The sequence below is a fragment of the Aethalodelphis obliquidens genome, unplaced genomic scaffold (genome assembly GCF_003676395.1).
Source record: "Aethalodelphis obliquidens isolate GAN/ISIS:26980383/991018 unplaced genomic scaffold, ASM367639v1 scaffold61, whole genome shotgun sequence".
In the NCBI taxonomy this organism is placed as follows: Eukaryota; Metazoa; Chordata; class Mammalia; order Artiodactyla; family Delphinidae; genus Aethalodelphis; species Aethalodelphis obliquidens.
In genome coordinates this window covers 8027313-8315670 of record NW_020838005.1, presented here as the reverse complement: position 1 = coordinate 8315670, position 288358 = coordinate 8027313, and the positions used below count along the sequence as shown (strand labels likewise).

General features: G+C 38.5%; 3 protein-coding genes and 1 pseudogene across 21 annotated transcripts; 1 reads left to right on the top strand and 3 right to left on the bottom strand.

Annotated features, from left to right (window-relative positions):
• Positions 1–46080: 46080 nt before the first annotated feature.
• Positions 46081–85661, bottom strand: FBXO8 (F-box protein 8). Its single transcript, XM_027087991.1, has 6 exons — positions 84801–85661; positions 70062–70398; positions 67139–67265; positions 50264–50382; positions 48234–48430; positions 46081–46718 (listed from the first exon to the last, which is right to left on the bottom strand). Exons 2-6 carry the CDS (start codon positions 70388–70390, stop codon positions 46531–46533), a joined length of 960 nt encoding a protein of 319 aa, XP_026943792.1. The 5' UTR covers positions 70391–70398; positions 84801–85661; the 3' UTR covers positions 46081–46530.
• CEP44 (centrosomal protein 44) lies at positions 85316–257005 on the top strand. 17 transcript variants are annotated; one of them, XR_003428971.1, is made up of 15 exons: positions 85316–85543; positions 87001–87109; positions 88006–88053; positions 92418–92556; positions 95140–95287; positions 96485–96631; positions 97013–97135; positions 99119–99280; positions 100489–100695; positions 101176–101251; positions 103898–104022; positions 104277–104314; positions 159791–159859; positions 169237–169299; positions 227525–227543. XR_003428971.1 is itself a non-coding variant. In XM_027087982.1 (14 exons), the coding sequence occupies exons 4-14, from the start codon at positions 92468–92470 to the stop codon at positions 256908–256910; spliced, it is 1245 nt and encodes a 414-aa protein (XP_026943783.1). In that variant the 5' UTR covers positions 85316–85543; positions 87001–87109; positions 88006–88053; positions 92418–92467; the 3' UTR covers positions 256911–257005. The 17 variants fall into 17 exon arrangements, 13 of the variants coding, with proteins under 13 accessions (XP_026943783.1, XP_026943786.1, XP_026943785.1 ...); XR_003428972.1 differs by lacking the exon at positions 227525–227543 and adding an exon at positions 215034–215051; XM_027087982.1 differs by lacking the exons at positions 104277–104314; positions 159791–159859 and adding an exon at positions 256881–257005 and having other exon boundaries at positions 227525–227599.
• LOC113610077 (peptidyl-prolyl cis-trans isomerase FKBP4 pseudogene) lies at positions 165767–169227 on the bottom strand (annotated as a pseudogene).
• On the bottom strand, positions 221537–250846 carry HPGD (15-hydroxyprostaglandin dehydrogenase). Of its 3 annotated transcripts, XM_027087992.1 has the most exons (7): positions 250596–250818; positions 250177–250300; positions 246942–247048; positions 239027–239123; positions 227042–227118; positions 224259–224422; positions 221537–223264 (listed from the first exon to the last, which is right to left on the bottom strand). In XM_027087992.1, exons 1-7 carry the CDS (start codon positions 250686–250688, stop codon positions 223126–223128), a joined length of 801 nt encoding a protein of 266 aa, XP_026943793.1. In that variant the 5' UTR covers positions 250689–250818; the 3' UTR covers positions 221537–223125. The 3 variants fall into 3 exon arrangements, with proteins under 3 accessions (XP_026943793.1, XP_026943794.1, XP_026943795.1); XM_027087993.1 differs by lacking the exons at positions 221537–223264; positions 224259–224422; positions 227042–227118 and adding an exon at positions 227512–229074 and having other exon boundaries at positions 250596–250846; XM_027087994.1 differs by lacking the exons at positions 221537–223264; positions 224259–224422; positions 227042–227118 and adding an exon at positions 229453–229829 and having other exon boundaries at positions 250596–250837.
• Positions 257006–288358: the final 31353 nt, after the last annotated feature.

Sequence of the window (288358 nt, the reverse complement as noted above, 5' to 3'; positions counted from 1 at the left end):
AGGCAGCCCCAACACATGAAGGGTCGCAATTTTAGATAAAGTGACAGGGAAAGACTGAGAAGTTAGAATAAGGCCTGAACAATGTAAGACTGGAAGAAGCTTTTTGAATATCTGGAGTTGTATCATTCTCTTATTCATGCAGAAACAGAGTGAATAAAAGATTGCTAAAAAATACTTGACTGAAAACTAGGAAATGGGGTTAGAGAGCCAGCATTGCTCCTGACCATTTGTGTAAACTAGGATACAGTCAACTGGAATTTCCTGTTCTCAATGTGATCTACAGAATGAAGGGGATAGATGAGGTACATGTGAAGACCTTCCTGCCTCTGTGATTCCATGCTGCTGTACACCTGCAGAAGTCTGTGGCACATATGAGTAAATCTTCAGATCCTCAGCATCAATAATGTCTGTACCTGAGAATCTGGACCCTTCAAGATGACCCCCTTGGCTAAAATGGCTGGTTCCTATCACTATCACCTCATCAAAAGCTGTCAACCCCCACTGATTTATTATTTCTCATAGTAATCTTTGCAATCTGAAAGGACATTTTTTATTTCCCTCAGTAGAACGTAGGCTTCATGAGGGCAGGGATTTTGAGTCTTTTTCGCTTCCATATTCCTAGCAAATAAAATAGTGCCTAACAGATAGATATGTGCTGCATGTTATAGTTTAATTATGAAGATACTTGATATCTCAGATTTCCTACTGAGATGCACGCTTACCTACTTAGAATCCATTTTCAAGTCAAATGGATCCCAAGAGTATTCCCTACCTATAATTTAAATATCACCCATTTCCTGAATTAGAGACATTTTGCTAAAGATAATGTTATTTTTAATCATATTTCTAACTAAAAGAAAACACATAAAGTCATTTGACTGTATTGCTTTCATTGCTTCAAACAAATACACTAATTTTTAAATTTGCTAATACTTTAAAAAAATTACCTGTTTCAGTAAGGTGACTTGAGGAGGAAAACCAGGTTGGATCTCCTAGATAATCTAATGAAATAATATATTAGTTCTTGGGATGACTGAGCTATTGAACAAGGAATTTATTTTAACTATCTACTTGTATTCACATTTTCCCCCTCAGAAAAACATCAGCTTGTTGATTTTGAGAATTAACCCGAATTAACGAATTAACAGATGTCTTCTTTTTATATAAATTTATTTATTTATTTATATTTTATTTTTGGCTGTGTTGGGTCTTTGTTGCTGTGTGCGGACTTTCTCTAGTTGTGGCGAGCGGGGGCTACTCTTCGTTGCGGTGCGCGGGCTTCTCATTGCGGTGGCTTCTCTTCTTGCGGAGCACGGGCTCCAGGCGCACGGGCTTCAGTAGTTGTGGCTCGCGGGCTCAGTAGTTGTGGCACGTGGGCTCAGTAGTTGTGGCTCATGGGCTCAGGAGCACAGGCTCAGTAGTTGTGGCACATGGGCTTAGTTGCTCCGCAGCATGTGGGATCTTCCAGGACCAGGGCTCGAACCCGTGTCCCCTGCATTGGCAGGAGGATTCTTAACCACTGTACTATCAGGGAAGTCCCGAATTAACAGATGTCTTATTCGTTAATTGTGATAACAACATTTATCATTTTTTGATATCTCACAGCTGTTCAATATGTCAAATGGAATAGATTTTTTTCAACTTTCCATAACATGACCGACAAAACAAAATAGAAGTATACAAACAAAAATAAAACTTTGGACAGGCTGTATAATGTGTGGTCAAGAACATAAATTCTGGAATTGTATCATTTGGATTCAGTTCTGACACTAACTCATGATCTTAGAAAAGTTATTTAACCACTAGGAGCTTCACTTTCTCCATATGTAAAAACTGGGTAATAGTAGTATTAACCAGTTGGGAAAGCCAAAGGAGATAACATTTGCAAAGCATTTATCACAGTATCTGGCAAACAGTAAATTCTCACTAAACCTTTGCTATCATTACCATTTTAAACTTCAGTTGGCTAAACATCTTAATCAAAATCTCTTCTGGCCAGTGTAAGTCTTTAATAAATATTCCACACGTGTTTACCAAGAATCTACTAAGTTAGCGATATCACAGTCATAAATATTCATGATGTTGCTGATACACCCTGTTTTATCCCAGTTCCCCAGAAACAGAGCCCCAGGCCAAAGCAGATGTACTGATGTTTGTTGAGGACTGCAATCCAGAAAGGCAGGCGTGGAGGAGATCAAATACAAACAATGCTGGACACAGCTTCATCGTGAGCTAGTCACCCATTTTCACAAGGTATCTCCAGTGGGCATTTACAAAGCTACTGAGTCTCTACTCAGTCTTTCTTTTAAAATTTATTTTATTGAAGTATAATTGATTTACAGTGTTGTTTTAATTTCTGCTGTACAGCAAAGTAATTCATTTATACATATATATATAATTCTTTATATATATATATATATATATACATACACACATTCTTTTTCATATTCTTTTCCATTATGGTTTATCACAGGATGTTGAATATAATTCCCTGTGTTATACAGTAGGCCCTTGTTGTTTATCCATCCTGTATATACTAGTTTGCATCTGCTAATCCCAAACTCCCAATCCATCTCTTCCCCACTGCCCTCCCCCTTGGCCACCGCAAGTCTGTTCTCTCTGTCTGTGAGTCTGTTTCTGTTTCATAGATAAGTTCACTTGTCTACACAGTCTTTTTATGATGGAGGAAGAGAGTAGCATTTATCCACTAACCTTCCCATGGTTCAAAATTTGCCCAAGGTCATTGACACTTATGTGTAGCACATGCATGGGCTCCCAGTGATGCACTGGTGTCTTGCTTCTCAGTAACAGGGAAGCCACAGGGATAGAGCAAGAGGAACCGAGGAAGGAGGGCAAGCTGATGCTTTAGGGGCACATCCATGAACCACACGGGGAAGCAGGGAGCAGCTGCCACTGTAGGCCTATTTGCTTGAAAAGCAGGGACACCTCCTGTCAGAGTCGTGCACAAGCTGACTCTGATACACAAACTAGCTAAGGCAGCTCAGCGTTAAGGAGCTAGGGCTGAACATTCCTAAATGAATCAAATCATGTCTCTTTCCCTTCTAAATTGTCTGGGCCTGGGGTATATCAACTTTCTCTGAATATCTAAAGCACACACCCGTGGACTCTATATGAGCATCTCCATTAGGCTCCAAAAACATCTGCTACTGTAATTAAGCTTCAGTCTTTTCAAATGCCACTTCATTCTCTGGCATGTGAATGAGCAAAATAACAAAAAGTCAAACACAAACCAAAACCAAATTAGCTGAAACCGTCTATAGCCACGCAGCTAGAAAATATGTTATGTGTGAAGAACAAAAACCATGTCAATTATTGTTTTCAAGAGTGATGCTAAAAATTGTTCCTATTAAGTCAAGTGTAGAGAAAAGTATATTTAAGCCTTCCATACAAGTTAACATTTGACACATATTTTACTGAGATACTATGATCCCAAGATATAAACCAGAACTATTTGGGGGTGTATCATATCATTCTCTATCTATAAAGTAGAGAATATCTACTTTACCACAAAGAAAATGTAAAATGATGGGAAATTTTTGAGGTGTATTCTGGTTAAATTTGAATGGAAGGATGGGGGAAGGATGAAGTGGGAGTTTGGGGCTAGTAGATGCAAGTTACCATATATAGAATGGGCCAATAACAAGGTCCTACTGTGAAGCACAGGGAACTATATTCAATATCCTATGATACACCATAATGGAAAAGACTATAAAAAAAGAATGTACATATGTGTGTGTGTGTGTGTGTGTGTGTGTGTGTGTGTGTATATATATATAACTGAATCACTTTGCTGTACAGTAGAAATTAACACAACATTGTAAATCAACTATACTTCAATAAAAATAAATAAAAAATAAAAATTTAAAAAATGTGAATGGAAGTTGGAGGGTAAAAAGGGTGAAAGGGTGAAAAGGTGAAAATCAATAAAAAATAAAAATTTTTAAAATGTGAATGGAAGTTGGAGGGTGAAAGACATGAAGATTTTTAAAAGACAATGCTTAGGCCAGAGGGATTCTGCTTTACTCTGTTAGATCAGCTTCAACCAAAGGTAGATAAGTTGCCACTCTATCGAGGTAAGTTTGATCATAAAATGGACAAAAATAACATCAGTCTTAGGAATTATAAAGAATTAAAGGGAAAGTGGTAGACTAGATAATTTAGGGTAGTTCTCTGCTATGTATTAGGAAAGGTGGGCCAAACATATAAAACATCTGCTTTAAGGCATGGGAGAGCGAACATGTGAGGGAAAAGTTACTGCTTCAGGATCTTGAGGTATAAAAGGGAACCAGAAAAGTGAGCACAGCTCTGTGACCACTTTTCATCTTTTTTTTCTTAATTTGAAAGAGGAAGAATGAGAGAGTGAGAGGTGCTTTTGACAGAACAGAGACAGTCCAGAGCCTGCCAATGGGAGTTCCCAGTTGAACCCCGTCCCTTTTGGTTGGAAGGACCACACCTTCAGGTGATAAGGGTGAAGAATAAGATAAGAGTGAGGGGTGGGGTGTGGCCATTGCTGGATCTACAGCTCAGCTTAAAATCATCTCAATACATGAAATTGGATTAACATGATCCCCACCTCACAAGTGCTCCCGGATGCCTGTTGGAGGGAAAAGTAAATCCTCTCTGGCCATTACAACATTATCTTCTTTTCCAGAATTTTTTTTTTTTTTTTTTTTGGCTGCGCCTCAAGGCATGTGGAACTTCCCTAACCAGGGACCAAACCTGCTCCCCTGGAGTGGAAGTGCAGAATCTTAACCACTAGATCACCAGGGAAGTCCCATTTCCAGAATATTTTAAAAGCAATCTATAAACATTATGGGCAGGGGTTATGCAGGGAGCAGGCACAGAAAAGTGACACTACTAAGAAATAACAAAAATAAACAATAGAAACAGTCCCACAGGAGCTCCAAATTTGGAGTTAAGCTTATTCTGTTCAAGGACATAAAAGATTAAGACTTCGAATTTTAGCAGAAAACTAAAATCAATTTTTTAAGATAGAAGTTCCAAAATAGCAACAGCAAAACAATTACCAAAGTTAAAATTTCAGTGAGCAGGTTTTATAAACAGTAAACTAAAGATATTGAACAGAGAATTTGTGAACTGAGATGTAGGTCAGAAGAAAATTTTCAGAATGAAGCATGGAGAAACTAAAGAATGAAAAATAAGAAAATAAGAATTATAAAGGGATATAGTATAAAAGCCTAACATAAATGTAGTGGAAGTCCCCAAATAAGAACAGAACAAGAATGGAGAAAATAAGAACAGAACGAGAAGAGAAAATGACTGAGAATGTTTCCAAACTAATGGAATAAATCAAGCCCATATTCAAGAAGCCATCAAAGTTCAAGTAGAAAAAGCTGAAAAGAAATCAGTATCTGTTCACAGCCTGATAAAACTGATGTTGAGAACCAATCCTAAGAGAAATCTTAAAAGCAATTAAAAGAAAAAGGAAGCAACAATGAGACTGACATCTGACAACTGCCTTCTCAGCAGAAGCAATATAAGCAAAAACAAAAAAGCAAACAAAAATCCAGAAAGCTATAAAGTATTTAGATAAAATTAGTTCAAATTAAAATTATATGCATGGCAAAAATACCTTCCAAAACTAAAGATGAAATTAGGACATTTTTCAGAAAACAAAAACTGAGAAAATTTATCTTCTGCAGACTTACATTTAAAATCTTTTTCAGGCTGAATACAATTTACCTCTGAGGGAAACTCAGATATTCAAGAAGAAATAAAGACTACAACCCAATAAATATGAGGATAAATCTAAATGAATTTAGCACCTGAGACTCAGCCATAAGAAAGAACGAAATAATGCCACTTGCAGCAACATGGATGGACCTAGCAATTGTCATACTGAGTGAAATAAGTCAGACAGAGAAAGACAAATATCATATGATATCGTTTATATGTGGAATCTTAAAAAATGGTACAAATGAACTTATTTACAAAACAGAAATAGAGTCACAGATGTAGAAAACAAACTTATGGTTACTAAGGGGGAAAGCGGGGAGGGGGGAGAGACAAATTGGGAGACTGGGATTGATAAATACACACTACTATGTATAAAATAGATAACTAATAAGGACCTGCTGTATTGCACAGGGAACCCTTCTCAATACTCAATGACCTATATGGGAAAAGAATCTAAAAAAGAGTGGATATATGTATATGTATAACTGATACACTTTGCTGTACAGCAGAAACTAACACAACATTGTAAATCCACTAGACTCCAATAAAAATTATTAAAAAAAAGACAAGAGAAAAAACAAAGACTTCTGTGGTGAATGTCTTTATGCTTTTGCTCTCCAAGAACTAAAAGCTAGAAGCATACATCAGTTTCCATCGTGTGTCTAAGCTGGCACATGTGATCAAGAGTTCCGCTCTCTCACTTGAGTACACTGCTAATAGAGTGGCCACTAGCCACATGTGGCTAGTCTAAATTCAGATAGGTTGTAAATATCAAATGCACACTGGATTTAGAGAGCTTAATTTTTTCAAATATATATATTATTAATATTTGACATTGATTAAACGTTGGGATAATATTATGGATCTATTCGGTTAAATACAATGTTATTGAAATTAATTCCACTGTTTCTTTTTGCTTATTCTAATGTGACTACTAAACCACTACAAATTTCAAAATGATATATATGACTCTCATTCTGTTTTTGTTGGGCAATGCTGCCTGAGAGCATGAATTCCATTACTTCCAAATGGAAAGTTTCCTATCTGATATCTACTCTCTGAAGTCCCTGTATGGAGTTTATTCATAGCAGAGACATAGTAATTCATGAACACTATGACTTCTCCTCTCTAAGATAAAGTCGTTTCTTAAACTTATTTATCACTTTAAGAGCTACCTCCATCCTTCAAACAAGAGTCCTTCACAAACTAGACCTGCTTGCTTGTAAGGATATAGCTGTACACAAATATGCAGATTTGCAGGGGTAGGTGCATCCCCAGCACCACAGAATCTCTCCCTTGAATCGCTATGCCTGGTGGGAGTTAACCATATCCACACTGATGGAAGCTCCAGTCACCTTTGGAATTATAAAACATTCAACCACTAAAAAAGGAAAGCAGTTATGACTTAGGGATGGTTCATGTTTCTTATTTATTACAGTCTCTCAGTAAATACTTCAAGGTTTTGACATGTGAACAGCACATGGGAAATGAAATGAGAAATGAAGACCAGCCCATAAACTGTGACTGTGAGTGTGCCCTGCGCAGAGAAACCAGACACACAGCCCCAGGTGCGTACATACGTAAGGGTATGTATATTACGTATATGCACAAGTCTCCCGTCCTGAATTGGAAAGGACGTTGAATGTGCTCTTCCTCACAGAGTGCTCAGTGATCAGCTGTCTGAGAGGCAGCTTGGTGTCCCTGACATTATCTTTTTTATCTACATTCCAGACTCTGTTCCCTTGGAGGTCAGTGTGTGCCCGAGATAAAGCAGTGATGCTATAGAAATCTTACCAGCTCTTTGTGGGAACAGAGTGGTTCTGCGCTTCTTTCAATTCATACCAAACCTGAAGCCAGGGAGATGATGCAATGGGCACATCGTCATCTAAACCTGGTAGAGGAAGAAGTTGAAGGGAGAGAAGTGATTGAGAAAACACTTTCATGCGCCCATAAATTAACCCCTGGAAGTATTCCAATGTCATTTCTTCAGACTACGAGTCCTAATATCTGTGCTTCTACTTTGCATGTTAAGGTCCTTCACAACCTGACTCCTGCTGCGGTGACCTCACCACTTCCCCTGGTGGCTTACATCTATTTATTCCATATAAGGAAGCTCAAACCTCACAGCTCAGTAAACCTTCACCTCATAAAAAAATGATTTTTGAAATCCATTTTAAAACAGGGCAGTGGAAAACAGGGAGAAATAATGTCATTCGATCTAGAATAATTTTTTAATTTAATTTAATCCATTTTTAAAATTTTTATTGGGGTATAGTTGATTTACAATGTTGTGTTAGTTTCTGCTGTACAGCAAAGGGAATCAGTTATACATATGCAAAGAAAGCCAAAGCCAAAGGAGAATTATAGAATAAGTATAACATAGTATCATTATAATATTCTCGTTCTTTTTTTTTTTTTTTGGATTCTTTTCCCATATAGGTCATTACAGAGTATTGAATAGAGTTCCCTGTGCTACACAGCAGGTTCTTATTAGTTATCTATTTTATATATAGTAGTGTGTATATGTCAATGCCAATCTCCCAATTTATCCCACCCCCCAGAATAATATTAACAATTCCATTAACATTTATTCAAATGCAATGAGTTTATAAAACAACAAAACAAAACCCCTAGACTATGCATACACTTATCTATTAATATAGATATACTTTCATAATTTCTCTCTGAAGATGATATGAGGGATTCAGTGTACACACATGTATACAAATATAGGCACGTACAATATTAATGTTAACCAAAAGGAAAATTTTGCCACTGTATTTGTTAATGTTTTGGAAACAAAATCATATTTAATAGTCACTGGAGATATATTTGCTCTTCTTTTGTTGTTAGAAAATTTCCTCACTAAAATGACTAAAAATGTGAGCCTATGATGAAAAAATAAATGGCACAGTATGCAAAGGGACACCAAATTAAAATCTCAACTTCAGTCATGATGACAAAAACATGTTTCTCGGGCTTCCCTGGTGGCGCAGTTGTTGGGAGTCTGCCTGCCAATGCAGGGGACACGGGTTCGAGCCTTGGTCTGGGAGGGTCCCACATGCCGCGGGGCAACTGGGCCCGTGAGCCACAACTACTGAGCCTGCGCTTCTGGAGCCTGTGCTCCGCAACAAGAGAGGCCGCGACAGTGAGAGGCCCACGCACGGCGATGAGAGTGGCCCCCCACTCGCCACAACTAGAGAAAGCCCTCGCACAGAAAACGAAGACCCAGCACAGCCAAAAATAAATTAATTAATTAATTTTTTAAAAATTCCTCCATAAAAATACCACTAAACTTTTAAAAAAACAAAAACAAAACAAAACAAAACAAAACATGTTTCTCTTCAAATTTAATTTCCATGAGAAACTATTCTAAATTAAAACCTTCCAGTGCAGTGTCCTTCCATTTTTTGCATTTTTACTACCTAGAGATCAAACAGTTTGACACTGCAAAAATTCTGGTAAGTTAGGAAGAAATGCTGATTGGTTTGTTGGCTGGTGGCCGGGGGAATGTTATGACCGAGTAATTATGTGTTCTGGACAGATGCATTAACCAGGCTTGGGGCTGGAGCCACTGGATATTATTTTAGTCATAAGGGTAGAGGAACTGAATCATTTTCAAAGCATTGGCTGGCTGACATTGTCTCACTGATGCCTGTTCCAATGACTCTTTGGCAGTAACTTCCAATGCTGCACTTATGACATGGTAAACAAAAACTACATTAAAGGTTTGCTTTTTAATCATGAAGGAGTTCAGCATTTCCACTAAGCTCTCTTGCTATTCATCAAGTCACATTGAAGGCCAATGCAGATTTTCACAGCCCTGTCTTCCTACGGAAGAATCTTAACAGTGTAACAGGCAGAAAGGCTTAGATTTTTCATAGCAATCAAAAGGCCCATGATCAAACTTCAAAATTGTGATACATTTTTTACGATTGTTCTCAGCTATTACATAGACTGACAGTTGATGATAACTTTCACTTTTACCAATGACTTATTTCAATTCATAAAATGCCATTCCTTATAAAGCATCTATGTTTAATGATTAGAAAAATATACATAATAAGAAAATCATACAGTCAACATGGTAACTTTCTGCTTCTAGGAAAAGACAGTAAGTCCCATAATAATCAATTGGTTAGCTTTAGGCAACTTTTCTTTTTATGCCATCTAGACTTGAAATTTTACTTTGACATCTGGTACTAACTATACATTTAATAATAATTTAATTGGAATATTTTCATAATGATTATTTTAAAACAATCTTTTTAACATGATTTAAAATAGAAGAATTTTTACTTTTTTTAATGTGTTTGAATTATGAGCGCCTAGTGACATTTCTCTCCAATGTAGCACTACTGAAGTAAAATGCAAATAATAGTCAGGTTTCATAACATTTGAAAGACTTGAATTGTTTTTTCATATCAGCAAATGATTGATTTTGATAGATAGCAAGGCAGGTGATAGATGGATGAATGGATGAATTAGTAGACAGACATAAGTAGGTGAGAGCCATAGATAAAGGTGGGAGTGTTTCATTGGGTTTTGTTTTTTTTTGTTTGTTTGTTTGTTTTTTGTATTTTTGGAATATAATGACTACAAACTTTAAAACTATTAAACAAAAGAAGTATTGGAGGATATTCTCCAAAATCAGATGTGCTTAAAAACATTCTTTGGAGATTCATCATTTTGTTTCAGTTTCATAATATTATTGTGATTTTTAAAATTTTGATTACTCACAAATAATCCACCTGGGGAAAATGAAAAATCACTTGCTGATAGAATTTTTTTCTTTAATTACACATAAAACCTCAGCAAATTATAGTATTCGTGCATATGCTACAGCTAAGTTATATGTCTCAAGTAACTGCAATGGAAATTTCTCAGAAAAATACTTCATGCAATAATTATAAATTAGCAAGGAAATACATTACTGTGATCATTGCAATCATTGTAACCATCTTATTATTTTTATTAACAAATTTCACTATTTAAAATGTTGTTCGTTTGTTTTAAATGAGCTCATCCAGGAAATGCTATTCCCTTTTACTAAAGAGTTATCAAAAGTCTGGAGGCCTCAGTTAATTGGAAGGTACTTAATTAACTTGTTAGGAAAAATTTAGAAAAACTCCCTCCTAAACCATCAAGCAGCTCCAAGAATATGAACTGACTCTTCTTGTTATATCCAGGAAGAATTTACTGAAAGAAAACTTTAAAATATATCTGAAAAGCAAAAGACATAAATGAAACCATGATGATGAAAACTGTATTTCATAGAAAATGGAGAATGCAGAAATAAAAAGGAGACGACTAGGTTGGTGAAGAAAAGGCAGAGGAAAAATCACTAGTTGAAATGTCTTAAGTCAAAATTATACCATGTTCTAAGAAATGGTTGTTTATGATTCAAAAATACAGGATATATCAAAATACAATAAATCTAATTAGATTAAAATTTGAAATATATAACGAAATATTATAATGATACTATGTTATAATTATTCTATAATAAAACATTTTAGTCCATTAGAATTTAACACATAACCAATCTAACAGAAAAGCTTTTACAGGGAAAGAATATGTGCTATAGCCCAACATCAAGAACATACTGTAGAAACATCTCATTTAAAAATTTCTATTTCCTTCTTTGCACTAGGAATCAAACATTTGCATAAAATAAAGGGTTTTTTCTTACTATTTTAATCATTTTAATAAACTTATTTTGCTCTGAATTGTTACTAATTTTACTAATAGTGTTAATTGGTGGAATAAGTAATTGCCAATCATTGGATAAACAAGTAGAATATGAATTAGTGCTATTTTATCATATGTGGCATATTCAATTCCTTTCTGAAAAACAAAAAATCGAAATAGTTTGATAGTGTTGTTTAGGTTGTAAAATTAAAATACATAATGCAACATCTACCACATAACAACTATTTACAAAATATCACAAATAAATAAATCTGTTCTTAATAAATGGGTTTTTGTTTGTTTACAAAGTCTAGTATTCAGGACTTGTTGAACCACTTACTCTTCCCTCATGTATTGCTTTCATTCAGTATATATATTGGATATATGCATTAGTTATGGTAATTCCTGTTCAAAAGTTTTTATGTTTTTTGATTTTTAAAAAAGCTATACAATCAGATGTTCATCTAGTTGAAGTATCCCCACCTACCTCCCCAACAAAAAAGGAAAGAAACTTTGAAAAAAAAGTCTTTGAACAAGCAAAGTATAAAATATGGTGAAAATGTTGAAAGGTATTTTATTACCACAGAGTGTAGTAAATGTGAATTTAGCATAGAGTGACCTAAATTAAATACAGAAACTTATACAATATATTCTCTGATGGACCTAATGAAAATACAGTTTTTAAGTAAGATTTTAAAAAGAATATCAAAATTGCATGTTAATGTGAAATGATCCTTCACTAATGATTTCCTTTAAAAAAAAGAAAAGAAACTTTCTATAAAGCCTGAACAAGGCAGAAAAGACACACAGACACACATCTGTCATACGTTTGCTGCTTTATAGTTACTGCTTTAAGAAAGGATGTGAGTTATGAAGTGAGTCCTTTTGTAAACATTCTAATAAACTCTGGGTAAGATATACAAGGCATCAGAACCCTTCAAGCTGCTGTTCTTTAAATAATACTAAGAATTATATGAGAGTCTCCAAGTTCTTTGTATAAATTGCTACACCAACTCAAAACACTAGGCTGCTTTATCATTTTTTCAATCTTTTTAAGAAACCTGCATTATTCTTCCACTTTATAGAGAGGTGAGAACACAGCAGCGAAGAATCTACATTTTATAAGCTGCTTTTTGGAGAAAGGTGATCAGTACATTTAATTTCTGAGCCCTATTTCATTCTCTGTTTTTTCCTCCTAAAACCTCAAGTCTTAAGCTCTATTGAGGGAGATGGCATGGGCACAAGCACATTCTAGGCATTTATTCTTAAGAAAGAGGTTCCTAAGGGGACACAGAAAAGCCAGTTAACCTCTGATTACTTTATTAACCGTAGTCTTCCAAAACTAAAATGAAAAGACACTAGATTTTAAAAGCTCAGAGCGAACAGTAGACTATCTCCTCTTGTTCTCACCTGTCTTTTCTACTGAATACTTCTGAATCAATCACTTAAATCCTTTGGGATTAATTTCCACAAAGGCTGTTTGAAGAACTTATACCCCTTCCTGTCTTCAGACTGTAGTGATGCTAGTTCAGCCCTATTCCTAATGACTCTTTCACAGCTTATTCTTATCATTCACTTCCAAACTAAAACCAACTCCTAAAAAAGAAAACGTTAAAAATCTAGTCCACTAATTGAAGAAAAGAATTTTTTTCTTGGTTTCTAAAAGTACCTAGGGAAGGCAATGTGAATATTGTAAGAAAATCTGAAGCTAAAAAACTGGACCTAACTCCAGTGAACAAGTTATTATCAAAGTATTGATTGTTAACAAGCTTTCACTGTTTCATGACTAATTACAGTGTTACTAGTTGAAAGCAACAAAGAAATATAAGCATAATGGCGGGAAAAATAAATTTAAAAAACAACAACTAACAGAGTTGTTTATAGGCTCATGTAGAATGTGGAACTGTAATCAACTTCCTAAGACATTCTAATTAGTGTCTACTGTTATTTCGTAAGGATTTATGTTCCTTAAATTTACTGTTACATTGAGTCTGTGAATCTAACATCACGAATTTATTTCTCTTTTCTTCAATAGGAATTCCCTGTGGATAAGTGTGGCTACTGAAAAATTAGATGTTAAGAAAAATAGAGAGAGCAAAGAGTCTGAGATGATAGAAGTTAGAAGGATATTTTAATTCTTACTTTCCTTTCTGTTAACAACACCCAGAAACTCTGGGACTCACCTTCTTTAACTGATGCTATGGAATATTTATGCGTGCATGACAACAAAATATGTTTCAATAAAAATATATTTGAACGAGCAAAGCAAAATTGCTTTAAGCTTTTGATCTGTCTCATAGCTCACATGGCTGAAAGTCTTTTCCTTTCAACAGTTACATTCAAAAAGTCAAAGATATACAGCTGACGATTCAAGCTGAATGACAGCACGATAAACTATGGTTTCTCCTGAAGATAAAATACATCATAAATCCGTGCAACACTTACCTCATTTTAAATATTACTGTCTCCTTTTATCAGGTAACACTATATGACCTCCCCTTACCTCCTTTCTTCCCATATTTTACATGGGATTTTAATTCTAGGCAATGATCACAACCAGAATTTTTTTAATTAAAATAGGATATATGGCTTTAAAGGCTTAGGTTATCTGATAGACAGATTTAATTAAAAAAAAAAACAAGGGCAGTCTGACTTCTGATGCCGTATAAAATGTGGCAATAATGGAATTATATCTATTTTTAAATGGCAATAGCGCTTTAAACTTAGCTGCAATTTATCACATGATATAAAACGATAGGCAACACGTTTTAATAAAATAGAAACGCATTCACGACTAAATGGCAAAGAGATGTTTTTTGCAGGGAGTGTTATGACAACATAATGTGTAGTTTTTTCTCATTAATGTATCTACTCATGAACTATCGCGACCTTATCAACACCGTATTTCCAGTGAACTGCTTGATTTATACTGTCCGGTCTCCAGCCAGAAGTTATCCTTTCTCTGGATACTCAGGTCTGGATTACACTCCCCGAACTATTCAATGCATTCAGTTACTAGTATAAATGCTGATTATCAGCTGCACAGCTTCACGATCGTGTGCTGCATCCCCCCAGGCCTGTGGAGAGGTGGGCTGTCTTCTCTGGCTGCAGGGGAGAGGAAGGGGGGCTCCCCTGGTCAGGAAGGGGGCCCCCAACAGCAGACAGTGGGGTAACCGGGCTGCTTTCTGCCCTTTTCCTTCCACAGCTGCTCCAGAGCAGACGTGAGCACGGCCCTTCCAGTCACCTCCACCTTGTCCATCACTGGGAAACATCCGTCACAAAGACTTTTCCCATTTTCCAGTTGCTCTTATCTGAACCTGGGGTTGGGCATAGAGACCTGTGGACTCAGGCCCCCAAACTACTCCATCTTCTGTGTTCTTTTCCTTCCAGAACACCTCAGACAGAAGCCACGGAATGCACTCTTAACCATATCCTTTCATCAGGAGGGTCATGCCACCGGTAGCTGAGGATTACGTTAATATCACACGTGGAGGGAGATGCCCAAGCTAGATGAAAATCTCTTTATTGATTTCACCGATCCATTTTAAAATTATTACCTTTTTGTTCCTACGCAAGGACTGCTGACTACGTGAGACCTTTGCATACACCAGTAAGTAATGCATCCTATTTTCATACAATATGAAAAAGAAAGAAAATGCCTTTGATTCCATTCTATAGATTTTAACGGTTTCCATTGAGGGCATGCTCTGTGGGAGATTTGTGTTGATGGATGTCAGAGTGTTTCACACCCCAGGCTCTGTGAACCGTTCGCCTCCCCACTACCTCGAGCTGACATGGGCTTGACAGTGCAGCCTTTACCCTTGCCTCAGAATAAGGCCAGTTAGTGCCAGCATACTCCCCCAAGGGCTTCCCAAACCCATATTCTCGAAGCCGCAACTTTACCCCCAAGGGTGAGACACCCAGTCTTGAACCCTGCCAGCTCTGAACAGCATTATCTCTATGCTATAGTTTTCTTCCCCTTGCCTCAAAAAATCGACGTCCGTCTTCTCCACAAGTAAACATCTCCACCTGGGCTTAATTCCATCTTCTCTTTTCTCCCCGAGGACTTTGCACCATCAATTATCTGCCCTTGACCTCCCCACGGACCCCTCCCAACGTGTCTTCCAAGACACATGGATCCAACTGGAAAAACAAAATTATTTCGTGTGTTTCTACCACATTCCTCCAGTTATTTTTCCGTTTCTATCCTTTTCACTGCTATAAACTTCCCAAGCACTCATTCTTCTTCTATGGCACATAATCTATACATCATTAATGACTGGTTTCCTGTGTATCTTCACAAGAGATCTATAAACTCTGTACAGGCAGAGATTAAGTTGTCTTGTTCAAGGCTCTACCCTCGATGCCTAATACAGATTCTAGCACATGGTAAGCATTCAAAAACCATTGATTATTTTTTGGATTATTTAACTTTAATAAGTGCTTCTTTTTTCCTCTTACCAATTTCACCGTAAATCTTGAAAATCTGGTTTCCACCCCTCCACTCACATGAAAATGTACACTCATCAAAAATACATGGTTTATACTTTCTCAACAGTTACTTACGAATCAATAAAAACAAAAGCATTGTCTCAGCCCTCTCTCTTTATGACCCTCAAGAATCGGAGGTTGATGAGCACTGTCTTTGGGGACCCTCCAGTGCACTGGCTCTCCCTGCATTCCAATCGCTGGGGCTTCATCTCTGTCTCCTTCGTCAACTTGACAAACTCTGGGAATTCCCTGGCGGTCCAGTGATTAGGAATCCACACTTTCACTGCCGAGAGTCCAGGTTCGATCCCTGGTCGGGGACCTAAGATCCCATAAGCCGCATGACGCAGCCAAAAAAATTCAAAAAATGAACTTTACAAACTCACCCCACTGTTTCCACCACAACCTCCTTGCCTGGGATGTTGTCTTAGACCCCAATCTCCCTCGTGTCAATCCACACTGAACATTATTAGGAGACATTTCCCCTGTTCAAAATTTTCAAAGCTTCTCTCTGCTTGTATTATTAAGTCTAAATTCTTTATCCTGGCATTCAAGGCCCTTCACAATCTGTATCTTAATCTCTCCAACCCAAATTACTTATAGTCACCCGGGTCTACTTACTAAGACCACAAATATCTTATGTTTTCCTCTGTAGGACTTTCGCTTAATGTCAGTTGAATTCAGAATGCTTCCCCCTCCTTTCAGACCGTCCACATAGTATCCATCTTTTAATATTCGGTCCAGATTACTATTTCTTCATTAAGAAGAGTTCATAATTTAAAAATTTCAAGTATAATGGTGTCCATTTGCACCATTGTTTTGGAAACCAACCATGTACTTAAATATTGATTTTCTTTTATTTTTTTAGTTTTGGAATAATTCTGTAATACATGCTCGGTGTTCAAAAATCAAGAGGTGCAAAAGAATATACCAAAAAAAAAAAAAAAAATGCCTCTCTCTCTCATCCCCATCCTTCAACCAGCTAGGCTCCCTCCTGGAAGTAACCACTGTTGTCAGCTTCTTGTGTAGCCTTCTCGAGATATTTTATTAGAAGCAAATAAAATTCACTGCCCTTTAATATGTTTTACATTTTGTACCAAACAATATGTATCTACTTATCTCCTTTTATAGATATTTAACATCTTATTTACTAATGTATTATCTTCCCGCTTATGGAGACTGTGTGTCTTGGCGTCTTTATACAAAAAACTCTGTCACACAAATATTCCTTGATTGTGCAATTCTTTCTTTCAAGTTTGGGATAGAGTATTCAATGGTAAGACTGAATCTCCACCACCTCCTCCTCAATTAAGGATAAAAATGTAAGCAATAGGGTTTTTTTAAACACTTCCTCCCCATATGCCGCCATTAAAGGAAAATTAAAGCATGACTAATCACATATGCAGATGTGCATTGTTTTACTGCGATAGTTTAATGCATTCCAGATACAAGCACATATTATCATATTTCCTTTGGTTCTGATACATCTGCTGATACAAAGATTAACAAAATCACTGATTTGCAATGGGTGATTCTGTTTCATTTTAGAAATCTTTCATTCCTGCAGCATTCCGAGTTCACCAAAGGTATGTTTGCATTGAAATTTTTGTTTCAGAATTGCGTCCATCTCCATTTCACATTGCACATATGAGAAATGACATGAAAGCCCACCCACCTTGTTACTGCTTCCTAAGTGCCCTACAGTTTCCTATAATTATACTAAACATTTACACCAAACTGTGAAATGATAAAGCCCCCCAATTTTTTAAATACAGTTATAAAATAATACCTTAGGAGTCAAGCATTGGAATCAAAGAAAGTTTCACTCATAGCTAAACATTGTACCTAGCAGTACTAATTTACAACATTACCTAGTACAGAAGAAAGTACATGTTTGTAATCAAATAGTTTGTTTGGTCAATACGGAGACAAAGCAGATAAGCCAGAATCCCTCAGAATCCATTAGGTAAAGAGTCTTTAACTATGGAATTGGCTGTTTTTAATGGATCAAACTGAATAGATAGTTTCACTTTAGTTTCACTCACTTTAGTTTCACTCACTTTAGTTCACATCATACCAAACAGAAACTTAATGTATACCCCACACATGTCCCGTGAATTACGATATTTCTTTCTGATTAATCTTGTATTTAAATCAATATCCAAGGTTTAAGTATTAATTATAAAGCCCTAATTTTTCTTAGAAAAAAAGTGTCTTGAACCAATAAATAAAATTCTAGTTTTAAAAAATTAATCTAGATTATTTTTATCTACACTAGTACTGATGCTTTTTAAAATTTGAAATTGTTTTCCTCAGAGCTCTATGGAAAACACTAGCATCTCAGGCTTAAGAATTTTAGTGACTCATTAAATCACATTAAATCACCCTAATTGTAACAGTTCTGGTTCATGTTGTTTTTCTTAATGGCCTATGTCCTTCCCACCTAAATACATACAAATATTCATAAGTTTGCTTTTATTCCTATGGACCTTCTACCTAGGAGAGTCTCCTAAGTATGAAATTCATAGTAAGTGATGAAATACTCAGGTGTGAGTGAGATTAAGTGGGATTCAATAGTTCTGATCATCCTCAAAATGATTGAGTTTATTTTTTATCCTCAACTTGGATACATTTTCGGTTTTATTTTAGGACTTTTGCCAGCTAAGAAATGAAGTAACATTTAACAATTGAACATAATGCTCAAGTGAGATGTTAAGACACTCTGAAGGTAGGTTGGAACTACTTAGCTTTGATAGGCATGATATATAGCTAGGGAAGTGAGTGTCCCCAAATAATTACGCTGTCTTTGAAAGAGTGGCCTATTTATAAGTCAAACAGCCAATGAGACTGAGGTAGTAGTTGTCAACTTTACAGGAAGTAATTAAAGGAGCAGGATTCTCTTCTTTTACTGGCTGTTTCTGGATTACATAGAGCTTATGAAGACAGACAAGAAAAACGACAGAGGAGCCTAAACAGCCCATCAAACTTTCTACTAAGAAAATTGTTTTTCTCCCCAGATAAACTTTGTAATTAGCAAACACTTACAGTTTTTATTTGATACTCTATCATGATTTTTCTCACACAAAAAATTTGATTTCTACATTTAGCAGAAAACACAGGGATGTTTATTCCTCAAAGGACTCCTTCCCTGTTTCACCAGCATTTTGTAATCTTCTCCATCCTCCCTTCCTTTGGTGGCTTGCCATGGGCATTATGCCTTTGATTTTATGAATGAGGTCCCCAATTGTTTCTGCAGCTGCTATCTGGGCAGTCTGACCTGCTGTGAATGGGGATAACAGAGAAAAGCACCTCCATGACTTTCACAGTGTTTCATTCCCGTGGCTCTCTTCTCAGACTGCGCGTTGTGCTTTTCTCATGTTCATTCCTCACCACAGATGGTGACAATACTAGACCCTGGGTTCAAGGAAAATATAAAACTGAACTCTAAAATGGGCAGAAGACCTAAATAGACATTTCTCCAAGGAAGATATACAGATTGCCAACAAACACATGAAAGGATGCTCAACATCATTAATCATTAGAGAAATGCAAATCAAAACTACAATGAGATATCATCTCACACCGGCCAGAATGGCCATCATCAAAAAATCTACAAACAATAAATGCTGGAGAGGGTGTGGAGAAAAGGCAACCCTCTTGCTCTGTTTGTGGGAATGTAAATTGATACAGCCACTATGGAGAACAGCATGGAGGTTCCTTAAAAACCTAAAAATAGAGCTACCATAGGACCCAGCAGTCCCACTACTGGGCATATACCCTGAGAAAACCATAATTCAAAAAGAGTCGTGTACCAAAATGTTCATTGCAGCTCTATTTACAATAGCCAGGACATGGAAGCAACCTAAGTGTCCATCAACAGATGAATGGATAAAGAAGATGTGGCACAGATATACAATGGAATATTACTCAGCCATCAAAAGAAATGAAATTGAGTTATTTGTAGTGAGGTGGATAGACCTAGAGTCTGTCATACAGAATGAAGTAGGTCAGAAAGAGAAAAACAAATACCGTATGCTAACACATATATATGGAATCTAAGAAAAAAAAAGGTCATGAAGAACCTAGGGGCAAGACAGGAATAAAGACACAGACCTACTAGAGAATGGACTTGAGGATATGGGGAGGGGGAAGGGTAAGCTGTGACAAAGCGAGAGAGCGGCATGGACATATATACACTACCAAACGTAAGGTAGATAGCTAGTGGGAAGCAGCCGCATAGCACAGGGAGATCAGCTCGGTGCTTTGTGACCGCCTGGAGGGGTGGGATAGGGAGGGTGGGAGGGAGGGAGACGCAAGAGGGAAGAGATATGGGAACATATGTATATGTATAACTGATTCACTTTGTTATAAAGCAGAAACTAATACACCATTGTAAAGCAATTATACTCCAATAAAGATGTTAAAAAGAAAATTTAAAAAAAAGGGAACCCTTTCCAGTAGTCGTTGTTTATAAGTATATTTAGGAATCTATGACTATGGAACCTATTCATTCTATACATAGTACATACACATACGATTGTTCACATTCATGGTCGCTGATAATCCTTCTAACTATACAATTTCTCTCTCCTTCCAACCAGTTGTTTCTTATATCTATGGCTTCCATATCCAACTCAGGCAAAGTAATCATTTTCAAACCGTTCTCCCCAAGAGCCCAGGGAGAAGAAGTGGAAGAGTTGTGAGGGACGGGCTGCTACCAGTCTAGTCGTCAGATTATGGGTCCAGCACCACCCTGTCAACCAGGGCAGTTCTTTTTGAATGTATTTCATGTATTGAGCTTCCAAGTAAAATTCCATTTGGAGAAGGGGTTTCCCTACTAAATTAGAAGGTAACTGAATTTACTCACTACTACAGGTGTCCTCGGGCCAGTTCATCCCACAGATGGACAATATGTCATTGTCGTTGAAAGGGTCTTTATTAGCAACCTCCCCCAGGACATCTCCCCTTGTGACAAAACTGCCTAGAATCTCTACTTCTAGGCCCACCCTTTTTTTAAGGCATTGAAAACATCAGTTTTAGGGGAACTAGAATAGATTGGCCAGGAGAACACATTAAGTCATCCATTAGCACTTTCACATGTATAAGGTTGTTTATTAATTCATGGGACCTAATGGGGTCTGGAGAAAACCTGGTAAGTTTCAGGGGAGGGGAAAAGAAGGAAAGGATTGGAACCCTGAGCAATAGAGGGCTATGATAGGAAGCCTAGGCTGTGAAAGTTGACGTCTGTGAGCCAAGGAGAGAGGAAGGCTGATGGCTAGTCAGGGAAGGGGGTAGTCTTCACCTGCCCCTCCTTTCCCCACCTCCCCACTCCTGCCTTGGTCAACTGAGCTCCTGTCTCCAAATCAATAGAGTTTTTCTTCTTGTATAAAAGTACTTTATTCTTCTGATCGTGTCAACTATAAAAATGTTTGGTTTAATTGAATTTTATTCTAAAAGGCTTCTGTTGTCACCAATACCAATAATAATGCCTAACATATATTCATCTTGAATTCGGTTACTTTCATAAAGCCTGTCTATTCTTCTCCAAATTCAGGCAAGAAAAGTTCTCAGATCTATGCACAAGGTTTATTATACATATTGATGTTTAGTGCCCCTATTTTTGCACAGGGACTGATAAATACTCATCTAGGGTACAAAGGTGAGATGTAATGCCATAAATTCCCTAAATTACATTCTCCCTGTAGCAAGGTATGGGCAGAGTCTTTACTTGCACAATTTGTAAAATGAAGGAAGGAAAAGCCTACCGGGTCTAGTTTTTACATTACGTTAAAGTGATAAGTAAAATTGAGTTATAGCCGCGACTCACTCCCTGCAAATTGCTAGCCCACATCTCCAGGCCTGCACTGGAGGACGTTTCCCTGAAGCATACCCCTGTACACACAGTAACGCTTCTGAATTGAGGCTGAGCCGTGGTTAATTCTAATGCCAAGTTTGCAGGCAGCTTAACTGTACAATGGAAGAGGAAGGTAACAGGATTGTATTTTGCAAAGACTGTGTAAAGTTTCAGTAAAAGTCAACTTCAGATGAGAGTGGAAGTGAAGGAGAGGTGGCAAAGAACTTCAGTGAAATGGAACCAGAACTCTACCGAGAATTTTCTTACCAATTGTCCCCGTATTTGTACATGAAAGTTTCAGATACACCTAGTAATAGCATCATCTAATCCTTTACAGCTGAAGAAGTGCTTTCACGTGCATTTTCCCTTTTCTGCAGGCTGTAAGCCCTGGACATCAAAGAGTCATCCAGGATGCTACCTGAGGCTAAAGAAGAGCCCTCTGGACCTCAACTTTCTTCAGGCACCACCTGTGGGAAGGGACACCCACCCGGAGCACCCCAAGGTCCGCGGGGCCCAGGACTGCGCGTGTGTTGGCGTGCACACCATCTCTACGGCAGGTAGCATGATCAAAGTCCAAGGAACAGCTGTACCTTCCTGCAGGTAAGAGCCCTCTCTTCTGCAAAGTCTACTGTCCATCACATTCAGAAGCCACACCGGAGTCCAAACACCCCCTAAAGCTCTCAGCGCTACCTACGATGCAGACAGCGATGCCTTGCTGAGTTACCCAGTCCTCTGATGATCAGATAAAATCAGGTCCTGTTCCTCGACGCTGTTGGATGTGCGGCTACATCCAGGGAGCCCTGCCGGTCGTTCACGCCCAGCCTCCCAGTCCCCTGGCATCTGTGAAGGGACCGATGGTGGGATGCTCGCGGCAGGCTCTTCCTGAACGTTCTGGGTGTCTTTTTCTAAAGCTCTGTTTACATAAGTTACTTCTTCCTTTCATTAAGCAACCAGGATTTATTTTCTCTTCTCTCTGTATCAACCATGCACACACACATTCGGTGCTGGAGAACCAATCAACGTTTTGTGTTCTTATTTATCTTTATTTCTAATGAGGCGAGTTCGAGGAGGGTTTTTTGCCTTTGTTTTTAGTCTTCTCCTTTGTGGATCATTTTCAACTCTCTTCTTCATCAAGGGGCAATTAAATCAGCATCCCTGCCCCCAGAAGGGGGGCAGGCCATAGCCCCAGGCTCAGGCAAAATCGCTAAGGCCCTGAAGCCTGCCTTACCTTGGTAGTAAATGGGCAACTTCCCAGGGGAGACTTTCAGTGGAGAAAGAGAGAGGCATTCAAAGACTTTCCAGCAAAATCAGACACTGCCTGGAAACTTGGTCAGTTCTGGCTGCCCTTGGGGAGATGCTAAGTCTTCCCCAGGCAACACCTCTGTCCCCAGAGAGGAAGAGGCAATGAGATCCCAGGTAGGTAGAGGGAGAAAACCCCCTCTGTCACTGAGGGACATGACCTGCTTTTTGTCTTGGAGTTGGCCTGGTGTCACTGAAAGTCCATGGGGCCAAGATTCCATAGACGACACTAAAAATATTGAACTGTTGACTCCATGGCTCGAGTCAAGACCAACACTAGTTGAGAAGCAACACCCTTCTCCCACTGCCTCACAGATGGAAGTGGGCTTATCGAGGGGAAAAGCGTAGAGGGTGTTGCTATCTGCTCTGTAACACGGCAGGTACGCGTTGTGGAAAGGCTGGGGAAAGAAAGGCAGTGTGACTTGACTTATTATGTAATAGGACTGCACACAATAAAGAAACCTCTTAGGTGACAAGGAGATAGGTTCCAACCAGATGGCTAGGTCTGTGCCTTACGCTGCTATTCAAAACTACATCCTCTCAGTGTCCAACCCAAAGTGAGTCCTAATATAAACCTGATCCTCCCCCCTAGAGCGGACGCTCTAGAAAAGGGTTTTGTTGTTGCTGTGTTTTTTAATTGCTGCGTCCGGAACACCTGGACCAGTAGGCATCCAATACATATTTGTTCACTGAGTGGTAGAACAGCAGAAGTGCCCCTCCCTCCCCACCGCCGTGAAACAATGGGATTTACAAACCAAAACCAGTGAAAGAAGGAAGACTCTGGGACTGAAGTGCTCTCTACCCACAGTTTTGGGAAGCAGTGGCCACCCAGGAAGATAAGGTCCTGACTCAACAACACCTTCACCTACTCTTTACAATAAAGGGAAGCAAAATCACACGTGGGAAATGAACACTCGTAACGACCCTTCCTGGGATTCTTGGAGAAAAGCGATCCCGGGAACCGGGGGGCCCAGATGGAAGGCAGCATAAACATCAAATGTATAAACGCAAAACTGCAGACCTTTCAACTACGTAAAGGAAGTGTATTCATTCAAAATACAGCTAACTGGTAAACGCCTTTTGGAAACGGCTCTGGTAAGAGAATTGTTGATCTTGGACCTTCCGGTTTAGACTGTTTCTCGGCTTCCCTCCTGTGGGTCCTTACGGAAAGGGGATCCTCCGTGGCCAACACCAGTGTCCTCTCGGCCGCTCAGAGACCAAACTAGACAGTCTACTCCCTCGACGCAAGGCCAACGGAGATGCCAGATTCGGTTCCCGGCCCCCCGTCGCCATCGTCACAGCCCCTGGCCCCAGCTACTGACCGAGGCCGCGCGCAGCTGCCATGTGTATACAAGAATCTCACCCCAGAGATTGGTTTCCTCTGTTCTTGTGATGCTCTTGGCAGATCATCCACGGTTTCCGCGTCTCTTGGGAGTCTGAACAGACGAGATTGCAGAGTGTTAACTAGCTCGCGCCCTTCAGACGAGATTGCAGAGTGTTAACTAGCTCGCGCCCTTCCTACACCCTCCCTCTCCTCCTTCCAGCTGCGGTCGCGCGGGGGCGCGGGGGCGCGCGCCCTGGCCGACGCCAGCCTTTTGCATCTTCCACGGGCACAACCTCCTTCAGAACCAGGACGATTCAAACTGCCCGTGGGTTGTGCGCCGCCCGAAGACAGAGGGGCCGGTGCGGCCACATTAGAGCTGCTGCGGACCCAGAGCTACTGTCCCCGGAGTGCGTGCGCCCAGGCCCTGGATCTGCAGCCAGCTTTTCAGACGCCAAGAAAGCCTCCGTTCACTGGAATTCATCCCTTCCACCGGTGGGGAGAGGAACGGGTGGAGCAGAGCCCTCGTGGAGGTGGGCTGCGGGGCACGGGAACTGGGAAATGGGAACTACGCCTCTGCTGACCTTGGGGTACTCGGCTTTGATTTGGGGCGGCGGTGAAGTTGGGTAGTTTCGGTCCTGGAGCTAGTTACGGGCGATCAGCTGGTGCGCGGTTGGGGCAATTCATTAGGCAAGAAACGGATTCGTTGCTTATTATCTATAAACATTCTAACCACAGCAACCAATCATAAAACCGCGGAAGGGCCTGTAAAGTAAGGCAGCAGCAAGCCTCGGTGTGGGCAGTGCGGGCTCAGCCGTCGTTCCTGGAAACGAAGGGTCGATTAGAGAGAGAGAGAGAAAGAGAGACAGAGAGAGAGAGAAGGGGTGTGGGGGGCGTGGAGTCAACAACAAAGCCATTTGTCGGAAAATCACTTCCTAGATTGGGAATCACGATTTTTTCTTTGACTGAACGGGGTAGCAGAAAATTTAGGGTGAGTAGGAAAGGGATGATGAGAGTGAGGAAGAAATAAGGCGTGGAAGGCAGCATTGGGTCATAAGTGGGGTTGATGCCAGCAATAAAAGCTATTGATTAAGTGGGGAGAGCAATTTAGTCTTTGGTTCTTGGTGAAATAGTCACCCACCAGGAAAGCAGCCTAATAATATTTTATGGAGGGAAATTATGTTTCAAACTGGCCTCTTTCTAGTGACAGAAATTCATTTTTGAGTATAGCTGAGATGCTTCTTAAAATTCTCCTTTGGGATAAAGCATTTTCTAATAAGAGTTGGTCTCAAACAATTAAATACCGTTTTAAAGTATGAAGTCTGGTTGTTGTTTTTTTAACCAAATAGCTATTTTGTTTCTTTAGGAATTTTCTTAAGACAAGCTTTAAACTCTCATTGCTTATTTGATATTTTACTATATTAGAAAGTCACCCGATTTTTATGCTGGTTTTCTAATAACTAATTCAAGTACATTGTTCTCAATCTGATTTAGAACCTATTACTTAGAAATCAAGTCACTGGTAAGTTTCTTAATACAGTTTAACAAATATATTGGTTTGGAAATTTATTAGAAATAAGTTTTAGAAGGTCTAGTGACATACACATATGCCAGAGGTTTCCTACATCTTAGATGTTTAAAACTTAATGGAAGTATAACTATCCAAAAAGGGCCATGAATCATACACAAAAAGCTTGATAAAATTATTAAAAACAGTACATCTTATGTAACTACCTAGATCAAGAAAAGGATTACCGGAAACCCCAGAAGTCCCCCTCACTTAAAAGAAAAATATGTTAGCTTTTTGTTTGGAGATATGCTATTTTTAAATAGTTGCTCATCACATGCTCAAATTTCTTTTCAGGACCAGTATGGTGGATTCTTTTTTTCTAGGGGATTATCTTCTGGAAAATAAAAATAAAATGCTCTGCACTTTCCTGTGTTGAGAAGGGAACAAAAACAGGCTCCAAAACCATTTTCCCCCCTGGCAAGCCACAGCCCTTCCCCCAGCTTTCCTGAGTCCACACCGGGAGACATAACAAACAAACGATTACATGTTGAAAAACACATCTGAAAACAGAAAGGTCACGTTACCACTGAGTCCTGGGGAACATTAATCTCGTGTTTGGAAAACAGTTGACAGTTGAAGGTTGGGGGTTCTCTCTCTTCTGTTGGACTAAAACAGAGAGAGAGAGAGAGAGAGAGAGAGAGGGAGAGAGAGTCATTTGAATGAGAATAAAAGGGAAGAGATCATCACTGTGGCCTCTTCAGAAATAAATGCTTTGGGGGACTACCAACTTTTCAACACAGATTTAAATGAATGAATGAATGGATGGATGAATAAATACATAAATAAAGCCACTGGGACAAAGAATCTGAAATGGCTCGCCTTTCTCAAAGTGTGGAGGGGTGTGTGTGTACTTTGCTAAAACAATTAATGCGAATAGTGAGAAATAGTCACGAGAGCGTCAAGCCCAGAATGCCTAAGGGCAGAGTTTGCTGGACGAAAACCAGTCCCTTCCCTAATAGCTTGTGGGAAGGTGAAAGCTGACTGCCAGACCGCTCGCCTCGCTCGGTATTTCTCTGCGCCCGCGCCCACCCCTGGTCGCCCACCTCCCCAGTCCTCTGGCTCTGCTCGGAATTCCTCTTCGTGGCTTTGATGGGCGCCCGGAAACCACTGCCCGGGGGCCAAAGCGGTGGGGAGGTGAATTGTGTGTCTAGTACCCTGATATCTAAGATCGCCGGACATTCCTCGTATCTGAATTTGTGAAGTAGAATGAGGAAAGATCTGAAGTACATTCCTGGGACGATAACTGGAAATGTCACACTGAAAATTATACTGATCCATTGCAATGACTGCAAATAGTGATTCCCCTTTTACAAGCATCCTTACATCCTGCTATCTCTAAAACAATGAACTTGAGAGGCTGGACGGTGGAGGGACCAGGCAGTGATAGCGGGAATCAAGGGACTTAGGATCAAGCAGCAGTTTTCCTAGAGCTTTACGTGACCTTGGGAATGTCACTATAACCTTGATGGGCTCAGGCTTCCCCGTGCACAAAACGATATCTGATGATGCGCTCTCGCGCTCTCTGACTGCTGGACAGCAATCAGGCCCTGGCGTGCTGAGGCGGTCGGTTGCTAGAACCATCTCCCCGCGCCCTTTGCCTCTCTGATAAAGTGCAAGCGCGTATTTGGAGCCCAGGAGACGCGGATGGGAAGTCTGGGGGCAAATACCGCGGGTCGGGGCATTTCGCGCAGAGCCCGGGCAGTGAACCAGCCTAGAGCCGGCGTGGTCAGGACGAGTGAGATAGCTGTGCCCGCTCTGTCCGAGCTGACAGTGATATATGCGCCGGTGACACAAGCTGGCCGTGAACCTGGACGGGGGTTGCACGGAGTTAAGGCAGCACCGCGCAGCACAGGGCGGAGGGAGATCCTGCAACCCGCACGCCTCTCCCAGGCCTTCACGCCGGTGCTCACAGCTCCAGGGCGCGGAGATGGCAGCTCTTCCTGCTTCGTTCGATTCAGTTCAAAGCCCTCGGTTCACTGAAGGCATTTCCACTTCTGGACGTGTCGCCCGCGGGCCCCGTGGCTCTGGACCCAGCTCGGGACGCAGGTCCCGCGCCGATGGTCGGAACCAGTCGCCCTAGAGTTCAACGCCAATTGCCTTGATGATGGCGGGCGGGGAGGGTGAGTGGGGAGCGTTTGCCTAGGGGAAGAACTATCCCTGATCATCTATTTTAAGATGTGAACTCCTGCGGAACCCAACAGCGGCTGTGGCCTTAGCCCCAGCGCCAGGCAAGCGGCCAAACCTCGCTCTCTGTGAAGCAGCGAGACGATTCCATCCGGTTGCAAATATACTGTTTTTGTTTTTTGTTTTCTGTTTTTTTCTTTTTTTACAGCCACCGTCCACAGCAGCTGCAACACCGAGGCTGGCGGCGGCCTCCCTGGATCATGAAGCGAACGCCTCTGCCGGGCAGGCCTCCAGCGGGGCCGCGGGACACCTGATGAGTTCCTTGGATGCTGGCCTGACCCTTCCCGGTTCCTTTACCAATCCAGGGATTCGAAAATTCATTTTATAACCATCTCCGGACAAAAGCGCGCGACTAAGATTGCCAAGAGTTCAACTGAATTCAGGCACCCATGTTTCGGGAAGATTTTCCCTTGAGACCGGGGCAAGGGGCTGTCCCCCTTTACGAGTCGCCCTATTTCTTCCAACTCTGTGGTCCATTTGGTTCCAGAGAGAGACGTGGACACGGTCTGGAGCCAGACAGGGCGGAAAGTGCGGCTCCTGTCCCTCGCTCAGGTGTGGAATCTCGAACCCACCCCCATCCCCCCCACCCCGTCCCGGATGCAGGGATGCGGGAGAAGCGCGCATCTCCGGACACCGGTGGGAAGATGGAGAGACCAGGATGCGACGGTCAGGCCTTAATGCTCTTCGGGAGTGAGGTTTGGAATCTTGGAGGAGTTGCGCCCTGCTTCCCTGCTGTGCCTCTTGTTTATAGCGCGCGCGCGCGCGCGCACACACACACACACACACACACACACCACACACACACACGACGCACACACCTAGAAATGGATGGAGAGGGGGCTGGAGAGACACTCCCTCCCCCATCCCCACCCAAACCCCACCGCCGCCACCCCCAGGCGGTCAGACTCTCCTAAGGTCACGGGATTTGCCCAGTTCTGGTGGAGGTCACAGAAGATGTTAATGAGAAGATTCAGGAATGGTCCGACGCGGCAAAGCTCAGAAGGAGACAACCCTCCTTCATTCATAAATATTTTACTCTAATGTATTCAAGACCCTAAATGGCTTTTATTCTGTTTGGAGTCTTCGCTGAAAGGGACCTGGTACGGTTCATGCTCGTCAAGCGCCAGAACACAGTTAAAGTGAAAGGAAAAAGGCAACTAAAAGAGTGTTTAAAAAGATGCTCACATAATTCTTATGAGAACAGTTACAATGAAGAAAATCCATCTCTGATTTAGTAAAATGTAGTCCTTTTAGTCGTTTCCACAGTCATTCTAAGCTGATGCTGTTTGATTATACAACTTGACTTTGCAGAAAAAATAGTACCTTTGGCTTTTTAAACATACACAGTTATTTTGAAGCAAAATGTTTTTTAACTATCTGGCACGTACACGAAACGCTAAAAACACGGTCACTGTGTTTTAGAAATTGTCATTATAAGTTCTCCTCTATGAAATCAGAATTTGCCCCATTTAAAGCAAGAAATAACAACTAACTCTTTGGTTTCAACAGGTTTTTCTTCTTAATTCCTAGGTGTGGATTGAAAAGTAGTAAATGAATATTTGCAAGAAATCATTAGAAAGCAAGATTAAAATGGTGTATAATCTTCCTAGATTATAAAACATTAATATATTAAAACATAATTTACATACATTTCATCTCTGCCCATATGAAACTGTCATTTATAAATTTTACACTTTTATGAAACATAATTCACTTATGTTATATGTATTTTACAACAAAACAGAAGTCGTTTAGTTTAAACACATATTGTTTTAATTCTTTTCTTGATTTATTTTTGTCTTTAAAAAACCTCTCTCCCAAATGAGAGGACTTTTTGTTTAAACAGCAACTTATATCAAAATATAAAATCTGAAGGAATTGTCTATTTGAAAGACTTTCAACAACTTTAGAGATATTTGTTGGGTTTTTTTTCCCTCTTTCTTTCTAATTTCCATAACTTCTCTATGTGAATATGTGTTTGTGTGATCTTCACTATCTTTTCCCACATAAGTCATGCATATCAGGCAGGAAAAGTTAATTTTGAAACTCTTATTTGTTTTAAAAATGTTACACACTGTGTGTTTGAGGCGAATAAGCTACATTTAGAATGTTTCTAGTCACAATGATAGAGCAAATGCAAGGAATACTATATTATTGATGTTAAAAGACAAAACCTCTCAGGTAGAAAATCAGCTACTTATCTTCTTTTAATTAAAAAAAATATGTACATTGAATTCTTTGGTCAGGCTCTATAAATAATGTGTCCTCAATAGCTTTGATTGTCAGTAGTAATGTTGAGATTATGAGCTAGATTTAAACCAATTAAAGAGAACTTCTGAACAACACAAACATAAAAGGGAAAAGACATCTCCCCCCGCCATACCCACACCCCGAACTTCTATCCCCGATGCAGTAAGAATAATCTTTTTATTCCATTAAAATTGTCACTAACCTTATAATGATAAAAGAATGTTTCCATCTCTTACCTGAAGGAGACTTGTCAGTATAACAGGAACTGAAATTGGGACTGTTTTGTGTTGTCTATTACAGTACAGGGCTCTGTACTGCTTTGCCTCTTTGAAGGCTGAAGTAACAATATATGACTATTGCCTCCTGGGACCTTATGAAAATGAGAGAAATAGCTGGTTCCAATAAATGCTATAGACCTTGACCCTGGGACAGAGATGAGAAAAACAAATTATTTCACGTACACTAAAAAATAATTAAAATGTTATTCTAAACTTTGTTTTCCTTGCATGTGTTATTTTGTATGTACATCTGATGTTATACTCAGTCACCCAAATATGTAAGAAATGATTTTACTTATAAAAATACTGCTTAAACCTTTTCAAGAGGGGCAAAAATCACCTCAGAAAGCAGCTGCATTGCAACTTCCACTTTTAAAGTATGTAACATAAATGAGTTTTACATAATGAATATACGTGCTTTCAGCTAAAAAAGAAAACAAGCTTTGTATCTCAACAATATATTATGAAAACATGTTAAGATATTGTCAACCTAAGATCAGCCTGATTTGAAAACAAAAAGAATAAGTTCTTTTAATGAACTACTAGCATATGTTATATGTATACTTATTTTGCTGATTTCCGAATGGAAATTAATTCTCCTGAGAAAGAAACTTGAGGCGGATTACCTATGAATTTTTTTAGCCTAAATGTTAAGGTACTAAAACATAGTCATATGTTTTGCTTTTTAAAATATTTTCAAAAGACAGTCTGAAAAATCAAAAAGACATTAGAGGAATACTGAATTTAAAAGTTATGATCATTATTCTGCTTTTTTAAATTACCAATCTTTATGCCAGGAGAAATATGTTTAAGAATCATTAACACTTCAGTCTCATTGAAGTAGAAGCATGGAATGTTATTTTGAAAAAGAAAAACATATTTATACATATGCATATGTATTCTTTTTATAAAAAGAGGGCTAAATGGGTTTAATAATTTTTGGTAACAAAAAAGGGAATAAGAAGTATCACAGCCTAAAGCAAGAAGAAAGCCAGTCATGGTTTTTAGTCAAAGGAGAAAGGCCATTTTCCAGGGTAAATTTAGTTTTATTTGGAGCAGTTGGGGTGAAGGAGGGGTAGGTGTTTATATCAAGTTGAAACACCTGGATATCTGTCTACACAGAGCAATGACGTCCAGTGGTAACTGATCCTTTATTAAACAGCTGTCTACTGACGGCTTACTAAGTGCCAGGCACTGTTGCAGGAGCACCAATGCACAAAACAAACAAAATCCTTGCTCTAGGTTGACTCAGGGCAATTCTTCCTGGAGAGTATGGAAATTAATCATTGGATGGGGGGAGGGGAATCTTGTAGTTTTCAGGTTGTCCACTAGGTGGCAAAATGTGAAAAACCGACCGCAACGTGGAGCAAAACTTGGTGCAAAGAAGACAGTATTTTTCTGAAAATCTCATTCATATTTTGTTTAAAATGTCTCGTTTTGAGCACCACGGTTAACGGCGAATGGTCAGAATACATCTTGTGTTCAGTTTACAAAGCATTGCCAGCTGCTTTCCCCAGACTCCCGTCTGCAAGATCCCGAAGCTTATCTTAAGAAATTTTGCTCTTTTCCTTCCCATATTTCTCAGTGCCTTCAGGTGGGCGGTGTACAGAAATTTGCCTAAGGATATGAACATCTGGCTTTGCCTAGGGCCCCACGAAGGCTTGGATCAAGTTCATTCAAATTTACATAGATAAATTCAGGCATTAGACTTCAGTTTGCTAACTTGGGGAGTTACTGTCCAAAACACTAACATCTTAGCATAACATTCATGCTGACAAGTACCAAACACATTTGCTAATATATATACACGCATGCAATCATGCATAGATTTTGTATTCAGAGACCCCTTAAGTAAGACCTCACACTTACATTAAAGAAATACAATTACTTCATTTAATCAGATCTGTTCTTTGGCATAGAATGAAGATATTAGTTCCAAATAAAATCAGATCTGCATTCATTTTTAGATCTTCCAAAGACATGTTTAAAGAATCTTCCGTTCTTAGAAAAATGGTTTATACAGGATGTAGAAACACTTGTAGAGGGGCTTAAATGAAGAATTCGAGATTTTGCTCTGCTTTTGTACTTCTGTGAAGTCAGGATCTTTGTTTCCAGATGAGTGTTCTTTCGATCTAAAACTGAAATGTTAGAGATAAACATGTCTATGTGGAAAAATGCTCTCTCCAACAAGTCTGTGTGCTCTTTTCCTAAGGACAAAATTAGTAGAACATTCACATTTTAATAAGTGTTGTGGAAAATTTTCTCCTTGCATTTTCACTTTGGCCTTGGGAGTTCTTCATGCATTTGAAATGCATGGATCACAGCAGAATTTATCAGTTTGGTCATCGGGTTTGATAACAGCTGTGAATAAGAAGGAAAGCTTATTTTATACAGAAATTGGAAGTGTGGGTAAGTTTTCTGGCAGATGTGGCTGGTTTTGAGTTCGTGGAGTTCTAGGGTAACTGCTGTTTAAAGGGAAGTGAAAACATGCACGTGAAGCTCAGGGTTTTCAATACACACCAGGCACCGATTTATACCTGCTCTGCTTCCCTGGGGGTCCCACAGAAAGTTGAACTGTAACAACTTCATTATTGATCATGATAATTTCATGCAGAAACCATTTGTATAAAATCCATTTGTAGCTCTCAATATAGCCAAGCTAAGGATGTGCTGTGGTATTACTACTGAACCATCTCTTCTTAACGTGCCTTAGCATGGTAACAGGATTTACCTGTCTGAACAAAAGAAGGAATAATTAAAACGTGTTCAAATATATGAAGCGCTCCTCACTGAAGCTGACGGTGAGTTGTAATCCATTCCCACTGCCCGCAAAACAAGAAAAAGCCTCGAAGTGAAACATAGGGAGACTGGGGCCCTTATGTTAGAAAAAGGTGGGAAAATCCTAAAGAAATTAAGGTTATAATGTATATATATATATATGTGTATAACTGAATCACTTTACTGTACAGCAGAAATTAATGCAACATTGTAAATCAACTATACTTCAATAAAATAAATACTTTTAAATAAAGAAATTAAGGTTATAAGTCATGGAATGGATTATAATGGGAGCTCACGGAATCTCCTTCTCTTGAGGACTTTATCAGTAAAATTTTATGTCAATAATCTAGGTTTGACTTTTTTGTTTTGTTTTGTTTTTGTTTCTCAGTCTCCCCAACTGTCCACATTAATTCTGCTTTGGATCTCAAGACCTGGGAATACAGCTTTTAATGGTTTTATAATAATTCCATTACAACATTCTTTAATGAATTTAGTATAATGAAATTTTATTCTGCATTGCAATCATTTTAGACTTTTCTCATAGACTTAGAGCCTTTTACTAGAATTTTGCTTTTTATATTTCACAAACAATATTATAACAGGAAGAGTAAACCTTCAAATGAAAATGTTTAAAACACAAAATTCTCAACAAATCAACGTCTTTATGCAACCATATTTTAAACTTATCTTTTTCAATATACAAATATATCCTCTTCATAACTGTAATTATTGTATACATTCTGACTAGGTTTTTTTTTTTACTTAATATTTTATTATAAACAGTCCCCTCTATTCTTAACTAGTTTTTATATTTTTCTAGGTTAGTAGCTAAACACACTTGAATTTCTTTCCTAAACATATTCTTCATCATAGTAAGTGGCACCATCATCTATCCAGTTTTTAAAGCCAAATATCTCGGAGCATTCAGTTTTTTTGTATCTCTGCGACCACTGCCCTTTTCCAAGCCTCTGTGACTTTCCATCTGAACAACCTCAAAAATCTGAAAACTGGCCTCCTTACTTTTATTCTTCTTGCAGCCTATTGTCCATTCTTCACACAACAGTCAGAATGATTGTTTTAAAAACATAAATCACATCACATCACTCCTCTTTCTAAATCCTGCTGTAACACCCCGCTGCACTTGAACAGAACCCCATTGTGTTACTACTGCCTACCAAGATCCACAAGCTATGACCTCTGCCTTCAACCCTAAGACCATTTCCCTCTATGCGTTCTCCTATTCATTCATTCATTCATTCATACATTCCTTAAATATTTACCGACTTTTTCTTATGCTTCAGTGACTTTTTTAGGTGCTTGGAATAGAAAAGTGAATAAAACGTCATCTTCCTTCCTGAAGCTTCCATTCTACGGTACAGGGACCAAACTTGTTCTTGCCTCACAGCCTTTGCATTTGCTGCTCCCTCTGCTTTGGCATACCCTTTTCCAGACCTGCTCAGGGATGGATGGATATATTTGGATAGATACAGATGCGCAAATATGTCACTAAAGCCAGTATATCCAGAACTCACTAGCCTGTGACCTCTAAGTAAAGTCACGTTTATGTTCTCAGCCTGCACTTGTGAAGATTAAATGAGTCAGAGAAACATTATCTGTAATTTTGATTTTATTAAGATCATTGCCAAATAAATATCTCCATAATCTTTCCAGAGATTTCTGAGACACAGTTCCTTAGGGTTTTGACCAAACTACAAAATGCGCTCCTCTGTAGAGGGATTCTAAGTTACAAAATGCATTTCCAACAAGTTGAAAGATTATTTCCCTCCAGAGCCAGAGCTCTGCTGGGTAGCCTGGTGTAAATACCCCCAGCTGAACGGTATGGTTTTTATCATGGATGCTGACTGGAAAATAATTTAGAGATGTTTTCGATTGGAAACAAATTTGGACCCATTGGTGCATTGCATCTAAAATGTTTCCCCTGCAAAGTGTTTAAACTTTTATTTTTGCATTTATCACATTGTATTATAGTCACGGGTAGAGCGACCACAATTCTAGTTTACGCCTGTTGTCTTGAGTACCATCTGGTTTAGCATTTTAGCACTCTCAGAAGTGTCCTGGTGTAGACAATAAACTCTAGTCCCCCAGGTTATGAGGCAGGTGCCTGGCTGGAGAAGCTGAGGAGTGCTGGGTGGTCCTAAGCCGAGTGTGGGTCTGTTGGAGAAATTGGTGAGGCTGGTGACCCAGGGATGTCTGGCCGATGTGCATGCAGAGAAGGGCTTTGAGGGGAAACTGACACGCTGGAGGCTGAAGGCAGAACCAGTGGAGGAGAGTCAGGAGGGCCTCAGAGATTATGTCTAAGCCTGTGAGGAGAGAGTTTCTCTTCCCGTTTCTGCTAAGAACACATCATAATCTAAGACAAGGAAACTGCAGGGAAGAGTACCATTTTGTCTATTTATTTATTTATTTTTAAAGAGGACCATTTGTAAAGTCTTTATTGAATTTGTTACAATATTGCTTTTGTTTTATGTTTTGGTGTTTTGGCTGCGAGGCATGTGAGATCTTAGCTTCCCGACCGGGGATCAAACCTGCACCCCCTGCTTTGGAAGGTGAAGGCTTAACCACTGGACCTCCAGGGAAGTCCCCATTTTGGTTGTTTTAGAGCTTAGTTATGCTTGTATCAGGAACAGCATCCTGGCGGAGGAAATGAGGGCAATGAGATATAACCTGAAGGTACTTTGCAACCCTGAACCTCAGACAGCTGTGAAAGCAGCTCAACTTGGGCTTCTAAGGATTCTGAGAAATATTCAGGTTGGGGATGGAGTAATGGATTTGCGTGGGTCTTAATCATCAGTGCAGGATTTAACTTGGTTTAGTATCATTTTAGTTTTGAGTCCTCCAGTTATAGGGCTAATTGCAGTCTATCCATTTAAAAAAAAAAAGGCTATTTGATAAATAGAGCCCTTCTTATCCTGGCAGGGACGTGGATTGGCAAGAGGAAACTTTTCTGAATAGATAGGACCTTGGTGATTTAGTGAAAGGTTCTTTCCATTGCAACAGGGTGCTTTCTTTCTCTATCCAAGGCTTGTTATTAAAGTATTTCGAGATTTTTGGATATTTGAGAACACTTATCAATATCAACTTGCTCATTCAACAAATAGTTATTTAGACCGTACTATTTTCCGTGCCCTGTGTGAAGTGATCATGACAACCTCAGTATATGCATCTATTCCTGTGGTTTCTTCTGTCATGTGTATGCAGAGGACTCTCCCGAAATGTAATCTTAGCATCTATCTCCAATCTCTGCGCTAGATTACATTTCAAACTACCTGCTGAATTCCTTCACATAACTGTCCTGTCTGCACTTTAAATCTACTGACCTAAAGGGGATTCATCCTTTCCCTCTTGTCACCACCTTACCTCCAACCCAAGTCAATTGTCCTGCACTTGTGTTCTCTCTGTTTATAATAGCAACGCCTTCTTCAGACCATTTGGAGTCATTTTTTTAAATTTTATTTTATTTATTTTTTTATACAGCAGGTTCTTATTAGTTATCCATTTTATACATATTAGTGTATATATGTCAATCCCAATCTCCCAATTTATCACACTTAACTCCACCTTTATGGCCAACATTCAGTCTTTCCCCAAGAGGGTTTACTTCCAAAATGCCTCTCAAATCTTTCCTCTATCGTTTCCACTCCAACAGCAATCCTAAAATTCAGATTTCCACCTTATTTCACTTGCCTAATTCCAGTAGCCTCTTCACTGGTTTCCTTATCCTACAATCTGTTGCATTTCTGTTTGACATTTTAGATTGGCTTTAGAAAGTTCTTCCCAAATCACAGATCAGAAATTACATCTTTGTTCATGAACATTTCCAGTTGCCTACAAAAATAAAAAGTCCCAACTCTCCATTTTAGCATCTCCTTTGTGCAACCTATGTTTTCCAGCCCTTTCTTCCACTATGTCATTGCTCAGACCTTACCCTCCAATTCCAGCAGATTATTCACTTCCATGACCTCAGACACTTGTATGTTTCCAGGCTTTTGATTATGCTATTGCCCTACCCGGGAGGACACCTACTGAAATCACATTCCTCCCTTTATACTCTGCTGGTTAGTACTAATTGATCACTCTCCTCTTCCTAAAATACTAGGTTTTGTTTTGTTTTAAGCTCTTTGAACACACTTCTTCTGCTGTACATTACGGTTAGTAATATACCAAATGTACTTGGGGGTCTGCCTCCCCTGATCCCTATAAATGGTCATGTGAACCTCCAAAGCTCACATAGCATCTCCAGACCTCTGCAAAGTTGCAGTGGTAGATATAAAATATTATAGAACTGTATGTGATTACGGTTGCCTTCCTCTCACTGAAGTCTTGGATGACAGGGCAGTTTTTTTCATTTTTGTTCTCTTTCGCCACAGCTGGTTAACTCCTTCCTTGCACAAAGTGAGCCATCTTTGAAGACTTACTTAAATATTTATGTTAAAACTTCACTGTCGTGTAAAATGTAATGCCCTAAATTTATGTCATATTATAGGTACTTGGGGGCTATAGTAATCTTGAATATGTGAGAAATGAGATTTCTCTGAAATAGAAAAGCACAGAATGCATCAGAATAACTTTAGGAGAGCAGGCCATGCCCGAAATGTGGTTGACTATAGTAAGGTTTTAAATAAGTTGATATAATAATAACAAAAGTATTAGAGACATTCTGAGTCGATGACAAGGGAAATTGCTGAGGTCAAAACACTGTTCCACTTAACAGCATAAAATAAAGAGACACACAGCAGCAAATATTGACAATACCTGGTGGCCAGTGACTTCAGTTATCAAAATTTATTTATGCATTTATGTATTTATGTCTATTTATTTATTTATGGCAGTAATCCCATTCAGGAGGGCTCCACCCTAAGACCTAATCACCTGCCAAAGACCTTACCTCTGAATACCATCTCACTGGGGATTAGGTTTCAACATATGAATCTGGGGGGGGACACATTCAGTCTACAGCACTAGGAAGTTTGACTTGAACTAGTGTAGCTTGCTCTTTGCTGCCCTTCCTAAAACATCTGTGGCCCCCTCCATCCCATTCTTATCACAAAACCCACGGTAGTCAAAATGCAATTCTGATACGGGTTGGAGTCGTTCTTCAGTCTCAATGATACCCATCTCAGGTTGCCAGCTGCCTGAGAGGTACTTCTTTTGGGGGTATTATAATGCGTGAGTATTATTTTATTAGTGTATTTGTATAAAGCAGAGGAAACTGCTGCTGTTTACTTGGTCTGCCATCTCCATGACGTACGCATCCCAGTCTTTGAACAAATACAAGCATTTATACACATACACACATTGAAAAAGGCAGGGCCACTAGCTCCAAGCAGCTAATGATGGGGCCCTGGAAGTGGGAGGGGATGGGGGGCGGACAGGGTCCCCCCGTCATGTCCTTTATACTTTTCTTACAATTTTTTCAATTTTACATTTTTTTTAATTTAATTTTTTTTTCAACTTTCAACTGTGCAAAACTCATCTCTATTGAGAGAGAGATGCATTTGGTTATTTTGGTCTGATGCAAAACACAAAGCATTTGATTCTGGTAATTTTCCTTGCTCTGATTCCATGACCATCAATCAACTTTCTGTAGGCTGGTAAAGAGAATGTACTGATCACATTCAGTAAGTCATCACAGTAACATTCCCTTTAGTTCTGGATATAAAAATCAAAGCCACACATAACCAAATTGAAAAAAAAGAGAGAGAGAAAAAAAAATCACTCAAACAAAAAATCAATGCCATGAAAAATATATTTTTTTGAGGTGAGTTGATAAAACCAGATTTCTGAGGGGGTAACCAGACCAAGAACACATAGAAATTCAACCTGGTAATAAACACCACCTGCGAGAGCTGTTTGCATGGGCCTCACCTAACCCAACAGGAACTGGGCCCCATGCAAGAGTTTCTCATTTCTCTGGTTCCTTATTGACAATGGCCATAATCTTTTTTGGATGTATTATTTTCTTTGCTCCAGAAAAAAGGAAGGAGATTAATTGAGGGAGGGAGAGAAATATATATATTTTTAATTTATGAAGTCAGTAAGAACAAAAATCTCCAAAGTTAACTAAAATAAATCACTGTGAATTCCTTCATAAACGCAATTGTCTACATTAGAGGAAAAATATGCAATGCAGCACCCAAACTGCAATAACACAAAAATGCACACACCTTGAAAATAGTGTCTACAGTTTCTGAGAATTTTAGAAATGCGATAAACTATTCGATGGCCTCAAGATTGCAAATACTCTGGAAGAAACTCACTGCAGGGCAACGTGATAGGTGACAGTGGTGCTGGTATATACACACAGGGACTTATTTTGTTTCTTGTGTTGTCTTCTCGGTAAGAGCAGCAGCCTCGATCAACTGTTCTAGGCCTCTCCACTTTTCTGTGATTTTCTCAGATTTCCTAACACGGGAACGAAGCCAACAGTCAATGGAAAGCCCAGCTCTGGCTGAGGGTCTTTCTCTTCAGGTTGTGTACATGCACACAGCTCAGAAGAGACCACCATCCTGATACAGTTTAACAGGAAAGCACTCTTTGCTAATTTTTGGCTTTGATAAAAAAAAATTGGCAAATATACATTATGTTACATTTCTACAAAGATAGTCCTACATTAGTATGGTTTCCTTATGTGGTTAATTAAGCAACAAAGCAAAAATACATATTGTATTTACACCTGATAACTGGCCACATTCAGTAATTTTGTTTTAGCTAATCCTATCATTGAACATTTAAAATGTAAGTTCGTAAGTACGAAAGAGTGTATTATGTCAGATCACAAATTTATAGCTTATTTTAAAAACTTGATGACAAAATTAGGTCATGCTAATGGTTAAAAAAAGTATTTTCGAAAGTAAAAAATAATTTTACTTTTTAAAAAAGCTCCACCTTAATTCTTTAAGTAAAAAAAGAAAAAGAAAAACAGCAAGTGAGCGGAGATCTTGGAATTCCTTTCTTGTTTAATTTTTAAAATAATTTAGGGAGAAGGGACATACTGGTAAAGATTTTGTCTTTAAATAGTTTCTTTTGGAAAACATCAACAACTGAAATATTTAAAAAGTGATTAACCACTTGCAAGAGACTGAAAACATCCTAGGTATGTGCATTCCCAAAACATACATTTTCCAATTGAGACTTTTAAACTGTCGATACCCAAGAGACAATGCCATTGACGTGTACCTGGCACTAGTTCTGCCAGTTAATTTTTTCCCCAGAGAGTACTTTTGGGCGACAGAGTGGCGTCCTGGCTTCCCAGGTTGTTGCATTGACAAACTGCAGTGGAGTAAAGTCAAGGGGCCTGACAAAATCTCATTAATCATTTTAAATTAAATCCAACCCTCCTGTCCAACCAGGCTGAGAAGAAAGCCATTTTTTTTTTTTAAACAAATGAAAATTTCCTCTGTAAAGATTTGGTATCTTTCTCTTGTTGGTCTTTAATTTGATTAGACAAAAATAAAATAAAACAATCCACTTCTCTAAGCTTGAAAACAAAACATTTGTCCAGATATGATTTAACAGATCAGCCAAGTGTCTTTTAAAAATGAAACAAATTTTGAATAAAAATACCTGGAAACATTCTGAGGGGAAGCAATACTAGTTAAATTAGGAACACTATTTATCTTTATTTTCTGAATACGTCAATGAATTTATTTTGTTCTATCTAAAATACATCATCCTTAATAACATTTGAAAGAAGAAATAAGAGAAAAAATCCATTATCCATAATATCTTGGTATATTGTATCCCAGTCTGTTCTTTCCATTCATAGGTTTTTGCTTTGTTTTACATAGTAACCATAATGTGTGTATATAGGCAATTTAATCTTCTTTTTAATATTTATCATTATTTATAACTGTTAACTCACATTATTCATAAACATCATGGCATCATAATAACAGGTCATAAGGATGCGTTCTGGTCTACTTGACCAGTACTTAGCATGCTGTCTGGTACCCTGTGTGTACTCAAACATTGGTTATTTTTTAGAATAGCCCCAGGTTTGGGGCATTCCGGTGGTTTCTAACTTTTTCTTTTTTTGAAATTAAAAACAATGACGTGACTAAGAGTGTACGTACTGTCTTTCCTCTATTTGGGATTATTTCCTTAGGATGGCTTCCCAAAGTGGACATATTCACTTACAAATGCTTGTAAACAGCTGTAGGCAGTTGAGCTATTAATAGCGATATTAAAGAAAAAGTTCACTTTAAACACAGGAAAAGACTCCAATTAGAATAAATGGGTTATTATTTTAAATATATAGACTTCTGAACAAGCTAACTCTCATTGAGCACCATATTAATAATATTGCCAATCATGTAAGAGATCAGTTTAGAGAAGTAACAAGATCAATGGCTTAAACTCTCAAAATTAAAAAAAAGACAATCAAAGTAGCAGTAATTTATGCAAATATTTGAAATTAGAAGACCCAGAGAAATGAATTTACATCCAGAACAATACATAGGTTGAATCTGTATTCGTTTTTTTAAGAGTTTACTCTAAACTTTCTGATTTGTAAATTGTGTACACCAGAAAGGTCTGGTTATATTTTTTTGAAATGCAAATAGTAAAGTCATCTTTCTATATACTTATATATTAGAAACTAAACCAGGGCTAAAATAATTCAGTTAGGTTTACTGAGAAACTGCTTTGGGCCAAGGTCTGTGTTAGGTACTGAGGGAGACATAAGAAGAATAAAATTTCCACCTGCAAGATTTGAGAAAATTGCCCTGGAAGGGAAAGAGTCTGAGGGGACTTTGAAGGACAAATAACATTTCAACAGGCAAAGCGGCAGAGGGGTTACAAGCTTTCCAGAGAGAAAGCACCACAGATGAGATTCGAGAGTGTTAGTTTGAACAGAGTGCGCTTAGAAAAAATCCTGTTGATGATCAATCTGGAGGACTCGTAAAAGTTTTCGAGCATTTTCTCTTTTCCTTTTCTTAAAAAAATATAATCTGTACTGTATTTTAAAAACATAAGTAATGATGGTGTATAGAAAGGATGCACTAGCAGTATGCAGTTGGTATGGTGTGTTCTGGGCTTGAAACAACATGGCCCTTACCGGGAAGGAAGGTGTAGACAGGTCTGAGTTGCAGTGGACCATAAGTTCTCTTGTGGGTTTCTGCAGAGCTCAGATTACACACTGAATAAGGAGGTATTTGGGCAGAGACAATATAAAAGCCATTAGCGCTACTATGATTTTCTAGCCTCAAAGAACTCAGCCCCAAGTGGAAAAGGTAGACTCTCGAAAAGGCCTGAGTGTAGATGAGAAAGGAACAATCTACTTGGGCTGCAGCACATGCAAAGCTCAGCGTCCTTCTTGAAACTCCCCTTCCCTAGCTCTCGGGATGCCATTCTTCTCTGGTCCTTCTACAGTTTTTTTTGTTTATTTTTTGTTTTTTTTTGCGGTACGGGGGCCTCTCACTGTTGTGGCCTCTCCCGTTGCGGAGCACAGGCTCCGGACGCGCAGGCTCAGCGGCCATGGCTCACGGGCCCAGCCGCTCCGCGGCACGTGGTATCCTCCCGGACCGGGGCACGAACCCGCGTCCCCTGCATCGGCAGGCGGACTCTCAACCACTGTGCCACCAGGGAAGCCCCCTTCTACAGTTTTAAAGAGCACTCATTTTCTTTCTTCTTTTTCTCTACAAAACCTGAAATGCTGTGTTTCCCAAGTATTTCTTTTTACTCAACATATTCCCTAGAGGAGGTGTCTTTTCCCATGCTTTACCTCGTATAATGACCCCCAAACTTACATATCTAGTCTTATTCTGTACCTGCAATGTTCTATTGATTCTTTCAAATTCAAAACATCCAAAAATTGGAAACATCATCTTTTCTATTTCATCCCATTGGTTGCTTCCCCTAGTAGCTACCTTTGATGATAGGACAACCAGATCCTCATATTAGAAACCCTTCCCCCAAATCACTAAATCCTATCAATTTTCAGTTGTTTTTAAAAATTCATTCCTCCTCTGTAAATCCTCTGCCACTTGCCTAGTTCAGGCCTTACAATAGAATCTGACAGGCTGCAATCCTTGACCTTAAGAAGATCACATTTTGATAAAGAAGTTGGACATGTAGAAAATTAATTAACACCAGTAGTATGTGTGATAGAGACAGTCTTTGATAGCTTTGACCAAGAAATTAGATTTGAGGTGGATCTTAGGTGATAAGTTGGGGGACTTTAAATATTTACTTGGTTCCACCGGGTCTTAGCTGAGGCAGGTGGGCTCCTTGGTTGCAGTTCGCCGCCTCCTTAGTTGTGGCATGCAAACTCTTAGCTGTGGCATGCATTGTGGGATCTAGTTCCCTGGCCAGGGATCGAACCTGGGCCCCCTGCATTGGGAGCGCGAGTCTTAACCACTGTGCCACCAGGGGGACTTTAGATAGAGGAGGGAGAGGAGGATGCTACAGAAAGAACAGCTTGTAAAAGGCAAAGACAGACCAGACCACATTTGAGGAATGTTGCTGGAGATGAGGCTTTAAAGGTAAGCAGAGGCCATGGGCTTCCCTGGTGGCGCAGTGGTTGTGAGTCCGCCTGCTGATGCAGGGGACACGGGTTCGTGCCCCGGTCCGGGAAGATCCCCACATTTGAGGAATGTTGCTGGAGATGAGGCTTTAAAGGTAAGCAGAGGCCATGGGCTTCCCTGGTGGCGCAGTGGTTGAGAGTCCGCCTGCCGATGCAGGGGACGCAGGTTCGTGCCCCGGTCCGGGAAGATCCCACATGCCGCGGAGCGGCTGGGCCCGTGAGCCATGGCCGCTGAGCCTGCGCGTCCGGAGCCTGTACTCCGCAACGGGAGAGGCCGCAACAGTGAGAGGCCCGCGTACCGCAAAAAAAAAAAGAAAAAAAGGTAAGCAGAGGCCAGATCGTGAAGGGTCTTACATGCCACACTAGGGAGGCTACACTTAATTTTGTAGTGAGAAATGAGACATTGAAAGACTTTCTCTAAACCCTCCCTACTGATCCTCTAAGAGCCACCTCAAATATAATGATAATGTGGGTAAATGCAAAACAGCTCTTTTTCTTATTTAAAATATATATGACTGTCCACAGCAAATTATACCATTATATTGTGGAGTTTATAACATACGCTATATGTAAGACAGATGACAACTGTAAGATAACCGACAGGGTAAATACACCTCTATGGTTACAAAGTTTATATTTTATATTAAGGGATACAGTGTTAACTGCATATACATTGTGTAAGGTTGCATATCTTGATATGGGTTTGGTTTACACAGGTGTATGCATTTATGAACACTGATTAGTACACTTATTAGAATTATTTTGTCATAGAATTCAAAATTATGCACATGTGAAATATATTTAGATATCTGCTTCAGAATCTTAGAAATTGTTTACTACCAGTCTGAAATTCCCTTTGATTTTCAAAAGTTATTTTGGTTATCTTATGTTTTGTCTTTGAAAATTCTGTAGTACATCGTTCAGTTATAATATCAGGGCTAGATCTGGAAGTCAGGACTACTCACTGTTGTGGCCTCTCCCGTTGCGGAGCACAGGCTCCGGACGCGCAGGCTCAGCGGCCATGGCTCACGGGCCCAGCCGCTCCGCGGCAAGAGGGATCTTCCCGGACCGGGGCACGAACCCGTGTCCCCTGCATTGGCAGGCGGACTCTCAACCACTGCGCCACCAGGGAAGCCCTACATTGTTCTTTATCATTCCAATGTTAAGTGTTTTAATGATTAAATAGCTGTTAAGATATACATCACACGTTTGCTCTCCATTAAGTGCTAGTTTTCCTCTCATTATCCAATCATGTAACTGCTGTGAAGGCAGAGTCCATGTCCAGGTATCACTAGTACCTGGCACAATGCTTAGCACATGGAAGGCCCTTGATAAATATATACTGAATGAATGAATAAAGACTGTTTACCATCATTCACAATATTCCTTTCCCAACTAATTCTGAACAGAAATCATCAAGATTAGGAGAGGGCCTCCCTAGTGGTGCGGTGGTTAAGCATCCCCCTGCCAATACAGGGGATGCGGGTTCGAGCCTTGGTCCGGGAAGATCCCACGTGCCGCAGAGCAACTAAGCCCATGTGCCACAACTACTGAGCCTGTGCTCTAGAGCCCACGAGCCACAACTACTGAGACCGCATGCTGCAACTACTGAAGCCCGTGTGCCTAGAGCCCGTGCTCCGCAACGAGAGGCCACCACAATGAGAAGCCCGCGCACCACAAGGAAGAGTAGCCCCCGCTCACCTCAATTGGAGAAATCCTGTGCACAGCAACGAAGACCCAACACAGCCAAAAATAAATAAATAAAATAAATAAATTTATAAAAAAAAAATTAGGAGAATAGTAAGGTTTGACTACTTCAGATATAAGTTCTAATGACATTTTGTTCTTATGTGTGGAAACAGATTTTAACGTGTTTTGCTATGGTTTAAAGGACTTGAGACTTAACTAACGCAGAAATTTAAAAAATGAAGTGATTAATTTCTGTTATAAAAATAAGTGCCTGTTTTGCATAGTAACAAATCAATACTCTTTTCAAAGTTCAAAGGAAAGAGAAGCTGGTATTGCTTTCTACTGAAGTCAGATCCAACTTTTATGAAGACAGTAATAATTTCATATCAGAATCAAATAAATTTCAGAACTCAGTTTGAGAGAAAAAGGAAAGGCTTTAGTTAAAATCTTTACAATAAAATAATTATGATTATAAATCTTTTTAGTTAAATATGTACACATTACATGGTATTTTAAAAAAGAATGGAAATGAATAAAGTTTTTCAGGCAAATCTAATGCACAAATATACCATCTTTTTTAGAGTATAATGTCAGTTTAACATTCTTAAACAGCTGTGTCAGACAATGGCTCTGCTTTGTGCAAAACATGATAAGCAAAATTAAGAAAAATTCTGCAAAATTCTTTAGTTCCCCAAGGAAATTACTAAAAAAGAAAAGAGTAAAAGAAAAAAAGGTTGTACACTCAAGCTTGATTGTATACAGAGGCTAGAATGACCAGCACTAATGTAACCCCCATATCCTCTAAATAAGTCCTTGGGTAGTTTTAGTTTGAAGTTAAAGGTTAAAGTCCTAGCAATTGTGCTCTTATGCAGCCACATGGCCAATAAGGTAGATGTTGTCATAAAGGTGCCCCACAAAATCTTCACTAATGTTCTGAGCAGCACGGCGGGTATTTCGAATAAATTCTCTTTTTGACATTTTATTCTTCACATGAGGGCTAGTGAGGTCAATGGAAAGTAGAATCAAAGAGTAGCACAGTACATAGACAGCATCTGGAAGGAAAAAGAAACACCTTGAATTACTGGCTGGTTTTTAAACTGTGGTCTCAAAGGCAAAACTGTTCATAATTTCTAAAGCTCAAGATTAGATTATAATTAAACATAATCGCCTGGGCCTTCCCCAGTTTGGTGATGAAAGTCCTGTGTCCTAGGAAACTCCTCTCCTGGGCAAACAGGGATGTCGATCATCCTAACTGAACACCAATTCAGTGAGCATTTTCTTCAAATAGTTTAGGAGTTTATAGTAAAAAGTCATTCTAAATTTAAAAATTTCAGAATTGGCTTTATTTCTCTTGCTTTCAAATGTGATATTCCCATTCAACTACCCATTAAATACATTTGTACTGTCAGTATATCTTCCCATTAAAAAAAAAGTCGGGGGGCTTCCCTGGTGGCACAGTGGTTGAGAGTCCGCCTGCCGATGCAGGGGACGCGGGTTCGTGTCCCAGTCCGGGAAGATCCCACATGCTGCGGAGCGGCTGGGCCCGTGAGCCATGGCCACTGAGCCTGCACGTCCGGAGCCTGTGCTCCTCAACGGGAGAGGCCACAACAGTGAGAGGCCCGCGTACGGCAAAAAAAAAAAAAAAGTCGGATGTTTATTTTCAAACGCTTTTACAAAAACCTAATTTAATTAGAAAGCATTTTTAATGACAATAAAATGTATTAACTTGGTACTAGAAAATAAAACGTAAACATCTCACAAGCTTATTAAATTACCCTTGTCATTTAAGATATGTATTTAAAAGGTCTATGGAATTTACATATTAATCTCAAAAGTAAATCTTTAGGGAAAAAATTGCTAAACTTGAGCCCACGCAACAAAAACTTTCTTCTTTATATTGTTCAGGGCTATAGTTGATGTTTACTGTTAAAACAGTAAGAAACCTCATGATACTTGCTACTAGTACTTGCTACTACTATGGTGTTTATTTTTCAGAATATTGCAGTCTTAATAAAGATTGTCTTGCACAAGCATGCTCAACAAATTTCATATGATAGGAAAAGGCTTTGCAATCTCTGTAGTAAGAGAAGCACAACAAGATTTTTTGATATGAAGAGAGAAATAAATCCATATCACATGAAAAAAATACATAGGTGACTCAGGCTATACCATGCCCATATACACATACACACAAACAGTGAAAACTAGTTGTATTAAAAACAAATTTTAGTAGAAAAATTCTAGGTGTTACCTATGTAATATGTGTATTATTAAAAGCTTTAAAAATAATCTCTCAAGTTTTTGATTAGACTAGTAAAAATATCCAATGCTTAAACAAGAATTTTAAAGAATTTATATACCTAAGTCTAACTTTCCTCCTAAAACAGTATATTTACTACATGTAAATAATAGCTATGACAACCTAGTTATTGCTAGAAGCAATAAGACAAGTATTTGTAACTACAGGAAGCATTTTTCCCCATAGTGAGAAAAATATCTCATCTACTACTATTTTTACCTAGAGATGGGAATGGGAAAAGGAAGGAATTCACTATATACATTCTTACCAGGACTAAGGCCAAGCTCCCTCATTAAATCAGGGTTACAAGCACAGAATCTATGTGAGAACTTTGTTATAAGTGTTTCAAGATACTCTCCGCGCTCTTCAGGGGCATGGATGTGACGAAAAAATTCTCTCAGTGCATTGGGCAAGAACTGATTTCTAAAATTATGCAGTGTTACAAGGTCATCCAAGACATCTCTCCTAGTAGAAAAAGAAAAAGGTACAGTTTTAGTTAACTTTTCTCTATTAAAAAAATGATGGGAAAAATCAGATTATTCATTTTTTGGATGAAAATACTTTGTTGATTACCACATCAGCAATCCTATAAAGTATATGTGTCTTAAAATTTTAAAACATCAAAGTATGATTATTTATAAAATTAAGCAATTTAAAAATCTTCATGAATAGAATAACAAAACAAGGTGAAACTAGAAATTCTAACTATAAAATGAATTTTTCAATATTAAAAATGGTAACTTTTTTCAAGTATCTTCTTGGCTAAATCCAAATGACAAACAGAATTCTTTATTTTTTTAATTATGAAAATAAGGAGAATCTTCACTTTCCATACCAATCCACATCACCAGAGGTAACAATTGTTTATGTAGACTTTTTTTAAGTGTCTACATATACCCTATATTGTTCTAGAATTTGCTTTTGCTTGTTTCATATAGTGTATTGTGAGCAGCTTTCTGTGTCTTTACACAAAGATCTAACTCTTTCATTTAAATGGCTCCACAGTAGCGTATCTTATGGATATAAGAATTCTAATGATATAGATTTAGGTTGTTTACAATTTTATAAATATTTGTGTACATATGTGCATATATACTTGTTTTTTATCAATAGCGTTCTAATAGTCACACTTTGTTATAATATGCTTCAATCCTTACTGAACTCAACTGTGATTATATGACCATGATTATAGAAATCTTAATTTCTACCAGTTGCTTATGGCAGGGATAGGCAAACTACAGCTAGTGGGCCAAATACTACAGCCCACTGCCTGTTTTTATAAATAAAGTTTTACTAGAACACAGCTATACTCACTTGTTTACTTATTGTCTATGTCTGCTTTCATGACACAATGGCATGTGTTATAAGTAGCTGCAATAGAGAGCATATGTCCTTCAAAGCCTAAAATATTCACAGAAATATCTGGTTCTTTAAAGAAAAACTGCTGATCCCTAGGTACCTAGCATTTAAGGACAAAAAGAGTTAATGACACCGTCTTTACGTAAGAAATTTCTTTCAATGACCGATATGCTGAACTATAAACGCCTCAAGGACAGGGATTATATTTTAATCAACTGCATACTGCTACTTCTAGCAAAGTTCCTGGAATATAATAAATACAAATTGTTGTTGAAAAATCCTGAGAAATAAAAAAAAAAGAGAATTACAATGAAAAGACAAACACATTTTTGAGCCGTTCTTTAGATTTCTATGAGATCTATAATTTTTAAAATGGTAGTTCGGTGATGTCACATCAAAATATTTTCACAATATTTTTCTGTCTGTTGATACCCAGAATTCAAGAGTACAAATGAATGACTATCAAGTCAAAACAGCATATGAGGCACTGTCTCTGTAAAGCACGCTATTAAATCACACTTCCGGAATTTTCAAGCTTTTACATGACACTTTTGCGTAGTATGATGCAAATATACACACCTTATAGGGTTTGTGTGTATGAGTACTATTTGTCCATTTGATTTGTATATGGACAATTTCAAAATTCAGAACTTTTAGTTACCAAACACTTAGATTTTATGTCTAGTTTTGGTCTGCTACCACAAAGATGCTGGACTTCCATTTTGCGTCTGTGCTTGGGCTTTTTTTTTTTACCTTTACAATGGTAAATTCCTCATCAGCTCGCAAGAGAAATGATTTGCAAGGTATAGGAATCTTTTTCCTGTCTTCACTCAATTTTGCAACTAGATGAATGCTACGTAGTACAGTTTTTAAGGTAAAACTTAACTCATTAAAAGCAGTATTTAACTCATGTCTGATGAAAAATTAATTTTTTTTTACCTTTCATCAAGATAGATTCTGAGTTTTTTCCAATTTAGTGTTCTTGTACAGAAGATAAACTTTGCTATTTCCTTTGGTGAATCATCTAGGATGCCCTTGGACATAAAGTAGTTCACTCCCTAAGACAGAAAGACAAGTCTACATAAATAAAACCAGTCTTCCTTTGTAAATTTAACAATTAGGCAACAGCAGAACAATAGCTATAGATTCTTTCCAGCATTAATAGACTGTTTATAGCTTTAACATGCAAAATACAAGCTAGAACTTGAACTGAAACTGTTATTTGTGGTTGATAGTTTACATGCAATGAAAAGTAGGAAATTCAAAGTTAAGACTTCTAAGGACATCCTAATTCAATTTTCTGGCTCAGGTCAGTTAAAACTAACTATCCAGAAATATGACCTAAATTGGGGGTGGGGGGAGTGGGGAAGAACAATTACACAGACTTTAAGAATAAGCCTTACAACAAACACTTCAATTGCCTAATGGAAAACATGATTTCTAAAGCTCAGACACATATTCTAACACACTTTTCAAGGAAATAGCTTCTTGAGAAAAAAGCATTCTCCAAATCAAAGACTAACAGGTTTTTTCTGGAAAGAATAATCATTAAATTTACTTAAAGTAAAAGGAGCAGAGTTCCAGACTGGTTTATGGATTGTATACTCTTTGGCTTCAAGCACTGCTATCAATACATTCTGTAAGAATTTAGCTCCAATGCACACTGAGGTTAAACATAATAAGACAAAACAATTTCAGTGTTTTTCATAGGGTTTATCTTTGAATTTCCTTTTCTCTGCATGCAAAGTTTTCCAGAGAAGCATTACCCGTAAGGTTGTACCCTACTTTAGATTTAAACCACCAACAACAAAATAGCAACAAAAAAATCAAACACTGAAACCAATGTTCTCTCATGTATATGAAGGTCACATTCAAATAAATGCCTTATGTGGATTTGAATGTGCAGTTATTGAAATAAAAGCAGGTGTGTTTATTTCAACTCACAGTTATCCAGATACATGCATTCCCATGAATGCTCATGTCTGGATAATAGCACAATGTGTGCAGTTAATTGGTAGAGAAAATGACATATTATATACACACAACATACTGTTTTCACACATAAATTCCTTCCGCATTTCTTCCCTTTACAAACACTTACATAATGATCAGAAATATTGCATACATTAGGAATTCAAAAAATTGGAAGAATTTTTATAAAAACTCTCATAAATTTTTTATATTACATTTTTTAAGCAATTTGGTACCATGAGGTTATGCTTTTGAAAGGTTCTAATAATCTATAAAATGTAATTCAAAGGTAAGGTTTTTATATAAAACTAATTTTATGAGGATAACAGGCTATTAGCAATGTTATCAGATTTTCATAAGAATTTGAAAAGTATAAAAACAATCCTAAAGCACTGATTTTAAAAAGCATATAAAGAGCAGAATGTGAGAACGTGAAACTTTGCCAACTCAGTGGTAAGCCATATTTCAGACTGCACCCTGGATACAAGGCTAGAGCACGGAACACGATCAAGATGAAAAGCCAAAGAACTTGTTTGGAATGAGGCGCTCAGTAATTGTCTGAGGGGGCAGGAACGAGAGAAACAGGAATGCTTGTTCCATCCTTTCCTCCATTCGTTTGAACAATCGAGAGTTGACTGTATATTTAATTGATCTACTCTGCAAAATTAAACCAGGTTTTGATTTTTTTTCTAAAACTCCTCCATTTAAAAAGCATAACAACATATTAGAAGTATTACCAGTGCTTAATTTTAATCCAAGTGATTCAAAGACAAAGGAATGTCAATTAAGTAGTAATTAATAGGTTCTTTATCCATGCTTACTTGTAAATCAGTATTTAAGAGACACAAAACTAATTCTAACTTACTTTTTAAAAATTTACAAAATGTAAAAAAAAACACTAATGTGATCTGTTAAATAGCATGTAATTCTCTAATTATATGATATATGCCATTGTTAATATGGTTTGATGCTCCTCAGTTGTAAATTAACACTGGCATTTGCCTTATGCAAGCATCATACAATTGTTGGTCATTTCCTTTTTTAACGGAATACATGTTTGAGAATTTAATATGTAACCTCACTTGAGTTCTCCAAAATCAATCAGATGCAGAGGAGTAAGCAGATGGTTTTCAACCCAGTCCTGAAAACCGGCTACACAGGCTTGAAATCAGCCAACACTGCTGGTTTTGAGGAAAGACAGCATCAGTTTCAAGCCCGGGATTCCTTTGGAAAGGAAGATTACTTTAGCAGGGCTTTCAGAGTGAAGAGTAGGGATGACAAAACAGAAAAGGACATGGGACCGGATTATAATTGTCTTCAATAAGCAAGCTGGCCACCATCCGAATTTCTATCTTGTTTTGTAAAAAGCAATAAAATATGAAAGAAACCATAGCATGACATCTGTTGAGTAACTATATATTTGTTTAATATGTGTATGAGTATTTTTGATTTTTAATAATGTTTTACAAGAATGGTACAGAGGAATCCCTAGATCATATAGCATTAATTATAGTTATTAATCAGGACTAAAACTCTCAGCAGTATATGTGTGTGTTTCTGTGTGTGTACGTGTGTGCATGCACGTGTATCTCACAGGCAGAGAGGAAATCATGAACATTAATATTAGCCTATATTAACATAGTTTCCAGAAAAAGGAAGGTTTTAGCTCATTATCATCTACATGATTCACTAAAAAGTGTCCAATTCTGGATGTCACATTTTATGGGGCATACCGACAAATTAGAACTATCTGAATAAAGGAAACCAGGGCCTGATTGGATTGTTGGAGGGTCTAGACTTCATGTTATGTGAGGAAGAGTTGAGGGATACAGGGATATTAGGTCTAAAGATGAAGCTATTTAGGAAAGAAGAATAGATTAAGGCATTAAGACATCTGAAAAGATTAAGACTTATGACATCTGTGTCACAAGGAAAAAGGAATAAACACTGTGTGTGGTTTGAGTGAAGACCTTAAGCTGATGAAAGCTATGGAACGTCTTCCCCAAATAATGCACACTGCCAGGTTTACAGTGATAGACACAAGTAGAAGAGTTTTGCTTTAAGAAACTTTTTAAATAATGTCTTTCAAGAGGTCCCTTTCCACAGAGTTATGGGAACTCAAGTCCAAGTAGAAAGCTAGGGGATGAGCAAGGTAAGGAAACTGAGTACAGCCAACTCACTTGAAAAATGTATTCGTATATAGGAGGGAAAAAATGGCAAAATTAAAGCGCAAAAAGATAAGAAAGAGAAGATAACTGGAGCTGCAAGTAGAGAAGAGGAGAGCAGGGGAAAAGAATGAAAACACAGGTGGGGTCTAACATGCTTTCTCAGCCTGGAAGACAGGTTTGGAGACAGGTGCTTGAAGAAAATGTTAAAAGACAAAAACAGTGCATGTTGGTTTTCTTTTTAGGGAGGATGAGCCATCTGGAGAGAGTTGAAAAAGAGAGCTGGCTTGGCTCCTTGAGCAAAATGGTAAAAATTTCTACCAACAGTGGTGCAGGGTATAACAGGGAATCCACTAGGAATAAAGAAAAGGAGGGCCAAGCAGCAATGAAAACCCAGGAGAAGTTAAGGTGAATTCATCTCATCTCATGCTACGGTTTTCTTTAATAGAACTCATGCTGTCAGTGATTCAAAGACAAAAAAAATCAAGAAACTCTGTAAAGCATTCTCCATGGATTATGTCACTAAAAATTGTTATGCAAATGACAGCACCAAGACTTAAACACTCCAATTAGAGCGGTAAGCTGTTTAGACACAATGTTTATTTAGGTGGCAAACACAAATAATTCAAGAAAACATATGCAAATAGCTAAAGCCAATATTAAGAAGGAACTCAGAGTGAAGAAAAGGATGTGTTGGAGCTCAGTCCCCTACCTAATGTATCTCTCCATTTGCTTACTATGATAAGAATGGCTCCTTTCACACAGCAATTCCTGTTTTTATATCTACTTTCTTCTCTTTTATTATATAAATACCCATGTTTTTCTCTCCTCTTTTAATAAAACCTATTTTTTGGAATCAAATCATTATTATCCACAGTGTGCCTCAAAAGTAAAATCTACCATATATATGTTCAGAACCAAAAAATATGTATTTGGGGACAAAGTGAATTCTAGTAAATTAGGCATGCAAAGTACTGACTTCTGCAGTGAAGCTAAAACTGCTCTTAATAAAAAAGTCTTAATTTTTTTTTTTTAAAGTGCTGACTACTAGTACTGAAAGTACTGGCAACTGGCCCAGACACTTGGCAGACACACTGTGTAACAGTTGGTATCAATAAAAGAAATCACTAATAAAACAAAACTGACATGCTAGGGAGTACCCTTAATTTGTTTCCCTAAAGAACAACTTAGGAAAGAAATTTAGTTTAAAAAATTTTGCTTTAGCTAGTTTTGTTCAAATTTGCCGTTGTATAAAATGTAAAAATCAAGTACCATGGCTACTGCTGTTCAGGTAATAAATCTGTCCTTTGAACATTATACAATAGAAAGCGAACTGGACACTGCATTTAATTTTCTTTTTAAAAGGACATTTGAAAATTTTTAGAATAACTATCCTTAAATTTTAACAATAAATATTTATAAAACAAAATACTTCAATCTAGATTTCTAATCTATTAATATTCAAGTATACATTTTAACCACAGTGAAATGAACAATTGAAATGTAACATTTTTGTACTAAAAATACTGTAAAAATAAGATACAATATATATTGTGAAAGCTTTTATTTTAAAATCTTAATTATTTCTAAAAAGTTAGCACATCAGAGTGCAGCCCTCTACAGGTCAGAGTACTCCCATTGTCTTGTTTGATAATAGCAGCAGCAGTGGTTAAGATGACATCTCTAATACTATTTCTCCTTTTTATAGTGCTAGCAGAATTGCTAATGAAAATGTAAAATCTATTAATTTTTATCCAGTCCAGCAGTTCTCACTCTTCCTATTTAATTAGAGAACATGTGCTCTACAGTTAGAGGAAAAAACACATAGACCTTGAATAGATGAAATTCTTCTAGGGATACGTATTCTGCAAATTAAAAAAAAAAAATCAACACCTTGCTTTTTAGCTGAAGTGAAATAAATGCAGAAGATTACTTAATGAGAAAGTTTAAGACTAGGTATCTATGCTTTTACGCTGTCATTTCATTCTGCCCACTAAGCTTTACCATGCAACTCTCCTATGTATATAACACTGACCTTCAGCACACAACTTCAGAAATGTCACACAATACTTTTATTCATGGTAATTTTATTCATGGGAATTTACTCTAATTATTCCTAATCTAGTCACTAGATTGAAAAAACTAAAGCAAAAACTATGCCCAAGTTTTTTAAGTCATCTACATAGAAAGATTATTTTATAAGAGTAATAAGTAATGCTTTCCTCTGACTGAGGTACCCACAACTAGGCTATTCACTGGAAGGTTCTATGTGACTTATAACTAAGAGGAAAAGGGGGGTAATAAATGTTGGGAAAGATACGTAAAGATAATGTTGATGTCAGCTTCAAATCTGAGCTGCAGATTTCAGTCTTGTCAGCTCCCTGGGAAGAACAGAGCGCACATGCTGTCCACACTTACATGGAGAAGTGACAGTTGTGGAGAGAAGAGAGAGTGCCCATGTAGCCAGTTCCCTCTGATTCAGTTACTGAAATTGGTCAGAACACCACATTCTATCTGGAGGATAATGAAAAGTCATGAGCATGGACTGAAGTCAGCTTATTCATGGACCTGTTTGCATTGGCAAGACTTTCAGCTTCCAAGAACAATTTATGGAAGGCTGTTTGTACGTGAAAGTGCACAATGCTGAGGAATTGCTAAGAACAGTCACACATACGCCCTAAATTATTTGTAGCTAGAAGATGTCAATAGGAAACTCACAAAAAGGAGGGATAGTTCAAAAAAAAATCAAAAGAAAAATGGAAAATCATCTCTAATGGAGTCCAGGAAAAATGGAGGAGAGGCGTGGGACAGATCTTCTGTTTCTTTTTCATAGGAGAGAAAGCAACGACATTGGACAAAATAACATGAACTTCATCATCTAAGGTTTCAAATAACAATAAAAAGTCCCTACTAATTGGTTCTAATAGCCTCAAACAGAAAACGAGCCATGTCTGTGAGTTCTAACAGTCTCCAAGGAGTCACACCCATAACTGGGCTAGATCACTGCATGAAGATAATGTTACTTGTGATAAATTACTACTAATAATTAAATATAGCAATCATTATTACAATTAGTATTGACAATTGCTGGTAGGTGATGTAAGCTTCTAGAAAAAGCCCCATCTCTAATCTGTCTATAAATTAGAAAAACACAGCATCCTAATCAAAATATGGAGATAAAACTCTATTAGGTTAAGGTATGATAAATAACACTTCAAACTAATGATAAAGTGACACATTTGAGCACAAATGTTAGTTTAGAATTCCCACTTTATAAAAACCACACACAAATATTGCATTTGTAATATGTGCATTTATAGATATACACATACATATCTACATATATGGCTATTTAAATGACTGACTCTACTTTGATAAATAAATAAAAATTACAATTTTATCATGTTACCTAAATTCTAGTATGTACATTTATAAGTATGTTTTAACAGCTCTGAATCAATTTTTAAATAAACAAAATTCTTTTTAAGTGTTCTCCTAACAGAACATATACTTTCAAAAGGAGGTTAAAATTAAAAATTTTTTTAAAAGCCCAAATCTTAATAGTAGACAAGCAGAGAAGTTAGGATTTAAATGGTAGTTTCACTGCCAACACATGTGCATACTTCTTCATGTAATTAAAGTATCTGTTCATCCTACCACCATTTCAGCCAAGACACATTTTAACTTGAACATAATTTTGGACCTCGATTTATTGCTTAAAATGTCTTCAAGAAGATTAAACCAAACAGTACCACTGAACTAAAAAGTTATTGTATATGCAAAGATTGCTCATCACATGTCAGAAAATGAAATTAAAGGCAAAGTGTATCACCATCTAAAGCTAGAAGATGTTGTTGTGACTGATACATACTTCATGAAGGACCATTACTCAGGTGTCAAGTATGTATTTACTACAATCCAAAAGTTCCAGGAGAGGAAGAACCTCCAAGCCTAGAGCAGTGCCTTCTCCTGTGTGTGGTGTGTGTAGCTCTACTTCTATTATAAATATAAGACTACATTTTAGTGAGCACTTAGAAGCACTAAGCATTTAACACATATAATTTCATTAAATTTTCACAACACTACCATGATATAGGTACTATTATTGTCCCCATTTTTTTTTTTTGGTCACGCCGTGCAACTTGTGGTATCTTAGTTCCCAACCAGGGATTGAACCTGGGCTCGTGGCAGTGAGAGCTCAGAGTCCTAACCACTGGACTGCCAGAGAATTCCCCTATTGTCCCCATTTTAGAGATGGGGAAACTGAAGCATGGAGAGTGTAAATAATTTGCCCAAGGTCAAAGTCATATAACTAGCAAGTGGAGAGATACTTAATAAGTATCTGTTGAATGAATATTTGAATCTCTCTGTATAAAGCTTCCAGATGACTTTCAAGAGAAGCTGTAGATTTGTAAGGATTATATAATTCAAATAGGGGAAAAAAGAGAAAATAATAACATAACAAAAGAAAAAATAACAAAAAAACCTATGAGTTGGACCAGTACACTGTAAATGCCTCAAATTATAAACCCCCAAAGGTCGAAGCAACCATTCCAAAAATAAAAAGCAACATGTCATTCTAATGATACATTTAACTGCTAATAAGTGATTCAGAAAGATGTTAAGACTTTGATTATAAAGAAGGCATCTCTAAAAACTTTGATATGAAAGAAAAAAAGGTTACATAATCTTATGGATAAATGTACACTACGATTAGTTGGTCAAAAAATTGCATTTAATGTAGTGTTTCCTTCGAACTTCCATATTTCAAAGCTGTAATTAAATTGATGGATGCTGTACAAGTGATGACATCCAATAATTGAGGAAATATTGTCTTTTCAATTACTGAAAAAAAGCACTCATTGTGACACTGGTAGCAGCAATTTCAAATTCAGGAAAGAGATGTAGGAGAGACAACTACCTTGGACATTAAAGCTGAGAACTTAAATCTAGAAAGCGATGTCAAGTTTCACTGAAAATGTGGTCACATCGATAAAGAAGAACATGGTGGAGGTGCCAAGGTGGTCAGAGAGGGTAAAGTAAGGAAACAAAAGGCAAACAGATTTTTCTTTGAAATGTACTTAAAATATTAATACAATACTGCAAAGTCTCTAGGTACACTTATCTAAATTTGTAACAAAACTCATACAAAGAAAAAATCTTGCTCATTTTAGCATTTCACATTTTTAAATTTGTAGTATGAGGGTTGTGGTGCTAAGATATTACAATTAAAATATTCTAATTTTATTCTTTCCTCTAGACCAAAGTCCTAGATCAGTACATTGTGCACTAATTTCAGTATGCTTTTACCCCAGACAATTTACACTTAAATGAGGTAGCAAATTCGTATTTCCTATAACAGACTTAGGAAAACAGAATCAAAACCCATCAGGTGGTTTGAGTAATGAATAAACTATGGAATACTCCAGGCCTGAATCTTTTTCAATTAGATACAGACTAGCAAGCAGCCTGGGAAATTGATTCTCTTTGAAGCTTCTGCAAGGTTTATACTGAGTCTACCAGTGTCTTTTTATGGACTGATTCTAAACCACATGCTGGAATGCCTCTTGCAGACAAGGAAGGGTAAGGGAGGGTGACCACAGATATAGTATGGTCAGGGCAGAGTGTAAAATAAAGTTGACCTCATAGGCACAGGATAAAGTTTTCTTCTTAATCATAAAATCAACACACGACAGATCAGATTGAAACAGATAGAAACATACATCCTTATATACCCACACATACATCATGTTGCCCTGAAGAGAGTTAATGGCCTCTAGTTTAGTATGACTTGACCAGCTGTACCTGGATGAAGGTTATTAACTTATCGAGAGGATAATATTCAGTGTCTGAGAGGCATAATTTTGCCCTTTGACACTAAGGATGATCAAGGTAAAGGGACTTTGCCGATGAACGTGAGTGTTTTAGGTCTTTGGGGTAAATAATCTTGATAGAGGAGAAGCTACATTTGGTGAGGGACTCCTCTTATTGTCAACTAGCTCCTTTTACTCTAAACTCTCATCAGCAATCTAGAGATAAAATTAACTTGCTAATGAGAATTAGCGATGCTTATTTTTATGAACAAATTTTTGTTCAGGATTTCATATCAAACTCCTACGAGTTTGGGTAACAGCAGTGATGATGATGATGATGATGATGATGCAGCGTTAGGATGTTTTGATGACAAACATAGGAACCTCAATTCAAAAAAAGTACAGGGATTTATTACCTTGTATAAGGAATCCCAAACTACTAAGGCTCCAGGTTTTTAGGCTCACACTTGGCATCATGGGACCCAATTCTTTCCCTCCAATGTGCTATTCTTGGTGTGTTGTTAACAACCTGCATGGCTTCAAGGTGGCCGCAGGTGTTCCTGTCACTGCATCCTTATATACCGATGGCCAGAACTGTGCGTGTGCATATACAGTACTCTTTTGTCACAGGGTCTGTGTCACAGGTCAGAACTGGATTACATGGATGTCATGGAAGCCAAGGGGAATGGAAGTAACATGATTAGCTTGGGATAATCTATATTTAGCTCTTGAGGAATGAAGCCAGCCTCTCAGCTGGTCGAGATTCTTTATCTAGTGATGGGATTTAAACCCTGCCCCTACAGGACTACTGTGATTTTTCAACAATAACTTTCACAGTTGAATATAATGGAATTAGAAGAACTCTAGACATCTCCCAAGTTCCACTTGTATCCTTTTGTTTTTCCACACTGTGTAGCGATAACTATTTCCTTCTGGTAATCAGGCTCAGCCACTTCAACCACAACATAATTATCTACCCTCATACCTTTTTAATTTTTTCCTTTTGGTCTGTTTGCTCAGTGGCAGGAGGACTAAAATGGCAAGAAGGTAGCCTCCGCCAGCAGTTTGAATTGTTGTGCCTCTGGTGTCAATATTCCTGCCTTGAGTATTAAGGTGTCCAAACCAGCAGAGCCGCAGAAATAAGGGAAGCAAAATCACACATTTTTCAAGTGGCTCACTAGTGAAAATAGTGTTGCAGATGCTTGGATGCCTTCCCAAAGGCCGTTTCACTCCTTCACCGCTTCTACCATATCAGCCACAGTTGCTAAATCATGTTAAGTCTAAGCCAATCACATAACCCTTCTATCCTGTTTTCTACTGGTCTACGGGTGTTCATGTGATTCAGTTCTCGTGAACTGAAGGCTCCCGAAAAGAATTTCTTCTCTCTAATAAGCATAAGGAATTTGAGGAGGGAGTTTGCCCCCTTTCTTTGTGCTGAGGGTACTTTCATATGAGAATGTGATATCTTGAGTAGTGGCAGCTACTTTGTTATCAAGAGAGGGCAAAAGTCAACACACTGAGGTCCCACGATGAGATCACTGTATCACTAAAATAACTCTGGGATACCCATTTTGGGTGTCTTCTGAAGTAAATAAATTTATATGGTTTAAGCCATTATTAGGCTCTTTCTTCTTTCAAGCCAAAAACACCCTAGATGAAACATACAGGGAAGGTGGGTACTATAGGTAGCAGATCATACTGAGTGGAGCAGCCTGGTGCAGGGCACTGAGGACCCAATTATCCCTATATATTTTTTATTTTTTAATTTTTTTAACATCTTTATTGGAGTATAATTGCTTTACAATGGTGTGTTAGTTTCTGCTGTATAACGAAGTGAATCAGCTATACATATACATACATCCCCATATCTCCTCCCTCTTGCATCTCCCTCCCACCCCTCTAGGTGGATACAAAGCACCGAGCTGATCTCCCTGTGCTATGCGGCTGCTTCCCACTAGCTATCTATTTTACATTTGGTAGTGTATATAATAAGTCCATGCTACTCTCTCACTTCATCCCAGCTTACCCTTCCCGCTCCCCGTGACCTCAAGTCCATTCTCTATGTCTCTGTCTTTATTCTTGTCCTGTCCCTAAGTTCTTCAGAACCATTTTTTTTTTAGATTCCATATATATGTTAGCATACAGTATTTGTTTTTCTCTTTCTGACTTACTTCACTCTGTATGACAGTCTCTAGGTCCATCCACCTCGCTACAAATAACTCAATTTCATTTCCTTTTATGGCTGAGTAATATTCCATTGTATATATGTGCCACATCTTCTTTATCCATTCATTTGTTGTTGGACACTTAGGTTGCTTCTGTCCTGGCTATTGTAAATAGAGCTGCAATGAACACTGTGGTACATGACTCTTGTTGAATTATGGTTTTCTCAGGGTATATGCCCAGTAGTGGGATTGCTGGGTCGTATGGTAGTTCTATTTTCAGTTTTTTAAGGAACCATACTGTTCTCCATAGTGGCTGTATCAATTTAAATTCCCACCAACAGTCCCAAGGGGGTTCCCTTTTCTCCACACCCTTTCCAGCATTTATTGTTTGTAGACTTTTTGATGATGGCCATTCTGACCGGTGTGAGGTGATACCTCATTGTAGTTTTGATTTGCATTTCTCTAATGATTAGTGACGTTGAGCATCCTTTCATGTGTTTGTTGGCAGTCTGTATATCTTCTTTGGAGAAATGTCTATTTAGGTCTTCTGCCCATTTTTGGATTGGGTTGTTTGTTTTTTGATATTGAGCTGCATGAGCTGCTTGTATATTTTGGAGATTAATTCTTTGTCAGTTGCTTCATTTGCAAATATTTTTTCCCATTCTGAGTGTTGTCATTTCATCTTGTTTATGGTTTCCTTTGCTGTGCAAAAGCTTTTAAGTTTCATTAGGTCCCATTTGTTTATTTTTGTTTTTATTTCCACTTCTCTAGGAGGTGGGTCAAAAAGGATCTTGCTGTGATTTATGTCATAGAGTGTGCTGCCTATGTTTTCCTCTAAGAGTTTTATAATGTCTGGCCTTACATTTAGGTCCTAGATATATTTTAGTTTATAATATAGCTAAGAACTTAGGCATTCTCTCTTTCTTCATGCTATGAGGCACTGTTCAAAGTACACCCATTTTATTGTCAACCTGGCTCAGGTTCTACTACCTACAGTTTAAGTTTATTCCTGAGAGACTGATCTAATTTCGGTGAAAGATAAAGTCAAATTTCTAGACCTGTAGAACTAAGGATAAAACCTCAAAAGGCTGTACGTTTGCCGAACTAAAAAGCATCTAGCGGCCTGTCAACCTTCCCTGGGAATACTCCTGTGCTTCAGGAGACGTAATAGAGTTAGTGTAGAGAACGAGATACCAAGAATATAATGATGAATGATCTGTTCCAAGTTATTTGACACGGATACTTAATCAATGTCTACATGTAGTTACTTGAATACAATATTGTTATCAGGTTTGTTGTCCTACTCTTACTTTCCAAACTAACGTTTTTCTTAAACATGTTAGACTACAATCAAAATACAGAACATGAATAAAGCTCTTGGTTGTCAAGACTCAACTCTGTTTTATTTTATCTTTTTGTAATTAATACTCTCAGACCAAAGGAAAGAGAACAAATAATTATAGATCCATAGACTTCCAATAAAAAAGAAGATTACAGGTAAAATAAACATCAGGTAGCTGTCAGTGAACAACAGGATATTTCAATCATTCAAGCCAGGTGTCTATTCATTTAAGGACACATATTCATTTACACATAGAAAGACTGCAGATAATCTACACTAGCGTATCTCAGAATGTGTTCCCGGGAATGTTACTTTATACTCCCCCCACCCCACCCACCTGCCAAAAAGACACTATGTCAAATAAACCTGCATAATATGGCATACAATACCCTCCTCTTAGATATTCACAATGTGCATCAGTATATTAGAGGCTTTGACAGGTTATTCTGTAAATGAGCCAACTAATCACAACCTATCATGGTCAAATTTATTAGACTTGGGAAATCCTTTGACTATGTCCATTATCCTGTGGAATAATTATTACAAAGAATACATTTGGGAAATGTGTAAATTCTGATGATATCAGGGTTTTGTATCTCCAGGAACAAAAGTTATTTTTCATCATTGTTTCTATGCTATGAAGTAATGGCAATGAACATTTTGCTGCAGTATACTGGAGCAAAAAGTTAAGCTTTAATATATGAGATATTGTAAAATCTGAGTATAAACACCTGAGTTCTTTTCTATAATGGAGAACGCCTCCAAATTTCCTGTTTATATTTTAGCTGGTCCAACAACAAAAAGAAGATGATATCTCAAAAATAGTTTGTGCATACATTTCCATCTAAAACATATGCTTAGGTCAAATTTAAAATGTTTCTTCTAATAGATTCTATTCCAGATCAATCTAATACAATGCATATGATTGTATGCATGTGGGTCTTTCTATATGAACACAGGAAAAATGTGCTTACATAGTTTAAAAAAAGACTTCTTTTACCTGACCCCAATGAGGATATAATTTTAAAAATTTAACAACATATTTATAGAAATATGAATAAAAATAAACCTATAATATAAAGTTAAACCACATTCACTACCAATTTCAGAAACTCCAGTTTTAAAAATAACTATGTCAAGAAAAAGTTTAATACTAAATGGAGCACAGGGAATACAGCTTACTGGTTGATAAGTAAAATTACTTTATTGTAATACTGCTGTGGAATAAAATCACACACGTAACTTGTACATGCAGGGGAAATACAGCCTAATGTAAACAGATGGTTTTTAGCACATTCCTTTACTAGAATGTGGTCACCTGCCACAAAGTACACAAGCTCATGCATAAGATCAAGACTTTACATACAGCTGAGATCACAACGTCATGCATATAACAGCAGCGTGCTAGACAATCGTACCACAAACTGTGCGGAAGTTCTCCCCCACCCCATAAGCCACTGCCAGCAGCTGCTGTGGAGTTTGGTTACCCATATCCGTGACATGAACGATGTCCTTTGGAGAATCTCGTTCCCTGTGGCTGTAAGTATTCTTATTTTTATAATATTTTAATGATGCTTGCTATCAAAATGTTAAGTACAGAACTAGAAATTATGGAAAAGTAGACTTGTTACAATACTGAACAATTATATACATCTTATCTCAGGTACTTAAAATAAACACCACTTACATTTAAACATATCATCAAAAATAATTTACTTCTCAGGCTTAAATGAACCCAAATAACACATCTGATGACAGCGTTCCAGTGAAGGGGGAAAAAAAAATCAACCTCCATAAAGTATTTCCTGACTGCTAGCACTAAAAAATCATGGCAAGAGTCATTCTAAGACCTGGCTAAAGTATGACTCATTGTAGGTAAGTTCTATATAAAAACACCTATTAGAATAATCTTTCAATTATATTTTGGTTGGATAAACAACCAAATTGATATTGATTATTTATTAGTCAATGAAAGCAAGTGTGGAATAGTTATCAAAATACTTCTCATTTCCCTGCACCTACAAGTGTACTTCAATGTCCTTCCATGCCTATTTATGTCCTAAGTATATTCTGGTAAAGAGAGAATTCTATTTTGTTATTAGGCGACAGCTGCTTGCTGAGTTACTGATGTTCATAAAAGCGTAGAAGCAGAATTCTGGAACCAAAAGTCACTTTGAATGGTTCAGTTCCATGCCGCCTGGCAGCAGTATGTGCCCCTTTCAAAACAGTAAATTCAATACTTCTGGAATGCTCCAGGATATCCTTGAATCAGGCCAGGGAGTAAAGGAAAAAATACAGCCAACTCTCAATAACAATGGTAGGTAGGATGGATAAGTAAAAATCTGAAGATCTAAAAATCTTATTTTAATTAGTAAATTGGATCCCCTCTTTAAATATTTGACTGAAATTTTTTAATATTTTTTTGCCAGATAAAAAGAGGACTTTAATTTTGCCTCTTTTCTCTGCCCCCACCCCCGCCCAAACACTCTAGAGGAGGTGAAGAACTCTATAGTCTGATATATGTAGTTGCAAAGATGGAAACATATTTTGACATCTAGCTTTTCCAATTTAGATATTTAAAACTACCCATATCATATTCTAGTATATAAGGGCCTATCTACAGTTTCATCTTTGCATAATAAGGATGCTTTATAACTTGTTTAAAAATTAGTACTCCTTTAGCAAGGAATGACTACTTACCATAATCAACATGAGCAGTCACATCCAACTTGTCTGACTTTGACAATCTACAACTCAGTACTTACCAAGTTACACTTTCCTTAGAATGTAACATTTGAAAGTGATATGAATTGAAGATGACAGTTTTACTCAACATTGGTGTTAATTCATGACTGGAGCCAGTATGCCTTGATAAACTGGGCATAAGACAGGGCCTGTAATAGCTGCCTTTCCTGATTCCTGCGTATCTGGAGTAAAACGCTGTACTACTCTGCCCCAGTTCTTCTCCAGTAATCATCATTCAATTAACTCAAGATACTGATGTGAAATATTTCTTATTATAACGCTAGTCATATAACTGTTTCAATTAGCAACATCCATATTATATTGGTTTCAAATGTGTAATTTGAACTTTAACTTCTTATAAATCATTCTACTTTCATTAAAAGTATCAGTCTTCTATTCACTGAAAGTAAAAACTGGTGAAAGAGAACAAATATAACATATTTGTTGCTTATAACATATTTGCTTTATAACATATATACTTTGTTGTATTTGGGCTAAGACTTAACTGATGATGTACATGTATTAGTAAACCTTTGTAGCAGTGTTATATTTTTATTCATGTACAAGAAAAATTTAACAGAGAAATATATAATAAGCAAAAGTCAATTTAATTTCAAAATGTCATTTGTATTATTATGTGCATATTTATAAGATCAGTAGTTCTTTAATATGAATTAATATTAATTAAAGAATATTAATATTAAGGTAACTAGGGAGTCCTTAATACCTCTACAACAAATGAAGAACGTTGGTTTTTGAAAAGTAAGTAAATTAACATAACTGCCAGACAAATTTTTCCACAGAAAATGATCCACCCATAAGTATTAGTTCTGAGTGTTATATAATTTCTATTAGATTTCTAAGAGTAAGTCTAGTAGATACTTAAACATTTCTGAAACTCCGAATCTTTCCAGAATATATTAAAATAAGAACAGGGGTAAGGGAGAATCAGAGAAAGAATTGTCTTCACATTTTGATCACTCATATGTTATGTTAAGAAATAATTAAATAATTAATTAATTTCAAACAGTTCTTTTTGCTTCTCCCACTCTCCCTGCTCTCTATTCATGTTTGCTTATTGTCTTAAGAAAAAAGAATTAAAGAATTAATGCAAAATTATTCAGTTTTATAACAGAATCTATAAGTTGTTTCTATGCCATCATGTATTAGATTGTTAAAGGCATTATTTAAAGACATTCTTATGTGTCACAAACTAGAAAAATGTCCTTTGTGATTATCTCTGATAAAAATAGCATTGTTAGTAAATGGAAATGATGAAACAAAGAAAATGCTGCAGATAAAGTTTGATGAACATATTTTGTGTTCTCGACTTATAATGTAGTAGTATCTCAACCAAGTCCAGTGGCGGGCTGCATATATGTCATGGAAGCTGCCATACAAAGTGAGCAGGTAGCAAGATTAGAACATGACATGGTAAGGTAAAAAGAAATGACTAAGTCACATAGCAATAACTTCAAATACCAGGCTTTGCAATGATTGAAAAGTCATGTTCAGTGACTTATAATTTACTTGCAAGTTTATTATGTTGGAAAGCTGCAGCAAGACAACAATAAAGTTCGCAACTGTTACAAATATTCAAATTCTTCACTTACCTCATCTGGGTTAGCATTAAAGGTGAGGCTGCCTTCATCCAGCTGCATGTACAATTTTCTAAAAGAAAATCCTAGAGGTGGGTTCTTATTGTATATGGAACAGTGACCCCAAGTGGATTTACACAACCTGTAAGTAAGATAAAAGCAGACGAGAAAACATGACTATATTGAATTTTTCTAAGTTAAATATGTATATATATGATAAAATAGTGATATGAAATAACATAAAATTGGATTTTACAGCTCTAAAGTATAAAATGTTTACTTTTATACTTGTTTTATTTGTTTACCAGAGTAAGATAGACAAATGTCTTCAATTTAGCAATTTTGACAGCACTTAATAAATGTGAGTTACAAAGATTAGTAATATTTGTGAGTCCTACTGAAGTTAAACATAAATAATGATGATGATAATGATAGCCAACATTTACCAGGTGCTTACTCGATGCCAGGCACTATTTAAAGCATTTTAATAGTATTAGCTTGCTCAGTCTTTACAACAATCCCATGATTTGGTGCTACAGATAAAGAAACAGACACCATAAAAAAGTTGCCCAGGGAAACACAGCTTGATCTGAATCCAAGGAGCTTACTCCTGAGTTTGCAAACAGGCTCCGGACGCGCAGGCTCAGCGGCCATGGCTCACGGGCCCAGCCGCTCCGAGGCATGTAGGATCTTCCCGGACCGGGGCACGCACCCGCGTCCCCTGCATCGGCAGGTGAACTCTCAACCACTGCACCACCAGGGAAGCCCCTGAGTTTGCAATCTTAACCAAGAGTTTAAACAGAATTAAGCAAGAGTGTGCTCTATTGCGAAATATAACCGAATTGGTAGAAGGAGGAAGGTTGCTGGGCAGAGGGAGAAATTATAATGCTATAACTTCAATACTTAAATTGCAACATTAAGTTTAGCAGTTTTTAAGATACTGCTTCAAAACGCTGGTTCTTTACTATCACAGCTATATATGATTGTTTACAAAATCTGTAATACTTAAAATGCTAATGGTTCATACCTCAAAACACACTGTTTCTACACATTGGTATACCTGTTTCCAACTCTGTTTGAGGCATTAGCTACTGGTTGTTATTTGAAAGCTAACGTTTCATCTTATTACAATGCCTGGAAATTCTGGATGTATTCATCCAGAAAGTGAACCATAGTTTCACTTTCTGATATTCATCATTGATTTTTGGCACAAACTTCCTTCTTTTCTCACACACATAGCTTACAAGAAAACAAAAAAGTTACCGTCTCAGCCTGTAACATCAAAATTTCTGAGGATAGTGGGTAAAATATCTAATTTTGTATGGGAATATCTTCTTAATAGTTAATTTATATCCTTGCATTATTTTTACCAACCAAATGAAATCACTGATTTCATAACAATGAGTTTAGTAACTTGTTTAGAAAATTATCAATATTTTAGCAGTCTCTTTAATCTAGTCCCATAGCTTTCGATTTTATTACTAAGCTACATGAAAGCAACAGAACCTCTCAACATCCAAATTAAAAAAACAAAAAACAAAAAACTAAGCTAGCCTTTAATTTATCACTAAGAAAAAAAAAATCCAAGCATCAGATATATAGGCATAATTATGTGGTAAACACTAAAGGAAGCATTTCTTTTAAAAATGAACAATCCAAATTTAAATCCCAAATGAAAACCACATTCTGATTGAGTTCATATAAGCATAGAAATAAACTCTTCTACAAAGTTCAAATATAGGATCATAAATTAAGTTTGATGGGAATACTAAAGTGTAGAAAAGAGGTTATAAATAAAAGTGAGCCAGTTTTAAAGTACTTTTTTTTTTAAGAAGATGTTGAGGGTAGGAGTTTATTAATTAATTAATTTATTTTTGTTGTGTTGGGTCTTCGTTTCTGTGCGAGGGCTTTCTCTAGTTGTGGTGAGTGGGGGTCACTCGTCATCGCGGTGTGCGGGCCTCTCACTATCGTGGCCTCTCTTGCTGCGGAGCACAGGCTCCAGATGCGCAGGCTCAGTAGTTGTGGCTCACGGGCCTAGTTGCTCCGCGGCATGTGGGATCCTCCCAGACCAGGGCTCGAACCCATGTCCCCTGCATTAGCAGGCAGGTTCTCAACCACTGCGCCACCAGGGAAGCCCTAAAGTACTTTTTTTTCCTCTTACACTGAACAATTAAAAATTAATAACTATACTTTAAATATTACTAATAGAATTTCCTCTCACTTCCACAGTAACTTCATTATGACAAGACAAGGGAAGAATAACAAGATGATATTGATGATTTTTAGCTATTTGAAGGTTGAGAAATGAACTACATAATTAATACTATAATTCCGTAGCATCGGGAAGCCTGAGTTAAAAATGTCATTGTTGGTAATACATTTTTACTAAAGTTTGGCTATTTAGATAATTGATTCTCTCCATAGATTTCATTGAAAAATGGTTTTAAAGTCTCAAAAAACTTGTTTTTAGACATGTTTTACTCCGTTCAGAAGTTTCATTTTAAAATAATGAGACTTAAGTAAACTTTGGTAAAGAATGCTAGAAAACCCAAGATTCAATGATTCTTTCATTTTCATGACTCATGTATACAATCTGTTAAGGAGTAACTTAGGTTCCATAGATTCTATTGCACCAAAAGTTCTTAGATTTATAGCTTAAATTTAACCTGGGAAAAGAACTGCTGAAATTTCTACAGTCTACTTTCACTTCAGCAAGTAGATTATCTCTTTGCTTTCCAATATTTGCCTAATTCATTGAACAAATAGTGGTTAGAAAATATAAAAAGTAGATGAAATATTCACCAGTTAAAGTTTATGCTAACAAGCAGCACCAACCCCCCCAAAACAAACAAACAAACACAAAAAACAAAAATCCCACAACCTGTAGGCAAGATTCTACTTAGAGCTATCTGGATCCAACATGGTGGGCTGAACTTACCCTTGCCAGAGAAGTTCATCATTGGCCAGGTCCTGCCAAACACAGGAAGCTAAGCAGAGGTCAGTTGCATTCAGGTAGGACAAGATGGTAAAGCTTAGCTCGGGAGGCAACATTTCCAAATTAATGAATCCTTCCTGTTCTTTCGATTTCCTTGTCTTCAAAAGATGATATATATCAATGCCCCCTTGGACTTGTTTGCGATGACTGGTGTTAGAAATGCTGCTGGCAGCCATCCTCCTGCCCTGCTCTCTGCTGAGGTAGCCTTGCTCACTGTAGCCTTCCTGCTGTAGCTGCTGGTTTCTGGCGACTCTCCACAGCCCCTGACCCATCTGCAAGCCTGGGAGAAAGCCAGAATGGAGTAAGAAGGCGACATTACAAAAGTAATCCACCTTTCCCTGCGGTACAACAAGTCTACATGAAGCATTCATTTATCAGAATGAACATTGCTCATTAAAGCGTATTAAATGGAGTAGGAAATTACAAATAGTTGGAACATAGTAAGTATGAAACTTGGATGGAGAACTATTTAGTTTGATTATCACCTTTATCTCAGTTTGCTAACCACTTTTAAAGTCCACAGGTGACATAATCATTTTTCACAAGTTAAGATTTAAAAATTACTGACGTCTTAAAGACTCTTACAAATTATAATTATGTGGACTTATGGGCCAGTAATAAATACAACTCTGATCAGAGCACAGGACTTCACTTAAAAGACCTGTACACCCTGCTTTTTATCACAACCCAGGCTAAGCTAAGCTAGGCCCTTTTAACCAAATTCCCAGATGCATAACAGCTGTGAAACAGGCTTTTCGTTTAATTCTTGCCAGTCTGCTCTTAAGTTGTGGGCTGTAATAAAATGTAACATAGGCCCTGAAGTCTAATTCCGAAACCTTATAAATTAGACACGTAGGACTCCATGATAAAGAGCTCAGTAATGACTATTTGGTTCTGTTGCTGCTTTAAATACAAATCATAATTTAGACTAATTTTCCAGTTCTTCTCCAGGAGCCCTATGGACTCCTCAGAGGTACCTGGGAAAAGGCAGGAGAAGGGATGGGAGTGCTCTAGCCTCTTCTCTCTCCACTTGACCTCCAACCAAAGTAGCTCTACATTTATCTCTTACAAATATCAGACTTTCTCATATACAAATATTTAGAAGACTATTGGCCTAGACTTTCTATTTCACTTGGTTTTGCAAATAAGTGACTTTTCCTGGGCAAATAAATTCACTGAGAAAAATGAAATCAGGAAGAGCTTTTAACTAACACAAATAATTATTTTCATGATCTCTTTTACAAACAAAATATTCTTGTTTTAAAAGCCCAAGTTGACTACTGGGACGTGCGTGTTTTAAAAATTTGGAGGAAGAAATGGATTTTTGTTCAAAATCATTCAAATAAATTTCATAGCGTGACCTAAACTTAAAATATGGTTTTGTTTTAATTGGCTGCTTACAATAAGGAGTAATAATCAAAAAATAAAAAAGCAACCCCTCCCCAAGCCCACTGGTGACCAGAAATTCTGAAAATTATTAGGAATAATTTGAAAATTGAGTCGAATTTCAAAGAATGTCACCGAGTATTTTTTCAGTATTTAAAAAGGCATGTATATTTATTGAATTATTGTCTGTTAGTTGGATAATGGCCACTGTAACAGGCTACTTGTTGATTAAAACAGAAAAAACAGTCCAGGATAATTTTTCACTCTTTGTCCTTACTGTGAACTGCTTGGAAATCCACAAGCTTAAGCTATAAAGAGATGCGGGAGGGAGGATACAGAGAGAAGGAACATATTAATAATTTTTAAATGTGGGGAAATTTGTTTTTGCAAAGAAACCACAAAAGGTAGTAACTTTTCCTCCCTACGACACATACTACCATAATGGTAGCAGTTCCTGAAGTAGTGGTTAAGCTATTAATAATTAAATTCTTATTTTCTATTAGAATGATTGAAATCCCAAACTGACAACACCAAATGCTGGCAAGGATGTGTGAATTCAAAATGGTACAGTCACTTTGGAAGACAGTTTGACAGTTTCTTACAAAAATAAACATACTTTAACGATATGGTCCAGCATTTATGCTCCTTGGTATCTACCCAAATAAGTTGGGAACTCATGTCCACACAAAAGCCTGCACACAAACCTGCAGCTTTAGTCATAATTACCAAAACTTATAAGCAATCAAGTTGCCCTTCAGCAGGTGAATGGATAATTTACTGTGGTACATCCAGACAATGGAATGTTTAGTGCTAGAAAGAAGTGAGCTACCAAGCCATGAAAAAATATGCAAGAAACTTAAGTGCATACTACTAAGTGAAAGCAGCTGACCTGAAAATGCTATGTAATATGTGATTCCAATTATAAGACATTCTAGAAAAGGCAAAACTACAGACAGTAAATTAACACAGAAAAAAATACAGAATATCAACAAAAATTTGTAAGGAGCTATAAGTTTCCTTAATGTTTAAATATGCTATGTCATGTTACAACATAAGTACAACTTAATTTTGACACAAAAGACTCATACACATTTAAAAAATTTTATCATAGCCATTTCTCTGTTTATCTTAGCAAGAAAATATCTAGAAATTGAATTGATTGCTAAGCTCACCCAGTATATCTGTCGTCATTTTAGATAATTATATTTATTCTTCTCTTTTGCATTTGTAGCACTAAAGGTAAATAATCAAACGTGGTGACTGTGATGTCTGAAGTCTCAAGATTTAAGGCATTTAGTATCAATTTTGTATGTACTTTCCCTACAACATCTTTCTAGGGACATATGGTTAGGCAGCTGTTATTACTCTCAGGGATGTTGCTAGGGGACACAGAATCAGGGTGATTTCCCTAGGCTCTGGACTTTAATGGGGATCACTTAAATAGAGCACTGGATAAAGTGATTCGGAAAGCATCCAGCAGGTAGAAAAGAGGTTAAGCCAACAGCTGGTTCTTAGGATTAAAACAAGTTGATGGGGAGGGTGGAGGTTTGAGGCTCATCTACACGTGATTCAGACAAAGAAAACTGCATTTTCTATTCTTCTACTGCTAAATAAATATTCTTCTATTGCAAATTACCCTTGCGGGATGTCTTTTTCCCTTTAAAGCAGTTCTTGATACGAAGCATGAACACAGTATGATATATCACTTGAGAAGTATTACTATCATATATTTATCCTTCGGAGAAAGGAAAGGGTGTCGACAGTGTTCCACCCCACTCCCAGTCTTCCTTAGGGTAATAGTGGTGTGGAAGGTGGACAGAACTGTCAGAAAAGTGATAAAACTCTCAAAAAGACAGGAGATCCACTACAGAAGCTGTGAAGCAAGTCACAGAGGGAGCATAGTGCTGTGGACTTTGAAGTTGAACAGACTCGAGTTCAAATCCTGACTTCACTAACGAGCACTTACAGGACCTTGGGGAATCTACTCGACTAGTCTAAGCTTTGGTTTCCTCATATTTAAGGTGATAATTTGCATATAATATAGTGGTAATACATATAGTTCAGAGGGCTGTTGTATTAAACATTACATATAAAGTGCACTTCACAGCTAATAATAAAATGTTAGCTCATTTGTTTTGACAAAACCATATTTTCACAGAGTGAAAATGATGAGCATTTCAGTAAAACTTATTGAATGATACTTCAATTATCACATAAAAAAAAGAAATCCATGAGTGAGTCTACACTGATGATCACTAAATATTACATGAAGAAAGGAAAGCTCTTCCTTATAGTAAAATTCTGAATAATGAGTTAGAAAAATCATCATTTAACTACCATCATAGAAAAACTAATTCTTAAGGCAAGAATTATCAGTGGGTGCTGAATCTGGAATTTGATAAAGAATGGAAGATTTACAGAGTCTCAAATATATTACTCATTAATTACAAAAAGAAATTAAGAAATCAGACAATATTTAACCAAGTGTTCAAACTTAACATTTACCAATAAGAGACAAACGGACATATATGCCTCTCTGGACATGATACCCTGAGAAGGATAGGACATATATGCCTCTCTGGACGTTATACCCTGAGAAGGATAGGACATATATGCCTCTCTGGACGTGATACCCTGAGAAGGATATAACAATTATACAGTACTCTGGCCAAAAATATATAACCTTTATCTAATCATGAGGAATATCAGAGAAACCCAAGAGTCTATAAATAATCTTTTTTTTCCTTCAAAATTGCCAATGCTGTGAAGATAAAGAAAGGAATCATCCCAGATTAAAGGACACTGAAAAACATGACATCTAAATGCAGTGTGTGGACTGGATCTTAGCATGAAAAAAAAGTGCTAGAAAGGACATTATTGGGATAACTGAAAAACTAGACATACGGGCTGTAGACTGGATAAAAATACTTATATGAATGTCAACTTTTCTGAATTTGATAACTGTACAGCGGTTTTGTCAGAGTATATTCTTGTTCTTTAAGAAAAAAACTGAATTATTGAGGCATAATGTATAAGACAGTCTCAAATGGTTCAGAAAAACAGAAACATCTGTCTCTATACAGAGAGAATGTTAACGCAATGTTGCAAAATGTTTAAAATTGGTGAATCTGGGTAAAAGGTACACACCAGTTATTTTTATTAATCGTACAACCTTTCTGTAAACAGAAATCTCCTGATTGAGGAATCCAAGCATGTGAAACTTGAAAATAACTGAGTTTGATGTGCACTAAGTATAAGAATTACTGCCCTAAGAGCTTAGCATCATACAGACTGAAAACCATCACGGAGATAAATGCTCAGCATCACAGTTTAAGAGTAGTAGGAGACCCCTGTCAAGGCAAACATCAAAATAGTAAGAATTATTCTTGTCAGTTGTGATAGAAAATTTTCTTTTAAAGGCTGAAGAAGTATTTTTAAAGAAAGTAGGGGAAAAAAATACCCCTTTAACTTTGCATGTGCAGATTTAAGGCTTGGAATTCCTGGCTGTGTTCCCTCCTTCCATACATAATATTATGTGCACAATATTTTTAACATAATATTTAATAATATAAATATTAAACCATAATATTGTTTTTGTACTATAAACCACAATTTATTTAGTACTTACTCTATGCCAAGCATTGTGGAAGTTTTAATACATTATCTCATTTTTGTCCTCAAAACAACCTTCATAGGTAGATATTATTCTAATTTTATAGCTGAAGAAATAGTGACTCAGAGAGGTTAAGCAACTTTGCCCAAGATCTCAGAGCTGGCAAATGGAAAACTTAGGATTCCATCTCAGGTCTATCTGAGTCCAAAGGTTAGTCTTAACCACCAAACCTTATGCCCAGAACTGGCAAAGACGATCCACCATCTGCTTCTTCATCACCAGCTCTCATCTCTTCTCCCTCTGTCACTGCTTATTACCTCCATGCTGCTCCCAGCTGCAGCCTCTCTTTAGGCTACTGTTCTTGTGGAAAGCACATACACTTTGACGTGAAAAAAGATCTGGTTCAGACTCCCACACAGAATCTGTTTAGCTTATAGTCTGTGGTACTCATTTTCCTCACCAGATAAACAGTGAATAAGTCTTATTCCATGGAACTTATAGGGGTTAAGAGAACCTAAGCCACAGGGAATTTATCATAACAGGTAGTTTTGTAGTCACCACTCAGTCCGCTTTAAACGATAACTCTTATTTATTTTGGTTCTCCCATTTCAGAGTACACCTGGTTATTCTGGACCTAATGATCTGAGTAGTTATAATCCTGGTTCCAAATTCCATTAATTGAGGATCTGTGAATTCGGAGATGCCATTTACCTTCGCTAGGAGAAAAAAATAACAACTAGTAAATATATAAAGTTAGAAGAAACTAACTTTGCTTAGGCTGACACTCTTAGCTTGGCAAATAAGGTCAAGTATTTAGTTATCAGTCAGTGATAACAGAGATACTTTTTGGCAGTTAAGTACTACCATCATCTTTAATCACTACAGACATGTTTCTAGAAATGAAAACTTTAAGACTTCATGGGACGATTCAACATATCAAGAGTCCTTATGGCGGTATCACAAAATAAATCGATTAATAAGAAAGTTCTACTCTAGATCTTTATGACATCTTCACATCCCAGGAACTTGAATTATAAAGAGCTTTATGGATAGAGTGTCAATTTCTTGGATCTTTGAAATCAATGTTACAACTGTTGAGATCTATATTTTTAAAGCATATTTCTTGATTATAAAATACGAATAAGGGGCTTCCCTGGTGGCGCAGTGGTTAAGAATCTGCCTGCCAATGCAGGGGAGAGGGGTTCGAGCCCTGGTCCGGGAAGATCCCACATGCTGCGAAGCAACGAAGCCTGTGCCCCACAACTACTGAGACTGCGCTCTAGAGCCCGTGAGCCACAAGTACTGAGCCTGCGTGCCACAACTACTGAAGCCCACACGCCTAGAGCCCATGCTCCACAACAAGAGAAGCCACCACAACGAGAAGCCCGTGCACCACAACGAAGAGTAGCCCCCGCTGGCCGCAACTAGAGAAAGCCCACGCACAGCAACAAAGACCCAATGCAGCCAAAGATAAATAATAAATTAATTAATTAATTTAAAGAAATAAATAAAATAAAATATGAATTACTCAAACATATGTTCCTTAAGATGACAATAATTTTGGAACTTACCTATCATACTGTGCTTTATTATTGTTTATTAAAAGAAATAAAAATTTAAAAATATATACAGGTAGTCCTTGCCTTGTACAGTACCAAGCTAACTACTGGCTGACAGTTCCATGGGACTGTGCACAGCAAGGCCACAGTTCTAACACTCATGCATTTCAGTTTACATGGTACTGTGCAGAGTAAGAACTGCCTGTAAGTACTAAGATGGGGGACTAATTCAACACAATAGGCTACATGGAAAAATCCAATACCAAACACAGTGCCTTAGACCTACAAAGCACTCAGTAAATATTTGTTGACTGCAAGAATGGATGAATGGTAAACAATAAGAAAAACTGAATTAGATGAACCTCGACCTAAATATCACATCTTTCAAAAACTCATCAGAATGGATCATAGACTTAAATGTAAAGCATAAAAGAATAAAACTTTTAGAAAAATACAGAGAAGGAAATCTTAGGGATCTATGTCTAGGCAAAGAGAGTTCATCAAAAGTATGATCCATAAAAGTAAAAGTTGATAAAGTCGACCTCATCAATATTAAAACTTTTGCTCTTTGATAGCCCATGTGAAGACAAAAACACAAGCTACAGACTGAGAGAAAATATTTCCAAACCACATATCTGACAAAGGACTAGTATCGAGAATACATAAACAATTTTCAAACTCAAAAGCAAAAAATTAAACAATTCAATTAAAAATGAACATAATATTTACAATAGCCAGGACATGGAAGCAAACTAAGTGTCCATCGACAGATGAATGGATAAAGATGTGGCACATATATACAATGAAATATTACTCAGCCATAAAAAGAAACGAAATTGAGTTATTTGTAGTGAGGTAGATGGACCTAGAGTCTGTCATACAGAGTAAAGTAAGTCAGAAAGAGAAAAACAAATACCCTATGCTAACACATAATATATGGAATCTAAAAAAAAACCTAGGGGCAGGGCAGGAATAAAGATGCAGACATAGAGAACGGACTTGAGGACACGGGGAAGGGTAAGGGTAAGCTGGGACGAAGTGAGAGAGTAGCATTGACATATATACACTACCAAACGTAAGGTAGATAGCTAGTGGGAAGCACCTGCATAGCACAGGGAGATCAGCTCTGTGCTTTTTGTCCACCTAGAGGGGTGGGATAGGGAGGGAGGGAGGGAGACGCAAGAGGGAAGAGATATGCGGATATATGTATATGTATAGGTGATTCACTCTGTTATACAGCAGAAACTAACATACCATTGTAAAGCAATTATACTCCAATAAAGATGTTAAAAAAGAAAAATTGAACATAAGACATGAACAGATATTTCGCCAAAGAGGACATACAAATGGTACACAATCACATGATAGACGTTCAGCATCATTACCCAGGAGGGAGGTGGGTGTAGTTATAAAAGGGCAGCACCAGGGATCCCGGTGGTGTTTGAACTGTTCAGTGTCTTGACTGTGGTGCTGGATATGTGAATCTGCACAGAATCTCATACACACAGATACACATTTGAGCAAAAATAAACTGGGGAATTCTGAATAAAATAGGCGCAATGTATTAATGTCAATATCCTGGTTGTGATAGTATATAATAGTTATGCAATATGTCACTGCCTAGGGAAACTAGGCAAAGTGTACAAGAGATCTCTTGGTATATTTCTTGCAACTGCATGTGTATCTACAATTAACTGGAAAAAAAAAGGACAGAGTATTGTACACTTAAAATGGGTGAATTTTACGGTATGTAAATGATACCACAATATAGTTTTTCAAAGAACTAGAGATTCTAATAAACACTCTAAAGAAGGTGACCAAGGACACAGCAAGTCTAGTGTCTATGACAAATAGTAACTATTTTAGATTTAAGGATACCCAACTAATTATTAAAAATCTATGACCTATGAATCACCTCTGACTTTGTGGAATGTACTGTATAGATTAAAAGAAGACAGAATCAAGGAATACGAATACTTAAGGATACAGATCTATAATAATGTTTTGACTATTTACCTAGGAAGTATCAATAACTGAGTAACGGTATAAATGCAAAAGGATTGATGTGTGCCTGTTACTTGGTCTAATAAAAAAAAAAAAACCCAGCATAAATGCAAAATACATTAAAGAAAATTGGTTTAACTACTCATTAAAAATCAAAGTACATAAACTAATGTGATTTAATTTGGATTGCTTCAATTCCAATTTTATAATATTTCTGATTTGTGGGAATAATGATCCAATTTGGTAAAAATATTTTAAAAATCAATAAGTTGTTTAATCTCCTTACTACTTAGATATCCTTGTTTCTATGAAAATAACAGCGACAATAATAATAGTACTTTTTTTACACATTGACTGGATAATTTAGAAGTCTGTATTTTTTAATCTAAGTATTTAGGCCTTTTGGTTTTTAAAATTAATATCTAGCTTTATTATGCTGAGACTAGAGAATGTGGGCTCTATGATGTGTGCTTGAGAGAAATGTGTAGGTTTTCTTGACACTGCTATTTTGGAGAGTGAATTTAAAGTTGGAGTTCCAGTTATGCCATACGCTGTATGACCTTAGATATTTCAAACGAGGTTTCTGATCTTCGGTTACCTACAAAATAGGGGAAATCACTCCTATCTATTTTACAGGATTGCTATACGCCTTAACTGAGATAACATATATAAAAGCATCTTTTAATTGGCAAAGCAGTATGTATGCCCTGACTCATTTCCTTTTTTCTAATGCGAAAATCTGAGAAACAGCTATATTTTTCTGACATATTTTGGATGTACTTTTCTCATTTTTTAAAAAAGAAATACAGTGGTAGTCTAAACAAATCTGTTGTAACATAGCACAAAGGCACTTCCACTTAGGACGCAGCATAGATTAGATTAATTACCAAGAACTCTATCAAGTTAATTATTAACATTTATGAGAACAATACTTGTCTGTTATTGTAATGTCTTGTTCTCTTTTCAAAAGAGTAGAGTATTTCCACAAAAGAATAATAGAGATTACTTTATTAATACCTGTTGGTATATCTAATATAAAATTATCTTTAAAATATATTAAGCAGCTTTAATCAAAACATCCCTATGTAACAAGTTAAACATCAAATAAAGTACTATTCTAAAAGAACACACTGTACCACTGCTTTTAGCAATTTTATGGCACTAAGCATTCAAATAGCACATGCTGTGGAAACAAATATATGTAATAAAGAATGGATTATGCATCATTTAGATGGATGGATGACATGCAGTGGAAGATGGGAAGAGCACAAAGCAGCCTGGAGGTCTCAGGAAAGCATTCTGCTTTAAACACTTTTGTCTGAAGCAAACGAGATTCCATAAAGTCTCTTCCTGAGCAAGCAGTGTTAAATCACGGGTTTAACATGAATGGCTACTTTATGAGTGACATGAACGAGCTACTTTAAACACTCATTATAAATGGTTAGTTTTTTTCAATATTTCTTAAGTGTCTAAATAGTGGGGTTTACAAATAAGAAATTTCCTATCTCAGATAAAGACCTAAAATGTGTACCAAAAGAATTATCTCTAACATGCAAATTCTATTGCCTTAAAGATGAGGAAATTCACTCATTTATATCTTCTTAGAGATTTTCAATTTTTTTCCAATGAGAAAGTAACAACTAGATTTTTGGTTACTTTAGGTTTTAAAAACCTTTTTAAGTGTTATCATGTGATATTACTCAAAGGCATAAGAACATGGGAGAGTCTATGATAAAATATTTTATACATATATAACCAAATTGGCAGCCCAACATTTACTTCTCTACTTCCAAAAGAGCAGACCACCAAAGTAGTTTAGAACAGACTGAGTAGAGGGGAAAAAAGAAAAGAAAAAACCTGATAACCAATCACACTTCTAACATTGAAAGGCAACAACTGTAGAGAAATGAAGGAAGGGTAAGTCCACAAGGAGGCCTTTTTCAGGAGGGAAATAGCTAAGTACTAAGAGGTCACAGGGTACATTAAAAACATAAAAAAACAAAACAAACAAAAAAACTCAGTCATTAAATTTAAAGATCTGGTCCTGCAAGAGCAGTTTTTGCTACTAAAAAGCATACCATTGTAGGTTTTTTTTTTAATTCGAAAAAGATTTACAATATTACTTTGTTTTCTGAAGGTTTTTTCCTGTTCTTTGATTCTGTAATGAGTGTTACCAAATGGCATCTAAACAAATGTAAACATTAAGATATCATTTAAAATGTAACCAAAAAGCAGAGAATTGGAGGCTTATTTAATTTCACTTATTTCTTCAGCTTCTTTTGCAAGAGATGTTCCACTGTCTGTTTTAACTTTCAAATAAAATAAATTTATTAAATTTCTCACTGGCATTATTTTTAATTACACTGATTCTTTAACTGCACTCTTTACTCAACCCAACTGCAATCAGCAGTGGTCATGGCAGCACATCACAACCTACCTCCTCATGGCACACCACACTCCATGCCCACTGACTGCAAAGCCATTCCTATGAGAGTTGTAGAATTAAAAAACAAAACGATGTGTTTATTAATGCCACTGAACTGTACACTTAAAAATGGCTAAGATGGGGCTTCCCTGGTGGCTCAGTGGTTGAGAGTCCGCCTGACGATGCAGGGGACACGGGTTCGTGCCCCAGTCCGGGAAGATCCCACATGCCGAGGAGCGGCTGGGCCCCTCCGCAACGGGAGAGGCCACAACAGTGAGAGGCCCACATACCGCAAAAAAAAAAAAGCTAAGATGGCAAATTTTATGTTATGTATATTTCACCATAATAAAAAAAAAAATGGGAAAACAAAACAAAAACTGTAATTCTCACTGAATTGCTTTTACACAAATAAGACAAGGTATTAACATAAAATAAATATTGACAGGAGCCAACAGGAAAGTCAGAAGTGAGATGAGAAAACATCTAACAATGAAAACAGACTGACACAAAGCATGAGCTTGATTCAGGCTCCTTCAACTAGTTGTAAGTAGAGGGCACAATACTCAAAGCCTCACTTTCCTCACCGGTAAAAAGCGGGTTTTGAACTTGATGATCCCTAAGTTCTCTTTTTGCTATAAAATTCTATGATCCTATAAAAATGAGAAAATCCTAAAAAATTAAAATAAAAGGAAGAGGTGACGGAGATGGACGTATGTGTGCCTGTGTATGTGTATCTAGCATCTGTCCTTTCCATCTGTTTCCCCCCATGTCCATGACTTCTACAAATCACTGCTCAGGATGAGCAGATAGGGGCTCTCCAAGCATGGCTCACTTGCTAAAATCTTGTTCCTTCTTTCAAATAGCTTATGAAATCCCCTGCAATCTGCTCTTGCAGAATACATACAAACTGCTGATCACAGAGCTAAATTCCCAAACAGCCTAAACTTGAAAGCAAATATCTTTTCTCATCTCTATCTACATCACAAAAGCACTTGCCCTAAATAGAATATAAACTCATTCAAGTTTCACTGGATAATCTATGTCAATAAATGTCAGTAAAACAAAACCACGAGAAAAAAATAAAGAAATGGAGAACATAAATTTCTAGAAGTGGATGTATTTCATTAAAGTTGTTTTAAAATAGTAAGTAAAATAATTCAATGGAAATGCAACGTGAGTTGATGTATAATTCATAGACTTCATGTTAATGATTTTGACACATTATCATAGGTCAGCCAATGGATTAGCCTCAGTTTCCAAATCTGAATCAAAATGTCGGAAAAAAAGAGAGTTGTATCAATACATAGCAGTTGGTTAAGTAATGAACGATAAAATCATAAATTTGAATGACTAATTTCAATGCTTTGTGATCAAAGAAAAGGTAATTTCTTGGTAATTCATGTTTTTGTATCGTGAAATAAGGAAAATAACTATCTTTTAATTTATGCAATTCTAAGCACAATAAACACACAAAACATTCCCTATTAAACTGATAATAAGTGTAATAAATTACAAGGCATGGTTTAGCTTATCTAGTTATTACCATAAGATATTTTGTGAATGAAGTATTTCAACTGTGTTATTTTAGCAAGCACCTGTTTAAAATCTGGCAGACATCTAAGGGGCCAAAACTAAATTTAGCAGACATCTAAGGGCCCAAAACTGCACTAGTTAATTGGTTGTAACCTACTATAAATGAACTATGTTAACCTGATAGGGAGTACCTATTTAAAAGCCAAATCTACAATTTGAGGATTGACACAGTCGGGCTGGCGTTAAGCACCTGAGGTATAAAAGATGACAACATCTTTCAAACCTGGAAGAAGCATAGGCAATTTTACAGTGGGTCAAGGCCAAAACAGTGTCACAATAAACCCGGAAGCCCGTACCTTTCATTTCCAATAAGCTCATTTGGTTCACTGACAAAAGCTGTGCTGGTGATGTGCGGCCAGGTAATGCTGAAAGAAGGTGGTACCTGACATCTAATAATGCTTAAAAACAAACACACAAACACATTTCTGTTCTCAGACAGACCTCTCCCACTCCTATTTGCTCTCATACCAACATAGAGACTGCCACATTCTTTCTACACTAGAAAGGCTTACCTCTAGCCTTTCCTAACTTCTTTCCACCTTTAAAGCTATCTTCGCTCATGTTTATTTTGAAACCATTTCAACCATATAAAATGGCAATGGGTAAGGAATACACAGTCTCCAGTTGTGATATGCTCTGTTCACATACACCTTAAAAACACAAACCTTCCTCTCACACATGTCATTCCTCAAGCAAAGCTTTCCAAGAAAAATAATAAGCCTCTCTTCAGGCATTTAGTGAAAAAAAAAAGACCCGCCCCAGGAAAAAAAAAAAAAAAAACTTTCCAAGAAATAAAATCCATGTATAAGTTTGTCTATTTCATTACAATCAGGCATATTTTTGCTCAGTTATTTCTATCTATTAACTCCTAAAAGTTATTAGCCAGGGTGTCTGTGTTAGGCCGCCTCTAAGATGGCTCCCATAGACCCTTGCGTCTTGGGACTCACGCCCTTGTGTAATCCTCTCCACAGGGACTGAGTTGGATTTATTGACTCCTATCAACAGAATATGGCAGTAGTGATGGAATGCCCCTTCTGAGATTAGCTTATAGAAGACTAGAGAGAGTCTTGGGTGCTCTCTCTTGGATTGCTCACTTGAGCGAAAGTCAGCTGCCATACTGTATACAGTATCTCAGACAAACTGTCAAGTTAACTGGATAAAAATGGCGAGTTTCCTACTCAACCCGAAAAGAGAATAAAATTTATTCTTAATTCTGATATCTGCTCAAGTTTGTGAACCATTTTCTTAGGGGGTAAAAATTCTCCCTATCCCAGAAATATGGTCACCAGCTGCAACATTAAAAAAATATATGGAAAGCTGAAATGGAAAACATAAATTAGCTTCACTTTGCAGTAATAAAGGTCATAATCTATTGATATGGAAATACCTGGGATCCTTGAAAATAAAGACTCCACTTGTTAAAAGAAGTAGATTCAATTATTAAATTACTAAATACATACAGAACCTAAAAACAAAACAAAACCCTTAAACGACTGAGGATTGGGATCCATTTGTGATTTCACCCAATTTTAATAATAATTAAGTGAGCACCCACCATATAAGAAACTAGAGCCTAGTCACAGAGAAACAAGCAAGAGACAAGTTAAGAATCTGCCGAGTTTATAACCAAAGTTTAACAGCTGTAGCAACTGGCAATCCATCGTGACCTTAACTGGATGTGTTTGCATTCACGTTACTGTAAAAAGTATGTTAAGAGCCAAAAACTCTGCCTATGCACCAAAAACACATTCTACTTGGAAAGCAACACCTGGGCTTAGAAGAGCGTAACCTCTGCTGTTTCCCGGCTTTATTTCAGAGTGAAGCCGGTTCCTACCTGGGGTCCCAAGCTGACCTAGGGGTCCCCAGTCACCCAGGAACACAAGGAGCACACCTACTCCCGCCTCCTGACACGGATTCCTCATTTTAATTAGCCAACACCGCTGTCACTCAAGGTGCTTCGCACAGCCATTGGCCCCAAAGTCTCGCTGGTTGGCAAGTTTCTGCCAACTGGAGCACCGGTGGTCATCATTTCCGAGGAGAAAAGTAGGGGTGTACAGGGAAGAGAGGCAAGAACTCTGAAATATCTAGGGTGACACCCTTACCTGAGCGACCTGCGATTCCCCACCGCCGCCGCGACGAATCGGCCTCTGGGCGGGGGCTTTCAGCCAAAAAGAAAATGGCTCAGCCGGGAAGGGGTGCCCAGGCCATGGAGAAGCCGGTTCAAACTTTATTTGTTCACGCTGGTGGAGGTGAGGTCGGGGAGAATTCCAGAAACAGCACCTGATCCCTCCGAATTCAGCGTGCCCCAGGCTGCAGCAGCCTGAGCGGCCGACTCTCCGAGTTTTGACGTTTCCTATTGTTGCCGGAAGTGACGTCCGTATTCGGGGGCGCTTCAAGAAGAAGTATTTTTATCCCCTCGATCTACGATTCGCCACAGAGTCCCGGTCTCTCACTTCGCAGTCCGAGCCCCTCTGAGCCTCAGAACCAGGCAGACTTCGAATCTGCACCTTGGGATCGGACTGGACGTAGAAAAGACTCTCGGCAGGGTCAGTCTTCCCAGGCCTCTGTACGAACGTGCTGTGGAATCTGCAGCGGGGAATCCAGGAGCGCAGGGGAGCCGGCAGCTTGGAAGGTCCTGCCGCGGTGCGTGGCGGGCTTCCACCCGCTGCTCAGAATACAAACGGTCGGCGGGAGAAGCGCGTCCCGGCGTCGGCGTCGGGCCGCAGGGAGTCGTTGCTGGAGGCTGGGCTCCCGGGGCTCTGGGATTGCACATGCTACCACCCCTTCTGCCCGTTGTGCGGGTCCGGAGGCCTTTGGAGCCCGTTCTTTGCTCGGCCGCTGCTGGGTGAGCGCGGGGGTGCAGGCGGGGCTGCGCCCCGGGATGGGCCGGGGTCGCCTCTCTCCGCTGCCCTAACCGAGGCCCCGGCTGGGGCGAGTGACCAGGGCTGCCTTTTCATCCTTTTAAATCAAGTGCAGGGGAGGAGAGCGCTAGACGTACCTTGCCCATGAACCCGACTGGGATATCCTTTTGATAACGAAGAAATGGGAAGAGCTCATCTTCTCAGATCAGGTTGTAACTTAGGGTGGGAAGTCCTAGACGGACCGATTTCTGCTGTTGGAGCCTCTGAGCTCAGGGGCAGTCCGGCTTCTCGGAAATACTGATGAGAAGCAAGAGCTGAGAATAGTTGATGTTTTCCTTGCTTTACATTTCCCTAGTGTTTCAGTGTTTCTCCACTTTCCTACAGGACTGTAGCTTTTTCCCTTACCGTAAAAAACAAAATCAATCTTGAAATTTGGATTCCGGAATTAGGGCTGTAGTAGACTGTTTTTCCAAAAGTATCCACAAACCTTTTAACGGTTTTATATATGAACACAGCAGTCCTACAGAGTTATATACTTGACCCTTACTCCCCGTTTTCCCCAATTTTCTCCTCTATTTTTTTTTTTTTTTTTTTTTTTTTTTTTTTTTTGGTACGCGGGCCTCTCACTGTTGTGGCCTCTCCCGTTGCGGAGCACAGGCTCCGGACGCGCAGGCTCAGCGGCCATGGCTCACGGGCCCAGCCCCTCCGCGGCATGTGGGATCCTCCCGGACCGGGGCACGAACCCGTGTCCCCTGCATCGGCAGGCGGACTCTCAACCACTGCGCCACCAGGGAAGCCCTCTCCTCTGTTTTTGATAGATAATATTTAGCGTTATGAGCTGTCACAAACTCTTAGCCATCGACCGTCATCTTTACACCAGTCGGTGTAGTTGCTTCATTCTGAACAAAAATCACTGAATTCAATGGCATTCCATTGGGAGGCATCATTTAATGACCTCTAACAACAGTGAGATTCAACTAGATTAAAAATCTTAAAAATGCTATTTTATATCATTTCCACGATGTCTCCTGTAATAAATTCAGTGGGGCAGACCTAACTAGTAGCAGAGAACTCTCTGGAGGAAGCTAGGAAGCAATATTGAGACCATCTTAATGGTTGAATCTGTGCTACAAGCTGAGTGATATATGCTTTTGTCTTTTAATTTCTTTTTATAAGGGTTATAATGCGAAAATGTTAAGCGATTTCTTAAAAAGTTACTTTTCATGTCTGAAACTACTATGTTAAAATGTGCACAAGTCCTAAATTAGCTTTTTTTTTAATGTCTTAATTTCTAGGGTTTTTTTCAGTTTTGTAATAGTAAAGTAAAGCCTTTCGTGAAAGTGTAGAGCAGTAGCTGTAATTTTTTTCTATAATACTCAAAAATGTTTTAACCCCTTTGTTTTTTTCTATCCTGTTTATCACTTATCTCCTTCACCTACAGATCCCAGCTGTACCTGTATCTTACTCTTCTTCAAGATATTTATTCTGCTGGTACTGAAGAGGATGTGTTCCAGGGACATACTTTGTTGACAGAAATTCCATTACCAAAGGTAGAAATAGTGAGACATTGGTATATGTTACAGGACTTCAGAGAAAGGAAGGACGGAAAGATACCATAAAGTGTTAAATGAAACAAAAATTCCATGAACCGCAAAGATGGAACATACATCTGAAAGGATTAAAGGAAGTCTGTGGGAAGAGATAAAAGTTATAGAATGTCTTAGGAGAAAAGGTCCCCCTAGAAGAATTGTGTTACAATACGTGGGTCTGGAACTTAAAACGAGCTAACACCTACTATATTGGCCAGGGGCAACACCCAAGAATATATCTTTTTTTGCATTCAACAGCCGGATTAGTTCCCACCTTGTCTTTCCCAGGAAAATAAAGGCTGGTCTTGGGAAGTCATCTTCAACCGCTTCCATATGCACATAAATCCCCCAGGTATCCTAAAAGATGTTAAAGAAGGTTTACCCTTCTTGGCCAGTATATTGTAGAATGTGATTTTTAGGATCACTTCCTCTTTTCTCTAGTTCCCTCCCATTTGACACTAGAAATTCCCTCTGCCTAAAAATGTGTTCAGTTGAAGTAATTGGTTGGCTGAAAAATATTGACTAAAACCCACACGTGAGCATTTAAAAGTATATTCAATAACGTGTTCTTTACCGTGTTGATAAAGGAAAGGAAGCTGGGAACAGGAAGATTCTATGTTCTTTACGAGGAGGAAAGGGTACAGAGCTGGGTGGCCAGTGGCTTAAAATAGAAAGCTTACTAAATTTAGGATTTTGCAAATTGCTAGCCTACCTCTGGTTATGTGTAGATATAGGGAAGGTGTGTAAGAAGGTGATTTGTATCCTAGGCAGCTGCCGGGATGTTGACTAGGGGGAAATGACCGTACTAACTCTACTCACCTGATTTATGTGTTGTTCTCTTTTGTTTTTAATGTCAGTGAACTCATTTTAGAGGAGCTTCATTCCCAGAGAATTCAATACTCAAGGTATTGTTTTATATTATTCTCCTTCTATGAAGTGTCCATGGACAGTTACAAATACTAGCTATTTTTAAGTGTGTTATTGAGCTTTGCCTCACTGGCTGATTGACTTACAGTTTAGAAGCCCCTTGTCTCTTTCTAGCAAAAGTCCTTAACCATTTATTTACCTGTTTAGTTTAGGAAGCTCCCTTGGGAATAACCTCCTTTGAGAATCTAGTGAAAGCCCTACACCATGCAATAAAATGAGTCATTTAAAAATATAATTCCATGGTATCATTTTCTTTGAGATTTAAAAAAATGAACCATTTAATTTAAAATCCCAAATATTGTTCATGTCTTTTGGTGCACATAAATGTACATACGTATTCTGTTATTTGTATTCATTGGTATCATATTCCTGTTTCATGGGCCCTGAGTATGTTAGTAGGTATCACTAATAAGTTTCCCAAAGTAATTTTACTAATTTACCCTTTCACACCATTGTGGTTTGTTTCAAATGCTCTGCAACCTCACATTTTGGATTTACTTTGTGATTTCCTAATGATTAATGAGGTTGCGTATCTTTTCACATTTACTCTTTTGTAAAGTTCCTGTTCAGATCTCTTTATCATTTTTCTATGGAGTTGTCTTTCTTTTTCTTATTACTTTGTAGGATTTTCTTTTAGCTATGAATCTTTTTGTTGGTTGTATATATTAACAGTATCAACTTCCACTCAGTGGCTTTTCTTTCCACTCTCTTAAGGGTATCTTTTGATGAACAGAAGTTAGTAAGTTTAATGTGGTTCATTTTATCAGTTATAAGACAAGAAATCTTTTTCTGCCTGAAGATCATAAAGATATTCTACTCTGTGATCTCCAGAAAGCCTATTTGTCTTACATTTTACATGTAGATCTTCAACAACAAACCTGGAATTAATTATGAAGGATGTGAGGTACCCTTTACATCAGGGGGTCAGGATTTATTTATCCCATTTGGATATTCAGTTGACACAGTACCATTTCTTGAAAAAGAGCATCCATTTTCCAGGGTTACTCTGCATCAACTTTGTCATAAGTCTAGTGTCATTGTATGCATGGTCTATTTCTGTACGTTATTCCATTCCATTGTTCTGTTTGCAGATATTTTCAATAATTCTTAATTTAAGTTTATAATGAATCTCATTATCCAGTGGTTGAATTTTCCAATTTTGATCTTCTTCAGCATTGTGTTATTTATTGTTTATCTTTTGCATATCTATGCAAATTTTGGAATCAGCTTGTCAATTTCCACCTTTAAAAAACTGCAGGGAGTTTTGGGGAGGGATGGCATGGAGGGAATACATTGAATTATGGATCGACTTACTGAGTCTTTAAATCCTTGCTCAAGATGTAGACCTCTTATTTAGGGCTTCTTTAATTTATCTCAATGAAGTTTTCTGGGTTTTTTGTTTTGAGGTCTTACAGATCCGTTTTAGACTTATTCACATGTTTATGATATTGGAGGCTAGTGAATTATTTACACATATATTTTTTAACATATTTAAACATAATTTAGAAATTATTTGGGTAGTACAGAGAAATACAATTGATACTTGTATATTGGCCTGCTATCCAGCAGCCGTGCTAAATCCATTTGATTTCTTTTGGATTTTTTCAAATGCAATTATGTTGTCTGTGACTAATGACATTTTTATTTCTTCCTTTTTAGTCTTTATTCCTTTTATTTCTTTTTCTTGTATTTTTGTACTGTCTAAGACCTCTAGTACAGTATTGAATAGAAATGGTGAGCGTGGATAAGCTTGCCTTTTCCCAGTCTCAGGAAGAAAGCTTTCAATATTTCACCTTTACATATGATGTTTGCAGTAAATTTTTTGTAGATATCCTGCAGATAACTGCAGGCAGTTCCCTTCTATTCCTAACATACGAAGAATTATATCCTAAATGTTGAATTTTATCAAATGCCTGATTTTGTTGTTTTTGCTGTTCAAATTGTTTCAGCTTTGACCACTGGAAGCTGCTTCATTTGATTCCTGTGTCCCTATGACATACGTGTGGGATTGGTTTGTTTGTTTTGTGTGTAATTTCTTACTTTCTAGAATTATATAATGCCTCAGGCTCATCTCATATTTCCTGACCCAGTCCTAGAATTGGCCATTTCTCCAGGAGTCCAGCATTACACATATTCTGCATCTATATTAAGCTAAACATGAGTTCATACTTGCATGTCTAACTAAACCATGAGGCGTGGCTCATTCCAGTCCCCTCCCCTTGCTTATCTGTAAATTCTCACTCCAGCAGTGCGAATCCTGGCTTCTACTAGTTAGCCATCCATTTGCTTAATTGTTCAATTCCAGCATATATGTGGAATTAACTCATATGTACATGGGAAACAACTTTATACACTGGAGTACAGTGTTTCTGTGCAGCTCATTTTGCCTTTAGTCTCACAGGCTCCACTCATTCCCAAAGTTACTTAGCAGCTTTTCTATCCACCCGCTCTGTGAGGTAGCTTTGCACATTACCTGTATGTGACCCTCCCTCTTACCTCTGAATCCTTGCAGCCGTGATCTCTGTAGTTTTTATTGTCTCTACAGTTTTGCCTCTTCCAGAGTATCATAAAATGGAAACCAAACAATATGTACCCTTTTCAGACTGGTTCCTTTTACTTAGCAATATGCATTAAGGTTCATTCATGTCTTTTTGTGGCTTCATAGCTCTTTCTTTATTGCTGAATAATGTCCTGTTGTATGGATGTGTTAACTTTTTAAACTCATTTGGCTATTGAAGGACATCCTGACTGCTTACAGTTTTGGGTGATTAGGAGCAGAGCTGCTGTAAACATTCGCGTGCAGGATCTTGTATGTGCATTAAATTTTCAAGTCACTTGGGTAAATAACTCTAAGCACGATTGCTGATTGTATGGTGTTTAGCCTTGTAAGAGTCTGCCAAACTGTCTTCCAAAATGGCTATGTGATTCGCGTTCCCACCCACCAAAAATGAGAGTTCCTGTTGCTCCGTATGCTCATTAGCATTTGGTACTGTCAGTTTTTTGGATTCTAACCATTGTGATAGATATGCAGTGGTATCATTTTTTAAATTTGTAATTACTTAAAGACATTTGATGTTGAGCATCTTATATGCTTATTTGCCATCTGTGTATCTTCTTTAATGAGATTTTCAGATATTGCCCATTTTTAAATTGGGTTGTTTGTTTTCTTACTCTTACATTTAAGAATTCTTTGTATACTTTGGAAACAAGTCTTTTATCCAGTACGTGTTTTATAAATATTCTGTCTGCAGCCTGTCTTTTCATTTTCTTAACAGTGTATTTTGTAGAACAGAAGTTTAATCTTAATGAATTCCAAGTCAATTTTTTTATGGGTTGTGCTGATATTTTCTAAAAACTCATTGCTAAACCTGGGGAATCAGAGGTAGTTGCCTATAGCTGAGCAAGTTATATGTGTCTGGGGGTTGGGGGTGGGAGGGGAAGCAGAGGGAAAGTAAAAATCTAGGGTTTAGCACCTTCTTATACGGACTTCCAAATAATCGTTCTTATTTCAAGGCCATGGCCTTACCCTTCAGCCTTTCAGAAGTATCAGGTCCCCTCATTTCTGAACCTGTTGCTGTTGTTGGCTTCCTTCTAAACAGGAGGATGGGATTGACCTACCTTTGCTCTGCTAGGTTGGTTATCACCCATCCATCCGTTTTCCATCTTCCAGAATTTTGTTGACACATCCTTTGTCATGTGGAATCCCCTCTAGTTTTCTTTACCCTGATGAGTATATATGGTTTCTAATCATTTACTTTCATTTTAGTGGTGTTTAGAAAAGGGAATGAAGGTAACATGCATTTAACCAGCTTCCATATTTAACCAGCTGAATTCTGAATTTGTTTTAACTTATCTATTTTTTTTTTTTAAGCAAACGATCTGATTTACAACTATGTAAGTTCAGAACCCTGGGAATACTGACCAAATCTGTGCTAAATTTCTTAGTCTCCATTTCTTACTGATTTTTATTATGTACCCTTTATAAGCATCCACAATACTCATTGGTGGAGATTATTTTAGGGTGATATGTCTTCCCAAATTGTACTTTGTTGTACCATTAAGTATTTGGGAGAGTGTCATATAATATCAGACACACTGTTAGAAGATGAACATAAGGCAAACTTATTTTTTTAGTGAAAAAATATTGAGGGGGAAAAGTACACCTGACATTCAGGAATATATGGAAGATACAAGACAGTACTACACCAGTAGGGAAGATGAATTAGGGGAGAAATAGCTAAGATAAATATGGTAAGTGTGTATGAGATTGAACAAAAGATATTAGAGAAGCTTCAAAGATACAAAGAGTTGAGCAGTGTTTCATGGATTTTTTTTTTTTTAGGTGAAAAATTAGATAATTTCCAAAGCTGGAGCTGAATCAAATGTTAAATAATGGCAACAGGTGACTTAAAAAGAAGCTTACGGAACCTAGAACAAGTGCTTCGCTCGCTAAATTATCCTAGAGAGGTGGATTGTGTAGGGTGAGCTACAATATCAAACTTCTTTGTATTATTTTCAGTAATGATGTGAGGTAATGCTTGACATGAGGGGAGTATCTAAATAAAAATCTAGATTTTATCTGGGTCCTTTAAATTTTTTTCCTTGAAATGACTAAGAGATTTTTAGAAAGCAGTTAGGAGTTTGTTTCTAAGTAGGAATTAATGAAAAATTCCAACTCAGGAGATTTAAAACAACTTTTAGAAGTAGAAGCACAATATTGTTAGAATCAGGTGTGGTCTCTGTACAACGTTTAATCTCACGGAAGTGTAATGGATTTCGTTAGTTCTGTAATTTACCACCCTCGCACACTTAGCTGGGTGGTATTCCTTTTTGATTTGGGAGATTCTAGTTAATAGATTTCTTATGACAATTTATACCATGCTTGAAGATTGTTATTAAGCTATCTCACTTAAACCTTTAGCTTTAGTTTCCACTTTCCAAATGTGACTTACTCGCCTTTGTAGAATGTCACAAGGTACATTTCTTCTCTAATTCTGCCAACCTAATACAGTACTCCCATCATCCTCTTATCGTTTAATACCTCTTTTTCTTCCTCCCTGGGATGGCTGACTGGTTAAATGTTTCCCCCCCCTAGATTGCAGCCTGACATCTGGGGCGTTTTGTTTAGTTCACTGCAGCCCCCCACATCTAGAACTGCCTGGCACATCTTAGAAGCTAATTAGACATTTATTCAATGACCGTGTCGAGGGACAAGTCCAGATTAGGCATATGTTCAAGAAGTGAGGGAAACTGGGTTGGTTTAACGCAGTAGAATCCTAGATAGTCTTGTAAACTAGGGAAAGCTAACCAAGAGAAGGCTGCGAGTGAACAGATGCTGAGGAGACTAGGGAAGGTGTAGCTCTGATGACTGTTATTACGAGCATCATATGTGAGAAGCAGAAGGCATTCCCTAGTCTGCTCCCACAGTGTGTACCAGTCATATACTGGGTCCTCAAAACAGGGAAATCTCTACTATCCAGACTGGCAGGGGCTCAGTCAGTTTGAGTAGCCAAGTTTTCTTCTTCCCACTTTAAGTATTAACATTTTAACAGACATTTTGGATAGGAATAATTCTAAAATATACTGATGATTCTCCTGTCTTCTGAATACAGCATTCAAACATTTGATTTTCTTATTGACCCAAGAGTATCATTAAGAGCAAGTTTAGATTATCTTATAAGACAGTAATGTCTGCAGGGTTTATTGAGACGGGTAGTGCTACTTGCTGCTGCTTCAGGTTGCGCTCCCCGATCCGACATGCACACATACACGTACAGATACACACTCCGCGTATTTTGATTCTGTATACTTTTTGCCATTTTAAAATTTTTTCCTGACATCTGCTGTTTTTCGTGTTGGCCTGTCAATTTATAATGTCTGTTTCTCTTACTGTTTCTAGTCTAAGTCCTTAGAAACTAGGTAACCAAGATTTTTGAGATTGTTTAACTTAAGAGGTATTAAATGCAGACCTGACTGTTTTCTATTCATAATGTGGATAAAATGGACACATTTTGCTCTAAAAAAGTACTTTTTCAGTTCCTGTTTTGAACTGTCTTACAGAGAGACAAGGTTGCTAGAGCAGTTTTCTCACTGGGTAAATTATAATTTTACCCACGAACATAAAAGAGAGACAATTTATGTTTGTCCTGCAAAAAACAAAATATAATCTTATCATATTTGTTCTCTGCCTTATTGAAAAAAATTGGGCAGGGATGGGGAGATTTATGTATGTGTTTGAATTTTGTGGAAAACAAATGTTCTAAGTAAGTACATTATCACATCAGTTGAACAAATACTTTCTGTGCCTTGTTGTGAGAGAATCAGTGAAGGCACTTCTTGAGAAACAAGATCTGTGTGTGGAGACAGTTAGACAACAGTACAAGGCAGAGCATCAGGTGTCAGATCCTGAACACCTGGGGAGTTGTTCTGAGAGAGATCCTTGTGGATCAGAAAGATGGCTTCATGGGAGGCTTGAGATTTGACTGATGATGCACAAAGAATGAATGACAGATAACAAGAGTAGGATACCTTTCTGGGCTGGAGGAATTAGCGTAAGCTAATAAGGTAGATTCCAAATGGGCCTGATGTCAGGGGAAGATAGTAAACTGGTCAGCCTGGTCACAGTTGATAGCTTTTCCAGCCCTGTTTTCCTCATCTGTAACTTAGAATTCCTAATATTTTCCCTTTGCAGCTTTGTGATAAAGAGCAAGTGAGATAATGTGAGAAGTGTTCGCAAAACCGTAAAGCCTACTTGTGTACTGTAAGACCGTACATTTGCTTTATTAGTAGGAGAAAATGGACTAGATCGAGTAAGGCTAAGCTTTGGAAAATCAATAAATACTGTGGTAAATAGACTGTTGGTACTAAAGAGTTTTTGTTTCATAGTTAATTTGCCTACACTGGTTTAGAGTAGGGGATGGAATCTAAAGGGTCTTGTGCATCGCCTAATTATTATGGCTATTGTGTTAAATTATGAGTTTTGGACAGCATTTCTTTTATTTCCCTGATTATCCAACTTCGTGGCATTAAGCTTATTAAAAATCTTTTTCTGTTTTTCCTAACAGTTTGGTAAGGGGAGACACAGCAGCCTCTCTGCCCATCATCAGCTATTCCCTTACCTCATATTCACCTTATGTAGCAGAACTTCTGGTGGACTCCAATGTAGAGCTCATAGCAAAGAATGACTTACGCTTCATAGATACTGTCTACAAGGTACTTTGAATTTATGAAACAATAATTCTTTTAGAAGTCATTGAATGGTTTTCTTAAGATTAATGTTATTATAACTCAAATATATGCCGCATACATAGTTGACAGAGTATTTTCAGATGCATTTATCTCCTGTAAATGCAGTCCCTGTTATAATCAAGATGCAATTCAAGTTTGCTGTATGTGTCATACTCTAATGAATATGAGGACTGGTAATTGTCACTGGTTATCATTTGCCTTTTTTATATCAAATTTTAGTAAAATTTGGTATACTGGCAGAAGTTAGAGAGAAATGTGGTTTTAGTGAGTAAAGTTTGTGGTTCAGAAAATTGTGAGTTAATTTAGTTGTTTATAAGAAGGGACTACAACTTATGTTGGAACAACTTGTGTTCCTTGAGGTCTGAAACCATGTCTTATTATCTACTCTAGTACCTGCACTTGTACTATATGTATCCTGAACTTAATCTCATGTTTGATTTTTCAGAACCCTACTTTGTATCATTAATTTTTGTTCACGTACTGTGGTTTTCTTAACCTTTTTAAAAAAATAGTAAAGCCCATTTATCAAATCAAATCTTGATTTTTTTCTTTTTTAGGTAGAGTTTGATGAAATGATAGCCTTTAAATATAGTCTCTGTTTAATCTTCCCTTTCTTTGTCTCTCACCCCAGAAAGCTTCCATGGAAGCCTGAGAGGCACTTCTAGGAAATCCCAGGGTCCACAGAGTAGGTTTTGAAAATTACTGGTTTAATGTGTATCTCTCATTTTATACATGAGAAATTGAAACTCAGTAGCCTACCAACTTGTCTAAAAATCAAGTCATGATTTCTATAAACAAATAGAACCGTGGTTTTCTGATATCTGCTATAGTAATCTTGTTCAGCGAGCTAAGGAGTTTTTTTTTTTTTTTTTTTTAGTACCTATGAGGATATTTGAACTTTTTATATATTTCTTCATCTCTCTGGACAGCTATCTATACTCTGATACATCCCTAGCTAACTGTTTCCTACCTGTTCTCCTACCTGGTCAGGACTCACAGCACCCCTACAGGTTTCTTTAGTGCCCTATATATAATGGCTTAATCCTCCCCTCTCGCCTCTCAAAAATGGCAGTACATCCCTGACCAGGTGGTCATTTATAATTTTGGATTTTTGAAAGAAACTGCTCCCAATTATTTCATTGATCTGTTTCCTCTTTACAGCTTCTTCGTGATCAATTTAATTATAAACCAATCTTGACGAAAAAGCAGTTTCTCCAATGTGGATTTGCAGAATGGAAAATCCAAATTATATGTGATATTTTGAATTGTGTGATGAAAAAGCACAAGGAGTTGAGTGGTCTTGAGAAGGTAATTTTATTAATAGATTTTAACTTAGGCTAAGTTGCTATATTTTAATGTTAAAAAGTCAATACCCTAGTCAGCAAATTAATGCATAGTGCAATTACTGCACTATTCACAGGTCTGGATAACCTTACAATGCCTGATGTTTGCTTTAAATACTAGTGACTTGTTTTTGCACATTTGTGACTTGGAGCTACTAGTCCTAAACTAATAGTTCAAACATAATACATTTTCATCACTTTGTAACTTTCAAGAGACGTGTAGTCTCATTAGACTCGGCATTATTTGGCAGTCACATTTCGTATGAAAATTTAAGTGATAGAGGAATTTAATATATACATCATGCTTTCCCACATAATTTATGACATCTTAATACCTTTTTTTTAGGCTCCATCACAACAAAGAAAAAAAATCAGTTCTGCTAAGTCAGAACCTTGTTCAAGCGCTGAGAAGACATCAACTGAACCTGTGGGCATTGACGTCACTGGCAGGTTTATGACTTCGGGAAAGGTGGGAAAATACAAAGAGAATGCGTTGTGTAGTGTTAAGAGTTACCTACCTAGTCAATCCAACGTATAAGGTTCACTTTTCTGACTAGCATCTGGTAAAACATTCTGCTTAGACATTAGAGTGTAAGGATTTTTAACAGTGCATATCACATATTATCTGGGAACATTCCTAAAGTTATAAGAAGAGGGTAGAAACGTACAACTGAACAGCCTTTCTCTTTATATTTCTAATCTTTAATTCTGCCTCTTGCGATCATGAACATTTGCACTTAATTACATATCTAGTCTTCCTAAAGACCCTCCCTTTACTTACAGTGATAGGTCATGATTTACGTACATTCATATTTCTATACCAGGACTGTGAATTATCCAATGATTGACAGTTCCTTAAATCTATAATCTGGTTTTGGGGTAGTGTTTTGAATATTTTCTCTTTGTTGGTAGATATCTTCCCTGCCTTTGTCTGCTTCAAGCACCTGTGGCTGAATGAGTCCAATGCCTTTAGGGATAGTTTTTCCATCTCCAAGGGAAAATGAAGCCAAAATATTATTTTATAATGGTAAATATACTTTCAGCTGTCTTCCACCTTGGGCAAGCCCTTTGAGATTGAAGGATAGACTACCAGATGAATAACCGATGTGTCATTAGATAAAGGAATGTGGGTATTTTTTGGCTGAAGTAAAATCTAGGGAATTATTTTTCCCCAATTCAAAATATGAATTATATAAACAGAATCTGTGAAGATATTTATACTTTATGCCATTATAAAAAGTAGTGACATTTAACTGTAAGAAAAAGGCTCTTATGTCAGTAACTTTAAAAAAAAATATGCCTGTTTTGCTCCAGGTGATGAGGGCAATATGAAAAGGAATGTAAGTGTCTTGTATCCTTTCCCAACTAGAATTTGTCTAAACAGGGATTTTCTTACACTGATTTTTTTATATTCATTGTGCTTAGCACAGGATTAGGTCCACTGTAAGGACTTACTAAGTATGAGTTGATAGAACTGGATGCATTTTTCAATCTTCTATTTCAGTATGGGGGCTGAGGGGTGATCTAAATTGTCCTAACAAAGAAAGATACAAAATTTGAAGACATTAGACTTTTTAATTTTCGTAAGATAAAGTTTCCTTTGTTATCCATCAGAATTTTGTAAATTACATCAAATTCTTAATTCTCAGAAATTTGAATAGTTATTAAAAGTATTCCAGTTTAGAAAAGTTGGAGTAGTAAGTGCATTCCTTTGTTTACATGAAAAACTGAGTCAATACTGAAGCAAGTTGTCTCCTCCCCAGTGCCTTCTCTGGGGTGGTAGTTGTGACTTCTGTGTCACATGTGCTGAGTTCATGTTCATACGTGGATTGCCCGTAGAAAAGGAAGTAGGCAGAAGAGTCCTACGTAAACGCGGTTTGACCTGGTGCCCTTACTCTCAGGACTTTCCCTTAGTTTGAATTGTTATCGACAGTCTTATGTTTTGTGGTTTGTTTAATACAAAAAAAAAAAAATTGTAATGAGTCCTACTCATGAAGCCAGTTCTTGATTATCTACATGTGAATAGTGTGTTAACCTTTTAAAAATAACTTCTTCTTATGGAACATTTCAAACCTGTACAGAAGTATCCATTCTCTGATTCAGCAATTTGTCAACTCTTCGCTAATCTTGTTTCTTCTTAATTGTAACCACTTTTCCCAACATCTTTTCTCCCAAACCTGAAACCATTTGAAACAAGTCCCAGACATCATTGAATAAATATTTCAATACTTTTGTAAAATATAAGAATGCTTTTTAAAAATCATGACCACAATTGTATCATCACACCTAAAATAATAAGTTTGTAATATTTGGTATATGCATATGTGGTAATTTAAACTTCTGTAAATCTTAAATGGAAGATAGGATGTTTGTTTTGAAAAATTACTATGTGTATGTTTAAAATAATTGTGGAGAACAGGGAAGCATCTCTGACATGTTTTTCTCTGTGCAGAAGAAAGCTGTGGTGATCCGGCACCTGTACAATGAAGATGGTCCTAACATTCCTGAAGATACAGTAACAGATGTTAATGAAGCATTTGATATTTGTGACTTAAAGGCTGCTGAAATAAAGATTCCTGAATTACAGGTTCCTGAAATTAAGTGTGAGCAGCAAGTAAGAATCTGGGACTTCTTTAACAGATGCTGATATTTCTTGCTTTGATATACATGATTATTTCCGCATCTAATCTTTGGAATGTTTCTAGCCTTTTAAATTATTGATCATGACATGTTACCTTTGTTACCATTACTTAAGAATCAATAAGTCTTACTGAATATAATTCAAAAGATATTATTTGCTGCTTATATTTAGGGTACTAGGAGAGATGTCATGGTTAATGCAAAGATGAATAAGACATAGGACTTGACTTCAAGGAATTGACAATCTGATGAGAGATAGAGATATACAACTTTGTTTAGTGAAGGTTCTTTATCACCTCTTCCCCATATTGATGAATGGAAAAAAATGGTGCATTACCACCTTTTCAGTTTCCTTTTGGGGCCCTTGCTGTCTTTTGCTCTCTTTCTCTCGGAATATCGTTGCTATTACTTTATTGCCACAGACCCCATTATAGTGTCTCGTCTCTACTGCTTCTGTTAAAACTTCTTTTTCTGTCCGTCTTCTATGTCTTGTGACTTCTGTACATTTTGGTATACAGTTGGCATTTAAAAACTACCAGATGGGGCTTCCCTGGTGGCGCAGTGGTTGAGAGTCCGCCTGCCGATGCAGGGGACACGGGTTCGTGCCCCGGTCTGGGAGGATCCCACATGCCGCGGAGCGGCTAGGCCTGTGAGCCATGGCCGCTGAGCCTGCGTGTCCGGAGCCTGTGCTCCGCAACGGGAGAGGCCACGACAGTGAGAGGCCCACGTACTGCAAAAAAACAAAAACAAAAACAAAAAAAAACTACCAGATGACCATTAGGCTTACTTCCCGTTTATAGCAAACGGAACAATCTCATTTCTCGGTCATTTCCTCTTAGCTTTCTGCTAGATCTAGTTATAAGAAGCTAATCACTTATAGTTTTATTGTACAAACTGATACTGTTCTAAGAGCTTTATACAAATTAATCCATTTAATCTTACAAGACCCAAATGAAGTTGGCACTCTTGTCATCTTTTTCTTTTTAGATAAGGAAATTGAGGCATCGGGCATCTCGCATGAGCTAGTTTAAGTGTCCAAGGTGCCTGCTCCAGAAGTAGCGCTCTTAACTCTCATGCTCTCCTGCCTGCTGTAACTATTGAAACAACATGTGGAAATGGGAATACACTGAATTACAGGAATTTTAATCTGTGTAATATTTTTAATCTTTCTAATCATTTTAGGATACAGAAGTCAATCCTGAGATTATTGCACTACAGACTATGCTTGCTGAATGCCAAGAAAAGCTGAAGAAACTGACTTGCATAGAAAGTAGATTAGAATCTTTGGAAGAAAAAATGAAAGGGAAAGTGATGGTGAATGAAAAAACCTGGGCTGATCTTCTAAGTCGTGTCACTCTTCTTGAAACAGAAATGCTTTTATCTAAAAAGGTATTTTCTTCCTTTACATTTATAGAATATCTCAAGATACAATAAAGTAATTCCTTTGTTCATTATTAGTTTCTTATTTGGAATGTTAAATAAGAGAATACTTAGGTAATGGGAAGTGTTCAGTTGGGATGAAGACCTGTTTAGGAACACCCTGTTTGGTGATGGTTGTTGTGACTATTGCTTTTCTCTTCATCAAATAAGATAATCTAACAAACTTGTAAGCTGAGCTTTTAGAGACAGTTATGTCATTTCTGGTCCTAGCCTGTCTTTCCTTCCTAGAAAGTTAGTAGATTCAAGTTTTCTCTCCTTCCACATTTAAGAGATCATTTTTTATATGTAGGGATTTTATGTTTTGCTTGTAAATAAAATAATCAAAAGTATTTATTATGTCATCTATATATTTTATGCTTAGCAGTAAGAGCATAAAAATGAGAACATACCTTTTTATTTTATTCTAAATACTAAACCATATCATTCCAGAATGATGAATATATAGAGTTTAATGAGATGAGTGAAGACTGTGCTTCTAGTAGCGACATGGATAATCTCAATCCGGGTAAGTTCTTGGTGTACTGGAATTGGTGATATGGTAAGGAGTTTTCACAAAAATGTTTTTATAGTATTTGGTCATTTTAATTATCCTCAAACCTTATTTTTTTAGAAATTGCAAAGCTCCTAAGAACAAAGAAAATATCAAACTTACAGACCATAAGTCAAGGATTGCTAGAAAAGCCAACTTACATGTCTTACATGTAGTAGTTGAATAAATTCCAGTGTACAAAATTGCAAACTGTTAGAGATGTTTTACTCTTTTAATTGCAAAGTGCTTTAGAATAATAAATGGACCTCCAAAGTTTCTAATTTAAACTTAAGTAGTAGCTTTTGCATATGTAAATAATATATGTAAGAGAAAAAAAAACACATTTGTCAGTAACCTGTAAAGTGTTACAGACCTCTTGCATTTCAACAGTTCACTGATGGTGATAAAATGAGAAGGACCTAAAATTAGGACAAATCTGCTCCGTGTCACTTAACCTCACTAGGCTACTGACATTGTCATTGTGACGGAGCAGCAGGGATAAGATTTCTGAGCTGCTTTTCAGTTAAAGCTTTAATTTTTTTGATTCTTACACTTTTTGAAAAGACAAAGGTCTAAATGTTGTCGTGCTTGTAATTAAATCATATTTGCAGAAGAGATATTTTGTCCAGTTGAGAATTCATAATGAAGCTAACTTTTTAAATCTGTGGGTGTTTAACCTCATTAAATCTTTCAGCTACTATGTGTATAACAATTTAACAACAACACATTGTAGTGGTAACTACAGGCCTGCACTGTTCCAACTGCGATAGTAAAGCATTTAATTCTCAAAGCAAGATAAGTGCTATTATAACGCATATTTTACAGATGAGGAAGGGAGATTAAATAATTGCCAAAGGCCACACAGCTGTTGAATGATGGGACATGTTGGAAAAGAGGCAAACTAGCTTTGACGTTTTCTCTTCAACACTACATATTCAGTGCATGTGCCAGTTTCATTGCACAGAAAACAAGTTCAATAATTAGGTTATTAAATAAAATTATTTGAGATGCTGCTTCTGGCAGTAGATTTATTATAGACTACAAATTTCAGATTTGGTAGAAGTTGACTTTTTTCCATTTATCCTTCATTCATTACTCAACAAATTTCAAAGCTCAACTCTAAGATCCTTGAGAGCAAGAACTTTATCTTATGGTCTGTCTAGCGTAACGTCTGTGCTTCTGTCACCAGTATCTATCTGTATATGGTAGAAATCAAGTTTTTATGCATTGAAAGAATACTGAAGTCTGCTATTTGCAAAACATTGCCTTTTCCAAGTTCGATTTCACCTGTTTGGGCTTAGTACTTTTTAAATAACAGGTTACAGAACATACTTTTAACACATTAGTCCTATGCTAGGACTTAAGAATGATGAGCAGATAGACCACTATCTGAAATGGATTATAGATTATGAATGAGTTGAATACCTAGTCTCAAAAAAATGTATAATCTGACCCTGATCAGTTGAGTCAAATTTATGAAGCCTGACACATTACACCTTACCTCTCCATGCTACCTGGAAGCTGAGGGTTTGAATTCCTTTTGATGTTGAGAGTGACAGTTCACCAGTCTGATCTGAGGATCATGTTAAGTTGGGAATGCTTTTGGTGAAGTTCATGCCCATTAGTAAGTAGAGGAATGGAGCAAACAGGCAAGAGAAGGAGACAGGAGAGACTGTGGCTCCATGAGAGACCAGAGTCCTCACGTGCTAACACTTTGTTCCCTGATTGAGGTTGTCTGTGTAGGCTTACAGTTAAACTATGTAAACCAGTTTAAATGGGTACCTGATTTTTTTTTTTTTTCGCCTTGTTTTTGCAGCCAAGTGTACCATGACTAAAAACATAGGGCTTATGAGATTGGTTGGACAGGAACTTGTTTTATCTCTGATGTTCTATATCCAATTCGATGGTAGGAAAGCCTTGCCATCATTTTGTTGAATAATATCAGGATACTAGAAATGGAAAGTTGTTCAGTTCTTTAATAAATCTGTGAACCTGAATTTTAAGCAATTTTTTTCCATACATATCAACTTAGGGTGGAATGTTTCCTGATTTTTAGGAAGTACATATAGTCAGTTTTAATAATAGTTGCCACCATTTTAAGAAAAGAATATACACGGATCAGTAGCTTATTTAAAAATACATTAACCTGCATATTCAATTGATTGCTATTATGATAAAGATAATGTTACTTTTTGTGATCTTTATTGACCAGTTTTTTTTTTTTTTTTTTTTTTTTGCGTTACGCGGGCCTCTCACTGCCGTGACCTCTCCCGTTGTGGAGCACAGGCTCCAGACGCGCAGGCTCAGCGGCCATGGCTCACGGGCCCAGCCGCTCCGCGGCATGTGGGATCCCCCCAGACCGGGGCACGAACCCACGTCCCCTGCATCGGCAGGCGGACTCTCAACCACTGCGCCACCAGGGAAGCCCTATTGACCAGTTTTTAATATCCAGATCTCCATATGCAGGTCATTATCCTAAAAGAATATTAAAAACTCATCTAGACCTATACCAGTAGGCACTTTATATTGAGAGGTTTATGTTTCTTCCCTCTATACATGAAATTTTAGATATTTGACTCTACTATGAAAGGAAAGGTAACCTAAAAATTAATTTCTCCACAGATAGAAAAAGCAAAGAGGAAAGGCAAGCAAATATTCCTTTGTCCTCTGGTTATCGTATGGTATCATCCGATTCAACTCCCAGAACCTCAACTGTTAATTACTGTGGTTTGAAAGAGATTTCTGAGGTAAGAAGAACTGGCAACTACTTAGGTGATTTCCTCTGTAAGGTCAGGAGAACAAGCAAGCATTAGATTTAGTTGCAGAAGCCATGGGCAAGAAAAATAGTGAAACTGTAAATCTTAATCTCATAAAAATTCTTTGTGATAAATAAACGGTACTTAATGCAATGTTTTAGACTGTGTTCTATATGTTCACGGTCCATCTCTGATTATGGTTTCCTTTGAGAAATGGCTTAAATTTGTTGCTTTTTAAATTAAAGGAAACAACAATCCAGAAAATGGAAAGGATGAAAAAAATGTAAGTAACAGAAAGGGGCAACAGAAATTCATTTCTCTATAGGGAATTGTGTTGGATTACGATATATAAAGAATGTGCGTGTGTGTTTCAAACCTTGAAGGTCTCTCAATCAGGTGTGGAATTTCCTTCAAGACTCCAGTGGATAATAAATCCACCTCCAGTTATGTGTTTGTGAGATAAGTCACTGTTTTTGTTTCCAACAAGTGATGTAAAACATTGTTAATGGAATTAATTGGAGATTAAAGAGTGCAGTGATGTTTTTGGTTGATAATCAAGAAGTTATCTATTTTTGATAACTACTTTATCAAAATATTAAATTGTGTATGTAGATGGATGGTTCGGAGACATTTTAAGTATTGTGAAAGTATTGCTAGTCCTTTTCAGAAAATTGTTGGTATGGTAGTACTAAATATGATACTTTTATCTAGTACAAATATGAAATTACATGATTTTTTTAAAGAACAGTTGAAAGAAAATATGAAATGAAATTGTGTAAGATTATCATGCAGCCTACTACTTTAAAAGACTATATATATTTTTTTTTTTTTGGAAATTGAGATGCGCCGAAATAACTTATGCTTCAAGAATTAAAGACACATAATTGACTCCAGTTGTTTTTCCTCCCCTTCTGGCCATAGTGTACTTACTAACAGTAACTACCTATAAATAATCACTGAAATTTATTTAAGGCTCAAAAGCATAACTGCAGCAACCTAGTTCCTATGCCTCACTATGAATTTGTTATTTACTTAATATATTATTTATGTATTATATTCCAGGTTTGAAGAAACTGCAGAGTTACTGAAATGTCCAAATCACTAATTATAGAATTTTCTGCATGAACCTCTCTAGGACTTTGGCTCCTGTACATAGAGTTCTCTATACAGTTTTAATATACTGTAATATTTTTATTAGAATTTGAATTCCATTTGGTATATTAGCTTTTTCATTCAATGTTGAATAAATACTTAAATATTTTTGTGCTGTGCTTATACCGCTTTACAGTTTTACTATTCTTAGGAAAACTTAGGTGCCAGTACATTTCTTTTACAGCGTGAAGTCATTCCAGCACTGTATTTTTGTGTTGACATTTGTTGGCAGCGTGCTAAGTAGTTTTTTCAAGTACAGGCTTGAGGACCATGGTTTACATCCTGTTGGAAACACTCCACCTGGGACTTGCATATTGTCTCCAGGAGGCTCTCATACATACCATCTTGCCGTCTGTACTGACGAATATCTTGCAATGAAAAAGTTAAATATGCTCATTGAGATTGAAATACAACAAAAATACAGCTATTTCACGCTCAGTCAAAAGGCAGCAACACGCTTTCAGTTAACGTTGAGGAAGTTAGGGCATGGTTCTCCTTTTGTATTTGAAAGCAGGTTGGACAATGGTGAAAATGTGCCGGGTATTTTAGTGCTCTACTCTGTAACACATTTTAAGAGCAGCAGCTCAGACCCAGATGGTGGCCATTCCTGTATTACAAGATACACAGTGAGAGTTTTTTTGTTTCTTGTTTTTTTAAATGATGGGAAGTTATATATCTTTCTAGAGAGAGAAAAAGTCTTAGAGGAAGTTAAATTAAAAGAAAAATGAAATTCATTTTAAAATACTAGATAAATTCTCTTATTTATTCCTATGCTTATATAAATGTAATTTGATATTTGTCACCTATGGAACATTAACAGTAAGTTAAAATTCTAAGTAGAGATAACTTTTAAGAAGGCATTTTTAATATTCTACTACAGGTACATGTGTAGTCATCATACTTTAAAATTATGAACTTTTGAAGTTAGCATACAACTTTGACTTTAGTAGTTTCAGTAAATATTTCTAGAATTAATGAATCCAATTAGCTTAGTTTTTTCAATTGTAAAAAATTATGAATCGAGATTATAAAAGAAACTACTTTGTCAAGTAAACTTCTAAAAATTCAGCATCAGCATGGAATTGTAGCACCACCTTGTGGTTTACATGCCCGTATTTTACATTTTATTAAGATATGTGATTTCCTGTAAAACATAGGATCATATTTTCCCTTTTGAAAAACTCACTTCCAATTTTAAAAAGAAGTGTTTTTGAAATTTTCTTTTTTGTGCAAGAGAGAAGAAAAAATCGTCTTCTTTTCTCACGGTCTCTTTTTCCCCTCCCTCTCCTTTTTCCTTTATGTTAGTGTACATATATACCAATTAGATGATTTTAAAATTTTAAATTTCCTGATATACATTAAGTGTGCCAAGTATAAGTTTCTATTGAAAATACAGTAAAAGATGTCTTATATTATCTAGTGGAAATTTGGAATCCAAATTTTTTTTATACTTTTATCTAACAACTTAAACAGGAACTAATGAAATCAACACATAACGCCACCAGACATTTATACTTACAAAGAATCTCACTGTACTACTTTGACAACGTAATCTTTGGGGAAAAAGAAAGCAAATTTGACTTCACTGAAGTTATTGAAGAGAGAACAATTATTTGTTATTCTAATTCTCTTAGAAATAGTAGAAAAGAAATTTCCCTCTTAGGTAATTAGTAGTTGGTAACCACAGACCAGCCCCTTTTGATTAACTTGAAGGTCTTGAGAAGGTAAGGGAGGGGAGTCCTGGAGAGATTTGGAGCTACATAATTAAACCCGTAGTTAACTGGAATTTTCGCTAACTCCATCCCCTTAATTCTCCCGTAAGTGGGATGAAAGGTAATGTATTATACTGACCGCAAAGGCATCAGCAGCCGGTGTGGCCCTGTTTGTACTGTGCGCTGTGAATACAGCTGCACAGAGGTCAAATAGAAACACTAAGAATGCATAAGGTGAAGTAAGAAGAAGTAAAGTCAACCGTATGAAAATTCTAGGCAAAGCCAAGGACTATTAAGTTGGAAAAAGTAGTTCTATATTTGTTTGTTTTACTTTAACGCTTAGTAATGTAATGTTTTAACGTGTAATACATTCCCTAAAAAATGGAACTTCAAGCCTTTGGAGCTGCATTTCATGCTACTCATTCCTCACAGCTTTACATCATTGACAGGCACTTGGAGAAGCATTAAAGAGAAAAAGAACCTTGTCAATTTTACAAGCTACAGCACTTTTCGAGCTCCTATAACATTATAGATTTAATTTTTACTTTTTAATAATCCCAAGGTTCCCCTAGTGAAAACGTCAGGTTGTTTATACTACTCATTCAAAGAGTGAAGAAAGCGGTAGCGACCCTGAGAACGTGCAGATTTATTGGGGTGGGAGGGGATTTTTTAAAATCCATACTCATTTTATCATGGTTTTTATTTATTTCTAATACATGTAGGAATGGGTACTGTATAGAATGTATGTCTTATTTTTCTCTGAAGTCCACTAAATCACTAATAGAAATTATTCGATTAAAAACATTTTTAATGCAAAGTATTCAACTCAGCATTTTGAAATTAAGAACCAGCGTGCTTATTCAATAAGTATCCCGAATGTATGTTATTTGAATTATACGTTATAGATGGGTGTTAAGAAAAAGGAGAGAATCATAATTTTAGTTACCCAGGAAGGTTGAAAGGTGGGTATTAGAGTGATAGGAAGGCTGAATATTTTGGAACACTAACTGGCGCCTAGTAAGTCCTAATTTGTAGATATAATCCTTCGGTTCACTTAAATTGCTGTGCACTTGGAGTGCAATCAACTTATTAAATCATGGGGCAGAGCTCTTCAATTCGCTTGGTGTTGAAATCCTCAAAGACGTGTCTTGATTGTCTCTGTGGACTGGCCTCTCTTAAATCGTGCTTTTGCACACTTTCTTTTGCTGAGAGTGACTTCCCCTTCCATCTGGAAAATTTCTGCTTATCCTCTAAGACACTGTACCTTCCTTGGAAAGACTTTTCACAATTACAGAAGCCAAATTATATTCTCTCTTTGCTGCTTTATAGTACCTTGTTTATATTTCTTATTTTCACACCAATTACATAGCTCTTACTTGTTTATATGAAGTTAATATCCATTACTTCTGTTTTTGAGGGTTTTGGTTTTCAATCTTTCTTCCAATGTTTATTTCCCTTAGTGCCTAGCATTTGTTCAAAGTAAGTGGTAGTTAATATTTATCTGGTGACCAAATTAATATCAAATTATAATGAAATTATAGATTATAATCAAGGTTTCCTGATAAGTAAGATTTTATCAGGTTGAAGCTGTGGTCTGGTCAGTCCTGCTACATCCTTTCTATGGAAGGAATGTGTTGACAGAGGAAAGATACAATCAGTATACGTTCTAGACAAGGGTTATCATACCTTATATGTATGCTGATGAATACATTTACAATGACGCTTCAAGTGTTTACTAGGTGCCGGTTAGTGTTGCAGGCACTGGCCATAAGCAGAGTACAGGTATAAGCATGATTACTGTTCTCCTCAACTAACAGCTGAGCAGGAGAGACAGATAAGCAGTAACAGTGTCTAGTAAGTTCTAAAAGGGAGCTGTCATGCATCTGAGGAATCTGGGGTAGAGGAAACGGCGTTCACCTGAGTCCTGAAGGATGAGTGATGGGGGCGGGTAGCCAGGGAAGAAGGGGTAAAGCAGAAGGCCTAGCATGAAAAAAAATCAAAGGCCGGAGAGGAAGGCCGCTGGGACGAAGTCCACTAGGGCCGACATGCGGAGTGTAGTGTAGGTGTGGGAGGCGGCGGTACAGTGGCTGAAGATCAGTTTACCCAGGCCCCAGCAGAATATCGACCAGAGTTGGGTTTTTGAAGGATTTGATTTAACGCTTCGGTATGGAGAATGAATGAGAGGTGGCAGGCCTAGAGGGAGAGCAACCGTTTAGGAGACTACTGCAGTAATCTAAGAAACGCAGGAAGCGGGACTCCAATTATGATGGCAGAAGAGATGGAGGGACATAATGGGGTTTGGGAGAATGTATTTTTTCCCTTGAAGGCTGTCTTACATAAGAAGCTCAATAAGTCCAATTTAAGGACTGTCCGATTTGGTATCTGCATTGGGGGATGGGGGATGATACCACGCTAATGTTTAGTTTAATACTTTGCCCAATTAGTCCTGGATCTACAATCTTATTAGAAATACAAAATCTTCAGCCTCTCTCCTGACCTACTGAGTCAAATTCTGCATTGCACTGAGAACCCAAAGTAATTTGTAGCGACCTTTCATTTGAGGAACTCTAACTTACATTTACAAAGCTCTTGCTTCATTATCATAATCAATATTTGGTCTGAGCCTTAAATTCAGATTCTTCTGAGTTGCTTTCATCTAAACATGACGTTTTATAGTCCGTGTTTAATATCTTGGACATTTTCCCGTTTGGATGGCTTTAGGCTTTTGAATACATTCATTGAAATGATTTTTTAAAACTCAGTTGAATTACATATAACTATAACATATAACTATATATAACTATGAGTTAAAACATCCTTTCTCTAAAATTAGGTGTAAACTTTATACAAATTAATGTTTGGTGTCTCATCAGCTGTGGTCCCTCACTAAGCATGTGTGGGACATACCAGTATCTTCTGTCTGAAATACCTGCATGTATGCTGAGAAATTCCTAGTTTTTTACCTTAATTATGTTGCTCAAAGTGTAATGGGCAATCTCCTTCTGCATACATAGAAACTTTTCAGTATTATGTCACAGAGTCACCTTTTTGAAATCATGGAAAGTGATTATTAGCGATCTATATTTTGCACGTAAATTTATATTCAGTGATACATGGTCTTATGAATTTTTTTTTTTTTTCGGGCGCGCCGCGTGTCTTGCTGGATCTTAGTTCCCCAACCAGTGATCGAGGCTGGGCCCCTGGTAGTGATGAGAGAGCCGAGTGCTAACCGCTAGAACGCCAGGGAAGTCCCTTACAAATGCTTAAAAAAAGAGAAAAATGTATTAAGTACAGCCCAATTTGAGAAGTGTTAAAATGAGAGAGGAACAAGATGCAGATTTAGATTTAAGAAACATATTTAGGAAGCAGTCTCAATAGATGGATCGGGCCTGAGGAGAGGAGAGGAGAGGAAGGTGCAAGCCACTAGGAGTTCACCAACTTTACCGTGTCCTCTTACTAGTCTAGGATCTCATTTATGTTTTCAAATTCTGTTAAGTGGTAGTCTGTTGATGTTCAAACTAGAAAACTAAACACCACAGCTGAAGACTTTAATGAGTGTTTAAAAGTTGAAAGCTTCTCGGTATTCCATTATTCTTTTCTCAAATTTGCAACTTTCTGGAATCACTGTGTTCTCTTCTACGTTCCCTCTTCACATACTGTGCTGGCCTTTCCACGACCTTATCCATTCTGTTCCATCCACTTGAAATGCTCCTTACCCACCTCTCTGTCTCCTGCCCTCTGCACCAGGTCTAGCTTACTTCTTCTCATCCCACAGCTTTCAGATCAAACATAACTTCCTTCCGGTCACATCCCCTAATTCCCCAGCATATTTTAGACTCCCTATGACATACTGTTAAAGCACCCTGTAATTCCCCTGCATTTCAATTTGTACATTATTAAAGCCCTTATTTGCAATTACTGCATGGGGTCTCTCCTCCCTGCTATGTTTCACGTGAGAAGGGATGTGAGTTTTGTTTACTGATGTGTCCTCCATCCCCAGCACAACACCTGCTACATAGGACATTCTGAATTCATTTTGTGGTTTGTTAGATGAACACTTTAAGACCCCCCTAACCGCTCCCCGCCCCCGTATTTATATAATATGAAATTGGAGGCAACTTTTACTGATTTCTAAATCTGACATCCTAAATTAATTTCATTAATATCAACTCTTTATTTAGATGCTATATCACATTGCTCTATCTGGTAATATATTTAAATGTGGAAAAAAATATGTAGCATTAATTTCTAAGTTGGTAACTTATAACATAATTTCCCATACTTTAAGCAATAATAATTTTGAGCCTTAATACAGGGAGTTTCTCCTAATAAAGGTGAGCAATTTTTAGGAACTGCCACGTTTTTAAAAGTTTGCATAAAACTATCTAGGTCTCATTTAAAGCACTAAAAGCCAGCGAATTTTTACAGAAAATGAGATTTTTGCTTGCAGCAATACAGCAGACAGGCTATTAAAAAATTTTAAGAACTCCTGCAACAAATCATCAAATATTCTGGAGGAAATACACTAAATACTTATCATAAGAAATTAAAAAGAAATTCCTAAGGACCCAAAGAAGAGGAAGCAGAATTCCAAGTATTAAGCTTGCAGCTGCCCTGAGGTAGTTTGCTGACAGTAGGAACCTAAGGCCTTGAGGGTTTTTCCTCCTGTTTTTCCCTCAGCCTTACTGTGGAATAATTTACATACAATAAATTCGCCAGTTTACATGCATAATTCAGTGAGTTTTTACAAATACATACGTTCATGTGAAGACCTCCTGAATCAAGATGTAGAACGTTCCCCTCTGCAGCCAGTCCCCCCCCCTCCATCCCTGGCCCCTTAACAACCACTGATTTACATGCTGTCATTTTAAGGTTGCCATTTCTAAAATTTCATGTAAATGTAATCTCTACAGTATCTTCCTTTTGAGATTCACCCACGTTGTATTAGTTCATCCCTTTATATTGCTGAGCCATATTTCATTATGTGGAAATACCACAATTTCTTTATGACTCATCAGTTGATGGACATTGGGTTATTTCTGGTTTGGGAATGTTATGAAGAAAGCTGCCGTGGACATTAGGATGCAAGTCTATCTGAACATACACTTTTGCTTCTCTTGGGTAAATAGTAAATACCTAGCAATGGAATGGCTGGGTCATGTGACAGGTTATGTTTAACTCTACGAGGAGCTGCTGCTACACTGTTTTCCAAAGCGGCTGTGCCCTGTTAATTTTCCCAGCAGTCATCTGAGAGTTCCACTTGCTCTGCATGCTCACCCACACTTGGTTTTGTCAGTTTCTGAATGGGTGTGTGGGGTGAAAGGTGGAAAGTTAAGGCTTAACATTATGTTCTGCCTTGACACCTGGTAAGATTGGGAGGGTCTCACACGGCCCCACCACAAGCTCCCCTCCCCATTCTGCTGCCGCGGAAAAGGTTCTCTAGCCAAACGAACCTCCTTATCGGGGGGCAGGCACAGTTCCTGCTCGTCCCTGAGTGGCTGCTTTTAGTTCCATGCCAGCCACAGAGTTATTCAAAGAAACCAATCACATCTTCCTGCAGCAACCAGGGGTCACCTCACCCTCATAATGCTACAAAGCATGCTTCTTACAGCCCCCAGCTGGCCACTGTGCCCAAGTGCAACTCCCACATGGCCCTGCTTGGCCTGTAGCATTGTCTTCCCACAGGTGGTGAGTACCTGTAACTTATAAACTGTTCAGAGATCTCACCTGTCCTGTGTTCAGCCATCCCCGTCACCCTACGGTGGGACTCTGCGCCTCACCAGTGAATAGTGAATAGGAGGTGACAGTGTATAATGGTATCTCATGGTGGTGTAAGTTTACATTTCTCTAGCATGTTGAGCATCATGTCCTTATTTGCTATCTGTATATCTGCTTTGGTGAAGGTTTGTTCAGTGCTCTTCCCTATTTTGTGATCTGGGTTGTTTGTCTTCCTATTGAGTTGAAAGAGTCCCTTGTTGAATACACGTGTTGCAAAGATTTTCTCCCACTCTCTGACTTCCCATTCATTTCCCTCACTGTGTACTTTTAAAGAGCAGAAGTTTTAAATTTTAATAACATCCAGTTGATCAACTTATTAGTTGTTGAAAGAGGGGTGTTGAAATTTCCAGCTATGATTGTAGTTGGAAGCCACAAAAAATTCTGATTTTTTTTTGAGTTCCGTCATGTATTTTGAATCTGTTATTAGATGCATAAACATTTTGGACTATTATTTCCTCATGATAAATTGACTCCTTTAACACTATGAAATGGCCCTCTTTATCTCAAATAATTTCTCTCTTCTGAAATCTACTTTGTCTGACGTTAATATAGCCACTCCAGCTTTCTTTCAGGAAGTAGTATTATGGTATTACTCCCAATCTTTTTATTTTTAATATATCTGTGTCTGTATTTGAAGTGGGTTTCCTGAAGATAATATATACTTCAGCCTTGCTCTTTCATCCGATCTGAAAATCTCTGGAGTGTTTAGATCATTTACATTTAATTTGATTATGGACGTGGTTGGGTTTAAATCTACCATCTTATTTGTTTTCCTTTTTCCTGTTTGGCCTTAGTTCTTTTTTTAACCTCTTTTTATGCATTATTTTGCATTAATTGAGTATTTTTTGTATTTCTATTTTATCTCTTTTCTTGGCTTATTAAGTACAATATATCTTATATTTATAACGCAGGTGGTTGCTACAGGTTTGCAGTATACATCTTTAACCTACCACGGGCTACCTTCAAGTAATATTATACCACTTCAAGTACAGTATAAGAGCATCGTAACATTATATTTCCATTCCCCCTGAAGCCTTTTTTGTTAAGCATTTTACTTCTACGTATGTTATAGCGCCACAAAACATTGTCATTATTTTTGCTTTAAACATTCCTTTATTTTTTTAAAGAGGTTTCCTATAAGATACTTGAAATTATTCTAAAACTATAGTAATATAACAGTAATTACAATTGTCAAGCAGTTGCAATAGTGCAGGGCAGACAAATAGGCTATTGGAGCAGAGTAGAGAGCCTCCTACTGGACTCTACATAAAATAAGGAGTATGACAAATACTGCATTGCTGACTAGTGGGAAAAGGATGGATTAGTCAGTAAATAGTTCTAGGACTACCTGGCTGTCAACGGGGCGGCGGGGGCGGTGGATTAACTTAGAGCCTTATTTTACACCACTCGATCATTTACAGGTAGGTTAAAGACACAAATATGGAAATAGAAATGGAAGTGAGGTCTGTGAGCCACAGCGCCGGCATCACCCACGAGCTAAGTCTGCATTAAAAATACGCATACGAACACTGGGGGAACACTGGCAAAGGAGATGATCTTTGGGGAAATAGTTGTCAACTCAAAATGCACAAGTCATGAAAGAAAACATAAATTTGGTATACTGTACTTGGATTACTGGCTAGAAAGATGGTGGCTTCCTGAAGGGTTGGCTGTTCACGCAGAAGGTAGCCCTCCCTGCGAATACGTCCGCTGGAAGGCGCTTGGAGAGCAGCCCCAGCATCCTGCATCTCCTGCAAAGATGGCTTAACTTAAACTGGCTTAAGCAGGAAAGGGCATTTACTGGCTCATCGGTGTGTTGGGTAAAGGGAACCGTAGACATGGCAGAGCCCAGAAATCTCACCAAGAAGGAGGAGGAAACAGCTGTGGCCGTGCAGCCATTCCAGTCCAGAAGGGGATGAGAATCAGACATTGGGGCTCAGGCCAGCGTGGGCAGCCCCGGTGTGTGTGAAGCAGATGCAGCTGGGGCTCGTGACTGCCTCACCGCCTCCCCTCCACCCCCGACCATCCCACAGGACGTCTGCCCACAAAGCCCAGGTATGTATGCTGAGGAACAACTGTCTAGACCTGTCTGAGGAAATGTTGTCAATATTAGAGGGGTTTAACGGCTCCAAAGCCAACACCCTTTGTGTGTCTCAGAAGATGATTTCGATGTTCATGCGGACAAAACACAGGATGAGTTCAAAGAGGCATGAGTTAGTGCTGGTGGTTCTGGCCTGACTGTCAAGCCAGACCTCCATCCCCAGGGAGCTGTTCAGCTGCTTTATACCAACTAGAGATGCACCTGCAACCTGGAAAGCCTCTTCCACCTCACCCGGCGAGAGATCAAACTGGCAGTCATGGAGAATGGCCATTTCACATCTATATTGTCTACTTTGTCCTTAGCCACACCGCCCACTCTGTGAGCCCTGATCGTCCCCAACAGAGCACGTTAAGTAAATGGTTCCAGTGCTTATATTTCTTCTTTGATGTCTCTTAAAATGTCCACAGTGGAGCCAATGAGATTGCAAAGGTGAGCTGGCTACCTGGATGCCAAGGGTGCAAGGTCAGCTCTGGGGTAGCACTGGCTGAAACCCTCAATTTGCACATCTGGGAGCCAAACAACTGGAGTGGCCGTGCTGGAGAAGGAGAGCAAGTCGTCCGAGACCAAGGCCACCATCCAAGCACCCTGCCACTCCAGAATACTTCCCCATCCTTTCCTTCCTGATAGCAGTGGTGGAGGGGGCCACCACCAGGGTTCTTGGGGGCAAGTAGCTCAACCTCTAAGCTTGGTTTCTCCCCCTGTGCAGGGAAGTTTGGCCCAGGGCGCTGGTCCTCAAACTTGGCACCACGGAACTTTCGGAGGTTCCAGAACTTACTGGAGGGCTTCGGTAGGAAGCATGGAAGTTCTAAGAGGAACCCCAGGGGCTCTGAGCACTCACCCCCCATGACTCCCAGCCTCACTCTCCATTTGTAAGTTTTATTTTTATATGATTTATTCCCATGTGATTTCATCACTGAAATAAGCCATGGGGACCAGAATTCCGTTTTATGAAGATTACCCTGGTGGTGTTTTAGAGGGGAAGTAGAAGAGGACAAAGCTGGAGGGAGGGGTACTGGTTAGGGAACCCCATAGGGTCCAGGAGAGAAACGAGGCTCAAGGTAAAGAAAGAGCATCGGAGATGAAGGGGGAACAAAACAGGAAAAAGAAGGGATGTTTCTGTCAGATAGATGATAGTCACCAGAGGACGTTGACAGTAGTCCCATGGAGTCACTTTAAAGAGCCCTATCTTCAAATGGTTCCAACAGGATTAATAACCTCCAACCTAGAATTTCAGATAAATAAATACATTGACTTGTTGGATGGACTTGTTTATACGCGGTTTATATGAATTTAGTATAATGTCGAGCTCCAACAATGAGTAGCGGGGGCTACTCTTGGTTGTGGTGCGTGGGCTTCTCATTGCGGTGGCTTCTCCCGTTGTGGAGCACGAGCTGTAAGTGCGCGGGCTTCAGTAGTTGTGGCATGAGGGCTCAGTAGTTGTGGCACACAGGCTCTAGAGCTCAGGCTCAGTAGTTGTGGTGCACGGACTTAGTTGCTCTGCACCATGTGGGATCTTCCCGGACCAGGGCTCAAACCCATGTCCCCTGCGTTGGCAGGCGGATTCTTAACCACTGCGCCACCAGGGGAGCCCCAAACTTATTTCTTTACTTCCTTCCTCATGGCAAAGAAGAACTATTCGATACACATTCTTTAACTGTAATATTTTGACACATGTAAAAGATACTATTATACAACTCAAGCTAATTAAATTCTACACAGAAGGTATCAATTGTTCTTAACTTTCCAGGTCCAAACCATCATTTAAGAACAACAAAAAAATTAAAGTGACTTTTAAGATCTGAAGTTATATAGAAAAATTTACAGCGAACCATTAGCATTTAAGGTTAGGATGTAAAGAGTAATGGCAACTATACTTTCCCATTTTATTAGCAAAGTGAATCAGGATGAGTAGGAAAATACACAGGAAATCACTTTGCTCAAACACAAAAAAATTACATTTTAACAAGAGCTGGTCATAAGAATTTTCAGAAAAGTCGCTACCTCTTCCCCTCTTAGTACAGTTTTAGTTGATTTTTAAGTTGTAAAAGCTAAAGTTAAAGGAGACATGTGTTTTTAAATTGTTTTTGGTGTATCTTCAAAGTTATAAAAGTTATAAAGTAGTCAGTGTTAAAATATATTTGGTAGTTTAACAATAACATTTTGCTTCCAGGATAATGTTCTCACACTTTATAGCTTTAAGAATGTACTTTACTCATGGGAACTAAGGCGGTTATGAGAAACTGAAGGGAAAAAGTTCAAAAGGTAGTCCCTGACTTTTTTTTTTTAGGTTCTGAAAAAGGATAAGACTGTTTGGATTATGTTGCTCTCTGATTTAGTAAAAAAAAAAAAAAAGCTAATGAATATATGTTAACCTTGAGGTTATCAACATTCTTACTCCAGATAGATTTATGGTAAAAATAGACTACTGAACTGTCTTGTTAAATTTTAAAAGATGAGTTTGGAGGAGTTACAAATAACATCCTTTACCCTGAGGTCAAAAAGAATATGTAAACTCAAATTTTTTAGATAAGAATACTTATTATAGTTTCAACTTTCATACTTCCTATTAAAATGACTGTGTAAGAATATACAATCTTTTATGGTTTTATTCTGAATATATACCACTCTCCCTTTTTAACAAATTCAAAGTAACACATGTTCATTTTGAAATTTTTTAAAAGTACAAAGTAGAAAAAACCCCACAAAATTAGTGCAAGATCACTAGAGAAATATTCAAACGTTGCCAAAGTAGCCCATCCCTACTTTCCTCCCATCACTGATGAAGTACAGAGAGGTAAAGTGTTACGTACCCAGAATAGTGAAAGGGACAAACATGGGCTGAGGAGGTAGGAATTAAGACGTAGCTCAACAGTGAAAACTAGGAAAAGAGCTGGGCAGGGCAAATAGGACAGCTTTCTGTAGGGTTGGTAGCCTAAGGGCGCAGTGTTCACATAAGCTGGGGCAACAAGGAGAAGACAATTGAGTTCCTGTATCTAAGATCCCTGCTCCTGGGTTGATTATATGTTCTAAGCTGCACCATCTCACTGGTTTCAGTGGAGCAGGAGAAAGCAGTGGCAAAGGAAAGAAGGGAAAATTATGGGGGTAGCATCTGCTCATTGTGTGAGCCTGCAGCATCGGCAACACGCTTCATTCTATTAATTGCATCAACCGCATCTTGTAAACACATTTCCAGAGACCACATGTAATGGGCCTTGGGTTCCATTCAGCCCCCTTTTTTTTTTTTTTTTTTTGCGATACGCGGGCCTCTCACCGCTGTGGCCTCTCCCGCCGCGGAGCACAGGCTCCGGACGCGCAGGCTCAGCGGCCATGGCCCATGGGCCTAGCCGCTGCGCGGCATGTGGGATCCTCCCGGACCGGGGCACGAACCCGTGTCCCCTGCATCGGCAGGCGGACCCTCAACCACGGCGCCACCAGGGAAGCCCCCAGCCCCTTTTTTGACTCCTCAAATAGTTAACGTATAATTTGTTTTTCACATCATTTTCATCAAATAAAATTCACTTTCATTTTTATGACCATTTTTAAAACAGCAAATATCTCCCCAAGCAGTCTTGGGTTTCAAAGTGGCAGTGATTTTATGTGCTGACGCATTTGAACTGCCAAGGATCTCCCGCGATGTATGCGTTAATGACGACCACTTGGAGTTCTTGTTCAGATGTTTGCTCAAAGCGTAGAGCTACCGTCAGAGAGTGCCTCAGCCTAAAGAAACAATTCTTCCAGTTATGCAGATCCATAAATTCCAACTCAAGCAATGTATTTTGCGGGTAATAAACACAAGTGTGTTCCTAATTGGAGAGAAATAATGCTTAGGCTTGGACCTGTTGCCTTCCTGGAACTGAAGTCTAGCACACATGGAGACATTCCTCTCTAAAGAACACAGTCGCTAATAGAAACAAGCAGTCCACCAGGATGTCGAGCCAACACTTCCTGCAGAGGGCAGAGTTCTCTGGAATTTACTGAAAGTGGAAAATTGATTACACTGGGCACAGAGGACATTTATATTTATAGAAACACTTTAGATAAGACAAGACTTTTAAAAGCCAGAAATCACTTTTAGGGAGATTTCAGAAAAATGTTGTAATCTTTTTTTATTATTAATAGGCATAAAAAGGATTGTTATATTGATATTGACAGAAATTAGGTGATTAATTGAAGATTTTAACTTGAAAGGATGAATTGCCCCAACATTGGTTTAGAATTTTTCATTATATACAGTTCAATCTTGTGATCTGTCAAATGCCCAATAGCCATTTATCTAGTACACGTACCTTTACAGCTGGATTTCCAAATATGATTATAAAATTCATATGATAGAGTGTCCTGAAAGTAAATATGTCAGCAGGCTTTGCTTTATTTTATGCATTTATTCTGGATGTAACATAACTTGATGTTACGTAACACAGATGATGCTCTAAGACATTTTGCCAGAGCTATTCAAGTACAGCATTGTTTGAGATTGTGGAAGGTGATTTAGAAACACCTGGATTGAGTATTTCTATCCATGCTTTAAATCCTAGAAGGCTTGCAGTTTTATAGTCCTTTCAGGGAAAGACAGGAACTACATTAACACTTGTTAGCATAACAGTTAATATACTTCTGAGAAAGATTTTGTAAAAATTTTGAAAATTATGCCAAAAAATTAAAGGGAAGATTAAAAAGGATTAGTGTTTGATCAGCCTCTGTAGATTTAGGAATATTTTTTAGAATATATATTTTTAGAAATATTTACAGCTTTTATACTTGGGGGCTTGGGAACATGAAGGCAACATGCGTTGGAACAAAATCCTAAATCTTACATTCAGATGAGCATCATCATTTGTGGTAATATTCATGTAATGGAGCTCAGCGTCCCAGCTAATGTCAAAGCAACAGTCGATGAGATTATTGTATTCAAGTTGCTCTGTGTGGTCCACTTGGAACCTCTGTCTCTTTGATAGTATTTGGACGCTCTCCTCTCTCCCTCCCTTACACCTAATCGGTCCAGTGGGACGCCACACAAGACAAAAAGCTCACGTAATTTGATAGAACAGGAGCTGATAGATTAGTAGGGAGAAGAACCATCACGTTTCTTCCTCTCTGAACCAGCAACATATTTGTATTAACAGCCGTGGTCTGGACAAGCGCCTCCACCTTTCTTGTCAAGAAGGGTAATTTTCAGCCAGTGTAGTAGGAGGGCTACACTGTAGCTCATGATGTAAATATTTTTTCAAAGTGGGAAGTTTCATAGGCTATGAAATAACATATTAGCCACATGAAGTGTCAGACTTTTGAAAAAGTCCCCTCTCCCACAAGCTAAAGATTATGATAATAACAGTAACTCTAATCATGGCTAACCTATCTGAGTACTCACTCTGACCGGCCAGAGTGGATTATATATATTATTTCATTAAATCTCCCAAGAATAGATAACCAATAAGGACTTACTGTATAGCACGGGGAACCCTACTCACTACTCTGTAATGACCTGTATGGGAATAGAATCTGACGCACTTTGCTGTACAGCAGAAACTAACACAACATTGTAAATCAACTAAACTCCAATAAAAAAAAATTCATTAATAAAAATAAATAAATCTCCCAATAGTCCTATTAGGTAGGTAACTTGTGTTATCCCATTTCACTGCTGAGCTATCTTATCTGTTGTGATTAACAAACTCCCTCCAAAATTATCGGCTGAAACTGTCAACCCTGAATGTGATTCTGTGGATAGTGATTTAGGCAGGGCTTCGCTGGCTGATTCTTGGTCTTGACCTGGTCTAGGTGATCTGGCAGAGCTGTGAACTTGTGATCACAAGTCACTTTGAGGCTTCCTAGTCTAGAAGGGCCTTAGCTGAGACAACAGGGCTCTTCTCTAGCCTAGAAACCCAGGCTTGTTCATGGGATGCCCTCCAGATTCTAAAAGCTGCGGAGTGGAAACTCCAAGACCTCCCGGGGCCCAGGCTTGGAACTAGCTCAGCCTCATTTCTAGTGCATTCTGTTGGTCAACGCAGGTCACAAAGCCTGCCAGGTTTCAAAGTTTGGGGGGAAAGACTCCACGTCTTGGAAGGAGCTTCACTGTGACTAGTTTTGCATTCTACTGCTGTTTCTGAGTCTGAGAGATGTGTCGCGACTTGCCAAAGATCACACAAGTTAGTAAGTGACTTTCATACACTGCAGGGGGGCTCTGTACGCCACCTTGGGAAACAGTTTGGCATTTTCTGAGTTGTTTGTCTTCTTGTTATTAAATTGTAAGAGTTCTTTCTATATTCTGGATACAAGTTTTTCGTCTGACATATGTGTCATGTATATTTTCTCCCAGTTTTTGGCTTTCCTTTATTTTCTTAATAGCGTTTTTTTTTTTTTTTTAAGAGCAAACGTTTTTCATTTTAATGAAGTCTAATTTACCAATTATTTTCTTTCATGTGTTGTGCCTTTGGTGTTCTGCTTAAGAATGTGTGAATGAGAAGTGTAGCCCTAGAAGTCTAAGGGTATAGCTTGAAGCGGTCCAAGTGTTTTATTTAAAAACGAATTTCGGGGAGTTCCCTGGTGGCACAGTGGTTAAGAACGCGCCTGCCAATGCAGGGGACACGGGTTCGAGCCCTGGTCCGGGAAAATCCCACATGCCACGGAGCGACTAAGCCCGTGAGCCACAACTACTGAAGCCCACGCGCCTAGAGCCCATGCTCCGCAACAAGAGAAGCCACCGCAATGAGAAGCCCACACCCCACAGTGAAGAGTAGCCCCTGCCCGCCGCAACTAGAGAAAAGCCCGCGCTCAGCAACAAAGACCCAAAGCAGCCACAAATTAAATAAACGAATTTTGCATTCTACTTAATAAAGTAATCTTACTTGCCTTCACATAAAAATAATGCCTCACGTAAGAGACAGCTTATCTAATGCTCCAGGATAGAAACCCACATTTATTCCATGGCACAGAACTGCACATCTTCAGAACATAAGCACTCTAGGTGCCTCAGCAACTAACAACATTATCATTCATAACAAGTTCTAGTACAAATAAAAGCGATAAGGCTACAAATAAAAGGAGAAATTGCCATATATATATATATTTGTATACACACACACACATATAATAAACTCTGCGTTAACCTTTTCCCATCATTGACTGTATTATTAGCTTTCCATATAGATTCAACTATTTAACTGCTTATATATGTCTAAGCTACTAAAAATCCTTCCTGAATGAATAGCAGATGAACAACTGAATGTAAATGAAAACAGATGCTTCAAAGAAAAGGATCCAGAATTGTCATCAACTCTTCACAGTCACTCCATGTTTTCTCTAACAAGCACATATGCCCACAGCACATTGCCAAACTCTATTGACGTCTTCCAAAATTTCTGTACGAAATTATGATTATGATCTCATAGAGTTCAGGACTTTTGGCTAAAGAGCCTGCCTCCCCAGGATGTTTTTTTCAAAGAAGTTGGTACCCCCAGGAGTGCTGGGGGAGGGAAGCACACACAGGTATTGGAGGATGTCCCTAACCTAAAGCCTGCTGTATGATCTCAGAATCTCCAAAGTTTGACTTCTTTCAAATCTGAGAATCTGGAGTCACGCCAGATCTAGAGACACAAGGCAAGCAGAAAAGGAAACCCACTGACCCTGTATTTAGTATCCACATTCTTGTGCCTTTAAAGTATGTATTTTCAAATGTAACCTATTGAAATATCAATAGTCCTCTGAATATACAGATACTAGCACAATCAATGCATTCATGCTATATAAGAAACGATGGGTTCTTACACACCATAAAACACAAAATAACGTAAAAAAAATAGTTGCTGCTCTAGAGGTATTTGCTTTAGACTTAAAGTCTGTTTAAATGTGTGTATAAAATATGTTTAAGAAGTGATAATAGGACGAAGTGAGAGAGTGGCATGGACTTATATATACTACCAAATGTAAAATAGATAGCTAGTGGGAAGCAGCTGCATAGCACAGGGAGATCAGCTTGTTGCTTTGTGAACACCTAGAAGGGTGGGATAGGGAGGGTAGGGGGGAGTTGCAAGAGGGAGGGGATATGGGGATATATGTATATTTATAACTGATTCACTTTGTTATAAAGCAGAAACAAGCACACCATTGTAAAGCAATTATACTCCAATAAAGATGTTAAAAAAGAAAAAAAAGGAAGTGATAATAGATTAGGCGGTCAATTACTGAATGTGGCAGCTAGGACTAAGGAACATTACCGAGTTTTTATCCTCATTGGACAAATCCTAGAAGACAGAAAATTCACTTTATACCTCATTTCTGCGCACACATCAGATTTAACTGTGAAAAAAATCTCATGGGTCTATAGCCCTGATTCCATCTATCTCTTTTGTCTGACTCCTTTTCTGACAAAAACTGTTGATTTTCAAAGGTGCCTTGGGACAGGAGAGATGTGTTCAGACACGTGTGCACACGCAGATGGTGGGGTAAGGGGGTTGTTGGTGGTGAAGGAAGCGTGGGCTTGTGAGAAGCATCCGTCATATTTTTCTTTTTTGCATAGAAGCAGATACATGTGTTAAAATATATGCCTATGATAACAACTGCTAAAATTATGGTTCGTTTTGATAGAAAGACGTCCTGCTCAAAATCTAATCTCAGGCAACTATTCAGAAAGCAGGATCGGAATAACTGTCTTATCTGTACTTTTTATGTGCATAGTTTCTGACAGGTTGTGCTAGGTATAGTAAGCCTTTACTAGCGCTGTACAGAATGTATCACAACTTGTGACTTGAATAAGAACAAGTTATTCAAACTTGCTTTGCTCTGTTATTCAAAGTATTTGAAACTTCAGAGTGCTCATTCCTTCCTTTACAATGATTCCTGGCTTCATCTTATTTATGCCATTGGCCCTAGAATCAAGCAGCTCACCAGATTTGCAATAAAGTTATTCAAGTTTATGTATTATGTAAGAATATATTATCATTGCATAAAATCTTAAGGCACCAGATTTCTTGGAAAAATGCCCATGAATTTAAAAGCAGTAGTTTTAAAATTATGTATATTTGGAAATATCCTTAATTCTGAAAGAATGCACCGCATAAACTGCTAGATTTTTTTTTAAGTATTAAAATTTACTTTGCTTTTTCTCAGTTTAAAATATAATAAATAGTTCTACCTCCCAAAGACAATGTCTTTTAATACAAGTTCCCTTCTAAGCTTTTTTTTGGATACGCTTTTACATAATTGGGACCATACTCTCTATAGTTTCTATCCTACATTTTTTTTAAACATCTTTATTGGAGTATAATTGCTTTACAATGGTGTGTTATTTTCTGCTTTATAACAAAGTGAATCAGTTATACATATACATATGTCCCCATATCTCTTCCCTCTTGTGTCTCCCTCCCACCCTCCCTATCCCACCCCTCTAGGTGGTCACAAAGCACTGAGCTGATCTCCCTGTGCTATGTGGCTGCTTCCCACTAGCTATCTATTTTACACTTGCTAGTGTATATATGTCCATGCCACTCTCTCAGTTCATCCCAGCTTACCCTTCCCCCTCCGCATGTCCTCAAGTCCATTCTCTAGTAGGTCTGCGTCTTTATTCCCGTCTTGCCCCTAGGTTCTTCATGACCATTTCTTTTTTTTTTTTCTTTTTTTTTTTTTTTAGATTCCGTATATGTGTGTTAGCATACGGTATTTGTTTTTCTCTTTCTGACTTACTTCACTCTGTATGACAGACTCTAGGTCCATCCACCTCACTACAAATAACTCAATTTCGTTTCTTTTGATGGCTGAGTAATCTATCCTACATTTTAAACTTAAACATAAGCTTTTCTTATACTATGACCAAAACTTCACGTGTAGACATCTAACCAGTGATTGTGCCATAATTACATCAGTTGCACTCACAACAGTGCACGTTTAAGTTTGCTATTATAAAAATGCTCTTGTGGTCACCTCATTACATGAAACTTTCACAAATTTCAGATTATTTCTTTTTTGAGTGTCAGTCAGGGCTCACCCAGAGAAGCAGAAGCAGTAGGAGATGTATGCTAAGAGACAGAGTGCAAGGAGCTGGCTCGCCTCGTGGAGGCCTGCGAGGCAAGCGTGGAATCTCAGGGCAGGACGTTCGGAAGAGCCGGCCGGCACTCTCTGGGCTGGCCTGAAACTGCCGTCCGTCCACAAGCAGAATTGCTTCTTCTGAGAAGCCTCAGCCGCATTTCAGGACTTTTAGCTGATGGAGTAAGGCCTTCTCAGGATATCTAGGATAATCTCTTTTACTCACAGTCGACTGAGTTTTTGCTTTAATCACATCTAAAAAAAAATACCTTCATAGCAGATAAGTGTTCATGAATAACTGGGACTTTAGATGAGTGAAGTTGACCTACCAAAAGACCATCAGGGTTAAATTTTCAGAAGTAGAATTACTGAATCAAAGGGAATGGAATTTTTTTTTAAAAAATCTGATACAAATATTTAAATCCCTTTTCTAAAGGGTGGTCACAATTTTCTATACTTTGCCACTCTATCCCTGCATTTTCTTGGGGTAGGTACCAGACTGCCTACCCTACGATACTCTGAATCAATAACACAATCGAGAGGGCCCCTAAGATAAAAAAAGCACTCGGGTCTCAGGATGAACACAAGGTTTCCTGGCTGTAAGTATCTAGGAGCTAAAGATCTGCTTTCCCAGGACAGTTATTCTGCCCTGAGCCCTGTATGAGCCTCACTGAGCAGCTGCCAGACCTATTTATAGGTGGGAATATAGATTCCGATTTATTATTTACTCTTTATAGGGAATGTGTTAGGCATTTTGAGGGGAGATAGAAGTGTTTACCCTGTCCTCAAAGAGTCTAAAGTCAAGGCTAAGTTTTAAATAAATATTTGATGTTATTATATCCATGTTAAACTTCATTTTCATAGATTTCTCTGGGAAATGGGGCTAATCACGTCTTTAAACTCTACATAACTATAAATAAAAGGCAGACCTTTCTGAAGCCTCTTGCTGTTTCAGTAGATCTATGTAAAGGTCCATATTATTTTATCTTTAGAAAACTTATCATTAGGCGGAGGTTAGTAGACTGATTAATTGGGTGGATTTGGGGAAGAGGTTTTTTAGTTGAATTCTTACTTTTATTATGTACTATTTTTTTAAAACCTGGACAAATAACTTAATCTCCCAAAGGCTCAGTTTTCTCACTTGTAAAATGGAGATAATATTCTCTCGTGTGGTTGTATGAGGTTTAAATGCGCCAATACATGTAAAATGTTTGGCATATGTGCTGGCACACGATGTGCATGTGTGCTTGCGTGTGTATGACTGATCTCCCCTCTGTATCTTCTACTTTCTTTCGGTTCTCCACCCACCACACCAACATTTCAAGCAATTTAGAGCAGGACAGAAAAGTGCAACTGGCTTGAAAATCGTTCTTTTATTTCTTCAAAGGCTCAAACCTTCCGAGAATTTAGGTTTCGAAGGAAGCAGGAAGTGAGGTCGGGGCAGGGGCGGGGGGAGAGGTTGTAATTTGAAGACAGAGATAGATTGCCTTGAAAAAACATAAAGGAACACATGCTCCTCCAGAGGACACAGAAGGTCCCCAAGCAGAGGGAGAGGAGGAGGGGGCTGTGAATCCTGAGAGCAGAGGGGTCTGCATGCTTCGGGGCAGAGCCTGAAAAGCTGGGAAGACCCCCCAAGAGGAGGGGCCTCACAGAACCTCGGGCAGGGGGGCCTGGACAGGATCACAGTGGACTCCTAAGGATGAGGAAGAATAGTAAAGATCGGCCAGAGCTAAAGGAGGCACACCGACAGGCTCAGGGGATCACTCTCGTCATTGGGAGGATGGTCGCAGATGGCCAGAGCCTGTAATATCATTTCACGTGACCCCAGAACCAGAGCAGGACTCTGGGTGGGGCAGGGAAAGACTCTCAGAAGGACCGGTAAGTTTCACAATAGCCCAGTGGGGCTTGGAAACTGAAATTAAGTTGATTTATTAAAAAAAATAATGAAAATAAATAGAGCAGGTGCAACTCAGCTGGTAACATGAGATTCACATCCAATACTTACTCAAAAAGTGTCATCAGTGACAATTATTTAGCTCTTACTGATATGGAAGAAAGAGGAAAACGGAACATCCTCTGGCTGACATCTCTTAATACTTCCTGCCTACTTGTGGGCCTTGCTTGACCAGTTGTAGCCAATCTCAAGAATTTTGGACCTTTCCTTTCCATTGGCATCTGCCTGCAAACAGGCTAAAAATTCCTCTTATCCTTAAACAACCACCACCAATTTCGCTCGATCCAAACATTCCACCAAGTTCGTGTAACCTCCCTTCTCTTCACGATCACGTTTCTCAGGAGTGCAGCCACACTTGGTGTGCCCACGTTCTGAACTTCCAGGCTCCCCTCAACTGATTACAGTTGGGCTTCTTCTCTCCCCGTTGAGGGAAACTACTTTCACGAGGAAGATAATGAATGATCTCCGGCTGCCAAATCTAAGATTTGTTCTGTATTCCATTTAATCTTTTTTTTTATCCTATTTAATCTTTGAGCAGCGTCAGACACTGTGTGCCTTCCTAAATGTCAAAAAGATTTGTTTTTTTCAAAAGACTTTATATATTTTTTAGAGCAGCTTAAGGCTTACAACAAAATTGAGAGGGAAGTACAGAGATTCCCATGTACCCCCCGCCCCACACATGCACGGTCTCCCCTGTTATCAACATCCTTCACCATATGGTACATTTTACCAAGGATGACCCTACATAGACATGTCGTAATCACCCAAAGTCCGTAGTTGACCTTAGGATCCACTCTGTGGGTTGTACATTCTATGGTTTGCATAAATGTCTAGTGAAATGTATCCATCATTATAATATCAGATAGGGTATTTTCACTGCCCTAAAAAGGATTTGTTTTTTAATCCAGCATTGTACAGGATGTTTTTTAAATTATCTATAAAGCAATATTGCTCGGGGACTTCCCTGGTGGTCCAGTGGTTGGGACTTCGCCTTCCAGTGCAGGGGGTGCAGGTTTGATCCCTGGTCGGGCAGCTAAGATCCCACGTGCCTCACAGCCAAAAAACCAAAACGCAAAACGGAAGCCATATTGTAACAAATTCAATAAAGACTTTAAAAATGGTCCACATCAAAAAATATCTTAAAAAAAAAAAAGCAATATTGCTGGAAATAGAAGTCACAGTATCCCTCCTTCTTGAGACCTGCTGCAGTGTTTTATATTCTATGCTTCTGTTAATGCCTCTATTATGCTCCTGTTCTCCTGGGCTAAGACTTACTTTGTCCTTCCTCATTTCTTTCTTTATGGCGACTCTCAAATCCAAGAGGATGTCCAATCCTATTGCTTCTACCTAAGACATATTTCTTTGCCATTCTTCTTTATTTCAGTTTCTACCAGGATAGGAAGCTCTCGGGAGTTCCCTGGTGATCTAGTGGTTAGGATCCGACACAATCACTGCCATGGCCAGGTTCAGTCCCTGGTCAGGGAACTGAGATTTTTGTTCATCTCTCAATTAGAATATTTAGTAATCCCGTATTGATTTTCCCATTACCAGACTTTCATACTTGGGCAATACGCCACACAGTAAACCAAAGCCAATGATACACATGTCTCTCCATTCATAGTGCTCTATGGTCTGTCATTGTGGTTGCTCCATCGCCCTCAGGATGCAGTCAGAACACCTGATCTCAGTGTTACATGGCAGGGTGGTCCCTGGCTCTGCAGAATTAGCAAAGTCTTGCCTCGCCTCTAATCCAAACGCCCCATCTAACCCCCCATCTCCCACCGACCTACCGAAAGCAAAACTCTTAGTTCCCCCGCCCTGTGACGGATCAAGCTCTCCTCTAGGTGATTCAGATTCAAGTGAAAGCTGCAGAAGCACTGCCTGGGCAGGCTGGGAGAAGGGCCTTTTGCTCTGGCTCCTCGCAGACTTGGCAGCCTCTCTTGCGTTTGTATCTGCCATGCACTGTATACTCTTCTCTCATTGACTGTCTCATCCTGTAAATGCCAGCCTGCAGCACTGCTCTTCCTGACTGGAACACCACACTTGCATTTTTCTTGCTTCTTGGAAAACTGCTGTTATTTCTTCAATTCCCATCTCAAATGCCGTGAGGATTCCGACCTTGCCCTGTCCTCCAACCGCGTTTTATCTGCATCTCTGTAATAGCATTTACCATGTTACATTTTAATTTATTTTTATAATATTTTCCTCCAAAGACTGTGTGCTCTGTACATACACAGACCTTTTTTTTTTTTTTTTGTCTTTTTTACCCTTGTGGCCTAGCTTACCGTTTTCTGTTTTTCTCTTCTTTTTTTGCTTCCTCTTTACACACAGGATTTAAGACAGTTTGGAAAATATCTTTGAAATGAAATGTTTCTACTCGGTACGGTAATGGTAACCAAGAAACCTGGCCACTATTACAACCTTGTAAAGGTCTTTATCACATATCAGAGGAATCCATTTCCTATTTGGGCCACTTGAGTAATAAAAGGACAGTAATTTTTTGAGTGGCAGCCTGATTCCTCCCACATTCTTGCCAAATGTTTTCTTCTAGTCCAGCTTTATCCCTGAATCCCAGAGGCCCCTTGATACAACTTCCTGTGTGACCCCAAGTTTCTGACAACAAGGATAATAATATTTCCCAGTGATTTCTCTCTACTGTTCAAAAATCCTATTGCTTTTGCTGCAGCTATTTTAATTCCCTTTCCTGGTTTTTTTGTTTGTTTGTGTGTTTTGTCTTGTTTTAAATCTGATTTCTGTTCTCAGGTGAGGGGACACTGTGGGTGAAGAGAAGGAATTGAGCAAAAGAGGCCTTACTGCCCCACCTCAGGGTTTGGAGTCTGTTTGGTGACCTCTTTCCTCAAAACACGGCCCTCCCCCATTTCTCAGATTTAATTCCTTAAGACGAACATTTGGGGAAAAAAGAAAAGAGGCAACTTTAGTTGTGAAAATACATCAGTTTTCACAAAATGGGAGCTGAGATTTGCTATTTGCAGGTCAGCTGGGAGGTGGCTTCGCCAATACTAGCGATTCATTGTAAACGTCTCCGTGTTCCTATAGCTTGATGTTAAACTGTTCAGTCAATTACTGTATCAAAGCACCTAATTTAATTCAGTAGCTTAAAAACTTAATGCAGTTTCAACTGGTAATTGAACTTTTACAGAGAAAATCATGTGCCTTGTTTCCAAGAAATGAAATTAAAGAATTAAGTCAAAATAGATGATATCAATTATCAATAAAGCAGGTTGGAATTTTTGGATTAATATCTAACCAAAAAAATAAGCTAATAATTCTTGAGTGATCTTTTTATTTCATCACTGGGTAGTGGATATTCCTTGATTACTTCCACAGATTCATTTTATAGGACATGGAGGAAAACACATCTGCAAAGGCAGAAGCAGAGTGACTCCTTAAATGCAATCTTCACCGTCATTGAAAGTGACAGATTTTTGACAAAACTCAGGGTTCGCTCTGAGCTATTATAGCAGTTTATTTTCCAACAGCGAGTCATTCCGACCCGATACATGGTTAGTGTGGACTTTCAGCTCATGAGCTAAATCTTCGAAACCCCTGACTGTTCAATGCACTTACTTCAAGTTGGGAAACCTCAGGGTCACCTGCTGTGATTTCCTACGGAAAAGAAACAGAACTGTTGCAATACTTTGAACTCCAGATGAGTGAGAGACATAAAACTGATGTGTTTCTGATGTTCCATTTCAAGATAATAACAGGGGATCTGTTCTTAAAGAAATACATAAAACCGAAGCTATTGGAGCCACAGCAGCTGGGAAGAGGACGCATTTGGAGATAGCTGGAGGTGCTGATTAAGATCAGTACTGATCACCACACCAAATGTCAGCTGCTCATGTGTCTGGACCTGCCAGGGTGGCCCCTGAGGCCGGAGAGCACAGTACTTCTTTCCCGGCAGACTCTGAAGCATCCTCTTCCGTCTGTCAAAGGCAGACAGAACCGCATCCCACAACAGCTCTTCACTTGAGTTCCTTGCCTCCCCCAGTGGCCAATAGTTGTTAACCAGTTATCATAAATGTGACTTCTCTCAGCAGATTCAAATGTTTGCCCCAAATTTTGCCTATTCTCTTGGTGTATCTATTTTTTTTTTAATTTTTAAAATTTATTTACTTATTTATTTATTTTTGGTTGTATTGGGTCTTCGTTGCAGCGCGCGGGCTTCTCATTGCGGTGGCTTCTCGTTGTGGAGCACGGGCTCTAGGTGCGCGGGCTTCAGTAGTTGTGGCACGCGGGCTCAGTAGTTGTGGTGCATGGACTTAGTTGCTCCGTGGCATGTGGGATCTTTCCGGACCAGGGCTCGAACCCGTGTGCCCTGCCTTGGCAGGCGGATTCCTAACCACTGCGCCACCAGGGAAGTCCCTGGTGTATCTATTATGATTATTCTGATGCAGGAGAAGAATCAGCCTCATTCCTAACCTTAAAAAATAGAGGTAGGAATTAGGCTAAGACGGTCTGCATGGGAAGCACAGAAGGCGGCAGCTTCTCTTTTCCCGGAGAAGCCTTGTTCATGGCTGTCTTTTCCAGCCTTGGAAAGAGGTCATCAAAGTCAATGATGAACGTCAGCCCAGAATCCTGCTCTGACTCGTTTCCTCCCAGTGGTGCTCTGAGAGGGGCGCGTTCCCCAGACAAAGCGCACACCCTGGGGAAAAGGCAATGATGCTGGCAGGAGGCTGAGCTCTGCTTCCTGTGTGTGAGGTGGGGCTGAATGTTTCTAATCAACAGCCTTTCTCCGTTTTCATCACTTGCTCTGTAACCCTCGCAGTTTAGCTCAGAAAATCAGGTGAGGGTAAGAGAGCTCCTTGTGGTCTTTTTGTAAGCATCGGGGTGGCCCAGGTGTCGTCCGATGCCCTGCGGCATGATGGAGAAGGTACACGTCCTCTGCTGATGAACAACCTCCCCACGAGGAAGACTTAGTGGCAAGTGTTCACTGATGAGATGTCTGGAGTCAAAATTATGGAAACTGGCCACAGTTAAAAATGATAAGCTAGGGACTTCCCTGGCGAGCCAGTGGTGAAGACTCCGGGCTTCCACTGCAGGGGCTGAAAGCCCCATCCCTGGTCAGGGAACTAAGATCCTACGTGCTGGGAGGTGCAGCCAAAAAAAAAAAAAAAAAGACCCAGGTAGATAATCCATCTGTTTTGGCCTTTGTTTTAGAAAAAAGTTACTCAGAGAACTGCCTATTCCTCTCCTTCATAGCTGGTCAAAGATTTGGGGTTGATTCTGATCGACTTTGACTAATTCTTATCACTGTTTCAGGGAGGATGAGGCCAGATTGGCTTAAATGAATGAAAAAGTGTTTGTATTTTTAGGAGTTAAACGCCTCGTGCTTTAATTTGTTCATTTATTCATTCAGCGCATTTTAAGTAATCATCAGCTATGTCCCAGGTACTCTGGCGGGCACCAGGGATGCTCTTTCTAGAGAAGCTGAGCATTATTTTGATAATCATAGTGATGAACTCGGAAGCTCGCTTTACTTCTCTGAGCTGCACATCAATCAAGGAAATTATTGTGAAGACAAATTGGTCTAACCCAACCAACGCAGACCGTTTTTGTGGCTATGGGAGCATATGACAGGATTTAGGGGAAAATTATTACTAAATAATGAGGATTCACATTCCTTGGGGGTAAGTTGATAACACAATGAAACATGAATGTAAGAGTATGAGATAGACATACTCCTCCATTTGGACTCAAGATCAACTCATTCTGATTCATTCAACCAACGACTTTGGTTGAATATTAAGCCTATAGAGGAAAACTGAGGCGTTTTCTTTAGTAATTTCACTAAAATAAGATTGCTACTTACTTCATTATTCCAGAAATATTTTTTGAGAAAACAATTGTACGAGAAGATTACAGTCTAGTAGTGGAATATGTCTAAACCAGTAAGTGCACTACAGGTTCTCAGTTACTGAGCCCAGGAGGGTAGAGGAAAAGTTTTTCCTTCCCTACACTTGCTAAGGATTAAATGGGATAAACTGTTGAGAAGTCACGCGTCCCATTCTAATGATTTTCAACATCACCACACCAAATGTCTTTCATTCAAATACAGACATAACATAATCCAGTTAGGAAATATTATCCTAACATTTGGTCCAGAATTCTTCTCTATGAGCCCTTTCTGCTCAGAAAACAAGTTCATAAATGCTGGGAGTACTCCAGCTGGTGACCTCAGAGGCCAGGGAGGTTGCTAGGCATGAGGTAAGGGAAGAATGTGCTGTTTCCTAGCGAGAAGGACAGGGTCGGGGGAGAGGGAGTAAAGAGGTGGGCAGAAGAGGAGAGACAAGCCAGCCAAACAGAGGAGCAGGTGCTGCAGAGAAAAAGCCAGGAGAGAAACTTCTGGTGCTGAGCAGTAAAAATGGGCCTGGAGAACAGGGCAATATAATAAGTGATGTGTTTTTGTCCCCCAACCTTTCCGATCATCAGTAAAATCACATGTTTACAAATGCTTTGGTTCAAATTTTGAGGCAGACAATACAGGAGCAGTTTGATATCCAGGTCAATAGGAGGGGGCACCCAGTCAGCCTGTGTGGGACAAGAGCCCAGGAAGCCATGAGAGAGCAAATGTCCAGACATTCGCCAACGGTCATAGAATGACTTTGGACTTCTTCAACAAGTGGAAATGTAGGGTTCAAGTCCAGGTTTACCCAGCTCACCAAGGGTCAGATGAACTCCCACATGGCACATGACTTACACCAATTTATAAAGACACCAGGAAAGAGTCACATTGGTTCGAAGTTGGCTCCATTACCGGGCAGTTATTTTTAACATCTAATCGAAAACCTTCCCCTTAAACCAATCGTATTCCAGATCTTCTTTGTTCACCTACGCTACCTCAGCTTGACCTTTCCTAAGTCAAATACATCCCTGTGGATCTATGATTCTCGCCTACATGGTCTTCAGAACAGAAAAGTAAAATTGCTCTACCAGGGATCACGATGATATAATATTCTCTAAATGGAGATGCCTTATAAAACTATTTTTGCAGCATTCTCACACAGGTATTTTTAAAGTTATAATTCGCCGGTCTGTTCTTTGCCACTTCAACTATAAAGTCAAGTGTTGTCATTTTAAAACATTTTATTCAGGGAAAACTTTTCTTCCTGCATCCAGTGATGTTCTGTCTTTTATTTAGCCTGCTTTCCTCCCTTCTTCTCTGAGATCTCCCCGCTGAATTTTGCTCCAGGCTCCTGATTCCTCATCTGACAGTCTTTGTAATTAGAATTGGAGGTGTGGGAGAAGCTCACATTCAGAGCAATTCCAGACTGAGCCAGCTGCAACAGTGTAAGTCTTAACTGTCGTGAGCAACCTTCACCCGTGGACAGTCCTGTGACGATATTGCAGTAAAACGCCCACACGCCCTTGGTTGAAGCTGGTCCCTTCTCTTGCTTTACGAGCTATTTTCAAAATGCCAAAGACAAACAATACCCCTTCATCCCACAGAAAAACAGCAATCTTGGATCCAATTCCTACATCCCTTCTCCCTCCAAATTGGTTATGATCACGCTTCCTCAGGTCCATAAACTATATTTAGGTGGAAAAGAAAAAGAGAGACAGGCTGTCACTGATCAAAGGAAACAGATGCACGGGCATTTCAGGTCACTCCCAAAGTGTTTCAGGACAGTTCAGTTTGCACTGCGCCACTGAGTGAATTCTCTTTCCTGCTCCCACGTTGAAAATGGTTCAGCTTCAGGGAGCCATTCCAGTCTTGGCTATGTTACTGGGACTTTCTTTTGAAAAGACGTGGACATGATCCTGAAAATAAATAAATAAATAACAATGCTAAAACTTCTTGTCTTCAAAATACTAAATACACAACAAATTAATCCATAGGAAAAAGTACAGTGTTATTATGATTTTTCAAAAAAAAGTTAATAGACTAGGATGGAGAGAGTGATGTTATAAGGTCAAGAGGAGACGTTGATTTCCAAGTTGAATCTACTTACTTATTGCAAGAATACGAACAACTTTTTTTTTTTCAATCCAAACTTGCTAAGCCACTTATGCTTTTGTTGCAGCGACTGCTCCCCTGAGCGGGCTATGGCTTTGCTTACAATGAGTTCCGTTGGCTTCTCTGAGACCGCTTGCTTCTCTGGACGAGGGAGGTATTTGCCATCAGTGAGGTGGGCTGAATCAGCAAGATGTCACTCTATTTGCTGAAAATCGGTGCATTGTCAGGAGGCAGCGGTGGTGGGAGCAGTGAGTGATTTGACTCACCTTAGGATGTTACCAGAGGTTCCAAGCACTTGCAGACAAGCAGCCTGTGCTACCTTTCTTTCAAAATAATGATATATTTAAAAAATACTATTATGTATTAGGTCATTATCTTCATGAGAAATAAGTATCCGCAGTGCTTGAAGGCACCATACAGAATTTTCTTTGTCGATGATTAATTCTCACATACACTAATTAAGTTGATCAAACTCTGCTGCGCTTCTGTAGCTGGAGATTTCCTTAATCTGTGTTTCTCTCTCTTAGGAGAGCAGAGAAACTTCATTTGCATGAGTTTTGCACAAAGTTGGTCCTGTCTTTTAAAACTAGGTCAATAGAGTTGCTGGAGTTGAAATTCCCCAGCCCTCCAGCCACATTTGGGCTTGATGGATATGAACCTGGTTAGTCTCATAAGCCTCTGGGAGCTGTAGCTTCCCTCCCTTTTCTATTTTGAATGGCCTACTTTTGCCTGTGAACCGTAAGATGCAATCTAGCATAATGACTGCTTTTATTGCTTTTTAACCCTAGTAGCCACCACAGTACTTTCTATACACATCAGGGCTCCAGAAACACTTGATATTATTGATAACAGTAAATGATGATAACCAGTATTTTATTATTTTATTTTTTTAACATCTTTATTGGAGTATAATTGCTTTACAATGGTGTGTTAGTTTCTGCTGTATAACAAAGTGAATCAACTATACGTATACATATATCCCCATATCCCCTCCCTCTTGCGTCTCCCTCCCTCCCACCCTCCCTAACCCACTCCTCTAGGTTGTCACAAAGCACCGAGCTGATCTCCCTGTCCTATGCAGCTGCTTCCCACTAGCTATCTATTTTACATTTGGTGGTGTATATATGTCCATGCCTCTCTCTCACTTCGTCCCAACTTACCCTTCCCCCTCCCCGTGTCCTCAAGTCCATTCTCTACGTCTGCGTCTTTATTCCTGTCCTGCCCCTAGGTTCTTCAGAACCACTTTTTTTTTTTTAATTCCATATATATGTGTTAGCATACGGTATTTGTTTTTCTCTTTCTGACTTACTTCACTCTGTATGACAGACTCTAGGTCCATCCGCCTCACTACAAATAACTCAATTTTGTTTCTTTTTAAGACTGAGTAATATTCCATTGTATATATGTGCCACATCTTCTTTATCCATTCATCTGTCGATGGACAGACACTTAGGTTGCTTCCATGTCCTGGCTAGTGTAAACAGTGCTGCAATGAACATTGTGGTACATGACTCTTTTTGAATTATGGTTTTCTCAGGGTATATGCCCAGTAGTGGGATTGCTGGGTCGTATGGTAGCTCTATTTTTAGTTTTTTAAGGAACCTCCATACTAGTTTCCATAGTGGCTGTATCCATTTACATTCCCACCAACAGTGCAAGACAGTTCCCTTTTCTCCACACCCTCTCCAGCATTTATTGTTTGCAGGTTTTTTGCTGATGGCCATTCTGACCGGTGTGACGTGATACCTCATTGTGACAACCAGTATTTTAAATCTTAGGAGTAGTCTTTACTAAAGCAGTAACTGACCATGGTAATACAATCTCCTGCTACTTTAGCTCATTTGTTCCTTGCAACCATCCCATTTTACAAGGAAGAAATGAACTTAGAGTAGGGAAACTGCTTTAGGATTAAGGTTAATACAGCTCATCCTGAAAGATAGATTTGACTCATGCCATTACTAGAATAATCACTTTTTATGTCAGATCTGATTCATGATAGCTGACATTGATTGCATTCCTAATATGTCAAATGCTATTCTAAGTGTTTCACATGTATTAATTCAGCCTCACAGCAGCACAAGGAGAGACGTGGATTATTACTTATATTTCAAAGATGAAAAACGCAGAAATTGAAAGGTTTAGTTGCTGGGGCCCCGGGGTCCTGTGGCTGGTAAAGGGCCTCTCCAGGATTTAAACTATGGAAGCCATTGCAAAGCCGTGCTCTCTGCTGTTTGGTTATACAGCTTTTCATTTAAAATTAGGTTTTAATTCAGCTGGCGAGGTTAAGATTACATAAGATTCCATTCCTCATTTTGAATAATTTTCTGTGTATTCCTAGCCAAGGTCATTTAATGTTATTGAGCTTCATTTTGATTTTTATCAAATTGTCTCTTTTCATTTTTTTCGTATTAGTTTCACCAAAAGATTGCGCTTGGGAGTCCTCATGTAATATATTTAACTATAAAGCAAAATAAAAGTCCTATGTTATACACAAACTGACTGATTTTTGACAAAGGTGCAGAAATAATTCCATGGAGGAAGGATATTCTTTTCAGCAAATGATGCTGGAGCAATCGAACATGCTAAAAAGTGAAGCTCAACCTAAACTTCACACCTTATTCAAAAATGAACTCAGGGCTTCCCTGGTGGCGCAGTGGTTGAGAATCTGCCTGCCAATGCAGGCGACACGGGTTCGGGCCCTGGTCTGGGAAGATCCCACATGCCGCGGAGCAGCTGGGCCCGTGAGCCACAACTACTGAGCCTGCGCGTCTGGAGCCTGTGCTCCGCAACAAGAGAGGCCGCGACAGTGAGAGGCCTCCGCACCGCGACGAAGAGTGGCCCCAGCTTGCCACAACTAGAGAAAACCCTTGCACAGAAACAAAGACCCAACACAGCCATAAATAAATAAATAAATTTAAATCATATGGGCTTCTAAGAAGACCTCTGCTTAAAAAAAAAAAAAAAAAAAAAAAAACTCAAAATGGATCAGAGATTTAAATATAAAATGTTAGAATATAAAACATTTAGAAGAAAAAGCGGGGGGAATATCTTCAGGACACAGGGCTGGGCAGGGCCCTTGGACATAACATCAAAAGCATGATACATAAAAATTATTTGCGAAACTGGACTTCATCAAAATAAAAATATTTTGCTCCGTGAAAGACCCTGTTAATAGAATGAAAAGACAAGCTACACACTGGTAGGTAATATTTTCAAACTGCATATCTGACAAAGGAATTTCATCTAGAATATACAAAGAACTTACAAAAGTCAGCAGCAAAAAAAAAAAGAAAAAAGTTAGAAAATGGGCAAAAGATATAAACAGATATTTCACAAAGAGAAGATGTACATAGCATGTAAGCACACGAAAAGAAATTTGGCATCGTTAGCTACTAGGGAAATGCACCTTAAAGCCACAACGAGACATCACTATACACCTATCAGTATGTAAAATAAAACACAGTACTAAGACCAAATGCTGGGCAGAATGCCGAGAACCTGAATTTCTCACGCACTGATGGTAGGGATCTAAAATGGTACAACCACTCCGAAAAGAGTTTGGCAGTTTTTCCATGGGAATCTATATGCTATTATTGCAACATCACGTGAATCTCTATCCCATGACAAAAAGTTAAAGAAGCCACACGTTCAACATAGTAAGATGGGAATGGGCCATCACTGCATTCATTATCTTCTTGCAGTGGTAAACATGATATTGTTGATAATAATGTACATATAATAGACATGCAGAGTTTTCTTTTTAAAGTTTTTATCTCTAGTTGTTTCAGATTAAAATATCTAAAACATTCTAGCAATTTAAGGGGAAGAATCCTTTTAAACTGCTAGTCATGGCTTGCTGCACCCTTATTTTGAAAAAATTCAGAGGCACCACTAGATGGCAGTAGAGGTTCGTATTTTTGTTCCCTTGGTTTTTGTTTTTTCGGGGGGTGGGATGGGGGGAGGCTGAGAAAATAAGGGACAAATTTGGTTCTGCTCTCAGACCCAAATAAAAACAATATCTGTAATGATAGACATTATTGGTGATTACCAAGGTTTAAGCTGCAAATACAATCATTAAAAAAAAATCAATATTGGTGTAAGATAAATAAAACCTGCAATAAATAACACACACTGTGAAAGACCATGGGCAGAGTACACTTTGTAAAATAAATCTTGGACTAACAGCCTGGATGAAAATGAACAATTTTAGAGGAAAAAAAAGTTTGGCATTGAGCTCTGTAATGGCAATTGGGATTTCCTGGTTCAAAATCTTAATGGCTTTCAGAAATTTTAAGCAACTCTTTTATTTCTGCCTCTTCCTACTAATAACTACACAATATTCAGCTGCTCATCATTTCTTTTTAATTTAATTTATTAAAATTTTTTATTTTACATTGGAGTATAGTGGATTAGCTACTATGTTGTGTTGTGTTAATTTCAGGTGTACAGCAAAGTGATTCAGCTGTACATATACATACATTTCAGATATTCTTTTTCAGATTCTTTTTCCATTTAGTTTATTACAGAACATTGAGTAGAGTTCCCTGTGCTCTGCAGTAGGTCCTTGTTGATTATCTATTTTATACATAGCGGTGCGTGTATGCTAATCCTAAAATCCTAAATTATCCCCCCCCCATCATTTCTAAACTGGGAAAGTCTTCCTTTTTTAGATTACAGATTAAAGCCATATGAGTCAGAAGAACAAAATTCTGCTGTTTTTCTGATATCACATTTCAAAATACTCAATATCTTTTCGTCTTGGTAAAGCTGAGAGAAAATCTCTATATCATTTGCTGGATTTTCTGTGAAATATACTTGCTAGAGACAAATTGAAACACCGACTTAATATCAAGTTTCAAGGGATGGGGCAGTGCCGTGGGGAGGAGGGGGCAGAGGGGACCCCTGACCTGTCCATCCTGGTCTTTAATTAAAGGCTTTCTAGGTTTAAAAAAAAAAGAGAGAGAGAGAGAGAGATCCTATGATTTTCTTCCTAGAGGTTAATTGATAGGGTTAACCCATTCATGCCTCTCATTCTAACTATATATTGTCATCAAGAATACTTCGAAGAGGACATCCCTGGTGGTCCAGTGGGTGAGACTCTGTGCTCCCAGTTCAGGGGGTCCAGGTTCAATCCCTGGTCGGGGAACCAGATCCCACATGCATGCCTCAACAATGATCTGTTGCGCTGCAACTAAGACCTGGCGCAGCCAAAATAAATAAGTAAAAAAAAATTTTTTTTTTAAGCATATTTCTGGGCTTCCCTGGTGACACAGTGGTTGAGAGTCCGCCTGCCGATGCAGGGGACACGGGTTCGTGCCCCGGTCCGGGAGGATCCCACATGCCGCGGAGCGGCTGGGCCCGTGAGCCATGGCCGCTGAGCCTGCGCGTCCGGAGCCTGTGCTCCGCAACGGGAGAGGCCACAACAGTGAGAGGCCCGCGTACCGCAAAAAAAAAAAGGATATTTCAGAGGTATTTATTAGCATATGTTACTATTCTCCTGTGTCACCTTAATGTCAGATGAAGTGAAACAATGTGTATTATGTCTGGGGCTCTCTGTGTAGGAGAGACACATTCAAAATCTTGATAGAATATTCACGGAAGTGTCAAAGCAAATTTCCACATGAGTCAGGCATCAGAACAATTTTTACAAACAAATGGTGCAGCTTTTAGTCTGCCTGCTACAATGTCACCTAAACCTTATGGATGCTAGGTGATGGAGGAGTGAAATTTCTATAATGAGACATCCACAGTGAGACTGGGATGGTAACAAAGGACAGCGCCATCGTGGGGTTGGAGTGTGAAAGCGCCAGGAAAGAAAGGGCTGGTATTCCCACCCCAGAGCAGGTGATCAGTAAATCCTATTGTCTGTGAACCTGGGTGAGATCAGATGAAGCTAATTCATGGTAGATTCTCAACACAGTAGATTGTTTAAAAATAAAGAGGTATTCTTAATGCCTCAGTAGAGAGAAATATCTAACATCCTCTCATTTACTTTATCCACATCAGCAAACCTTAAGAATTCTGATTTTCATGAACATAGTAGTACTTCTGTATACCCACCTTTGGTATAAATAGCAAAACAAGCCTTCCAAGGAATGTGGGTGTTTGTAAGGTCTATATTTCAGTAGAAGAATAAGATTTTTTATTTTCTCTTTAGTTCTGTAAGTCAATAATAAAATAGTTAATTCTTGAATAATATGAGTAAGTTTCCTACAACTGTTTGATAATGAGATGAATGAAGCATTTAAAATGTCATCAGCCCTTCAACGTTTATCAGTTTTCTACTTTTTCTTTAGCTTTGATAACAAACAGCATCTTGGATTTTGATATTAGAATGTTTCCTGAAGAAAATTCTCTGGGGCTACTGAGGCAAATGCATAGAGATCAATAATTAATAGTGATTCTTACAAATCCACTGGGCTGTATACTTTTTATCATGTCTCCCCTCAGTTTTATTTTTCTCAAAAACGTGACACAGTCTAAGGCACTTGATAATCTTGCATAAAATGTATTTTTCAATTCTCTTCACTGTACTGTCTCCAATCCTTTCAATCCCTGCATTTTTCTGTTTTTTCTTTGCTGATGATGTTTCCACTTGAAAAATCTATCCTTGATCCGAGTGAATCTCTTGGAGGATATATGTAATACAGATAGCGACAGACAGGCATTCAGAGAATTTGGCCCTGGAGCTCAGAATCTCGGTGTTGTATTTTATGAAGATGAATATATATATCCAACTTGTCAGAGTTAAATGTCATCACATTGAGATAAAACTTTGACCTTACCCAGTTGATTGGAAGTTGAATTTTGTTTCTTGAAGTGGGTCTCTAGAACCTCCTAGCAACAGCTCTTGAGTGACTTGTTTTTTAATACTTTTAGGAAAAGCACCAGGGGGATAGATTAATGTTTTATTATAGGAGTGCATTTGGTTCATGTGCTCAGCATTGATACCCAAAGCAGCACAGTCCTGAGAAATTGCCTGAATATTTGTAGGAAAGAAATTGTCCACTGCATCATAAAGAAGAGGCTTTTTGGCACAAATCTCACTGCAAATTTCAATACTTTACGCTTTAAAATAGTGAGAGATAAGTCACAGTGCTCTCCTCCAAGCATGCCCACAGAGTGACCTGACTGCTACCACTTGTGGTTTACATGGAAACTTTCTTTAAATGCTCAGATCGGGTTTTGAGCAGCATTACACTCAACCTCGTCTCTGCCTCCTCGGCAGGGTAGCAAGACGTAGATACTGCATTTTTATGAATGCCAACATTAAACCAGAGAGTTAGAAGGTGCTGGGGTCGATGGTTCCCAACCCTGGAGAAGCATTTGGCTATACATACCAAAGTGCTATTTACTTCTGTGAGCAGGCGATTAATCTGTGCTACCCAATTCACAACTGAGTGGAAATCAGGGAAGGTAGGGAAAAAAAGGAAGAAAGAAAGAAAGAGCTACAACTGTTTCAATACCTAGTACATGATTGGTGCTGTCTAGGCACTATAAAACCCTTTTTTTATCATCAAATCTTTACAACCCTATGATGTAAATTTCTTTTTACGCACAAGGAAGCGGGAATTCAGAAAGGTGATATGACTTAAGTTCACATAGCTTGGAGCAGGTAGAGAGCACGGTTTTAAACCCTGATTTGTCTGCCTCAAGACCTAGTGATTTTTGGAACCCTTGCGCACTGTTGGTGGGAATGTAAACTGGTGCAGCCACCATGGGAAACAGTGTGCAAATACTTCAGAAAGCTAAAAATAGAACTAACATGTGATCCAGCCATCCCTCTTTGGGGTACATATCCAAAGGAAATTAAATCAGTATCTGAAAGAGATATCCGCACTCCCAAGTTCATTGCAGCAGTATTCACAATAGCCAGTGTGTGAAAACAACTTCTGTGTCTACTGACAGATGAATGAATAAAGATAGTGTGGTATAAGAAAACGTATCTGAAGTACTTAGTATAGTATTCCTCAGGAAGTAAATTACTGCCTTTTCTGTAGTGCACTGATTTTGAGGTATTTGTTGTGTTAAAAAACGAAACCCAACCGAGTACATTTGAAGATCTAATTAGCTTTATCCAACGATTCATGGATCAGGGAGCATCCCATCTAACAAGCAAAAGGGAGTTCTGAGGAGCTGTACAAAATGGAAGGCTTTTATAGGCAGAAGGGGATAGAAAGAGGAAGTTTCTAACAAAGAGTGGATTGTCTCAGGCAAGGTCACCTTCCTTTGGAGACAGGCAGGGTTCTATTCTGCCGGTGACCTCACCAGTACTGGTCAGGTAATTCCAGATTGACTGGTTAAAGGTCACTTTTCTGGGAGTGGCTGAAACTGTAATTAGGTTGGATATTAAATCTTGGTTTGCTGTTGTGGGGTAAGTGACCTCATTCTGGGCTTCTCTTTCTTTCCTTTTCTTTCTTTTTAGCAATTCCCCCCTTTTGATCAGACTCTCAGCTTCACTGAGGGATGGCATTAGGGCCACTTCCAGCTACCATTCTGAAGTTCTTGCAGTTTTTATTGATCCTTGTGTGTTAGTCATAGGTCATGATGTTTTTGTGCTTAATCTCTGTGATATTCACAGGCCATGATTTCAGGTTCCCTTTTTTTTTTTTTTTTTTTTCTCCCTGCCCCTGCATTGGAAGCATGGAGTCTTAATCACTGGACCATCAGGGAAGTCCCCAGCTTCACAATTTTTAAGTTGGTCTTTCTCTTCATTCCTTTTTTGATGTTCCAGTCTTAGGGAGATCACTTGCTTGGTGGTTAGTGGCTGTGGACACGCACTGGGAACTTTTGAGAGCACTTAGCATGCCAGGGAGACTACTAGGACTATTATAGGTAGGGCAATTCCCAATGTCTGGAGTGCATGTCAGAAGCATAGTCTCCAAGACCCAAACTAATCTAAATCAAGTAAGTCCAAGAAGGACTCCATTGAAGGAGTCACCTTTCTAAGCCCAGTGCCTTGCTCAGTCATCTTCTGTAACTGAGCTTCAACTTCCCCAGAAGTGTTCATCTAGGAGGAGCAGGTGGTGTTGGTCAGGGAAGCAGGGCCCAGCCAGAGGAAGAGAGTCCTGAATCACAAATGCCTCCTGGTTATTCCTGTTTGAATCAGGACTGAAAAAGTGACAGCCATGGATGGCAGTCAAAATGTTAGGGTCTGTAGACCACACAGGCAGTTTTATTCTTGTCTTTTGGTCCTTTTCTTTTTATAGAGCCTAGATGCAATGTTCACCAAGTTTGGGGTGTTAGCCAGAGAGAGGAAAACAGACCAAAGAAGAAATGGGGGACAAAGAAAGGATTTGTACCTGGGAGGGAGCCAGAGGGTCCTATCTGGTTTCAATCCTCCCTTTTCTTTGATACTTATCAATCATGAGGAGAGCAAGTGTTGGACAAGAAAGGGAATAACGGAGGGAGAGGTTAATCATATACTCGGCAGAGGAGCTCGGTTTTAGGGGGACTCAGTTGCACAATGGGTCTGGACTTGGAAAGGAGGGGACAATGGAAATCTTTATTTTTCTCACTAGACTGGGCACTGAGACAGACATCTGAGAGAGCTGACTTTGGCAAGAATTTTAACCTTACCTGGCTTCTGCCAGCTTTCCAAGGATATGCAAGATTTTTCATTAATATTAGTTTCTTTGGCTCTTTGAGGGAATAATGTAACAGCTTACCAGAAAATTCCTCAGAGTCCCATCAACCCTGGGAGAGGCCCATAGGAGTGCCCTCCTTCAAGGGTATATCTAGGGGCATCTGTAAGACCACTAACGTGACGGACTTCTGTTTATTGTCACGTAGTCTCCTCAGAGTGGAAAGACAATTCAGACAGAGAATTGCTAGAATGAGTACTTAAACACAGGAGGATAGAGGGGGGCAGTAGGAGTTATGTCAGTCTTTAATCTTTCATTTTAGGTACCTCTTGTGTCTTTCATTTTTCATTAGCCTTTAGCAACAAAACTTTTATTTTATTTATTTATGTTTTAGGCCACACCACGAGGTATGTGGGATCTTAGTTCCCCGACCAGACATTGAACCCACACCCCGCTGCAGTGGAAGCAGAGTCTTAACCACAGGACCACCAGGCAAGTCCCAGCAACAAAATTTTTAATGAAGCTCTTTTGGAATTTTGAAGCCTTTCTGGAGGCTTCTGTATGCCAATTAAAACAGGCATTCCATTCTGCTTGCTTGATTTTGGAGTCCTTGCCTTTGAGTACACTTCTTAAGTAAAGGATCTTGTGTAATTGGAATGTTTCCCATAATGGCCTTGTAATTCTAGGTTGTTTTTAGTAAGATTTTTGTCATTTTTGTAGATATCTACAGTGTCTGGGACCATAGTTCTTAGACATAAAATAAGTAGGTGTGTCAGAAGGCGATATGCTTAACTTTTTAGGATTTGAGGATCTACATAAAACAAAACAAATAAACGTATGCACCTTAACACACCAGCAGTGACCAAGAAATATTACTGCAGAGTATCCAAGGGAAGGCCCTGTGTGCACCACCGGCAGGAGCTTGGGACAGGGGAAAGGGCCGAGCCAGCAGGCCCCCCCGGAAACAGGGCTGCAAGACTAGTCTGGGTTTCCAAAAAGGGGAACTGTGGACTGAAAAGCCAGTTAGGTAGGGAGCTCAACGCAAAGAGATCATCCAATTTAACCAGTGTTAAGGTCTGATGAGCAGTCTTATAAAATTAAAATTAAAAAATATATTTCCGTGAGTTTGGGGAATCCTGTGAATCTGATGATTATCAATTGAATCATTTGACTCAATTCTTAAGGCATCTTGGTCTAGATTAAGTTTGCTTTGATAATGAGCTCAAGGGGCTCATCAATTTTTCAACAGACGATTCAGTTTATATCTTGCTTTCCTAATCTGTGCTAAGATACTGGAATTAAGGACCCTTAAAGTGAAGCGTGTTAATTAAAGCTTATTTATCAGGACCTCATCATCAGACAGATTTGCGGATGACCTTCCCATTCCAAGAGGTAATAAAGCTAAAAACCCGAGCTTCCTTCAGAGGTGCGATTGTTGGGTTGACTGTTCTGCTGTCTGACAGCACAATCTCTCATCCCAGAAGTACTGATTTAGTCATTTTACCAAGAAGTCAGAAGTACATAACGAGTTCTGTAAGGTCTTCCAAAATAAGTAGGACTCTGTCTCATATTACTTTGAAGCAAAAAGTTTTTGTTTTTTGTTTTTTTTTTAAACCTTTAAGATCAGAGTGATCAGGAAGCCAATTTGCTAACCTGAGAAAAGTAACCTTTTCGCTGGGCTGACGCAGTTTGGGAAGCTGTCTCTGAGCCTACACTGGTTTACTGGCTGATCTACATGTTGGCATTTACTTTTGATTGTGTGGATGTTAAGGTTTCCTTTTTCTTTATAGCTATACTTTGCTCGTAGCAAAGCATAAGGGCCGGGCTGAGGAGTGTTCCTTTCCAGTATCCAGGTGTCCTACCTGGATGTCATAGCATCACATCACAAAAGGAGAAATCCTTTCATAATCCTCTGATGTAGGTACTCATCAGAGGTACTATCTACACTTTTCAGATGAGTAAACCATACCTAATGGTGTTTATCACGAGAGCTTGTGATTAAATATTTTCCCCAATAGAGGGTGCATAGGCCAAACATTTTAATAGATCCAAGAAAGCTTCACATAGATTAATTAATTGCTCTTTAGCCAGTCTGAAAAGGACAATAACATAACCTGATTTTGGGGGGGAAGATATTTTATTTTTCCACATTTTATTCTCTCATACACATCTTTAGATATCAAGAACAGAACATGTTGTCCTAATTAGTATGGCACTGAAAAATGTTAGAGAAACTTGTTCTGATTTACTTTAAATCCTGAATACAGAATATGATTTTTTTCCTTTTTATTTTGATAGTTTAAAAACATTTTTATCTTTGATTATCTTACTTAAAGGTAACCTACTTGCTAGCTATGTAAACCTGAGCAGGCTACTTACTAGCTCTGGGCTCCAATTTCCTCATCTATCAAATAGGAGAAAATAATAATAAATACCTCCCAGGAGTGTTATCATAGTAATGGGTTAATTTTCAAAAAGTGACTATAGTAAGGCTTGGAACCTAGTAAGAGCTACGGGTTTGCTAAGTAAAAATTAAAGAGGGATAACATGTCCAGAGAAATCAGCCTATTTTTTTCCCCAGATAATTTCTAATGAACATTCTTCAATTAGGAGAAATAAAAGTATAAAAGAGTGACCTCTCAGAAGTATTTTCAGGTGTTGATTTAGAGTGTGCTCTAAGGATTGCAGCTCATCCTCTCTGGGCTGTAACCAGAGTATCAGCTCTTCAAGGGTTGGAATGGTATCTAACTCATTTTTACCCTCAAGCACAACAAAGAATTTTCCAGAATGCTGGTGTCCATGAAATATTGGTTGAATTAACAAGCATTTAATGTGTTCTTTTTTGGTAAGTTTCCTGGAGTTTCCAGCTTGGTCAGACACCCCCTCTTCCAGACATCTCTGGTTAGTCCGGGTCCCTATGACTACGGCACATCGACCACAAAGTTGCTGTGGTGGGAGAATTCTGACATAACCAGGAGTGCCTGGAAGAGCTCAAGGTTGATAGCACAGAGCAGAGGTTGATAGCTTATAAAAACCTTACTGTCAAGTTCATCGTCCTCCCGTTAAATACTTCTAAAATAAATTTTGAAAATAAGGCCATGGCTTTGGTGTCCTTCCGTTTGCATCAATGTGGGGAAGCATGTAATCAAAGTATCTCATGCAAAAAAAAAAAAGAAAAAGAAAAAGAAGAAGATTTTTGATAATGCCTGAAATTTTAAAACATTGTGTCTGATGAGTAGAATAGTTTTTAGAAGAGATCACTTTAGGGAAATTCAATACCTTAAAAAAATTGTTTAGCAAAGTGTTTATTGAACAATCAGGAAAATAAAATAATCTCTTGTCCATATTTAAACCATTTTCTAGAGGCTGCAGAAATGCACTTAAATATTACCATTGTTTTTTACATACTTATTGATGTCCTAGCTTCTTATGGAGACAATGTACTAAGCATGAGAGTGATCAGTTTTAGTTATCATCGTCATTATTGTTGAATTTAACATCTTTAATACCCTTCATTCCTCACCCCCTCCTCCCAATTCCCACCACCATCCACTTCCTTCTTGGTCTAATCTAATCTTCCTCAGACTTGATCCCAGCCTGACTTAAACGAATTCACGCTGCTCTGCTCCACTAAATCCAGCAAGAGTTATGGTTGTGGAGTTTGCTGCCAGAAACCAAGCCCCGAATCTCCTTCATCATTTCCTTGACCTGCTAGAAATCCAGTAGCTAAATGGGAGCTGCAAAACTGACCCTACAGCCACTTCTGCATACACCGGACCTCCTCCGAAGTTAATAGCAGCTCTTACTGCAGCCTCGGAAAAGCGTTTGCTTAAAAACTGTGTAAGAGAGTAGTGGGGGAAGACAAAGCGATTACAAGAAGGAAGAAGTGTATGAAAGCTGGTCAAAGTATGAATGACTGCAGAGCCAAAGTTGATGGATGAGCTCGTAGGGGAAGGGATTCGTCTGGACTGAGGGGTCAGTGATGGAGGAAAACCTGTGCAACAGAGACAGTACATAGTGAAGTAACCATGGAGACAAGACTCTTTTCTCCCAAGACTCTTCCACATCTTCTTTCCTTAACGATTTTCTTTTTGATAATATCATCTCAAGAAACCACCTTGTTTTAACCTGCCAGGATTCTAGAAATCCATGTTTCTTCACGACATCCTTGTTATGGCCCTAGGATGCGATGCTGTTGGCGGTAGATATATTTAAGTGAGATGTCTTCCAGAACTGAGGAATCCCAGTGGCTTGTGTTTCCGGTCAGCTGTTACTGTCTGCGGCTACCCTCTGCGATGTAGGTTGTTTTGTGGAAAACACAGGATTAAAGCAGACACACAGCGTGCTTGTTCTCAGCGCCTGCGCTAGTCTGCTACGGCTGCCACGGCTGCCACGACAAAATACCATAGACGGGGTGCCGTAAATAACCAAGATTTACTGTCTCACAGTTCTGGAGGCTGGAAGTCTGAGATCAAGGTTTCAGCAGAGTTGGTTCTTTCTGAGAACTGAGAGGAAGAATCTTTCTAGCTTCTGCTGGTTTGCCGGCTGTCATTGGTGTTCCTTGGCTTGCAGAAGCTTCAGCACAATCTTTGCCTTTATCTTTGCGTGCTGTCCTCCCTGTGTGTGTCTGTGTTCAAATTTCCCCCTTTTGTGAGGATACCAGGCACATTGGATATGGTGCTCACCCCCCTCCAGTATGACCTCATTTTAACTAATTACACTCGCAACCGCTCTGTTTTCAAACAGGTCACGTTCTGAGGTATTGGGAGCAATGACATCATCCTATGAATTTGGGGGGTGGTGCATAATTCGATCCATAACAGTGCCGATTTGGGGAAATTTCACTTAATTTACTGTTATTGGAAAACTATCATTTTGATTGGGTGTTCCTTCTTGGATAGGCTTTTTCTTAATGAACAAAATCCATGAACTTAAAGACCTTTAATTAACAAAGTACAATTTCCAAGCTACTCAAATAGAAACTTTCATGTGTGTCTCACATGGAAAAACCTACCTATATGGGGTGAGAGTGGGGCACTGAGGTAACCTGGAGGTGGGTGAGGACAGGTGCAGCTGATCACTGGGGTCCAGCTTGCCTCTCTGCAATCACAGAGCCCTTCTCTTTCCTTCTTTCATTTTATTTTTATTTATTTATTTTAACATTTATTTTTATTGAAATATAGTTGATTTACAGTGTTGTGTTAGTTTCAGGTATATAGCAAAGTGATTCAGTTATGTATATATCATTCATATACCTATTCAGGCCCTTCTCTTTTGAAGTCAGGCCAAGTTACCCAAAAGAATCCTAGCAGTCTGTTTTTAACAGACTGTTTCTACACTAACTGGAATGAATTCTCTCCAAGCACATCTTCACCCCTTCGTCTGTTTGTTAAAGGAAGCCCTTCACGGTGACTGCTTGTCTTCAATCTCTGGACATGGGGTCTAGTGACAGAGAACTTGTCCAGACCTTTTCTATATCACTCAGTCAATGAGGAGCAATGGGGCTGGGCAGAGGTCATTCTGTTTCTGTTTTGTCTCTGGAATAAATTTACAAACCCTGTGAAAACATTTACCAAATTTACTGTTCATGTATCACATCCTCCCTGCTCTCTGCATGTATATACACACACACACTCTCTCTCTCTCTCTCTGCTGTGGGAAAGTCTTAGGGGCTATCATTGCTCATGGAATCTTCATTAACTCCCCTGAGAAATTTTAAGGTATTGGTTTATACTCAAAAATGAAGAGTATCTTATTTTTAACTCTGAACTCCTAGTACCTGCAGGGAATCAACACTGTGAGTCTGACTAAAAGAGGATGATTCAGGAAAAGCCATAGGGTTAATTCAAGCAAAAACAAGAAGAGAATCACAAAAAGAATTTTATTGGGGATTTTTGAGTATCTAGAAGCTCTAATTCATTTTTTAAATACTGTGGAGAAAATATGCAACCTGCTTTCCCACCCACAAAAGCTGATGTCAGAATTCTCGTTTATTATGATTCTTATTGGAAAAGGATTTCCATTATCCAAGTAGGGATTCTCAGTATTACACACATGTGCTTGGGTGGTAGAGAACTTTGAATCTAATTTTTATAAACATATAAAATATGTGTATTTATAAAAGGGAAGATAAGGTAAAGTGTGATTATTTGTTTTGAGCACATTCTAGTTTTCTTTTCTTATTTCAAAACTAAGAATTTTTTTTCAGGGAACTATACTCCATATTTTGTAGTAACCTATAAGGGAAAAGAATCTGAAAAAGAATATATATATATATTCAGTTATGTATATGTATACTTAACTGAATATATATATAACTGAATGATTTTGCTGTACACCTGAAACTAACACAGCTTTGTAAATCAACTATACTTCAATTTTTTAAAAAAGAATGTTTTAAAAAGTATTTGTCCAGACATTTTAAGACTCCTTCCAATCGTACTGTTAAATTAATTAAATTAATTAAACAAGGAAACCATTAGAATGAGGGTGTCTAATGCCTTAGCAGCCTCTGTAAGCCACCAAGACCTAAGCCACCAGCAATTCCTGTGAATGCCTGCAGGGCAAGAACTACCAATCGCAACCCGCCAGCTCCACTTTCCCAAATAATGCAAGCGTGAAGCTGTAGCAGGTCAGATGAGTTATTTACTTTGCTTCTGCATTTTCTCCACAAGACCCTTGTCCCAGCTCCTCTCTGTGGAGTACTCCTAACCACTTCTGGGTTGGCACTGCCCCATTCACACCGATGTTTGCTCAGATAAACTCTTAGCAATGTTAACCCTTAGCATGTCTCAGTTTATCCTTTAGCGGTACCATCGAGGCACTAGTCTTCTTTTATTAAACCTTGTTCCTGATTTTTGTGGCACCACGAGAGAGTGATTCAAGAGGGACAAGTGAGCATACACACACACACACACACACACACACACACACACAAACACACACACACACACTATTGCCGGCATCCTTCTTTAAGGAACGTGTCTTGCCCTTAAAGAGTGTGTTAAGGATTGTACTGGAGACAGAGTGCTAACATTTCTCAGATTCTTTGGGATTACGCAGGACTTTGTGACTAGTTGTGGTCAATAGTTGTGGGTGGAAATGATGTGTAATATTTGTTACCTTAGCATAACGGCCTCTCTCTCAACTAATACAAAGATCTGCACAAGATACATCACAACACACTTTCATTTTTCAGATATCAGCAATTTTATCTTCCCGGTGTGAGAAAGATGGAGAAGGTGTATTCTGACAGTCAGGGGCTCTCAGTTTGGGATCATCTTTACAGCTAGGAAACAGGAGGGGACCAACCCATCTTTCTAGCTGACATATCAGATGAAAGATCAAAGGGACTGTCTTATCTTAAGAGGAAAATGTCATCACTTAAAATTTCATGCTGCTAACTGATGACTTTTCACTTACAGGACACTCAGGACTACCCAAGATATTGTCTTTGCTTAATTTAAATACATTTTTAACTTCCAACTCCAATGTTTAAACATTTGAATCCTTCTGTTAATCATACATTTTAAGTAGCAGAGCCAACACTGGCAGCTGTTATATTATCTCAAAAAGACAATGTAACCTAAAATCAATTAGGCTCATCCCATTTGAGTATTCAACTTATGATCATACAAAATTTAATCTCTTGAAAATGGGTTTTTGACAATAATCAGACCTACTAAAATTATCTTCCAAGAAAGTAATTGCCTGAAGACATGGTATAAACGAAAGAAGCTGGCCTTACCTCCATATTGCCCAGAGCAATGCACCCTCTCTCTCTACCTTGATATTCTGAGATTGTAGCCGCCATAACACCCAAGAATGGGGGATATAATTGTTCCAACTGACATACTTAGGAGTATGAAAAAAGAAGAGAGGAGAGCGGAGTAAGAGAGGTTGGGATGCAGGGGCGGGTAGGATGGGACGTAAATGTTCACAGGGTGTCAGGGTGGGTCTCGTTGAGAAGGTGTGATCTGAATAAAGATTGATGGAGGAGAAAGAGTGACCATGAAGGGATCTGGGGAAACAGTTCGAAGAGGAGGGCTCCGGGAAAGCCAAGTCTCTCCGTGGGAGCGTGGGGATCACGAGAACCAGCAGAGAGCTGTCCACGGCTTTCCCTCCATTGTGATGCCAGACCTGGGACTCTTCTGAGCTGTAGAGCTGTGAAGCCCAGTTTTCACGTCATGGCCAGAGGCAGGGATGGCACACACTCTGCCCCGGATTCCTTCCCTCTATGGCGTAACAGTACGCACTCTGCCATTTTTGTGCATGACTTTAAATACATGAGTCAGTATTGCAAGCATTAGCTGTGCAAGTTCTTGGCTAAGGAAAGATTAATTTTTAACCTGATCTGAGCCTAAGCCTGAGGAATGAACTCAGAAATGGGGCAAATGAAACTTTACTTTGGGATCTGGATAATCGGAAGGATGGTTTCCTGTCAGTATGAAATGTGTCACTAGGATTTTAAGTCTCTATTGGATAGTCAAAGTGGCACATATGATTACTAGTCACCCAAAATATTCCAGTAACAAAATGAGTGGCTGATATGAGAATTCTTAGTGGCTGATATGAGAATTCTTCTAAGGGAGAAATGCAACTTTTTTTTCTAAAACACCCGGCTGGATAAGCCCTTGAGGGTTCATAGGTTTTGATGAAAAGCGTGAACTGTGAGGCTATAAAATTGGAGGTCTGAGTCAAGATTGTTTATTGCTGCAGGAGACTTGGATCTAGATTGTATAGGAGTTACGGGCGGAGTTAAAAGGCGGATGGATAGTGTAAACACTGGTCGTTGGTTGGTTATGAGATTGTACATTTTTTATTAAGCATTATTGACATATTCAAACCTGGCATGGAATGATTCCTAAAGCACAAGAACTCTTCGATAAATGTTTCCTGAGTTTCTATAATAATGAAACACTAAAGGACTTACAAAGACCACCACAAGCCTTTTAATCAACGATTAATTCCAGGAACAAATTGTAAAATTAAACTCATTACAGGAAAGCCTCGTTTACTTTATCATTGTAACAAATGAAAAGTTTGCAAGAGAGTTTGAGGAAACTTATAATCAAAGACAAGGACAAAGCTCAGAAGCCAGGGTGTGAGTGACAGTGTCATTTGATAAAGTTCCCTGAGATGTCTGTAGTCATTTACTTATTGGGTTGGAGAAGCTCAGCTAAGAAAGTTTAATTTATCAAACAGATTTATCTTTTCAAGATGTTCTTATAAACAACATAAACACCATATTGTCTAAGATGAGCTTCTGGCCATACATAATTAGGAATTGACACTATAATTTTTCAAGCCATATAGCTAGTGAAGTTAGAATCAGATAATTTCTACTAGCTGGTTAAGGTTATAAAGAATGGTCAGTATGACACTGGGTATTATAAGTGCTCTCAGCTCCTGCAGGAAAGTCTTTGATTTTCTCTCACCTGCTGTGTATCAGGATGACTGTTTAGAAGTCTAATGTGTTTGCTGCCTCTCTGTGAATTAGAAGAGAAGAGGAAAGGAGAGAAAAGAAAAGAGGATAAATGTCTTAGGCTGAGTGACCTCAATAAAGGGAGAATGCGAAAACCAAACCCACTGCCACCCGAATGCTAGATATTCAGGAGAGAAAACTTTCCAACATAGACCATATAGATGGGAAAGAGACACCACCAGCCATTAAGCTGGGGCAGAAGGAATGCATTTACCTCTTCACCGTGTCTGGAAATTAGACGGTGGAGGTGGTGCTGATGAGTAGGTGGACAGTATAGAGGTTGGGGGAAGATCAGTCGGTTCATTTATCTAAAGGGGACCAGCCTGAGTACGAGACCAAAGTTCACGAGAAAATGCTGAAGGAGAGCGACAAGTCTCTGTTCCAGAAATTGGGAACCAGTACGACCGAGAATGAGAATGAGTGTGTGGACAAATGGGAGAGCAGGTCAGAGAAGAAAGAAACCATTTCAGGCGTGGTGCCTCTGGACTCCGTCACCTGTACCTCTAATAACAATAGCCGTCACCTCCAGACCAGCCAGGTCAACGACAGCTAACCTTCATTCAGTCCTTTCTGTGGGCCAGGCACGGTTCTCAGTGCATTATATTATTTTATTCTCGCAATAAACTTATGAGGCTGGGAAAAACATAAAGAAGGCCTCAGGGGAGAAATGGGAAGGATTCTTATCCAAGTGAACTTGAACTTCCAAGGAGGTACAGGCGGTATGCCTAGAATGCTTTAATTAGAAATGGGCTCTGATGTTGGGAATGAATTTCCTGACAAAATACCATCTTTCAATGATCTGGTTAGTTACTCATTGCCCGCTACACCCAAGCAACAACCCTGGGCCACCACACTGGTGAAGAGTTATGTAATCCCATGATTGCCTTAAGTGAATACTGAAGACATAAGCAGTGAATCCTCCAAACTCTCAAGTGTTTTCATCCATACCATAACTCCTGGTCATGGCCGTTACTTTTTTTCTTCATGTATTTTCTTCATTCAGAAAGAATGATTCAAAAAATTTTTAAATGATGCCATATCATGCCACTCCCTGATTATACGCTTCAGTGGTTCCAGGACTCTGTGTTTCAAAGCACTCAATTTTACTTGATAGAACTTTCCTCAATCACGTGTTATTATTTATTTAATCTGTTTATTTGCTGAATATCTGTTTCTTCTACTAAACTATTAGCTTTATGAGGACACAGAGCATATCAATTTATCCAGCCATTATTTTTTATTCATACTTCTTGAACAAGATAAAAATGTTTCCTGACCACATGGACCTTACAGTTTACTAGGAAAATTTTTTAAAAATCAAACAGGTAGTAATATAAAGTATGAGTTGCAATTTTAGAGACAGTAACGCCATGGGAGTGCATGGAAGAAACAGCTAGCCGGTCTGAGGGATTGGATTAGGTCAGAAAAGAATTTCTGGTATAAATGATACGTAAGCCGAAACTTAAAAGGTGAACAAATGCTAACCAGGCAATGAAGATGGGTAAGAGTATTTCTGGAAGAGGGAAGAGATGGTAAAAGAATTATGCTACGGATGCTTATGATACGGTTCAACATGGATGTGCTTGGTGTGTGAGGTGAGTGACAAAAAAGGAGACTAAACAGATAGGAAGGGTGTTGTGAGCCATCTCTGAGCTCTTAAGAGCATCAGAAAAACCATTGAAGTGTTATAAATTAGGATTCAAAGGATCACAGAAACTCATCCAGGTACTTGGGCTTCTTTTTGAGAAAGACCTGGGGGAAAGGATAGAGGTAAGCAAGTCAGACAGTTTCAGTAAGCCAAGTGAGTAGCTAGGATGACTTGAAATCGGACAGGAGTGGGGCCGTTGGGAAAAGAGAAAAGTCTAAAAATGATTAGAAAGTAGGTTAAACAAGATTTGATTTTTGACCAAACGTGGGAATGAAGGACAGAAAAGAGTCAAAGGAGACTCTGAAGTTTCTGGTGTGGGCAGTGGAGAACACATAGGAAGAAGCTGGTTGGAGAAAAGGTGAGGATGCTGGAGTTCAGTTTGGGATACACTGAGCTTAAAATGCCCAGAAGCCAGTAAAGTTGCAGTGTCCACTAGGCAGGTATGCACACAGGTAGGAGGCTTCACAGAGAAATCGGGCACGAAGATTTGAGACTTACAACCATGGAGTTGATAAAAATCACCAGGAGTGGCTGTGCAGAGCAAGCAGAGAAGATGGCCTCGGTAGGACTAAACCGTGAGGAAATGATTCATATTTAAAGGGCAAGCGTGAGAAGAGGACCTTTAAAAAATATCTGAAAGGAAAAGAGGTTAGGATTATGGAAATCGATGGAAGAAAGTGTTTCAAGAAAGCAATGGTCAACAAGTGGTGAAAAGTCCCCAGCAGATCTGTCAAAAGAAATTTGCCACTCACCTTGACAGTAGTGGTTTCAGTAGGGAAGAAAGCTGGATTGCAGTGGGATACCAGGGAATGGGGATTAAAATACATAACTGTTAAAAGACGCTTAGTTGAACAGGAAGAGAGATAGGGGGATAGCTGGAAGGGAGTGTGCCGTTAGCAATTTTTTTAACTTTTAATGGAGGAGATGCTCAAACATGCTTCATACTTACACAAAACAATCAGTAGAAAGTGAGTGGTGGAAGACACCAGTGTAATTGAAGAAAAATGTTCAAATCTTTATATTCTGAAATATATGTGATTTTCTAACGTGGGTAAAATCAAACATCGGGAAATCATGCTAAGTATGACAACAGTATTCTATTTTCAAGCAGTTTCCATTATCTGTCAAACATTGTAGAACATTTAAGTTAGGCATGAAATTTATTTTGGCTCATAATGTCCTTAATAGAAACTTTGTTTGGATTTCATTGTTGACAAGATGTTTGAAATTGGACATTTTGGAGCATAGCCATCCATTTGTTACGCATTTCGTGGTGAAAGTGTTCAACTTTCTGAGGAAAGGTATTGAGGATTATGTTAAACAGCTAGAGGCGGCAAAGCAAATTTCTTTTTCTGGGTCAAGTAAAGAAGTCTGTGGTATCAACTAGTTAGATATGTTACACTAATGAGAGCAAAATTAGCCTTGACCCATTTCTGGCAGGTCTAGAAAAACATGAGATATAATTTCTACCACACACAAAGTGTTGCATCAGAATAACATAGGGTATCACTGTTGAGCCTAGAAAGGGCCAGGCTTATGCTGTACTTGGACAGACCCTGCCTCCCAATGGGACCAGAAACCTCAATGACTCTCCAGGTTGAATCAATTCAGAGATTTAGGAACTATGTGGAGATTCACACTGGAAAGTCAGTGACCACCATTGATGATCTCAAGAGGTGACAAATTCCACCAGGATATGCGGTTGGTGAAGACTTTCCATGTGAGCAAACACAAATCAGCTCTGATACAAGGTGCATAAAAATCACAGAGAGCTCTTATGAGGATCATTGGAAAAGAAAAGAGAGACGAATGTCACTCTCATTTCGTCCACATTTTCTTTTCTCTTCCTATAGATAAATTTGCGAGAATCATTCCAGAAAAGAAAATGAAAATGGTTGCTAGTCCAATAATGGAAACTGTTGTGATTAAGTTTTTGGAAAGTTTGAAATGGAAAGAGAGTTTAGTGCAGATAGGGTAAACAAATCAGCCCACCACCTGTTTTTGTTAATAAAGTTTTATTAGAACACAGCTTCACCCATTTGTGTCTGTCTTGACTACGGCTGGGGCACACTTTAGTAGTTGTAACAAAGACTTTATGGACTTCAAAGATAAAAATATTTTCTATTTGGCTCTTTAGAAAAAAATTTGCCAGCCCTCTAGTCCAGTGAATCAGTTTAGTTTTTCAAAACTTTCTTTCTGTACGTTCCTCTTTTTCCCTGCCTATGAAAATATGCTGAAGCAAATAGTAAGTGCAAACGATTTAATTTATAATTGTGTATATGAGACTAAAGACATAACTACTTCTCAATCAGACTTCTCTGATTTCAGTGGAAACGGATGGGGAGCAATAGGAGAAAGTGAGTGTGTAAAGATAAAGAGTGATAGGAAAATAGGTAAGAAAGCATTGATTCATAAGGTCAAATGCACTTCCAAAGAAAATATCTTCAATTTTCATATCCTTTCAATCCTTCATCAGATAACTCATAGACTTGGCGTTTAAGAGGCTTAAAAACAATCAGATCAAATGGGTCTCATTCTTCTTGGTTGTCTTGCCCTCACCAAGTGGTAATTTCTTTATAAGGAAGGAAACAAATTTAGAGGAAGAAAACATGGTGTGTATTGAAGTGGCTTTTTTTCTACTTGGTAGGAGTGACATTAAGTCAAAAGTCTCCAAATAAAAGCTAGAATGCTATTTCCTATTATTTGCTCTGTCAAACTGGGGATCTCCTATGTCCAAACTCTTCAGAAATTTTTTTTGTGGTAGATGATCGTAGAATTTGATAAATGAAGTTGGATTAATTTCTATTACTTGTTCTTAGGCAAAAATGATATCAAATGCTTAAAAAATACACTTTGCCCTAGTAATTCCTTTATTTCAAAATCATTCTAAATAAATTATTAAGGTTATAGGCAGCTACTTAAATATAGAATGTACAACAGAAGAAATCTTTACAGTAAGTAAACATGAAAAATATCTAAATGACCAATAATAAAGGATTTGGTTAAGTAAATTATGGTGTATACATTAAATGGTCTACTTACAGCCACTGAATGATATTGTAGGTAAATATTTTTTAACACAGAAAATGTTCATAATATCATCTAAGTGAAGGAAACAGGATACAACATGGTATGTACATTTTGGTACAATTTTTATTTAAAGCTATACTTTTACACCTATACCCCAGCTTTTTGTTTTTTTGGTTTTTTTAGCAGTACGCGGGCCTCTCACTGCTGCGGCCTCTCCCGCTGCGGAGCACAGGCTCCGGATGCGCAGGCTCAGTGGCCATGGCCCACGGGCCCAGCCGCGCATCCTCTGGGGCATGAAGGGTCCCTCCGGGACCGGGGCACGAACCCGTGTCCCCTGCATCGGCAGGCGGACTCTCAACCACTGAGCCACCAGGGAAACCCTACCCCAGCTTTTAAATTTTAAGTTTTATTTTTATTTATACCCCAGTTTTTAATTCTAAAGTGTATAATTTTTGTTATGGTCTAATTTAGACATATACACATCACATTTTTAATTGTGATTATTTTAACAATAAAATATAGATTTTTAAATGTTAAAAAACTGTATATTCTTATTTTTCTTAAATTAATTTTTAAAATATAAGAATATTATTTTACATTTTGTAAAAGGCTAATACTGTCCAATAATTAAATGTAGAAATAAAATTACAGTATATTTTACTTTCACTTGGCTAATTTTTGTTCATTATTTAAGCTTTCACTTAAAATATTTGTGAAGTTACTTTAAAAGTTTCTGAAATGAAGGTGATATTACGTTTGAATCAGACTTATTTGAGTAAAAAGTTAAGAAATAGACCTCCTTTTATCTTAGCAGTCCTCACTGAGACATGACCAAGGGCACAGAACTAGATGAACTTTGAAGTTCACTTCTAGTCTCATAATTCACTGAAAGTGCCTGAAGATGTGAACTCAGCTCCTAATTTACAGTACATCAGAGACTCTGCTTTTAGAAGTGTATGGATACTGGTATATGTAAAATATGGTGGTTAAAAAATTCAGTCCCACAAATCAAGCATCAGGATTAGAGGTGATCATTTGTCAAAAAACAGGTTAGTTTAGCTTAATAAGGCTGTCCTCCAGTTCTTGAGTTCACAGTGTTTTAGTAAAGAATTGGGGGTTCTCACATCACACCACAGTTGAGGTCTGGTCAGGAATCTAGGGTTTCCCTTTGAAAGGATCTAATCCATGTTTATGTAACTATGATTTTTCTATAATTTGTTATCTGGTCACTTATTTGTTAGTATAAATAGTCAAGATTTAAATTTTACTGCACTTGTAACTAAACAACTTGTAAAACAACTTGAATTTTTTTTCTAATCAGGTTTTCTGATTTTGGAGTCTGCCTGGTTGACTGAACATCGGATGAATGACTTGGGCTCCCCTGTCTTTGGTGAGCTGGACAGATGTGGTACTTGTGAAACGTTGTGGGGAAAGATCTCAATTTCATCCTTTCCACTTAAACCTAAACTCAAATACATTTTATTTTCCCTAAAAGTATACATCGCAATTTACCTTGGAAAGTCTTGGAATACAATATTTTAGTTTCTCTGGGAATATAATTATCTGCAATGAGTTTTTACATATTGTAGGAAATTAATATTTCCCAAAGGATAGAGGGTAAACCCAGCTGCCATTTTGAGTCTTGGATGCATTGGAACATGTTTTCCTGCTGCTACTTCTGATAGAGCTGACTTGACTCCAAATAAATTGTCAGTAAAGGGAGCATTGACTTATACTGGCTTGGTTTTACATATTCTTGTATATGAAATGAGTTTTTTTTGTTTTAACAAAAAGTAAGTCAAATGTCTGACTTGCTAGTTATATTTGAAAAACTTAGAAAGAAGAAATAATAAGGTAAAATTTTAATGTAGAATAAAGTGTCAGATTGGTTCCTAACAATATACTGGTATTCACTCATTCGATTACCAAATTTAATCAACATCGAAATTCCAAATCACTACCAATTTTTTGTTGTTGTTCATAAAGCCTTTCATTATTAGCCTTAAAGCCAAGGCAAAGATGAACATGACTAGGTATTTTGCTTGCTACTCTGGTCTTTTGCTACATACTGATGTGATAGAAATTGTCTTCCTGCCAGAAGGTTTTATGTTGCTTTATCAAAATCACTTATTTACTGCTGGGACTGGATTTTAAAGCTACATTTTCCTCTGACATTTGGGTGCTAAACTGAGCCACTATGTATATTTTTGAAATGTAAAAAGCTATATTCTGAAAGATTTTTTTGGTGTTCAACAAAAGTGCCTTGTTCATTGTTATTTAAAAGTATTATCCTCAATTACCTCAATTGTAATTAAACTTAGTATTAAATTAATTAGTATTCAACCTAATTAAACTCAAAAGCTTTTGCACAGCAAAGGAAACCATAAACAAAACAAAAGGACAACCCACAGAATGGGAGAAAATATTTGCAAACGATGTGACAAACAAGGAATTAGTCTCCAAAATTTACAAACAGCTCATGCAGCTCAATATCAAAAAAACAAACAACCCAATCAAAAAATGGGCAGAAAACCTAAAGAGATATTTTTCCAAAGAAGACATACAGGTGGCCAAGAGGCACATGAAAAGATGCTCAACATCGCTAATTATTAGAGAAGTGCAAATCAAAACTGCAATGAGATATCACACCAGTCAGAAAGGCCATCAGCAAAAAATCTGCAAACAATAAATGCTGGAGAGGTTGTGGAGAAAAGGGAACCCTCCTACACTGTTGGTGGGAATGTAAATTGGTGCAGCCACTGTGGAGAACAGTATGGAGGTTCCTTAAAAAACTAAAAATAGAGCTACCAGATGATCCAGCGATCCCACTACGGGGCATATATCCAGAGAAAACCATAATTCAAAAAGACACATGCACCCCAATATTCATTGCAGCACTATTTACAATAGTCAGGACATGGAAGCAACCTAAGTGTCCATCAACAGATGAATAGATAAAGAAGATGTGATATATGTATACATATATATGTGTACATATATATATGTGTGTATATATATATATATATATATAATGTAATATTACTCAGCCATTAAAAAGAATGAAATAATGCCATTTTCAGCAACATGGATGGACCTGGAGATTATCATATTAAGTGAAGTAAGTCAGACAGAGAAAGACAAATGTATGATATTGCTTATATGGGGAATCTAAAAAAAATGATATAGTTGAACTTATGTACAAAACAGAAACAGATTCATAGACTTACAGAAGAAACTTATGGTTACCAGTGGGGGATAAGTGGGGAGGAGGGATAGATTGGGACTGACATGTACACACTGCTCTATTTAAAATAAAATGCCTTCCCATGAAAAAAATAATGAAAGTATTTCACATTAGATGGTGAATAAACAAGGGCAATCATCTCCTTTCCTGAACCCAACTCCCAAGATGCCACAAAAGTGAGAGGGTGAAAATGTAATATAAAATCAAAGAGTATTCATCTGGGAAGGCATATATGCCTTGTGTGTGAGTGAAATTGAAGCCTAGGACAGCAGAGGACCTGGCACCATGGATAATAGGATAAGATTGAGAGTCCAGGTCTTTTATGTCCTACCATCACTCTGGAGGTGAATGGTTGCCTGTCTAACTGCTTACAAGGCAGGAAAGCCAGAGCCCGCTGGGCTAGGGAACTCAAGGCAGGCCAGTGGGACTCCAAGCAGGTCTTTATCATTCCTTCTCACATCTGTCATACTCCACGGGTGAGATTACAATTAAAGAAGAAAATTGTCCAATGGAAAAACAACAAAAATAAATAAAAAGAAGAAAATTGTGGAATCTTTGGAAAAGAGCAGGAATTGGGATAGGGGAGTGGACTGAATTAATAAGAAATGAATTCGTGACAGGGAAAATTAGTCCAGAACTCTCCCAGAAGGCATCCCGCATAGATAAAGAGGTGGAAAGTATATAAGGAGAGGTAAGTGATAGGGGGGTGGAAGTAGACATGTTAAGAGCCTTGAAGGGTCACAGAGGCTGAAAATGAATGGAGAGACATTAGCTTCTGCTCAGGATGTAGAAAGCTGGAAAGAGCGTCACTCCTACCCTAACAACAAGAAAGACAAAACTGTACAAGTGATACGTGGTTTTTGAGTGCATCATAAAACTGAGACAGCAGGGTGACAAACTGGCCTGAAATCTAAGGAAAGGAAGGCACTTCCAGGGAAGTGGAGACGGAGCTAGAAATTTCTTTCAATACCAAGATGTTCACGTTAGCAAAGTAGGCAGCATTTCAGAAGCTAGTGTAGTACAGTGTGCTGTGGGGGGAGTGTGGATTAGTCACGAGTGGGATCCTTACAAAGCAACTTTCTAAATGTGTACTTTAACCTATTTTACAAATCCGAACGATCAGAATAATAACACTTATTTCCTAAATTTGTTGTGAGATTTATATGTGCCCATGTGTGTAGCATGTCTTATAGATGACGGTCATTTTCAGAATGATTTTTCATCTCTCCCTTAGCAACAGTATTTGTACTTTCTTATTATCTCTCATATCCGTTTCCTTATTTCTTCTTCTTCTTGTCACTTCCTTGGTTAATTTCTCATCTAGATTATTTCACTAATCTTGACAATTTTAGATAAGAAATTGTCTTCCTGACTACAAAGGCACCACACTCCCACATCTCCTATCTGTCCCACACACTGCAGGAAAAGCGATAGGAATAAAGGGCAATCCTGATTTTATCGCATGGCTCTTTTAAATCCCTCAGCTGTTTGCAAAGATTAAAGATGACACTCAGTGTTAGTAAGAATGCCAGAAAGTAGCATTCATCCATTACTAATGGGAATAAAAATTGTTATTTCTCCAGAAACAATTTGCCCTGTGAACCAGACACCTTTAAACAGTACTTGTTAGCCCAGCAGTGCCACTTACATGTACTTACTCTGAACGAAAACTAGAAAATTTGCTCTGGATTTCCAGCACAACTGCTTCTACGAGCAAACTTCTAAAAACCCTTCTCAACAATTGATCAATCTGTTAGAAGGAAAACAAGAGGAGAAAACAATAACGGAAAAAGAAAACTATGTTTATTAGTGCCAAGAGAAGAAAACGGCAACTACGTACCACAAAATCAAAGAAATCTCTGCAAAGTCTAGGGAAAATTGAATCAACCTGAAGGAACCAAAACTGAGAGAATTCATTGTTGTGGAAAATAAGTGGACAAGATATTTAGAAGCAGGGCTGTGGCATAAAATGTGTGTCAAGTCACATAATTATTTACCAATAGGATGTAAAGTAGATTTAATTTTCTTCTTTATGTTTTCCCCATTTAAAAACATTTATTAATGAATGTGAACTAATTTGATAGCAAAAAAATCAATGAAAGTATTTCAGTGGGCCCTAAACACCCTTAATATAATGGGTAAATTGTTAACTTCTCCCTTTCATACTCCAGCTCTGCTGAAACATTTAGCTTTCCAAAATATTGTATGCTCTTTTTCTCTTCCACACCTTTGCAAGTGTTCTCCTTGCAACTGTCCAGGGAGTTCCTTGTAGTCATTTGTTACTCAGCTAAAATGTACCTCCTTCATGAAATATTCTGTGGTATCTCCAGGCAAGATGAGATTTCCACTTCGGTGATCGCATTGGACCCAGACCACACCTCAGCTGTGGTACTTACTTACGCAAGTGTGTTATGAGTGTGCATGTCTCTCTCCTGTACCATGAAAGCTCCAGGAATTCAGGGACGGTGCCACTTTAAACTTTATGTGGAATTTAATACACCTTTACTGAATCAACACACAGGAAATGGGCAGTAATACTTCATTTACTTCAGTCTCTTTCTTGGGTTTAGTGTGGACATTTCTCACAATATTGCCTAGAGGATGTGGTTGAGTAAAGAAGTATTTTTCTTGCATAGTGTTTTCTTTTATATTTATTGTTATATATTCATTTCTAATGAGAAAGTATTTAATTACTTTTTATTTTGTTCTGTGTTTATTTATTTTCTGTTTATTCTTCCAGAACAAGAAGATCATGTTTCTTACGTTTGACTTGCTTCACATACACAATAAGCTGTATGCACATGAGTTCGCTTAAATTATTTTGCAGTAGCATGAACATATTTTCATTCATCAGACATAAATGTCATTACAATTACTAATTGTGTTGCTCAGATGTAACAGGCTTTACGATGTGCTGTGCAGGGGTGGTGCATTTATACAGGCGCAAGAAAACAAACTCATTGCTTTCCTTTTTCTCTGTACGAATCTGCCAAGAAAAACTCTGAGCTGCCTTTTAGACTTTAGTAGATTCGATTTATGGAAATTAAAAATATGTTCCTATGCAAAATGTTTCATTAAAAGATTTTATGCCGATATCTAGTGAATTTTCAGCTTATTTAACCTAAAATAAACCACAAAGTTCTTTCCAGAACCTCAACTAAACCCAATCTTTGGAGAAGAAAAGAAAGAAAAACAGCTTTAATTTTAGGAGAGAAGTTAATTTTTTAAAAAATGATTAAAGGTTTTGACTTTATTATAACATTTTCATTTCTTTTTTAGCAACACCACTAAATTGGTCCTTTTCGTAATTTACATACTTTTTTTTTTTTTTTTCTGGTACGCGGGCCTCTCACCGTTGTGGCCTCTCCCATTGCGGAGCACAGGCTCCGGTCGCGCAGACTCAGCGGCCATGGCTCATGGGCCCAGCCGCTCCGCAGCATGTGGGATCCTCCCGGACCGGGGCACGAACCTGCGTCCCCTGCATCGGCAGGCGGACTCTCAACCACTGCACCACCAGGGAAGCCCCCTAGACAAACACTTTTAATAGTCCTCCACCTCCTTGACAAATTAGAAGGGTCTAGATTTTCATAAAGTGGGGAGCCCTGTCAAAACACTTCTATGTTTGCATTTTTTTCCAGGTAAATGTCACAATACCCATAGGTCATACTTAATTTTGGATTCTTATCTAAAATTGCCTTGAAATAACTGGTAACATGGCAAAAGCTTTTCTCAAGGTATATAACATTTAACCTTCAAACTTTGGCTGAAAACTGAAACCAATGCGAGTTCTTTTTTTAAATAAATTTATTTATTTATTTATGGCTGCGTTGGGTCTTCGTTGCTGCACGCAGGCTTTCTCTAGCTGTGGCGAGCGGGGGCTACTCTTCATTGCGGTGCGTGGGCTTCTCATTGCGGTGGCTTCTCTTGTTGCGGAGCATGGGCTCTAGGCGCGTGGGTTCCGTAGTTGTGGCATGCAGGCTTAGTTGCTCTGTGGCATGTGGGATCCTCCCGGACCAGGGATCGATCCCGTGTCCCCTGCACTGGAAGGCGGGTTCTTAGCCACTGCGCCACCAGGGAAGTCCCCAGTGTGAGCTTTGATAGAATAAAAAGGAGAGAGAGGACGAGGGGAAGGAGTGGAGGGGGAGAAAGGAAACACATTAAGTAGAGGACAATACCAGGTTGCTAAAATGTGATTTTTGCATTTGATTAAATCATATTTTATCAAAACCTACTTTTCCAGTTTTAGTTATGATTCACAGTGTTATCTATGAATCACCGGCATGACCACACGCACACACGCTATGGATTACAATCAATACAAATGACGCAGGTTGCATTTGGAGTCTTCAGAACTTCTGGTTTGGCAGTTTGCCAGCTTTTTCAGGTTCCGCATGAAGGAGAAACAAAATTTCTGCAAAAGCATTTCTTTCAAAAACATGGTCCAGACTTGCATAGAACCATGGAATTTGCTAGTCAGACTACTTAAGAAATGCAACTTTTTCTGTTTTGTGCAATTTTGCGTTTGTGCTAAAATGGTTGGCCTGTACAGAGTGTATTTTTCCCCATGTGTTCCCTGAAGCGATGAGTTAAATAAGACAAGCTGTGGGCATGTTATGGTCTGATCCTGTGACTCATGTGTTGGCAGTGGTCGTCTAAACAGAGCTACTGTGTCTGAAGGTGATGGGTAGCTAGTTAACTTCCTGACAGTTCAATACGAAAACCAACTTTAAAGACTTTCAAAACAAAGACTTAACAAGGATTTGATTTCTCAATCTTTGAATCTCGTTATGAGATTTTTTCATTGAAATAGAAAAAAGATCTAAACTTCAAAATCAAATATACAGTATTTGGGGTTTTTATTCCTCTGCCCCAGTCCATCCTTTTAATTTTTCAAAGTTAATTACTCTTATCTATTTCTGGATTTCCTACATTGTAGATTCCTCTAGGATATTAAAAGTCTATTTTCTTTTTTAATCACAGCTGTCCTATTGCCAGGATACATAAGAGTGCTTGTTTGTCCAGAGCCCTTATTTGAATTTTATCCACTATCCCCGTAATGTCGTATAACAGCTAACTGCTTTTTCCTAGCCTAAGATACCCAGAGTTATGAATTACACTTAGTTGTCATGTGTCTTAAGTGTCCTTTTATCTGGAATAACACCCATCAGTCTTCCTTTTTCTCTCGTAATGCTGGCAGTTTCAAAGAGCACCTATTATTTGTAGAACGGCCATCAATTTGAGTTCCCCTGAGGTTTCCTCTGATGAGATTCAGGTTATACACGTTGTATAAGCAAACAGATGTGACATTATATCCTTCTCAGGGCATCATATCAAGAGGCACTCGATGTCATTTGTTCCATCATTGGTGGTGTTGGCTGCAATCATATGGCTGTGATGGTTCTGCCAGGTTTCTCCACCGTCAAGTCACTATTTCCTCCTCGGCTAATTAATGCATAATTTGAAAATAAATGTTTTAAGGCAATGTAAATATCCTTTATTCCCCAAACTTTCACCTACTCTAAGCATTCATCGATAGCTTCTGCTTAAATCAATTTTTATTATAATGGTTGCAAAATGGTGATTTTTCTATCGTTCCTCCCACATTTACCAGTTGATATTCTAAAGGAGTAAGACTTCCTCCCCCACCTCCCATTTGTTTAGTTTTAATTAATTAATTAATATATATATGGATTCATGGACTCTTACTGAATTCAATGTATACACTGAATCTGTTACCATCAACATCAGGTTTCTTTCTTCAGCATTTTCTCACTTAAGGATACACGTTCTTTCTTTGGGGGCGCCTTTTTTGGTTTTTAGAAAAATAAAGGTCTAATTCACTCAAAATTCTTCTGTTTTTACAGAACCAACAGGGTGGAGTAGGGTAGGGAGAAGCGGGGCAGGCAGCCGGGAGCTGGGCTGGGAAAGGCCACACTTCTGCCTCCACCTGAGGCTGGCCCCCTGCCACATGGTTCTTCTGCCCGCCCTTCACCTCCGTGTCAACGAGCTGGTCTCCTGCAGCGACCATGGGCTTGGCCTTGCTCTCCTCCCCAGCTAGCCTCTCAAATATGTTGTCATAGAGCTTCTTCTCCCATTCGAGCTCCTTGTGGATCCGCTGCTGGGCCTTGGCAGCTCTGTGGTTGGGGTAGAGCTGCAGGACCTTCTGGAAGTCAGCCCGTGCCAAGTCAAAGTCGTTCACCTCCAGGTGGGCCTCTCCCTGGTGGAAGAGGTCCTTCTCACGGTTGCTGTCCGGTTCCAGGGCCTTGTTACAATTTTCAGCGGCAGCAGAGAAGGCTTGCAGCTTCAGATGACACATGGCCAGGTTGAGGTGTGAGGCCAGCCGAAGGGCCTGTGTCTTCTGTGCGTCCTCATTAGAGAAAGCCGACTCAAATTCCAGCCAGGACACGATCTCGTACCGCAGCAGAGCTTGTTTGTACTTGCCTTCCTGGAAGTCCACGGTGCCCCGCTCCTTCACTGTGGTGCTCTGCTCCAGCTTCTCTGAACTCATCTCCTGGGACTCCTTGGCCTTCCCAAAACTCTTGAGTTATACTTCATACTTCAGCTCAGCATTTGGGGGGATCTGGAACTTTTCCTTCCCAACACTGCCAAAAGCATAGCTGGGCTTGAGATACACAATGGGATGTTCTCCTTTTTCCTTGTGCTGAATGACTTTCTCCACCCCACAAGGCAGATCCACACACTCGGCCTCGCCGACCTCCCGGCGGTAAAAGATCTGGTCTCTGGAGTACCTTCCAGTGCAATCTCCCCAATGGCGCCACTCCACCTGGAACACAAGCGTGGCCTTGGGAGGGATCTCAGGAGGGCTGCCCGCCGAACCGTAGGCGTATTCTGGCTTGCGGGGGATGTGGCACACTTCCCCCTCCTTCATGGTCGCTACAGCAATATCCCAAGCCTTGATGACTTCCCCTTTCCCCAGGTCGAAGGATAATCTGTCCTTGCGGTCCAGGAGTCGAACTTGCTGCCATCGAACAGCCAGCCCGTGTAGTGGACAGAGACTCAGTCCCCGATCATGGGCATCCCTGTGCCTGTGCCCTCTCGCTTGAGGACCTGAAGCACGTCCTCATCCTGCTTGGGGCTGATGTCCACCCCCTCAAGGGACAGCGGCGCCGACTGAGCCCCACTCTCGGAAGCCTTTGTCCCCGAGGCGGTCTTCGCGCCGTTTCCCGGGCAGCGGGCGCAGGAGGCGGGTCTTAGGCGGTCCGGGGAGTGATTGGTCCCACCGCCGCGGAGGGGGCGGGGGGAAGAGGCTAGGAGGAGCCGGCCTGCGGCGAGGGACGCGGGTTGGGGAGAACTTTCTAGAGACGGCGGCTGGTTCGGGCTGTGGCGTTCCTTTCTGCGAAAGGTGGTTTCTCGTCCGTTCCTCCCGCCCTCCGCCTGGCCCCGCCCCGGTCCTGGGACCCTGGGAATCCCGGGCCAGCCCTCGCCTCCGGCGCCGCGTCCCCAGCCCGTCTCCCCGGGAGTGGTTTTACCTCAATCTTATCTTTCTTGTGCATTTTTTTCAGAACCCCTTTGCTCTCTGTGAAGTTGACTCTCCTGGAATTTGGTGCTTCTTTTCCTACTTACAGGTAACCTGCAGTGTATAAGATTGTCTGTCTTCTAGTTATGCCAAAGGTGTGTTTTGTGTGGTGTTATTTATTCTTCTTGTCGTTTGGAGGTTGTTTGAAGAGATTTTGCACAGGCAACTGCCATTGCCCCAACTGCCCAGGACTCTTGGATGCAAAGACTTTTAAAAGCTGTCATTGAATTTCCTGTGATGAAGAGGAATTGTCTTTTGCATAAAATGATAAAACTTGAGAAGCTATTTTTTAGTATAATGTGAAAACTTAATGGCATGGATCATAAGAAAATACAAAGAGGGAGAGGCAATATTCTCTCAAAAAATAAAGAACAGATGTTAGGAAAAGAATGGTGAAAAGAGTGAGAGAATTGAGGAGAAAGGAACAGAGAAATGGCCCAGTAGCATGACAGACGGCCATGGAGGAAAATGGACAGTGAGACAGTGTTGAAGGCAGGTCAAAGGATTATAAAGATTGAGGATGTTTAATATTAAATGATAACTTTTTTGAAGCCACGTAAATACACTTCTGTCATTGCAAATTATAAGTTAAACATATTACAATGGGTCAGAGTTTGTAGGGGTGTTGAAGCGAAAGCTGTTGCTTTCTGTGTCTCGGTTTGTCACAGAGCAGGGGACAGAGAATAGTTATAGGGGATCAAATGCCAATGACATCAACAGTCCAGGGAGGCAGGTAGGCAAATCCAGAGTAACCTTGAAGGTATTAACACTGGGGAGTTCTCGGAAATCTTGTTGAGGGCACTAGATTCTCACAGAACACGGGATACACGGCTTGACACAATTTTGCCTGACTTTCAAAGGTTGAGATGTCCTCAATAAACATATTTATCACACTGTGAGGTTTGGTTCTATAATCGACATTGTAGAGCATCTCTTTATGAAGTCAACACCTATCTATGATGTGTCAACCCCATGCCAGGTACGTTCTCAGAAGTGGAAATACGATAAGAAACAGAGTGAGTACAAATCCTGTCCTCATGAAACTTTTGTTATAGTGGAGGAGACATACAGTAGACAAGACAAACAAATAAAATGTGTATCATGTTATATTTGATGGCTCTAAGAGCTAAGGAGAGAAATAATGCATGGAAGGAAATGTGAGGGATAAATGTGACATTTTAAGCAGGGTGGCCCCCAGGAAAGCTCACACTGAGAGAATGTGAGTTTTGAGTGAAAAAAGAAAGACATGAGATAGTTAGCCACATGTGTATCTGAGGTATATATGGTAGAGGGAATGTCAAGTGCAAAGGCCCTGGGGTGGGAGTGTGCCTGTAAATTAGGGGAATGTTAAATAGGCCAATGTGCCATGAACAGAATGAATTAGAGGAAAGAATTGGGACACGAAGTCTGAAAGGTAACGGGGACCAGATCATGTAGGGCCTTATAAGTCCTAGTAAGGACTCTGGCTTATGTTCTGCTTGAGACGGAAAGTCTCAAACCTTTATAGGGAAGGTTTTGAGCAAAGGAGTGACATGATATGATGTACATCTATCAGGATTGTCCTGGCTGCTCTTATGAGACTAGAGTGTGTTTTGGAGCTGGGGAGGGGGTGGTAAAGTTGACCAAGTGCAGGACTAGGGAGACCATCAGCAGGTTATTGCAATAATTCAGTAAAGAGATGATGGTGGCCTGGGCCAGTGCCGTGGTAGTTCGGAGTCTCAGATTCTAGGCATATATTGAAAAAGGAGCTAACAGGCTTTACATGGGGGGTGTAACAGAAAGAGAGGTGTCCAAGAGGACCTCAGGAATTTTGGCCGAGTAAGCGAAAAAATGATGAATTCCTTTACTGAAATGGGGAGACTGTATGAGGAGCTATTTGGGGAGGGATTATCAGGAACTCAGATCTGCACAAGTGTGGTTTGAGATGCCTGCTGGACCTCGTAAAGGAAGTGTCAGGAAGTTAGGTGTGGGTTTGGGTGTGTGGGTTTGTGGTTCAGCATGTGGGTGGTATTTTTAGGCAGGGAACTGGTTAGGACCACTTAGGGAGAGAACGTGGATAGGAAAGGGAAGGGGGCTAAAGAGGGCTGTGAGACACTCTAATATGTAAAGGTTGAGGAAATAAGAGAGAACCAAAATGGCATCATGGTATCCTGAAAGTCAAGAGGAGTTTGTTTCAGCTGACTCTAGTTATAGAATCCAGTGGGGCAAGGAGGGATTCACCATGAGGCCTGGCTTTTTCACCATGAGGACTGCTTCAGATCAGGGTGCAGCAACATTTTCAAGCAAGAGAACATCTTTTTAAAAATTTATTTATTTATTTGTCTGTGCTGGGTCTTAGTTGCGGCACGTGGGGTCTTCTTTGCCTCGTGTGGGATCTTTAGTTGTGGCATGCAGGATCTAGTTCCCTGCCCAGGGATCAAACCTGGGCCGCCTGTATTGGGAGCAGGGAGTCCTAACCACTGGACCACCAGAGAAGTCCCGTGAGAAGAACATCTTTATAACACAAAGGTCTAAATTTCGATTCCATGGACAAAAGGAGGCTCATTGGGTGGTTGGAGTTTCAGGGAGCACACAGGACTCCGAATTCTGTATAATCCCATTTCAGTTCTCTAGTGCTCAGTTAATCCTGACCCATGTGTTGTATTATGTATGGTTAGGAATATGGACTATGGAATCAGTCTGATTGCTTTAACCGTAGCTCCACCATTACCAGCTATTTGACCTATGGCAATTTACTTAAATTCTCTGTGCCTTTGTTTCCTAATCTGTGAAACAGAGAAGACAATAATACTTAAAAGGATTCTACTGAATGTTAAATATGATGATACAAATATAGCACTTAGCACAGTGCCCTGAACATAGGATTTTCTAAGTGTCAGCCATGACGATCTTTTTTTTTTTTTTTCAGTTTGTTTATTTATTTATTTATGGCTGTGTTGGGTCTTCATTGCTGTGCACGGGCTTTCTCTAGTTCCAGCGAACGGGGGCTACTCTGCATTGTGGTGCGCGGGCTTCTCATTGTGGTGGCTTCTCTTGCTGAGGATCACGGTCTCTAGGGCACACGGGCTTCAGTAGTTGTGGCTTGCGGGCCCTAGAGCACAGGCTCAGTAGTTGTGGCAGACGGGCTTAGTTGCTCTGCTGCATGTGGGATCTTCCTGGACCAGGACTCGAACCCATGTCCCCTGCATTGGCAGGCAGATTCTTAACCACTGTGCCACCAGGGAAGCCCAGCCATGACAATCTTTATGAGACTTGGCTGAGGGAATTCAACTGATATTACGATCTGACAGCCCACAGGATAAATCTTTGGCCACTACAGCCCTGCAGCTGCCTGAGCTAAAGAATCATTTTGAATGGTTTTAGAAAGTCCCTGGGTTTCTGAATGTCTTTGAGGTGAGCCAAGAATTTAGGCTTTTAAACTCTTGGGTGAATGGATATTTTTCTGTTTACATTCTATTTCAGAATTGAAAAGGGTTATGATTTTTTTTCATTATAGGAGTGATATAGTTTATTGTAAAAAAATTTATCACTACAGATACATGTAAGTAGAAAGGAAAAATAATACAAAAGCTCTTTACCCTGAGCTAACACTGACATTGGTGAATACCCTGTCATGCATCTCTGTGTATATCCATGAAGCTTTGTGGGTCTGCCTCTTGCTGGGGGCCCCCAAAACTCCATGCCCAGTTCTCTCATCTTCAAGTCTCAGCTTCTCCTCTGGAACAACAGAATCCAAGTCCTGTTTCAGAATCCTCTTCTCTTCAATAAACTGTCTAGTGACAATAGATTAACCCTTCTCACCCTCGGTCTTTGTAGTCTGCATGCACTTCATGGATTCTAGGGGCTGAGCAATTCGATCCCCCAAAGCCTTACCCCAGGAGGTACTTCATCCTAGAACACCACAGGCTTACAGCTTTTCCTCCTAACAACTGTTTGTGTATAACTTTTTTTTTATACCATCTCTTAAAAAGTTTACCTCTTTGTGAATGACTCCTTTCTTTTTTAGTGCAATGACTATTTTTTCCCCCAAATGTGCTAAACATAAATACTACAAGAAGGAATATCTCCACAGTATATTGTCAAAGATATACTCATCCATAGACTGAGACAACAGCTGAGTGTCTGAGAATGTTGTATAGAGTATTACATAGAACAACATTTAGATGAATTCAGAATTGTTCTTTGTGAACATACGCCAAGGAAAGGGGGTGACTCATGAGTCTGTTCTGTGCAGGTGCTGTTTCTGTTCTTTAAAAAACTCTCATGCACAAAATTTTGGTGTTCTAAAAGTGGTTTCTATGGTATAAGATAATTTTGCAGTGCAGTTTGACATTGACAACTAGTGAATAAAATGGCGCAAAAGAAGAGTGTCCCTTCCAAAGAATGGCTGCCTCAAAACCTTCCTCCACTACTTGCCATCCGCGTCCTAGTCTGCACTTCCTTTTGTGGTGAGGATACTAAATCTTCATTGCACTAATTTTTAAATAAACTACTTTCAGTTTTTATCATTGTGTAAACTTGTTTTCATTGTGCAATTGATACATCTTTCTATCAAGTGAAAATTGTTTGGGTGTCTTAGTTTGGGATGAAATAAATCATAATTTGTTCCATTGAAATTCATAACAATTAAAAAATTTAAGGGCTTTATATTTAGCGGCAAAGTTTTCAGGAATGAATTGAAGCTATCAAGAAAGGTATAGATGCATTTATTTAGCTGTTTCACCACTGCTTCCCATGGGCTGCCAGATTCCCATTCAGGAATATTAAGGAGACTGCCTCTCTATATTCTCCCCTCAGTTGGATAGTAAATCCTAGATTCCCCACGTTTTCATTTCTTGAACCCCTCTTCCTATTATTCATATCTGTATTAGGATTTTTTGCTCATAAGAGAAATCAAATCTCTGTGTTATGGCAAAACTGGGACTTTCTGGAATAATGCAAGGGGTTCAGAGAATTGAAGAGAGCCTGACAGATGGAATCAAAGCTGCAGGTGAGTCTGTTTTGGAATTACAGACCAGAGCTGCTGGGACCACGGCCACTGCTTGGTTGTGGCTGGTGCCATTGGGTCTAATTTTTGCACCATGAATCCTAATCATCCCTTACTCATTGTCTCATTTGGTCCAAATTAAAACTAGTAGGTTAGACAGTCCACTGATCGGGACCCTTGTGCCTGGGTCCCAGTCATCAGTGTGTGAAGTGTCTTCTCCCCTTTGGATTCTGTAGTGGGAGGTTGGGTACCACCTCTTTTCACTATTGTAGCCATGGGGGCTTCTCCTGAAAGAGAAGAGATTTTACTTCTTCAAATCTTCACTCTCAATTCTGGGTCTTTGTACACACACTACACTATCTACTTTAAGCATCTTCTTCCTTCGCCTAAAGTCTATTATTTTTCATTCTTAGTTGGCACTTCCTTCTGGAAGAATAAGGCCCCAGTCTTAGCATTTGTCACCAGGTAATTGTCTATTTGTATTTCTCACGTGACTGCACGTTGCCCAGAAGTGTGGTTTGCATTTTTGCTTGTCCAGCACTGTATTCTCTGTGAACAGCAGTGTCGAACACATACTTCTGTTTATATTTGTTCCATAAATGAATAAAATGTTTATTAAGACCTTGGAGAGATAAATTGGAATAGTAAAAACTTCCAGTTCTTTCTCTGGATTAAGTGTGATTACCTCGATTAGGAAACTTGTAAGGAAAGGAAACCCTAACTGTGAATATCGTCTCTAAATCCATTTGCAACTGACTTTCCCCATGTCTTTCTTAAGCTCATACACTGATTTTCATTGTGAAATATCCTGTTTTTCCAGTTTAATATCTTTTGGTCCAAAAGATCCCCAATGCAGAGCAAAAATATCTATTACTGTATTACTAGCATGAAGCCAAGTTCACAATTTAAATAATTATATGTATTCAACAGAGTTTCTCAAAGAACTTTCTCAGAAATTGCAATTCAAGAGGTGAAAAATATTTTTATAAGCTGGCACATTTAATTATCATTTTAGATAAATCTATTTTGGAGTCTGATATTTTTGTATTTATTTCACCAGTATGATCCAGACTCAGTGTGTTTACTGGCAACAGAGTCCAGGGATTATACTCCCACATTGAAACAATAATCATATTGCAACGTCAGTGCTCTTCATAATGCATTTCCGTCAGCATTTATTTGGCACCAAGTATGCACCAGCTACTAGAAATAGAAAAATCTCTGGGACATTAGGAATGCTAAGTAGCCTTGCTTTGGGATGAATAAAATAGGGTGTGGTCTGCCCTTCAGTGGGGTTAATCTAGAGTGGAGTAATGTGACACTGGGTCATCTTTTGGGGTCTCAGTAAAAATGGTGCCAGTCACACCCCAGCATGGGACGTTGATGGCCACTTTTGTGGGGAGATGGTATGAGTAGGAAGCAGAAGCGGCAGCAGCAGGGATAAGGCATCTCAGCTTCAGGTGCCTGCCCACGAGAGTCCGGAGCCAAAGGAGGGGAGGGTCCAGCAGCAGAGACGGATGGCTCTCATAGGAGAACATCGGGGCACAGCTTGAGACTTTAAGTAAGTGTAGTGTCTTATTCACATTTCCAGTGAACATGAGAATCAGGGCGAACTTAACTTGTACCAAACTTGTTACTTCACAGTTGAAACACTAGGTTGTAAGGCTCTGCAAAACACAAGTTATTATTGTTGTTTTCTGAGGACACTTCCCCCTGAAGTTATATGCTTTCGATTATATGCCATAGATATTTTTTAATTCTGTGATTTTATTATTATTTAAAAAAATTTTTAATAGATCTTTATTAGAGTATAATTGCTTCACATTACTGTGTTAGTTTCTGTTGCACAACAAAGTGAATCAGCCATATGTATACGCATGTCCCCATATCCCCTCCCTCTTGCATCTCCCTCCCACCCTCCCTATCGCACCCCTCTAGGTCATTGCAGAGCACTGAGCCGATCTCCCTATGCTATGCTGCTGCTTCCCACCAGCCAACTATTTTTTACATTCCGTACTGTATATATGTTGATGCTACTCTCACTTCGCCCCACCTTTGACCTCCAACCCCATGTCCTCAAGTTCATTCTCTATGTCTGCCTCTATATTCCTGCCCTGCCACTAGGTTCATCAGTACCATTTTTTGTTGTTGTTGAGATTCCATATATATGCGTTAGCATATGGTATTTGTTTTTCTCTTTCTGACTTACTTCACTCTGTATGACAGACTCTAGGTCCATCCACCTCACTACAAATAACTCAATTTCGTATCTTTTTATGACTGAGTAATATTCCATTGTATATATGTGCCACATCTTCTTTATCCATTCATTTGTCAGTGGACACTTAGGTTGCTTCCATGTCCTGGCTATTGTAAATAGTGCTGCAATGAACATTGTGGTACATGTCTCTTTTTGCATTATGGTTTTCTCAGGGTATACGCCCAGTAGTGGGATTGCTGAGTCATGTGGTAGTTTTATTTTTAGTTTTTTAAGGAACCTCCATACTGTTTTCCATAGTGGTTGTATCAATTTACATTCTCACCAACAGTGCAAGAGGGTTCCCTTTTCACCACACCCTCTCCAGTATTTATTGTTTGTAGATTTTTTGCTGATGGCCATTCTGACTGGTGTGAGGTGATACCTCACTGTAGTTTTGATTTGCGTTTCTCTAATAATTAGTGATGTTGAACATCTTGTCATGTGCCTCTTGGCCATCTGTATGTCTTCCTATATGAAACGTCTATTTGGGTCTTCCACCCATTTTTTAACTGGAATTTTTGTTTTTTTGATATTGAGCTCCATGAGTTGATTGTATATTTTGGAGATTAATCCTTTGTCTGTTGTTTCATTTGCAAATATTTTCTCCCATTCTGAGTGTTGTCATTTCATCTTGTTTATGGTTTCCTTTGCTGTGCAAAAGCTTTGAAGTTTCATTAGGTCCCATTTGTTTATTTTTGTTTTTATTTCCATTTCTCTAGGAAGTGGGTCAAAAAGGATCTTGCTGTGATTTATGTCATGGAGTGTTCTGCCTATGTTTTCCTCTAAGAATTTGATAGTGTCTGGCCTTACATTTAGGTTTTTAATCCATTTAGAGTTTATTTTTGTGCATGGTGTTAGGGAGTGTTCTAATTTCATTCTTTTACATGTAGCTGTTCAGTTTTCCCAGCAGCACTTATTGAAGAGGCTGTCTTTTCTCCATTGTGTAGTCTTGCCTCCTCTCTCATAAATTAGGTGCCCATATGTGCGTGGGTTTATCGCTGGGCATTCTATCCTGTTCCATTGATCTATATTTCTGTTTTTGTGCCAGTACCATACTGTCATGATTACTGTAGCTTTGTGGTATAGTTTGGAGTCGGGAAGCCTGATTCCTCCAACTCTGTTTTTTTTTTCTCAAGATAGCTTTGGCTACTCAGGATCTTTCGTGTTTCCATACGAATTGTAAAATTTTTTGTTCTAATTCTGTGAAGAATGCCATTGGTAATTTGATAGGGATTGCATTGAATCTATAGATTGTTTTGGGTGGTATAGTCATTTTCAAAATATTGATTCTTCCAATCCAAGAACATGGTACATTTCTCCAACCATTTTTGTCATCTTTGATTTTTTTCATCAGTGTTTTATAGTTTTCTGTGTACGAGTCTTTCACCTCCTTAGGCAGGTTTATTCCTAGGTATTTTATTCTTTTTGTTGCAATGGTAAGTGGGAGTGTTTCCTTAATTTCTCTTTCTGATTTTTCATCATTAGTGTATAGGAATGCCAGAGATTTCTGTGCATTAATTTTGTATCCTGCAACCTTACCAAATTCATTGATTAGTTCTAGTAGTTTTCTGGTGGCATCTTTAGTATCATGTCATCAGCAAACAGTTACAGTTTTACTTCTTCTTTTCCAATTTGCATTCCTTTTATTTCTTTTTCTTCTCTGATTGCTGTGGCTAGGACTTCTAAAACTATGTTGAATAAGAGTGGTGAGAGTGGACTTCCTTGTCTTGTTCCTGATCTTAGTGGAAATGCTTTCAGTTTTTCACCATGGAGTATGATGCTTGCTGGGGGTTTGTCATATATAGCCTTTATTATTTTGAGGTAGGTTCCCTCTATGCCCATTTTCTGGAGAGTTTTTATCATAAATTGGTATTGAATTTTGTCAAAAGCTTTTTCTGCATCTATTGAGATGATCATATGATTTTTATTACTTAATTTGTTAATGTGGTATATCACATTGATTGATTTGCATACATTGAAGAATCCTTGCATCCCTGGGATAATTCCCACTTGATCACAGTGTATGATCCTTTCAATGTGCTGTTGGATTCTGTTTGCTAGTATTTTGTTCAGGATTTTTGCATCTGTGGTCATCAGTGATACTGGTCTATAATTATCTTTTTTTGTGATATCTTTTTCTGGTTTTGGTATCAGGGTGATGGTGGCTTCATAGAATGAATTTGGGAGTGTTTCTCCCTGTGCAATTTTTTGGAAGAGTTTGAGAAGGATTGATGTTAGCTCTTCTCTAAATATTTCATAGAATTTGCCTGTGAAGCCATCTGGCCCTGGACTTTTGTTTTGTTGGAAGATTTTTAATTACGGTTTCAATTTCATTACTTGTGATATGTCTGTTTATATTTTCTAATTCTTCCTGGTTCAGTCTTGGAAAATTGTACCTTTCCAAGAATTTGTCCATTTCTTCGTGGTTGTCCATTTTATTGGCATATAGTTATTTGTCGTAGTCTCTTATAATCCTTTGTATTTCTGCAGTGTCGGTTGTGATTTCTGCTTTTTCATTTCTAATATTATTGATTTGCGTTCTCTCCTTTTTTTTCTTGATGAATCTGGCTAAGGGTTTATCAACTTTGTTTATCTTCTCAAAGAACCAGCTTTTAGTTTTATTGATCTTCGCTGTTGTTTTCTTCGTTTCTACTTCATTTATTTCTGCTCTGATCTTTATGATTTCTTTCCTTCTACTGACTTTGGGTTTTCTTTGTTCTTCTTTCTCTAGTTGTTTCAAGTGTAGAGTTAGATTGTTTATTTGAGATACTTCTTGTTTCTTGAGGTGAGATTGAATTGCAGTAAACTTCCCTCTTAAAACTGCTTTTGCTGCATCCCATAGGTTTTGGGTCATCATGTTTTCATTGTCATTTGTTTCTATGTGTTTTTTTATTTCTTCTTTGATTTTTTCAGTGATCTCTTGGTTATTTATAGCACACTGTTTAGCCTTCCTGTATACGTGTTTTTTACAGTTTTTTTCCTGTAATTTATTTCCAATCTTATAGCATTGTGGTCAGAAAAGATGCTGGATATGATTTCAATTTTCTTAAATTTTCCAAGCCTTGATTTCTGACCTAAGATGCGATCTATCCTGGAGAATGTTCCATGTGCACTTGAGAAGAAGGTGTATTCTGCCACTTCTGGGTGGAATGTTCTATAAATATCAGTTAGATCTATCTGGTCTTGTCTATTGTGTCATTTAAAGCTTGTGTTTCCTTATTTATTTTCTGTTTGGATGATCTGTCCATTGATGTAAGTGGGGTGTTAAAGTCCCCTACTATTATTGTATTACTGTTGATTTCTCCTTTCATGGTTGTTAGCATTTGCCTTATGTATTGAGGTGCTCCTATGTTGGGTACATAAAAATTTATTATTGTTATACCTTCTTCTTGAATTGATCCTTTGATCATTATGTAGTGTCCCTCCTTATCTCTTGTAACAGTCTTTATTTTAAAGTCTATTTTATCTGATACGAGTATTGCTACTTCCATTTCCATTGATTTCCATTTGCATGGAATATCTTTTTCCATCCCTTCACTTTCAGTCTGCATGAGTCCCTAGATCTGAAGTGAGTCTCTTGTAGACAGCATATATATGGGTCTTGTTTTTGTATCCATTCAGCCAGTCTATGTCTTTTGTTTGGGGCATTTAATCCATTTACATTCAAGGTTATTATTGATATGTATGTTCCTATTACCATTTTCTTAGTTGTTTTGGGTTGGTTTTTGTGGGTCTTTTTCTTTTGTGTTTCCCGCTTAGAGAAGTTTCTTTAGCATTTGTTTTAAAGTTGTTTTGGTGGTGCTGAATTCTCTTAGCTTTTGCTTGTCTGAAAAGCTTTTGACTTCTTCATCGAATCTGAATGAGATCCTTGCTGGGTCGACTAATCTTGGTTGTAGATTTTTCTCTTTCATCACTTTAAGTATATCCTGCCACTCCTTTCTGGCCCCCAGAGTTTCCGCTGAAAAATCAGCTCATAACCTTATGGGGATTCCTCTGTATGTTATTTTTTGTTTTTCCCTTGCTGCTTTTAATATTTTTTCTTTGAATTTAATTTTTGTTAGTTTGATTAATATGTGTCTTGGTGTGTTTTTCCTAGGGTTTATCCTGCATGGGACTCTCTGTGCTTCCTGGACTTGGGTGACTATTTCCTTTCCCATGTTAGGGAAGTTTTCCACTATAATCTCTTCAAATGTTTTCACAGACCCTTTCTTTTTCTCTTCTTCTTGTGGGACCCCTATAATTCAAATATTGGTGCATTTCGTGTTGTCCCAGAGGTCTCTGACACTGTCTTCAATTCTTTTCATTCTTTTTTCTTTATTCTGCTCCTTGGCAGTTATTTCCACCATTTTGTCTTCCAGCTCACTTATTCGTTCTTCTGCTTCAGTTATTCTGTTATTGATTCCTTCTAGTGTATTTTTCATTTGAGTTATTGTGTTGTTCATCTCTGTTTGTTCTCTAGTTCTTCTAGTTCTTTGTTGAACATTTCTTGTATTTTCTCAATCCGTGCCTCCATTCTATTTCTGAGATTCTGGATCATCTTTACTATCATTACTCTGAGTTCTTTTTCAGGTAGATTGCCTATTTCTTCTTCATTTATTTGGTGTTGTAGGTTTTTACTTGCTCCTTCATCTGTGACATATTTTTTTGCTATCTCATTTTTTTTTTTTTTTTTTTTTAATGAGTGGGATTGTGTTCCTGTCTTACTGGTTGGTTGGCCTGAGGCTTCCAACACTGGAGTTTGTAGGCTGTTGGGTAGAGCTGGGTCTTGGTGCTGAGATGAGGAACTCTGTGAGACCTCACTCCGATGACTATTCACTGGGGCCTGAGGTTCTCTGTTAGTCCAGTGATTCGAACTAGGAGCTCCCACTGCAGGAGCTTCAGCCTGACCCCGAGCTCCTTAATCCTGCAAGCCATGTGAGGTGGCCAAAAACAAATTTCTTTTTATTATAAAAAATAAAATTAGACTAGGAAACTAACAGATATATTAAAAGGATAAAACTAAAAATATAGATGGATGAACAACCAGAGAGTACATCAGTACCACAACAGTAAAAAAGAGGAGATGGGAAAAGAAAGAAAAAAAAGGGGGGGGGGCAATGCCTTGACTGTGGAGGGCGAGGCCTAAGTAAGAGCGAGTTTTGGGTGGTGGGCAGGGCCAATGCTCAGGACCCACAGGGCTGGAAAAGGCCCTGCGGGCTGTGGGGAGTGAGGCTTAAGCTCAAGGGACAGAAGAGGGCCAGGTGTGCCCCCCACTCCTGGTCTCAGAGGGCAGGGGACCTCACCTGGGAGCCCAGCAGGCTTCCTGGGCTCTAGTGGTGGGACAAACACCCTCCTCTCCTCTCCTGCTCCTCTCGTCTGGGGTCTGGAGGGCCCCTCCCGCCTGCCTCTCCTGATCTTCCTGGCCTCCCTCCTATGTCCCCAGGACCAACGTGGCCGGGGGTGGGGGGGTGGGAGGGCCTTGGAGGGCAGGGGATCAGCCTGGGAGCTCAGCAGGCTGATTTTTTTTTTCTTTTTAATAGAAAACATCCTTAGATCCTTGCTCTTCCCCGTGCCCAAGTGGGTGGGGCAGTCGCCCTCTGCTCCTCTCTGGCTCCTCTCGGAGGGCCCCTCCCACCTACCTCTCCTGATCTTCCTGGCCTCACGGGCAGTGATCCTGTCTGGCCTCCACTTCTTCTCCCTGCTCAGTCCCCATACGTGCTACTGGTTCACTTTGGGGTTCCTGCCGTCTCCTTGGGTGTTAGAGTTCCCCACCAGCGGCCAGCAGGCGCCCTAGTTATGGGGAGACGCTAAGTCCATGTCTTCCCACACTGCCATCTTGACTCTGCCTCTAACTTACTTATTTTTATTGAAATATAGTTGATTTACAATGTTCCGTTAGTGTCAGTGTACAGAAATATGCTATAGATATTATCTTACTGATTCTTGCAATAGTCCAAAGTGGTTGGAATTGGCCAGAAATAGTTGTTTTTACTTCGCAGATAAACTGATGCAGACAAAATCTTTATATCCAGTCCTGCAATAATCAGCCAATCCAGGAACAAAGCCAAGTCTCTCCAACTTCTGACCTTACTTTCTCTTGACCATGACCCTCCAGCCTTGGAGGGGAGAGGTATGGACAGATGTCCAAAATCATGATTGTTTGTGGTTATTTAAATTCCCAGGAGGGCCCACAGGGCAGATCCGGACAGGTGCTAATCAGGGAAGGGAAGGGATGCAGAGACAAGGGAGGAGGAGCCAAGACACAATAGCGCAGCCCTGGGGCAGGTCCCGGTTCTGCCTGAGGTCTATATGTAACAATATCCTTGAGCTCTTTATGGAACTAAAACCCCCAACAAATGGAAGATATTAGCATTCTTCAACCAGATTAAAGGAAGCACAGAAACTCATCAGACCGCCTGAGGTGAGATTAAAGGAGTGCAGGCCCTTCACACACCCTGATCCTTATCAACACCCCATCCTTGAACCATTGCTATAAAACTTCTCACCAGATTCCTCCAGGTTGAGACACACAGTTTTGAGGGTCCTGAGCCTGCTGTGTCCCCCTTTTCCTGGTGAAGAAACAAAGCTATTCTTTGCTACTCCACCCACTAAATAAATAAATAAATAAATTCCCAGTAGGTAGTAGGAACGTGGGGGGTCATGAGTTAGTGAGGAAGTTGCATTTCCACGGTGTCTCTGCTGCCCTTTTGCTGGGTGACTTCTGTTTCAGCCTCTCTGGGTTTCATTTCTGCCTTTGCAGGTAAGATGCTTGGGCCAAATCAGAGATGGCTCCCCTGAGGTCCATGGATCCCTCCCTTCCCACCCTAGCAGTTGCGTCATTTATGAAGAGCTTTCAGGGACTTGACAAATCTAAACTTCTGTATGACAGACATGTGGAATACGTGCAGTTTTCTAAGCAGAGAGTTGAGAGATAATATCAGATTTCCAAAGAAGTCTGTGATCAAAAATGACTGACAACAAACAAATTCACAAAATTAGAATACATAATTTCAAAGGCCCTAACTGAGTTGAATAGCTATGTATATAATCCTAGTATTCTAGGATTAAATGTCACATGTATTAAGAAAAGCCTTTTCCCAGTGTAATTTCCAAGCACTAATAGTTATAGGATTTCAAAACAAATAGCCTCAAAGCCAATCTGTGAATAAATATGAGAGGGGAGCCCATGATATCACTATATCTGAATGTGTCTGGAATTCTAATACATTTAAGTCTCTTCATTTGTTCTTATTTCATGTAATAAGCCTACATGTCCTTTGTGAGAACTCCTGAGGAATGGTTGAATCATTTGTTTTGCAGACATGTGGGTGCTCTCACTTCTCACAATATGTTAATGCTTTTTTAAAAAAATGTTCCTGAGAAGACAAATTTGCTTGGGATCCCAATATGTAAAGCTTGGGTTTTTGGTTGCAAACTCAATTAAGTGCATCATGTTGAAATCATAAAATCATTTCAGGAGCTCTTTATCACTTTTTTGGGAAAAAAAAATATTCTGGCAGCAAATAAGGGAGTTTCCTTAAAGTTTCTGAATGCTTATATTATTCTCAGTGGGAATTTGCCAACAGGACACTTGGAACTTGTCTGTTTTTGGAAAGCTAGGGAATTCTTATCATTATGCACATGGGAAAATATAACAACTTGTTATTTGGAGGATGCAAGGAAATGAATGGTGGTCTAGCTGGTTGGTGGTCAGGGACAGGTTGAATGATTCCCAAGTTAATTTTTCTTTCAGCCCCAAGATGTCTTACATGCACATTGCAGTGCAAATGCCCTCAAAACTCTCTTTGTAGGTGACAACAGCAGTGACTATGACTGCATTACTGCAAAGACTGAAACCATTGCTCCAAGGTCACGATATCTGGTCTATTAGCGGCAGCTCCATCTCATATCACTGTTCTTACCTTCTCCATCATCATGTCCAACTCATTCTTCATGCAGATATTTTCTAGATTTCTCTTTTTCCTTCCACAATCACAATCTAGTCTTAATTCCATTTCATCTCTACTACTCTTACTTCTCTAAATGCCCTACCATTTTTTCCCATAATCTCTCCTCCTGTGAGTTCAGTTACACTGAGCAGTAAGAATTATCTTCCTCATGCATTCTTGATCTGTTACCCACCTATCTATCTATCTACCTACCTACCTATTTCACGATCCTTTAATATTTATCAGTAAATACAAACAACCTGTAAGTAAGCCTTATTTTTTTCTGTATCACAGTAAATTTATCCAACATTTATGTTCTGTGAGGCGCTTGATAGTAAAAAGAGAAAGATGACAGAAATGAGCCTTTAACATTGCAAGGAATCACAGATTTGTAGATTAAATAGACATTAGACAATTATACTTTTCTTCTTAGCACTTGTCAAAATGATAAGTAATTGATTTAGTGTTCAGTTTTATCTCCCTCACTGGGGAATGGACGATGGCTGTCAGTTCAATCTTATTCCCACCACCTAGCACGATGCCTGACACATGATAGGGGGAGAACACATATTTGTTGAATTAATTACTGAATCATAGCTAGGACAATGTGGCACATTCAAGCTTCAGTGAAGACAGCTAGGGTCTATTTTCTGCTGCAGAGAGAGATCAGAGAATGTTCCACAAAAAGGACAGTATCTGAGCTGAGACTTATAGAAATCAGTAGGAGTTGAGGAAAACAGGTAAGTTGGCTAGTGCTGTGGCAAAGGATAAATATAGGAACTGTTAGGAGAGAGAACTGGAATGGACTCTTCTGTAGGTCAGCATTTCTGAAAATGTGTTCTGAGGACGCTGGTCCTGCCTGTTGTTCAGAGAAGATCGTTTTTCCATGGGCAGTAGTGAGCTGGTAAATGGTTAACAAGTGGCTTTCTTGGAAAAATTAAAAGTCTGATTCATAGCATTTGTTGGGAAGAGATGCAGTGTAGTGCCCCATTGTATAGTATTTCTACCATATAGATAACAGACATCAATAACTTCAAGATCAGAACTGTATGGGAGGAAAAACACATTTCCCTCTACCTTATGAGCTTTACCACACAGATTAACAAGAGGAGAACACACAGAAGTTTATTAACATGGATACCTCAGGAATACATGGGAGATACTCAGGGAATAATGAGTCACTCCCCGAAATGGCTTAGCATTAGGTTTAAATGCCATCTCAGTAGGGAAAGGGGAGAGGGGATGTAGGCCTCTTAAGGGAGAGGAAATGATTGTTAGGAAAGATGAATGGGCCCTTAGAAGAATGGGTGGGAGGTATGAGAGTTTGTGACAAAGCTTGACTCGGTGTGGTGTTGACCTCTGTTCTCTCCTGTGAGAAGAGTCCCTCCTTCCTAGTTGATGAAGCTCCTGGGGAGGGTGGTCTGTGACAACTGAGTCCCTTTTGGAGGCCCTGTCTTTTGGCAAATAAGGGGAGTTCAGAGAAAGCCTCTCCCTGCATTTGCTGTTTTTCGAGAGCCTACAGCTCAAAATAATCAACACACCAAAAGAGGCGTATTTGGAGGTGCATATTCTCCCACCCTTCATAAGATAATCAGAAAGTGATGAATTTTGAGTATTCATTACCTTAGTTTTTAATATAATTTATTTACTTGTAATTTTATATGATTTAATTTTTATACTGGCTGCGTATAACAACTGACCTTCAAAATTCATGAAACTTCAACAGTAGGCTTTTTTAAAAAATTGAAGTATGGTTGATTTACCGTGTTGTGTTAGTTTCAGGTGTATAGCAAAGTGATTCAGGTGTATATATTATATATATATATATACACACACATACATACATACATATATATATTCTTTTTCAGATTCTTTTCCATTATAGGTTATTACAAGATATTGAATTTAGTTCCCTGTGCTACGCAGTAGGTCCTTGTTGATTATCTCTTTTATATATAGTAGTATATATCTGGTAATCCCAAACTCCTAATTTATCCTTCCCTCCTTCCCCTTTGGTTACCATAAGTTTGTTTTCTATGTTAACAGATGGCTTTTATAAGCTAATAGCTAGATCCAACATCCTGGTTAAGTATTCTTAATATACCATAGTTTCCTTTAAGAGATTCACCATGAATATTTGTTATAAAAAATATTTGACTTCTGAGAAACTTTGAATCAAAAACACATATCTATCTTAGTTTACCGATTGGACAATAAACTTATTTTTAGAGTAATAGGTACTAACAAGTCTCAGAACAAGAGTGACAGGGTATCATATATCTCGGGGGCATGCTGACTCATTGCCCAATTTGCTTATCTCTGTTACCAGAAATAGTGATAGAATTTACTGCTTCCTATCTTCCGTTTCCCTTTTTTCCTGATTCCTTATAAATGTGGTGCATCCTCATTGGAATGCCTACTCCAGATCATATTCTACCTTCTCAACTTTCTGCTTGAGCCACATTTCTTCCAAGAAGTCTTTCGGTTTGTTTCCAGATAACTGTCTGCTAGTTGTAGTTTTGCCCATTACCCTGATTTTTAATTTTGGTCTTTTCTGCCTCCTACCTTTATAATTTCTACTTTTGTCCAACGGTTAATTATTTTTTCCCTATTGTACCATTTCTGTTGGATGTGTGTAGCCGTCAACATAATGTACTTATAACATGGATTTGTGTTCATGTTTTTCTCACCTCTGGTAGTACATCACCATCTCCTAGAATGGACTCTGTACCTTCCGTATTTGTATAATTCTAACAATGCTTGGTGCAGAATTCCATCAAGAGTGTTTGCGCATAATAGTATTTCTGACCTCCGAAACAAGTGGTTATAGAGAAGCGGTTCTGACACCTTCAGAATGCTCAACTTTTGTTCCCAACATACACAGGCTTGTTAACTAGAGCTGGAAGCCAGTTGGTAGCACCTGGAAAACAATTCTGAATCTACATAATGGTGAGCTAGAGCAGAGAGGGCTGGCTGTCACCCTCTTATTTGTCATCTGAACCTACCTCTGGAAGTGTGCCAGAAAAACAAACAAAAGAGCCTTCACTTTCCCATTTACTTTTTAATCTCTTCCTCCTCCCCAACCCTTCCTTCTGCTCCCCATTCTCTTTTTTTCCCTTCCCCTCTCCTTCCTACTTCTACTATTATTACTGCCACCCCCTTCTTTTTCTTCATTAATTTCAGGGTTACACTAAATAATTTTGCAATTCCAGTCATACTCTGGGAATTACAGAAATAGACCTGTCAACTTTAGAAATGTAAAGTGGAAAGATTTAAAAAATAAAACTGAATTGTCATATTTTTTGCTTTGGCCGCTGTTTTTCTTACCATCAGACTTTTTATTTCCCTAGAAATGTGAGAAGCGTGGCAGGTAGCTGTACAGCTCCCAGTCTTGCCTAAACTCTTAGAAGAGCAGACAATCTTCTATAATGCTCTTCTGCTTAATAATGCTACTGAGAAATAATCCAGCCTATTTATGTTAGTATACTTTCATGTTGAACATGTCCATATATGTAGAATACACTTAAGAACTTTTCCTTTTAATATTGCATTATAGGACTTCCCTGGTAGCTCAGTGGTTAAGAACCCACCTGCCAATGCAGGGGACAGGGTTCGAGCCCTGATCCGGGAAGATCCCACACGCCATGGAGCAGCTAAGCCCGTGCGCCACAACTACTGAGACTGTGCTCTAGAGCCCATGAGCCACAACTACTGAGTCCGCCTGCCAGAACTACTGAAGCCCACTCGCCTAGAGCCCGTGTTCTGCAACAAGAGAAGCCACCACAACGAGAAGCCCGCGCACTGCAACAAAGAGTAGGCCCTGCTTGCTGCAACTAGAGAAAGCCTGTGCAGAGCAACGAAGACCCAATGCAGCCAAAAATAATAAATAAATAAATAGATTCAAAAAATATATATTGCATTATAATATTAGAATATTTTACTACTGAGTAAATTTATGTATTATATTAGCTCTAGAGGAAATCCGAGAAACCATGTTGTTTAACTGCATCTACAATATTACAAGGAAGAAAAACTTAGAGGCACATAACAGGCTTGCTGATGTAAGAGGTAGAAAGCAGTTCTATTCTTTCTTAGAGCCATGGCACTTTTTTTGTAATATAATTTAGTGTTTTTATGGAATATTCATTCCTTATTCCCTAAGAGAGTCCTGTGATTCTTTCACTTGACTTTTGGAGCCCTATTCCTTTACTTCACACTCTTTCATTTTTAAGAAATTTTCTCCAAAGAGGAAGAAAACCTTCCTTGGTTCTGAATGGCTTCCTGGAAGATGAGAAGTTGAGTGGACCTCAGGGGTGACTGGGGAAGAAACCTGTCTTGTTCCACAGAGAAGACTCCTGAGGAACTAGCTTTAGAATGAGATGTCTTCTCATTGTTGGTCAGCTCAAGTGGACAATCAAGGTCTCTTGGGAAGTGACCCAAGGCATTTTCACCTGGGAACAAACTTCAAGCAAGAATAGCTAAAGGACCATCTTAACCACAAGAATTTTCAATAAGATACTCCAAGATTGTCTAACCTAGGCCGCTATCATTTCAAACAAACTTCTCTAGATAATTATTGTAAAATATTTTTCCAACTAACTGCATGATGGGACTTTCCCGTTGGTTAACCATAAACCAATAAGAATTTGAGGATTTTTATCAAGTATGATGCTCTGGTTGTAAAAGTATTGGTCTGAAACGAGGCTTTCTGAAGCTATGTAGAAAGTGGGGCCAGCCTACAGTTTGAGAGATATGAAGCTGATGGCACTTTAGGCTCTCCATTTCTCCTGGTTCAGGCTGGTTTGGTGACAGTAGCAGAGTTGCTTTCCTTAACAAAGCTCAATGTAAAGGCCATAGCAGTTTACGCAGAAGAAGTACATAAAATAGAGTGTCTGGACGTGAAGGCACCAAGGTGGGGAATTTGGAGAGATGATAACACAAAAGAAATCTCCTAAGAAATCTCTCATTGAAGAATCAAAATGATTGAGTAAAGCCTGTGAGGGAGACCTAGGAATACCATTCAGACAGAGTAAAACTAGGGCAGTGAAGTAGCTTGGAATCAAGCCATTAGGGAAGAACTGACTTGAGAGTCAAGAGATACCTTATAAATAAGGAGGGAGAAGAGGCAAGTGAAAATGGGGTTGTTAGGACAGGTGAAGGGATTAGTTTTGAAAATGGGCGCAGGGTATTTCTTTCTTTGTGACAAAATTGAAGAAGTGTATAGGAGGAAATAAGGTAAACTTTTCAGATTAGAAAGAGAGGAAGTCAATCAAGCTTATTAATGACTTAAACCTTTACAGTGAAATAGCCTCTGGGTTTGGGTGTAGAAGGCATACTAGGAATTTGAGGAATGTGAAAATTATTTAAAATAGACTCTAGGGGAAATAATGAAGAAAAGATTGCCAACTAATTTAAGCCTGGTTGAATTTAATTAGCATGATTTTAAATGAGTACAATCAACCGTCGTGGGTATGAGAATGATGGAAACCATAGGATTAACGCAAGACAGGGGATTATCATTGCTGGTATAACAAAATGCCAGGGGAACAAAGGATTGATTCTACGTTGATTTTTGGGCATCTCTGAAACGACTTACCATGAAGGCTAGGCTGGGACAATAAAAAATGGGGCAGAGATACAAAAGGACTGTGGAAGGAAAATAAAAATGGAGTTGGTGTTGCCAAAAGAATCTCCAAAATGGAGCCAGGAGGCCATTAATAATGTGTGACTTATGTATGTCTCAGCCTGGATGGATCTGACCTTTTGACCACTTACTGTCCTGATGATGTCATCTAAAACATCTGCCAGAAACTCAGGATACTTATTGGACTCTTATTCTAAAATACCTTGGAACAGCCTATATACTTATCAGACCCCTACCCTAAAATAACTTGTGATTCTTAAGGACAAATATTTCCTGACTCATATCGGAGACAAACACAATTCTCACCAGGCAACTTTTTCGGTACGCGGGCCTCTCACTGTTGTGGCCTCTCCCGTTGCGGAGCACAGGCTCCGGACGCGCAGGCTCAGCGGCCATGGCTCAAGGGCCCAGCTGCTCCGCGGCATGTGGGATCTTCCCGGACCGGGGCACGAACCCGTGTCCCCTGCATCAGCAGGTGGACTCTCAACCACTACGCCACCAGGGAAGCCCCCTCTCACCAGGCAACTTTTAACAACCTTGTGGCATTTTGTCTTTATAAGCCCCTGATTATTTCTTTTCCCTGGAACACTCTTTCAGGGTTACCAGAATCTGTGCCTTCTGAATTGCAATTATTTACACCCCAAATAAACCCTTCTTATCTGCAGCCTCCTACGTTATTTTTTTGGTCAACAGGACATAGGAAGAGCTTAGAGGGAGTTCTCTGAGATATAGTACCTTCTTTCTATGGGGTAAAATGTTCTGGTTTATCTTGTTATGCTGTCATTTAATGTATGCACAAACCATATAATCTTATTTCTTTAGCTAAAAATTAATATTCTTTACTTTAAAATATTCTGTTGCCTTACAGAAATATTCGATCTTGCTCAAAAGCTTCAAGAAAGGTAGCCAATTACAGTAAATAGCATCCCTCTCTCCAATATTCTTTATTGTAAATGTAAATTGTAAAGGTCCTTTCTTTAAAGGCTAAGCCCAATTTTTCCTTTAATGTCCTCAATGGAGAGACCTACCAGTTGTTCAATCACTATTCAGGCTTCTCTTCACCAAGATTATGTGGCTATAGTCATATCACGTTTTTAATATTCTCCTAACAATCTATTAGATTGAACCATATGAGACTGTCATTTTTGTAGGTCATAACTTGTTATGTATTCAAAGTTTCAATGGTTCAACCTACTATTTCAAATTTCTTTTCTCTAACTTTGAAAATATTAGAATTAGACGTAGAGTCTGGTTGTTAGTGAGTAAATAATTACAGTTTGCTTATGCCACAAACTATTTTAAATATTAAACTTCCAATAATAGTACAATAATAGCACCACTGACTTTCAAAGGAAGTAGCACCAGTAGTTTCTTAAGACAATAAAAACATGGTTCATCTTCAGAGCCTTTCAGTCACACTTACTCAAAGCCTAATCCCTGTCTTTCGTTTCTGTTGTTTTTTGTGTGTTTTTTTCTCCTTGGTTCTCTTATGCAACTCCTATTCCATTTTATTTCTTCCCCATCAACTTCAATTTTATACTTAAAGCACCAAATTAGCTCACAAGCTTAATGAAAATGTGTCAGTATTTCATTATTCAAATAGATAAAAAATTGTATAGCCTCAGAGGCAGACCCTAATCTCTTGTTTGCTTCCTCTAATATTGACATGATGAGGGCTATCTGTTTCCCAGGGTTGTGAATTGACAAGATGCTTAAATGAACAGTTTGGCTCCCTGGGCAATAATGGAACAAAAGGACCGCAGCTAGCACAGTTCTGTAAATCAACATCCAGTGTGGCATGGCTGTGTTCTCTGTTCAGAGTATCACAAGGCTGAAATCAAGGTGTAGACTGAGTTGAGTGGCATCTGGATTTTTCTGGGGAAAAAAATCCACCTCCTAACTTCATTCTTATTGTTGGCAGAGTTCAGTTCCCGTGATTGTAGGACTGAGGTCCCTGATTACTTGCTGGCTGCCAGTCAAGGATTGTCCTGTGCATCTACAGCTGCTTGCAATCCTTGACACACCACCCGCCTATCTTTAAGCCAGAAAGGGAGCATTGGAATCTTTCTCCTGCTTGTAATCTCTGACTTCTGTCCACAACCTTCTTTTTGTAAATACAAAGTATAATGGGGATTGTGAACCTGCTGAAAGCCCTATAATACATTCCAAAGTCCTGAGTAAGTCATTTGAAATTACATACGGCTTTGATTGCCCTATTACTGTGTAAATTTGTACTTTAAGTGCAGCTATTCCAATGTAATGATACTGAAGGATATAAGAAAGAATCATCTAAACTGGTATTTTCTAAAACAAATAGTATACAATCTGTAGTTTGTGCATAACCCTTTGGATGACTAAATTCAAATCCTTTGAAAAATAATGACCATCTTTTCCTTTTTGTTATATAATGTGTTTTTCTAATGTCTGTCACAGTAAGTTCTAGATGCATCATAGAAGAAATATCCATCTTTTTTTTTTTTTTTTTCTTTTTTTGCGGTACGTGGGTCTCTCACTGTTATGGCCTCTCTTGTTGCGGAGCACAGGCTCTGGATGCGCAGGCTCAGTGGCCGTGGCTCACAGGCCCAGCCGCTCTGCGGCATGTGGGATCTTCCCGGACCGGGGCCCGAACCCGGGTCCCTTCAATCGGCAGGCGGACTCTCAACCACTGCGCCACCAGGGAAACCCATCCATCTTTTTTATACACACTGTTACATCTACTTTGACTTTGTATTTATGACTCATACTTTCAGTCATTATTTATGCCATCTATGTCAGAGAGCACTTGCATTTCTTTTTGATTATTTTCTATCTAGTGTTGGCTTATGAATATGCAATTATATTTCCCCATTTCTGTTGTTTTCCTTAACCTGTTTTTTCAGAACAAATTTTTTTCATTGAGTAAAAATGCCAGGTTGAGTCAAGCTGGATCTTACTGATAACCTTGTGAGTGCTTATCTAACATATACTATCACTTTCTACAGCAAAGATGTTAGTTGAAAGCATCAATTATAAAATTAGTAGGGTCTAACAATTTAACAATATTTTATATTATTTGCTTTTGCATGGATTGATAAAACAAGAAATGATGTTAACTTTTTGCTTTCATTTTAGAAAAGGGATGAATTTCTAATTTTTAACTTAGAATGTACCATCATTAGATACCTTTAAGAAATTAATTTGTATAGCTGGTATTTGTCACTTAGATTTGCCATGTGTATAATCCAATCATCTAGATATTGTGCGAACATCTCTGAAACTTGGCGATAGAGCATGATTTTCCATATCCGGTATATCAGCCAAGTCCCTGAATTCGCATTGTTTAGAAATATCTGTCCTCCTGAGACAACTCTGAGTAAAATGAAACGCTTTCTGGTGAACAATTTTCCAGGCTTCAGGAATCTGTGCACTCTGTTCAGTTCATCCCAAACAGTAATTCAAAGGACTTGGCGTTAGGGAAATGATTGTAAAACATCAAAATCATACATTAAAAAAAATTTTTTAAGCGGCTACAAAAATGGCAGTATCTGTGCAAGGGAACATTGGTTTATTCTACCTGCCAAATATATGTTTACCTCTTGGAAAAGAGAAAAATGCATAGGTTAAATAAATTTAAAAATATTTTTATCTTGTAATGTCATTGACCCAGCATTGGGGAGGGTTTTTCCTTCCAGGTGAAAGATGTTCTTGAGTCGTCGCTCCCTGTTTCATTGCTAGGCAACAGATCTCCCACTGGCTTTTCCTGGATTTTTATTCTTCTGTGTCACTACCTGGATGTTTGTCCCAGTCTCAGTCTCAGAGATGGGGGATGTATGTGAGGAGCTAGGTAAAAGTTCCAGAAGCAATCTTGTTTTGCAAAATGTATGCAATTATCAAGTGCGTTAGGCTACATATCTCTGAAATGTGTGGCAAGTTACAATTTCTCAAGAATCAAATTGATTTTATTCCACTGATTTTCTTAGGAAACAGTCATATCTTGATTGCTCAAGTTTTACATCATCATTCCCTGGAAAATTGTGCTTTCATTTTGTGGTTGAGAAACAAGAAATATGCCACTTCACTAATTAAGTCAGATAATAACTGGAGAAGTGGAGATGACTGTATGCCCAGCAAGGAATGGGGTAACCAGAAGTTGAGCAGACGGAGAGCTAAAATGACTCTCCAGCTTTTCTGAGTTAGTTTTCTATGGTCTTTTTATTACTTTGTCTGAAATGCAAATTCCCAGAATGCCAGACACACCCGTATTCCAACACAAGCACAAAAACAAAATTGAAAGCCAACCACAGTTGAGTTTATTGCCTGTCACTTTGATTGGTCTTGTTCCCTCGCCCCTGCTTCTCACCCCAACTAACTTGGGTAATCAAAAGCTGTCTCTGTTTAATGGGGAAAACACATATATTAAGAGGGTTAATATATGGGGCTTTCCTGTGTAGATAGATACTCAACTGATCAGAGCCCCCTCTTCTTGCTGACTCTGAACACTGCCAGGTATTGTTGATATGGTGTTTTTGGGGGGGCACAGCTGACCTTTACTGGGGAAGGTAATAGAGACGAACCCTTATATCCAACCCTTGTCGCTGTTGGGCTTGTTTTCTCTTCTCACACAAGATTAAGGGGTAGGCTTACTTGAGATTCTACGTTCTGGCAAGCCTTGTTGCTGAACTGGCAGGAGCATTAAAATATCTTTATTAGAAGCCGTGAATCAAGTTCCATGGCAGAATTCATAACCTTCCAAATCTGGCTGCCTTCTTTTGTCAAACTTCATAGAAAAGTGTGGCTTAAAATAAAGTTTATTTTCAGGTGCAGACATCCAGTGATAATGGTAAATCTTGTTCTATAGCAAATGTGGGAAGTTATCATTTAAATGAAAACACATCACCCTGTGATTTAAAAATCTGTCTATGGAAGTTCTGAATATAAGCCAGAGAATTTTGCCTAGGAAAAGAGTTGGGTTGTAAAGGAACTCTGATGGATTTTGAAAAGCACCAATATTTTCTTTGAGCCTGATGAAAATCCATTGGCTTTGGTTCTTTAAAGATGCATGTTGGAATAGTTACAATGGGAAATTCTGTTAGTTCTTTCTTAGAGCAAAGGTTTGAAATTGCTTTCTCAAAATTGCCTCCAAGTTCTAGAAATCTAGCCTGAGGGAGCCTAAAATCTCAGAGATCTACAAGACTTAACCTGCCACTCAGGCGTGGGTCCAGCTATCAAGGGAAGCTATAGACAATGAGGGGATTTTTAAAATATTGGCAAGAGAGTTTAGCGTGTGACTAGGCTCTCCTCTGTCACAAGTAAAAGGTGACATAAAACAGACAAATCTGCAGAATGGGTCACAGAGAATCCCAAATGCTTCTTTGATCTTAGAAATGGCGGTGGGAGTAGTGGGGAGAAGAAACTAGTCTCTTGACCAAGGGGAAAGGTGGGAAAAGATAGCCTGTCAGTCCACAGAGATCAAGAGAAGCATCTTCAAGTTTGCTTTTGGTATGCACTATTATTCTGTATGAGTGACAGGAGTTAGATTAGAATAATCATCCTGGGTCAACTCTGAGAATCATAGAATTGTCCAGATAAATAGGGTTGAATGGCATTTTTAAAAGACTGTTAGGTACCAGATCATTGTCTTTGTATGCTACAGTTGTGGACATGAATGCTTTACAGACCCATTGCTTCGTACAAAGTAAAACTACTCTGTTTATGAAAGTACTGTTGGTGAGTGGGAGGCATTAGCTTTATGTTAAAAAAATGGTGCATTTTTAAGATTGGATGTGATTCTCTCATAGAGAATAATTCTATGTTAGCATAGAGAAGGAAGGGGATTGGCTGTTTCAGCTCCTATGACTGATTCTTTGATACCTTGATAACTGAGCCGTGGATTTAGTGGGCTAAACGATTCATGTATATTATGTCCCTTTAAGTCTCAGAGGACCCAAGAACGCACTTTCTTTCAGTTGTGTAATAGCAGCTGTCTGAAAACACTGAAATAGGTTGATTCCTGTTACCTCCAGTGTCTGTCTGTTGCTTTTAATTGTTCAGAGCACCACGCCAGGGTGTGACCCTGTTACTTTGAGACACGTAGATTAGGAAATGGAACACCTTAGCTACGTATGAGTGTATTTAGCACGCCACCTGGCACGTCTCACAGCCACTGTGTGCTGTAAACACACCTTATTTATTAAGTCTCATAGTACAAACTTGACCGAATGGCCGAGGAAACAACACGCCATTGTTTCTCCCTCAGTTGGCATCCATTAAGAACATTTGACTTGGAAGCTTGTCCTTCCCTTTCTATATATCTAAACCCTCTGTCAAAAATTAAATGGAGTTTGAGCAAACTCTCGAAGATCTGGGAGGTGTTTGATGAAACTGTGTTTTTTTGGTTTTCTTTAGGTAAATTGCTATGCCATTCCTCTCTGGTACAGACTGTCTGTCACAGAAATTCCCAGAAATTAAACTTCTTTCCATGAGGTGGGGAGATGAGGAAAGAACACCTCTGTTTTCGTTTCCTCCATAGAATAATGCATATTTGCTTTATAACATGCGAGGCTGACAGGTTTGGACTCTGCTTCCAGATGTCCAGATGGTTTAATAAAAAAAGAATAATAATACATGACATATTTTCTTTTTCTGATCCAGCAAGAAACAGCTTTGTGTCAAGTCAACTTGTAAGTTATAAGTTGAAGGAAACTGTTACGTAAATAAAGAAGACTGATAGGAGAAAACAGGGCAGGTGAAGGCACTCTGCCCAGAAAAAAAAAAGGCATATAATAAAAATGACCTTTTTTTAAACAAAGACTGAAATGTTTATATGATTTAGCACAGTCTGAATTATATGTAGCTCTAGCCTCTGAGGTCATCTCAAATCCAGTATAATTGCAAACAGCTAGTGTCCTAGAGTCTTTGCTATACACTTCAATAAAACTATGTTTAAAGTTAAAACTAAAAAAAAAAAAAAAGAGGAAAGAAACAGTATGAATAAGCAAGTTAAGACTATGACGGCTTACCTAAGGCAGACATTCATCAATCCAGATACATACTATGTGGAATAAATTTATAAACATAAAACTTCTAACTCCTGAAAATTAACTTTCCTTTTCAATATAAAGTTTAGTATTTTTAAAGCCTCTTGACTTTATCTTTTAGCAAAAGCATGTATATGAATTTCATACTTGCTCTTCTGTTTTACAATATCCACTTTAAACAAGGAAGACTGAAAAAGCCCTTAAAGATTTTGCAATTCCATCTTGGCTATATCAACAATTTAAAAATAACAAACTAGTGTTTCCAGAGAAAAAATGGAATGGAAAATGTTAGGTATATGTATTTAAAATGGAGAACTGAAAAGTTCAGTATCATACACTATACATAGTATGCAAAGCCACGTTTAACACTGAAATGTTGCAAGGAAATCCATTTAACCTTTAAAACAATGCTTCTTTTCCTTTATAATCATCTTCTGCCTACAGTAATTTAAACATACTCATTTTATTACTGCTGAACATTCTTAATTCTTGACGATTTAATACATGGAGATTTCTTTCACATTTTTATTGAATATATATTACACACATATATACATATATAATACATATATACATGTAATATATGAATATATATTCACATAATCTTCAAACACCCATATTTTGAAAATATTCTGAATATTCTGAGAATTCAATAGAAAAATTAATGAATGAGTTTTACAACAGTTTATATATATATTTAGATTCAGGAACAGCCAGGCTATTCACAAATAATTTCAGCTTTGAGTAAATGTGCTAGGATGACTGCAGTCATTCTGCCGAAATTTCCTAATCATTTTTTTGGAGGGGCAGGGTAGGGTAGGAGTAAAGGTCTATGCAGGCTGCACTGGGGCCCTGACAGTCCCTGACCTGGCCAGCTGGTGTTTCTGAGCTCAGTATTGGACCTGTCGGGATAAATCCTAATCAAGATAAAAATAAATGATACAAATTAAAAAATAAGAATAAAATAAAATTACTTGAGCACTCATGAAACTTACACATGCATATAGGTAATATACTACGTATACTATGTTTTATATATATATATGATATATGGCATATATATAATTTCTCTTTAAAATTCACAGGAATCCTGTGAGATAGTTATTATTAATTTGATTAACCCAGTATATTAAAAAAAATTAAGGTAGAAAGAGATTAGTTACTTATAGTAAATGGAAACTCTCCCATTCATTACTACCAAGACCTGGCTTCCTGGCCTGGATTGTGCTAAGGTCCTTTTGCTTATCTGTGTAGGAAGAAATGTACTAAAACGTATTTGGCAGACTCAAGGCCATATTAGGCAAGTGATGGACTTGAAATTAGACCCCAAGGCAACAGCTCAGACAGTTCTTTCTTTAGATAATAATTATGCAGGGAAAAGCAAGGAGCTGATTTTAAAAATCAAAATTAGCTCTATCATGAAGGAACAGAGCTCATACCCAGAGGGAAGGAAAGTAAGCTTAATTGCTGTGACCTTCTGCTGTTATTCAGAGGCCTTTGGACTCTGTCTCTCAGGTGGCTACCTTATGAATTGGCCAATATATAACCTAGTGGAATGAACCTTAGACATCCATGTGGGAGGCTGAGGTTCGAGACTTAGCTCTACCAGTGAGTCAAGTAGCTTGAAGTATGTCATGGGAACAGTGGGTAATCTATTAACTGGACAAACAAAAACAACATGCTCAAATGCTTTCAAAGAAAGACATTTTAAACACAAGATGTTATCATTATTGTTTTTAGAATAAGAAAATAAAACCCATTGCTATAGTCCTAAAATATTTCCTCTGGAGCTTAATTTTCCCAGTGTTTAATGAATGTTTTGGTCCATTTCCTTGCAAATGTGTGAGAAAGCCAGAGGAGAAGTACAAGAAGGTAGGTACCTGGGTTATCCAAGAACAGCACGTTAGGAAAATACAGGAGCATTTAGATATTCAAAACCTAAAGGTTGCCGTTTATTATTTGTCTGTTTTTTAGTATTTAGAAGTTGTCTACCGATGTTTGGGTAGCTAGAAAGGTAAGAACAATAAATTATTTTCTAAAATTTAAATATATTCAGTATTTTTTCCGTATAAAATCTCATGACTTCTGTAGTTGTATTTTGTTTTTGTTTTCTTCCTCTTGGAAATATGACAGTATACTGAAGGTTAGAAGTCGTACTGAGGAATTACTTCTCAAAGATTTTAGCAAATGTCATATTTTAAGGCTATCATTTACACAGTCAAAGCTTCTATCTTTTTTTAAAATTTTTTTTAACATCTTTATTGGGGTATAATTGCTTTACAATGGTGTGTTAGTTTCTCTGCTTTATAACAAAGTGAATCAGTTATACATATACATATGTTCCCATATCTCTTCCCTCTTGCATCTCCCTCCCTCCCACCCTCCCTATCCCACCCCTCCAGGCGGTCACATAGCACCGAGTCGATATCCCTGTGCCATGCGGCTGCTTCCCACTAAAGCTTCTATCTTCGAGGTAGACATTTTCAGAGGGAAATAAAAAATAAGTTCCTGAGTTTGCCTTATACCATTATTTCAAGTTCTTTCTGATAAGTACTTCATGTCTTTTCTAGAAGTTGGATTCAGATTCTTTGGCTATAAGAATAAAGTATAATTATCAACTGATCACAGGGGCCATCGCGAGAATGGTGTACTAACGAACTTTCTAGATATTAATTTTTCAGCATCATTCTTAGGAATTTTTTTTAGAGATTTATAAACCAATTTAAATAGATCTTTCTGCTGAGTCTAGGATTCTCTGCCACCCTCTATCTGATTTAGTAACTTCAAGGTTCCCTTCTGGAATGCCTTACTAATTTCTAGGGTGGGAGTGGGTGGGTGGGTGGATTGGGGAGAAATGAGGGAAAATTAAGACTCTGTGGATCCTGTGGCTTGATAAACTTTGATATTCTACCAGGCTTCTACCAGAACTATGGAGGAGAACAGCCTGCTGGCAAACCAGCTGATGTGAAACCTAGAAGCCTAAACAGTATAATTTAAAATATTTCCTGATTAAACAAAATAAAAGGTCAGAATCTCAAAAATAGGACAATATGACATTAATCTACTGGTAAATTGTTACCATGGTTCAAATGAGGCTTGAATGGTACACCTTTCTTCCTGAAAGCAAACCATAAACCAGATATATAGGACAGGAGTTTTCGCTTCCAAAAATTGTACATGGCATTAGTTTTTCTCAATAGTCTAATTTTATACACCAGAGAGTTTTGTTAGTATTATCATTTTTCTATATAAAATATTAACTCAATACCAAGTGGTCAGGTTGTAGTTTTATACCTTAATATAATCTGTCTCTCTCTTTTGGTTAGAAAGAAATTAGAGCATATTTTTTAAGGTCTTTTATCTGTAGGGAAAAAAATGTTTTTCCCAAACTGATGTTATAGACATTCTTCTTTCAAGCTACTCCATAAATATTTGGAAACCTCCCTTAAATCAAATGACCTTTTATTTGATATGTTACCCAAAAAAGGCAGTTAAAGATGTAGTGGACAGATAACAGAATGGAAGGAAAAAGAAGGACACCATTTCTTTTGGAAAAGCAAAGTTTATTAAATGAAAGCTGAACCAGCTTTTAACTATGTCTGGTTGCAATTCTAGTAGTTAATTATTGCTTTTTGTCCAGTGAGACAAGTAGAAGTTTTTCGCGAAGCTGGTGCCTTTCCCGTTTGGATGGAAAGGGCAGCAGAGAAATCATGTAAATATCTTGTAAGGACAGATTGCCAAGAAAATCATTGACTGGCAGGATTAGGTGAAGCGAGGGGGTGGGGAAAGGGAGTAGGAAGGCAAAGCCTAAGGTTTAAAACGTGGCATTGATTCAGTTTGTTTGTAGCAGGTTTTTGGCTTGAACCCTCTTCTAGTTCAAGGACATGTTCTTAGGACTTTGCCAATTGTTGGTGTCAGGGTTCATACTCAAATGTAGACATACATAGTCCAAATATTAAGATATCATTTATCAACGTTCTCTACATACATAGACTGGCTCTGGAGAAAATTACGGAAAGTGAGGTTAGGGTTTTGAATACTCTTTGTCACTTTACTACTCTTTCCTCACCCCTACCTTATGATCTGGTCTCCCCTGAGACCTGCCTTCCCCTGTAGGCTCGCGAGATCCAAAACTCTCTTCCACTCCCATTCCTCCACCTAATAATGTTTGTATTCCATTTCCTGAGGGTTATTTCTCTGCTGGACCTAATCTGATAAGGTAATGCCTGCTGAGTTGTTAAGTAATAAATAATTGCCCCTACTTTGCCCATCTAAGATCATAATTTTGAAAAGGAAGATCTTTCAAAGCTTTATCTTTGAAAGCATGACTAATGTTGGGTATTTTATAGAATAGAGAAGCTGGTTAGTAGAGAGAACATATTAGATTAAGCAACCTCCCAATGGCGCACTCCCCTTACTGGGCATATTTTTCAAACAAGACTTTCAAAGTTGGCATCCAACATTTATTAAAAAGCACTTGAATTGATGACCACGTATATATACTATCAAAGGAGTGCTTGGTCCTGATAAACTTAGTTTCTTTCCATCTGATATTCTTGAATTCATGAAATGCTGCAGTGAGTGAAAATAAACAGTAGTGATTAATTTAACCTTTACTATATTCTAGTATTTGCTCTCTGGATAAGTCCACCTTCCCAGATGATTTATGTATTAGTTGGGATGTTTTTGGTTGTAAGTAACAGACCTCCAACACAAATTAGCATAAATAACAAACCATATTTACTGGCTCCCATGTCTGAAAAGTCCGGGCGTGTTTTGATTAAGGCGGTCTCCCAGTTTTCTGTGATTCCCTTGGCTATGCCCTCCTCTGCATGCTGGCTTCATCCCATTCTCACTCTGGTTCCCATCATATTCTCAGAATGGCTGCCAGTAGCAACCGGGGCAACATGTTAACTTGATTCACATCCAAGGGGACAGAGATGGTCACTTCCTATAACCATTTAATAAAAGTCTTGAGATTTACTCTGATTGGGCCAATCACTGTGGCCAGGAAGAAACCAAATGCTGATTGATCTAGGTTTGGATGAAAGCCTCTATTGAACCAACCTTTGCTTTAAGTGGGGAAAAAATAATATACCTTGGAGCTGGGATGGAGTCAATCCATTCCAAAGCTCATGGCATATGGCATACTGAGTGAGGGACATTTCCAAAGAGAATCTGAGGGCAGTTTGCCAAAGTGGAATAAATTCTAAGTATGTAACCAAATATTATTCACCAAGTTCCTTTATGTGAAGTGCATTCTTTCAACTTTTTGACAAATGCACAGGAAAACAGAGGTATAGAGTTAATCTCTTGTCAAACAGGAAAATTGTATGTGACTCATATCTAGTTCAGCAAAGAAAGCTTCCTTTCTTTTTTTTTTTTAACATCTTTATTGGAGTATAATTGCTTTACAATGTTGTGTTAGTTTCTGCTGTATAACAAAGTGAATCAACTATACATATACATATATCCCCATATCTCCTCCCTCTTGCGTCTCCCTCCCACCCTCCCTATCCCACCCCTCTAGGTGGTCACAAAGCCCCGAGCTGATCTCCCTGTGCTATGCGGCTGCTTCCCACTAGCTATCTGTTTTACATTTGGTAGTGTATATATGTCCATGCGACTCTCTCACTTCATCCCAGCTTACCCTTCCCTGTGTCATCAAGTCCATTCTCTACATCTGCATCTTTATTCCTGTCCTGTCCCTAGGTTCTTCAGAACCTTTTTTTTTTTTTTTTTTTAAGATTCCATATATATGTGTTAGCATATGGTATTTGTTTTTCTCTTTCTGACTTACTTCACTCTGTATGACAGACTCTAGGCCCATCCACCTCACTACAAATAACTCAATTTCGTTTCTTTTGATGGCTGAGTAATATTCCATTGTATATCTGTGCCACATCTTCTTTATCCATTCATCTGTTGATGGACACTTAGGTTGCTTCCATGTCCTGGCTATTGTAAATAGTGCTGCAGTGAACATTGTGGTACATGACTCTTTTTGAATTATGGTATTCTCAGGGTATATGCCCAGTAGTGGGAATTCTGGGTCATATGGTAGTTCTATTTTTAGTTTTTTAAGGAACCTCTCTACTGTTTTCCATAGTGGCTGTATCAATTTACATTCCCACCAGCACTGCAAGAGGGTTCCTTTTTCCCCACATCCTCTCTAGCATTTATTGTTTGTAGATTTTTTGATGATGGCCATTCTGACCAGTGTGAGGTGATACCTCATTGTAGTTTTGATTTGCATTTCTCTAATGATTAGTGATGCTGAGCATCCTTTCATGTGTTTGTTGGCAACCTGTATATCTTCTTTGGATAAATGTCTATTTAGGTCTTCTGCCCATTTTTGGATTGGGTCGTTTGTTTTTTGATATTGAGCTGCATGAGCTGCTTGTGTATTTTGGAGTTGCTTCGTTTGTCAGTTGCTTTGTTTGCAAATATTTTCTCCCACTCTGAGGGTTGTCTTTTTGTCTTGTTTACGGTTTCCTTTGTTGTGCAAAAGCTTTTAAGTTTCATTAGGTCCCATTTGTTTATTTTTGTTTTTATTTCCATTTCTCTAGGAGGTGGGTCAAAAAGGATCTTGCTGTGATTTGTCATAGAGTGTTCTGCCTATGTTTTCCTCTAAGAGTTTTATAGTGTGTGGCCTTACATTTAGGTCTTTAATCCATTTTGAGTTTATTTTTGTGTATGGTGTTAGGGAGTGTTCTAATTTCATTCTTTTACATGTAGCTGTCCAGTTTTCCCAGCACCACTTATTGAGGAGGCTGTCTTTTCTCCATTATATATTCTTGCCTCCTTTATCAAAGACAAGGTGACCATATGTGCATGGGTTTATCTCTCGGATTTCTATCCTGTCCCATTGATCTATATTTCTATTTTTGTCTCAGTACCATACTGTCTTGATTACTGTAGCTTCGTAGTATAGTCTGAAGTCAGGGAGCCTGATTCCTCCAGCTTCATTTTTATTTCTCAAGATTGATGAAAGCTCCATTCTGCTCTAGTAACCAAATCTTTACTCTTTCTTAGAACTGGATATACATACTTAATCATGTGAGAGATTCCAAGGAGCACATGGTTAAATGACACTTCTAGTCCCCAGCCGTGGCGGTAAGTTCTGAGATGCCGCATATGATTAAGAGGAAAAGATGGTAGCCAGCCAAAGTTATGAATTCCACATAACTGGTGTAGGATTTACGTGCCCATCCTGAGACTGAATGCAGGGCATGTATGTGTCTCCTATTTATAAAAAGGTAATTCTGAGGAAAGAACCCATTCAGTGCTTAAAGAGTTACCTAGGAATCGATTTCCTTTATTCTCATTTCTCTTCTTGATTCTATTGCTTCTATGTCTTCTAAAAGTCAGTCATTAGAAATTTTAATTTGATGTCCTTACGATAGCTCTTACTTTATTACAGTGAAGGGAAAAGGAAGAAGAAAACCTGTCTTCAACTTTCAGATCATCATGTTCAAATATTTAAGACAATCCAGGTAGCAGAAAGTAGCAAATAAGTATTTTTCTGCTTGGTATTGACAAGTAGGCCTAGAGCAGCCATGCTCCAGTCCCCAACTTTATGGCTACCAGAGTCTCTACATCTAAAAGTACCTCTTTATCTTCCTCTAGTGCCTAGAATTCTTACCTGTAGGATCATTCCTTGTTTGCTTTTAGACCTTATCCCAGCAAGTTACTTTTCAGAATTCTTAATACAGACTACAGAGTAAAACATGCTGTTCGTATGCAACTTAAATCACGTGCCAAGCTTAGAATGTAATATGGTTGGCCCTTGCCTATCTGGCCCTGGCTGTGTGTCTTTTTTCATTGGACAGGACATACCTGGACCAGATCAACTGGAATCCTTACAACAGTTTTAGAAATAGAAATGAAGTTAATATCTTTCAGGATGCCAGACATGTAGGTATAAAGGTAGAAGCATGGGAGCTATTAGTGGCCATATTTTCTACTCTGTGGACAGGACAAGCCAGGATGCAGTTACTACTGTGGTATTTGAGTCAAACAAAAGCGTGAAGGATATGCAAGCTCCAACAGATATACCTAAATCTAAAAGGAAACAAACAAAAAAATACAAAATCCGATTAAATGGTGAAAAAAATGTAGCTGAAGCCTCAGGTGGTAAAATTCCATTTATCCAAATCAGATGGAAATATATGCTAAAGGAATGTCTGAAGCCTGCTTTCAGAGGCAGGAACGGTATCAGTCTGTATGTCTGCTGTCCCAGACCTTTCATCCTGACCCCAAATCACACAGGTCAGTAGCAACCTTGACACACTGAGATGACAATAGCAGTTCTTCTCTGAGTCACAAAACAATCTCCTTGAAGAGGTTTAAAGTTAAATATAGACATGGTTAAGTACATACTTTGGTATTAATGTAGGAAAAATATGCTTACATTTGGTAATAAATTATTTATAGTTTTAATATGTGTAAATTATTTATTGATGCTGTGATGGTTGATTTCATATGTCAGCTTGAGACTTGGCTCGGGTGCCCAGCTGTCTGGTCAAACACCAGTCTAGATGTTGCTGTGAAGGCATTTCTTAGATATGATTAACATTTAAATCAGTAGACTTGGAGCAAAGCAGAGGACCCTCCATAGAGTGGATGGGCCTCAGTTGAAGGCCTTAGGAGAAAAGACTGAGGTCCTCCAAAGAGGGTGGAGTTCTGCCAACCACCCCACCCTCAACGTGCTCCCTGCCAGACTGCTTTTGGACTCAAGGCTGCAGCGTGAACTCTTTTTGGAACTACCATCTGGTCAGTCTGCCCTTTGGACTAGCCAGTTCTCTGTCTCTCTTCCTCTCTGTGTACATACTGCACACACACACGCGCACGCACACAAGCTATTGGTTCTGCTTTTCTGGAGAACCCTGACGAGTACATATTTATAACAAATGACTCCAAAACTTCGTGGCTTAAAGGCACAAGTATTTATTATCTCACAGTTTCTGTAGATCAGGAATCAAGGTGCAGCTCTGCTGAATACCTCTGCCTCAAAGTCTCTTCAAGGGTGCAGTCGAGGTGTCAGCTGGGGCTGCAGTCTCATTTGAAGGCTCAACTGAGGGCAGGGAGAGGGTGGTTCTGCTTCGAAGTTCATTCACCTGGTTGCTCACGAGATTCAGTTCCTCATGGTTTGTTGATCTGATTGTCCCAGCTCCTCACTGGCTGTTGCCTGAAGGCTTCCCTCTTGTTCCCTGCCACATGGGTCTTCCATAGGGAAGCTCACAGCACAGCAGCTGGCTACCTCAGAGTGAGCAATCAAGAGAGGTAGGAGGTCACCAAAGACAGAAGGCAGTTTTTTCATAACCTCATTTTGGAAGTAACGTAACATCACTTCTCTTGCATTCTATCCACTAGAAGTCACTAAATGCCAGCCCTCCAAGGGGAGGGTATTGCACAAGAATGTGAATACCAGGAGGGGAGGGTCATGGGGGGCCAGCTTAAAGGTTGCTACCACATTTAGCTTGTTAGAGAATCTGACAGTTGAGGTTTTTAAATTCTAATTTAAAATCATAATTAAAGAACTGATTTGAACTTGGGATGTATGTTGCAAAACAAGAGAGACTTTTTTCCTAAGATTGTAAAGACTACTGAGATGCTTGAGGGGACTTCAGATTTACCATATTTATGAATTTAATATATTAGGTTTACTACAGTAGTGTAAATACTTGAGAAAGTACTTGGGGGAAACTTCACTTGTCAGGTCGGATCAGGCAACAAATGTATTAATCTTACGGATGCATCTAAAATGTTGAAGGCAATTAAATTAACTAATTTGTGAGAAGCCTGTGTGTGTACTGAGTTCTGTAACTTGAGTGACTCAAAGAGCAGTCAAAGACCAATTTGAAAGTTATTGTTAAATTCTACTAAATTTATAAATACGAGTATATGATGTATATACATATATATATATGATTAAGGGCTTAAGGGAAACTAAGTTTTAGTATTTTTTACTTTAGTAAATTGAATATCAATTGAAGAGAATCCCAGTAGCTGTAATTTGTCCTTTCCTTGAAAAAAAATTAATGCCCTCAGAGAAAATGAAATCTGACATTGATAAAAGCAAGTCTTCAGAGAGAGAAACAGAGAGAAGATTCAAATAGATGAGAAGAAATGGGCAGTGCCGATATTTTGGAGATCTTGGTCCCAGGTGTTCCTGCCTGCCATCAGCTGCATTCCTGCCCTCGAGTTCTGGAAGACACCTTGATGTCCTTACAATTGTTTTCTCTTGAAACCAAGAGCCCAAACTCATGTTTTTCCCTATAATCTCTTCTGCAGAAATGTAATTTGTGAAACACACACTGGACACACTATCATCTCTAATAATAGTAACCATGAGAGTCAGAAAACCTCTCCAGGATGGGAATGATGAGACACCATTTCACTCTTGACCTGCCATCCTTTCTTCCCAGATCTGTCCATTTCCCTGTTTATTAAGAATAAGTAGATTTGATAGTTGAGCCCTGCCTCATGTGGCTGTGGAGGAAATAATCAGTTTCAAAATGTGCTGAAAAGAATGATTCTGGTTCAAGGTTGCTGATGTTACTGTTGCATTTCAGTGATGCTGATGATGCTTTTATAAACTCTGTGGTTTTTTTAAACTTTGAGTTGTCTTCCTTGTCACTGCTCATTTCTCATGTGGCACTGCTGATTCTGATTCCTAACTGTGCCCCTGTCTGTGTTTACCTCTTCATCTCCATGGTTACTGCATGTACTGAAGCCTCTATCATCTCTTCTATGGAATTTTGTGATATTTTCCCACTAAGTTACCCAGATTTTCAGGTCAGCTTTTCTCTATTCCATTCTGAAACCACCCCAAGCTCATCTTCTCAAACACAAATAAGTCCATATTACTTCTTCTCAACGTCCAGGAAAGGTCCCCAACTGCCAAAGTAAAGTGCAGACCTCTTAGAATGACTCACAGGGTGCTTTACACCAGCTTTCAACCCTAAGTTTTATGCTGAAATCATAAGGAACTGATTTTAGTTTGTTGAACCAATTATGCACTTTCCCTCTCCTTGGAACATCTTCCTCCAAATTCTTAAAAATCTGTCAAGGCTGGGCTCAAGTGTCTCCTTTTTATGAAGTCTCTCCTTCCCTGACCCACCCAAGCAGAGTTTCCGTTACAATTTTCCCATCCACCTTGTACAGAAATCTGTTACAATCTTTATAGCATGGAATTGTAATTTTTTCCTCTACATGTTTGCTTCCAAACATGATTGTGAGCTCCTTGAAGGCAGACATATAACTTATTCATCCTTGGCTGCTTGGTTTCTAGGGCTGTGCTTGAAACAAGGAGGTTATTCAGTAAACGTATGTGAACTGAAGGTAGATCTATTACTATTCTTGGAATTTACAACATTAAATGTAGTTTAAATTTAAAAATTCACTCAGGAAATACCCTACTTCAGAGCCCTAAGAAAATTATTTAACTTTCCTTACAAATTTCTCTTCTATGGGTAGAAAGGACTGGTTTAGACTGTAACAGAGCACTAAATTAAAGTAAAGCAAGATTGTCTCTTTCTTGAGATAGAGGGACAGGGAAGAATAGAAAAGTACTTTATTGCTTTAGTTTTTTACATGCAGGTTGAAACGTCATTAAAGTAAGATTTCTCACAAATAAGCTGAAACACAACAGGGTTGATTGACTATATTTAAGTTAAGCAAGGGGGAGTTTAAAGAAGGGCTAGTTTTCCCCTTTATTTACGTTTTGTTTCGATGTAAAGGGGGAGAACACAAGCAGGGATGGACTCAGGGAAGCTTATGACTGAGAATTACTTGGGCTGACTCAGCCTCTTCTCTTTTCTATAAAATGCTTAAGGAGCCATGAAGAGGTGAATGAAACAAGATACTAGCATTTGCCTTAGAAACACCTAAAAGTGAGGAGCCTATTAAAAGAGAAAGTCTTAGAAATAGAGTCACAGGTATAGAAAACAAACTTACGGTTCCCAAGCGGGGAAAGGGGGAGGGAAGGATAAAATGGGAGAACTGGGACTGACACATACACACAACTATATATAAAATAGATAACTAATAAGGACCTTCTGTAGAGCACAGGGAACTCTACTCGATGCTCTGTGATAACCTATATGGGAAAAGAATCTAAAGAAGAGTGGATATATGTGTACGTATAACTAATTCACTTTGCTGTACAGCAGAAACTAATACAACATTGTAAATCAACTAGACTCCAATAAGAATTATTTTAAAAATGAGGAAGTTGTATTGGAAGTCTGCCATTTCTCTTGGTTCTGAGTTTCTACCCAATCAAGTTGTGCGTTTGCGTGTATGTGTGTGTAGAGCTCTCCAAATAGTGTTGTTCTGCTTAGTTTTTTGTTGGTTTTTTTTTTTTTTAAGTTTTGAATATTTTACAGCAATGACAAGAAAAATAGGATTGCTCGGAGTTCAGCAATCCTCATTAGTCACTCACCACAACTGGTAATTAGATGAAAAAGATAATGGGAAGCAGGGACTAAGCAGGACTCTGTCATCCTGTGTGTGAAATGATGCTGAGAGACCGAGCAACCCAGCAACCCTGGTGCCTGACTTGTTTTAGACGTTTTAGAACACAAAGAAAGAATTGGCAGGGATAAAGCCCTATGGTGGATGGGCCGTTTCGGGTTATGACTGATCACCCCTCACCACTAAACAGTTCAGGTGAACCAACATGTAAAAAAGCACTTAACTATGTGATAAGCACTTAACCAGCGAGGTATTGGGCACCATGGAAAGGCCTGCTTTTCTGTCTTAGGTGCTGTGATTATAATAAGAAAAGCTTATTCATTGTTCAGTTGCATCTGAATCAACAATGATTACAAACATCTGTATGCAGGTAATTCAGAAATCTATTCCTTATGCTTTTATACTAGGCTAAATATGAAATCCATGTTTCTCTGAAATTTATCCAAATTTTTTTCCTAGCATCTTTACCCTAAAACTTCCATCATCGCCTCCCCCACCCCCAATTTTAATTTTCTTCCACTTGCAGGAATTCTATCCAAAACATCCCCTGGCACATTCTCCTTCTCCTTTCAATATAGAGAAGATTTACAGATGAGGATAAAAAGGGAAGAGAATAAGCAAAAGCTGGGGTGGGGTGGGGCTGGATTTGGGGAAGCCTATAATTTGATAAGGATGAGCTCAGATAAGGCAGGACTGGTGAGTGGTGGTCAGATTGGGAAAGGTCTGGAATGTTCGGCTGGAGGTCTGGACTTCATGCCTCTGGAAACAGAAGGCAGAAGGTTCTGAGCCGGGGAGTGACCCAGTTAGAGCATTGTTAGAGGTTACACCACATCAGTATTTCGGGTTAATAGACACTGGGGACTTCAGAGCAGTTAATGAGAAAAGTAAAATTACTTTAGCACATGTAAGATGTTATGAGAACTTGATTTGGGGCAGTAGAAGTGGGTCAGAGGGATGAGGAAAACAAAAGATCAAAGACCAGAAAGATGCAACTTTCTGACTCAGTTTCATATAAGGCAGCACGTTCATCCCCATAAAACCCTAGGTGTCTGCTTGTGTTGTTCCTGTAAACTTTCAACATCCCCTCACTGGTAAGACATAGGAAGTGACCAAAAAAATCATTTTCACCATAATACTTGAGCAGCCATTAGATAAGGGTGATAAAGTTTACTTAAGAAAACAGTGCTCAAAAAACATCCTCCTTGCCAAGAAAACCTCCCCCCTCCCATCCCCATGGGCAGGAAGAATGGAGCAGGCCATTAATCAACTAACATTTTGTGAGCCTTTTGCCACGCAATCTGAATAAAGTAGTCTTTGGATTTATCCAAAATTAGGCAGCCTCCATGATTCATTTGAAAAGGTCCCTGCCGTAGGCTGGAAGTAGGCACCTGGCTCTACGATGGGGAAGCAGCAAAGTAGGTACACAGTTCTGGAAAGCCTCCTACCAAATACTTCATCTATTAAATAGATAGGGGAAAACAGACATTAAAAAAGTTAGAAAGGAAGCAAAATAGTGCAGGAATACCATAATGACCTTTTGTGACTAAGGAAAAGTATCAACATTATCATGGATGGTATTTACTTTGTATAAACTAAACTGCAAAGACCATTATATAGTGCATAGAATAGAAACAAAAGTTAAAAGAGATTTAAAGCTCTTTTGGTCCAATTTCCCACTTAGGTAGAAATGCTGTGCACAATATCCCTAATAGGTGGCTAACTGGTATCAGCCTCCATCATCTCAATGAGCAATGAATTGTCTGCTTCCAGGGCAAATGTATTTCATTTGGAGTATCCTAATTCTGATGGTACCTTATACCACATCACTTGGACCTCCACTTATTCACAGTTCTGTTCCTTGGAGAAAACTACGTCTCTTCTGTCTTCCTTACAATAACTCAAATGAGAATTTTTGTCCTAACTGCGGGGGGAAACCAAGGGGGTTGTAAAGAGAAGTGTGGGATGACAAATTACGATTTGCTCACTCAAAGACCTATTTGTGTTCTGTTGGGTCCACCATTATATGTACTGTTTTTTCTTCTTTCCTTTGGACTCATCAGCTAATTATTATTATTAAGATCTCTTCTCAATTAGCTTACTGGTTATACATGATTTATCTTATATATTACCATAGGCATGCTTGATTTATTGATATCTAATATAAATTAGTGTTTTTTAACCAAATTTTAGAAAATACAGATACCGTAGAGCACCTTAACTCTATTTACTCTTAACTTCTGTGCTTTCATATATGTTAAATCCTGAAAGTCAGTAGTTTCATTGCTTAATAAAATAAATACTTATTTCTATTTCCTCACTTCCCTTTCCTTTTCCAATATCCTTCATATCTCCCTGCATTTCTCTTTCTCCATCTGGGGATCCTTTCTGCTGCCTGAAAAACTCCTTGATTGTATTTCTTTGAATGTGGATCTGTTGTGATAAGTTCTCCCAGTTGTTTGTTTGTTTGTTTGTTTTTTCTGGAAATATCTTTATTGCACCTTCAATTTTGAAAGATTTTTTTTTTTTCTGCATGTAGAACTCTAGGTTTTTTGTTTGTTTTGAAACTTGAAACATTATTTCATTGTCTTCTGACTTAGGCAGTTACTGGTAAGAAGTCTGTTGCCAATTTTATTTTTGCTCCTTTGCTTCCCTCTGGCTGGTTTTAAGATTTCATTCAGTCATTGGTTTTCAGTGGGTTTTACTATCTATTTGGCAAGGCAGGATTTTCTTCTTGTCATTTGTATTGATTCTTGAATCAGAAGCTTGAATTACTTTTGGAAAATTCTTGAACATTGGCTTCAAATATTGCTCCTACCTCAATTTCTGTTTCCTTCTTTTCTAGGACTCTAATTGCACTCATATTAGACTGTTTGAAGGTCTATATTTCCTTTATACTGTTTTCCGTATTTCTCATCCCCCTTCCTCTTTTTGTTTCAGTCTAGACATTTTCTGCTGACCTATTTTCTTATTCACAGATCAGACTCACAAATCCTGTCTTCAGCTATGTCTAATCTTTAATTTCATCTGTTGTTTTCTAAATTTCCATTATTGTATTTTCAGTTCTAGGACTCTTATTATTTCTAGTTCTTTAGCAAAATTCCCAATCTTGTCATCTAATTTTTAAATATACTAATCATAATTATTTTAAAGTCTGTTTCTGATGACTGCAATATCTGGCCCTTAGGGACTGTCTTTAAAAATACATTATTATTTTATCACTATCTGTTTTTATGTATATTAATTTGTATTGGAATGCTAGAAATTGTGTATGAAAAGTTATGGAAGCTTTGGCTGATAATTTTTCTCCAGAGAAGGTTTTTAATAGCATATGGCAGACCAGGAGAATAATATTATATCAGTTAAATCTAATATGATATTAAGCTGATTTGAGTCTGGGTTTTAGTCTTCATAAGGCCTGGTCTCTATTTCTGGTTTGCCCTTACTTATAAAGTATAACCTTTTGGGGGCCTCAGATGAAAGCCTGGGCTATTTTTTATTACCTCACCACCATAATGGGAACTGGCTCTTGCTGTTTTCTCCCTCACGTAGTGATACTGATGAGAGCTATGCTTAGCTTTTCACCAAGTTTGCCTGTCTCTCAAACCAAGCTGCGAATGGCTTGGGGGGAAACTGGCTCAGATCGTTGGGCTTTCTTTTCTGTATATCCTTTCTTTCCACAATCTTTTCCTCTTAAGTCCTGGCTGTTTGATAGTCCTAAGCTCCATTTCTCCGCGCCATGTAACTCTTTTAAGTCTGTTCTATTCTACTTCTCTGCAGTTTAGCAACCATGCTCTGCTCAGTAAAAGCATCTCTGTGCTTTTACAAATTGGTGGTGTCTCAACAGAAAATAGCAGAAATACCATGCTCATTTCAGTGGGTTTATCTTCTCTCCAGCATCTTGGTCCCTTAAATTCTGATTGCCTGGATAGCTTTCCTATGCCATCAGTGAGACGATTCTTTTTTTTTGCATTCAGTCAAGCTTCTTTTAGTTTTCTTTCTTTCTTCCTTCCATTTCCCCCTCTCCTCTTTTCTTCTTCTTCTCCTTCTTCTCCTTCTTTCTTTCTTTCTTGAAGCCCATCAAAGCCAGAGGCTACTTGGTAATTTTTACGCTGTTGAACATACTATATATATATTTTTCCTGGTTTTAGGAATTTCTCATATTTTTCTATACTCTCTTTGTTTTCAGAGCCTTCCTGCATTAGTTAGCATTTGTTGCATAACAAAGAACCCATACATTCATGGATTAAAACAACAATTTATTTATCTTGCAATTCTGGAGGTTGGTGATTTGGGCTGGGCTCAGCTGCTTTGAGTCAGGCTTGGCTAATCTTTCAGTGAGGCTCACTCATGTATCTGCTGCCGGGTGGGGGGATGGCTGGGAACTGGCTAATAGGAGGGTTTTGGTTCTTCCCTATGTGATGTCTCATCCACCAGCAGGTTAGCTTCAGGCTTGTTCATGAGGTGGCGGGATTCCATGCACAAGAGCAGAAACATGCGAAGGCCTCTCCCGAAATCACACAATATCGATTCTCCTGCACTGTTGTGACAAAGGAGGTCACAAGGCCAACCCACATTCAGGGTTGGAGAAATAGACTCCACCTCTCATTGGGAGAAGCTGCAAAGAATTGTGGCCACTTTTTGGTAGTCTACAACGCTAAAGTCATCGTTAATTCTAATAATTTAAATTTCTTAGACTTTTGCTCATTGATAGTCACATCCATTGCAAACAATGATAGTTTTATCTTTTCCTTTCCAATGTTTTACAATGCCATTTCCCTTCATTGCCTGATTGCACTGGATTGACCATTCAGTACAATTTAAAATAAAAGGAGAGAGAGTGGACATCCTTGATGTGTTCCCAATTGCAGAAGAAAAGATTTTGAAAAACTTTTCAATATTAATATGCTGTACTTTGTGGATACTTGTATTTTTTCTGCATATATTAAAATGATTTTTAAAGTTATTTTGTTAATATGATAATTTCACTGATTCAATTTGAATATTAGACCAAATTTAATTACTATATTAACCAATTTGTTGATTTCTGTTATTTTTTGATGTGGAAGAGTTTTTTGCTAACTTATTTAGAATTTTTGTGTTTATTGTGGCACAAGTGTTATTGAGCTACACTTTTTAAAATAATGTCTTTGGGGCTTCCGTGGTGGTGCAGTGGTTGAGAGTCCGCCTGCCGATGCAGGGGACACGGGTTCGTGCCCCGGTCCGGGAAGATCCCACATGCTGCGGAGTGGCTGGGCCCGTGAGCCATGGCCGCTGAGCCTGCGCGTCTGGAGCCTGTGCTCCGCAACGGGAGAGAGGCCCGCGTACCACCAAAAAAAAAAATGTCTTTGGAAGGTTTTGGTGAAAATTAATAAAGGAAAACCTCACTAAGATGGAGTCAGGAAGCCAAAAGGGGGAGCTCTCAGGCAGTACCACCTGATGTCAATTACAGGAAGCATTGTCAATTGCAGACCCCAACAGAAGAATCATCAACAGGAAAGAATCATGCATCACAGGTCCCAACAGGAAAAGATGTAAGTGGTGTCTCCTACAAGAAATTGACTACCCCAGCAATTCAGCCAGTGAGAAACCGTCATCACCCTGAACTCTCACTTTTCTCGGATGGACTTTTTTCAAAATAACCCCTTCCATTTTGCTCCTTTTCTCTCTAGAAAATAACATTCCTTTTTGTTGTGTGTTGGACTTGCCTATGGCTTTTGCCATAGCTTGCTTTTCCTGAATTGCTATTCCTCTGCTATTCCCGAATAAACCCATTTTTGGTGGTAAAATAACTGTTTTATTTTTAAGGTCCGTATTTGAAATCAAGGTTATAAATTGGGAACTGGCTTCTTCTGTATTCTGGGAGAGTCAGCGTAACATTGGAATTGCTTCCTCCTTAAATATTTGAGAGAATTAACCAGTGAAGCCATCTGGGTAAAGACTTTCTTTATGGGAAGTATCCAATTATAGATCAAATAAATTGGCTAGTTTGCAATCTCTTCAGTAGTTATCTGACTAATCCAATTTTCTTTCTCTACTTGTGTCCATTTTAGTAAGTTGTATATTTCTCGGTATTTTCCCATTTAATGTATTTACTATTGCAATTTGTTAATAATATCCTTGTACTATCTTTTCATTTTCTACAGAACCTGTTTTTATTCCTGAAGTTGTTATTTGTGAATTCTCCTTTTACTACCAATAGTATGAGGTGTTTTACCCCAGTTTCACCTAATTTAAACTCCATCGACAGGGTGCTACTGAGTGAAAGAGTAACAGCTCTAGCTAATAGTCATTTGATAAGTTTGAGTTTATTAGTTATAGTTCTGGCAGGAGAGAAATGGCACTCTCAAACTGGGCAATTTGAAGAGAGCTGAGTAAAACATTTATTTATAAAGTTATCTGTGGTGTTCAGGGAAATAGCAAGGGGGAGCGTAGGACCCTGGGGTAGTAACTGCAGGAGATTATTACCACCCAAGGACCTGGAGAAGAGAATGGTTACCAGGCTGTATTGTGAGTAGCTATAGGGGAAGGACTCCCAGACAGATGCTGATACCAACAACTCAGGAATGAAGCCAAGGAAAAATACCCTGACCTCACTTTCCTCTGGTCCTCCAGCCTCTTTTGAGAGCCTCCTGTTGACTGAACCAAATCAGATGCTGACAGGCAAAGGAGTAGTTAGTCTTTATATATCAGCAGCCTGGGAGGGCAATCACAAGATATTCAACACATTTTGGATAGCCATTTTGTTATACTTCTCAGCAGTGTCATTGGCTTAGTAGGTCAGTACTCAGTGAGGCTGCAAAACTGGAGGAACTTGTTAAGCAAAGATGAAACATTTGACAAGTATAGTGTCTCCCCCGCCTACTCAGGCTGATTTCTAGATGAAGAGGTTGGAAGACAGAATGCTAGTGGTATCTTTTGGTGTCTTCTGGTTACATTTAGCAAGGAATAGAACTAGCAGTTAAACTCAGGCTGATATAGTTTAGTTGGCAGTAAAAATGGAAAGAAAAGGAGAAGAGAGAATCCAGAAATTTGGAGCCTTTTGGATTGAAAACTCAAATGGTTTTAGACTCCAAATATGAAAAGATAAGATTCAGAAATGTTTTCTGCATTAAAGATCCATTAAAGCAGAGTTCTGCCACAAACTACTAGTGTAGAGTTCCCTCCAAGCTAGCTTACCTCAATGTAACTACCCTTATGTTGAAAGAAGAGAAGGAATGGGGGGAGGAGGTTCAAAGAAATATATCAGCCTGAAGGATTATGACTAGTAATTATGACTATTCAAGATATCTGGGTGTTTTTCAGGCAAATGAAATCAACTGGAAGCAAACAGAGCAGAAGCCTACTCTTTTTTTTTGAATTGCTCAGCTAAAGAAATCACATGCCAGACTGAAAAAGCCTTTAACTGTTTAAGACTTAAAGTAAACCTTGGGTTTTGAAACTTGCATTGACAGGATAGCGTGTGTGAAAACTACATCACTTCCCAGAAGATCTGGTACCAAAAAAAAACCCCAAAACCCCAAAAAACAAACAAACCACAGAGGATAATACAGCAAAAAAGCCAGAGTCCCCCTCCCGCTTAGGGCAAAGTCAGAGTCCCCCTCCGCCTCCCCTTTCCGGCACAATGGTGAAATCATTAATCCCAAATTGAAGACTGTAGGAAAGTCAAGAAAGTCTCCACTTCAGGGCAGAGACCTCACAATGCCTACTTGTAGGGTTGTACCATGGCTATTGACCAGTGATCCCATTCTTCCCTTTTCTAAATGAGAGATTTGATTGTAGATTTTCTCTCTGCTCATGACTGTAGAGTGTGTGCTCAGGCCAGATAAATCATCCCTTGATCATGAGAAGCCACAATGTCCTAAAGGAGAGGGCAGTGCCGCTATTGGAGATCTGGATTTGAGTTGGGTATAGTAACTGCATGGGATTTTAGGATGTTTCCCTGGAGTGGGAGCGAATGTATTCCGTGTGAGGAACACGGGATTTATAGAGACAGTAGATGTGGCAAAGACAAAAGATGTGTTTGTCCCTTGAAAATTCATGCGCCCTTTCTGTTGTGTAGAGTTGTTTCTGGGAGGCATGTATGTGTCTGCATTTCTCAGCATCTAGATAGGACTTTTAGACTAGCTCTCACCAGTGGGCTATGAGTAAAATAATGAATGTTATTTTCGGGCTGAAATGTTTAAGAAGCAGGTATACGTTCTCCATTTTTTCTTCTCCAGTCCACTGGCTGGAATTGAATGACTGCAAAGCTCTAGACGGTGGAGCTACAAGGCAAAGCAGCCTAAACCACCTCGTGGAAATATGCTCACTGAATACCAGCACTGGACTCTGTGAGCAAAGAAAAACAACTCTGTTGTGTTAAGTCATGAATTTCAAGGTTTATCTGAATCCTCTGCTACTCATACTCAATGATTACAAAGTACACAAAGTTCTATAAATTACTTTGTGGGTCCAGGAGCAAATATATATCTATATCTATATGTTTCTCTCTACGTATCACACATATATAAATTTAAGAGCAAAGAAATAAAAATTTACTTAAGCTTATACATTTAGGTTTTAGATAATGGTGTCTGATTAGCATGCAATTGCTTTAGGGTAATATAAATCTAGGAATTTACCAGTTTATCCTCTTACAATTTAAACTCAGGAGGTTGAACCCAAAAATGTGATAGGATTTAATAAGACAGTCAACGTGTTTTAATATCATTGTATCCTTCACAGCATCTATACAGTGATGGAGAGACAGTATTTCTTGAGTCTAAGACAAAGAAGACAAATGATCTTAAGGATTACTGATAGGAATTAATAATAAATTCATGCATCATTATGCCTAAATGCATAGGCTGTTACATACATGCAAGATGACTGTAAGGTCACTAGCTATTGTGGAATTAGACCCCAGAATATTGCACCATTATATTATTATGGAGTTAGAGTGATATCTTTACAAATGACTTTTAAAAGCAAGTTGACGCTAAAGCTCAAATCTATGACTGTAGCAGGGAACATATCCAATGTATGTCATGCCTGTCATTTGCCTGTTTATTCTCAAATCCATTCCTTTCCACTCCACTGCTTGGCTCTGTATCACAAGGGGCTGACCCTGCAAACTACATTTTCCTGACCCCCTTCTCAGCTGGGAGACACTGACAGGAATACTGAAGGGCAGGCAGATGGGAGATTTCCTCTTACTTTCATTTAAGGTGGCATCCCTGGCAGGGCAGGTGGCATCCCTAAGAACCACGGGACAGCCCCTGCTCTGTAGTCACAACTTTGCATGGCAGCCTCCCTGGTGGTTCCTGGTGGTACTGATACCCTGCATCCCACCAGTTCTGGAGGTGGTGGTGCCTTCCTGCTGCTGCCGGATTACTTCATCATCCCATGTTTGTCTCCTCAGTTCTTCCAGTACTGTTGTAACTGGTTCCTTATATTAGAGTCCTTCAGACTTGAATGCTGTTCTCCAGAGAGGACCCTAATCAATATATGTGTGCACTAATGGCTACATAGAACACAATATGTAACACAACTTGCATATATAAACTTACCAACAAAATAACTTTTCAGTGATTATTTGTTGAATGAGTGAATATATGTATGGAAGGGTTACTTGAAAACTGGGGATAGGGGGAGATATTTCAATGTTTCAAAGTTAAACCTAGAAATCCCTATTAATATTTTGTGTAACTGTTACCAAGTCCAAGCTTGTACTGCTCGCCGCAGGACAGGCCAAAAAATCGAAAGACGACTTGTTGGGGCAAGGAATAGCGACTTTATTTGGAGAGCCAGCAGACCGTGATGATGCTGGACTAGTGTCCCAAAGAACCATCTTACCCCACTTAGATTTCAGGCATCTTTTGTACTAAAAGGGGAGGGGGTGTGGTTGGTTGTTGCAGACTTCTTGGTGCTGGAATCCTTTGTTCTTGCAGCTGTCCGCGGAGGTCAGGTCACGATGTTCCTATAAGCCTCCAACAAGACAAATGTTATTCTCTGTTCTGCAACTTTTTATCTCTAAATGAATGGAAAAGTGTTATACCTTCAAAGGTCGGAGGCTTGAGAATGGGCTATCCTGTATATTCTTTTCTAAAAGGTGCAGAGCCAGCATGACTAAGCACAGGCAATAGAACACAAATGTTAGAACTAAACGGAAAGACTTAATAAGGAGTCAGCTTTGCTCTTCTCTGTTACATAACTATATGCTAAGGAGGAAATTTTAGTAAGAGGTATTAGAAATCGTGCTAATAAATTTGAATGGAGCCCTAGAATTAAAATGGTAGTGCAGTCATAAATTCAAAAGAGAAGGAAATCTAGAGGCAAAGATTACAGCCTTTATTAAAGCAAGTATCTTTTCAACCCTTTTCCACTTTGATTCATAATAGGAAATATATTTTATATTGAGAATGAGTGCAATCATATATGCATGAGATTCCTGCTATATTTCCTATTCATTTTCTTCTAGCATATCCTACCCAGTGTGACACAGTTTGAAAACATGGGTCTCGGCATATTACAGGAACCGTGATCATCTTTGAAAATGTATCCAAAGGATTGAGGCATAACTCATCCTCTGCTCACTCTTTCTTTGTCTTCCTGCATAGTGGCCACCTGTTGTTTTGGTTATCTCAGTGTGTGTTCACCTGCTTTCCTCTTGGAAACTATCCCTCTCCTTTTCTTAGTCCATAGGGTTCAGGTCAACTTCCTGCCCACCTCTCCTGTCCCCCCGACTCTCCAACTTGACCAGCTCTGGCGGAAGCATGTCATCTAGTTTTGGTCAAGCAGAGACGCTATCTCTGTGACCACAAGGAACGTCTCAATAGTTGGCACATAAGCTAAGATAGGCCAATGAACTCTCTCACCAAAAACACTTTCTTGTTTGGCCAGACTGGAAGCTGGTGAGAATCAGGGATGGATCCTGGGAGCCATCAGATGGAGAGAGCTGCCTAATAGAGAAGCTACCAAGAGGGAAGGCATGGAGGGACGATGACATTTGTGATCCTGGATCCGCTCATTTTTCCTGAGCACCGGTAAACTGAGTTCTGAAATTCTAATGTAAGTAAAAAGCTATTTACAAATGATACTTAATTTGTGAAATGACCTAAATTAGAAATGTATACTTTCAGACCTCTTCAGTATCCCAAATTTATAAACAGATAGGGCAAAATTAGACTGAAATCATCACATAATCACTTGTATTTTAAATGGTACTGCAAATATTTAAAATTATGTTTATAATTTTATACAATTGTGTTGAATATTTCAATGGCATTATCCAGTCTCTTAATCTTTTTTCAGTGCCAACATATTTTTAGTTTTGCTGCGCTGGGAGCCCTGCTTCATTTATTAAGAAAAATAGGTTTGAAAAAAATTATTTACATTAGAGTTTTCACTGAAAAATTCAATTAAGGAAATTAAGACTCCCCCCGCTGCAAATTTAATATTTATTTTTTTCTCAGCCAGTAAATAGAGGTACCCTATTGTTGTGGTCCGTGCGTGGGTTGGAAGAAGAGTTTCCAGACACAAAGTATTTTAGATGAGAGTGAGTTTATTGAGAACAAAGAGCAGAGTTAGTGAGGGGTGCGGGGAATACAGGGGTCGACTTCCTGATGGACCAGAGAGAGCCGACCCCCTTTGTGGGCTAGTAGCCAACTTCTATAGCCTCAAGACAAAGAAAATTCCTGCTGGCAGGATGGCATTAGGTGATTGGTCAGGATGCTACATGGTTGCTACATGGTGAATATTTTACCTAATATGGACTCGAGGGCTGTCCGGTTTAGGTCAGGAGAGCCCATGGCAACAGTCGCTATGCGGGCTCAGTTAATTCCGGAGATTTTTGTCCTGTGCCCTTGATATAGGGCTCTACACCTATAACATTATAGATTTATTTAAAGCTATTTATATAAGATACATTTTAATGTAAAAATAACTTTTAAAAATATAATGCATTTTTTTTTCAGTTCTACTCAGTATGTGGTTTTAAATGGCTGCATAGTTTATTGATTTAAAAACAATAATTCAAAGCACAAAGTATATTGAAGGCCGGCAGTGCAAAGACTTATCCGCAAATGAAAAGTTTAAGCTATAGCTTTGAACATTACCATGGAAAAAAGAGTTGAGATAAATGATATTCCTCATACCTATATCATCGACTGGTTAGTTACTGCCACAAGGTATGAACAAGTTTGTGCCTAATTTTACAACTTCTCTTAGATGTTCACTACTTGGTGTTTTTCAAAGACGTTATGTGGACATCTAGACAACAGTCACTCATATTCAATGCACTCCTTAGAAGTGAAGGCAACAGTTCTCTGTGGCAGAATTAAAACAGAGCAAGATCTGACAACCTGCCAATATCTCTAGGAAATCCTTATTAATCTCATGTGGATGGATTTTGCTCCCACCTGGGAGCTTTGGAGTTAGCAGGCAGAATGTGTTACTTCTACAGTATTTCTATGAAGAAATGATTGATTTGGAAATCTTGTGCTTTCACTATTATTAGCATTAATTATTGCTTGCAAATCGTGTTACCCAAAGCAGGTGCATTGAATGATCCTATCTTAAAATACCTGACAGGGAAAATGGCAAAACATCACACCTATTTTTACCTCTTGTTATTACCGCTTTGAAAACACAAAAGCATCTTCAGTTGAGGTGTTGACAAAATTGGTTTCCTTCTCTCAGTAGCTATACATAGAACACTAAGTAACTTCTGAAGATTAGAAAAAAAAAGTTTTATTGAAAAGTAGGCATTTTTGAAATCGGTACAAATAAACAAAGAAGTAATCTGAAAAAAATTACATTTGTATTTTTTTCTTAACAAGCTTGTTTTAGGAGCACTAACTATCCTTTTTGCTGTAACTATTAAGAGTTTAATTCCTGAGATTTTTGTAGTCAAAATTCTTAAAGTAAGCAGAGAGGAAAGAAATGTTTTCCCCAGATGGGAGGCTGAACTGTGGATTAACATCTCAGCCAGTTCATTTCTGTCACTTTTCCATACATTAGATTTTTCATTTAGGATATATTCACACTGTAATTTATTCCTTACCTACGGGCTCCCAAAGGTGGCACATCCTCAAAGAGCTGAAATATTCGGCTGAAAGATGGTATATAAGTAAAAGTTATTGTTACTAAATATTTGCCATTGTAGGTAGCTTCCTTCTTTTAAAGTGCGAACATAGAAACAAAATGAGTTTTTCACATCTGGTTTGATATAAATAACAGTTCAAGTATCTCCTTTAAAATGATGTTCTGAAAAACATTAACATTTATGAATCACAAATTTAAATATATTTTCTGCAAGGCAGAATATTCCTGGAATATCCTTTGTTTTAATCATTACTTAGGCTATAAAGGTCAAAACCTAGCTTTGGTCCACGTCATATTTTTGATAGTTCCTCATTTTTTAAATCTATATACTTAACTAATCATTTAGAAAAAATGAACATCACGTGCATGAAAGGAAAGCTTCAAACGATAACATTTCATTGAAAAAGCTGTATTCAAATGAAGATGTGGTCTAAGTCATTTGTGCTTATTTTCGGCTAAAGCTGACACATAAGATGGTCACTGAGCTTTCGTGTGAAATGGGGTTGTATCATAATCTTGAAAATGAATTCCCTTAGCAGTTGTGATCTTCATTATAGCCCCATTCAAAGTGTCATCTTCAATGAGTGTTATTAATCCACTGGCAATCATTGATGGGCTAAAAATAAAGGAAACATCAGGGTTTTAAAATTAAAGAATGAGGCATAATTATCACATCGTCTTGAGTTATTTTTGAAGTATCTATCACCTTTAACATGTAATAGGGAAATGTATATCATGAAGCTATTGCTACTTTCGTTTTTTATTCAATTAGATGACTAAATTATAAATTTAGTGGTAGATTTCCACACCCACCCTTCTGTTATTTTATAGGAAGGATTCATAAATTTATATTTATTATTTACATTGAGTAAATGATTATTTTTCCATCTTTAACCTATCAGTAGAATTTAGACTTATCAGATAGAAATGTTTATTAGAGTAGAAATTTGAAGAATTGTAACTAACATTTATTGAGCGTCTATTATTTATCTGCTACTGTTTTAAGTACCTTACATATATCAACTTATTTGTGGACTTTCCAAAGTCCCCGAAGTTTGTTTTAGTATTATCCCCATTTTACATGCAAGAAAATCAAGGTAAGTAGAGGTTGATGGATAAGTTCATGGTGAGTGTGGTGAAGTCAGGATTAGATCCAGATGACTCCGTCCTGTGAGACGCCAACTGCTCTAACTCAGACATGGTTCCCCAAACGTGTGTTGACCAGTTGTTTCTAGGAAAGTGGTTGAAGTTAGGGGGGCATATTTAATTTCACAAAGGGTATATATGAATATTGCTTGGAATTTAGGCAGATAAGGTATCATTGCTTCCAAAGACAACTAAACATCACCTTTAAAAAAAAGTATCTGATTATGGTTGAAGGTATTAATGATGCATTCTTTATACCTAACAGCAAAATTCATGACGTGTCAACATATTCTATTCGGAAACCCAGAAAAAGTATTTTTTTTCAGAGATTTTGTCAAACCAAAACTTTGAAGCTTGCATGAGTTTCTCAAATTTAAAAGCTAATTTTTTTTCCTTTCGATTGCTTATGTCTAGATAGCACTTTGCTCCATTGTATAAAGGAAGATAGGTATAGTTTTACTTACTCCAAAATTCCATAGTATTTCATCATATCCTTGATATGATCCGTGTATTCTATATATTGTCCCATGTTTTCTTCATTTTCAATGGATTTGAGGATGGGTGTATTAACAAAGCCTGGGCAAATGGCATTCAGTCTCACACCACTGTTCATGAGATTAGCAGCCATCTGCCAATTGGAAGTAGAAGGTTGCAGATTTCAGGAGTTTTGTAAATGTATAACATAGGATAAACTGATAATTAAAGCTAGTTAAAAGATGCTGATGTGAAAGGTACTAGACAGCTGTCCTTCTAGCTATATAATGATGACAATGGTAAGGCTGACTGGTGGCAGAAAGTAAAAGAATACATAACTAAAGTGCTGAACTAATTCTTGCAAGTCTCACCTAATTACTTTTTTTAAAATATCAATATTACTGGGCGACTCCTGAAAATACTTGATTATCTAAAGTGCTCTTATCTACTGAACACTGCAGGCAGCTGAAGGTAAGAAGCTGAGGCTTAGAATTGATATCCCAAGTTTTCTTTGAAATTGGGGTTGTATTTTAAAGAGAATACTTACTTAAAAAATACTGTTAGTGGAAAATTTTAGGACTTTGATTGATTCTAAAGACACTCAGTAATTTGCACTATCTGGAAGACAATTTTAATTATTTTTAGACTAACCTTCTTTGGCTTTTATTTGAACTATTTATAAAACAAAATGTAAGTCAATTATTTGTGGATTCCATTTGCTTTCTTGCTAACATTCATTCATAACCCCCCTAATCAATACTTGTGGTGCTTTCAAGGTTTTCTGTGGACAAGCACAGAGTAATAAGAAATTTGAGTTGCCTGATGTGGACCAAGGTCAAATAAAACGATGCTCTGCTTCCTTGTTTCAGCTCTTACACCATGAACAAGTGTCCTTTTCGCGGTACTTGCCCATGTTTTTCTCATCTTTGTGCTTGTGTTGATGATTTTGCTATCTGAAATGTCTTCAAGGCATAGTGCTGAAGTGCTGTCTAGTATTTCTAAGTGCAAGAAGGCTGCAATGTGCCTATGGATAAAATACACGTGTTAGAGGAGCTTCCTTCAGGCATGAGGTATAAATGCTGTTTGCCATGCTAATACAATACATATTAAACACAATGCATATTAAATAAGGTGTCTTTAAACAGAAATATACATAAAACTAGGCTATGTGTTGATTGGTTATTCAAAATGTTGTAGCCAGAGGTTCAAAGGAACTTAACCCTGAATTTCCCCTATGAGCAACAGTTTAGTACCCTCTAATTCAGTGTTTGCAAGTGAATTTATAGAACATAACTAACAAATAATGAGCATCAGCTGTACAGGTGTCCAGTCTTATAACTGTAAATGCAACAGTTCTGGTCTTCGCTTTGATTTACTTTGCTTTGTAGCAGTGTTATGTGTTCATTAAAAGTTGAATTAAAGATTAAGTCTTTGCAAATTAAATTAAAATTTCCAAGCAATTTTAATTAAGAGTGTGAGAGCTGCCAATCTTCCTTTTTGACTGAACATTTACCGTTCACCATCTGCTTTCTCTATCCCTAGCGTTTCTTGTTATCAATGATTTCCTGTTCATCTGGCCCCTCTCTCCATCTCACCTAGACTAACCACTGTAGAGGTCTCCCAACTGCTCTTTCCTTTTCTGCACTTGTCCTCTCTCATACATTCTTTCTGAATCTCTCTTTTTATGTCTTATTTTGTTTTTTTTGGCCTTGCCACGCAGCTTGCAGGATCTTAGTTCCCCGACCAGAGATTGAACCCAGGCCCTTGACAGTGAGAGTCCTAACCACCAGACTGCCAGGGAATTCCCATACATTCTCTAAAGAGCAGATAGAATGGTCTTCTTCAAATGGAAATATAATCTTGTCACTTCTGTGCAGAAAAAACCCATTGATGGCTGTATTTAGAATAAAATCCAAGCTCATGACCCTGACTCATAAGCCGCCTTTCGTCTGGCTTCTGCTTACATCTCCAGTCAATCACATGCTCCTTTCCCCTTGCTCATCAGGCTCCATTCAAGCTTGCCCTTTTTTTTTTTTCAGTTATTATAAAAAGGCACTTCATGCTATCAATGCATGTGGTCAGTAAGTTCTAAAATAGTTTCCTAAGCTCTGTACACTTTCACCCTAGGTCTCCATGGAGACAGCATCCTTGACAACCCTATCAGGTAAACTCTGGCCGCACCCCTCCTTCCATTCTCCATGCTCTCACTCATTTTTACCATATCTTCAGGGACAAGTAACACCTGGAGCATACTGTATATTCTGTTTAAGGAAGTCTTAAGTTAATGATTTTTAAATTTGGAGTCAATTTCAAAAAAATAAGGAATATCTTCCCATTTTTTACCCTTAAGGATATTTTTCAGTAACCTATGTTTAGAATCTACTTCATTTTAAAATTATCTATTCTAGGGACTTCCCTGGCAGTCCAGTGGTTAAGACTCTGTGCTTCCAGTGCAGGGGGCACAGGTTTGATCCCTGGTCGGGAACTAGGATCCCACATGCCGTGTGGTGAGGCCAATAAATAAATAAATAAAGTAAATAAATAAGATGGCTAATTTCATGTTAAAGTAAAATAAAATTATCTATTCTATATTTAGTCCTTTACATGATCTGAAAACTATTTTTTAATAATAAATATTGAAGTAGAACTTATTTTTCTATCTTTAATCCAGATGTATTGAATTCTGACCCTGTTCCCCTCTACTTCATAGAACTCATGCGTCACATATGTGCAGAAAAGAGAAAAAGAGACACTGCGGTCGTTGTATCCTCACCGCTGCCGAGCGTGTGAATCCAATTATGCCATGTTTGGAAGCACAATAAACAGGCTGTTGTGCAACAGGCATCAGCCCTGAGACAAACAAATAAGAAACAAAAACACTTTTATTAAAAAAATGAGCAAACAAACCCCAATACTTGCTATGAAAATGAATAATTTGTGCCTGTTCCATTTTAAGATTAATCTAGAAAATACACTAAGGTAATCACTGGACAGTTTTGTAAAACTCACTAGTCCAGGCATAGTTTATTCCTCCTATAACCTCTACTATACTGTCCAAAATTTATGGTCAGTAAGCTACCGCCTAGGGATGTAGCCAAGAGTGATACATAAGTTTTTCTGCTTCCCTGATGAAGACAAGAGAAGTCAGTGTTATCTAAAACACCGAAAGAATCATCTTGAAATCCAGTAAGTTACTATCTAATTTTCAGTTTTTATGTCTGGATTTTTAAAAAGTGTATATTCTTTATTTTTTAAGGCTTCCAAATGGCTGAAGGACTTTAAACTGCTTAAGCGGGATCTGGAGAGTATTATTTGTCTTCGTTATAAGTTGGTAAGCATTTCCCTGTCACGAATTGCACTGAACAATGCCGCTAAGTGTTTAAGAAAATTAAAAGTTAATTAACTTCTTTTGATTCTGATCTGTAGCAGATGCCTAGATCTTCTCATCCCATGACTTAGGAAAAGAAAGTCAGAAATAAAAATGTTTGATCCTATTTTATTTCCTTTAATAATTATGTACTCAGCAACAGAATTCAAGCAGCTTTAGAATTGGCTTAATTTTCCATTTACACACAATAGTAACTGCTCAAAATTATGATTAAATCCATGGTGTGGAGAAAAAGTGGTACTGCAGCAGGTATGGCATCTTTTCCCCCCTATCTCCCAGCCCGACGTTACCCGCTCCCCGCTACCAGAAGAAACAAAACAAGAAAAACTGATTTTTCTGTAGTTATTATCACTATCAAGCTTATTTCTCATAACGGTCAATTCTCTGTCTCAATCTACAGTGAAACTTTTAACTAGAGCCATTTGTACATCTTAGCTTTTAACTAATTTCTTGAGTTAACGCATTCTACCATTTTTAAAATTTGTGATTTCTCCAAGGAAGAGCGATCCCTGATTACTTTAATGTTATTAATGTCAAATGTCATGATACTACTAAATGATTCTGCTGAGACGTGGTCATCTCCACTCAGCTAACTAGTCCCAGAACCCACCGATGGTGAGCGTGTTGTACCAAAGTGCAGTAATAATGGCGGACCTTAACCACTCCCTGGGTGCCTGCCAGGTCTCAATTTATGACGTACGTTTGCTCAAGAGCAGTTTAAATCCCTGGGGATGGTAGATCACACAGAGTGCGTCCTCCCAATGATCTCAAAGTACTGTAACGTGGTTCTCTTTTTGTTTTGTTTTGTTTTGTTTTTTCTGTTCAGTAGCGTGTGTAAGTTAATTAAGTTTGTCAGTGTCAGTCAACAAGAATTCATGATGCCTCCACAGGGTGAACAGGTGTATTAGCAGATCGAGATAAAGACAATAAACAGGTGCAGCCAGGCGTTGCTGCTTCTTGTTCTTGTAAGTTAGTCACTGTTCTACCCGCTCCTTCAATGTTTATGAGACCAAGGTAGTGGTTGTAGGTGGCATTCACGGACAGCAGGAAATGCAGAGTGAACCTGAGTCAGAGATGAGCTGTTGACAGCCACAAAAAACACAAGGATGTCAAAGATGAATGGGAATGAATTTCTGTTATGCATGTGGAGGCACTGAACTTCTGAACCCAAACTGGTTCAAAGTGTCACAGCAGCAAAAGAGAGCAAATACTGTTGTGTTGGTTCTGTCTAAGAAGCCAGCTGCAAAACACATACTTTCCTTTAAAGGAAGAATTGCAGATGCAATCAGAATTTGTTTGCATTTTTAGAGTGGCACTTAGCTTTATGACTCTCGTGGCATTCCAATGACATTTTTCACTGCAGTCCTGCAGAATGTTTCCTCTTGCATTGCTTTCACTCTCTGGCATTAGATCAAAGGCTGCATAAATCCATTTCAGACATTCAGAAATCAAGCATCCTTTTAAGATATTTTTCCAGCTTTTTGGTATAACTGGCATACAATAAACTGCATATATTTAAAGTGTGTGGTTTGATACGTTTTGACATAGGTCTACACCCACAAAACCACGACCACAATCAAGATATGAACACAGCCATCCCCTAAAAGTTTCCTTGTGCCCCATCATCCTGTCCTTCTGCGTTTCCCCTCCCCCTAAGCAACCACTGATCTGTTTTGTGTCACTATAGATTAGTTTGCCTCTTCTAGAAGTTTATATAAATGTAATCATACAGTGTAAACTTTTCTGTCTGACTTCTTTCACTCGGGATAATTCTTGTGGGATTCATCCATGTTGTAATGTGTATCAATAGCTCATTTCTCTTTCTTCCTTTTTTTTTTTCTCTTTCTTCCTTTTTTTTTTTTCTGAATGGTATTACACTGTAAGGATATACCTATCAATTGCATATGCATTGCTCTTTTGATAGATATATTCAGTTTGGGGTCTTATAAAAAAAGAGAATTCTGTTTTTCAATTATTTTATTTAGGCAAGTTGTAGTTAATTTAGTTAAGTAGAGAGTTTTTCTTTATCTCCCCAGTACATGTAGATTTTAACTGTGGCTCCTTATGTTTCAGACAGGTAAAGATGTGTGGGATTTTGTCCCCAACTTGCCAACTGACTTTCAGTGTAGAAGTGTGCTCTCTCTCCCTCAGTTTGCTGCTTTGAAAAGGGAGGCTAAAGGGAGAGAGAAAAGGGTTTTTTTTGTTTTTTTGTTTTTAAGGCTTTTTTTAAGGTTTTTCTTTTTGACAATGATTTTAGTTGGGGTGGAAATTTTTCAGAAATCCAACATTTTCTATTGGGTCTCACGATCCATTTCTCCCTTCCAAGTATAACATTACTGCTGTTGTGGTCAACTTCAGTATCGTATTGTTTAGCCATACCTCTGTTACCAACCTTAGACCTGCAGCACCAACATATAATGTTTCCATGTGCTTCAAATAAAAACCTGTTCTGAGGCTAGTAATAAGGGTCAGCTCAGAGAATTGTTCAGGATGTGTCTGATATGACTCTGGGGACACCACTCACGTGGTAGTTTGTGGAGATTGTGCCCCACAGAGTTCCTGCAGTTTACAACCTGCACAACTATACATGGCAGCCCTCCATGGTAGAGGAGGATGACGGGGCAAGAGACTGAGAAGGATGAACCAGTGGAGGTAGGAAGAAAACAAGCTAAGCATCATGTTGCGTAAATTAAAGATGGGACTATTTTAAGAAGCCTAGAGTGGTTACCTTTATCATGTGCAGAATCAAAAGAGAATGGCTTTTCTTTGAGATATTAACATTTCAAAATCACTCATCTAAAAATAGTAGCCTTCTTGGTTTCACTTCCTTCTCCAGCTACCTCTCCACTGCTCCACAGCTCCCCCTAACCAGGCTTTCCTCTGACCAGTCCAGTGCAACAGATCTTGTGGTGGTTGCCAGTGACGGGCGTCTGCTAAGGCTAGGTCTTCATCTTGCTTGATACTTTGCTCAGTAGCAACCAGCACAGTTCATGATGCTCTCCTTAAAACACCTCCCTCCTTACGCTGGTGTCCTGCCACCTCACCCTAACTAGCATCTCCTACTCCTCGACCAGACCCACAAAGAGGCTGGGGGCCCAAGAGCCGGTCCTGGTCCTCTCTGCTTTTCTATGTGCACTCTTTCCTTAGGTGACCTTATCCACTCCTATGGATGAAATTCATTCTCTCCATGCCTCCTTCATTCTCATTCTCTCTCTCTCTCTCTCTCTCTCTCTCTCTCTCTCTCTCTCTCTCACACACACACACACACACACACACATAATTTTCAAATTTGAATTCCAGATGTCCAGCCAAGATCTTTTACTCTGTCTTGAGATGGGAAATTTAGTTTTCTTCCCTTAAAATACAGTGTGTGCTAATTCAAAAGGTTTTATAGGAGTGAATTCATTTTAGAAATATGTGTTTGGTACCAAGTAAGTGCCAAATATAATGAAAACATGTTTTAAATAGTTAGTTGAAATGTATAAAACCAAGGGGAGGATCACCATTTGGCCAGAATGTTATTTCTTATACTACTTAACCATTTAAAAATGTCCTTTTAATTGAATTGGTCGAGACAGATTGTAGCACAGTAGTTTGGATTTTGGGTGCCAGACTGGCTGATCTCAAATCTTGAATCCACCACAATGAGCTCTGTTACTTTTGGAGGGGTTACTGCTGCCTACCATGGTGTTTTTCCTCTGTGAAATAGAGTAGTAATAGTAGCTATTCTGAGTCCTGAATGAGCTAATTTACATAAAATACTTAAAACTGTGCCTGACACATAAAAAGCATTACTATTTGCCATTATCTTTATATAAATGTAATCATTTTTCCTAAAGATGAAACATCTCGTCTCATTTATTGTTTTATTTACCTGTTTATCCACATTGTACCTTTTTATGAAAATGTGTCTTTTGTACTAAAATGCCACAAATCTGGTACAGCATCCTAACTGGGTTTGGTTTCTGAACCTTGGCAAACCGTGGACTCTCGCTATTCCTAATTCAAAAGTATTACAGAAGTGCATCCATTTAAGAACTATGTATTTAGTTACTTTAAATACAAAGGATATTGACGTAGTATTTTAAATCTGCTCTATTGAGAGCCTCTGGCGCAGGGCTAGGGTAGAGCTTTGATATCTGACCATCCAGATCACCCCATCTGACTTCACAGGGAGTTCTGCCAGGATAGTGACTACAGGCCCAGTTGCTGGAATTAATTTGGATTTTTTAAAATCTTGCAAATTAATTCCCATATGCACAGCAAAATTATTTTGTCTTCATGTTAAAGGATTTAAGAATAACACAACAAAGGACTGAGACCATGAGAGAACAGTCTCTAAAAAAATGTCATTTTGTTTGATGTGGGGAATCCTTAATTGTGCTTAAAAATGGATGCCTTATATTTAAAAAGTTAAGAATAGATTTTCAATACTTATTTATTCTGGGCCCAGCACTCTGCAAGTTTACTTAAAGAATTGTGAAATGGCTCTCTCTCCAAAATACAACACGTGTAATTTAGTTGCAGGTTTATGTCCGTCCTAACTGTAGATTAAGAAAAATAATATCAACAGAGGGAGAAATTCTACCCACGAAACAGAGAAATATTTTCTACAGCCACTCAGGATAATAACACCAAATGGCACTGACTGATGGGATAATTATGAAAAAAATTTTAAATACTTGAAAATGACACATGTAATTATAGAACAAATAAAGAAGGCATTTGGAAAAGTAAAATATCATTTCCCTTTCCACATTAGTTCCTCTATCTTTAATATTCTTTCTACCTGTATTTACAAAAGATAACTTTAATATCTACATTTCACAGGAGGTAAATCGCTCAAAAAGTTTTTGTGCAAAAAACTGAAATCTGCTCAGACGGCAGTTGTACTGAATCCTTAAACATATTTTCTTTTAAATGGATAGAAACTAGGTAAGATAGACTATACAGAAGTGCTAAAGAAATTCAACTTAGGAAAGGAAATTGAGAATCTAAGGATACTGATCTTTGCATGATAAAAACTTGAGTTCAGCAGCTGTGCTAAAAAGCAGGGGTCGAAATTCCTCACATTTTCTTTAAAATCAAAAAAGAAACGGTCTACCCATCTTTCTGTGGTTAACCAGCACTTCTCTAATAAGGAAAAAAAAGAGAACTGGTGAGAATCCGTTTATCTATGTTTGTGCAGAAAGTGGACTGAAGTAACTGGTGGACTTCCTTATTAGATGCTTTTCCACACAATAGAACACCTTATCTGATGCTGCTCTTTCTCCCCAGTCACATGCTTGCCGTTAACAAATTATGTCTTAAAGTATGACCTGACATAAAAAGTGGGATAAACTTCCACAGAACGACTACATCTTTCTACCTTCCAGAAAGGTAACCCCAGCAGCACTTTCCAGGGATTGTTAATTCTCAGAAAGTTGTCCCTAAGGTCCCATCACAATCCCCCTTCCTAAAAGTTCAGTTATCCCCTAGGCTGTGATCAGAGGAAACCAAGGTGAGCTTTCTCAGCCACTCAGAGAATGTCCCTGTGCAAACTAGAGGCTGGTTCCTCAAAGTGTGGGTCAAGGATCAGCATCAGAATTGCAGGATCCACCCCAGACGTACTGAGTCAGAAGAATCTGCCTCTAAACAGAGCCCGTAGGTAATGTCTCTCATGTTGAATTCTAGAAGACTATTCATTTTCTTAATAGTCTTTATGGCTAGGAACCCCTACATCTTTTATCCATTCCTCAAAAGGCCAATTTATAAATATTTAGCCTTTCCTACTGATTCCTTTTAGTATGTGTCTTCTTAATAATTTTAAGCCATAGGACAGCAAAACGGACACCACGAAGACTTTCGCTGGTACTAAGCGAGGGAGGTGGCCCACGTACTCATAGCCGTTGACATCTGACCAGTTAAGATCCAAATAATGCAGACTCAGCCATTGTACGATATACACTAAAATAGAGCAACATACAATTGCTTTTATTACGACTGCTAATCGTCACCACCTTTCCCATGTTACGCAGCTTGTTTGAGATGAGTGGTTCCACTATAAATTGGAGAGAATTAAACAGACTTCTATTGTAGGGATTTGTAAAAGTTCAATGTGATATCACAGAGCCAATAGTTTATCACAGTGCCTGGAACTTGGCACTTGCTAAATATGTAACTCCCTCTTCTTTAAAGCAAAAATATTTGCAGAGGGTTGTACCACGTGATTACCTGAAATTTCTGGTCTGCTGTGACATTCCAGTCCAGCTGCTCTTCAGGCCATGTGAGTTCTAAAGCCTTGTACCTCTCATCGTGCTTCTGTTTCACCTGTGCCACGCTAACTGGTGCTGCCATGTTGACGAAACACGTGTAGCTCTTGGGGTAGAAACTTTGCCAGTTACTTTCATAGCCCCACTTCCCTTCTGTCCATGTTTAACACGTTTGGTTAACTTGAATGTGTTATTTAAAGTGGTAACTTGAGCTCTTCTACTGTAACACAAAGTAATTACATAGTTGTCGATACAACTTAGAGCTCAAGTGAGTATGTCACTGGGCTGGGTTTAAGACATGCTAAACAAGTTCTAAGATTTTCAGGTATTTTCTTGGGACTCTAATGTTTTCAATTCAGAGCAGATACGACCTTCGTGGTGTCACTCACCAAATGCTACTGAGTGACTTATTTTTGAGGCATAGCAAACACCAAGACCTCAGTAGCTGAGCAGGTGGGAGCAGGGTTGGTGGGCAGACTCTTCCTGTGATGACTACTCTTCCTTTCCCACTATGTATAGAAGCAGCATACTCGACTCCTATGGGATGCCTCATGGGAGCAGAGCTGTCTATCTGCTTTAAACCAGACTTCACTCTTCTCTCTTGTTCAACTTTTTCTTGTTTGACAGTTAAGGATGGATGTGGTAAAATGAGTGCAGGTTTATACATTGTATTTATAGACAAAAACTTGTACAGAAGAATCTATGTGGTTAACAGAGGTTGGAACAACTTCCAGGGCTTCCAGGGACAAGCACACCCTTCCCTCAATACACCGAGGAATCACTCTCCCCTGTAACTACTCCTCTGTTTGTTAAACTTATTAATTGCATCTGATACTCGGTCTGCGTCAGCGGTCGTTACTCATTAACTTCTCTGCCGAAACCAGTGTGTCAACTTGAGGTTTTACTATGACACTAAATGATTCCACTGGATCTGTGCAAGAGATCATGGGATGGACTCTGGTTGGGTTGAATATTACCCACCATTCCTTCAACAGAGTGAGCAGTAGGGGGAAAAGAGGGAAAGTCTGTAAGGAAGGAATATTTGGAAAACACAGAGGAAGCAAGCATTAGAACTCTCTTCCTACAAATTTGTCAATTATACTTCATATAAGCTGAGGAGTCAAAAAAAAAAAAAAAGAATTACTTTGACTCCAGTAACCCCTCAAAGACGTTTTTGGTCATCTGACCTCTGCCGACATGCTCCAACTTCAAGGGAACAAAATTGTTGATATTATTTCTGAGGAAAGTATGAGGATGTGAGACGTCTATATTTATCTTCTGCTACTATTACAAAATCCTGTATTTTTATCAAACTGATCTCATTATGGGAAGAACAGAAGCTCTTGGTGAGTGGATAAAATTCAAGACAATACATTTTAATACTCTTTCTGAGATGAGGACACCTCAGTGACAAAGCCCAGGGTCAGAGGAGGGGTAGCAGGGGCTGTCTGGATTGGCCAGAGGCAACAAGGAAATGGTGTAGATGCCACAAGTATGGAGGACGGGCATTATGAAGGTACCCAATCAAGTATAATGGACAGAGACGAACTATTGAACCATGATCAACAGAGTTACCCTGCCGGTTGGGAGGAATATCAGAGGGAGAACCACTTTGCTTTTTTTGTTTGTTTGTTTCTTTGTTTTTTTAAAAAGTAACTTTATTGGAGTATAATTGCTTTACAATGTTGTCTTAGTTTCTGCTGTATAACAAAGTGAATCAGCTATAAGTATACATATATCCCCATATCCCCTCCCTCCTGCGTCTCCCTCCCACCCTCCCTATCCCACCCCTCTAGGTGGTCACAAAGCACTGAGCTGATCTCCCTGTGCTATGCGGCTGCTTCCCACTAGCCATGCATTTTGCATTTGGTAGTGTATATGTGTCAGTACTACTCCACTTTAGACTGTTCTGCTATTCACTAGACTGTAAGAGTGTCAGAAAGGTAATTCAAAGCCAAAGTGGTCTCCTCATTGAATTTATATCCATTCATTGTTTTATTTGCACGATTAGAGAAGGATCTACACAGGGTTCCCAGTACTGGCTCTGAGATAGGTTAAGAGGAAAATTCACACCCAGGATGGGTACTGTGACAAAGCAAGCTCTTAGCCAAGAAAGCCAAGTGGACATCTAATTGTAATCCCTAAATTACTCTTCTCTATGGCATGTTTTGACTTGTGATGTTGGTAAGCTCCCCAAATGGTTCCAGGGCTTTACTCTGTGTGTGTCAAATGGGGCAATAGCTTAAGCTTTCGCTGAAGGTTTAATAAACAGTCCTGAGATTCAAGTAGTGCCCAGGAGGCCTGAAGATACTAGCACATCGCATTGGCTTAATCAATTTACAGGAATTCAGTTTCCTTTCTTTATAATTAGGCTAAGATAGACACAGAAAGAGAGAGAGACTGACAGACTCATAGATAGAAGAGAGAGAAAATCAAGTGGTTAAGAGTAGGGGATCACGTATCAGGCTGCTAGCATGAGAACTGCAGCTCCCCCGCTTCCCTGCATGTAAGCTTGTGCAAGAAACCTACACTCCCCAGGCTAGGTTCCCTTATCTGCAAGATGAAGATTATAGAATCTACTTCACTGTGCTGTTGAGAGTATTAAATGAGAGAACACATACGCAGTGTTTAAAAGAGTATCATGCAAACGGTGAGCGCTCAGTGAAAGTTAATTGTTACTATATATTTAAATATTTTTATTGGATAAAAGGCAGTACTACCCTGCATTTCTCTATTCATGCTCTTTGGGGCAAGTAAGCCTCTTCCTGTACAGAGGCTCTCCCAGAGAGTCCTATATTGATTCAACCCCGAGGCCTTCTCTCTTTCCTGAGATTGAAACCAGTGCCTCCAATGATACAAGGTCAAGAGTCTCTGATGTTCATGGTTCTCCAGTGTCACTAGCCCCCTTAACTTTAAGGGAGAATTCATGGAATTATGTCTTAATCACCACCCTAGGTTCTTTTGTACATTTATATTAAACTATTAAATATTTCTTCTTAAGTCTCCAATCATTTATATATTTTTCTTACGATTTCATTTCAAAATAGTGTAGATTTAGCCGTGACAATTTGCCTTTTGGGTTCCAGCCTCTGAGAATCCAAACTTCAGCCCTCTCTGGGGCTGAATATCTCTTTTAAGTATTGCCCATGCTTTCATCTTTTAATGTACTCTTGGACTTGAAATGTTATAATTTATAAGTAGATGACATGTTAGGAAAAATAACCAGATTACCCTGAACAATTTATAGAACCAGGGCTATAATAACTCTAGGGATGGCATTTTTGTCTTGAAGCAACTCAGAAAATGAGATGCGGGTTTATTTTTGAGAACTTCTGAAGAGGGAGATGTCTAAGTTTCCACTCGTGCTAAGTTCACAGTGGTTTAAAGACCATCTGACAATGATTCCTGGAGGAATGAGAAAAATGCTGAGCCTCAGACACTAGTGTGGTCACCTGACTCCCCCAGTGCTACTGCAGCCAGGAGGTGGAGGACAGGATGGGGGGTGGGGGGCAAGGAACACCGATTCTGCAATTACCACAATAACTGAAACCAACCCAATGACTGAAGAAAGTCTCACTGTTTTTTGGACACGAATAGTTTAGACTTGCTGTCAATATTGGTCAGTGTTCTAAAATTTCATGATTTCACTTTAACTATTCAAGACCCATTAATGATTTTTTCCTAGAATTTTCAAAGTAAAGGCTTTCTGCTCCAAAAGTTCCTGCCAAAGGTTTATAGCTAATACTGAGTAAGACGACATCAGCTGATCGTAAATCACACTGCCCCGAATAAAACACATTTTGGATTGCCCTTTGTGGCAAGGATGATCAGCTCTCCTCTGACATCCACCCTTAGACACACAGCTAGACTACATTTCCCAGACTCCCTGTCGTCAGGTGAGCCATGAGGTCCAAGCCTATAGGAATGTGAACAGAGTGAGGTTTGCCATTGCAGGGCTGGGATTTAGAAGAGGAGCCACACCTCCTCAGGGTTCTCTTGCTCTTTCTGTAGGAGAGAAAGGAGTCCCCCAGTGCCAGCGTAACCCTGGAAGCTCCACGCTGAAGAGCTTCTGCCAGCCTGGTTTCCCAAAAGACTGCGTACAGAAGAGGTTCCCTTGCCCTGGGCTGATATATGAGTGAGGAATAAGCTTACGCTATGTTTAAACCATTACACCTTTGGGTCTATTTATTATTGCAGTTTAGCACTGAAGGGAGGTGGAATATGCCACCCCAAAGTATGTGACATGGGCATAAGGGTGAATTTGAGCTAAAGGCACTTGTAAAACAGCAGATGCAAAGGAGCACTTTAATCTCCCTTTTCTTCCTGAAAGCAGGACACAGAATCCCATGTAAAAGATGCTGTCCCGGTACCAGGAGAAAAGAAACCTTATCGCTGGAGATAGGAGTCAAGGCCAAGAGACATCTGTACAAACGTTGTTAAAATAACTTTATCTTCCTTTAGTCTCCCCATATATTTTAGTTACTTTCCCACAGTTGCCTTGCTTTGTTCAACCTAGTTTATAAACAGCGAGGCCTTGCCATTTCTTTGGGTCTTCATTTTCCTGTGGGGACTCTCATGGACGTGTGAAAACCTGTACGCTTTGCCCTTGTTGATCCATCTTATGTCAATTTCATTCTCAGGCTGGGCCAGAGAGGCTGAGAAAGTAGAGATCAAGTCTGGCTTCCCCTACGGTATATCCCAACTAACTATATATGCCATATTGAAAAATTAGGCACGCTTACTAAAATCACACAGGACTAGAGATACCTTAACTTTGTTTTAGTCCTTTTTAGTCTTATCAAAGGTGCTTTTACATGTTTTACTGCTTAGGAATCTCACAGTAACCTTTGACAAATAGCAACTCTAGGAAAATATCTATACATTTTTTTTAAATAGTGCTGCAGAAAGATAAAGTCACAATTTAAGATAATAGGAATAAACTTAGAGTTTGAACTTCTGATATCATATAAGAGAAAATTCCATAGAACCAGTAAAAAAAAAAAAAGTAAACCAAGTTTCAATTTCAAACCTGAGTTGATAATAAATACACTTTGAAGAGTTACTTTTGTGGTCCCAATTACCAGTAAGAAATCATTATTAACATGATAATTGTCCTTACCTGCTAAAGAGGACATATTAATAATGATGCCACCTTCACCTCCATTTTGCTTGCTCATGTAATCCAAACCCAGGTAGGTTCCACTGATGACAGAAACCTAGTCCAGGGGCAGAAATGGGAAAAGCAACAGAGCTATTATACTCTATTAAAGAGTATAGCTCTGATAAAGAGCTATTATACTTTATCATACTTTATCATCTGGTCACACACCACAGTTTTTATTGCTATCCCAGACACCGAGGGAGACTCCTGCACATGTTATCAATGAAAGGTTTCGAAGTGGCTGTGTTTTTTTCAAACGCACTGACTGGATTCTCTTTTATTTGCCTAAACTTGTAGAGCTCATCACAGCTCTGCAAAACTTCACTTAGTTGCCTGATCTGAGATTTTATGATAAAGGTTATATTCCAAGTGTCTTGTTACTTTCACTAATCCTCAACATCTTCAAGAATTCTGTACATTCTTTTTCTTTTCTAAATACTGGATACAAAATGTATTCACCTTTCTTAGCACATGGTTCTCTTGTCCAACTATTCTACATCCATCTGCTCTGTTTCATTCTCTTGGACCTTGGAATATGTAATAGTGGATACCCTTGATTTCCTACACAGTTTTCATTTCCATCTTCTATTTTGCATTCGTGTCTACTTCTTCTGCATGTAATATAGAGGAAGGTGATCTCCCCTGTTTTAGTGCAGACAGTGATTAACCTATTTCAATCACAGAAATCCCATTCCCCTTGCCCGTGACTGGTTTAGGAGCCAAATGTGACCATTTCTGGTGAGACCTGAGAAGCAGTCCGCTAGAGGTGGGGTCTGGGCTGGGGAGGGTGATGGAAGAGGACTCTGCGGAGAAAATTGTCATCGCTCTTAAGAAAAACAGGAAGAAATGATTGCATTACTCCTTTCTCATTGCTTCATATGGGGGCGATGGCTGGAATGAAGTTATATTGATAGCATCTTTAAGAGGAAACCACCATGATGGCTGGCAGACGGGAATGAGATCTGGGAGCTGCAGCGTCAAGCCATCCTGAACTCTGTGTCGTATGAGATCACATAGCCATTGTACCCAGTTTGAGCAAAAGGGATTTCTGTTCCTTGGACATATGGTCTTCAGTAATGAAATCACTTAATTTTGTTCATCACTCCTGCAGCTGTCCTTTTGAAAGCTCACCCTGCTTTGCTACTCACATCCATGTATAGGCACCTTTTGGGTTTTATCCTAACATTTAAGAATTAACCACTGTCAAAATCAACTTGTGACATGAAACATATTTGAAACCTTGCATTCCCTTTTAGATTTAAGAACTCCTCTCCCTTCCAACTCAGACTTTTGAAAGGTGAAAATTTGCTTTTGACATCTTAATTCCTATGTCTCTCATTCTTTATAGCACTGCAAAGAAAATGATACAACAGATAATGAGATAACGAGTCTGAACCTGAGGGTATATTGGTGGTTACCTTCTTTTTATTTTAAAAAGTCCTTTTGGAGTTTTTTTGACAAGGATCCAGAGTTGCCTCTCTACCTAACAGTAGTTCTAGCACAAAAAAAAGTAAGCTGAAGATTCTATTCACTTAAGCCATGCATCAGTTTGATATTAAGTAGGCTTAGGGAGAATGAGTAAAACCTGCACATGATTCCCTTTAAAAAGGAAAAACAAAACATTAATGGCTTATATAAGAAGGAAAAGAATGTAGATGGCTGAAATTACTGAAGTCAGTTAGATTCTGTGTGTTTCTGCCCAAGTCTCCAGCATGTCTGAACAGAATTTCTGTTTATGTGTAGTGGCGCTACGCTTTTATTCTCAGGTATTTACAGCTTTGCTGACACCTGCTTTTGTGTTTTCAACATCTACAAGATGCAGCCAGATAGAAAATTTGGGAATGTTTTTAATTTTTTTTAAAAGCTAGATTTATTTCCTGGTTTTTGATGGAGAAGGCAAAGGATTATCTTGCCATCCATTATCAGGTTAAGAATTGAGTAACTTTTCAAATAAAAGGCTTCTTAGGATAAACCTGCAAGACAAAGCCTAAGGTTTTAGCTGTACATATAAGAAATTTTCACCTCTTTTCCTTTACTTTGACAACCTCTTCCATATCCCAGATCATATATTAATGGAATTGTTAGAAAAACGCAGAATAAAAATGTTTCCTAAATATATTTGTGGCCTTTTGGCAATGCTTATACATTGTATAGATTGGGCCATTGTAATATCCAGGGAAAAAAAGAAAACAAAAATTACAGATATGTTCTCGCTACAGATACAAAAAAAAGCTGGAATCTATAGCATTATTTTAGTCCATTTTGTAAAGGTATTAAAATTTTGTATTTGACTCTCAAACAAAAAAAGAGGAAAATCCAAAGTCTACTTTTACTTAGTGAGGATAAATGAAAATTCAGTTATTGACAAAGTGATATAATTAACACATGCTTACTCAACATTTTTAGTTACGAAGAGACAATTTTTATATGTAATACTGAAATTGTATAGTATTCCAAATGTTAACATACTTTTTTTTTTTTAACAAGTTAAAGCATTCTATAACTTAAAACCACTCTCATAAATTCCTCTATCCTGGAAATAATTCTCTAGTAATACAGATAAATGGATAAATGAACTTGTTTAACTCCTCTTATTAGGCATAGTGTCTTCCTATTATACACACATATATGTATATATGCTTCTATAACATTTGTGTGTATGTGTGTGTGCATTCTCTACGGAATTTTCCTAATCTGTCATTTCCTTTATTTAATTTCCCTCCAGTCTGCAGTTGCTTTTAGTTTATTTATGATTCTTGTGCTACACTGTAATTAAAGCAATTTTTTAAAAGATTCTGTCATCTAAATCATGAAACTCTGCCTTTCAGGTTTCTTGTTTTTTCTCCAGCCAGTTCTCAAGGGATACTAATACAGATGATCGTTTTTTTCCTGAAAACTTTTCTCATCTTTTATTCTTCCATGTTCAATCTTTTAAAATTTCTGCATATTTAGGGGGTAGATATGATTGTCTTCCCCCTCGCAGAAGCTGCTTATAAAATTTAGCAAGCTTTCCCTAACTATAACATTTCAATGGGATCTTTAGATATGGCAGAGTAGCAATAACAGAAAGTAGTTACTAATTTAAGGTGTAATCAACACTCCTGGGAGCCAAGAAAAAGGAGTACACTTGACAACACTGTTTCTATCCATTTCCTCAACTCTTCATTAGAGACAGTGTAGAGCAGAGGGACCCACCTCGTTTAGAAATGAGATAGTGCGAATGAAGAAAATGTAGGTTTTGAGTCTCTGGACGAGAAATGCAATTTTTTGAGTGACTGCTATGTAGTAGCACCGTGCTGGATGCTTCATACAAATTATGGATTAGTGACGCTTAACCAACCTTAGAGGTAAGAGGATTACCTTCATCCTCTCACAAACTGGGAAATTCAAGATCAGAGACACGAAATAAAAGTTCATGAATTTTAAATTCAGGTCTGAAACAAATCTTTTTTAAAATCCCCAACAATAGCCATCTATTTTGTTTAATTTTTATTTGAATATACTAAAGGCGTCAATATAAGTTAGTCATATGTCCAAATTAGGTTAGAAGTCCCATCTGAGTGGGAATGAATTATTTAGGTTTATTAAAGCTTCAAAAAGTAAAATAAATACATTACCAAATGGCCTTATCAATATTCAGAGTTAAGTCTACCTCTGCCCAATGGCCAGACCAACCTTTGAGAGTTATACAAAGACTCATTCTTTCCTGAACATTCCCTGTGAGCCTGAGCAGCTATAAATAAGGCAGCTGTGGCTGACACACAGAGGAGCCTAGTGGAAACAAAAGACTGGGAAGAGGTTTACTGTATCTCTTGTGTGGGAAGAGCGGTGGGAGCTGCTGGCTGGAGAATAAAGAAAGGGCAAATTTGCTAGGAGTAAAAGTGGAAGGACATATACTGTTTGTCGTACACTGTTTGCAACACTGATGTGTTAGGAAACCATCCAAACATTGTACTGAAACACAAAAATGAATATCCACGTATGCAAAATATCATAGAATAGCAGTTTATTTTTCTAATACACTTTAATTGAACATCTGTGTATGCAAAACAACAATTTTCTGCCTTCAGAGAACTTACAGTAGAGTAGCATAAGTTATACATGTATAGAAATAATTCTAATAAAATTTAAAAACTGACATGCCTTATGAGGGTGGTATAAACTATGTTGTATAAAATTTCAGAAGAGGGAAAGATACATTGTGAGGTCCTTTAAGCCGTTACTCTCTGACATGGACAAGAACATGGAAAAATATGCAAAAGACCACACAGGGAATTGTACAAGGAGGTAAATTACATCCAGAGCAGAGTTGAAAAAAATTATTATACAAACCACACACAAATATTTGCATTATACTAACAGAGATAATCAAGTTATAAGGATAATGATTGGTCAGACTCTAATCTACTTTTGCAATGGGTGTTGTAAGTAGGAGGGGAAGTAATTTGTTTTTAAGTTATATATGGGTAACAAAGGTTATAGCTTGTTCTTTTTATGTAATATTAAATAAATGTCATCAGTCCCTGGAGTTAAGCTAAGGAGTGGCCTTTGTCAGCAGAGTTCAAAGAAAAATAAAGGCCAGCTCCAGGAGAGTGAGTTGTAACCAAACAGGGCAAATAAAATTCCCGTCTTGCAGAATTTTCTATTTGCAGATAATGCAGGAACTTTCCACATTGGAGCAGGTGTTAATTCACCTGTATATTTATTATATTAAAGCAAACATGCCCTGTCTGCTGGATGAAGATAGATAATTCGAATCCTATTACCTCTGAGACAGTCTCTTCACTATTTTCATGTTTCATTATATTAACTCTAATCACTGCACATGTTTTCTGACAGCTGATTTCTCAGAAGAAAGGCACAGTAGGTGCCCATTATGAATGCACTGAATATAGGAACTTTATACCCTAGGGACCTCTATCTATAAAATATCTGTAGTTTTACTGATGAAACTACAAATAGTAGTGATGTTCTAGGGAGAGAGCTGCTGTGTGATTTGTGCTTTTTCATTAGCATAGCTTGATTAAAAAAAAAGTCTTGTCACTTTATGTGGTTTTGGAGACGGGCATAAGTTTATAAAAACATGTTTTTAAAAATTCCTGCAGTTTCCAATTGGTTGCATATTCCAAAAAAAATTATTTTAAATCTGGCAACCAAAGGATGTAATGAAGTATGGTTCATAATAAGTCAAGGGTAACCACCAAAGATTGCATATAAAATGTATGGTTTTCTTACCAGCTGAAGAAAATTAAAGTGATCCAATGGAATTTAAGACAAGAATGGAAAAAGAACATAAACAGAAAGAAAATTTAGTGAACATCAAGTATGAACTAAAGTGGAAGGAATAAGTCCTAATAGAAGAGTAAAAATAAATATGAGTGACTTAAATTCACAAATATAAAAAGCATTTGTTTCTAGATGTGATTTGAAAACTAAGATCTCACATTATACTGTTAGCAAGAGACAGAATTCACATAAAAGGTTACTTTCATTTTCAAAATAAAGAAATAGAAAAAGATACGCCTAGGTAAATGTGAATCAAAAGAAAACATAAGGTACCAATATTTTTCCTGGAAATATAAAACAAATCAAAAATCACAGGTTGCAAATGGGGCTACAACTTTAAAAAATCGAAGATCAGTAGATTATAATCACCAGCCATTTATGTAGAATTCACACTGACAGAATGACTGAAAGAGGTAGGCAAGTTGACATTTGTCGTTTGAGATATGACTACATGCTATTCAGAAACGGACAGATCAAGGAGATAGAAGTAAGCAAAGGAATAGCTGACAGCCAAACCAAATAGAAATATTTTAAGAAAAGAAAATTAGGGCTTCCCTGGTGGCGCAGCGGTTGAGAGTTTGCCTGCCAATGCAGGGGACACGGGTTCGAGCCCTGGTCTGGGGGGATCTCACGTGCCGTGGAGCAGCTGGGCCCGTGGGCCACAACTACTGAGCCTGTGCGTCTGGAGCCTGTGCTCCGCAGCGAGAGAGGCCGCAGCGGTGAGAGGCCCGCGCACCGCGATGAAGAGTGGCCCACGCTTGCCACAACTGGAGAGGGCCCTCGCGCAGAGACGAAGACCCAACACAGCAAAAATAAATTAATTAATTAATAAACTCCTACCCCCAACATCTTCTTTAAAAAAAAAAAGAAAAGAAAATTATAAGCTCTTATCATTTATAACAGAGAGACACAAATATAAAATTAAATTAGGTATTAACTAAGCAAATTCAATGGTATCTTAGACATGGATATACCATGACAAAGTAAGATTTAGCCAAGAGATGTAAGTATGGTTCACAGTATGAAAATGTTTCATTTTATTTCACTACATTATTAGCCTAAAGTAGAAGAAAATCATAGAATTATCTCAACTCAGGAACAGCAGTTGTCATGTCTCTAAACACACACACACACACACACACACACACATACACACACAACACCAGAAAGATTTTGAGGGACACTTGACAAATAGGTTTTAAAGTTATTTTGAACTATAATGATATCCAGGAACACTTGAGACAAATTTTAGAAAGAACTGGAAGGAGAGTGTTTGTACTTTAAAATAGTAGCTTTTGTTCTGGGTCAAAGGATTTTAGGCATCTGTCAAGCTTGTACCTTATCAGAGTGGTACTCACAGATTCAGCTTTCTTGTGAGTTAGGGTAATTCTCATTACTCCTATCAAGTTATTACAGTTAAGTCATTACTCATGAGAATGTCAATTCAAGTCAAACATTTATTGACTAAGCACTATCTTCAAGATACTGTGTTGATTACTGAGAGAAGAACAAAGAAAAACATCACATGGTTCCTGTTTTTAAGGAGTTGGATGTGGTGAAGTAGGGACCACTCCCTGTGCATTTATACACACACAGCTGCCCCTCTGTACTTTACATGTGCCTGCTTTGCGAGACTAGTAAGAAAGACCTTACCAAAAACAGGGTGACCCCATGCCCCCGCCCAGCTCTGACATTTGGCTTTAGCTAAAGTTTGTTACTAAACCCCAATATCTTATGTCAAGTCTGTTTATAAAATAAGATAATCAGCAAGCTTATGATACAATGAATAAAACAAATTTTATTTCCTTATTCTACATGTTTACAATTCAAGGAAGAGCTAAGTAGTCATCAAACATTGTGGGAATTACACACACTCATGCACACACACACGCATGCACACACACACCGGCATTCAGGATAAAAATCTTAATAATTACAGAGTCCAACGGTCACTTTAGCCTTGTTGTCTGTTATAGTCCTGGAATTAAGATTTATTTTTTAAGTACATAAATTAAGCCAGGGGTTAGAAATTTTTTTTTCTATAAAGAGTCAGATGGTAAACATTTCAGGCATTGCACATCATAGGGCCTCTGTCACAATTATTCGATTCTACCACGGTAGCATGAAAGTAGCCAGAGATAACATGTAAATAAACAACCTTGGCTGTGTTCCAAGGAAACTTTATAGAAACGGAAATTTGAATTTTGTATATTCATACATTTCTTTTTTTTCTTATTTTTTCAACTGTTAAAACATGTAAAGCCCATTTTTTGGTTGCAGGTCACAAAAACAGGTGGCAGGCTCATTTGGCCTGAGGGCCGTAGTTTGCCAACTCCTAAGTTATACAGTAAAGGATGGTTTTTTCTGATATTTCCTTTTAATATTTTAAGGCAGATTTATTTTCATAATTGAAAACCTCAAATGTCTTCCTATTTGTAAAAGGAAATACTTTTTTCCCCAGCTTTTTATAACTTCCCTTTTTCTACATTGTAGCTCATTGTATTGTTTCCATGAAAAAAAACCTTTTTTCCTTTTAAAACATTTTGTTAAGTAATTGTAGACCATGAACATGGCTAAGACGGCTTACCAAATTAATTTGCAGAGTTTTTTCCCAGTTTTTCTCATTATTCACTCCAGCATTATTCACCAAAATGTCCAGTTTTCCAAAGTGGTCTACAACTTTCCTAAAAGTATCTAATAAGAAAAAAAGAAAAAAGACATCATAGATACGTTCTTATTTTGCACAGACACATTTATGACAGTCTGTGCCCTGAAATGAGGTTTTAATTCATCCACGCTTCTCGTGAAAGTTATACTCTTAGACGGTGACTTCCTGCCTTGCTTCTCAAGTGTGGTTTGTGAGCCAGCAGCATCAATCAGTATTACCTGGGAACCTGCTAGAAATGCAGAATCTGTGGCCACCACAGACCTGTGGAATCGGAATCTTAACCGTAATAAGATCTGCAGATGATTTGTATGCACATTAAAGTTCTGTAAGCAGTAACAGTGGTGTAAATTTTAGAGAACTGAGCATCATATGCTAAGAGCTCTTAGAAGTCAGTCTGGGCAGCCAGCATCTCTGTCCCTAAGAAGTTACTGAAGCTCTGTGGCTTAGACTATGACAAGCATCCCTTTAAAAAGAAGCCATATTTTCTTCATAAAGTGTCGTATTAAACAGTTATGTATCCAGATCCATAATGATCATTTCAGTGCATTTGGATATCCTAGTAAGTCTATTTTTCATTCAGATGATTTTATTTGATTATTGTAACTTCGATGTTTGCCTTTTCTTTTTCTATTTTGACAGCTTTGTATTGCAAGTTTGTATAACAACTGTGTTCAACTAAGGTCAAGTCTGCATAGATTCTGAGGTCTGAAGGTCCCTCATTACGTTGTCCAACCACATTTCCAGTCCTTGCCAACCCTCCTTGACCAGTTAAAATTAGGCTTTACCCCTTGGTATTGAGAAACATTATTTCTCAAAGTAGCCTTTTACATAGTTCTATTGTTTCCCTGGGCCTTTTACCCCTGGTTCTAGTTCTATTACTTGAAACTATAGATAACAATTGTGGTTATTCTTCCAAATGATAGGAATGTGTTCTCGGGTCTTGGGTCCAACATATGGGTTCCTTGAAAAAAATAGATCCGCACAAACTTTATACTGATTGAAGTAAAATTAAAGAATTATTAACAACCACCAGACATATTGAAGATGGCATGGACCAATTTGCCAAATGGATAAATTACTATGCAAGTTAGCTGCCAAAAATATTGCCAAGACTTTCTAATATGTACCCTTTACAGTACCTTTTACTGTACTGGAATGGAAAACGACAAAATATATAAAAACTGTTCAGTTTTTCAAAGAATCTTTAAAATGCTTCTTAAGATCTCAAATTGATTCCAGAAAGGGTCCTCCAGTAGAAAAGATCTAAGGAATATTATTATTGTTAATTTTTGCATTTCATCTTAAATATATTCTACTCTTCAGAACTCCACATCCACCTTACAGGAAATTAGGTTGTCAAATATGGACGTCTGCTTGCTTCTTTACTTTTCTTTCCTCTTTCGGTGTCCACTGTATTCCTTATACTCTGCCCTTACTGATGTATAACACACCAAATTATACATTGGTGTATTCTTCTTTATAACACACCACTGAATTTTGGGCTCAAGCAACTTACAGTCTATTAGTAACTCTTGCTGACATTTATATGCTGTGGTACTCTTTGTAATTTGCCTAAACTCTTCAGGTTGCATTTTTCATCTGTAAGTCATCTCCAAGAACTTTTTCACCTCTGTATTTTTACGATTTCAATGAAGTCTCTTTGGCCGCATGTCTAAGCAGTTTTAAAAGTTGTAGGCAACATTAAATCCTGACACTGGAAGAGCCAATGCCATGTTTTCCTAAACTGCAAATAAACGCTGATGTCCAGACAACATGTGGATTTCTCACGACCAACATGCCTTCTGCTGGTCACTTACGTGTCTGGTTTCCTCCTTCACAATCACTTATCCTTAAGGAATGTGTTTACAGTCAGGGTACTAATTTTAAATACTGGGAAGCAAAACAATTAAGGTTAAATGTCACGTGTGAAACTACATAAATTCAGACAGAAATAGCTTTCAGATGATCTGTAGGGAATCTGTTCCCTGTTCCATCAGCATGGCTGTTGGGATTTGACATGACTTTATCCCTGATGAAAACTATCCTGTGCAATCAGCAAAACTTTATCCTCTAGCAACTAGCACTATGTTTACAGGTCTCTTCTACTCATGCTTATAATCCATGTTATAGGTCTTTATAACATTCTCAGATTTTAATTATATCATTTCCTTTAAAACAATTTCCCTGAACAGCAGTTGGCTTCCTTCTAACATAGAGCTCCATTTTCACTCTCTCACAGAACAGCCCAACATTTTCGAAAAAACACACATCCACGTTAAGAACAGAAGTACCAGAGTGACTTTTATGAAGATATTTTTGGTCCCTTGACTAAAGACGTGCCTAATAATTTACTTAGTCTTTCAAAAAAACTTTGTGAAATACAAATATTTTATTTTCCCATTTTCCCCCAGAAAAATATGTATGTTTTTCATATAGATGTATTGGGTTTCTATATGACCAAATCTGTTAATTGTCTACACCAATTCTGTCCCTGATATTTCACAACTAGATTGGTCTATTTTAAGTGAGTAGACGGAAACAGGAAAGCATTGAGGAAAGTCTGGTAGAAACTTTTCTTCTGCAATTCTAAGACTACAGTACAGCTATTATTGTTTTTAAAATATCATTTCATAGGGGAAACACCAGAGAGAGCATGTGGTTAAAAGTATCCAGTACATCTGTGATGACAACCCTTGACCTTTCATTCTAGTCCATTCCAAAGAGAAACACTGCCACATTTGATTGTCATTGGACTCTGTGACTTCCAGCTTTCTGGGAGAAGTTGTTTGCCATACTCGCCTAGCCTACTTTGTCTTTCCCAGTTCCATCTGCAAGTTCAATCATTTAATAATTACTGTAGCAGCACCGTCTTGGAATACACCAAGGAATCTTGATTACATTCTGTGCGGCCACATGACTAAAATAAAAGGATTTCTCAAGCATGCTTGGCTTTTCTTGCCCCTTAGCTTTTAGGGCTACTGAGACGTCAGAGGAAACGTAACAGTCCCAGCTATCTCTTGCAGCTCAGAGGTAGCTGCTCTCCAGGAGATAGCCGGCCGCCCGCCCCAGGCTGGATCTCTGGCCGGGGGTTGCCTTCATGTCGCTGCTTACTCAAGGTACGCTCCGCGTGGATGGATGGATTCCCCGCCCTTACCTCTTAGTTGTTCCTGATCGGCCACATCGCACTGGATGAAGAGAGTCTTCTGAGGTTCAAACTGCTCATCCAGGGCAGCTTTACACTTTAAACCTGCTTCACGATTCCAATCGACAAGCGCTACCTACAGACAAGAGGAGAGGAATCGAGATCCTGCGCGGCTCTTGAAATAGACCAACAATAAAGAGACCACAGGACGCTCCTCTTTTGGACCTGAGATGGGGCAGTTTACAGTTCGGGATCTCTCCCGGAGCGTTCGAGGTCCGCTCGAGCGCGCCAGCCTGGGCAGCTCTGGAGACTGCACGGCGGGCACCGGGGGCTCAGCCTCGGTCGCTGCCCCCATCCCCCGGGGCCCCGGCTGGGGGAGCGGGTCTCGGGTGGGCCGGCGAGGTTCGCGCCGTGCGCCCTTCCTCGCTTACCCTGGCGCCCTTGAGCAGCAGCGCCTCGGCGGAGGCTCGGCCGATGCCCTGGGCCGCGCCGGTCACCAGCGCCACTTTGCCGTTCACGTGCATGTCGCCGCCTGCGCGCGGTGGGCGAGCTCGGCGTCTCCGCGCAGCCGCGGCTTTTAAGGACCCTGCGCGCTCGCGTGCTGCCCGTCCGCGTTCTCCTGCCAGTGGGCGGGGATGAAGCTGTCAAGCAGCGCCGGGCACCCACGATTGTGTCACCTGGCCCTGAGTGCTCCGGTTCCGCGATCTTTGCCTTCCTGACTCGCAGCCAAGCCCAGATCAGAGCCTCCCCTCTGCCTGTGGCTGCCTGACTGGCGGTGGGAGGCACCAAGCAGAAAGGGTGCTCCCCAAGAAGTGTTCCCTTCAGTGCGCTGAAGACCACCCCATAAAAGAATGGTGGAGGAGAGGCTTGAGAGCCTGGATTCCTCCTCTGCGCCCAGGTCCTCCCCTCTCCTCCCCCACCCCCCACCCCAAAGGAAAATAAAACCGGGAAAAAAACCCACAAACAAACCCAGCAAACTGTAAAGCACAATTTTAGGGATGTTGCTTTTTTGTCTAAGTTATTGTCTGAATTCCCATCTCCTGGACATTGGGGTGGGGATGGAGGGAGCAGAGGTCACGAACACCGTTGTGGGTTTTTTGGGGTTTTTGTTTTTCTTTCTTAATTGTGTTTTGGACAAACCTGTATAGATATTGGAGATGAAAGGTGCACTGTGCTCGGAACAGAAACCCCTGGATCCTATCATTTCAAGGCTGGAACTCTTGAATCTTGGAAATAGGAGTCTTATTGGCACTTATGTTTCAGATCAGTATCAATCCTGGGTCATCCTGAGAGTGCCCAGCAAGAATTGTTATCACTGACTGCACGGGACTCCCAGACTCGCTGTCAGCCTGGTGGCGTGCTGGTTCAATGGTATGCTTGCTGGTTGAGTCATACTAGCTCTGGAGGCTCTGAGTTAAGTATGGGACAGAGGTTCCTGGTCCTCCAGGAACTTGAGCTTGAGCTGTGAACTGAGATGCATTCAGCCGGGATTATGCAGCTGACCTAGTCTGTCTGTCTGTCTGTCTTTCTCTCTTGCCCGCAGGCTTCAATTCTAATTCTGTAAGCTTAATACCTACTTGGCATTTATTTTCATGATCAAAGAAATTTAAGCACCTGGGGAGGTGGGGGTCAGGCAGAAAGCTTACACAGCAGAATGAATCCTTTGTGTACTTCTTTGTCACCGGCAGACGAGGTGACTGACAGGGCAGGAATGTTTGGGGAGGTTGTGTGAAACGCATGTTGTCAGTAAATCACTGAAACAAGTCTTCACGTTGAAAGAGAACAGCAGAGGATTCAAACAAACATAGGAAACCAAAGAAAACCCAACACCTCTAGGGGCACGCACAGAACATAGAAGGAGAAAAGGAACTGTTTTTCTTTATCAAGAAAGAACACCTTAAGAGCCAGAGAAGGAGCCTCTGGAGTGACCCAGGGACATGTTGGGAAAGCAAAGTGTTGCAGCACATATGGGGAAAGGAGTTTCAAGAATAAAGGAGTTGTTCCTAACACAAAGTACTCTGATAAGTGCAGGGAAGGAAGGATGAAGAAATACTTTGAATTTTTCCAGACAGTAGTCAACGTCAGTAAATTTAGATGGTACAGAAACCAAATGGCTGAAATTTAAGGAAAAAAATGTCTGATGAGAAGATGAACATTGCAGAGGCTCCAGACCAACATGATATGGAAAGCAGTAGATTGGACAGTAGTTGGAAAGATTAGTAAGCCAATAAGTTATTCCTTTAAGAAAGGAAGGGGACGGATTCAGGTTAAAAGGCTGCCAGTCACCGAGAGCAAAGCCGGAAACAGGAAGCAGTATGGGGGTGGGTGGGTGAACTGGAAGAGCATTGGCTGTGGATTCACACAAAGCTGGTTCGGGTCTTTTCTCTCTGCTCCTGCCCAGCTGTGGGATCTTGGGCAAGTCGCTTCCCCTCTGTGCCTCAGATTTCTTGCAACAATGAAATTACGTCTGGCACAAGATAATAACAATATTAGTTCAACTAATTTCTGCTGGGTCCTTAACAAATAATACACATGAGATGGAGAAAAATGTGAGAAACAGGTTTATTAGCACAAAGGAAGGACTGGGATCTACCCCCCAACCCCTTTCCCTCCCGTTGGTTTCCATGGCCACTGCCTTTGTTCAGACCCTTATACTTTTTCCTGTGACAGCAGCAGCAGTTAGACTCCTGAATGATTTCCTTGCCCCCAGATTTCTTAGATCCAATTCGGTTTCCACACTCCTCCCAATAAAAGTTCTAAAACACTGATCTGATCGTGTTTAGACATTCTGATGTTTAAAACCCTTAAACTATCTCAACCCCAGGGCATGGCATAGGGGGCATCCCACTCCCCGTATCTTTCTTGTAACCCCTCTTTACAGCCTGGGAAGCCACATCAGTTAAAACCTATCCCACTGTCCAGGCTCAGGCCTTTGCCATACAGTATCTGCTCACCTGAGTATAGTCCCCTCCTGCTTTCTTCACCTGTCTTCCCACTGAGCTGGAGAACTCTACAGTGGAAACACTTCTCACTCACATTATTGTAATTACCTTCCTGTCCCTGAGTGCCTTCAAGCTGTGTCCTGAGCACCCATGGCAGGGTCTGTGCTTAATACATGTTGAATAAAGAAAAGAACAGATAAATATAAGATATGTGTTTGAGAGAAGATGGAAAATGGTGAAAATTCCCATATACTGTGATTACCTTTTTATATAACTTAAAAGTAAGACTGGAAAAAATACGTGGGTATGGCGGTTTGGAAGAAGAACGTTTTGATATTTTATATTAAATGTACATTTTGATTTTAAAATATCTAAAGGATATTATGTATAGTATATTTGAAAACCAAAAGAAGCACTCTTTACCCAATAAACAAATTCCCCATTCCTCTGTGGTTTTTTGATAAACATTTCTCATCTTCTGTGCTCATAACATTATTTAATTTCATTTACATTAACTCTATAATTCTATCGTCAATGTAATTTGTGTAATTAAAATCATAATTCTTAGCTAAAACTAGGTTAAATCTGAAACAAACCATCATTCATATAATTTTGTGAAAGCATTCCTATTTATAGGTTATGTTTTATTTAGTTTGTTGTACAAAGTTCTCTTAAAATAAAAACAAAAATTAATTAACAGTCGAATTAAAAGGGATTATTTTTATCCCACCCCTAGAGGGGTGGGATAGGGAGAGTGAGAGGGAGACGCAAGAGGGAGGAGATATGGGGATATATGTTTATGTATAGCTGATTCACTTTGTTATACAGCAGAAACTAACACACCATTGTAAAGCAATTATACTCCAATAAAGATGTTTTAAAAAAAAGGGATTATTTTTCCTTTGATGCAATTGCAGGTGTTTGATATTTACTCAGGGACAGTCATCCCGTAAAGGCTAAAAGCACAGCCTCTGAAATCCAGCTTTACCGCCTACTGGCTGTGTGACCCTGGGCAAGTGACATAACTTCTCTGAATCTCAGCTTCCTCATCAGGAAAATGAGGATGATGATAGTACCTATTTCATAAAGTTGTTGCAAAGACTATACCGAATTAAATAAATACTACATATGTAATTGAATTTGTTATTCACTACCAAACTGTGAGGTGGTTATTATTGTGGTCATTTTACAGATGAGGAGAACAGGTTTGGGGAGGTTAGGGGATTTGGCCAAGGTCACTTATCTAGAAAATAGAAGGAGCTGGCTTTGACTCCCAAGTGTGGCTGACTCCTGAGTGGTACTCCTTCTTCTTCTTTTTCTTAAATTAAACTCTTTATTTTTTGAGATAATTGTAGCTGAGCAGTACTTTTCGCCATGATTGAATAGTGATTTCTTTAAGAAACACAAGTTAAAAACAGACTTAAATTCAAGTTAAAATTCAAATCAGAATTCCTTGATCACATTATATTTTCACACACACACTAGTGCTTGTAGCTCAGCCCTGACTTGTTAAGACAGGCCAGTCTCCACTTGATTTTCCTTTGTCCTGTGCCCAGGGGTGAGCACAGACATCCCAAAATGTACCTAGTCACAGGCCCCAGCTTGTGAGGGCCCCAGTCTATCAGGTGACTGATCTACCTGTGACAGATCAGTCACCTGATAGATAAAAGCTTGTTTAATCTTTAAACAATCACATATAAAGAAACACAGAAATAGGCTTTTTCCTTATTGAAACCAAGAAGCCCTGTTGACATACGGCAGTTTCTGCTAACACCAGGGTCAAGGATTCTTGTCTCGGCTTTGCCTCTGCAAGCTACAGCAGAGGAGCTGACCACTTTGGGATATCTACCCTGTTCTCATTCTTCTGCATGTTATCTCACTGAATCCCTTTTCCAATCCTGCAAAGTAAATATTACTCCCCGCGTTTTACAGATGAAGAAACTGAGGCTCATGGAAGACAAGTAATCTCTCCCAAGGTCAGACTTTGAGCTTTTAGCAACACACCTGGATTCAAACCCAAGCCTCTGCTCCTTCCAGCAAACTCAGCTCTTCGACAGATGTGCGTTCAAATGCCGTCCCCACCTTTGTGCTGATGGTATGATCTTGGGCTGGTTACTCAACGTCTATGGCCCAAAGTGCCCTGGACTGTTAGGTGCAGAGTAAACTGGCATTCTGTGAAGCAACCATTACAGGACCTGCCATGCATACTTTGACCAATGAATCCTTGTTATTAGGTTCTTCCTTGATGTTCATATTTATTTCTGGATTTAGAGATAAAAGACAGGTAAAAATGGAAAAACAATGCTGATGAGGGTAAACTTTCGGCTCCAGAATACAGGTGAGATGTTTCTAACCTTTCATAGCGTACTAGTCTGCTCCAGCTGCCATAACAAAATAGCATAGACTCGGTGGCTTAAACATCAGATATTTATTTCACTCAGCTCTGGAAGGTGGAAGTCTAAGATCAAGGCGTTGGCAGGTTTGGTTTCTTCTGAGGCACTCTCCTTGGCTTGCCAAATGTGGGCAAAAAATTTAAATAGGTGGCTGTATTTGAGTTTGTATATCTTTATTGCTAGTGTAGTTGGATATTTTTCCTATGTTTACTGGTCACTTTTTTTTATTCTATGAATTGTCAGCTCCTTCACCGTATCCATTTCTGATCATAGTTTAAATATTTTTATTTTGTGTGATAGTTACAAAGATTATGAAATTATATTTTAGAAATGCACTCTGAAGAGGTTATGCATTAAGTGACAGGGTGTTTGGAATTGTAAGTAAAATAACCCCGTAACGTGGTGGACACCAGGGAAGCAAGAATGGCCGTGAGATGCAGTGAGGACTAAGCCTTCATAGCACATTCCTGGCTATTTGTATGGACGTGTGACTATCCACTCCATGTGAATATCCTCCAAAAGCTAGGATATGTCCTTGTACCAATAATTTTATTAGTCACTAAGGATGGATTAAAAAGGCCAGAGGACACCTTTGGTGTCAAGGGTTTAAGCATGTATCAAAACATCAAATTGTACGTTTAAAATTTGCAGCTTTAGGGCTTCCCTGGTGGCGCAGTGGCTGAGAGTCCGCCTGCCGATGCAGGGGACACGAGTTCGTGCCCCGTTCCGGGAAGATCCCACATGCCGCGGAGCTGCTGCGCCCGTGAGCCATGGCCACTGAGCCTGAGCGTCCGGAGCCTGTGCTCCGCAACGGGAGAGGCCACAACAGTGAGAGGCCCGCTTACCGGAAAAAAAAAAAATGCAGCTTTATTTGTAATAGCCCCAAAATGGAAACAGCCCCAGTGTCCATTAACAGCTGAATAGACAAACAAGTACTGGTGTATCCATACAGTGGAATACTACTCAGCAATAAAGATAATGAACTATTTACAAAAATAGTGTTTATGAATCTTAAAATAATTATGAAGCATGAAGGAAACCAGGATTTTTTTTTAAAAGCAAACATGTTATGATTCCAGTCATGTGAAATTCTAGAAAATACAAACTAATTTACTGTCAAAGAAAGTAAATCAGTGGTTTCCCTGAGGGTCAGTGAGGGCAGGGAGAGATTACTAAAGGGCACAGGGTGAATAGAGGGGTGATGGAAGTGTTCATTAGAATGGTTACAATGGTTTCATGGGTTTATATGTACATCATACAAATCCAATTGTACACTTTAATTATGTGCAGTCTATAGTTTGTCAGATGTCAGTAGAACTTTTTAAAAAATGGTTCAGTAAAAGTTTGGATCTACTTCTTCTTCTTTTTTTTTTTTTTCCAGAAACCGGAAGATTTCTCAAGCTTATATTGACTTGACCTTCTGTCTCTCCATGCCTTGGGAAGGGTAGCCCTCCTTAGGGGCCGGCAACATTGGTAAGCAGTAAAGATCATTTCTATCTGAGTCGACAAAACTCTGGCTGGATGATAAAAGACTATAGGATTCCCCTTTCTTCTATCTTCATTTTCTTGTCTGTGCAGTAATAGCCTTGAGGTGAATAGTTCATAGGCTACAGGAGTAAACAAACCCTTATTTGCTCTGACAATGACCTCAACTCCAGGAAAACCCCCAGTGTGATATGTACACACTCATCTCGTATAACCATAGTCATCAAGACATCTGGGGATGCACCTTCAGAAAAGGCACTGTCTCTCTAGTTTGGTACAGTCTCCTCCAGACCCTGTGTGATTCATATCACACACAGTGTCTCTGTACCAGTTATGGTTTCAGCTTGGCCCCTGTAGTCTTACCACAAGTGACTCTAGCAAACCGAATTCTGGACATCAGGGTGCATGTTCCTTTGTAGTACCTGGGAACAGCTCCCCCTCTATATGCTGGGAGTTATGTGACATCTCTTGGGAAAAAGGGAGTCAATTCATCCTTCTCCCCAAACCACTAGAGGTTGTCATGACAACTTCGCCCTCCTCAGGGTGACTTCTGGATCCTCAAAAACCCCTGGCATCCAGGCCACAGAAGAGAACCACAAAGTGCTGTAGTCTTTCCTAGGTGGCATTTGTCAGCAATGCAAAGTAGATCAAAACTGGGAGAAGAAAAAATTCTTTGCAAGTTGCCAGCAATATCCAGACTGGGTCTTTTTTTTTTTTTAATTTTAAAATTTTATTTTATTTATTTTTTTATACAGCAGGTTCAGACTGGGCCTTCTTGGCCAAAATGGGGTCAGAGAGGAGGGAACAATGTCCCCCTAAGGTGTAGGTTAGGTGTATTAAATGCATTATTGACTTATGATATTTTCCACTTATGATGGGTTTATCAGGATGTAACAGCATCATAGGTCGAGGAAGATCTTTACATTTAGCCAGTCTTTGACAAAGGAACAAAGGCAATATAATGGCGCAAAGATAGTCTTTTCACCAAGTAGTGCTGGAACAGCCGAACATCCACATGCAAAAATAATGAACGGTCACAGACCTTCACAGTACCCCTTCACAAAAGTGAACTCAAAATGGACCACAGACCTAAGTATAAAATGCAAACATATAAAATTCCTGGAAGATGACATAGGTGCACATCTAGGTTGACCTTGGGTTTGGCAGTGACTTTGTACATCCAACACCAAAGGCATGATCCATGAAAGAAAGAATCGATAAGCTGGACTTCGCGAGGCTTTCAAACTTGCACCTCTAGATCTTTGGGCATTCTCCTTCTTGCCTATCCGGCCTCTCTTGCTTTTCCCCATTCCTCGTCTTTTCTAGAACCCACAACCCACTAGTGCATTACCTTCTTGCCAGTAACCTTTGCGCCATTGTCCGTCTACTGGACCTATAACGACACAACTATCCAGCTTCTCTATTTTCAAATTCAGGCAGCTAGGGTGCCATGAGGGCAAATCATAAACTCTAACAATGCTGTCCTCTCTCTCATGCCCGATGGTAATTATATAATTCAAGCGTTCGAATTCTCTTCTAACCCCTTTATCGCTATTCTTTTCCTTTCACTGTCAGGAGGAAACCTTTTACTTTCCCTGAAAGTATAAAATGGAATTTCCTCTATTATTATCAACCTACCTGTGACTTTACTTCCTTTCTCCTTGTATCCAGATCATGCTAGCAAAGTCACTTTGGTGTAAGTCTAATCTCTCCATCTGTACTTTGAAATCTAGTCCTTTCCCTCTTCATGGCAATGCTAATTCACCATTTATCTGCTTCCTTTCCCCCTTATTTTCAGTTCTTCTTTCTCTGCTAGCATCAATGCTATGCGAAAATTTTCCAGTTTCTTTTCTGTTGAATTAGAAAAAAATCTCTTGCTGTCATATTTAGTTAACGTATTTTCATATTGGTATATATTCATTATCTTAAATCCATCACTTTCTGTTCATTCTTCAATCCATTAAAAATATATATATGTTTTATTGTCTGTCTTCCCTACCTCTGGAATGGGTACACCACAAGGGCAAAGAGTTGGGTGTGTTTTGTCTTTGATATATTCCAAACCTGAAAAAGCTCACCTTTTCTTTTGAAAGAACTGCATTTCTTGGGACATAATAGGCCCTTAATAAATATTTTCTGAATCAGTGAATGGATGGTGCTTAGTGAGCTGGGCACTGAGAGTGGGCAGGTGAAACAGAACCATCTTAAATTTCCATTAAGATGATAATAGTACCCACACCGCAAGGCCCGAGCACATTCCGGTCTTGATCACATTTACTTCTCTTCCCCACTTAACCCTCTTTATCACTTACCTCTTGAAACATTTTCTTGCCTTGAGTTTCCTGACCTTGCACTCTATACTTTTTTCTCTCTAATTTTTGAGTCTTTTCAGGATTCTTTGCAAGGTTTTCTTCTGTTAACCTGTTGATGTCAACTTCTAAATGCTAACGCCTTCTCTTGTTTTCACACGTTACACAGACTCGCTGGTTATGCACATTCGTTTCCTGGCGTCAGTTTTATCTAAATGCAAACCATTCTCAAATCTAAAGCCCAGTTCTTGCATCTGCAATTCCATCTGCATTGATCACTCTCCCCTTCTCACCTCCAACAGGCCCCAGAATCAGGTCCTGCTCCCATGCACCATGTCTTCATCTCCCCACTTCCCCAAGTCAGAGACCATCATCATATCCTTACTATTCCTCCACCTTTTCTTTCCTTTCCTAATCATTTTTCTTATCCTGTCTATTTTAACTCTGCAATATCTTTCAGACTGGCATAAAAGCAATAAGTATGTGAACAATTTTTACTCACTAAAAATCTTAAACTTATCCATTACTGTAGAAATAATTGTACTGTATTATAATTGTCTGTTCATTGGTCCCTTTCACTCAAGAAAGTGTAAATTCCTTAATGGTAGGAATGTTCTCTGTTATCTTCTGAGCTTCTCACACCTGGTCTGGAAGTTGTGTAATTTAAAATATTTTTGGAAGGATAAGAGATTCTAGATAAATTATAATTTTAATTAATTTAATTATTTCAGTATTTTTGAGTTTAATAGTATTGAGTACACAATAGCTGAAAGTATATATTGGGGCAGTCTTTTAAAGATTTATCTTGATCAAGGAAATAATCTCGGCACTATAGATTTGAGTCAAAAATATACTATTTGAATATAATCTATTAGTGTAATAAGTTTATTATACAAGTTATAAAAACTTCACATAGAATCCTCAAATAAATACTACTATAACTAAACATGAAACTCTTCCCTTGTGTGCACATATACTTTATATTTTTATTTTTTTATTAATTTTTATTGGAGTATGGTTGCTTTATAATATTGTGTTAGCCTGCACTGTATAGCACAGGGAACTCTACCTAATATACTTTAAACATTAGCAGGCTGCTGACAGATAGAAAAGTATGTTTAGAAGTAGGGAAGATTCCTTCTAGAAAAATGGTACAGATGAACCAGTTTGCAAGGCAGAAATAGAGAGATATAGAGAACAAACTTATGGACCCCAAGGGGAGAAAGTGTGGCAGGGAGTGGTGGTGGGATGAATTGGGAGATTGGGGTTGACATATATACATTAATATGTATAAAATAGATGACTAATGAGAACCTGCTGTATAAAAAAAAAAGAAGAAATAGGGAAGATTCCCTAGGGAGAGACTTGCTTTGCCAAGTAATGATTACTGGCAGCGTGTCAGAAATGTAAAGAATCTGAGACATTCAAACTACAGCTTGGCCAAATTAATGTTAATATGCTGACATTAGAGTTTTTAAATACGCTAATGACAGTTGTAACGTTTGAGAAAAAATTTGATATTGCTCGGTCACATGAAACAAAATCTTGACCCCTAAACATTTTATTTTGCAATGCATTTTTAAAGTGAACAGATTTAATTTTTTTTAATTAATTAATTATTTGTTTTGTCTGCATTGGGTCCTTGCTGCTGTGTGCGGGCTTTCTCCAGCTCTGAAGAGCAGGGTCTACTCTTCGTTGCGGTGCGGGTCTTATTGCGGTGGCTTCTCTTGTTGCGGAGCATGGGCTCTAGGCACGCGGGCCTCAGTAGTTGTGGCTCGCGGGCTCCAGAGCGCAGGCTCAGTAGTTGTGGCGGATGGGCCTAGCTACTCCGTGGCATGTGAGATCCTCCCGGACCAGGGCTCGAACCCGTGTCCCCTGCACTGGCAGGCAGATTCCCAACCACTGCACCACCAGGGAAGTCCCGAGCAGATTTAATTTTTAGAGCAGTTTCAGGTTTACAGAAAAACTGAACAGAAAGTACAGAGTTCCCATGTAGCACAATAGAAACGGATTATCTGAGGAGGTGGGTAAGTGGAGGATAGTTTATTTGTTTTCCAGAGGAAATGATTTCTAAGCTGGGTTCTGAAAGGATGAAGTTTGGCCAGAACAAAAGAGTCATCCATCTTTAGTTTCTTTATTTTGATAATTCCGGGAGCCGTTTACACTAAGTATATTTCATATATACAACCACTTGAAAGCCACTCCCTTTCTGTATATCCTTGATATGATTTAGGATTATAGTGGCAATGTAATCTGGGCACATGACAGATAGAAACAAGGAAGCAGGATTTAAAAGACTTGCCATGCATATGCAAATCATGATGTTATTGGCCCAATCTGCTTGTACTTTGACTTGTTTTTCTGACACTGATGATAAATTTGTGACCAATACAGCTGGAATCCTTTAACGGTGTTGTCAGAGATTGTACAAGAAAGTCATCTGTCACACACTGAGGCTAAACACATGACCTTCAGTCCTATGCCAGCATAAACTGTCAAATGATTTAATGGTTGTTCAGAAATAAATATATGCACATATAGGTACAATATCTGTCCAACAATATTCCTGATTTTTCCTTTAGGCAAATTTCTACAGAATTACAAAATTCTACAATTTCTGACAAAATTAATCCACTAAATGATCATAGATTACTTGAATTTTTTAAAAAAAAATTTTCTGTGCCCCCTTAGTATGTTTGGGGTGTCTGTAATTACGAATGAGAATTGGATGAAAACACTCATAAATATTTGTAGGATGAAAGCAGGAGTACAAGGTTTATAATCCAGAGAATAAAAAATGTGAAACAATATCACACTGAGATTTTTTTAATTTTTGATATTTCCTCTAATTCCTTATTCAGCCCCTCTAATTTAGACCATACAGTCTGGATGACTGCAGATAACTCAGTCATAAGTTGATGATAAGATAGGGGTCTTATCAACAACCTATTACTTTAGGTAATTGAAGTAATAACTCTCGGGGTTAATGTGCACGGCAATCTCATGGAGAAATTTGCAGGTGATGGGCATAGCTTTAATGGGCTGTTTGCCTCGGATCTGAAAGACTCAACCTTTAGTCATGCTTTAAATAAAAAGAAATACAGAGTGGCTCAAGTCATTTCCTGTGCTTCAAACATTTGGCAAAACTGAGTTCCAGGGTTGTTATAACTGGCGTATTCAATTTGTCCTTAGGATACGCTGTAACATCTGCTATTCTGCAGTGCGTATGCTAATCACGAGAGGCCTTGTCTTATTATTGTGGCTTTTTTTCAATCTTTATATAGGAAAAATAAGACTCACAGCAACCTTTTAGGGTGAATGATATGGTAGAATTATCTGTTTGCAGCCAAGTTTGGGAAAAAACACATTTTTTTCCCTTCATTTAAATTCTAAACATATGAATTGAACACCTACGTATATGCACACACCAGGGCTGTAGGACGCTTGGGTTAAAGAACGTCTCCTTGTTCCCTAGACCATGAGAGAAGCTGCTTTTTAAAACCCAAGACTTTTTGTTAGCAAGTGAGTCACTTGTAATTTCTCTTCAACATGTAGCTCATTGACAGTAGAATAGCTGTTTGTTTTATAATCACAGAAACAGCTGCACAAGGGCTCCTCTGCCTCACGGGCTTATCTTTCCTAGCTAGAGATACAAGGAGTGTCCAGGTCTGGGAAGAAATTTCTTAAGAACTGGTACTCTAGGTATATCAGTGGGAGTTAAGGTTGTAGGGGAAGAAAAAATATCTTTTCCCTCTACCCAGTTTAGGTTCACTGGCTAGGGCTCTGTCAATTAGACGGACAAAAGACTAATTAACAAGAAAAAAACCAACAGAAGTTTATGAACATTTTTATTGCACATATACACGGAAGCACCCAGTGATGAGTAACTCAAGGGGGTGGTTAGAACTTGGGTTTATGTAGCATCTTAACAAAAGAACGATAATATTATAGAGAAATGGCAAACCAGAAGAAAAAGACTTTGAGCTTCTTAGGGCAGCAAATTCTGGGAAGGCAAATATATGGGAAGATGATGGTAGATAAGAGCTAGTTTTAGCAAAGTTTGTTATATAGATTCCTCTGGTACTGCCTCTGGGCTGATATGGGTTGTCTCCGATGATTATTTCCTGTTCTTCCTGGTAGAAAGGGGAGAGGAGGCACCTTTAAAAATTTGTGTACTGCTCTGGGGCAAATAATGGGAGAGCAGAGAGCTTTTCTTCTTCTGTTGCCTTCAGATCAAAACAATCCTTATGCCAAAGGGATATATTTTGGGGTAGCGTATTCTGCTACCCTTCAAGGTCATCACAAACTGTCTTCAATAATGCAGTTCAGGAAATGTATTTCTTCATTTTATTAGGGCCTTTGCATGGAAAAAAAAAGAAATTTTATTGTCATGTACACATTGATGTGTGTGTTATATGAATTAAACTTCATATGAGTCAGATTTCAGGTGCATCGTTTGCTACAGTGTCATGTATGCATATATATATTAAACAGTTGTTTTGAAAACAAATTTCATTTTTGAAAACAGTTTTAGATTTAAAGAAAGATTGTGACAGTACAGAGAGTTTCCCTATCCCTTGCACCCAGTTTCCCCTATTATTAACGTCTTACATTAGTAGGGTACATTTGTTACAGTTAATGTACCAATATTACCTCTTATTATTAATAAAGCCTGTATGTTATGTAGATTGTCTTAGTTTTTAGCCTGATGTCCTTTTTTTTGTTTTGTTTCCAGGATCCTTTCCAAGATATTGCATAACATTTGGTTGTCAATGTCTCTTTAGCCTCCTCTTGGATGTTAAGTTTCTCAGACTTTCCTTGTTTTTGATGACCTTGGGAGTCTTGAGGAATACTGGTCAGGGTTTTTTGCATATTTTTTTTCATTAATCACTCTCTTAAAAAATTACTTTGGCCGTGGCCAGTGGGTAAATTTCCCATTGTGTAAGTTAAGGGATGAATGTCCCCATGGCCAGATCTCATTTGCAAGAAGCCTCTTTGGTATAAAAGACTAGACATTATTCCAGAATTCCTGCTGTATGAAACAATATCCTCGCATCTGTTGGGGCCCTCTTTTTTCTTTTTTTGAAGATGTTGGGGGTAGGAGTTTAATAATTTATTTATTTATTTTTGCTGTGTTGGGTCTTCGTTTCTGTGCGAGGGCTTTCTCTAGTTGTGGCAAGCGGGGGCCACTCGTCATCGCGGCGTGCGGGCCTCTCACTATCGCGGCCTCTCTTGTTGCGGAGCACAGGCTCCAGACGCGCAGGCTCAGTAGTTGTGGCTCACGGCCTCTCACTATCGCGGCCTCTCTTGTTGCGGAGCACAGGCTCCAGACGCGCAGTCTCAGTAGTTGTGGCTCACGGGCCTAGTTGCTCCGCGGCATGTGGGATCCTCCCAGACCAGGGCTCGAACGCGTGTCCCCTGCATCGGCAGACAGATTCTCAACCACTGCGCCACCAGGGAAGCCCACATTTATTCACTTTTTATCAAGCCTTTTGATAGATATGAAAGTAAATTACTGCAGTCTAACATTAGAAATATTGAAAACATCTTACAAAATATCATACTCATTAAGAGAGTATCTTGAGTGAATGGAAAGCAAAGAGGAAAATTTCCCATTTTTTGTGTTTTTTTTGTAACTTTAAAAACTACCATGTGCTCCAAGGCCAATTATTTGCAAGTGCCTTGGAAATAATGGAAGTTAAATCTACAATATCAACATAAAATAAAGCAGACATTAGCTCCTGACTTTGGAAATATTTAAAAATTAAAAATCAGTAATTTCTGCAACAGCCCAACAGTTTTGTCTTTTGTTTTTCTAAGTTAGAAACGTTGTGGCATCATTTGTAGCATGAATCAAATTAAATCCTGCTTATTTTGTAGTGTGTCTGTAGAGATACAAAATCATCATTAATCGGTTAGGCACTTAAATATAAGGTCACAAATTAATCATTCTTTGGAATTGGGTGTATGGAAAGGGAAAGCTCCAGTCCTCTGTCCACCATTCACATGATATTTTTCCTTCTAATGGGAATATTGCTGCATTTATGTGCTCAGCTCTTAGTATGTTTCCCTAAAGCGTTTACCATCTTTTATTATAAGATATCTGCATTTACACATTAAAGAAGGATATGTATATTTGTAGATTCCTGCGATTAAATTTCTTTTGTTCAGGGACCATGCTAGGTCATTCTAACTCTTCCTCATATATTTAGGGAGAAATTTGTCCCTCTTTTTAAGGTTTCACCTAGGACTTTGCTCCATACAAGAGCAGATTGGATTAAGCCCTAAGGAGACTGTAATTTTCTTTTTATCAATTACACATTTGTCCCTCTGCCTCCTAAGAAAGTAGTAAAAGTTCAGAATATCTATTTTTCTGGAGTGGAGAGTCTGGAAGTTCTTCAAAGTAGTTTCACTGTGGGATGTTCCACCAAAGCCCTCCAAATTATCTATTCTCTAACCTGAGCAAGAAATGCCAGTTTGGGGTATAGGACTCTTCAGACACTTGAATTTTTCACCTTCAAACAGAAGGCTGGAAGCATTGTGGATAAAACATAAATATTCACAGAGCATTGCATTTATAAATGTGTAGTAAGAAACGAATGAGCACGTGAAACCCATAGACCACTTTCTTTCAACATCATGAAAGTACTATCTTACAGAGATTAAAAGAATGAAAGTATTGTCTAACTTAGAGACGGGAGCTCCCTCTAACATTGTGCAGCTCCCAATTAGTAACAGCTATGTTTCTCAAGCTCAACCAACCATAGAAATAAAGGAGAAAACAAAAAAACCAAAACGCACATCTAATTGATTTCTTCCCTTATTCTGATGCCAATAAACCAATAAAATACAGCAACAGCTGGACCAAGGAACTAAGCTAAAAGGAAGAGAGTTTAATAAAAAACAGCTTATTGTATTTCTTTGCTAGGCTTGTGGGATCTTAGTTCCCCTACCAGGGACTGAACCCAGGCCCCAGCAGTGAAAGCAAGGAGTCTTAACCACTGGACCACCAGGGGAGGGATAGATTGGGAGTTTGGGATTGACACGTACACACTGCTGTATTTAAAACAGATAACCAACAAGGACCTACTGTAGAGCACAGAGAACTCTGCTCAATATTATGTAATAACCTAAATGGGAAATGAATTTGAAAAAGGAATAGATACATGTATATGTACAACTGAATCACTTTGCTGTACACCTGAAACTAACACAACATTGTTAATCAACTATACTCCAATATAAGATAAAAAACTGTAAAAAAGAAGTAGCAAAGATAAATAAATTTTAAAAAACAAAACAGCCAAAATGTATGGTCTCACAGTTCTGCAGTTTAGAAATCTGAAATCAGGTGGTCAGCAGGGCCATGCTCACACTGAAACCTGGAGGGGAATCTTCCCTCGCCTCTTTCTAGCTTCTGGTGAATTGCTGCCAATTGTTGGTGTTCCTGGGTTGACAGATGCATAAGTCCAATCTCTGCCTTCGGGGTCACAGGGCATTATTCCTGTGTGTCTCTGTCTTCACGTGGCCATCTTCTTAAAAGGACATCAGTCATGTTGGGTTAGGAGCTCACCCCTAGTTCAGTAGGCCCTCATCCAAACATAACTAATTTCATCTGCAGTGACCCTATTTCTAAATAAGGTCACATTTGGAAGTACTGAGAATCAGAACCTCAACGTATCTTTCTGGAGGCAGGGGGTGGGCAGAAACAGAATACAACATGTAACACTTAATATGTTTTTTGCCTGACTTGTTTTGAAAAGTGGAGTTACATTTACAACTGTGCTACTCATTCAGCAAATCTGAGAAGGCAACATCCGGAGATACCAAGAAGAGAGACTTCCTGTCCTTAAAAAGGTTAGAATCTAGTTGAGGAAACAGATCATTTACAACTGTTGTAGGTAAAATGAAAATTCCCTATAATAGCAACTTGGGCGAAGTGCTGTGAGAGCAGTTGATGGATGACATGTTTTTTGGCTTGAAGTGACTTTTATTTTCTTTATGCTTTAATGTTTTCTAAGTTTTCTGCAACAAACATTTATTTACCACCGAAAATTGACTTGAGAGAACTTTAGAGTTAAGCTGCCTCAAAACTTTAAAATAAAAACTCCTAAAATAATATGCTGTCTTTTCTTCTACGATCTACCAAGATGATTCCTGAGGAATCTATAAGTAGGTTACTACGTAGGAACCTATTTCTGAATCAGGACTAATTGTGACGAACCTCTTGTGTTGTCTGCTTTATTATGAAGTCTTTGTTTCTTGTTTAGCAATAACTCAAACAGGCTTTGCAAGATGTTCGGAAATGGTTTCATGGGTGTAGCTACTGACTAAACAGGTAGGCAGAGAAAAGAATTAGCTGGCCCCGCTGGTTCTCAGAAGCGGCCCTGAATATTGTAAGAAGCCTTCATTAGGAGAGGTGCACCTCACAGCTAGTCACCCAGCTGTGGCATCAAACCAGCTCATTTCTCTACTTTCAGGATTTAATCAGTCTCAGTGCTGCAGTAATCAGTGATAAACCATCACTATCCTAATGCGATCATCTTGTAAGATTCCTCATCCAATATTGGCATGCCTTGGGCTGCAACCCTCATTACTATCGCCCAGGCTTCCTCTCACACTTTCAACGATGAAAAACTCACTCCCTACCCCAGGTGTCTGCGTTTTTGTTGAAGAGCGCAGTTATGAAGTTGTTTGTTACGTTGAACAGCAAAATATTTCCTAGCTAGAAAAAGGTCTATTGTTCTCATTCTATCCCCCGGGATGACAGAGACCCACTCAGCTCCCCGCTTCCTCCTCTTATTCTTTCAAATACTTGGAAGCAACCATGATATTTTGCCCAAATATTCTTGTTTTCATCACAGATGTTTATAGCTTGTTCATCATGAGGTTTCAAGTCTCTTTACAGTCCTCGCCATTTTTTCTCTGGCCATTATTTTGAATTAGACCATTTCCCATATCTGAACACGAAATTCTAATGATATGTGTGTTGTGTGTAGTAATGAGTAGTCCCATCAGATGGTATGATTCCTATGATGCTTACAGTTAAATGAAAGTGTCAACTATTTTTCGGATACATTATTATCTTACCTCTTTCTCTGTATTGTACTTTTTAAAAAAAATTATTTCTTTTTACTCAATATTTGAATTTTACTAACTCTGTGAAATCTGTTGTTATAATGTCACCATCAAAGGATACTTTGGGTGTCAAATTTCTCATGCAAAAACTTGTCAATCTTGATCAGCTTATAGCAATTTGGTTTTCCTTTGTATTTGAAAATGATAGAAGCATTGGTTATGCTTCATCCATTTCACACAATCTGTCAAGTTATACTGTAGGCTTGCGGCTGGTGCCTGTTCTGATTTCTTGATGCCAGACCAGTTCTTAAATATTTTGAATGTCACCCACTCCTGCTTTTAGATCTACATCAAAGGAATTGAGCATAGATTGAGAGCTAGATTTAACATAAAACATCAGAAACTTGTGCTCTCCTCTGACATGATGGAGAAAATAAACTTATAAATGCTATATTGTCTGTAACATCCACATTAAGTAAAGAGTTGGAAAAAAATGATTTTAATTAGTCAATATATCTATTTTTGAAGAGAGATGATAGTTACAAAAGTCACATGTTATCCAACCTTCAGGAGTACGTGTATTTGATGTTTTTTCTTTAAAGTGCATGTCTTTTCAGCAATGTGTGTTCTTTGGAGTGTTGAGTCTTTTCTGGGTAGTTTGGTGAAAACGTAAAATAATGTTCTCAGCGCAACGCTTCTCCGTCCCTATCTTCTTCTGATCTCTGTCCTTCATGCAGTTTTGAATCCGGCTACATCATTTTACTGCCATACATCAGGGCTTACTTCTTGTTTGTTTTCATTTCCTGCTGCCTTCAGAGCTCCACACAGTGAAGGTGCTGGATCTGCCATCCATAAGACGTGTGCCTTTCCCAGGCCGATTGTTTATTTAAGGAAAAGATAGAAGAGAGGTCCACTCTATTTGTTTGGAGTTATATAAATATGCTTAAAACGGAGTATTTCCTCATGTATTCCACTTCAGTCTTCCTGTTCAGGGAGAGTTTTAAATGCACCTTTTATCACTATACGATGACAGCTTGAGTTACAGTTTTATAATTGTACCAAATATATTAGAGACGTTGGAAATCAGGAAGGTAAGATGGAATAATAATTCTGAATTTCTCTCCATATGTATTATAAATGTAGGATTATCACATATATATACACTCAAAACCAGTTTATCATTATAAAGCAGCAGATATAGTGCTATAATAGTAGCCGAATGTGGATGTAAATTATGGAAGAAGAAATTGATAAATAATTGTTCTCTATATCAGTCTTATAGTTTTATTTTCCCCTTTATTTCGCATTCTTCTTCATAGGGAGTTTGCTCACTAAGTTGTAGTTGAAGTCAAAAAATTCTTTAAAAAGGATCATAATAGAAGAATATTTTCAATCAGAAACTATTTTACATTCCCTTTGACATTATCTTGTGACTGAAGTTTTAAAATAAACATGGAGCTCAGATAACATTATTAATAAATCTTAAAATATTTTACATGATTGCCAGTACAATTCTCAAATATGTAACTAAGATGGGACATACGGTACTACAGAGAGGAGACAAACAGCAATGATTAAGATAAAACTAAAAATGACATTTTATAATAAATGTTAATATTTAATGTAATAAATATTTAATATATACTATTCCTATAAATATATTACATACACTTCATTTAATATTTATAATACATATATATTAATACATCTTTTTATAATGTATAATAGATACTATTTACAAGACATATATATTTAATATAATAAAATAACATGATAGTGTTTTGTGATTGATGTGTTTCAGGACCCATGTTATAGGCGTTACATATTATCTCTTTAATGCTTATGCCTCTCTATGAGGTAGGCCCTACTTTATCTTCATTTTGTACATGGGGAAACAGGAGGAAAGAGGTTAAGTATTATGTTCACAGCAAGAGAGATAATAAGAGGCCTGGGTGGGACAGAGTCTTACTTCTATTGGACTCTCACATTTGTACCTAATTTTATTATATAAAACAGTTCAGAGAAGTGTTATCCTGACTTTGCAGTTTGTCACAAGACCTTGATTTTTGAATTAGATTTACCTTAAAAATTATATTTAGCTTAGAGTAATATTAAACTGATTTTGTCATTCAAGAGCAGAGAATTTGCTGAGTGATCAGCACTTACCAGGGCTGGGATTTTTAACTTGCAGGGGCTAACCTACAAAGTAAATGATTGTGTAGATAATGGCAAAAGCCCACATTAAAAACTGGGAGAGGGCTTCCCTGCTGGCGCAGTGGTTGAGAGTCTGCCTGCCGATGCAGGGGACACGGGTTCGTGCCCCGGTCCGGGAAGATCCCACATGCCGTGGAGCGGCTGGGCCCATGAGCCATGGCCGTTGAGCCTGCGCGTCCGGAGCCTGTGCTCCGCAACGGGAGAGGCCACAGCAGTGAGAGGCCCGCGTACCACACACACACAAAAAAAAAACTGGGAGAGAGGATATTTTGAAAGACTGTTTAGACAGGACTACCTCCATTCCTCTTAAAAAATGAATATTTGATTTTATAAAAAATGACTTAATAACAATAAAAAACTTGTTCTGAGTAGCTCATATTTACTGTAATGTCTATTACTATTATTATCAACAAGAAAAAAAATCCAGAAGACAATAAAAATAATAATCAAGCAAAAGCTATAAAATATGACCAATGTTAGTACAATAGATATCCACAGATAGCATGTTTTCTTCTTTATTGAAAAATCTGTACAGGCACTGATGGCAAAAATCCTTTGATAGGTACTTCGTGGTTGGTCCAGTGGTTGGGACTCCGCGCTTCCACTGCAGGGGGCACAGGTTAGATCCCTGGTCTGGGAACCAGGATCCCACATGCTGTGCAGCATGGTCAAAAAAAAAAAAAAAAATCCTTTGATAATAAACTTGTATTAAAGGATAGATGTGAAACCACTATGCAAAATCCCCAAAAGTTAATTACCAGACTACATGTACTTTCGAGAGATTAGCATACAAATAACTTTGAGGCACCATTGTGTAGGCAGAGTAAAAATGGAGGCTGAATCATGAGATGCTTGTAATTCAGTCCTTACAAAATTACATCTAGTTTCTAAGTCAGCTAATAATATGCTTATTAATCTGGATTATAAATACCACTTAGACAATATCTGTGTTACCTGATAGAACTCTAACTTCTACTTTTTTATTACTGAGGAAATAAATGTAATTTTCTATTCAGGTTGAACAATTACACAGAACATTGGAATTACTAAAAGAATAAAGACCTGAATCCTTTCATCTCAGTTTTGTCTTTTGAGCCTAACGCATTATGAGAGCAGCCTAGATGCGTTGGGATTTTATCCTGTTGAGGTTTGAATTACCTTATGGTTTTTTCATTTTATAGGGTGAATTACACTGTAAAGGTGAATATCAGCTAGCTACTGGTGTGTTTTTTTTCCCAGAACACTTTTAAAGTACATTAAACATTCTAGCATAAAAAGAGTGAACTAAAAATCACCAAACTGACTTACTAACTCAGCATAATTACTTAAAGAAAAGAAGGCAAAAGTAGTAAATAATTTTTATCTAAATCATGATACCTGTAAATATAGATGGCCTTGTTAAAGAGAAAAGAAACATATTCAAATCACCATGAAACAGCAGAGAAAGAAAAATGTCATGGTTTTAATGTTATGTGAAGGACACACCATATTTTCTTTAAATAATAATAAGAGGTTATCACAGCTTCTTGAAGTTGACACATGACCTTTAGCTTTGTCATGCACGGTACATGATTTTCTTGTTTGGAGTTGCACTGGTTTTGTTCTGCGATGAAGTACATTAATTACTCTGTTATTCTTTTTATTTAGAATTTTGGACATTATTTCCAGAAGAGTCATAGTTTGAAGTACCTCAAAATCTTTGAACTCAGAAAGGTAAAGGAAGTTGTTTTATGTCAAATATTATGATAAAAGCAAAGTAAAAAGCAAACAGACACTGAATAAATATTGGAGAGACTTAAGTAGTTTTCTTTGTGTTCATCTCAAGCATGCATCGAACGCTCATTAAACTGTATTAGCTGGTGTAATAAATGTCATAAAAGAATCGTGGCTCTGGAAGCTTCCTCTTGGTTCCTTTAGAGAGAACCACATCTGAAACAAACTGAAGTGAGAGAAAGTATGATTGTGCAAAAGACACGAGGAGGGGATTTTACACACTCTTCAGCAACCGTTTCTATTTTGCTCAGCTGTGCAACTGTACTGCCCAATCATTCGTCCTTCCTTTTCAGTTGTCTTCCTTTTACTCTAAGTTATGATAAGTTATTGCTTTCGGCTCTGTCCCCAGGTTTGGGTTACATTAGTCCACCCCTAATGTGTGCCAGATGTTTGTCTGACCGAGATGGCTGGTTCTTCTCTTTCTCCTCTGGGTGAAGAATTATTTTTTTTTCTATCCTCCAAATGTGCTTCTTTTTTAATAATTTTTATTGGAGTATAGTTGATTTACAGTCTTGTGTTTGTTTCAGGTGTACAGCAAAGGGAATCAGTTATACATATATCCACTCTTTTTTATCAATAGATTCTTTTCTCATATAGGTCTTTACAAAGTATTGAGTAGAGTTCCCTGTCCTTATTAGTTATCTATTTTACATATAGTAGTGTTAATTATAATTGCTGGAGCCCATCACTGTATTATTTTTTAATCAAACCTTTCATCACCATGAAGATTTTTTTTTATCAGGGTATAGTTGCTTTACAATGTTGTGTTAGTTTCTGCTTCTCCTCAGCTTCAGAAACTAGGGCTAGTTATCACTGACATGAATGACCACCTTGACTTCCTAGTTATGGTTTTCTTGACAAGATTTCTCTTCTTGTGATACCTTTGAGCTCTTTCCACCTACTGGCCTCATAACGTCTCCCTTTGCATTTTCTAAGACATCAGGACAAAAAAGTAACTGTAGATGAATTGAAATAGTGTGGAATAAAGCTGAGTGCTTTTAAAGAGAAGGTTCATACACTACTGAGCTTTTCTACTGTCGGAATGGAAACACAGTCTATTCTTTATTTACAAAATATGAGACCTGAATCACAGGACTTTCATTACCTCAGAAAACAGCTACTCAACAAAATATTTCCAACTGACTGCTATTAACGATTAGAGTACCAGAGTGATGTGGTCAGAGTGATGTGATCATCACATCACAAATATCAGAGTGATGTGATCATTGCTATATAGGTCAGCTCAGAACCTGCTTCACACAAAAGTCTACTCTCAGATCTAACCTATTTTGTTCCAAGGCTGATTTAGAAATTTTGTTTAGATTTTCTGGTTGATCTTTTTTTTTTTTTTTTTTTTTTTTTTTTTTTTGCGGTACGCGGGCCTCTCACTGTTGTGGCCTCTCCCGCTGCAGAGCACAGGCTCCGGACGCGCAGGCTCAGCAGCCATGGCTCACGGGCCCAGCCGCTCCACGGCATGTGGGATCTTCCCGGACTGGGGAACGAACCCGTGTCCCCTGCACCGGCAGGCGGACTCTCAACCACTGCGCCACCAGGGAAGCCCCCTGGTTGATCTTTGAGTGATGCTTGCTGCTGTAACCTATACCCATGGGTTTAGGTAACCATGGGAATTCCTCATTGACTGGTTCCCCTCCATCTGTAAATTCAATGATTCACACCTTAAGTAAGTGGTATGTTCTGCAATTAGCCTGCAGAGCAAAAGTCACACACACAGAAAATTACTGAGAATATTTTAAAAAGCCCATGAAGCACACTGAACATGGTTTTGTGAATAAAAATAACAAGTACATTACTATTTGCATACATACTAAAATATGGAAACTATAATACTAAGCTTGACTAAAAAAGAAATCTAAAGCAGGATCTACAACACACATGTCTGTCTATTGAAACCAGTCTTGGTTTAAGACAGGCACAAAATTCTTAGCAGTGAATTGGAGATGAACGGAAGACTAAAAAGTGTCCTGTTTCCTAGTACATTTTACTACATTTCTGTTTCCACAGTAAGCTTTATTCATGCCAACAGTGTTATGAAGATGACAAGAGACACAATGAAGTCACATCTATGCATGTGGATGAGATGATGACCAGGTTCTAAAGTCAGGGAGTAGGTTAATGGGATAACATTACAACTTCACTGTCATGCTCCTTCTTCTAAACTGTCACATCTTTTAACCTCTAACTCCTCTATGGATTACCATATTCTCTCTTGCAGTTATTAGTGGGTTTTTTTAATTTTTATTAATTTTATTTTTGGCTGCATTGGGTGTTCGTTACTGCGCATGGGCTTTCTCTAGTGGCGGCGAGCAGGGCTACTCTTCGTTGCGGTGTGCCGGCTTCTCATTGCGGTGGCTTCTCTTGTTGTGGAGCACGGGCTCTAGGCACATGGGATCAGTAGTTATGGCTCACGGGCTCTAGAGCGCAGGCTCGGTAGTTGTGGTGCACGGGCTTAGTTGCTCTGCGGCATGTGGGATCTTCCCACATGAGGGCTCAAACCAATGCCCCCTGCATTGGCAGGTGGATTCTTAACCACTGCGCCACCAGGGAAGCTCCAGTTACTTTTGTATTTGTATTAGCTGTCCTGTAGTGTCCAGGTCTTATATATAATATATATACTTTTGATTCAATACAAAAAATAGGTGCTTGAATAGCTACATTAAATTCTCACCTCCAACTTTCTAATTTATTCTTCTGTATTCCAGTGCAGGTCCATTCACGTAGACCATGGGTCTTTTTCTTCCTTTCATCACTTCTATTTTTTATCCTATCCATCATGCAGCCTCCACTTTCCTTCCTCCACTCGTCCTTCTCTTTCTCACCACCTTTCTTGTTTCCTTCCTCTTACACTTTCCTTATAGTCAACTCCACTCCAATTCACAGGTTTCATGTCTTTTAAAATAAAAAGGTGTTTTTATAAAAAATTGGACTGCTCATAGAAGTTTTAGCAATTCAGAAAAGCAAGTAAAAGAAAACAATAATAAACTCAACACCCATTGTTACCATTTGTGAACATCATTCCAGAGACCTTTACAGCCTATCTGTAGATGGATGGCTGAATGGACACAGTAACAAAAGCCGCCACTGCCAACACTTGCTGGTGCTGTTAAAAATGCTTTCAGTCTGTGCTTATTTGATTCTACCCTTGAGGTCATAATTATTCCTATCTCCATTTTATAGGTGAGGAAATGAAGACTCCTGGAAGCTAAACAACTTACCCAAGATTACATAACCAGTACAAGTTGAGTGAACACACAATTGTCCTTGACGGTGGTGAGGGAAGGTAGGGAAAATTGATTGACATTATTGGGTCTTTTATAAATTCATAGACAATCATTTTAGAGCAGTTTTAGTTTTACAGTCAAGTTGAGCAGAAAGTGAGGAGAGTTCCTGTATGCCCTTCCCACCCCCAGTCTCCCCCATTATCAACATCTCCCACAAGATGGTACGTTTGTTATAATCCATGAACCCACATTGACACAGCATTATCACCCAAAGTCCATAGTTTACATTAGGGTTCACTCTTCCTGTTGTACTTTCTATGGATTTTGACAAATGTCTAATGACATGTATCCACCATTATAGTATCATACAGAATACTTTCCCTGCCCTAAAAATCCCGTGTTCCACCCGTTCAACCACAAACCTCTGGCAACCAGTGATCTTTCTACTGCCTCCATAGTTTGGCATTTTCCCGAATGTCATATAATTAGAATCATACAGCACATAGCCTTTTCTGAATGGCTAATTTCACTTAGTAATATGCATTTAAGTTTCCTCCGTGTCTCGTTGAATGTTGAATGACCACACTTTTGAAAGGAGCCATTAATAGCAATATTTTTATTTCACTCTGAGAAGAGATGTAAATGTACTTTTTGAATAGAAATTTTATTCATTATTTGAATATCTCCTGCTTCAACAGTAGAGTGTGGTCAGGAGGATATGCAAACTATGACAGGCCAGTTTTTATGGAAGTTAAATAATATAAAATGTAATGAAAACGAGATCATTAATTCTGACCAAGGTTCATTGGAGAACATGAACTATTAAGTATGTAGCTAGTTTTTACTATTAATCAACTCTTGTTTGTTGCAGGTAAGAACTAACTGTATGCTTATGGAATTGGATTGAATGAACTCTAACCATATATTGCCAAAGAGAAGAGAAAGGTTTAACTGATATTTTTTCTAAATTTCATCCAATTATACTTGCATGGATTTAAAAAATACTTTTATTCTAATTTAATTAAAATGCAACAAAGAGAATTAGGACAGTCGTCGGAAGCTTATGGTTCAATAAATAAAACTATGGTGAAATCAGTCACAATAGGAAATAATGTTTCTGTTTTTCTATGCTTTAACTCTTATGTCCCATGTTTCTTTAATGGTAATATTCAGACTCTTAGATTTTAAAGCAACTTAATATGCCATCAAACTTGAGGAAATAATCAACTACTGTTTGACTGAATGTTCTTCTCATCTGGTTGTTTTGATGCAGATTTCAGCTCTGATACTTACCTATGAAGAGCTGCTTGCTGTTCAATCTAAATCAGTTGGACTGTTCTTCATCTTTGCTCCAATCTTATCGAGGGATTTAATCAGCTAGGAACTTGGTACAAGTCACCACTAGAAAATGGAGTACATGATTATTGTCAATGGTGAGAGATTATTTCTGAATACATGTAAACAAAGAATAGCCTTCCACTTTATTTTTACAATTGCTTTAAAAATAATTTCAAAAGTATTTACTAGAGGTCGTGTTTGGTGTAAAAATTAGTTTTGAACTTCAGCTACCTGAGTTTAGTTACCTCCCAGTCTTCACTTTAGGGCAAAATTCAATTGGAATTTAAGTCAAATATGTCAGACACATATAGCAATTGTGTGAGATCAAGCAAATCCATTAAGTATAACTTTTTAACAGTAATCACTCTAATAACAATTGTTCAAAAGACGTCATTCTATACAGAACTTGATTTATTTTAGAGAAGATGAAGTAGAAAGATTAAACGAGCTAAAATAAACTCAACTTCTCTATGGCATTTTCTTTTATAAAATATTTATATATCAAGAATAAACACTAGAGAAAACTGCTGAAATCAAATAACAGTGTTCTATGAATCTCGTGATTCTAAAGGGATGCAATTAACTGATAAAGGGATGTGTTTACACATCTTCAAGACTATCACCACCCTTTTTAAAACAGACCTGATTCTTCTTTGGCAATTATGTTCTATGAGAAAAGAATGCAATTCTATTTTTGCTTTATAATTTTAACCCTGGAACACAAAGCCCCAGATAAGTTTGCTTGAATTCTAATTAAACATTAAAGTTAAAAATTCAAACTTAAAAGAGTCGGTGTATCAACTGTTGAAATATGGTTAAAAACAAAATCTTTAACCCAGAAAACCTCTTGACAAAGGTAGTGGAAAATAAATCAGTTCTATTAGTGAATAAATCTTAAACCAGAATGTGATACACATCACAGGCAATTGGCTTTGGAGATTGCCAAGGCGGCAAGAAACCTCACCTCTCTATAACGCCAAGCAGATGTATAACCCATTATATGTATGTTCTCACGATAAACATCACTAGTCCTCAAGGAAGAGGACTTGATAGCACCTTTTGTCACACCTGATTCACCCTAACTTTATCATGATAACTGGGGAGAACCCCTGTGTTGACCTTACCCAGAGGAGAAACAAACTTCTACTAAGTCCAGGAGGCTGCAGGGAAATTAGACTCTTGCCCACAGGACTGAGCAGATAGGGCTGCTATCTCCCTAAACGTTTGCATTTCAAAAAGATGGCTCACAGAACGTTGAGGAAACATTCCCTAGTTGTGAGGCTGGCAGAGACTTATTTAGTCATTATAAAGCTTTACGAACATTTGAAAAGGACAGAGGAAAAAAATTCTGGAGCCAAAGGGAGAGGGAGGGAGAATTAATCTTCTTATTTTTAATTCATATTTGCCTTGATACCACCCACAGAAATAGAGAAATAGTATTATTCCATTATAATTCCCTTCCCCCTTTTTCCATCATCTGGAGAGCTTTCCTTAGGTGCTAATTATTTTTTTAAACAGCTTTATTGAGATATAATTGATATAATTTTCATACACTGCAGATACACTGCAGATTTCATACACTGCAGATACATATGCAGATACACTGCAATATTTAAAATGTAAAATTTGATATTTTGACATATGTACACACCTGTGAAACCATGACCACTAAAGGGAGGAAAAAGTTTTCCTCTACCCTTCTGGGTTCTTTTGGTTGTTCGAATAATTAAATTGGCATAAGACAGATCAACAGGAGAAAAACAAATTTAATTATGTATGTACGGGAGCCCCATGAGGATAGGAGACCCACGGGTAGTCAGGCAGTTGAGGCTTGTACACCATCCTGAGTTAAGCAGAAGGGGTAAGGGTCTGGGACTTCAAAGAGGGAAGAAGACAATTTACCGGAAGATGGGAGGAGCAAATGTTTGGTAAACAAATGTTGGTCATGCCATCTGGAGACAAGGGGAACAGAGAGGAATCTGAACAAACAGGCTGTCCTGAGCTCCCCCCAGGCCACCACACCTGCTCACATTCTTTGTAGTTATCCCTGGTGATCACCCTCTTCCTAGACTAGACCCTCTGTCCAAATTCTTTTAGGTAGTTAAGGAGGAGGTTAAAAGCTTCTCGTGAGTCTTTAAGCCTTGATTGTCTTCAGCTCAAGATAATCCACGTGCCAAAGTGACACATTTTGGAGAGGTTCCTTCTGATCCCCTTCAACCACAATCCAGACAGTGAACCTATTCATCATCCACGCATGTTTTCTCCCCCTGCTTTGTGATTCCTTCTCTCCACCACTCCTGCTCCCCCCTCTGCAGGCACACACTGTTCTACTTTCCGTCACTATAAATTAGTTTCATTTTCTAGAGTGCTATATAAATGGAATTATTCAGTAGGTACGTTTTTAGGTCTGGCTTTTCACTCAGGGTAGTTGTCTCGAGACTCACGCATGTTGTCACAGGTTACAGTAGGTCTTCCCTTTCATTGCCGAGTAGCATTCTTTTTAGTATATACTACAGTGTGCGAATGCACTCACCTATTAATGGACATTTGACTTGTTTCCGGTTTGGGGCCATTACAGATAAAGCTGCAATGAACAGTATGTGACCAGTTTTGGGTAGACATAGATGATCTCTTCTCCTGGGTAAATACCTAGGAGTGAAGTGACTGAATTGTGACTGAAGGGTGAAGAGTAGCAGAATGAATATGCCGCCCTAAAAGGATTAGGATTATTTTGAGCTGATTGTTTTGAGAAAGAGCAGACAGAAGAGAAGCTCTGAAAACAGAGTAGAAGTTACTTTTTCGTGAGAGAAATTTACATTTATAAAGGAACTCTCCAAGAGAGTTTTATCACTGGAGAAGGCACTGACAAATCTACATCACAAACTTTCTTGTTTATCATGCTTCTCCAGGTACCTCCCCATAACTGCCCCTGCCCCGCAACACACCCCTTTTTCTTTTGTTTTTAGCTAAAGATGATATTCAAGCTGGAGTTCTAAGCCACCTTGGGGAGTTACTCATTTTTCCTTAGTATCTCCCATGTATTCCTGAGGTGTACATGTTAGTAAACTTCTATTTGTTTTCCTCTTAATTTGTCTTTTAATACAGAAGTCTCAGCTAAGAACTCAGAAGGGTAGAGGAAAATTATTTCTCTTTTCCTATAGCTTAACTTTTTAATAAACTGCTAAACTTTTTTTGGAGTGGCTTTACTTTAAATACCCATTAGCAACGTATGGCGTCCTTTCCAGCACTTAGTATAGTATGTTTAGTTTGGTTTTTTTTCTTAATTTTAGCCAATCTAATAGGTTTGTGGTGGCATCTCATTGTGGTTTTAATTTGCATTTCCCTAATTATAATGATATTGAACGTGTTATACTATACTTACTTGCCATTGAAGTGCATTAGAATATGCCACCCCAAACTCTGCCACTTTGGCATAAGGATTATTTTGAGCTGAAGGTAATTGAGAAGTAGCAGACACAGGAAGAACTCTCTGCCCTCTCTTGTTCTGCCTAAAAAGCAGGACATAAATTTCCCTTTGTAAAGGTGACATAAATTTCCATATGTGAAGGCGTTCCTCTCTCCTGTACCAGGAAACGGAGAACAACTCTTATCTGCATAACACACCTTACTAAACAATCCTTATCTACCAGAGTTTCCTAGTCAGCTTTTCCAACCCCAGGAGCCCAAACCTTCTTTTATCTATTCACTTCTCTACAAGGTATCACCCTTTGTTAAATGATATATAAACTCTGAGTTTAACTGCCTCTGGATTTTCACTCCTTTCCTGTGAATTCTCCATGCAGATAAAATTAAAACCATCAGTAAAATTTATATGCCTTTTCCTCTTGTTAATCTGTCTTTTGTCAGTGTGATACTCATGCCATAGATGCAGTGCCTAAGAGCATGAAGGAAAAGATTTTTCTCCCCTACACCATCCATATATTTGGTGAAGTGTCTGTTCAAATTTTTTGTCCAAATTTTACTTTTAATTTGGTTACTTGCTTTCTTATTATTGAGTTTTGAGAGTCCTTTGTATATTTTGATATAAATCCTTTCTCAGATATATGTTTTGCAAAAGTTTTATTCTAGCCTGTGGCTTATCTTTTTATCCTCTTACCAGTTACTTTTGAAGAGCAAAAATGTATCATTTTGATGACTTTTAAAAAATCGATTTGTTCTTTTTATGGATTGTACTTTTAGTGTCATATCTAAGAACAATTTCACTAACTCAAAGTCACAAAGATTTTCTCCAATGTGTTCTTCTTGAAGTAGTATAGTTTTAACTTTTACATTTAGGCCTAAAATCCACTTTGAGTTAGTTCTTTGCATATGGTACAAGATATTGAGCAAAGTAGGGTTTTTTTGTTAGCTTTTGTTTTTGTTTTTTGTTTGTGCATATGGACATCTAATTATTCCAGCACCATTTTTGAAAAAGCTGTTCTTTGTCTACTGAAATGCCTTTGTACCTCTGTCAAAGCTCAGTTGTCTATACATGTGTGGGTCTATTTCTGGACTCTCTATCATGTACTATTGATCTATTTATCTCTATTTACTTCCATAAGTATAATTTTTTAATTGTAGTAAGTTAATATGTCTCGAAACCCAATAGTGTTTACTCTCAACTTTGTTCTGCTTTTTTCAAAGTTGCTTTGGCTATGCTGTCTTTTGCATTTTCATAAGAATTTTAGAAACACCTTGCTAATTTCTACAAAATTTTCTATCAGGGTTTTGATTGGGATTGCCTTAAATCTATATAGCAATTTGGGGACAACTGACATCTTAACAATATTGAGACTCCAACCCATGAATGAGATATGTCTCTCCATTTATTTAGGACTTCTTCAACTTCTTTATTTTCCATGCAGATCACAAACACGTAAACCAATCATTATAATAGGACTGTGAGCCCACACAGGAGAGGCTCCTAAATTCTGCCTGCAGTATCAGAGAAGTTTTTGAAGAGAAGGTAATCTTTCATCTGATTCTTATGGTAAATATGTGAACATCAGGTAAACAAGTGAGCTCAGAGAGAAAAGAAGTACAAAAGCACTAGAGTGTGAGTTAGGATTAAACATTTAAAGATGTATAAGAAATTATGGTTTGGGTACGGGGACTAAGAAGGGAGATATGTGTCTAGACCTTGGTCATAGGGGCTTCTAGAAGATAATCTATCTTTTTCCTGTGAGCAATGGGCGATACTGAAGGATTTTTAAGCAGAGGAGCAACAAGCATGTTGAAACAGTCACTCTGAAAGTTGAATGACTTGTTTAAATATTTTTAAAGATGTTTACATTTTAACCTCTATAAACCCCTAGGGGGAAAGTCTCCATATTTGTGGAATATCATGCACGCTGTATAAATATTATTTATTTTTGTTTGACTTAAATTTATCTCTTTTTAGCATTACAAAATACATGTTAGCTTTGTTGACATTGGACTCTGGCGAGCAAGTTTAACCCTAACCCTGTACCTGATTCTGATGTTATTCGTATTTTCTACAGTTTCATTTCTTTTTGGCATATTCTCTGGTATCATCATTTAACTATACGAAAAGAGATCCTTGTTTCTCTTTTGCTGTTACTGTTGCTATTTTTATTATGCTCAGGTATAAACTCCCTTAAACACTTAGTACCTTAAATTAATTACCTCTTTATTTATTCCTTATCACTAATGTACACCATGCTCAACACTGCCACCTACGCTGTCTTTTTCACACCATCATGTCAATTAAACAGTTTTGATGGTTTTCTATGACATTGCCTCTGGCCGTTAACTCTCTCTGTATAAATAACTCAGTTGCGTTTCTTTCTTAGGCTTTTCTCTGTAGGGGGGCAACATCCACTCACTGTTCAGGTTACTCCCTTTCACTATGATCTAAGCAAGCGTGGGAAGGTGGCCTCGCTTCTTCCTTGAATTCTTGTGCCCCTTTGTAAGAAACAAACAAACAAACACGTGTGTAAACGTAATGAGCAGTTAAGTTTTTTTCTCTCATGGTGTTCTGGAGGAAAGTCAAACCCGGTTGCTCAGGTTAGTGTGGGTTCATAATCAGAGTAATAGGATATTTGTAGAGACTTTCAACTAAGTGAGACAGACTAAAACACAGATCAAATAAAATTCTACCTGAGACTAAAACAACCATTGGAAATAATAAATCAGCCTTTTTCCCTTGAGTGCATACTTCAAATGTTACATTCAAACTTTCCCTCATTGTATTGAAACGGATGTATTATTGTTAGGGTGAGACAGTCTGAACATAGTAGTAATGTAAGTTTCAGAATCTTTTTGACGTATGCAAAACACTTCAGAGTCAACTGCCTAAAAAAATCCAAATCTGACAATTTTTTTTTACTATGAATCCAAAAACCATTTTAAATGAATCAATATTTTATGAATCCTCATACACAAAGTAGTTATATGCATGTATAAAAATGTGTAAAAGCTACTTTTTATGCATCTACAGACAATGTTTGGAGCCAATGTGGGTTCTCAGACACTTTGCATGATGTGTCTGTGGAGGGCAGATGGGACAGTGGGGTTTGGTCAGGGGAAAGAAGAGAGAGACTCAAGAGATAAGTCCAGGGGAGGTTGAGATGATCAGATTCCTCTGTAATAAGAAAGAGATGCCAGCTTTTGTTCAGACATCCACACGTCCGGCATCCCTAAAACTAAGAATGCAATGGGCATTTCAGGTCAAAGGGAGGCCAGGTCGAAGGTTGAGATATGTCAGGCAGAGAACGCCCTGCAGTAAATGGGTAGCTCTGTGTTCTAACTTCTAGTTGAGGAGTCCCTGTCTTCGGGTAGAACCAGGGATTGCCGTACTTTTGGAGATCTGTTATAAATTTGATCATATCTTCACGTTTTCTCTCCTGGTAGAGTTTTTACCGGCCTCAGCCCTATTGAGTTGTAGCTAACTGAATGGGCCACAGGCGACATCTTGCTCCAGAGTTCAAGGGTAGGGCTCAATTAATGGAAAGAGATTTGTGGCGCCTCCACATAAATCCAAGGAGTTCTAGAAACCAAGCCAAGTCAACCACTGTAAGTGGGAGCCAATGATAAGTGAAAATAGCTCCCCAGGCCACTGATACTTGACACTGAATAGCAACTGTTTGATTTATATTGCCTTTATGTTTTTCCAAGATCAAAACATTTTTTAAGAAAAATTTTTTTTTCAAATATACTTTGAAGAATAATTAAAAGAACTTTAAAATAACTGAGGAAACCTTGGAGAAAGTGTTTTTGCCACCTTATTCAAGGCAAAGGGTAGAAGCTTTTTTTCTGCCTTTGTTTCATGTTTTGATCTCAAGAAACCATTTATTTTTCCTTTTTTGAGGCATTTAGGTAAAAAAGATTTAACTATTTCATGATAAATAAAGTCCCCATCCCCTTGAGCATTTCAGATACTATTACTGTTCAGTATATCCCTCCTAAAATAGATACGGTCATTTGCATTCACACATGCCACTGTGCATTTAAAACAAGACAATGGGGCGGAGATGGAAACTGTTGAGATCGGGAATATCTTCACAAACTCTTCTATCTTCCCTTATACTCCTAGTCAATTCTAAATGCATTTTGAGGAACTGTTAAATGTAGATATTACTTTATCAATAATATAGGAGCATAGACAAGACCCCCCCCCCAAATATTTCATTTAAAATCTAGAAAAACATTCTGTTTAATCCAGGTGAATAAGATCTAGCGTGGTGCAATGGAATCTAAGGAGAAGGTAAAAGGTAAGATTACGTTTAGGTTTAAATTTTTTGCAAGAAATGCCTTATAAGTTTAGATAATTGCTAGAATTTTCTTTTTTACGTTAACGTCATCTGTTTTAGTCAAAGTGACACGTGCACAAATTAAAAAATCGAGAAAGTACTGATTATACACGGTTTCTTGCCCCAGTATTCTCTGCACTCAAGCCCATTCCTCAGAGGAATGTGTTGTCAAACCTGTTAGCTATTTTTAAAACATTTTCTTCTTTATTCATACATATTATACTACTACTGTTAAGGGAGAAAGAGACAGACAGATAGACAGACACTGACTTCTTCATGATATTAGGGATTTAGATCTGTTATATAACCCTTGACGTTAATTTTTCATTTTCATACAACACTTTGTGTGTCTTGGACTTAAATTGCCTCACTTTTCCTGGTGCTTAGTTGTCAACAGAACAATCTCTAATATTTTCCCAAATGTTCCACCTGATATATCAAACACCTATCAATAAATTTGCAAAAAGTTCAAACATTTTCCTGTTTTGAATCTCCTTTTGTTTTAATCTCACGTTTTCCTCGTTCTTGATTTACTCGTTTATTTTGCTGAAATATATTGTCTAAGTGTTTCCAATTTTTTAAGCTTTCTTTATCTAAAATTATCTTTATTGTATCCTCACACTGATTTATAGTTTAGCTGAGGGTACAATTGTAGTCGAAAATCATTATCCCCTGGAATGATGAATATTCTGCTTTACTGTCTTCCAGCATCCAGTGTTAATGGTCAAACAATCAGTGGCTGTTCAAATACTTCTTCTATTCTATTTGAGTAGTTTCTCAATCTGTACTTTCCTCAAACTATTAGAATCCTCTTTTGATCTGTGGTGTTTTAAGCTCTCCCAGTGAAAAGTCTTGGAGTGGATGTGTTGCGACTGATGGGTTTCAATCTGGACACGCGTGATGGGAATGTTCTGATATTAATCATTTTATTATTTTCCCCTGCTGTCTTAGCTGCCCTCTATTTCTGGAGCTCCTTTTAGGAAGACATTGTACCTCTCAGACTGATACTCTACTTTTATTTTTTCTCTCCTATTTTCCTTCTGTTTGTCTGTTTATGCCTTTCATAAAATTTCCCTAACTGTACCTCTATTCTTCTGTTAAACTTGTATTTCATTATATTTTTAATTCCCAAGGGCCCTTTCTTTTCTCTGATTGTCCTTTGTTTAATCAATATATATTTTTTCCCACCTTCAGATCCATGCCACACCCCTGCCCTAATACCTGCTGCCATGAGTACTCATCTTTAGCTTGTCTGCTGGGCAAATTCATTAGTTCTTATGTCATAGCTTCCTCATTTTTCCCATATCAGTGACCAATCTCTGTCTACTTTTAATTTCATAAATATTTTTTCAAATCTCATCCTCTATTATTTCTTCTTTCATTTTTCTTTAGCCTTGTGGATTAATGCCCCGTTTGGTACTTTACTGTCACTTTAGTTTTGTCTTTGGAATAAGAGGAGCTTAATACACTATTCTTAACTTTATCCTATAACTGTCTAACGTGAAACGACTTCTGTATATAACTTCTAGAATGGAGAGTTATGTCTAGACGTTGAAAATTTTCAGGACTTAATAAAATGAAGATGCTTTGGACATAAAAGTCTTTGTAAACAGCCAGCATCTGATTAATTTTAAAGAGAATATGAGAAAATTTTCCCTAGTACTTTTGTTGGAAGTTCCCTTAGTATGCAACAATGAAGAATCACGTACCATTTAAACGCCATTTGTCCCAACGCATAATTAATCAAATAGACATGTACAAAACACTCCATTGTGCAAACCTAGAATTATTTGCACTATGCTACAAATAGCAGGAACTTTACCCCTTTCTCTCTCACCCTGAAAAGCATATCTGAATGCAAATGATTGTGAGTAATATTATTAATAAATTTACTGTATTAAAATTTGTGTCTTAAACTAAATAATTTATCTGTTTGGGGGAAAATAATGACTACTTACCTCCTATCAAACACAAAACTAATTTCAGATGGATTGTTGATCTAAATATAAAAGGCAACACAATAAAGCTTCTGGAAGAAAATATAAAACAATTTCGTCATATCCTTGGAAGAGGAAAAGATTTCTTAAATGAGACATAAAATCCACTGTGTGTAAAGAAAAATATTGAGAAATTGGAACTATATTAAAATTAAAGACTTAAGGACACCTTTATGAGATTGGATACACTGCAGACAGACTGGTAGAAAAGATCTGAAACTTATTTATCTGACAAAGAATACAAAGAGGATATTGAAAGAACTCCTAGAAATCAATAAGAAAAAGCTGAACCCCTAACCGGAAGTGGGCAAAAGACTTGAGTGGGAGCATCACAAAAGAGGTTATCCAAACAGCCAAAATACTTATGAAAAAATGATCAACCTATCAACCACCAGGGAAATGCAGATGAAAACCACAGTGAGATAGCACTACACACGCACCAGGATAGAGTTGCCAAGTTTAGCAAATAAAATATAGAATTCCCGGATATAGGTGAATTTCAGATAAAGTCAATAATATTTTTGATATAAGTATGTCCCAAATATTTCAAATGTAAGTGGAAGTCCTATACTTTATCTGGTAACAGTAAGAAGAGAGGCTAAAGTAGAAATGATTAGCATTATCAAGAGTTGGCGGCAATGTGGAACCTCTGGAACATTCCAACACTGCTGTGTGGAGTAGCAGTTGGTACCAAACCCCTTGGGGGAGCTCTTTAGGAATATTTATTAAATCCAAAGATAGTAAGTCTTAGGACTCAGCAATTCCTAAGGAATACACCAAAAGATATGTACATAAACGTTCACCACACCATTCTTTATATCAAAACTATTTTCAAAAAGCAAAACAAAATAGATGTCTATTAATACAGTAACGGACAAATAAATTATGGTATAATGATACACGGAATATCAAATAAGGAAGAACAAACGATTGCTGTACTCCACACTTTGATAACCCTGTGAGGTACAATATTGAATAAAAAAAGAGCCAGACAACCTACTACATTTTAGATGGCTCCATTTATTAAAGTTCAAAGACAAGCAGAATGAATCTCAGGGTGAGAGATCAAGGGTGAGATCAGGGTGAGAGATCAAGGTCATCATCCAAGAGGAGGCAGCGGACTTGGAAGCGTTCCATTTCTTGATTTGAATGTCGGTTACATGGGTGTGTTGATTTTGGAAAACCGCCATGCTGTACGGCCTTTTTTTTACGTTTGGATATTTTGTTTATCCTGGATTTTTTTGCATTAAGATGATAATTGCCTTGATTACTGACTCTTTGCCCCCCTCTTCCATTTTGACTGAGTAGGCAGTATTTTAATCACCGTGTACAGCCTTTTGATCTGTGCACATTTCTTTGTGCAGATTATTATGTCAGTAAAAAGGTTTTGGGGGTTTTGTTTGTTTGTTTGTTTTAAACGAAATCATCCACAAAGTTAGTCATTTGTTTTCAGTGATAGAAAATTATTTGTGATACACGTGACAACTGATTTACCTGGTGAATAGTGACAATGTCTTTGAGGTGACCCAGTGGAGAGCTCCTGAGCCTCTGCTTGGGTCAGGGGTCTCTGCATTCTTCCCATCCCAGCTGGGGGAGGAGAAGCAAATGTGGCTGTTCCGGGCAAACACTCCCAGATGCACGTGTCAGCTTGTGC

Excerpts from the sequence above, each read along its gene's own strand:
- FBXO8 (XM_027087991.1), bottom strand. The coding sequence starts at position 70,390 with ATGGGTCAGGGGCTGTGGAGAGTCGCCAGAAACCAGCAGCTACAGCAG. Across the intron at positions 67,266-70,061 it reads GATGAACTTCTCTGGCAAGG|GTTGTGTAAATCCACTTGGG; the intron begins GTAAGTTCAGCC and ends TCTTACTTACAG. Across the intron at positions 46,719-48,233 it reads GGAGCTTGGCCTTAGTCCTG|ATGCTGTCTATGTACTGTGC; the intron begins GTAAGAATGTAT and ends TTTTCCTTCCAG.
- CEP44 (XM_027087977.1), top strand. The coding sequence starts at position 92,468 with ATGGCAACAGGTGACTTAAAAAGAAGCTTACGGAACCTAGAACAAGTG. Across the intron at positions 95,288-96,484 it reads TCATAGATACTGTCTACAAG|CTTCTTCGTGATCAATTTAA; the intron begins GTACTTTGAATT and ends TCCTCTTTACAG. Across the intron at positions 99,281-100,488 it reads AAATTAAGTGTGAGCAGCAA|GATACAGAAGTCAATCCTGA; the intron begins GTAAGAATCTGG and ends TAATCATTTTAG.
- HPGD (XM_027087992.1), bottom strand. The coding sequence starts at position 250,688 with ATGCACGTGAACGGCAAAGTGGCGCTGGTGACCGGCGCGGCCCAGGGC. Across the intron at positions 250,301-250,595 it reads TGCTGCTCAAGGGCGCCAGG|GTAGCGCTTGTCGATTGGAA; the intron begins GTAAGCGAGGAA and ends TCTTGTCTGTAG. Across the intron at positions 239,124-246,941 it reads AAACTCTGCAAATTAATTTG|GTTTCTGTCATCAGTGGAAC; the intron begins GTAAGCCGTCTT and ends CCCCTGGACTAG.